The sequence below is a fragment of the Panthera leo genome, chromosome A2 (assembly GCF_018350215.1).
Source record: "Panthera leo isolate Ple1 chromosome A2, P.leo_Ple1_pat1.1, whole genome shotgun sequence".
Classification (NCBI taxonomy): Eukaryota; Metazoa; Chordata; class Mammalia; order Carnivora; family Felidae; genus Panthera; species Panthera leo.
Genome location: NC_056680.1, coordinates 115,366,667 through 115,610,459, shown reverse-complemented (window position 1 = coordinate 115,610,459; position 243,793 = coordinate 115,366,667). Strand labels below are relative to the sequence as shown.

General features: G+C 38.4%; 3 protein-coding genes and 2 pseudogenes across 13 annotated transcripts; 1 reads left to right on the top strand and 4 right to left on the bottom strand.

Moving 5' to 3' along the window:
• Positions 1-2,171: 2,171 nt before the first annotated feature.
• On the top strand, positions 2,172-66,419 carry GSDME (gasdermin E). Its single transcript, XM_042920415.1, has 10 exons — positions 2,172-2,199; positions 10,700-10,929; positions 13,131-13,323; positions 41,869-42,040; positions 43,678-43,798; positions 48,737-48,898; positions 50,944-51,071; positions 52,812-53,007; positions 62,834-62,907; positions 65,629-66,419. Exons 2-10 carry the CDS (start codon positions 10,719-10,721, stop codon positions 65,857-65,859), a joined length of 1,488 nt encoding a protein of 495 aa, XP_042776349.1. The 5' UTR covers positions 2,172-2,199; positions 10,700-10,718; the 3' UTR covers positions 65,860-66,419.
• Positions 66,420-68,786: 2,367 nt separating this feature from the next.
• On the bottom strand, positions 68,787-182,440 carry PALS2 (protein associated with LIN7 2, MAGUK family member). 11 transcript variants are annotated; one of them, XR_006197359.1, is made up of 15 exons: positions 157,609-157,722; positions 136,168-136,286; positions 117,125-117,277; positions 113,380-113,532; positions 112,385-112,612; positions 101,616-101,657; positions 99,988-100,119; positions 97,583-97,682; positions 97,192-97,260; positions 95,288-95,449; positions 83,641-83,843; positions 82,515-82,643; positions 73,470-75,428; positions 70,840-70,904; positions 68,787-69,449 (listed from the first exon to the last, which is right to left on the bottom strand). XR_006197359.1 is itself a non-coding variant. In XM_042920357.1 (14 exons), exons 3-14 carry the CDS (start codon positions 136,282-136,284, stop codon positions 75,252-75,254), a joined length of 1,665 nt encoding a protein of 554 aa, XP_042776291.1. In that variant the 5' UTR covers positions 136,285-136,286; positions 172,197-172,291; positions 182,281-182,440; the 3' UTR covers positions 73,470-75,251. The 11 variants fall into 11 exon arrangements, 8 of the variants coding, with proteins under 8 accessions (XP_042776275.1, XP_042776291.1, XP_042776297.1 ...); XR_006197363.1 differs by lacking the exons at positions 68,787-69,449; positions 70,840-70,904 and having other exon boundaries at positions 73,470-73,592; positions 75,166-75,428; XR_006197364.1 differs by lacking the exons at positions 68,787-69,449; positions 70,840-70,904 and having other exon boundaries at positions 73,470-73,587; positions 75,166-75,428.
• Positions 75,810-76,200, bottom strand: LOC122208942 (annotated as a pseudogene).
• A 30,618-nt stretch (positions 182,441-213,058) lies between the features above and the next one.
• Positions 213,059-213,585, bottom strand: LOC122213195 (60S ribosomal protein L10-like). The gene is made up of 2 exons (XM_042927347.1): positions 213,561-213,585; positions 213,059-213,483 (listed from the first exon to the last, which is right to left on the bottom strand). The coding sequence occupies exons 1-2, from the start codon at positions 213,583-213,585 to the stop codon at positions 213,140-213,142; spliced, it is 369 nt and encodes a 122-aa protein (XP_042783281.1). The 3' UTR covers positions 213,059-213,139.
• Positions 213,504-213,645, bottom strand: LOC122214683 (annotated as a pseudogene).
• Between the last annotated feature and the right edge of the window lie 30,148 nt (positions 213,646-243,793).

The window sequence follows — 243,793 nt, the reverse complement described above, 5'->3', positions numbered from 1 at the left end:
TTCTTAAGGTGAAGGGCCTAGGTGTGAAAACAAGCCAGAGTCACCACCATATAATGTTATGAACACAGAGAAGCAATAACATGGATGACAAGTCTGTCAGCAGGGCCCCCACAGTGATTCTTTTTTTCTTCCCATACCTATTAGTTTGGCAAGACAGGATCATCTGTCTGAACCATTTCTATTCACTCATTCATTCAACCATCATTAATGGGGCACCTACCTTGTGCCAGGCACTGCACGGATGGGTAGGACCCCATAGTCTAGTTGGAAAAACAAACAAAAGGATGTGTTAATTAATTTAACAAGTACTGACTATCTACTATGCATCAGGTGTGTGCTAGGTACAGGGTATAGTGAACAAAACGGACAAAAGTCTGTAGCCTCAGAGAACTGACATTCTAAGGAAGAGAAAGATAGTACATGAAATAAGTAGGATGTATATTGCCTATCAGATGGTGATCAGTGCAAAGGAGAAAGATAAAGCAGATGGGGCGCCTAGGTGGCTCAGTTGGTGAAGCCTCTGACTTCAGCTCAGGCCCTGTCCCGCTCTGTGGTGACAGCTCAGAGCTTGGAGCCTGTGTCTCCCTCTCTCTCTGCCCCTCCCCCACTTGTTCTCTCGCTCTCTCTCTCATAAATAAATAAACTTAAAAAGATTAAAAAAAAAATAAAGTGGGGCGCCTGGGTGGCTCAATCGGTTAAGCATCCGACTTCAGCTCAGGTCACGATCTCGCAGTCCGTGAGTTCGAGCCCCGCGTCGGGCTCTGGGCTGATGGCTCAGAGCCTGGAGCCTGCTTCCGATTCTGTGTCTCCCTCTCTCTCTGCCCCTCCCCCGTTCATGCTCTGTCTCTCTCTGTCTCAAAAAAATAAATAAACGTTAAAAAAATAAAAAAAAATAAAAAATAAAGCAGAGATAAATAAAAAATAAAGAGAAAGAGACACAGAATCCAAAGCAAGTCGCAGGCTCTGAGCTGTCAGCACAGAGCCCAACACGAGACTCAAACTCACAAACCATGAGATCATGGCCTGTGCAGAAGTCAGGGCTTAACTGACTGAGCCACCCAGGCGCCCCTAGAGAGCATCATGTAAATGTTAGCAGCTAGCAAGGAACTAGGGAGTGTCCCTCTAAACTGATAAACTGCCCGTACTTTTGATTTGAAGAGTCAGGAGGGCTTTGCTGAAATAAGTACAAGGAGGTGGGGTAACTGCAGTCTAGGGATATGCTTAGAACATATGGGGGCCCAAGGGAAAACCCTGCCTCTTTCCCAGGCCTGTGGAAGGCAGTAACAAAAAACTCAACATTCCCGAATGCAAGTTCTCCGAGTACAGAAATTTTGTTCTCATTCATTGTTCTCAGCCTGGCAGAGTACTGCTCAGAAAAGATGATCTGTAAATACTGACTGAAGGGATATAATGTTTAAGTCAGACAGTCCGCAAACAATTTTTGAGCACCAACTATGTTCAGCTTCCCTTGGTCACTGAGCACCTAGGGAGGGATGCTGGGCTCCGCCCTCAAGGAGACTTGAACCTAGTTGCATGAATTCCTAGTAACGTCAGGACCCAGAGTGGGCACGGTCACACCACACAAAGCAGGACACTCCCAGGCGCGGACACCAGGGGCTCCCCACAGGGTACAGCAGCCTCAGATTTGCCGAGTGGAACGGTGAAGCCGCGGTGCCAGTCCGCACCCCACTGTTGGTGGCGAGGCCCGGCAGGCTTCAAACCCCTCCGGACCGAGGGCGGGCGATGAGGCCTCGGGGAGGAAAGCCGAGCACACTGCTCTGGTGCCCCCCAGGCCTCGGATCGCTAAGACCTGGCGGGGACTCCGGCCAAAGACGAGCCCCGGGGCGTCAGCGACCTGCCGGAGCGTAGTCACCCAAAGAGAGGGAACCGGCCGGCTCTGGGCCTTCGGGCCTGTCTCGGGACGCCGCCCGCCGTCCTCGCCCCGCCTCGGTTGCACCCGCCCCGCCCCGCCCCGGCCCGGCCCGGCCCGTCCCGGCCCGTCCCGGCCTCCCTCGGCCCAGTTCCCCCGGTCCCGTCTGGCTGGCTGGCCGCGGCGCAGGAGAAGCTGCGGAGCAAAGGTCCCAGCGGCCCGCCCCCTCCCGCCGAGCCCCCGCCCCCAGCCCGCCCCGCTTGGCTAATTCGCCCGGGCAGGCTCGGGGCGCTGCGTGAGCGGCTGCGGGGATCGGGCGAAGCCGGCAGGTGAGTGCGTCGGCGCGGGCTCCGCTCCGGCTCTCGCCCCGGCGGGCGTTCGGCCCCGGGGAGCCGGGTCCGCGGCTCCTGTCTATCGGGGACACTCCTCCCCGCTGTTGCTCCATTCCTGAGGGAGACCAGTCGGTCGGCTGCCCAGCGACTGGCCATCGGGACGCACTGCGTTCCACTCTCCCCCATTCCCGGGCCTCTCTCCCCCACTTCCCCGCTGCCTCTTTCTTCCCGGGCTGTTGCGAGGACTGGTACCTTGTGTCCCCTCGTCCCCACCCCGTTCACCATCTCTCTCCACTCCTTCATCCTTTGTCCTCCCGTTTCCCCCTGGATGTGCAAAGGCTTTCCCAGCTTGCGGGGAGTGTGTGCGGGAAAGGAAGGCCGGAGCACACGAGTTGGGTGTCTGGGCTTGAACGATTCCCTATCTGCCTGAAATTGGGCCCCAAGCTTGGAGAGAAGGCCAAGCCCCCCTGAATGTCCTAGGCGGGGGATGGGATGACCTCATTCACAGCTGCCCGCGTGGCTTCCCTAGGCCTCGAGGTGCGGACCCCCTGGGCGCCCACTTCACATCTGCACCTGAGAGGCAACGAGGAGGGGGGGCTCCTACAAAGGCGTTTGTTGTAAAGTGTTTTGAAACACCACTCATCGAGGGGCGGCTCTGTTCTACAGGATGGGGAGAGGGATGGAGGTCTTGGGGTCGCAGCCCTCAAGAGGCGGACAGAGAATTAGAGTGGAACGAAAGAGGTGCTGTGAGGTCAGAGAAGCAGCTGAATACATGTAGTGTAAATTGATCATTGTCACAATCAACCACCAATGAGCTCTTCCTATTAAGGAAAACATCTGTGAGAAGTGGAGCCCAGGCAATTAGAGACTCGATCTGAGAAATATGGCCCAGGCTCCCAGCTGCTGTCCCATAGATCGCCTGCTTTAAGAGGAAGTTTGGCATTTTCCAGCAGTGGTTTTCTTTTTGTTCTCTTTGAACCCTCAAGGGGACCAGAGAGTTCTTCTCTGTTAAGCCCTGTCTCTTCTGTTACCCACTCCACTTCCCGAAAGCCTTTTCTGTCTCACCTTCACTCCTTTTTCAAACTCACGCCTGTCCTGTGACCATCATTTGTGTGTTTTTTCTTTCACATACTGCTTTTTATTTTAGAAAGAAGCGATAGAGTACCTTGTCTTTAATTTGTCTTTTTATAAAATGAGCTCAGGTCCTGGGCTGTGAGCTGGGAGGATATAAAAAGATGACACCTCTGTTTTAATAGACTAAATTTTACTTTGTTATTTAGAAAACTAAAAATAATTCAAAATGTGCTGAAGTTGTTAACTATGAGACATGTACAGCAATGTCTCGTTTCCCTGGATAGTGAGGAAATAGCGTGTCCCATAACTGTGATTTTCACTTCCACTGTAACTGTAGTCTACCCTTTTGAGCACACTTTATTTTATAAAATGAATCTTATTCATATTTTAGAAAATTAATCCTATCAAAGAAAAGAGCTGACTGAGGAAATCAGCAAAGCACGGTGGTCAATGGCTCAGGTTTGGGAGGCAGTTGGACCACCATTGGAATCTTGGCTTTGCACTGATTCTCTGTGTGACATTCAGTGTCCCACAGATCTCCAGGAATACACTTAGATTTGAAAGAGTTGGGTTTGTTGCTTGTTGCAGCGAGGGCGTCCTCACGGCTCAGGGAACCCTGGGGCGTCTCAGTAAGTGGGTGTTAGAAAGGAGTTCTAGCGTTCAGGCTTGTAGGTGGTTTGGGGGAGAGTTTAAGGAAACAGGACTGAGCTCTGGATTGGATGCTGTCAGGAAGAGGGAGAATTCTATGGAGTATCTTCACAGATCTTGTCTAAAATGAAAGAAGGCTGCAGTGAGGCTAAAGCTGTGGTTGGCCAAGAAGCAGCTGTCATTTGTTAGCCACGACTGGTGGTGGTGGTGGTGGTGGCTGTTTGGTCATTTTTGTGGTTTGGACAGTATTCGAATTTTGAGGTCACACAAGATTACGAGGGGTCTTGTTTTTGTTCTAATTTATCATGACGTCACCCAGAGTGGTCTTGCCTGATGTTGCTGTGCTGAGGCACTGTTCGTGCTCAACAGGAGCATGCCGGGCCTGCACCTGGCCACCCCAGGGCTGGCTGATAGGACCAGGCCAGCTGCCCGGTGCCAGGGCTACTTTTTTTCTTTGTTTTCTTCCCTCTTTCGTGATATGGACAAGTTGCTTAACATCTTCGAACTTGAGTTTCCATCTCTGCACAATGCCTACTCGGTGTTGTTTTGAAGATTCAATGAGGAAATGCATAGCGAGAATTTAGCCCAGTGCTGGCACAGCACAGGTGCTCTACAGCTCCTCTCTTTTATCTAGTGTATTTTGATGTTGAGGTTTCTTCCTCAGAACTACTCAGAACTTCCTCAAAACTAATCAGCCAGAGCTGCTCCAGAGAAGCATCCTGAACTGAGCATGAAGAAGAACTGGGTCCTTTCCAACTCAAAGATTTGATCATTCTGTCACTTGGAACCATTATGAATGGATGCTAATTATGCGTGTTCTATTCTCAGGCCATCATGACCTTGGTGCCTATTTTACCTTTGCTCCCAGGAGCCAGTGGCCCCAGTTGGCCGGGTGCTTTTCTGACTTGGTATTGTCTTGCTTTCATAGTCTCTTCCTTCAAAATCTGTTGTCCAGGAGTCTGATTCAAACTTCCGTATCCTTACCACATTTGCTTTTGCTTTCTGAGTTCCAATTGCTTTGAGCTGGGTGAGTAAGGACCTTTTGCTAATGGAATTTCTTTTTTTTTTTTTTTTTAAGTTTTTATTGAAATTCCAGTTAACGTACAGCGTAATATTAGTTTCAGGTGTACAATTTAGCAATTCAACACTTCTTTGCAATACCCCATACTCCTCACAAGTGCATTCCTTAGTCCCTATCACCTATTTAACCCATCCCCCCACCCAGCTAATGGAATTCCTTTTTTCTTTTAAATGTTTATTTATTTTGAGAGAGAGAGAGAGACACACACAGACACTCCCAAGCAGGCTCCTGGCTGCCAGTGCAGAGCCTAACGTGGGGCTCAAACTCACGAACCATGATATCATGACCTGAGCTGAAATCAAGAGTCAGATGCTTCACTGATTGAGCCACCCAGGTGTCCCATAGCTAATGGAATTCTTAAGGCCTTTTGTGAGAGCCAGGATCTGGAGTACAGCTGTGAAATGCAATGGGTTTTTAGGCCTTGAGCCATTAAGCTAGATCTCTCATGAGGCCATTTTTGTCTCCTTTGAGATTGGAGCACACTGGAAATTTGAATCTGAATTCTGACTAATGGTTGAATTGAGACTCTATTGTGCTTGTCTGTCAGGCAATGTGGGTTCTAGATCTTTCAGTTGGCTTCCAGGCATAGTATTTAATGTTTCCTGGCTAGACCGTTACTTTAGATATTTGAGAATGGTATGGCAGCTTATTGTTTCCACTACAACATGATAAACTCGACTGTATTAAATTTCTATCCTGTGTTTTAGCTGGCCTATTATATAAAAAACTCCTAGGAATAAAGAAAAAAAAAAAAAAAGAAAATGGACCAAGGACACAAATGGTTAAGAAAAGGAAATACAAAAATCGTTTAAACAAAAGATGCTTGATTAAATTCATATTAAAATAACATATCCTAAGACTATACTGAGATATACTGTTTCTCACCTATGATACTGACAAAAATATAAAAGTTTGAGAACTACTGCTGAGACTTTGATACCTTACTGGTGAGACTGCAAAATGGTACAGCCCCTAAAATTATGGATGTATTTACCCATACGTCTAGCAATCCCTCTTGTAGGAATCTTCCTTTGGATTCTCCTACCCATGTATGAAGAACACATGTCCAAGAGTATTTAGTGTGGTATTCTTATGCTAAAAAACGTAGACGTAACCTACGTGATCAGCCCTACAAGACAAACAGTGGTACAGCCACATGATGGAGTATTCAGCTGCAGAGATGAAGGTACTAACATGGGAAGATTTCCAGCACATCTTGTTACATGATAAAAAAAATAAGATGTCTGCAGAACAGTGTGCAGACTTCTTTGAACTTGTATTTGTATAAAGAAATACTGTGGTAACATACCTGCAGGGAAGAGCTTTGAAAGGATAGATGGAATCTGGGGACAAATGAGATTTCACAGTGTATTTTTTTTTTTTTTTACACAATTTAGATATTTGAGCCATGTAATATATTATGCATTTAAACATAATAATAAAAAGAAACCTCTAGCTTTCATTTCGCAAGGAGAATATATGGATTTTCTTGATCGAATTAGCCTGATTCTAATAAAAACCTATAAAGCAATAGCCACCTGCATTAGCTTTTCCTAAAGCACACTACTCTGTCAAGAAGGAAAATTAACTGTGTTTGATGGTGGATGGAAACAAAATAATTTAGGAGTTCTTTTTCTTTAGCCTCTAATTCCTCTGGGGAGGATTAGTGTCATTACAACAGCTTTGTTATCCACAACAGATGGATTTTATTATGTTATTTATATGTTTTCCTTTTTTTTTTTTTTTTTTTTGTTCATTTATTTATTTTGAGAGTGAGCGAGTAGGGGAGGAGCAGAGAGGGAGAGAATCTGAGACAGGCTCTGGCCTGTCAGTGCAGAGTCTGATGCGGGGCTTGAACACATGAATCGTGAGATCCTGACCTGAGCTGAAACCAAGAGTCGGACACGTAACTGACTGAGCCACCCAGGCGCCCCAAGTTGTGTTTTTTAATGGCAAGTCTGATTTGGCTTTTTCAGAAACCTGTTTGACCTGAAGGGAAGTTAATGAACTCCCTTTCATGTTATACCAGAAAAGAATAGAAATTATAAAACTAGAGATGCAGATACCAATGGTGTATATACTGAGGCAGATTCTGCTGTGGCTCTGCTCTTGGACAAGCAGGATGAATTCCCACAGATCATTGGGGAGACCTTATTTTGTTAAAGGTTCTTTCCGTACGTTCGGCAAAATAAATCTTACACGCTACCCTGGATCCACTTTCAGCAGGTATGTCCCCCACCAATCTGCTTCCTCTTGAATTTCCTTTCTTGGTACCTGGCATCTCTATCTCCTTGGCCAACCCACACCTGACATACCTGGAGACCATCCTTTGGAGTCCCTTTCCATACCACCCTCACATCCAACCAGAGTTCAGGGGAAACCACCAAATCAGCATCTTTTCTATCCTTACACCGATGACATAGTTCAGTGTAACCATTCGACGTCCATCTCTAATCTTGTTCCCTCCCAGCTGGTTTCCTGTTTTGCTTCCAGAAGATCTTGCTAACGGTCCACTCTTGATTGCATTGCTCCCTGTACAACCCCTCTGATGGCTCCTGCTGCTCTGGCCCCCAGCAAGGGAGGCACGGCTTGCATGGCCTGGACCAAGGCTTCCTCATCCCTGTCCTTTGCCCTTCTCTGCTCTAAAACCGTGCACTCCAATGAGAGAAACAATCCCAGAGCTTGAAAGGTAATTCTGTATCTGTCAAGCAAGTGGTGATGGGTATACTTACACAAAATGATGTCTCGTGGACCATGATAAGCTTGTCAGTCACAAATCTTGCCATGCACGATCTTCCCCACCCCTTCCACCACCTCCTGCAAATGCCAGGCTTTTATAATTGCTGATCCTCTGCCTGTTTCTACTTAGTCCACTAAATGCAGTTGGATCCTGCATACTTCAGGAGGACTTCTCTGACCGTATGCTTCTCTCCAGTTGGATTTAGAACCCTTTTCTTGGTTCATTTCTTATGACAATGTCAATATCTAGCATAAACCCTAGCTGTTTATGTTTCTATCTGGCCACCAAACTAGTAGCTCATCAAGGAAAGAGATTACTTTATATATTTATTGAAGTATAGTTGACACCCACTGTTATATTAGTTTCAGATGTATATGATTTGACAACTCTAACTTATGCACACAATTGTAGCTACTGCCTGTCACCATACAAGGCTTTTGCAATACCATTGACTATATTCCTTTTGCTGTACCTTTCATCCCTGTGACTTATTCTATAGCTAGAAGCCTGTAGCTTCCACTCCCCTTCATCCATCTCCCTACCCCACCCCTCTGGCAACCATCAGTTTGTTCTCTGTGTTATGGGTCTGTTTCCTCTTTTGTTTGTTTATTTGATTCCACATATAAGTGAAATCCTCTGGTTATTTGCCTTTGTCTGATTTACTGAACCTAATACCCTCTAGGTCCCTCCATGTTGTTGCAAATGGCAAGATCTCATTCTTTTTTATGGCTGAGTATTATTCCATCACACACACACACACACACACACACACCCCACATCTTATTTATTCACTTGTCTGTCAGTGGACACTTGGGTTGCTTCCATATCTTGGCTGTTGTAAATGCTGCAGTAAACATAGGGTGCATATATCTTTTCAAATTAGCATTTTTGTTTTGAGTAAATTCCAGTAGTGGGATTACTGGATCATATGGTGTTTCTATTTTTAATATTTTGAGGGAGCTGCATATTGTTTTCCACAGCAGCTGCACCAATTTACATTCCCACCAAGAGTGCATGAGGGTTCCTTTTTCTCCACATCCTCACTATCACTTATTACTTCTTGTCTTTTTGATTCTAGCCATTCTGAGTGGTGTGAAGTGATATCTTATTATAGTTTTGATTTGCATTTTCCTAGTAATTAGTGCTGTTGAGCATCTTTTCATGTGTCTGTTGGCCATCTGTGTAGAGATAGATTACTTTTTGTATCAGTATCCTAAGTGCTTAACGCAAGTACCTGTGTGTAGTAGGCACTTAAGGACAATTAGTGAATGATTCAGGAAATGTTTCAATAAGTGAATAAGTGCTCAGCACAAGCAAGCAATTTAATATAGTGAGAGATGAATTACAGATGAGAGTCTGAGCATAGGGACTTTTCTTTCCTTGCTGTTCACTGTTTGTCAAAAAGTAACTTTTTATGTGTTAGAACACTTTCCTTAAATGTTTATTCTTACTGTTAATACACAAGAACATAGGGATCCACACAATAATCAGAGAAAGGCACTTGAGAGAAGGGTGAGTGATAAGTAAGGCAAACATTTTCTGATGTCCTAGAGGAGGTTCATGTTAAAGCAAGCAGGTTCAACTAGTTAATGTCTAAGGCTAATCCCAGCTCTCAAACTCTGTGATTTTCTATCTGTGTGACTGCCAGACACAAAGGTACAAATACAAATAAACCACATTTCTTATCCATTGGATAATTTAATCTTTGAGCATGGATAATTTAAAAAAAAACACCTTATTTCACTTGTGCTTTTTTTGAGTAATAATTACATGTGTGTGTATTTGTATGCACATATATATATTCGTGTGTGTATGTGTGTGTATATAGTCTATACGTATATAACTAGGTGCAATTTATATATTGTGAGTTGTTAATAACGTTTGCCCATATTTCTATTACAGTGTTTTAAAAACAATTTGTAAAAGATTTTTTACAACTATGTTTTATAAGTATTCTAGTTTTTTTTATAAATATTGTAAGTATTTTCTCAGTTTTCTGTTTGTCTTCCTAAAGGCCTTTCTCATCCTACAATTGAACAAATATTTGTATTTTTAACTAGTACTTCTATAGTTTCATTTTTCCTCAGAAACCCTCAAATCCATTGAGAATTAGCTCTTGTGTATGGCATGAGCTGGGAATCTGGCTATATATATTTTTTTCAGATGATAAGCCCATTCTTCTGACACCATTTATGGAGTAGTCTATACTTCTTCTACTGAATACAGTATTTTATATCTTCCAGTGTGTTTCTTCTTTTTCCCTACAGCTGAAGAGTGACGAGGCCTTCATTTCTGAATTAAAAAGTAATAGTTCCTTTCCATTTGTGAATAGGGGAAATCACACAGTGTGGAGAAAAAGCACATGGACCCTTCAAAGAAGAGGTCCTACCTTTGTATCTTACAAATTAGGGTTGTCAGTATGTTGGTCAACAAATATTCCCATGTGTCTGCCTTCTAGATATATTTCCTGACCATTGTGGCTGGCTCAGCCCGTATGACTGCTTCTGATGAATTGTGAGTGAACGTGTTCTGTGTCAGTTTGAGGCCAGAGCAAGTAATTGCTGGTGTGAACTCTTTCCTGTTGGATGATGATTGACAGTATTCAAGAAGGTGGCTTCCCCTTTAGTCTGGACCCTTGAATGACTACAATGGCAAAAGTTTTCCTGTCCTCCTGTGTTGGAAGTGTAGCGTGGCCCATAGATAAACCTTTCTTGTTATAAGCCACTAATATTTGGAACTTATTTTTTTTTGAAGCACAACCTAGCCTATCTTCACTTACACACCTGTTCTCTTTCAGTATTCAATTTAATTTTTTGTCATCGACTGAACTCACACTAGAGGGTTTTGTAGGGAGAAGATAGGAATGACACTAGGGAGAAATAAGGCAATTTTAGAAAAAAAATAGGTGAGATAATAACTTCCTATTTAATTTGGGGGTAACTTTTTTTTTCCAGGTAATCTGGGGCTCTCATCATGTTTGCCAAAGCAACAAGGAATTTTCTTAAAGAAGTTGATTCTGGAGGTGACCTGATTCCAGTATCAACCTTGAATGACTCTGATAAATTAAAGCTTCTAGGTCTGGTGACCAAAAAAAAGAGACTCTGGTGCTGGCAGAGACCCAAGTACCAGTTTTTATCTGTCACCCTTGGAGATGTGCTTACAGGAGACCAGTTTCGGAGTCCAGGTAGGTTCCTTTGGGTATATGCTACAGTTAGTCCCAGAAAGATGATGATTCATCTTCTAGGTTACATGCTGTCTTGAGTGATTGTAAGGTGACATCTTATAATGAATTCTCCTGTTTCTTTGCATACTGTTCTTAGAGATATACCCTTTCTTTAAATGAACAAAATTCTATAGGGCAGACGTGAAAAGTTATAGCTTAAGTTTTAAAAAATAATATTGAAGTTTGTAATGTAAAATTAAGACATGCCCACCGTAGGTGTTGTGGCCACTGAGCATAAATAGGTTGATTCAGATCCTACATATCTAACGGGAGGGTGTGAAAAGTTTTATTACTCACATAATGAAGCTTTCTGGTGAGACCAGGATAGGCTCTCAAGCTGGTCCAGAAATAGCTGGAGAAGAAGGGAGATAAAGTGGTAGAATTTCTGTGTAGCACTTTGTATAACCTAAGACTTCCATTTATCAGAAAATGACATTGTTCTGGCCTAAATCCAGTAGATACATTGAGTGTTTGCTATGTGCCAGGCTCTGCATTATGTGATTTAGGTACATCAACTTGTAACAGAATTCATCAGGAAGGCATTATCTCCAAATTATATATGAGAAAACTGAGGTTCAGGGAGATGAATTTTAGCCAGTTCTTCTAGCTAGGAATATTAGAATAGTGATTACAATCTTGAGCTCTTAACGACTGTTCTATGCTGCTCCCCTAAGAATTTCCCAAAGTGTTTGTATTCCATAGGATACAAATAAAATAGGAAAAGCCTTTGAATTGAGGGCATTTTCACAGTCTTCTTATTTTTGGTGGTGGTGAGAGAGATGATTCTCTGTTTTGTAAATTGCAAAGATGATGGGTGATTAATTCTCATTAACCTTTGTTGAGGAATGGGTTTTCTTGACTGGAGTGAAAGAAATACAGGTGTTGGGGGCAGTGAGTGGATAGAAAGAAGCCTTTCAGACTTCAGGAAGATTGGAATGCCTTATGAAGTATAAGAGTATAAGTATAAGGAGCCCAGGCGAGCCTTGGGGCAGAGAAATGAAAAAAGCCCAGTGTGAAGTTCTGAAGAGCCTCTAAGTGTAGCCATACCAAATGACAGTGACTGAGACTATTTTTATGGTGGTATTTGGTTGGATTAGAGATGAGAACACTAGAAATCTGGAGACATGAGGCTGGCAATTCAGAGATGAAATCATCAGATGTTTATCTTTAGTGTCCAGAAAAGAAGGGTAGAGCTTGAAGGCAATGGGATACCCATCTGGATGTGACCAGATGAGATAGTAATTCATGGAGGACTTGATGGAAGCTGGGACACTTGGTGGGTGGTGGCATCTTCCTAAGTCTGGGAAGCCGGAAAGTAAGGGTAGAGAATCTGGAGCTTGTATGTTCCAGGATGGTGTTAGAGTGAGGGAGTGCGGGCAGGCATGACAACTGACTTTATCAGGAATAGAGATAAGGTATGATAAGGAATTAAATGGCTGGGTAGAGGTCAGTATAAACAGGTAAGTGTGGGGAGGGGAATTTTTTTCATAGAGATGGTAATGAAGGCCCAGGGAATGTTCTCTAAGATGGGTGGGAAGGGAAGGGAAGATGCCCAGGGTCTACTTGGCTGACCTGCTAGATATCACATAAGGCAGACCACTCTGTCATGAGTGGAGGCTGCTGTTTTCACTCTGCTTAGGTATCAACCTCATAAAGTCCCTTTATAGTCTTTACCCTGGAAAAGTGCACATTTAAAATATTCTATTTTATAATCTGTATAGTGTTTAAATGGATGCTTGCTTGAAATTTTATTTATTTTTAAGTAATGTCTATGCCCAACGTGGGGCTAAAACTCACAACCCTGAGATCAAGAGTCGCATGCTCTTTTGACTGAGCCAGCCAGGCACCCCTGGATGCTTGCTTCAACATTATTCGCTAAACTCTTGAGATATTTTTTGTGCATTTATCTATATACGTGTATATTGGAATAGAAATCCAAAAAAAAAAAAAAAAAAAAGCACCTGGTAGAAACCCTGGCCACCAGTTCACATCGTACTGGCTCCATTTTCTTTTTCACATACACAGCATGGCTGCCAGACTTCCAGTTTGAATGCAAACTTCATGTTTCTCATGGATTTCCACAGGACTGGAAAGGTAGGTGACCTAAGCAGAGAGATGGCCGTATTATCATCAGACTCCTTTGCATGTCTCATTCACTCCAGCGGTTGTGGAGTCGGACTTTGTGAAATATGAGGGCAAGTTTCAAAACCAGCTGAGTGGGTCCATCGAGACGGCACTAGGGAAGGTCAAGCTGAGTATTGGAGGCAAAGGCCTTGTGGAAAGGCAGTCTTCATTTGGAACCCTGAGGAAGCAGGAGGTGGATTTGCAGCAGCTCATGAGAGATTCCACTCACAGGTAATGAGAATTCTGTTTGGCATTTTGGATTTTGACATGTATCCCATTTAAAGGTCATTCATTTGGACCTTTGTAAAAAGGGTGACCGATGGGAACTTCGCCCCAAAGCAAACATTATTGAATGCCTGTTGTGCTGAAACTTGACGAGAACTTATCTTTTACTCTGGAATTTCTTTATTTTTAGTGTGAGTGGTGAGACCTGGAAAGCACCATTTTTTTTTAAATAAGGTATAATTAATATATAACGTTGTATTGTTTCAGGTGTACAGCATAATGATTTGCTATTTGTGTATATTGCAAAATGATCACCACAGTAAGTCTAGGTAATACCTGTCACTGTGCATAGTTGTAAATACAATTTTTCCTGTGATGAGAAATTTTCAGATTTATTCTCTTAGCAACTTTCAAGCAGGCAATACAGAATTATTCACTATAGTCCTTGTACTGTAGGTTACATCCCCATGACTTATTTATTTCATAACTACAGGTTTGTACCTTTTGATCTTCTTTACCCACTTTACCTACCCCTCACCCTCTACCTCTGGTAATCTCTATATGTATGAGCTCATTTGTTGTGATTCCATATATAAGTGAGATCATGCTGTAGTTGTCTTTGTCTGACTTAGTTCACTTAATGTAATGCCTTCAAGGTCCATCCGTGTTGTTGCAGATGGCAAGACTTCCTTCTTATATGTAGCTGAATAATATTCCATTGTATATGTATTAAGTTAGGTTCCTGACCGATTCCAACAGTGTCTGAGAATTCAACTCAATGCTGACACTATCTACTTAAAGATAGTATCAGATTCATAGGTGAAAGATTCAGTCCTAAAAGACTGCCTTGAACCCTTACTCTGTATCAGATGCCAGCAGCAAGCCCAGGCTGTTAGTTACGCTTCTGACCACCTGGCTACAGACTGGAGGTTCCCGTGACCTCCTCCTTGGACTTTAGATGCCATTCACACGTCTAAGTTATTACCTGTACTTCTGGCCAACTGGCTAAAAACCAGATTCCTATGACTCCTTTCTTGAGTTCAATTAATTTGTTAGAGAAGCTAACAGAACTCGGTAACATTTTACATACTAGGTCACTGGTTTATTATAAAAGGATATAACTTAGGAACATCCAGGTGGAAGGGATACATAGGGTTGGGTGGGGGAAAAGGGCGTGGAGCCTCCATGCTCTCTCCAGGTCACCACTCTTTCCAAATCTTCACGTGTTCACTAATCTGGAAACTCTCTGAATGCTGTCTGGGTTTTTAGAGAGGCTTTATTACATAGCCATGATTGATTAAATCATCATCGGCCAGTGATGACTGATTCAACCTTCAGCCCCTCTCCCCACCCTAGAGATTGGGGTGGGGGTACTGAAAGTTAAAACCTTGTAATTACACTGTTGGCTCCCCCAGATAACCAGACCCCATCTTTAGGTTACCTAAGGGCTTTCCAAAAGCCACAGGAAATTCCAAGGGTTTTAGGAGCTCTATGCCAGAAACTGGATTAAAGACCAAGTTTAAAGACTATATATTTCTTACTATAAATCACAATATAACATATATGCCCTATTTTCTTATCTATTCATCCATATATGGACACTTAGATTGTTTCTATATCTTAGCTGTTGTAAATAATGCTGCAGTGAACATGGAGTGCAGATTGTTTAAATACTTTACATAAATACCCGCAAGTGAAATTTCTGGATCATATGGTAGTTCTATTTTAAATTTTTGAGGGACCTTCATACTGTTTTTCATAGTGGTGGCACCAGTTCATGACTCCACCAACAGAGCCAAGGTTCCCATTTCTCCACATCCCCTCCAACTCTTGTTATTTCTTGCCTTTTTGATATTAGCTATTCTAACAGGTGGGAGGTGATATATCATTGTGGTTTTGATTTGCAGTTCTTTGATGATTAGTGGTGATAAGCATCTTTTTGTGTGGTCATTGGCTATCTGTAGGTCTTCTTTGGAAAAATATCTATTCAGATCTGCCCATTTAAAAAATTGGATTTCTTTTTTGCTATTGAATTGTATGAGCTCTTTATTTTATATATTAACCCTGTATCAGGTATGTGATTTGCAAATATTTTTTCCCATTCAGTAGGTTGCTTTTTCATTTTGGTGATGGTTTCCTTTTCTGTGCAGAAGATTTTTAGTTTAGCTGTAGTCCCACTTGTTTATTTTTATGTTTGTTGCTTTTGCTTTTGGTGTCATATTCAAAAAGTCATCGCCAAGACCAATGCCAGGGAACTTACCACCTATGTTTTCTTCTAGGACTTTTATGGTTTCAGGTGTAACATTCAAATCTTTAACCCATTTCAGTTAATTAAAAAAAATTTTTTTTAATCTTTATTTTTGGGGCGCCTGGGTGGCTCAGTCGGTTAAGCGTCCGACTTCAGCTCAGGTCACGATCTCGCGGTCCGGTCTGTGAGTTCGAGCCCCGCTTCGGGCTCTGGGCTGATGGCTCAGAGCCCGGAGCCTGCTTCCGATTCTGTGTCTCCCTCTCTCTCTGCCCCTCCCCCGTTCATGCTCTGTCTCTCTCTGTCTCAAAAATAAATAAAACGTTAAAAAAAATTAAAAAAAAAAATCTTTATTTTTGAGAGAGACAGTGAGACAGAGTGTGAGTGGGGGAGGGGCACAGAGAGAGGGAGACACAGAATCTGAAGCAGGCTCCAGGCTCTGAGCTGTCAGCATAGAGCCTGATGTGGGGCTCGAACTCAAGAACCGTGAGATTGTGACCTGAACTGAAGTCGGACGCCCAACCAACTGTGCCACCCAGGCATCCCTTGAGTTAATTTTTGTGTATGGTGTAAGATAGTGGTCCAGATTTATTCTTTTGCATGTGACTGTCCAGTTTTCCCCACACCATTTATTGAAGAGACTGTTCTTTCTCCATTGTATATTCTTGGCTCCCTTGTAATTAATTAAATGACCACATATATATGCATAGGTTTATTTCTGGGCTCTCTATTCTGTTCCATTGATCTATATGTCTGTTCTTACACCAGTACCATACTGTTTTGAATACTGCAGTTTTGTAATATAGTTTGAAATGAGGCCATGTGATGCCTCCAGCTTTGTTCTTTTTTTAAGATTGCTTTGGTGGGGCACCTGGGTGGCTCAGTCGGTTGAGCGTCCGACTTCGGCTCAGGTCATGATCTCGCTGTCCGTGAGTTCGAGCCCTGCGTCGGGCTCTGTGCTGACAGCTCAGAGCCTGGAGCCTGCTTCGGATTCTGTGTCTCCCTCTCTCTCTGACCCTCCCCCATTGATGCTCTGTCTCTCTCTGTCTCAAAAATAAATAAACATTAAAAAAAATAAAAAAAAAAAAAAAGATTGCTTTGGCTACTCAGGGACTTTTCTGGTTCCATTTAAATTTTAGAATTGTTTTTTTTGTTTCTGTGATAAGTGCATTGGAATTTGATGGGAATTACATTAAATCTGTAGATTGTTTTGGGTAGTAGGGACATTTTAACAGTATCTTTCAATCTGTTAACAGAATATCTTATTTATTTCTTTTTCAACTTATTTTATCAGTGTCTTACAGTTTTCAGTGTACAGAATATTCACCTTCTTAAATTTATTCTAAAGTGTTTTATTTTTATGCAATTATAAATGGAATTGTTTTCTTAATTTCTCTTTTTGAATGTTCATTATTAGTATATAGAAATGCAACAGATTTTTACGTATAGATTTTGTATCCTGGAACTTTACAGAATTATTAGTTCTAACAGTTTTTTGGTGGAGTTTTTAGGGCTGTCTCTGTAATGTCATGTCATATGCAAATAGTGGTAGTTTTACTTCTTCCTTTCCTGTTTGGATGCATTTTATTTCTTTTCCTTGCCTCATCACTCTGGTTTGGACTTCCCAGACTATGTTGAGTAAAGTGGTGAGAGTGGGCATCTTTGTCTTGTTCCTGCTCTTACAGGTAAAGCTTCCAGATTTTCACTGTTGAGTATGATGTTAGCTGTGAGCTTGTCATATATGGCCTTTTAATTGAGGTATGTTCCCTCTGTACCTACTTTGTTGAGAGGTGTTCTCATAAAGGGATGCTGAATTTTGTCGACAGTGCTTTTTTTTGCACCTATTGAGGTGATCATATTATTGTTACCTTACATTTGGTGAAGGTGGTGTATCACATTGATTGATTCATGCATATTGAACCATTCTTGTATCCCTGGTGTAAATCCCACTTGATTATGTATTATCCTTTAATGTGGTGTTTTATTTGGTTTGCTAATATTTTGTTGAAGATTTATGCATCTATGTCCATCATGGATATTGGCCTGTAATTTTTTTCTTTTTTTAAACTGAGGTATAATTGACATGCAACATTATGTTAGTTTCAAGTGTACAACATAAAGATTTGATATTTGTATACATTATGAAATGATCACCACAATAAGTCTTGTTAATATCTGTTACCCTAGTGGCATATAATTTTCTTTTCTGTGGTGTTGTTGTCTATGTTCTGTATCAGGGTAATTCTGGCATTATAAAATGAGTTTGGAAGAGTGTTCTTTTCTATTATTTGGAAGAATTTGAAAAGGATTGCTATTCTTTAAATGTTTGGTAGAATTCACCCATGGAGTTATCTGGTCCTGGACTTGTGTTTGTTGGGAGATTTTGAATACTACTACAATCTCCTTATTAGTAATTGGTCTGTTTAGATTTTTACTTTTTTTCCTGGTTCAGTCTTGGTAGGTTGTATGTTTCTAGGTATTCGTTTCTTTTAGGTTGTCCCGTTTGTTGGCATATAATTGTTCATTGTAGTCTTTTATGATCTTTTGTGTTTCTGTGGTACCAGTTGTAATACCTTCTCTTTGATTTCTGATTTTATTTGAATCCTTTTCTTGGTGAGTCTAGCTACAAGTTTGTCAATTTTGTTTATCTTTCCAGAGAACCAGCCCATAATTTCATCGATCTTTTCTGTTGTCTTATTGGTCCCTATTTCATTTATTTCTGCTCTGATTTTGTTATTTCCATTCTTCTCTTAAGTTTGGGCTTTGTTCTTTTTCTAGTTCCTTGAGGTGTAATGTTAAGTTGTTTATTTGGGATCTTGTTTCTTGAAGTGTAGGCATTTATTGATAATTACTTCCCTCTTAGAACTGCTTTTGTTGCATCCCATAAGTTTTGATGTGTTGTATTTCTGTTTTCATTTGTCTCAAGGTATTTTTTTTTGTCTTTTGATTCATTTTTGACCCATTGGTTGTTCCATAGCATGTCATTTAATGTCCACATAATGGTGAATTTTCCAGTTTTCTTCTGGTAATTGGTTTTATCATAATGGTCAAAACAGATTCTTGATAAATTTACTAAGACTTGTGGCCTAACCTCTGGTCTATCCTTGAGAATGTCCCACATGCACTTGAGAGGAATGTGTATTCTGCCGCTTTTGGATAGAATGTTCTGTATGTATCTGTTAAGTTCTTCTGGTCTAATGTGTCCTCTAAAGCTGATGTTTCCTTACTGATAATTTGTCTGAGATGATCTATCCATTGGTGAATGTGGGTTGTTAAAGTCTCATACTGTAATTGTATTGCTGTCTATTTCTTTAGGTCTATTAATATTTGCTCTATGTGTTTAGGTGCTCCACTATGTTAGATGCATAAATATTTACAAATGTTATATCCTCTTGTTGGGTTGACTCCTTTAACATTAATAACAAAGAAGAGCATTATTTACAGTTTTTTGTTCTAGTTCCTTGAGGTATAAGTATAACTGGCCCAACTTTCTTTCGTTTCCATTTTTAAAAAAATTTTGTTTGTTTATTTTTTGAGAGAGGGGGAGAGAGAAACCCCAAGCAGGCTCCACACTTTCAGTGCGGAGCCCAATGTGGGGCTCAAACTCCAGAACTGTGAGATCATGACCTGAACCAAAACCAAGAGTCAGACGCTCAGCTGACTGAGCCACCCAGATGCCCCTCTTTTGGTTTCCATTTACATGCAATATCGTTTTCCAACCCTTTACTGTCAGTTTATGTGTCTTTACATTTTAAGTGAGTCTCTTATAAGCAGTATATAGATGGATCTGGATTTTTTTTTTAATCCATTCAGCCACTCTTTGCATTTTTATTGGCATATTAGTCCACTTACATTTAAGGGAAGCACTCTAAAAGGATGTTACTTTAGGAAAATATGTTCCTTTTTTTATTACAATTATACTATTTATAAAATGGTAACAAGGAGAGTATGCTATGCCCTACATTTTTGAATATTGGTATCAGAAGTGGGAAAATGACATTCCCCTCCGGCTCCTGCTAATTTTCTGCTTAGGAAAAAAAAAAAAAAAAAGCAAATTAGGGACTTCAGCAGAGGAGCTGGTCTTCAACTTTGAAATCTTGAAGAAAACCCCATAGTTTTTCATTGTTTAGCTTGTAGTAAATACATTTTATCCAGTGTAACTCATTATTTTTACTTTGTTTATTGAACACTCAATAATTTTGTCAAGTGTCTACTGTGTGCCATGTACCATTCAGCGTGCTTGGGATGCTGTAGTGAACAATATGCCAACATTTCTTCTCTACATTCCAGTGAGGAGAAACACAAACATACAATTTAGTAAAATCTATAGTGGGTTGATGGGGATTGGTGGATTGGAGAAAAATTCAGCAGGAAATGGGGGAATTGAGCATGCTAGGAATGGGAGCTATGATTTGGAAAAGTAGCCAGAGAAGGCATTGTGGGGAAGTTGACATCAAAGCATAGATTTGAAGGAGGATAGATTCGAGTATAGGGGTATCCTGGGCAAGCATGTTCTGGGCAGAGGTCAGTGTGGCTGGAACTAAGTAAGCTGGGCAGGAGAAGGAGAGTCAGAGGGGGTAAAAGGAGCAGATAGCAGGTCCTGCAGGGACTTACAGGCTGCTAGAAGGACTAGTTCTCATGCAGAGTAAGATGGGAAGCTGCCAGAAGACTTGGAGCAAAGAAGTGACATGATGGGACTTAAGTTTTTAGAAGGATCATTCTGGCTGCTGGATGGAGAAGAGACTGATAGGCAGAGGCAGGGAGTCCCATCGAGAGGTTATTGCAGTAATCCTCATGAGAAATGTTTCGGTTTGTACATTATCCTAGGTATGTTTTCCTGTGTAGTTTTATCACCCTTTTCTTCTCTTTACCCTTTTTCTTTGAAAACAGAAAATGCATCTCCAAATAAAGAGAAAACTCACCTTTAAGTATAGGTGATTTATCTTTGCTTTTCTAACATAGCAAAAGAATTATAGGAAATAAAAATACATTCTCTAATTGAACAAAATTAGGTTTAAAAAAGTAATGTGTAAATAATACCATAAAAGTCCTATATCAAGCAATTAGTGGGTGGATTTTGTATAGACATTGAGAATGTTGGGGCAGCTGCTGTCTTCAAAACTCATTCACTAAGGTCTGGTGCTTAATGGGTACCTTGGCCAGTATCCACTTCCTTCTGGTACTTTCTAGGATCCTAAGACTCGGCAGGAATCTCCCTTTGGTCAGAGAACTTTAAGCTCTGTCTGGTGATACTGGGTGGAAGGGACAGCCTCTTCTTTCTCTGATAGTCATAGTTTTTATTTTCCTTTCCCTATGGCTTTTTTTCTTTGCTAGAGAAACATTTTCCTTTTCTACTCCAATACTTGGGACATACCAGAGAAATACTTGCTGTTTACCTGGAAATAAAATTTATTTGCGCGTTGTGCATTTTCATTTGCTAAGTCTGGTAAATAAGGGGGAAGAAGGGCAGGTGGGCTGGGAGTGTTGGGGGGCTTCTGTTTCTCAGTCATCAGACCTCTTCCATTGGTTAGCCCTGTTTTGCAGTTTTGTTATTTCTATTTTATGAACCACCTTTGGCAATGCTTATAATCACATTTCCCAGTATGGGTTTTCCAAACCCTCTTCATGATTCAGGTGTGGAAGATAGTGCCGACAGGAAGCATAAGGAGAGGGCTCAGTGAGTAGAGATGGGAGAAAATATTGTGAAGAGAAAGAAGTTATTGTTAGCAGTTGTAAGCGGGATTATAGGGAGGCACCCACTGTGTGCCAGACACTTGATGGCACCGACATAAAGTGTGCATTTGCTCTGCACAGCTCTCTTCTTTTACAATTAAGGATCTAAGGCTCAGGAAGGAAAAGTAACTTGTTTCCAGTCCCATAGCTCAATTTGGATGCTGGATCTGGGATTCATCCCAGGATTTCCTGGCTCCAGAGCTCCTGTTCTTTCTTCTAAAATTGTGTGTCAGTGACTGTGAGGCAAAGAAACTGGCAGAGGTAAAAGTCGCTGCAGTTCTAGCACAGGACCAAAGGTCAAGCATGAATTCAGGTTTCCAGTGGACCAGGTGCACGCCTTTGCAAGCCCGGTGCCTAGCTAGCCCTGTCCACCGGGAGGTGCTGTACGCAGGGGTGAGATCACCTCAGGAGCGTCATTAGAAACCCATTCATTGTAGAGGTGATGGGGAAGGGATGACCTGGGGCCGAGGATGGAGGTGACACCAGGAACATTGTAAAAGAACACATTTGACATCTAGAAATGGAAGATGTGCCTTACAGCAGTCACCTCTTCCTTGTTCTGTTATTAGAAGGAAAGGTAAGCTGCAGGGGAGGAGAGGGATGGCAAGGGTAGACCCTCCCAATCACAGGATAGAGATCATGTAAAGCTAATATTCTTCTTTCTTCAGACTGGAGTCATAAATTCTTATCCACATCATCTACCTGTCTTTGGACTCGTGCAACATCATTGGATTGATAAGGTGCTCTTTGCCATACATGTGGCCTTGGGAGTGGTAATTAGTAATGCTTAAGTGCTGTACATTCTTGAGGGCTTATTTGCAGTCAGTCATTTTTATTTCAGGTAATTTAGATAAGTTGTCACCAGTGTAAAAGTTATTTTAGCCCTCAGAATTCATAGTATTAGCTTTATTGTCTGTGAGATATGTGTACATCTCAAAAACAAACTTCATCTATCCTTGAAAACACAAGCGCCTGTATATGTAACCTTATCTAGCATTGTTGGGCATGAAGGTATTCCATTGGACTTAACATTCCAGACGCCTGGAGCTGACCCCTTTGAATGAGAGCTCTGTTTATCTTAAAACATTCTTTTTTTAAAAAAAATTTTTTTTGTTTTAATTTATTTTGAGAGACAGAGTGAGTGGGGAAGGGACAGAGAGAGAGTGAGGGAGGGAGAATCCCAAGCAGGGGATGGATGTGGGGCTCAAACCCACGAACAATAAGATCATGACCTGAGCTGAAATCAAGAGTCGGATGCTCAACCCACTGAGTCACCCAGGCGCTCCTATCTTAAAACATTCTTAATTGAAAATCATGCTAAGATATATCAGGAGCTGCCGCCGCCGCTGCTGCTGCTGCTGCTGCTGCTGCTGCTGCTGCTGCTGCTCCTCCTCCTCCTCCTCCTCCTCCTCCTCCTCCTCCTCCCCTTCTTCTGCTTCTTCTTCTTGTCTTTCTTTTTAAAGTTTGTTTATTTATTTTGAGAGAGAGAGAAGAGAAGGGCAGAGAGGGAGAAACAGAATCCCAAGCAGGCTCCACACTATCAGTGCAGAGCCTGACATGGGGCCTGAACTCATGAACTGTGAGATCATGACCTGAGCTGAGATCACGAGTCAGATGCTGAACTGACTGAGCCACCCAGTGTCCCTTCTTCTTCTTCTTTTTTTTAAATGGAGATTACCACATTTATTGATCTTTTCATAATTTGTATTCATGTTTTTATTTTTTTTAACAGTTTTTTAAAAAATGAGAGAGAAAGAACATGTGAGCAGGGGTGGGGCAGAGAGAGAGAGAGAGAATCCCAAGCAGGCTCCACACTGTCAGTGCAGAGCTGGATGTGGGGCTTGATTCCACAAACTGTGAGATCACGACCTGAGCCAAAACCAAGAGTCAGACACTTAACTGAGTGAGCCAGCCAGGTACCCCAGGACTCATGTTTTATTCTTGAGATACATAATTATTAAAAACATAAAAATATTTTAAATTAAAAAACATTTTAAAAATGTTTTAAAGATTTTATTTTTAAGTAGTCTCTACTGTGAGGCTTGAACTTACAATGTGAGGCTTGAACTTAAGCCCTGAGATCAAAAGTCACATGCTGTACTGACCGATCAGGTGCCCCAGATCTATCATTATTTTGTAATAAACTCTCATTTTTCTGCCTTGTCTTCCCTTGTCAGTGGCCATCTGTTACCACGTTAAGCCTTAAGTATAACCACAACAATCCACCCCTCTCTGCACCTGATTTATTGCTTCTAATCTCCTAGGGTCTTGGGGAAGTTTATTCCTGGTAAATAACTTCTGGAACTTGGTATGTCACTTCTGCTGCTGGCCTCAGTTTCCTCAGCTGTTGGTGAAGTCACAGGCCTAGATGATCTTTGCGGGTTTCCTCCTGGGTAAATGTTAGAAGTGAGTGGACTACAGAGTGTGTCAGTCCTTCTCCCTGAGTTCAGGCCTTGGTTTCAGCTGATTTCTAGAGCAGATACCATTCTCATTCTGTGTTGTGTTGTAAAGCAAATTCTGGTAGAACAGATTAAAATTCTGCATGAATGTGTGATAATTAGAAGTTTGGCTCTTCATTAAGAATTCCAAGTTACAGGGGTGCCTGGCTGGCTCAGTTGGCAGAGCATGCGACTCTTGATCTCAGGGTCATGAGTTCAAGCCCCACGTATGGCGTGGAGTCTACTTTAAAAGAAAAGAATTCCAACTTATAAATTATATATCTTGCAAGCACTAGTATGGCAATGACAAACCTTCATAATAATTTAAAATATTTCAAAATCACACTCAATCTTATTATATCTAAATACTTCCAAATACCAAAGTTTTACATACACAAAATTTTAATTTTTTTTTAACATTTATTTATTATTGAGAGATAGACATGGAGCTTGAGCAGGGGAGGAGTAGAGAGAGGGGAAGAGACAGAATCTGGAGCAAGCTCCAGGCTCTGGGTTGTCAGCACAGAGCCCGATGCGGGGCTCGAACTCACAAACTACTAGATTATAACCTGAGCCGAAGTCAGCTGCCTAACTAACTGAGCTACCCAGGCTCCCCTACACACACAAAATGTTAAATGCTATGCTTTATTATGGCCCACGTTTGACCTCTCTAAAGTTACTACAGTAGCTCTCATGAGTACTGTTTCTTTCCTTTTCTTTCTTTCTTTCTTTTTTTTTTTTTTTAAGTTTGTTTATTTTGAGAGAGGGAATCTCAAGTAGGTTCCATGCTCAGCATGGAGCCCGACACAGGGCTCGATCTGATGACCATGAGATCATGACCTGAGCTGATATCAAGAGAGGGATCCACTGAGCCACCCAGGCACCCCTCATGAGTTTCAAAGTGGCATCAACTGTTACCTTATTTAAAAGTTCTTTGAGTTCAGGGTTTTGAGGGCCCATATCTGTCTTTTTTTTTTTTTAATGTTTATTTTTGAGAGAAATAGAGTGTAAGCGGGGAAGGGGCAGACACACACACACACACACACACACACACACACACACACACAATCTGAAGAGGCTCCAGGCTCTGAGCTGTCAGCACAGAGCCTGACACAGGGCTGGAACTCATGAACTGCAAGATCACGACCTGAGCTGAAGTCGGATGCTTAACCGACTGAGCCACCCAGGTGCCCCATCAAGGGCCCATGTCTTTCTTAAAGCAGCTATGCAATGAAGTTGGAACTGGTCTTTCCAACAAGATAAATTTCCCTGTGGTCAGTAGATAGTTTGGAAATCCTTTTGTCTTAGTGCTTGTCTCTGTGCAGGCATCGTTTTTATTTTAAACTTTATTTATTTATTTTGAGAGAGAGAGAACCAGCAGGGGAGGGGCAGAGAGAGAAGGACACAGCAAATCTCAAGCAGGTTCTGTGCTGTCAGCACAAAGCCCGATGTGGGGCTCAAAATCATAAACTGTGAGATTTTGACCTGAGCCGAAATCAAGAGTCAGATTCTCAACTGACTGAGCTGCCCAGCCTCCCCCGGGCATCATTATTTTAAATAGAGTTTGTGCCTAACAATTTAAAGACTTAGGACCACACATACTTAGAGAACAGGAGTATCCTGACCTTAGTCCTTTCCTTTATTCTCTTTTTTTCTTTGTTTCTCCTTCGCAGTTAGCCTTTAAGTAGTCAAACCAGGGGAGGGCATCCTGAGGTCTGGGGGTGGGAGCAGCCAGGAGCATCTCTTCATGCTTTTCTCTTGGTGTTGGTGGGAGGGGTATTTTTGGCCCCTCATGGAGTGGTAAACTACAGGCTCATTTTTAAAATGAAAAAAAAAAAAAAAAACCAAACTGTGGAAACATACATACAGAAGTATAAAGAGTGGTGTAACAGGCAGTCATATATCATCTTCTCCCACTCCTGGCTTAAAAGAGATCTTTTGCTTTAAACCAAGACATAGGAGCCATCTTTTTCTCCTTCGATGCCCCAGATTTCATTAATAAAATAGGACTAGTGTTCCCAAGGTATGTGTGTGAAATGAGAGAATACAAACAAAGCATGGCATGTGCCAAGTCATCTTTGCATGTTGCTGTTAGTGTGAACACCTCCATAACCAGTGCAAAAATTATTACTTGTCCCACGTAGAGCTTGGGTATTCAAGCCAGGAAGGTCAGAGCTGTCAGAGGTAAATGTGTGACTTAGTCTTTGATAATAGAGCAGGGAGATGCTGAGTTTCAGAAGAGAAATAAAGTCAAGTCCTTGTAGTTTCTAATGTGTAGCATTTCCGATCTTCACATCTTGGAGGAAACAGGCAGCCGTGTAGCCTCCATTGGGAACCCTGCCATGGAAAGACTAACTACCTTCAGTGAAAGCGGGGGAGGCTCTGGTCTGTGCCTGTGGCAACAGCCTGGCTTCTCCCAAAATGAGTGTGGACCAGACATGTAGCTGTGCCATGAAGTCTGGAAAGCAGTAAGCTGTTCTTCACGTTTTGTTCCAGGAGGTGCTTGTTAAGTTCTTGAATAAAGATGTACGAAGCCCTTGAACAACATCAGTAAGATGTTAATAGCTTTGTCTTGGTGAGCTTTCAAGGACCCACCAAGTCTACTATTCTTGAAAGATGTCTTTTCTGAGACCAACCCTGCTCCCCCCGATCCCCGCCTGGCCACACCCATCTCTGTGCTCTTTGAAAGTCAGTCAACTTGTTATTTTTTTCAAATTATTCTGTCTCCTGGTTTTGATCATAGTTCTTAGAACTGGGGGCTCCTGGAAGCTTGCTTGACCTTCTGTTATTTTTATCCACAGTATAATCATAGCTAACTAATAACCCCTCATGGGGGAGATGAGGGTTTTCTGGGGATTCTTTCACATATTTTTTTTTTTTTTTTTTTCTTTCACATATTTGATCCTGGGAGTGGTTTGTGTGTTTTGTTTTTTGTTTTTTGTTTTTCTTTTTTTTACAGAAACCATCCTGTCCTATGAGCTTTACTTTGACAGGTTATTTCAGATCTTTGTGGAACTAGGTACGATTTAAGTCCTGAGGAGAGATGTTCAAGTACTATTCTCTTCTACAATTGGTAGACATTGTCCTATTTCATCAAATCCCAGATGTCATCTGTTGTAAGATGCACCACTATTTTGCATACCACTAAGAAAGAACACTGCAAGTTAAGCCATGTCACCTGTCAATTTTAAAACATCCTGATTTCAGATATGTGAAGATGTGGAAAAAAAATGTGTGTTTTAAAATTGATGAGACGTGGTATTCAAAATTGGATCGCCTGGAACAAATCAGGGTTCGAGTTCAGATGAGCAAATGTTTATCCCACCTGAGCTCTTCATGTGGGGTCTGATACATGGACTGTACCCATTACTCCTTTTTAAAAAAATGTTTTTAATGTTTGTTTATTTTTTGAGAGAGAGAGAGAGAGAGAGAGAGAGAGAGAGAGAGAGAGAGAGAGAAAGAAACTGTGAGCAGGGAAGGGGCAGAGAGAGAAGGAGACAGAATCTGAAGCAGGCTCCAGGCGAGCTGTCAGCACAGAGCCTGAGGCGGGGCTTGAACTCACGGACCGCGAGATCAGGATGTGAGCTGAAGTCGAACGCTCAATCGACTGAGCCACCCAGGCATCCTAAACCTCCTTCTTGATCTGACTCCTCCTGAGATGCTGGTTGGTGAGGCTTAAGTCCAGTTATCTCAGCCAGAAATCTGAGTACCAGACGTGGCTCCTTCCTCACCTTCTCTCCTACACCTAGTCCCTCACTAGTTGGTTCTACCTCTTCAGTATCTCTCCTACCTGTTACTATTGCCCTAGCCTCACAACCACTTCCTGGTGCTGGCCTCTACCATCTGTTTGGTGGATGTCCACCAGGTCTCCTGGTGGATGTCCTCCCCTCTGTCACCCCTCCCAGTAGATTCTCCACAGGCCATGGGTTGGATCGTGTCCCTTCCTGGCTCATGCCCTGCTGTGCTCTCCACTGTCCTAGGATGGTGTCCATACCCTCCTCTGGTTGACATGGCCTAGCTTTTGCGTTTCAGTGTCCTCTCCCACCATTCTCTCCTCACACTCTCAGGCCAGTCCCTGGAACTTATTTCAATTCCTGGGATTAAGCCCCAAGCTCTTTTCACCTCAGGCCATGTCTGACAGCTCCTTCACTCCTGTCCCCACAGAGGCACAGAAGGACACATGTAGACTCCCCTCCTCTGCTTCTGGCCAGTTCCTCAGAATAGCCCCCACTGCCTTCAGGAGCCATGTCACCCAGGGATTCCCCTATTGGGGCACAAACCAGTGTTACTCTATGGGGTAACATATGTTGTACCTGCCTGATCCCGTGTCTGTGTTCCTCCCAGCACACCCTCCAGCTCACCTCTGGCCCTGCACAGTGTCTGCTGCATGCTAAACAGCATTTGGTTGAGAGAATAATTGGTTCATGTTCACTTTACATCTGAAGAGCCTCAATCGCTGAAGTTAATTAGTTTGCCTGGACTTGGCATTTAAGCCCAGGTCCACATAACACATGATTTTTCAGGTCTAGCTGCTGAAGCACGGAGCTCTGAAGGAGAAAAATGTCCAAAGGGCTCCTGCATGAACTCAGCTCTGTGCACCAGCTTTACTTGGTTTATCATCTTGTAAACCTGGAGCATCTCAGAAGCGGTGGCAGTGACTGAATTGGTCTGTGTGGAAGTTGAATGTCTGTAATTGCTCAGGAGTTTTGTCCTCTCTCCCTGGGTTGTATGCAAGCGAGATGAGGTGTCACACAGACTACAATGTGAACAGAGGTGGAACCACTGCAGTGTGGGGGTCACGTGGTCATGTTCGTAATCATGTGCGGTGAGCCTTGTGCCTTGACTTTCAGTTTTTTCGGGCAATTGACAATCCCGAAGTCACCACCAAGTGAGAGAAAGAGCGAGGCTTTTCTCATTGTATTAAAGTGGAGGCCCCAGGGTGCAGTAGTTTAGGTTTCTGAGGCTTCCTGACCCCAGCTCTGGGTTCAGTATCTCTGGTGTGCAGGAAGTTTCTTTTATGGTTGAAATAGAGACTCTTGGTTGGCGGTGAGGAGCCAGGCTATGGGTGGCTGAGAGGGCCTGCTGCTAGGCTCTGAGGAGCAGAAAGGCTGCTTGTGTGTTAACAAGCATGTATTTAGTACTTTCTGTATGGAAGGCCCAGCGGAGGTCTTGGAGGGAGAGGGAAGACAGAAGGGCACAGGGTTGTGGGGATGGACACACTCGGGTGCATTCTCATCCTGTCCCTTATTAGCTGTGTGCCTTCGGGTCATTGGCTTATGAGGCCTCCGCGCTTCTTGTCACCCTGTGAAATACAGGTGACAAGAACTTCACAAGCCTCTTAGGGTGACTCCGGTGGCAGAGAACCTCACATAGGATATCATTGTGAGGTAGGATGAGCCACCCTTAACCCAAGTTAATGGTGGATGGTTAATCCAGTGGCCCCCTGGGGCCCCAATCCCCATGCACTGCGTATCTCAGCAGCCTTACCTCTCCTCTTGGTCCCCAAATGACCGCATTGTAGACCACAAGGTCCAGAGGCAGAAAAGCAGTCTCTTTCTTGTACTTCTTTTTAAGAGGGAGGAAAAGGCCTCGTGGGATCCCCCAGCAGGTTTTCCTCAGGTCTCAATGGCCAGAATTGCTACATTGGCCTATCCTACCTGACTCCCTGCTAAAAACAATGGGGTTACCAGGATTGGCCGAGAGACTCGTCTGTGGGGCTAGGCCTGCCCATTCCATCCACTAGCACCAGGCTTTCAAGGCTGAACAAACTTGGGGTGAGCAGCTGGTGGTGAACCATTCTCGGGGCCAGAGTGCCCAGTGCGGCACCTGGAGGGGCAGCACAGACACAGGTGAGGTGCCACTTTGTGCCCTTTCCCTCCAGGAGTGCACAGACTTGAAAGGGGGAGACGGGTTACCCTGGAGGGCTAAATGGGCAGATGGAAACAGCACTGGCTCCTGCATTTCAGGATTCTAGGGGAGGTTTACCGCAATTCAACTCGCGTCACACCTCGGGGGGCGTGGGGGTGTCTGGCTGCGTCTGTATACTGGAGGACACTGGTTGTCCACAGAGAAGCCAGATGTGCTTGGTGAAGTGTCAGAAGAACAAAACTAAGCTTCCAAGCACAGTGCATGGACCTCGTCTGAGCAGCCTTTGTAGTTTTCCACCAAGTCCCGTCTGTGACCCCGTACCTCTTTCACTGTGGCCGCAGCCAATGAATCAAAACTTTTTGAAAGAAAATACCTAAACTGCTAATGATTTAATCATCAGCATACATCTGTGTTTCTGTGCGTTAGTAATTCTCACTTCATACTCTCCCAATAGTAGGCCAACCACCATCTTCTGGCTTTTTTCAATGTCTCAATCTCTGTTCCCGGGGAGATGTTGAAAAGCAGCTCCGGCCGTGTTTCTCCAGAGCGCTTGTGCACCCTCTGCCTCTCACTGTCAGTTTTCAGAGCAGTGTAGCAGAAAGAGCACTGGTCTGGGAGTCTGCAGCTGTGTGTCCTTTTGATGGAGTCCCAATAGTTTATTTTTGCTTTTATTTCCCTTGCCTCAGGAGACATATTTAGAAGAATGTTGCTATGACTGAGGTCAAAGACCTCACTGCTTGTGTTCTCTTCTAGCATTTTTATGGTGTCAGGTCTCACATTTAGTTCTTTCATCTACTTTGAATTTATTTTTGTGTACGGTGTAACAAAGTGGTCCAGTTTCAGTCTCTTGCATGTGGCTGTCCAGTTTTCCTAGAACCATCTGTTGAAGAGACTGTCCTTTTCGCATTGGATATTTTCCCCTGCTTCATCAAAGATTAATTGACCATATAATTGTGGGTTTATTACTGGGTTTTCCTTTAAAAAATTTTTTTTAATGTTTGTTTATTTTTGAGAGAGAGAGACAGAGAGAGATACAGAGTGCAAGTGGGGGAGGGGCAGAGAGAGAGAGGGAGGCACAGAATCTGAAGCAGGCTCCAGGCTTTGAGCTGTCGGCACAGAGCCCAATGTGAGGCTCAAACCCACAAACCTTGAGATCATGACCTGAACTGAAGTCAGATGCTTAATAGACTGAGACACCCAGGCACCCCTCTGCATTTTCTATTCTGTTCCACTGATCTATGCATCTGTTTCTATGCCAGCACCATACTGTTTTGATGATTACAGCTTTGTAACATAACTTGAAGTCTGTATTGTGATGCCTCCGGCTTTGCTCTTGTTTTTCAAGATTGCTTTATCTATTTGGGGTCTTTTGTGGTTCCATATAAATTTTAGGATTTTTTGGTGATTGTCCTCTTGCAATAGAATTAAAATTTATATATATAAAAAAGAGGCCACGTGTCCTGGTTTTGTCCATGTTGCTAAAGTGCCATGTGATTCAAGTGAGTCTGTAACCTCTGAGGGGTGACATGTTTCCATCTCAGGCCCATGCAGACACTGCCAATCAATCATGGCTTTCTTCTCCTCACTGCCACGGGCCTACACTCGGTCTCAGAATCCTTTTCCCTACAGGTAAGCTGCGATTGCTGATGGGGCCATCTCAGAGGATACTTGAGATGCAACTGGTTTTCCGTCCCAGAACTAGTAATCCCTGGGGCCCTTATAGTTTTATAATTTCTCTGTAGCATACTGGATAAAAGCTGATGTTTCCTATGCTGTCATGCTCTATCTACTTTTTGGAGAGCCTTATGAAAATTCTTATAGGACCTGTTATTACCAATGGCTATTACAGAGGGGGGATTGTGCCCGTAGTGACTGCTTTGGTCTTGTTCAGTGAGAAATCACCAGCATCTAGCCCAGTGCCTGGAACATAAGAGGATTCAGCTATTTGTGGGATTGAATGAATGAGTATGGAGGTGGTGGTCTGTGTGAGAAAGTATGCCTTTCTCTCGTCTCTGTAAGAGGGATCCTGGAGACTGGATTTATGCTTTGGAAAAGAAAGCTGCTTCCTTCCTTCTTACGGATATTATTAGAATTGTAAAAGTCTCTGGATTTCTTCTCTGTGAATTTGCATTTTGGCTTTCAAAGCCTTAGAAGTAGAATTCAAAGTAAAGCTTCAGCCTAGGAGATGAGGCAGCTTTATTGGGGCTGGGCCTGGGGAATTTTTAGGCGCTTTAGGAGAGGAGCCTCTTTTTCCGCTGGCTGCCCTGGTCCCCAGCAGCAGCCCCAGCTCTGAGTTTCACTTCCCTGCCGGCTTCCCTGCCTGCTACTTCTTAGAGGCTCCTGCCTGGTCTTGTCTCTCAGTCAGCTCCCATTCTGTATCTGTGTAGCTATTTCTTAATTGCTTTGAGGGTCCACCTCCTGACTGACGGCTCACCGCATGAAGCACCCTGAAAATTGTCTGCATGTGTTTGACCCTCCTGGGAAGGGTTCTTGATTGGGCTTTCCCGCCAACAGTGGAAGAAAAGAAACATTTGCAGACGGGTGCAGTGTGGTCACTGTATGTAAGCCCTCATTAAATATAAGCTTCATAGCCAGTTCTCATTTTACAGATGTGCAAACTGAGGCTCAGAGGAGGTAATAACCCAGTGAATAGGAGATAAAGCTAGAAAGCATCTCCAGAGGGAGTACAGGTGTCTGTGTTGACACAGAGCGGCCTGCTACACAGAAGTAGGATCATCCCTCAGGAGAATGGGGGCAGGGAGGGTCCAGCAAGTACATTGAGTGAGGAAAAGGCACTCTTCTCCCCATTTAGTGTTACTTCCCTTCACTTGCCTCTGGATGTGTTTCTTTGGGTCTAACCCTTGGAAGAGTGATTATATGGTATCTCACATCTCGATGGCCTTCTGTTCTTGCTTTCATATTGTCCCCCAGGAAGAAAAAGGAACCTTGGGCTGTCCTTAAAAGTATGTGTGAAGAGGACAGAGAACATCTGGCTGTTCATTTTCTTACAGGAGAGCTTTTGTCTCCTTCCTCCTATCTATGGACATTGATCTCTGGCCGGACTGGAGAAGAGAAAGTTTTTTTTTTAAATTTCTTTATTGAGGTATAATTGACACATCATATTATATTAGTTTCAACTCTACAATGTAATGATTCAATATTTGTATACATTGCTAAATGATCACTATAATAAGTCTAGTTAACAGCTGTCACCGTATGTAATTACAAATATTTTTTTTTCTTGTGGTGAGAACTTTGAAGATGGACTCTTCTAGCAACTTTCATATATGTAATATAGTGATCCCCCTTACCTGTGGGCAGTATGTTCCAAGACCCCAGTGGATGCCTGAAACTGTGGATAGTACCTAACTCTGTGTATAATACATTTTTCCCTATGTGTATGTACCTATGATAGAGTTTAATTTATAATCCCTTAAATGCTTAATTTATAAAGAATAATAAAATAGAACAGCTATAACAATGTTCTGTAATAAAAGTTATGTGAATGTGGTCTCTTTCTTTCAAAATATCATATCTTATGTACTGTACTCACCCTTCTTATGATGATGATAATCATGAGAGATGGTAAAATGCCTGTGTGATGAGATGAGGTGAGGTAAGGTGTACGATGTAGGTACTGTGATGTAGCCTTAGGCTACTCTTGACCTTCTGATGATTCATCAAAAGGAGGATCATCTTTCAGACGATGGCTGACCACGGGTTGTTGAGACAACACATAAGGGGGGGCCTACTGTACAGTGTTACTAACTAGAGTTCCTATGCTGTACATTACATCCTCATGACTTATTTATAACCGGAAATATATACCTTTTGCCCCCCTTCACCCATTTTATCCATCCCCAACCTCCCACCTCTGGCAACCACCAATCTGTTCTCTGTACCTATGAGTTCTTGTTTTTGTTTATTTTTCTGTATTCCATAGATCATACTGTATTTCTCTTTCTAAGTCTGGCTTATTTCACTTAGCACAGTGTCCTCAAGGTCCATCCATGCTGTCCCAAATGGCAAGATTTCATTCGTTTTTATGGCTGCATAAAATTCCATTGTATGTATGTATCATATTTTCTTCATTCGTTCATTAAAGGGCACTTAGGTTATTTCCACATCTTGGCTGTTGTAAATAATGATGCATTGAATGTGGGAGTGTATATACCTTTTCAATCCAGTGTTTTGTGTCCTTTAGGTACTCAGAAGTGGAATTGCTGGATCATATGGTAGTTTTATTTTAAATTTTGAGACCTCTGCATGTGGTTTTCACAGTGGCTGCACCAATTTACATTCCTACCAACAGTACATGAGGATTCTCTTTTCTCCACATCCTTGGCAACACTTGTTATTTCTTGTCTTTTTGAAAGCAGCCATTCTCAGGTGATATCTCATTTTTTTTTAAAGTTTATTTATTTATTTTGAGAGAGAGTGTGTGTGCATGTGCATGTAGGAGGGGAGAGGTAGAATCCCAGAACCCACATGGGACTCAATCCTGACATAGGGCTCAATCTCTTGAACCGTGAGATCATAATCTGAGCTGAAATTAAGAGTCAGATGCTTAATTGACTGAGCCATCCAGGCGCCCCTCACTGTGGTTTTGATTTGCATTTCCCTGACGATGAGTGATGTTGGCCATTCTTACATCTTTTTGGGAAAAATGTCTATTCAGATCTTCTGCCCATTTTTTAAATTGGATTTTTTTAAACTATTGAGTTGTATGAATTCTTTATGTATTTTGGCTGATAACTCCTTATCAAATATATGATTTGCAAATACTATTTCTCTTTCAGTAGGTTGCCTTTTCATTTTGGTGATGGTTTCTTTTGCTGTGCAGAAGTGAAAACTAAAGTTTGATGTAGTCCCACTTATTTTTACTTTTGTTGTTTTTGCTTTTATTTTTGCTTTTGGTGTCAGATTAAAAAAATCATCAGCAAACTCAATGTCAAGGAATTTACTACTTACATTTTCTTCTAAGAGTTTTATGGTTTTAGGTGTAATATTCAAGTCTTTAATTCACTTTGAGTTAATTTCTGTGTATGGTGTAAGATAGTGGTCCAGTTTCATTCTTTTGCATGTGACTGTCTAGTTTTTTCTCTGCACCATTTATTGACTGTCCTTCCCCATTGCATATTCTTGGCTCCTTTGTGATAAACTAATTGACCATATGTGCATGGGTTTATTTCTGGGCTCCTTATTCTGTTCCATTGATCTGTGTCTGTTCTTATGTCAGTACCATACTGTTTTGATTCCATTGCTTTGTAATATGGCTTGAAATAAGAGATTATGATGTCTCCAGCTTTGTTCTTTCTCAAGTTTGCTTTGGCTATTTGGGGTCTTTTGTGGTTCCATGCAAATTTTAGAATTGTTTGTTCTATTTCTGTGAAAAATGCCATTGGTATTTTGATTGAGATTGTGTCAGATCTGTAGATTGCTTTGGGTAGTATCTTAACAATGTTAACGTTAATTCTTCTAATGAGCACAAACTATCTTTCCATTTATTTGTATCTTCAATTTCTTTGATGAGTGTCCTATAGTTTTCAGTGCACAAGTCTTTCACTTCCTTGGTTAAATTTACTCCTAGGTATTTTATTCTTTATGATGTAAGTGTAAATGGTATTGTCTTCTTAATTTCTCTTTTGATTATTTGTTACTAGTGTAAAGAAATGCAACAGATTTCTGTATACTGCTTTTATGTCCTGCAACTTTATTGAATTTGTGTATTCTAATGGTTTTTTGGTGGAGAGCTTAGGGTTTTCTGTATGTAATATCATGTCATATGCAAATAGTCACAGTTTTTCTTATTTGGATGTGTTTTGATTCCTTTTCTTGCCGAATCGCTTTGGCTAGGACTTCCAATACTATGTTGAATAAAAGTGGTGAGAGTGGGCATCCTTGTCTTGTTCTTGATCTTAGAGGAAAGCCTTTCATATTTTCACTGTTGAGTTTGAGGTTAGCTGTGGGCTTGTCCTATATGGCCTTTATTATGTTGAGGTATGTTCCTTCTATACCTACTTTGCTTTGTCAAGAGTTTTTGTCATAAATAGATGTTGAATTTTCTTTTTCCGCATCTATTGAGATGGTCATATGATTTTTATCTTCATTTTGGTGTATCACATTGATTTGCAGATGTTGAATAAGCCTTGAATCCCTGGAGTAAATGACACTTTGTCATGTCGTATTATCCGTTTAATACATTGTTGCATGGGCGCCCAGTGGCTTAGTTGGTTAAGTGTCCCACTTTGGCTTAGGTCATGATCTTGCAGTTTGTGAGCTCGAGCCCGGTGTCAGGCTCTGTGCTGACAGCTCAGAGCCTGGAGCCTGCTTCAGATTCCGTCTCCCTCTCTCTCTGCCTCTTCCTCATTCACCCTCTGTCTCTCTCTCTCAAAAATAAATAAACATTAAAAGAATGAAAAAGGAGTGCGTGGGTGGCTCAGTTGAGTGTCCGACTTTGGCTCAAGTCATGATACCACGGTTTGTGAGTTTGAGCCCCGCATCAGGTTCTGTGCTGACAGCTCAGAGCCTGGAGCCTGCTTCAGATTCTGTCTCTCCCTCTCTCTCTGCCCTTCTCTCACTCTCTCTCTCAAAAATGAATAAATGTTAAAAAAATACATTGTTGAATTTGGCTTGCTAATATTTTATGAGGGTTTTGTGTCTGTGTTCATCAGGGATATTTGTCTTAGCTCTCTTGTGGCCTCCTTCTGGTTTTTGTATCAGGGTAATGCTGGCCTCATAAAAGGAGTTTGGAAGCATCCCCTCCTTTTTTATTTTTTGGAAGGATTTTTAAAAACATTTTTTAATGTTTTATTTATTTTTTTTAATGTTTATTTTTGAGAGAGAGAGAGAGAGACAGACAGACAGACAGAGTGCGAGCAGGGGCAGTGCAGAGAGAGAGAGGGAGACACAGAATCTGAAGAGGCTCCAGGCTCTGAGCTGTCAGCACAGAGCCTGAAGCGGGGCTTGAACTCATGGACCGCGAGATCATGACCTGAGCTGAAGTTGGAGGCTCAACTGACTGAGCCACGCAGGCACCCCGGAAGGATTTTTGAGAAGGATTAACTAATTGTTTTTTGAACATTTGGTGGAGTTCACCATTGAAACTGTTTTTTCCTGGGCTTTTGTTTTTTGGGAGGTTTTTGATCACTGATTCAATCTCCTTACTAGTAATAGATGTGATCAGGTTTTCTATTTCTTTATGATTCCAGTCCTGCTGGAGATTTATTCCAACCATGCATTTTAGAATTTATGTGATAAATTATTCATCTATCCATCACCTGGTGGGTAGGATAGGCATGGAGGTAGGAGCAGGGTACTCTGGTAGGGTAGGTACAGAGGGTACTCTGTCCTCCGGGAGCTTACAGTTTTTCCAGAGGTCTTTTTTTATCTTCCCAACGTTTTTTTTTTTTTTTTTTTTTTTTTTTTTTTTTTTTTTTTTTATTTATTTTTGGGACAGAGAGAGACAGAGCATGAACAGGGGAGGGGCAGAGAGAGAGGGAGACACAGAATCGGAAACAGGCTCCAGGCTCCGAGCCATCAGCCCAGAGCCTGACGCGGGGCTCGAACTCACGGACCGCGAGATCGTGACCTGGCTGAAGTCGGACGCTTAACCGACTGCGCCACCCAGGCGCCCCCAGAGGTCTTTTTTAATAAGAAACATTTTTTGAATAATTGGTGTGTTCACGTGGTTTAAATGTTACAAATCAAAAGAGAAAAGGGAAGGAGTGTCCTCTCGATCTTCCAGCCATCTAGTTCCCCACTCAAGCGGTAATTACTGTGAATACTATCTTCTTTTTCTGAAGACATTCTGTCCATGTTATTCAGTGGCTCTTAATGGGGCTCAGGGGAGGTGGAGCTAATTTAGACAACCTGGGGAAAGTTTTCTAAGGGCACGTTGCCACAGCCACCAGGTGATGGGGTCAGGGAGAATGAGCAGGCAGAGATATTCTGAAAAAGATTTCTGGAGGACTTGGGTATAAACCCCCCTTCCAGCCCTACCTGTGGGTCTAGCTAGACAGGCAAGATCTTTACATATGGAAGTGGACATACTAATACAAGAGTTTGCTAGAGATGAAGGTCACATTCTGGTACAGCCAGAGGGTGCCCTCGCCCAGAGGGGCAAGAAAGCAGTGGTGGGTCTGCTGTGGCTGGGGGTTGGGAGGCTTTGTGAACAGTTACCATCTACAACCTTTCTGGACCTCCATGTTCCTCATTTATGAAACTGCTAATCTAGGGTTTTAAATTTTCTTTCCCCTTGAATCCGTGTAGTGGTCTGGAGGAACCCATAAACATCTTTAAATGTGTACATGAAACATGGAGGATTTTAATGTAAATGGATTACACTGAAACCTGATGGTTTCCCCACTTAGTGGGCCCAGGGTATCCCTGTTGCACAGGGATATATGCTCTGGGGAGGCCATGGCCATGTTCTGGCCCCCAGGAGCTGCTCTGCATCCTGAGCTGCTTGCTGCCTGCTGGTGGTAACTAGGAAAGGAGATGGGGAAAATTCCCTCTGAGCTGGCTTTGCAAAGAGTCCAATGAGGAATCCATTTCCCCCTGATAATTAGCTCCCTCTGTCTACATCAGGTCTTCTGTCCTCACTGAAGATGAGTAGGTCTGTGTGGTGTTGGGTTTCCAAAAGGTGGCAGCACTGTTCTGGGAAACAATCCCCAGATGGGTGGGGAGGGCCTGCCCTTGCAGCCCTGCCTGTGTAGCTCAGTGGAGTATTTGTGAGTCAGCCTGCGTGGGTCTTGTCCATAGTACTAACCTCCCCACTCAGCTGAGTCTCTCAGCTTTAGAGATGGACCCTGGCCAAAGCCCTGGCTTCTGTTCTTAGCTTGTGGTGGGGTCAGCCCGCAGGGGCCACTCTGAGGGCCACTAAGCCTCACAGGTGCGTGGCTGGATGGGCACACGTCCAAGGATTGGACCACCATCAGATGCAAAAGAAAGTTACGGTTCTGCAATGGACTTTGCTCCCTTTTGCTTCTGGTGTTTGGTGTGGGAGTTCTGGAGGGAGGTAGGCATTTTAAGCAATGCAGTCTTGGGCAGTTTAGGCTGATTTTTTTCTCTCCAAATAATTTAACATTGGCTAAGACAGCATCAAGCATTTGGTGGATCTGTTTAAGGCATGTGGTAGTGCAGTGATTTCTGGTGTGCCAGAGTCCCTTCAGACTCTGGGTGGCCTTCCATTGTCCCTCTGCTGTGAGTTCTGGGGTTTGGAAGCTGGAAGTTGCTGCTTCTGATGTGTGTGTTCACATGGGCTTGGTTCAGTACCTGAACTGTAATTGAAGCAGCTGATTTTCAAGAATCTGCTAGAAGATGAAATTGTCTATACTGTCAGAGTAGAGCATCAGAAGGGTCTGGTTCAAACGTATGTTTTGACTGGTGGATACACTGGTTCTCCTCTTCCAAGTCTGTGTCTCTAGAACCTGAACACAATCTTGGGAGGATTTACCTCTACATATCATTCTTTAAACTACACTGCTAACCCTCCATTTCCTCCATCTTCTATGTGTTCTTTCACACAGAGATGCATATATATATATATATATATATATATATATATATATATATACACACACACACACACATTTGAATGTTCATTAAGGCAAAGAGACAGAGAAGCAAAAAAAAAAAAAACCCCACAAGTTTTATTCATCCATTTATTCCAAAATTATATATGATTCCCTGCTATGTACTAGACACTGTCCTGATAGTAATTGGAGGGCACAGTCCCTACTTGCATGGAGTTTAGGGGGAAGAGGAAGATAATGTACAAATAAACAAATGTGCTAGAAAAGTATTAAGTCTAAATATGCTCTCCAGATAAGTGGTCTCAGGATGTGACAGTGTGACAGAGTTGTTACCGTGCACAGGATGATCAGGAAATGCCTGCCACTCCTGAGGAGGTGACTAACATCAGCAAGATGTAGGAATTGGGACATGGCATTAAGGCTGTGGGGCAGGCACTCGCCTGTTGTGTTTAAGGCATGGAGAGAAAGCTGGAAGGTGGGATTGGCCATGGGCAGGGCCGGATCACAGGATGTGATGTAGTCACTGAAGGTTTCTAAGCAAGTGAGTGAGAAAGTGCCTCCAACCCAATTAAATGACTCATATTCCCTTCAAGTGCACACATTGGGGTTTATTTTGGGCACCTCAGTAGAAGAACACCAGAAGGTAGTGGGAGCCAGCTGGAGTTCGTGTGGCATTTAACTCTGTGTTCACTGCATGTCCTCTCCTCTAGACCCCACACTAGCCCCCTCGAGTAGAGCACTGTTCCCATCCATCTATATAAGAAAAGCAAGGTGCGAAGGTAGAGTAATTAGCCAGCTGGAGGGCCAGAGCTTGAATTTGAACCCCACGGGCTGGGCTCCAAGCCCCTGTTTCATTGGCCTTCCTGGAATGGACCCCTGGGCAGCTTTTTGTAGTTGTTGTCAATTTTTTTTATTACTTAATTTAAAAAAAAACCCATGATTTATTTGTTTATTTATTTATTAATTCTGCACCCAGCATAGGGCTCCAAGTCATGACCCCAAGGTCAAGAGTCACACACTCCTCCTACTGAGCCAGCCAGGCCCCATATTACTTACTTAACACGTGTGAAATGTTGTTATAATTTGCATTTCTTTGACACTACTAAGATTGAGCACCTTTTCATGTATCTTTACTTTTTTTGTTATAAAATATATATAACCTAAATTCTATCATTTTAACCATTTAAAAATGTTTATTTTTGAGAGAGGGAGGGAGAGAGAAGGCATGTACGTGCATGCACAAGCAGGGGAGGGGCAGAGAGAGGGAGAGAGCGAGAATCCCAACCAGGCTCTGCATCAGTGCAGAGCCTGATGTAGGCCTTGAACTCAGGAACCGTGAGATCACTACCTGGGCTGAAATCAAGCGTCGGACACTTAACCGACTGAACGACCGAGGTGCCCCTATCATTCGAACCATTTTTAAGTGTACAGTTCAGTGGCATTTCTAAAACTTTTTGTCACTTTCAAATAGAAACTGTGTAGCCATCAAGCAAGAACTCCTCATTCTCCTTCCTCCCAGCCCCTGGTAACCTTGAATCTACTTTCTACCATGATGAATTTGCCTAGTCTAGGTATTTCATATAGGTAGACTCATCCAATATTTGTCCTTTTTTGTCTGGCATATTAGACCTAGCATACCATCTGCAGGGTTGGTTCATGAGTCGGCATGCATCAGAACATTATTCCTTTTCATGGTTGAATAGTGTCCCATTGTGTGTACATACCACATTTTGTCTGTCTATCCGATGATGGAGTTTCTACCCGGGACAGCTTTTCACATGGAGATAGGACCTTACTAACTACTCACTCCTGTTCTGAGGATACTTTCTGAACCCTGGAGAATCTGTGTTTGCCCCATGTCAGGGTGACCCTTACCTGTGTGTGGTTAGAGGTGCTGCTGAATTTTTTAAAGGTAATTAACCTTGAATTATTTAAAAAGCTCAAGATGAACACTGTAACTGTTGCTGTGTCAATATGGACTCTCCTTAGGTTCTTTCCTGTCCACCTCATAGATGTATTGCGTCAGAGGAGAACTCCGCAGGGGTTATTTCATTGTTTACTTCTAAGCCTGAAATCTGTCTCCTGTACATGGATAATTTAGCTTGTCCTGGAAATTCTCCAGAGTAGCCACATAGGAGCCCCAAGTCTGTGCTGGGGGGCCTTGAGCACAGACTGACTTCGGTTTCCTCATCTGTAAAATGGCATGAAACTTCTCCTAAGAGATTCTGTGTCCTTCCCAGACAGGTTAAGAAGCTCCTTTTTATTTCAAATCCAGTTTCTTCCTTGCTGTGGGAAGCCTGATCCTCTCTTCTCTTGAAGGAACTGGTCAGCATTCCCCCCATAATCCCACATTTCCTGTGATGGCTGTGGGCCCTCAGCCGTTGATGAAATGGTGAAACCGACTTTCCAGGGTGGAAAACTGGTGGATTTCAGCCCCTGCACTAGTTGGGTTTCTTTTCTTCGTCCTTGACAACCAGTGATGCTGTTCGGTAGGGAGCCCCCTGCCCTCCCGGGCAGCCTTTCTCTGGATGCCTGGAAGCTCCTGGGTGGCCTTGGGAAGTTTGAGTTGAGTCTTTCTGGATGAACTGCCCCCTCTCTCGTGGCCAGGAAAGAAGCAATGCTGGTTGTTACCCGCGTACTCTTGAGCCGCCGGCTGTGTGAGAGAAGATCCATTTGCTGCATCGATCTCCCCTGAGGCAGGAGGCCACTCACGGCCAGTTTCCCTTTTCAGAGCAATAAATCTGGGAAATCCTGTGCTGCAGCAGGTGCTGGAGAGGAAGAATGAAGTCCTGTGCGTCCTAACACAGAAGATAGTGACCACGCAGCAGTGTGTGATCTGGGAGCACATTCAGGTGGAGGAGCAGTGCGGCGGCGTGGTGGGGATCCAAACCAAGGTGGTGCAGGTGCGTGGCCGCCCCGGGGTGGAGGCACCGGGGCTGGAGGTCTCGGTCATCGCGACCCGGGTCAGGGGCCTCTTGGGGTTGTGTCTTCGTTTGTCAGGCCTCTTCTGTAGTGAGCTAATAGAAACCCAACTCAAATTGGCTTAAACAAGAAATAATGTATTGGCTCGTGTAACTGAAACATTCAGGGGAATCTGAGTTCAGTTGCTGCTAGAAGGGAAATTGGACAGACGGTGTATGCTGCCTCCCCTGGGGTAGAGTCCCTGTCAGGTAGGTGCTCTCCTTGTGGTGTGGTGGCTCTTTGCTGCCACCCCAGGGGAGTGTGCTTCAGGGCTGGCTCTCACCATCGTCACTTGTACCCATTTCTGAAGCAGACCCAAGGCCAGGGCAACACAACCCTCGGAATGGTCAGGTGCCTTCCCCAAAAGAAAATGGGTCAAAGGAGCACTGGTCAGGCCAATACACAGATAGCTACCAGAGCCTTAAGGTCTGGTAGCCAGAGGTCTCAAAATGACCACTTTGGGATCGCTTGCCTCAAATTCTTTGTGGACGGAGCTAGGGAAAGTAAAGAGCAGTACATGTGTCTATACACAGAAAAACAGATGCTTCTGGATTAAAATAGAAGCAGTCTTATTACCAGGCTGATCCCTGAGCCAGTACTAGACTTCTGTGGAACAGGAAGCTATCAACCCCAAACTGTTTCTTCCACAGTCTACCATGGTGTCTGATGACCTATTCTCAGAGATTTGTTTCTTGGAGTGACTTTTGACTTTTTCCAGAGGACCTGGGAAAGTTGTATTTGGAAGGAGGTGGAGACAGAGGTTGGGTCTGGAGGTGGACTCTCCTTGGGGCAGGAAGAAGGCTGGATAGCAGCGATGAAGGAGGGGCCTGATGGGAGGCGGCTTTGGCCAGCCCTGCCAGTGTTTCTGCCTGTGGTAACCCCACTACAGGCCTGGCGCCTGCCTGGAAATCAGGAAGCTGGCTGTCCTCCCACCAACTGGGATCAAGTTGCTAAAAGGGGTCTCTGATCTTCAGTGTTGAGGCAATGATCTCCCCAGGCCGTCCTGGGAAGGGGTCATATTTGTAACAGTGTTGGAAGGACAGAGCTCTGCTGCCTGACCACTTGGCATCTCCTGGAAATCCTCCTCTCATGCCTCCAGCACCTCCCCTGGGCTTATTTAACAGCCAGTGTGCCAGCCACAGGGGTCTGGAATGATGCCCCTGGGGAGGTCCTTGCTCTTAGCTAGTTCTCCCAGTCAGGCACTGACATTGTTTGGGATTGTCATCATTGTCCGGGCTGTCACAGTGGTTACCATAATCCTCCGTGAGGGAAATGACAAGTTACCTTGCTCATTTATCTGCTTTATTCAGTACTGTTGACCTAGTCTCATTATCCCCCACACTCTGGAATCTCATTCCACAGAAGTTTGGCCATTTACTTCCCAATATGTGCATCACATCATGAGGCCCACAAGGATCACATCCTTACATCTGCTGATTGGCTCCTATTTTCCACTTGGTTCCTCGGGCATTTGCTCAATGTTTTTGTATGCAAGGCCCAAGGCTGGCCACAGTGGGGAGGCAGAGAGAAGCCTGGGGAAGTCTGAGCTCATGGGGGCAGCTTGTGCTCTCACTCACAGGTGTCAGCGAAGGAGGATGGGAGTGTCATCAAGGACACCAACGTGGTGCTGGAGATCCCGGCTCCCACCACCATAGCCTACGGCGTCATCGAGTTGTACGTGAAACTGGATGGCCAGTTTGGTGAGTGCCGCCTCCTGCCCTGGGTGTTAGGGGAAAGAGATGGGAAGTGTGGGGATGACAAGTGTGGATGAACTTTCACCAGCACGGCACAGGGTCTATGCTGTGGGCATGCCATCAAACAGACTGTGGATCGGCCCTGGTGCCATGGTGTCCGTGAGGCAGGTTGTGGATGTCGCTGAGCATTAACTCTCCATCTCTGGAACGGGAAAGGCATTCCCTCACCGAGCTGTGGTCAGGATTACATGCGATGAGGCATGTGAAGTGCCTGGCATAGTGGTTGTTTATTAACAGCCTCAGCTGTTAATAATACTATCAGCATTCCACCTTCCTTCCCCCAACATGAAGCCAAAAATGCTCCACTTGACCTTGCTCTGTTGATCACCAGTGTGTTCAAAGCTGGGAGATCCTGGTCATTGCATCATTTGAAGAAAACAAGGGCTTTAGCGTAGCTCATGTTTGCTGATCTTAGATGCTCACGGCTCCTTCCTCCTGCTCTTCCTGAGAAGAGGTTGTGTCGAACCTAAGAAAACTGACCACTTCTTGGGGACATGAATGAATAAATGTAACATAATAATTGACTTTTTAAGGTATGGTAATGGTATAGTTATGTTTATTAAAAAAAAGAGTCTTCTGTTAGAGATTATACTGAAGTCTTCACAGATGAAATGGTAACGTGTCTGTGGATTGCTTCAAAAATAGTCCAGGTGGAATGTAAAGGGTGTATGCGTGGGGTTGGAAGAGGTAAAGAACAATTGTTGGAGCTGGTCACTGGGTATGAGGAGGTTCGTTGTACTACTCTATTCTTGCGCCATTTCACGTTTTCCATAATGAAAAGTTTTAAAAGGTGTGCCTTGATACACCATGCACATATCTCTTGGTGTCCCCTGTTCTTCTCCTGTTTGTTCTCTGAAGTGGCAGGTTAGGGAAGAGGAAGTTGTCCAGGAGGCAGCTTTTTGTGTGCACTTGGCCCACACGAGTTAACTATGGCATTGAGCTACAAGTATAGGCACTTAGAACACTGATGGTCCTTACCTGACAGTCACAAGCTCCTGGGCACGTGAGGAGCCAAAGAAGAGATGCGTGAGGCCTGGAATGCAATGGTGGAGGCTCCACTTTCTTTTCACACATGGAGCAGCCTGCATTTCAGGGAGGTGACACAGAGTGAGGGTGTCAGGTTTTTAGACATCGTTCTGCAGAGACTCCTTAGGAATGCATGAACTAACAGAAATACCAAGAATTGTGACCTACAGGCTTCAGGCCATGGTTCCAGATTTGCGTCCTTGTTTGGCATTTTTATGATTTTATTCTGTCTCTTTGGAAGTCTTCTACTTGAACAAGATTGTCGCTCCTGTTTTTGTTATCAGCATGTTACCACATGCACTTACATGATTCCAGCCCAAGATGTTTAGGCCCGGTTATCCTGTCCAGATGGGTTGGTAGTCGAGGGGTCACATTTATTAGCCTTTGGAAAACTTGGCCTGCACCCAAGGATGCCCATGAGTGCTCTGAGGACCTTTGGTGGCCGAGACCAGGCTGGGGCTACCACTCAAGGCTGTGGGGCCTGTGGGGATCCCCTTCCTGTTTCTCTGAGGAGGTGGCAGTGCCCTGCCACTTGCAGCTCTGGTGGGGCACCTGCAGAGGGCCTCTCTTTCTCAGACAGGATTGGAAAGACACAGCCTTGTCTGGCTGGCTCTCCTGTTTACATTTCAATTTCCATCCTTTTATCTTGGCTGGCTTCTGCTGTCTTTGAAAATATGCTCCTCTTTGTGCTGTTGAGAAGAGGTCCCCAGGGGAAATCGTGGAGGTTCTTTTGGCTCACTTCCCTCACCCCGGCCTAGGAAGCCCCGCTCCATTGCCCTTTCCCACTGCTGAATCTGTGCCTGTGCAGCCTGGTGGCCAGGCTGACTTTCTGTGCGACTCATAGCCTGATTTTTAAGCCAGTTTTGCTCCCCCCTGCCTTTTACCCCCATCTGTGTTCCACAGAATATTCTGATCTGGCTTCATAAACATAGATTTGCAGGGGCCAGAAGGGCCCTTAAGAGGCTGCCTGATGTCTCCTTCCCACCTTCTGAGAGGGGATACATTGGACAAGGATCCTGTTTGTCCTCTGAAACTTTATGTGGAGGCCGACTCCTCTGAGTCCCTTGTGGGAGGCACCATGTGGCCTGTCGAAGCCAAGAGATTCTCTCATCCATGACCCCTTCCTTCACCCATAGCTCTCCTCTTATAGCCAATCATAGACATCGTTTTATGGTTTTGAACTTTAGCCTTGTACTTCGTACAATTAGGCATTATGCCAGTGTCCTTTCAGTGCATACTTCTGATTGGATGCCCTGTGGACATGAACCTGTGCCCCTGACTCAGCCTCGGTCAGTGCACTTGTCTGCAGGTCTACTGGCCCCGACAGCATTTCCCCACCAAGTCCCGCCACACACTCTTAATTGGCTTCCCCGCTTCTGTGAATCTTTCCCCATCTGTTCCATCCTAGCAGTATAACTAATATGATTCTTTAAAAATAAAAATGTGGTCATTTCACACACCTGCGTAAACACCCTTCAAGGGCTCCTTTTGTCCCAAGACAAAGTCTGCATTTCAGGTGTGTTGTGGTCCAGCCCCAACAGGTGTCTAGCCTTCCTTCTAATCTCCAGATGCTGCTGATGTAGCCATCTGGCCAGAGTTAACCCACTGTCTAGGAACACTCGTCTGGCCCTTGTTCCAGAGCCCCATGACTGCCTGTGTGCTCTCTGCCCTCTTTGTCCAGCTAATTCTTACCAAAACTTTAGGAGGCTCCTTAGACACTGCTTCATCCAAGAAACTTTTTCTGGTTCTCTCTCTGCTCTTGCCATTTTGGCTTCAGGGACCTGTGCACCTCCTCCAGTACCCCTATGCTATGTCTTCCCACTAGTAACATACTTACTGTTGAGGCCTGGACTATAGTCCTTTTGTGTCACTGGCTCTTGGCACAGTGCCCAACACCAAAAACAATGAAAGAATTGGCAGTGTCTCCAGGGGTCTGTGCATGTGTATAGGCAAGAGTGGTGCTGATGCCACAGACTCCTAAATTACCAGCTGGGGGGCCTGCCTGGCTCTTGGCAGGATTTGAGCCTATGTTAATTGTCATGGTGGCTGTCTTGGGGGAGCAAGGTTAACACCTGAAGCCTGGTTCACATTCATCTGCCTCAGTGCCTGGTGCCAAGGGCACAGTGAGCCAGGGGTGCCCCAGGTGCCCCAGGTGCCCCAGATGTCCAGGGGTCGGATGAGTACATAAAGGATTGTTTCATTTGTCTTTAGATAGCCATTTGATTTTTGTCATTAGTACCCACAAGCAAGTAAAAATATGTGCTAATCCTCATGACATCCATATTTTAATTCTGTAGCCTGTGCTTAAGTACACAAATGATTAAATAGAAGCATAAGGGGTACCTGGGTGCCTCAGTCAGTTAAGCGCCCGACATTGGCTCGGGTCATGATCTCACGGCTTGTCGGTTCCAGCCCCATGTCAGGCTTCTGTGCTAACAGCTCAGAGCCTGGAACCTGCTTCGGATTCTCTCTCTCTCTCTCTCTCTGCCCCTCTCCCACTCCCACTCTCTCTCTCAAAAATAAACATTAAAAACAATTTAAATAGAAAGATAAAAAGAGCCCTAATTCATGAGTGCACTTGCTATTTTTGCTTATTAAGGACATAATAACTATCACATAACTGTTACCTTAGGTTCTTAAATATGGACATATTTAAGGAAATATTTTATTATTTAAAAAAACTTTTTATTATGGAAAATTTATACATGTTCAAAAGTAGAGATAATACTATGAACTCCCATGTACCAGCTTTAATAACTGGGTTGATTTGTGTTTCATCTACAACTTGACCACCTCCCTCCATCCCATTCAATAATTTCGAAACAAATCCTAGGCATTGTATTGCTCTATCTATAAATACTTCAGTATATCTGAAGATGAGCCTTTTTTTTTTTTTTTTTTTAAGACCAGTTTTGCCTTTATATAGATTCATGGAGACTGTATTTATTTGAGTCTGGTCTTTTCACTCAATATGTTTGTAAGATTCACTTATACAATTGCAGAAATCAGAAATTCACTTTTATTTTTTATTTTTATTTCTTTTTCAATATATGAAGTTTATTGTCACATTGGTTTCCATACAACACCCAGTGAGAAATTCACTTTTAATTGTTGAGTATTATTTTATTTATTAATGAATAAAAGACAAGACTTGAAAACTACAACCACATACCACTCGTATACTTATATTGTCAATAATACTTTAATATCATCAGTTCAATCAAATCAAATTTATTAATCAAATTCAAATTTTTTGTTTCAAACATGGGAAGATGTTTGATTTGGCTTTATTAAAAAGAAAACCACTAGGGACACCTAGGTGGCTCAGTCGGTTTTGTGTCTGACTTGGGCTCAGGTCATGATCATGCGGTCCGTGAGTTCAAGCCCTGCATCAGGCTCTGTGCTGACAGCTTGGAACCTGGAGCCTGCTTCGGATTCTGTCTCTCTCTCTCAAGAATAAACATTAAAAAAATTAAAAAAAAAAAAAAAAAAAAAAGAAAACCACTGGCCCCAACTGCTGTCATTTTAAAATGTACTCAATTGAATTTTTGCTATTTAACAGTTTGTTCAAGTCAGGCTAAGGAAATACTTCTGATGTTGAAAAGATTGCCTCCCACCTGTTCAGAGAGGACACACTGGAGAGCTTTATGTTGAGAACAACCATTTTCCTGTATTTCTAGGAAGTGGCTGACTTTTCATCAAACAGTGTAATGTGTAGGAAGTGGGCTTATGGGGTCAGAGAGTGGATGTATTCCCCTCCACCCCCCCACTTCCCTATTAGGTAATCCTGGGTTTGAGATGTGCCAACAAGTCTCAGCTGACCCTATGCCTGGCTTGTCCTTTTCTCCCACATTACAGAATTCTGCCTCCTACAAGGGAAGCATGGTGGCTTTGAGATTCACAGAAGTGACTATGTCTTCCTGGACCTTTCGTCCTTTGAAGAGTTTCCGTTTTGGGAAATGCCAGATTCTGGACCAGGACCATCTGCCCTGGATTGGCCGATGAATGTTTTAAAACAAGGTATTGTCAGCAGGGTGGGCTGTGGTGATCTGATTGCTGCTTTAGTACTATATACTTCATGAGGTGAGGTGGCCTTCAGGAGCGGTGACTCCTCAGCGACTTAATGGAGAACATTTGAGAACAGAGGGAACAATGCTTCCAAGTCAGACCTAGTCCACTCAGCAGAATGCACCTCTGTGGAATCTTAGGGAAACTCAGGTCTTGGATGCCATGTTTTGAGGAAAGGGTGGAAGACTAAGGAGTGAAAGAGTCTGGGGTTTGGCATTTTCTTTCATTTTATCCATAGAAGACTCGCAGACTATTAAAAGTAGCTAGTTAGCAGCAAAGAGCGATATCCCAAATTTTGCATCTGTTTCGTTACATTCCAGCCTTCACTGCCAGCACAGGCAAGGCTTTCGTCAGCATTGCAAAATGCTCTCTTGGGGGCTCTTTATCCACGTGGCTTGAAGCCCTGCATCCGGTGAGGAGGAGGGGAGTACCTGTGACTTGCCTGCAGCAATTCCTTTTATTCTTCATAGGATTTTGTGTTTTAAAAAGTTGGCTTTTCTTGTGGTGGTGTGGGCGGGCGGGGGGTGGGGGCGGGGAGGAGTGCAGTATGTAGCCAAAGAGGAAATGGACAAGGAAAAGGGGAAACAAATAACTGGGTAAGAACTTGGTAAAAAGAGCTAGAAACAGCTCAGAATGATCTGGAGAATGGCCAGGAGGATAAGAAGAGACTGTCATCTATGGGGCTTCAGAGGGTCCCAAACTAGAAGATACTTCTCTTTCTGTAGCAAAAGCATCAGGGTTGGAAGAAATGGCAGGGAAGGATAGGACTCTTCCATCTTGCAGGGCTGCAGGCCCCTCCTCTGCCTCCTTGAGACTGACAGTTGGGTCTGACTTCCAGCTGCCATTTAAGCATGGTCGTAGGTTAGGACACAACAGAGTGGCCCTGCAGCCGTGTACTGTGCTCCAGGGAAGGGACAAGAGTTCATGGACTGCAGCTTATCATTTCCTTTCCCACCAGTCCACTCTGTCAGTTGGCCATTCAAATCAGCCTGATGTGGAGTAGGGTGGGGGCCAGCCTGGCCTTTATGCCCTTGGACTTTACACCAACCAGGAAAGCTCTTCTCTCCAGGATGGCATGGCAAAGACCTAGCTGTATTTATAGAGAAGTATTTGAATGGGTCAGTGACTGATGTGACCTGTTCCTCTCCATGGGGCTCTCTGACCATTGTGTGCTGGAATTTGCCATCAGCAGAGGTAGTGCATTATGTATTAGTATGCATTTCTGCATATGAAACGGTTTTGGTTTATCAAATCTTGTTTTTAAATCCTCACTGGGCTTAATTTACTAGAAGTATTTCAGTGTTGTTTAAAAAAATACAGAAAAGATTTTAAGGAGAGAGCCTCAAGCACCCTGCAGAAGATGTGCATAACCCAGCTGGTGGGTCTGTGTACCTGCCCATTCTCCAGGATGGGTGAAGAATAATGAATGGGAAAAATGGAATGGCTGGTGTTTGCCATAAAAATAGGGTGCCAGACTCTTTGAAAAGTAAGCATTAAATATTAAAGGATAAAAATATGCATGGTATTAAAAGAAAGGACATGGAAAATAATGGACTTTGGAGTCTGCATGGCTGCAAAGCCCTATCAAAGTATTGAGTGATGGTTAGTAACTCAGCCTTGATAATTGACTTCTGTAGAAATCATGCTAAAGAGGAGTCTAAATAATTGATTAGACTTTTCCAGAAAGTAGACTTAATATTTAGTAAGTCCTCAGAAAAAAAAAAGTCTGAAACGAATCCGGGTGGCCCTCTTTCTTTTCTCTTTTTGTCCCCCTTCTTTCTTCTTGCAGTAGTGTGAGTGGTTACTGAAAAACACGCAAGGTGTTATCTAGCTCGATGTCTTTTGCTTCCTAGTTCCATTGTGTGTTACTGCATGTGTTTCTGCATGTGTCTTTCAAAGAACTGAGGACAATTACTATAAAAAGCAAAGGCTCCTGTCCCTTGTTCTGAGACACGCATGGGAGTCACGATGCTCGGAGTGCTCTGCTGTTTTCACAGGGACTCTGCTCTTGGAGAGGGATTTCCATCTGTTTTTGGAGCTGCCAGAACAGCAACAGACAGCACTTAGTGACATACTCCAGGCGGTCCTGTTCGATGAAGAATTGCTTGTGGTCCTGGAACAAGTGGTAAGACCACAGACCTCTCAAGGCAGTGCTGCTTCTACCTGGGTTTTCGGGAGATGTGGACAGGCTAGACCTCTTGGGATGAGGCTGTGAGCTGGGATAAAATTGCATTTAAAATTTCCTCACTTCTTTTAAACCTTAAAGCTTCTTTTTTTCTTATTCCCAGATCCTTAGTTATCTAAATGCAGAAAGGTAGCTGATGTCAAGAATCGAAGTGCAGATTGGTTCCCTTGGGCTGTCATAGCAAATTACTACAAATTCTCTTACAGTTCTGGAGGCCCGAAGTCTGAAGCTGAGAAGTCAGCAGGGCCATGCTTCCCCCACAGGCTCTAGGGGAGGATGCTTCCTTGCCTCTTCCAGCTTCTTGTGGCTCCTGATGCTCCTTGGCTTGTGGCCACACTCTTACAGTCTCTACTCTGTCTTCCTATGCCCCTGTCTTCTGTGTTGATGTCTTCTCCTTTTCTGTCTCTTAAAGGACCATTGGATGGTCACCATTGGATGTAGGACCCATTCCAGCCTAGGAGCATCTCATCTTGAGATCCTTAATTATATCTGCAAAGACTCTAATTCCAAATAAGGTCAAACTCTAAACTTCCAGGTGAACATATATTTTGGGGGCCTCTATTCAGCCCCACTACAAGGGGGCTGTGTGGCAGAGTCCAATAGGTCAATTTATTCTATTTAGAATAGATTGAAAAGCAGGCCTTTGTATTTTTTTGGTTTGTAGCAGCAGGATTTTCTGGTTGAGTTCCTTAACTATTAGTTGTACAAATGGTAAAGGACACACCACCTGGCAACCTGCCAGACTTTGTACTCTCCTTCCTTAAGGGGGCTAGAGCAGATGATTTATATGATAGGTTTTTCTTTTCTTTTTTCTATTATTCAGAGATTTTGAACTCTGATTTTCTGATTCAATGCTTTTATGATTTCCAGAAGAGCATTCATGTTATTTTCCACTCTTGAAATTGGACTGTACCAAAAGAGCTTGGCCACCGGTGGGGGACCCTATAATTGTAGAGAGAGTCTAACAGTCCAAGACATCTGGGTGTTCTGGGTGATGTGCAGCTCAGAGGTGGGTGTACTAGCCCCAGGGAGAACACACATGTTTCAAAAAGCCCCTGACTTATACTTCCTAGAATAGCTCCAAGAGGGAAATATCAGACCAGTAGTACATTTGGAAAGAAGATCAGGTGTCCTGTCAAGTGCAGGAGAAAGAAGCTTCCCAGGTAGTGGGGGCCAGTGGGCTCTTCTACGAATGCATCTGATGTGAAGGTGATGATGGAGGAGAGCTCACTCCTTACTGGCAGGGCCACCCGCCTTCCAGCAGGTCCAATGCTCATGAATGGGGCTGCCCTGGGTCTAGCTGGGAATGTGGTTGGGGGCTGCTGTGCCAAGTTTAAAGCTGGATAACATGATGGGATAATGTTTTTATGTTCCCCTCAGTGCTGCATGTAGTCACTTGTTCCTGATCTCTGGTACGACCGGACAGACCCTGCCCTGTCCTGGAAGGCTTTCCTGTATCCGTTTTACCCTTGCTGTGAAAGAATAGTACCTGGGCAAGGCTGTTTACTCTTCTTATGAGGAAATCTAACCTGGCGGATTAGTGATTTAAAAACAGAAAGGAATTAGGGTTTTGCTTTACTTGGGAGATGGTGGAAGGGCAAGGGGGTGCATGTCATGGGGCAGAGGCTCAGCTTAGCCTCTGGCTTTACTACATCCATCTCTTTTCTCTTCCTTATGCAGTGTGAGGACATATTAAGTGGCCTGTCACTCCCAATGGCAATACTGGGGAAGCTGACGCCCCCACAGCAGCAGGACCTCATGGCTTTCCTGTGTCTGGTGGGGTACAGAATGCAGGGCAAGTGTCCAGGCCCAGAGGATGCAATCAGCAACCAGGAACTCTTTTCTACAGCCTACTTCTTGGTCAGTGCACTAGCAGGTATGGAAAGAGAGAAAGAAGTGCTGTTGTGGCTTTGAATTTGCTTTGCTTATTGTTGTGGAAGATGTGGTAAATATGGTTACTTCCCTTTCAGCAGTACAGGGAGGGTAAGTGAAAGGCTGAGGAAACTTATATCATTGCCATGAAAAGTCACGGACTTGAGTGTGATGCCAGCTTCCTCTACTCTCTCTTTTCTCTTCCAAGGAGGGCTGTCTGCAGGCACATACCCTCAGCGGCACAGGAAGGCATCTTCTCAAACACAGCCTGTGATTCATACTTGAGCCCTGACACTGCTGCATGGAATGGCTTCCATCTGCCTACTGCTTTTTCCTCCAGTGTTTTGGTACTTCTGACCCTCATTGCAGACTTATTGGCCACCTTGTGTACATTTGGGCAGGGAGACTGTAGAGAGTATCCCAATGCACTAGGATGCTGGGCCCAGCAGCAACACAGCTTCCACGATGGTCCTGGGATGGCCCTTCTGGAGCACAGTGGTACAGTGGTTATCTAGCAGTGGACCCTGCCCTGCCACTCCTCTATCACTCCCATCCAGGATTCACCATGCCAGAGGGTCTTGGGTATCAGAAGGTAGTCATCCTATGTAAGGAGGCTGGGCTTCCAGTTCCTTCTTGGAAAGGCAAGACCTGGCACAGCAGCCTAGGATCTCTGTCCCCACAACTTCCCTTCATGATGATATTAGTCGAGGTGTTGACTTCCTGATGCATTCATGGCTGCTCCCCAGCACCACAGACAAACAGAGGCCAAGGAGATTGTCAGGTTTTAAAAAATTAATCAGGATCCCTCTTGCTAGCTCTACGTGCCAACGAATATATGTTACGTATATATGCTATGAATATATGCTGTGTTCGAAGTCATGGATACATGTTTTAACTAGGACAGGACATAAAATAGAGGCCTGTGGAACACTGCTAGAGACCCTTCCTCCCTGATGTTAACATCAGTGTACTCGAGTCTTTCGATATAGCCATTCTATTAGGGGGTAATCTACGGGCCAGAGTTTTCCAGTTTGTGAAGGGCCTTTTCTTTTTTCACACACCCTATTACTTATTGAAATATTTCTATCAATAGCCTAGTTCAGTGATGTGAAATATGCAGTATATGGCTGAAGTGGTGAATGCATCACAGTCCCCTTCTCCTTGAAACCTGGACAAAGTTTCAAATTCTCTGCAGCCTTGCACATAGGCAGCCACGGGGAGTTGACACGTAACCTGAGATTTACTTGCTGTTTCTGAAAACAAATTGTCAGAACAACTGCTGTCAGTTGTTTTGGATGCTCAACCGACTGAGCCACCCAGATGCCCCTATCAGTTCTAGTTTTTTGATGGGAGTTTTCTGGGTTTTCTATACATAGTATAATGTCATTTGCAAAGAGTGAAAGTTTGACTTCTTCCTCACCAGTTTGAATGCCTTTTTTATTGTTGTCTGATTGCTGTGGCTAGGGCTTTTAGTACTATTATGTTGAATAAAAGTGGTGAGAGTACACATCCTTATCTTGTTCCTGACCTTAGGGGAAAACTCTCAGTTTGTCCCCATTGAAGATGATGTTAGCTGTGGGTTTTTCATAAATGGCTTTTATTATGTTGAGATAAGTTCCCTCTAAACCTACTTTGTTGAGGGTTATTACGATGAATAGATGTTGTACTTTGTCAAATGCTTTTTCAGTGTCTATTGAAGTGATCATTTGGTTCTTAGCTTTTCTCTTATTAAATTTTTTTTTTTTTTTTTTTTTTTTTGAGAAACAGGGACAGGGGCAGAGAGAGAGGGAGACACAGAATCTGAAGCAGGCTCCAGGCTCTGAACTGTCAGCATACAGCCCGACACAAAGCTTGAACTCATGAATCATGAGATCATGACCTGAGCTGAAGTCAGATCCTTAACCAACTTATCCTTTCTCTTATTGGTGTGATGTATCACATTGATTTGTGAATATTGAATCAACCTTGCAGCCCAGGAATAAATTGCATTTGGTCATGGTGAATGATTTTTTAAATGTATTGGGTTTGGGTTCAGTTTGCTAGTATTTTCTTGAGGATTTTAGAATCCATGTTCATCAGAGATAATGGCCTATACTGTTTTTTTGTTTGTTTTGTTTTGGTTTTTTTTGGTGTTTTCATCTGGTTTTGCTATCAGGATAACACTACTCTCATAGAATGAATTTGGAACTTTTTTCCTTCCTTTTTATCTTTTGGAATAGTTTGAGAAGCATAGTTATTAACTCTTCTTTAAATGTTTGGTAGAATTTGCCTGTGGAACCATCTGGTCCTGGACTTTGGTTTCTTGGGAGTTGTTTGATTACTGATTCAATTTCTTTGCTGGTAATCTATTCAAATTTTCTATTTTTTTTTCCTGTTTTGGTAGGTTATATGTTTCTAGGAATTTATCCATTTCTTCTAGGTTATCCAGTTTTTTGACATATAGTTTTTTATACTACTCTCATATAGTTGTATTTCTGTGGTGTTTGTTATTTTTAATCTCTCATTTGTGACTTTATTTGGGTCCTTTCTCTTTTTTTCTTGATATGTCCAGCTAGAGGTTTATCAGTTTTTTTGTCCCGCCCCCCCCCCCCCCCCAAAGAACCAGCTCCTGGTTTCATTGATTTTCCATTGTTGTCTTAGTTTCTATATCATTTATTTCTGTTCTAGTCTTTATTATTTCCTTCCCTCTGCTGGTTTTAGGTTTTGTTTGTTCTTTTTCTAGCTCCTTTAGGTATAAGATTAGATTGTGTATTTGACATTTTTGCTGTTGGGGCAGGCCTATATTGCTATACACTTTCCTCTTATGACTGCTTTTGCTGCATCCCAAAGGTTTTGGACCATCATGTTTTCATTTTCATTTGTTTCCATGTAATTTTTAATTTTGTCTTTAATTTCCTGGTTGACTCATTGTTTAGTAGCATGTTATTTAACCTCCATGTATTTGTGGTATTTCCGGATTTTTTCTTGTGGTTGACTTCTAGTTTCATAATGTTGTAGTCAGAAAAGCTGCATGGTATGACTTTGATCTTTTTAAGTTTGTTGAGGCTTGTTTGTGGTCTAATATGCAGTCTGTTCTGGAGAACGTTCCTTGTGCACTTGAAAAGAATGTGTATTATGCTGTTTTAGGAAGGAATGTTCTGAATATAGCTGTCAAATCCATCTGGTCCAGTGTGTCGCTCAAAGCCATCTTCTTGCTGATTTTCTGTTTAGATAATCTGTCCATTGATGTAAGTGGGATGTTAAAGTCCCCTACTGTTACTGTATTATTATAGATTAGTTATTTCCTTTATGTTTGTTATTAACTCCTTTATGTATTTGGGTGCTCCCATGTTGGATGCATAAATATTTCAATTTTTATGTCTTCTTGCTGGATGATGGCCTCTTTATTATTATATAGTGTCCTTCTTTGTCTCTTGTTACAGTCTTGTTTTAAAGTCTATTTTGTCCAATATAAGTATTGCTACACCAGCTTTCTTCTGACATCCTTTTGCATGATAAATGTGTCTCTATCCCCTCACTTTCAATCTGAAGGTGTCTTTAGGTCTAAAATAAGTCTCTTGTTGGGGTGCCTGGGTGGCTCAGTCGGTTAAGCATCTGCTGACTTAAGCTCAGGTCAAGATCTCATCGTTCCCAAGTTTGAGTCCCGCGTCGGGCTGTGTGCTGACAGCTCAGAGCCTAGAGCCTGTGTCAGATTCTGTGTCTCCCTCTCTCTTTGCCCCTCCCCTGCTTCCACTCTGTCTCTCTCTCTCTCTCAAAAAAAAAATACTAAAAAAATTTTTTTAAAAAAATAAGTCTCTTGTTGGCAGCATATAGATGGGTCTTATTTTTTAATCTACTCTGTAACTCTCTATCTTTTGATTGGAGCATTTAGTCCATTTATATTCCAAGATATTATTGATATGTATTTGTTGCCATTTTATTATTTGTTTCGTGGTTGTTTCTGAACATTTTCTCTGATCCTTTCTTGCTTTCATGGTTTACTGGTTTTCTTTAGTGATATATTTGCATTTCTATCTCTTTATTCTTTGCCTCTTTACTAGTGCTTTTGGTTTGTGGTTACCATTAGGTGTGTACATAACATCTTCTGCATGTAGCAGAACATAACATAGCATAACATCTTCTGCATGTAAGTTGGTTACTTATGTTTGAACCCACTCATTACTCCTTCTTTCTCCATGTTTTAAGTACATGGTGTCATATTTTATGTCTTTTTTGTGAGTTCCTTGACTGTTTTTTCACAGAAATACTCATTTTTATTGCTTTTGTGTTTTTGACCTTCATACTGTCATTTTTTATCTTTCCTTTCTAGTCAGAGTCCCCTTTAGTATTTCTTGCAGGGCTGGTTTAATGGCCATGAACTCCTTTAGTTTTTGCTTATCTGGGAAAATCTTTATCTCTCTTCTATTCTAATGATAGCCTTGCTGGACAGTGTTCTTGGCTGCTGATTTTTCCCACTCAGCACTTTGAATATATCCTGCCACTCCCTTCTGGCTTGGAAAGTTTCTGCTGAAAAATCCAGATAGCCTTATGGTGTTTTCTTTTGTATGTAACTGGTTACTTTGTCTTGCTGCTTTTATTCTTAAATTTTTATTTACCTATTTATTTGTTTGAGAGAGTGCAAGCAAACAAGTGGGGAAGGGGCAGAGGGAGGGAGAGAGAATCTTAAATGGGCTCCATGCCCAGTGCAGAACCCAATACTGGGCTCGCTCTCACAACCCTCAGATCATGACTTGAGCTGAAATCAAGAGTTGGATGCTTAAATGACTGAGCCACCCAGGTGCCCCGTCTTTTAATATTTTTTCATTATCACTATATTTTGCCATTTTAATTACAGTATGTCTTGGTGTGCATCTGCTTTTGCTGATTTAGTTGGAGGTTCTCTGTGCCTCCTGAATCTGGATATCTGTTTCCTTCCCTGGATCAGGGTAATTTTCAGCTATTATTTCTTCAAATAAATTTTCTGGCTCCTTTTCTCTCTCTGCTTCTTCTGGAACTCCTATAATGTGAATGTCATTACATTTGATGGAGTCACTGAGTTTCCTAAGTCTATTCTTGTTTTGCATAATTATTTTTTCTCTTTTGTTCAGCTTGATTTCTTTCCATTACTGTCTTTTCTATCATTAATTGATTCCTGTGTTTTTTCCAGCCTGATACTCATTCCATCAAGAGTGTTTCTCATTTTGTTTATTGAGCCCTTTATCTCTGCTATGTTATTCCTTATCTCTGGGTTAATGGTCTCCCTAGTGTTCTCCACTCTTTTCTCAAGTCCTATGAGAATCCTTAGGATCACAGCTTTAAATTCTTTACCAGGCATGGTACTATATCTGTTTTTCTTAGAACTTCTGAGATAGCCTTGTCTTTTCATTTGGGACAAAATGTCTTCTTATTTTGTCTAAGTCTCTGTGCCTGTTTTGTTGTTAGGAAAGTTAGCTACATCTTCTGTTCTTACCCTTAGGTAAGGGCTTTATGAAGAAGAGATCCTGTAGTGCTCTGCAGTGTAATGGCCCGTTCCCCAAGGCCTGATGATTCCAGGAGTGTTTCTAATGTGTCCTGGCTACTTTATCCTTCAGACGAGTCTGCAGAGGCTCTCTTTGTCTGTTGTGGACAGAGTTTGGTCCCTGGCCTGAGTTGGTGTGTTTAACTAGGTGTGCTCTGGTCTGCTTGTTAATGAGATCTATTGCTGCTGCACTGGAACACAGGCCTCACAAAACGTGTAAGTCAGGAGATGCAGTGTTGTCAGGAGTTTGGGGCCCTCTTCTGAAGGGGGGGGCCTGCTGTGCTGGGAATGAGGCAAGCATGGCTGGAAAGTGTGGTTCTTGCAGAGCATGAAGCTAGGTATAATTAAGTACCAAGTGTTGGCATTGCACTTTTTAGAACTTTAACATTTTTTTACATGTTTTTATTTATTTGTGTGAGAGAGAGAGACAGAATGCAAGCTGGGCAGAAAGAAAGGGAGACACAAAATCCAAAGCAGCCTCTAGGCTCTGAGCTGTCAGTACAGACAGAGCCCAATGCAGAGCTGGAACTCATAAACCACAAGATAATGACCTGGGCCGAAGCTGGATTCTCAACCGACTGAGCCAGCCAGGTGCCCCTTGCCCTGGTTACTAGAGGTGACTCTGCTTTTATGTTAATGAAAGGGGTAGGGGAAGGCATTTGCCAGTTTCTATGTTCTCAGAGGGGTCTCTCCATGAACACTGTCTCTCTAGAACATGCTCTCAGATGAGCAACTAACCTCCCCAGTGTGTGCCCCAAGACACTCTTCAGATTGCTATTTCATGCTGTATGTCTGCGGGCTATTTGGGGCTGCTCTTGAAGAGAAGGCAGGTGATGTCCTTTAAAAATCAGGGCTTTAAGCACCACTGGTTGCAAGAACTCAGGAAATAAGTGCCCTTTTGCTTTCCAAGCCAATTGCTGTGGGGATTCATTTTTTCTGTGTGCTCCCCTGTGTTTCACCCTTCTCTGTGACCACTGTTCCCTCCATTCTGCGGTTGCCACGATCCATTTCTCTCTCAAGCCACAACTCTGGACTCTATCTTCTTGATGTGGCCTCTTCTCTACCTTTAGTTGTGGAGTTTATGCTGCCAGTCTTCAGATCGATTTCTGGCGTCCTTAGCATGATATGATAGTTGTCTAGTTGTTTTTGTGGGATGCAGCAAGCCTAGGTTCCTCCTACTCAGCTGCCATCTTCCCCTTCTTCTTCAAGTAGGCCTGTCATGGGAAAACTGGGGGTAGTAGGCAGCTAAGAACTCTCTCCATTTGTTACTGTCCCATGGGGCCCAGGATCTCAAGCCTGCTCACCACCAGAGCCAGGTGATCAAGAGGTATTCTCTGGCTGGCAGCCATAAAAACTACAGCATCAGACCTGTGCAATGGCTCCCCTCCAGGCGATACTGGTGCTCTGGAGTGTGGTAGAGGAAGGATGCAAAGATGGTAAGCACTGGCAGCTATCTATCCTTACAGTGTACTCCAGCAGGCCTCTCCTCTGTTTGAGGTGTCTGCCCTTTAGATTGCTTGTTTCTTTTTAATGTTTGTTTTTGAACGACAGTGTGAGCAGGGAGTGGCATAGAGAGAGGGAAACACAGAATCCAAAACAGGCCCCAAGTTCTGAGTCTGGATGTGGGGCTCAAACCCATAAACTGTGAGATCATGACCTGAGCTGAAGTTGGATGCTTAGCTGACTGAGGCACATAGGCACCCCCAGATTGCTGCTTTCAGATAACAAGCCTGTTGCACAGAAAGTCTGGACACCTGTCAAAGGGCTGCCTTGGTGTAGGTAAGTCCATGTGCAAGGCTTTGATGAACCATTTCTCAGTTTGCTATAGCCTTGTGGGTCTCAAGGACATGAGCCCCATTGGCTTTCAAAGCTAGAGGTGTAAGGAGCTGGTCCCTGCAGTGCCTGTCTTAAAAATGTAGGGTTCAAACTTTTTGCTCTTCATAGAGAAGCTTTTAAGTTCTCTTCCAATTGTGGGTCACTGTGCCAAAGGTGGGGTTTATGGTGACTTTATGGCTCAGCTTTTCTTACCTGCTTCAATGTGGGATGTTCCTTGCTTGCCAGATGTGTAGGAGTTGCTCTGGTGGTTGCGGGTTTTTTTTTTTTTCAGAGGATATTGTTCCATATGTAGCTGGAGATTTGGGGCATCCACAGGAAGAGGTGGGTTCAGGATCTTCCTACATTGCACCTTGAACCAGTCTCTTCATGTTTAACTTATCCAGCATCTTGCCTGTGTCTGGAACTCTTCCTCAACCACTTTGTGACCTTAAGTGTGAACTCCTCAGGTCTCATATGTAAAGAGTCAGAATACGGAAGAGCAGTCAAAATAAATCATTTCAACTCAAGAAATACTGAAGAGGCCTCTTATGTGTTGTAGGCACTGCTAGGTGCTGAGATAGGGGAAGATAATCGTCTGCACCCACAGGGAAGTTAAAGTAGTAAAATTAGTTGGTATGCTTTGTAAAGCAGATGCTGTTATTTCCTCCTTCTCTCCTTACCACCATTGCTCAAAATAGTGAATGACTATCCTCCTAACCTGGAACTAAAGTATTTCTAAGAATCAGGGGGAGTGGATGATGACTACATGGGACTCAGGAGCCAGAAAAGTGAGGGAATGGAAGCATAAACACGGGAGATGAAGTATGACAGTGGCTCGGCCAGGACATGATCATGTGACTTTGTCACTGCCCTTCCTGGTCCTGTGACCTTTCCTCCTGGGGTCATATATTTACCAGCTGCATCTTCCTGATTTGGGATAAGGGCCTGCTTGATAATTCATGGACTGTGGACCCTCTCTGTGGGCAAATGCACACACAACATTTAAATGAAATTTTAGGGGATTCTCAAGAGGGAGAACTGCCTTATCTTCCTAGCAGCATTTCTGTCTTAGAAATGAGCTATATTTCATTGTACTCTGCTGGGCCACAGCCTTGGTGACATGTTGCTATTTATAAATAAGGCTGCTAATGAATACAGGAAATGGAGGGAGTTCATGAGTGGTCCCTGGACCAGATGATGCAACAGGTGACTCATTTCTCTCTTTGCCTTTCCAGTTCAAAGGTTATAGCCTGAGGGATTTGGGTTCTCTTAGAACTGCGTCTGTTTTTATCCTGGTTGGTATTTAAAATCCATTTTGAATAACATTGATGTGGATTTCCTTTTCCTGGGACTTGGCAGGGCCCTTCCAGTGTAGCCCTCAGCCTCATCACAGCCCTGCACCAACTCATTGTGCCACTGGTGCCCCTTGTGTCAAGCTAGTGTGGGGCGGGGGGGGGAGGGGGGGGGGCTCTGCAGTGCCACCCCTTTATCCAGCCATGTTGCATTTTTCTCCCCAAAATGACTAGTGACCTGAGTGGAAGGAACCCTTCATAGTTTACTTGGTTCTCTGGCATATGCAGAAACAAAACTATGGTCAAATGAGGAAACATGCTCAGAGAGGTATACCCAAAGTCCTACCCTAAATATGTAGCAGAGCTCAAACACAGCTCTTATCACCAAATCTTTGGTTCTACTTTTTTTTTTTTTTTTTGGTGAAAAAATTTAGATTTAGCCAGCTGGACTCTGTTCAGATGATCTCAATTTCATTGGCAATAGTCAAAGCATCATAGTGAGGAGCCAGTTGAACATATGCTGCCTTCTCTCCATTGGGCCTGATGGAGGTGTTGATCTTGGCCACATCAATGTCATACAGCTGCTTCACAGCCTGTTTTATCTGGTGCTTGTTGGCTTTGACCTCCATAATGAACACGAGTGTGTTATTCTCTTCTGTTTCCTTCATGGCTGACTCAAAATTAGGGGGAACTTGATGATGGCATAGTGGTCAAGCACGTTTCTCCTGGTGGGGGGGCACTCTTTTGAGGGTATTTGGGGTGCCTCTGGAGACACAGTGTCTTGGCCTGTTGGAAGGTAGGTGACGTAGATTTTGTGTGTGTGTGATTGTGGATGCTTTTCAGCACCCTTTTCTTGGCCTTCAAAGCCTTTGCTTTGGCTTTGGGAGGGGCACAAGCTTCCTTCTTCACCTTTGTTGTCTTTAAGAAAAGGTAGGTTCTACTTTTCTACATAAATTTGCTTTTTCTTGAGTCTGTACAGTTTTTCCTGATTGGCAAATTGAATGTCAAGGACTATCCTCTAGTGAACACAGAGCTGGTTACCTGGTTCCCATCTAAAAGGCCTTTGCTGCCTCTTTAGCACCTTTCATTTTTTCAGTAATTACTGAGACTGAGCATGTTCTCTGCCTGGCTGATGGGAGAGCACTAAAGTATAAATTAGGTACAATTCAGGGGCTGGCCTGTTCCCATGGGTTTTTTGGACAGTGACTGATGTTTGTCTCCTGCAGAAATGCCAGACAATGCAGCGGTTCTGCTGGGTGCTTGCTGTAAACTCCAGATTATTCCTGCGCTGCGTCACTTGGTAAGTAAGAAACCTCTCAGATGAGACCTGGGGATGGGCACCCGACAACTGATAAAACACCTTTAGGATTTCTCATCCATAACAGCCCTTCAAGATAGCTTAAACAGATGTTATTAACTCCACTTTTTTTTTTTTTTTTTTGTATCACACTGTCCACATCACACCACACACCCTACCCTATGGGAAGGCTGAGATCGAGAGGAAAAGGATTTGTACAAAGAACTTGTTAGCAGGGTAGGACTCTCAACTTTGCCATTAGATTCCAAATCTCATGTTTTTCCCAGTGTTTGGAGAATTTTGGTCAAGGTTTGGTTGCAACATTGCAGGGAAGGAACCTGACACCATTTGGCAGGGTTATGGTTAGGCCAGTTTGATACAGCTCTGCCTCAAATTCACCAGGAAGGTATTTAAGAGGCGACTGGTCTCAGAGTTAGGTAGTGATGACCTTAGCCCTGGAGAGTCAAGATTAAGCCTTACCTTTTTAATAGAAGGAACCATCAATACACTGCCCAGAGGTCACTTGAATGGGGCAGGTGTTGCTCAGCCTGGGGCAGAGAACAAGAGCATACCAGGCTAGATTATTTTAAGGTCTGGTTACTTACAAAGAGTCAAAACGAACATGCTTTGTAGGCTAAAAAATCCAAAGCTCAGAGCTCTGCTCCCAGATCTGGGAAGGAGGTATTGAGATTAAGTGCCTGGACAGGACCCTGAAATTTGTTATCCATCTAGTCTGAGAACTTTGAGCACCATGCTTAGTGCCTTGGGTACTTCTCTGAATAGCAAAGACATCTGAACAAGGGCATTTTTCCAAGGAACAGTTTACAGCCCATTCACAACTGAAAGCAGTTTCTACCCACTGGTAGAGGAATTCTGGGTTCTTGTACTGTGACCACAAAAACTGAACTACTTGAAAACGTGCCAGCATGTTTGTTCTGGGGTCAGCTAAGGGTAAAGGCTGGTGGTGTAGTTATGAAAACAGTATCATCTATTTGTCCGTAATGATGAGCATAGCAGTAACTTTGCACTTAGCATTTCCCAGGGTCCTAAGATTTACAAAATTATCTACTGCATTCAGGAAATACTTCCTGAATTGTGTGTATATTACTGCAAGGCCACATTAGCTAATTCCCTTTCCCAACAAACTCATACTTCATTGTCATCTTCCTTGTAGTCTGTGTTAGATCTGATCTTTGTTGCATCCAAGTTCTGCTTTGTTGGTCTAAAGGTAGCCACATTTAGGGTTCTAGAATGGCTGGTGTTCTACAGTGGCACAAAAGCCCACAGAGTCATTTGTGTGGTTTTTGGGAGCTGTTCAACATAGACAAAGAATTTTCCTTTTGAAGAATTTCCTGGGTATCTTCACATAATCTGCCCTAGATACTGCAGCAACGCTAAAGACAATGAGGCTCCTGCCTTCTGAACGAATTTGGGTATTGTGTTTCTTACAGGGATTTACTTAGAACAGGGTAGAAAATTCTACCTGTATTCCTATCTTCTCTTATCTGGTGGCCAGAGTAACTTTGAGAGCCTTTTTCAGAAGGGCTTTTGGAAGAACAGCATCATACTAATGTGTTTGCCAAACTGGGAAGAAGGTGAGTTAGAGACTGCTAATTCTGCGCCTGCCCCCACCCTTTGGGTGACTGTAATCTTTTATACCTAGAAGGGTCTCTGGGCCCATGGGCCCGGCAGATATTCAGAGTAGGAAGCTGGATGCTGCTCAGCCCCTGTCCACTAGACTCCAGACACAGCCTGCTGTAGGCAGTCTTGAGGCTGTGCCAGTAGAGCTCATTCTTAAATCGCTGGGATGTGGTGCTCAAAGAGCAAGCCTGGTCCACTCTGAAGTCAAACTGAGAGTTGATGGTCTTGACCAAAAGCTGATGTTAAGCCTGTGGTAATTACTTTTATCAAATGTGTGCTGCACTTCTGCCACTGGGGCAAGTTTTAGTAAGGTTATCATTGCTCAGGACATTTCTGGAGATTTTTTGGATTCCCTTCATTTTAAATTTTACTCTCTACATGAATTGGATCTGGTTTTCAATGCCTGTGTAAAAATCTGAGAACTTGCAATTAGAGCAGCAGCTGAAGTGAACTCTCATTCAGCACATTGAGGGCCCTATTTTCTGTGACAGACCAGTCTCCTAAAAACCTTAGATTTTAGAAAACAGACTAAACAGTGACTATCTTCAGAAAGACAGTAGGGTAACAGTCGTTGGCATATGGGGGTGGAGGGGAGATCAGGAAAGGCTGTTTTGACGTGGCATTTCAATGGACCATGAGAGAGGAGAAGAAAAGGTCTATGTGGAACTCTAGAGGAAGAGTATCCCAGGTAGAAGGAATAGCAAAAGAAAGGTTCTTGAGGCAGGAAGCATAACTAAACTGTGGTACTTATCCCTTTGAGGAGATCAAGCAGCTGTATAGAAAATTCTAATATCATTAAAATAATACATACTGTGTGTATGGGAAAGTTACATTCTGAACTTCCTAATCTCCTGAAGTTAAGGGATCTAGGAGAAGATACAGAGTTCAGAGAGAAGAAGGACTGTCAGAACTGCAGGCAAATTGGAAAACTCAGGCATAAGGTCAGGGCCCGGGTCACATAAATCTTGTTATTTGTTACATCTTAAGGGTGCTCCTTTTGAGGAATGTAAAAAACAACTTTATTTTTTCTCTGTGGATTTTCTATAACATTTTAAGTGAATTTGCTTAAACATGTCATTTCAGTTTCATGGTCTCTCGGCTGATGGAGTATCTGATCTTAAAAACCCAATCTTGGCTCCTCTGAAGGATCTAGAAAGGTTTGGCGTTGCACAGCGTTTGTTTGCCACAGTCAACGTGAACCTGGAGAGACTGCCGTCATCCATAAAAGTTGTCACCGAGGAGGACCCCAACAAAGTCCCACGAATTCTTTATATAAGCCTCAGTGGGCTCTGTGCTTTACGCAGAGCACATTAATAACATCACATGTGAATTAGAAGTACAAGACCATCAAAGTTAGGTATTTTTCAGAATTGTTAAGATACTACTGAGTTTAGCTACCAAGAGGCCCAGTGTCTAAGGTAACTCCAGCACCCAAAGGGTTGAGAACTCTAAGCTGGTGTTTAGTTAGAACCCTCTTCTACAGCGAGATAGGTCCATCTATCACTTTCTTTCATAAACAAAAACAGGTGAGTCTATAGAACATGTGCTGATTGAGGAAATGAACTGTAAATACCACTATAGTATACATATTCCTCTGCTAAATAAAATTAAAATGATCTCATAGCAGGACACCCTTCCTTAGGGGTCTAGCTATATGCATTTCATTTTTGTCATGCTTTGACTAACATACCAATTCTAGGTCTAGAACAATGCTGATTTCCTATGCATTCTGCATGTTTAATTTGTAAAATACTACATATTTTAATTCTGTCTTGACATTCTTCTATAAAAATGCATGGAATGTCTCTCTAGTGCCCCTGATTCCATTGCTAATATCCACTGGGGACCTGAAATCCCTTCTTTCCCTTAGTAAAAAGTAGTTAGGACCTCCTGCCAGAGGTCTGACTTTAGGAGCAGGGAGGATGAGAAGTCACAGTTGTTGAAGAGAAACATGTTACTCAGCATGCATATATATATATATATATATATATATATATATATATATATATATATATATATATATATATAAATAACCTTGTCCTCTATTTGAATGTTAAAATGGAAGAGATGAAGCAAACAACCCTTTCATCGCTTCAGTCAAAAATGAGACTAAATCTTAGGACGCATGAGAAAAAAAATTGCACATTGTGTGGCAACAACAAAAAAAGCACCTTAAAGGAATCTGCAGAAATGGAAATAGTTGCGCTACAGCTGTGGCACTATACATTGCCTTTCTGGCTTTCTGAAATAAACTTTTATAAACAACAAACTGAGGACAGATTGTGTAAGAAGAATCTACTTGTATAAAAAATAGATACACATGTACCACAGTGCAACAGGAGCTTCCTTTAAGAGTCCACAAGAAGGGGCACCTGAGTGGCTCAGTCAGTTAAGCATCTGACATCGGCTCAGGTCATGATCTCCTGGTTCGTGAGTTCAAGCCCCACGTTGGGCTCTGGGCTGACGGCTCAGAGCCAAGAGCATGCTTCGGATTCTGTCTCCCACTGCCTGTCCCTCCGCCACTTGCACTGTGCCTTTCCATTGTCTCAAAAATAAACATTAAAAAAGCCCACAAGAAACCTGACAATGGCTCCTTGGGGGAAGAGAGAGGAGTTAGAAGTTGGGGCAAGGCTAGGGGAGTTACCCTTCTGTTCCTGTTAGAATTTTGTATGCATGAGCCTCTAAGTTGAAATGAACCAACTAACACCACCCCAAAGCAACAAAAACTAAAGATGCCATCCCAGGATGTGCCTATACTGCTACAGGTATTCCTAGCCACCCCCCAGTTACTGCCATTCCTTAGCAGACCCCAATGTAATGTTGTGGACAAAGTAATGCTGGGCCTCCAAACGGCTCTTCTAACTGGAATCTTCATCACTACATATAATTATTAACTGTAAATGTACCTTTATTTACTGCTTGAGATCAAGAACTATTAAAAATAGCTACATTTGGAAACAAGTTCCAGTAGACTAGATCACCTAGAAACAGAAAAATAGGGTAATACTTCTGAAGAGGCCAGCCACCTTCACTCAGATGTTTCCATGACCACTCCTCTTTCCTAAGTGGGTGCAGAAAGAAACACATTAGCTAGTGTGGTGTGGCCCTGGAACAGTCCCTCAGAGGGGTCCATAATGTAATAATCCCTGGAACCTGTGAACATGTTACCTTACATGCCAAAAAGGGACTTCACAGGTGTTTTTCAGGTTACAGACCTTGAGATGGACAGATTATCTGGGTGGGCCCTTAAAAAAGGCAGAAGAGTCAGAGAGATACTTGGCCAAAGAAAATGCAGGAAAGATGTGGCATAAGAAGGACTCAGTGCTGTTGCTAGCTCTGGGACAGGAGAGGTCAATTCAAAAACAAGAGTGCAGTCCACCTGACAGCCAGGAAGGAAGAGGGGACCTGAGTTCTACAACACCATGGAACTGAAGTCTGCCAACAACCCACAGAAGCCTGGAAGCAGATTCTCTCTCCAGCAGTAAGAGCCAGGGCAGGCCCTGGGAAACGTCTCAATTTTAGTTTGGCGAGACCCATGTTGGATTTCCATCCTACAGAACTAAGTCTGTGTTTTAAGCTGCTAAATTTGTGGTAATATTTTTACTGCAGTGATAGAATACTGGCAGCGTAAGATGAAAGAATGAACGATAGAAGTGAGAAGTACACTGGACTAGCAGTTTCTGAAGTACAAGGTAGGGAATCCCAGAAACTTGCTTGAGAAAGAGTTGCAAAGTACCTTTTCTGGAAGCAGGCTTCATGCACTCACCCACAGTCATGCGTCTACCTCTTGGGCAGCCTGGCAGGTCCACCTCCCTTTTCCACCGCAGGCCTCAGGAGTGAGCTGTGTGCCCCAGCAGGCGTTGTCTTTCCCACCGGGGCTTCTCTTGCTTGGCTGGTCCTAGCATCTCACACTATCTAAGCACAAAGGCCTTTTCTTGATCCTATATTTTAATCTTCCCTGTGTCTGCAGTTTCTTTTTCCTTGAGTACATCACCTTTGAAAGCCACCAAATCACTTGGGCTGGGACAGAGGAAACAACAGTTAGGGTTTCCTTGTTAAAGAAGAGAAGCAGGTGAAAAATTTATATATTTATTTTGGTGAGAAAAACAATGTTATTACAGGCTTTTTACAAAGATTATTAGCATTTAAAAGAAATTACCAAAGCTAATCTGATATCCTCTGTATTACCTCTAAACCTTAATTCTACCTATAAATGAAACACTGCATTCTTTGCAATATTATTTATTTTTATATATACAAAAATAGTTTACCTGGAATATACAATCTCCCATGTTTGGACAGCATATGGAAATATGCAAAAAAAATTTATAGGGACAGTTTCTGAAAACTCAATACTTAATTGTACTGCAGGAAAATTTTATTTATACAAGGACAGCAGTAATGTTTCTTTTATACAGGAATAATACAATTACTTGGAAAGCAGCAGCAATCAAATTTTATTTTTAAACTTTTTCATTAGAAAACTTAAGCAGCTTGTTCAGCTTTTATTTTTAGGTTGCTAACAAGCATTTTGTCTTCTGTTAAAAAAAAAAAGTTCTACAACCATTTCAAAGACTAGAGGTTAAAAACAGCATGCATTTGTGTTCAAAATAGAGATATACCAAACTGAAATGGGGAGGGGGACCCCAAAGCAAGGTTTTCACATCAAATACTCACCATGGGCTCTAACAGAACTCAACATGCAGAAAACTACACTTGTTTTGCTGAACCCTAGTGCTCATTCTTCTCCAGCAAAACCCTAAATCCCACTTCCTTAAAAGTCAACATTACCAAAGAAACAGCAGTTGGTGGTTCTTTTTCAAAGAGGACACACAACCAAAAGGAATATTTATCTTATATTTCAATTATAGATGAGATGAGCTATTCTTCAAATTTGGTTCTACCTGAAAAGATGAAGGCATTCCTCATTTGGACCACGTTTACCAGAACAAGCTTTATGTCTTCAAAGCAACATTATTTGTCCCACTGCCCGTCTCTCCTATTTCAGAATAAGACAAAACCCACATATGTTAACTGGTGATGACTTCTGGTTTAATAGTGGTAATTTATAGCTGAGGAGTTTTGAGTGCTCTGCTTTTTTCCACTTCCTCCAAGCTCTCAGGCCACCTTGACTGATAGGAGGAAAGCTAAATTTCAGGTATGGCCTACCATATTTGTATGTTTCTGCCCCCAGAGTTTGCTGTGGCTAAAGTACAACAAAAATATCCAGTCCAACTTTTAAGATCAGACCTTTTAGCTTCTGCTTTGTGGCAACAACAATACCTATTCAGTAGGACTCAAGACAGGTTTACAAGCATGGAGTCAACTGCTCTCCCAAGTATTAAGTGGCATTTACATTAGCTGTGTTCATTCAGTTTGTGCTAGAAATTAGAAAACAGTAAAAACTAGTAGGGGAAAAAAGGGAAGGAACTGTCACTTCTGGCTGACTGGCATGTGGAGGCAAGTCACATTCATCACAGCACAGCATTATCAGCCAACAGCCACGAAGCTACGAGAAAGAATGCAACTAAGATATCTTCATATCGGATTCAAGGTCCACTAAGTGGGTCTAGCTAAACATTTCTCCCTATAAATAAACAGAGGCCTTTTAAACTTAATACTATGGGCTAAACAATAGGGCTGCAGTGATAAATTTCAGCCATAAGAATTAAGGTAGGGCAGCTTTAAGGGGGGAAAAGATTAGAATGTGGTTGGATGTAAGAGAGTACTGGATTGCTTAAATTTTGTGAGTAACAGCAAGAATTCGCTAAAGGTTTGGACTTAGAGGTGGCATTCTAAACTAAATGACTCTCCTGACCAACGCCACTGAGAGCAGAAAAGGCCCTCTTCCAAGGCTGGAACTACAACCTCAGAGCTGTTTTAAAACCGGAGGTAAGATTCTTGAATGGTATGTACCATTCATTATGTAACCTCTGAAAGAGATGCACTTTTAAAAAAAACTAAATGGTAAACAACCTCACTATAAGTGAATACATAAAATAAATGGATAAAGCAGCCTAGCTGCTTTCCCAATCTAGCATTTATTATATCAGAGATACAAATTGCTTCTTGTAATTTAAGGTGAAGACAAATATTAAGCTAGCCTTATTTAACTAGTGGAATATTAAAAGTAAAGGGAGATATAAATTTTATCAAAGGTCAGGTGGTCAAGAATCAGAATTAGGATCTCAGCTAGAAGTACACCATCTCTATTTTTAACAAAAGAGATTATTTTAAAGAAAGTACTGCCATGTACTGCAGGAGTGGTAGAGAACCATGCTTTAAAATTCTTACCTTGGAAATGAGGTATCGTTCCTTCACTTTTTACTGTGTTAAAGACTCATTTTTGATTCTGTGCACTAAATAATTCCAGGAACACAAAAAAGTAACATAATGGATGGGAAATATTTAAAAATGAATAAAACTTGAAGCTAACAAAAAATTTAAAAATCATCTTACCTTAAAGAATTAAAGAGTTATCTCCTTTAGATATGCAATGTATACTCAAAAACTCATATACTGAATTATTAGTTGTATTCTTAAAAGTTTGTGAATAATAGGGGCACCTGGGTGGCTCAGTCAGTTAAGCGTCCGACTTCGGCTCAGGTCATAATCTCACGGTTTGTGAGTTCAAGGCCTGTGTCAGGCTCTGTGCTGAGAGATCAGAGCCTGGAGCCTGCTTTGGATTCTGTGTCTCCCTCTCTCTCTGCTCTTCCCCCGCTCATGCGCTCTCTCTCAAAAATAAATAAACATTAAAAAAAAGAAAGTTTGTGAATATTCACTTGTACTATATACAATAATGCCATTATTTAAAATACTGAATTTCTCCCAAAACTCAAAATGCAGATATTATTACACAGATATTTTCACAGCAAATCCATTGGAAGAGGAGGGCAGTTACCCCAATCTCTAAATCTGAGTCATATCACAAATTCATTTGAAAGCTTAAGTATTTCCCAAGACAATGCCATTTAGAACTCTGTCCTTTTTCCTTAAGGAAATTGTTATAGTGATAATTTTCTGATCTGAATTTCATCATACATTTTTTTCAAAAAGGAGATTAGTATCTGCCTCAAGGTAAAACCAGAGTCTTATAAAACAACATGAAAAAAAAAGTTTCAGAAGGTCTAAGAATTTGGGAGTAAACATTTAAGAACACTAGCTATAATTACATGGGTAAACACATTTAGTTTTATTATTCATGTAGTTTGGGAAAGTTTTACATATTATACATATGGCTGTATATATATTGTAATATATATGGTGACTGAGACATTAAAAAAATGACCTATATATGTACATAAAAGTTCAGGATTTCTTTTTTCATATTTAGTATAAAGATTCATTACTACAAAATTATTGGCTCCCTATCCTGTGATTTCTGGAAAATGGAGTGTTGTTTCAGAAGTCATAAAAGTACAATGTTAAGTAGATCGCTATTTTGACCAATTTTTAGAACTTGATGTTCAATATTTACCAGTTTAAAGTAATTGTACCTAACTCCATGGCTATCCATCTTGAAAATCAACTCAATTACTAGATTATGACACTTGTTGTTTTACCTAACAATAAGTAGCAGTTTAATGAATTGTTAAAGCAAAGATCATCTTTTATTGTCATTGACAAAGTATGGTCAAAGCAGTTAGTATCTGGCCATAATCTATAATGCTACCCTATTGTATTTTATTGCTAATTTGCATTATTTTCTAAATTTGTGTTAATCAATTTGCTCTTTTAAAGAAAACTTGTCCTATAAGTTACTATAAGTAAATTTACTAGATTCTAGAATCTAGATTCAGGCTACTATTGCTGTAGTCATTCATGGGCTTATGATTTCTATTTTAAAAAGCTATGTTCAGCAATTGTATAGTTAGAATTGATAAAAGTAAACAAAGTCCTGATGTATTGGATTGATATTATCCAAATATCAAACAGAAATAGAGAATGCATAATCAAGGCATGGCTAGAACAAAAGTGAAACTCTACTTGCAATGCATCGCATATATTCCACTAGTTACAGTGTTATATGGCTTACCCAGGAACATCAATTCTATGGGTATTTGTACATTTGAAAATAAAATATATATATATATATATATATATACATAATATTTAGTTGTATGGAAATAGTCATGCCCTGAATGCTGAATGTGGACATTCATCTGTCTACAAAGAATGCTCATGTGCATTAACGTATTGGCACGTTTCCCAAAAGTATATGCAGGTGCATGTGTATTTTAACTATTATCAGTTGTTCAGCATCACTTTAAACCATTTTCTCTTCGGTAAAGCTCATTATTTTGTATATTTCCCACAAGAGAAATTCACATTTCCTTGATTACAACTATACTCTTGTTGCCTTGGGAGACTACTGGGGCCCTTGGGACTCCTTGCCCCAGCAGAGATCTGCCAGGTCCTGCAGACTCAGATGAGACTTCAGTTTCAAGTTCAATGACTCTATTGAGATACAATGAACTTCTCTGAATTTATTCTCTTCAGCTCTGGCATCTGGACTGAAATAACTTCTCTGAATTTATTCTCTTCAGCTCTGGCATCTTGACTGAAATTAACTAAAGAGCATTATTTCATTTTATATTATGGGGAATCAAGTGTGTATTAATTAGTCATGAATACAATTTATAATAGAAATAATTCCTTTAAGTATAGACTATTTTCTAATATGCATTTTATGCTAGATGATAAAGCTAAAAATATATATGATGTAAAAATCATCTCTATCATGTCAAGACAGTTGAAATATTTTTGTGGATAAACTTGTGCTGTTACGATGATCGTACAGTTGTTCACAGAGGCTCCATGCAGCAGCATGAAGGCATACCATAGAAGACAGCACATTTCCTGAGAACATGAAAATGAAACTTAAAATTTATAGTGTGTTGAAACATTAAGTCATAAGATATTACCTTGACACTGTGCTTTGATTCAGGTTGCTTTGAGAAGCCAGAATTCTGATGTAAATATACGTCGTTTAAAAGTTACCAAAGTTATTAAAAGGGTATGATCCATTTTGCCACTGATGTCCTATGCTAGGACAAAGAACATTAATTTGTGTTCTGGATATGAAATTCTAGAAAAAAATACCTATAGATTTCCACTCTTAACCATACAGCAACTTGGGCGTTGTTTCATTGTTAAAAAGATTTAAAGCAATGTGTGCATACTGCTTACTGCCATGTATTTTCTCTTCCCTCTAAGTGCTCCCGGCTGGCATTCCATGTGACAGCTTTGCTGAGAAGAAAACAAATTCAACAGCCAGGTGTCTAATGCCTACCACTGACAAAGATGACCACTAATATTTAAGCACCTAACCTTTTAAGTGTGAATACTGTCCCTGTGAAAAGTTGGCAGCAATATAAAACATGGCTAACTTAGTTTAATGATGAGCTACATCTCTAAATATGTTTGAGGAAGAATATATACCATGTAAGAATCCTAAAGGGAGATACAAATGGAGATGAATCTTAAAAATCTGAGTATGTTAACGCATCTAAAGGAGGGGAGCTGTTTTGTTTTCCTAATCATTAAACAAAAAAGTACATTTCCTAACAGAAACGTAAAAACAATATATGAAACCTTTTTTAATATATATTATATAATACATACAATGTACATATTATATAATGTATATATTACATATAGATGAAACGGCTTACAGTTATTTGCAAATCTTATAAATTGTTCAATGGATTTGGTTCTAAACACAACAGATTTAACAAATATTCTAACAATCACATCCCACTTCAAAAAAAGCACACTGATTTTCACCAAATCCCCCACTTGCAAACTTAGAGGCATTTTAAAGCATCAAAAAAATTTGCAGAGGCATAATACATTTGCTGACCGTATCCTAATGAAAACCCGTTGAAAGCAGTAGGCTCATTTTTGTCAAATTTCTACATGTGAAAATAAATCAACTTTGTGTCAGTTTACGTGTTACAGGATAAGGCACTCTCTCAGCCTGCATGGCCTTGCTTGCTGGGGACACATTCACTCAAGCATCAGCTTGTCATGGCAACAAATGAGAGTGCCAACTATTGCTCTTCACTTTTCCCCTCAAGATAGAAATGAAGGGAAAAGAAACCAATATATTTGTTTAAATTAGAATGGATAGCCATCTATCTTTGAAATAATGAAGCCATGTAGTGTTGAGCAGACTTTCAATGTCAGCCTTGGATGGCACTGACGTTACAGTCCTGCTTCTGTAAGAACTTGTATTAGGAAAGAAGACCAATAACTACAATTTTTTCCTAAGAGTAACTGACCCTTCACTAGTTGATACTGAACCAAAGGACAGCTTTACAAAACTATTTCAAGTATTCATTATCACAGTGAAAATGGGAGACCAATATGAGAATGAAGGATTTGAAAATTCCTTTGATGAAAAAGGCAAGGGTACTAAATCAAAACATATACAAAATGCTTCAACGCATTTCTTTATGTGGTATGAATAGAAATATTATCCATAAAAAGTTAGAAAAATTAAGATAAATTATATATTAGTACACCTTCCCAACCACATTTTATATAAAAATTCAGAATAGTGTACTGGTATTTCAATCTACACAATAAAAATGCCTAAACTTGGCAGATATTGTCTACCTGTGCATGTATTTTCTCAGTAGAAGGCTTATTTGTTGCAGTCACTTTTAAAAAGTTTTATTTCCATTCTGAACCTTAGTGAATCATCAGTAAACCCAGCTGATTGGGACCCACTGTGGCTCCATTCTCAGCTTCTCTATGGCAGTTTGTAGTTTTTCAAAGGCTTTGTCTAGATTGTCGTTTACGATGATCAAATCAAAATAGTGGTTGTATGCTCTCTGAATTCGTGCACTTTCATCCACGGTTTTCTTCAAGTCAGAGTCCTGTCAAAGAGTGTTAAAAGGAAATGTTTCTATCATAAGGTGTATTTACTTGCTCAAACACCAAAGTGAATGTAAGAACTAAGTACATTGGACTTTTATTTATGGTGATTAATATTAATTCTCAAAATCTAATTTATATAGTGTTGAAAAAAACATTACCATATGTTCATATCCTAGTCTTTACAGCAGAGTTCATGTTTGCTTTATGAGTATTCTCTATCTTCTATTTCACTGATCTTAGGAAAATATTCCTAATTAAACAACTGCTGATAATAGGGTGAAATCTAAGGTAATAAAATAATTATTTTAGGTTTCTAGCACAACTATAGCATCCTCTTCAAATGATTTTTTTTTTTTTAATTTGAATATATGTATGACATCCTAGAAAAAGAATCCTAGAATTTTCCCTTTGTGTTTTTGTCTTGCTTCTTCATGATCCTGCATGCCAGCTGAGGTGGTCAGTACAATGAAACCAAACTGGTGGGACAGGAGATTATTCTGCCATTTTTCTAGATCTTTGAGTTGTACATAAAATCTGGGGCTGATAACTCCACAGTTGTTTAACCTGCTTATGAGGTTTGTAACAACTTTCCCAGCTCTGTGATCATGAATGATTTCAAATTTGCCAATGTAACCACGTTTCATCATCACAGTTTAGAAACTGGATAATGACTTTGGAGCATGGCCTAGTAAGAACCTGGCATTTGCCTCTCTTTTCAGCATTGTTAATGCTCTTAAGAGCATCTGCCAGGACATTCATGTATACCAATATGGCAGCACAGAAAGATGGTGGAAAGAGTTCAAAAGATTTTTATCTTACAGGTTCTGTAGATCATGGAAACCATTCTGCAGTGACTTCTAAGCTCAAAGCCAAATCTGCTGCCTAATTCTAGGAAAGAGAATCTTCGAAATGTATTTTGAAGACTAACCACATGTTTCCCACCTCCAACAACATATACTCACACACACATTTATTTCTGTAGCTAGCATTGTTTATATTTTGTAAAATATTTTGGAATAATGTGGAGAATAAATAAGTAATGGGTTCTGCATGAGCAAGTGAAGCTTTTCATTAAATTGCAACTTTAAAAATGAAATTTCACATTTTTTCTATATGTTCTTCAAATATTTATTGAGTTTCTATTAAGGTGTCTACTATATTTCATCATCTATAGATAGAACAATGAATAAGAGAGAATGGGTTCCTACCCTCCAGTGGAGGAGGCAGATAAAGGGCAAATAAACACAAAAACTTCCAAGTTGTAATGAGTACTATAAAAGAAACCAACCAAGAACAAAGAATTTTGAGAATTCTACTTTAGAAAGAGTGATTACAAAGACACTGAGTAAATGACATTTAGCCTGAGAACTCTAGTGGGGGGAAAGAGCATTCCAAGCAGGGGAAACACCAATGAAAAACCCAGGAGGGAAATGACCCTGATGTGTTTTAAGATACTGAAAGGTCAGGATGGACAGAGGGACTAAGGGTGGGGGTAACATGGAGATGAGTACAGGCTAGGTCCTGGAGGACCCACATGCAATGGAAAGGCATCTCTGGCTTGTGATGGAGAAAGAGGAGATGGAAATGACACCAGACTGGAAATATATTTTGGTGATAAAATCATCAATATTAGCTATGAATGTGAAAAGTGAGGAAAATGAATCAAGATGTGGAAGAAGTAATTGTAGAAAATGCAAAGTTGGGGGTGGGAGTAGGGAGAGCATAATTTTGGGGGGAAAATGTTCTACTTTGTGTATGTTAAGTTTAAGATGTCTTGGGTAACATCTAAGTGCTAAGTAGTGATAGGTTATGCAAGTCAGAGCTCGGCGGCCTGGATTACCTATACATGAACTAGGAATCATCAATGTAACAATGGTACATAAAACCATTTTACCAATGGGTAAAAGTCAGAGCTCGGAGGCCTGGGTTACCTATACATGAACTAGGAATCATCAGTGTAACAATGGTACATAAAACCATTTTACCAATGGTAAAAACACCTAAAGGGAAGTGTAGAGAGACAAATGGGTTCCAAACTAGGCCTTAGGGACACTACTACTTATATTTTAGTTAACATCACTGACATCTCTAAATCAGTTTGAAACAACTAAAATATCTTTTATGATAGATGTACAGCCACAACTCACCTTGAAAATAATTTTTACCTATTACAGTCACTAGCAATCTGGTTCATTAAAAAAAAAAAAAAAAAGGTTGTTTTGGGCAATAACAATCATGTAACAATAGCAGAGTACAACATACAGATGGATCTCTAGACTATATTGGTAGGTGGAAAATGCAGGCAGACTACCGTATATAATAAGCGACTTTTTATGTAAGAAATAGGGGAGAAAGGATACACACATATACACACTTGCTTATATTAAAAACAAATAGTGAAAATGGCTACCTTTGTAGGTGGGCGTGTAGAGGACAGAGAAAAGCTAGATTTTTCTGTTAAGATTTACCTTAGAACTATTAAATGTATAGAATGATACAACAGAATTAAATTCACATGAAAAAAAGAACAATACCTGAAAATAAAAAGCAAAATGAAATAAACCAGTGTTTTAAGTTGATGGTTTAACTACACAGAAAGGAATTATTTCAGTAACGTTAAAATTAAATAATACCCACTGGAATAGATCTTAGGAACAACTTTTTTAAAAGCCCAAAACTTAAAAGTTTTCAATAATCATACTATTGACATTAATACTGATATTGTTACTCAGAAATTATATACATAGTAGGTTCTCAGTTTATATGTAAAGTAAGAAATTATGTTATCAGGAACCAATATTTTCAGCATAAGAAAAATGACAAATACAGAGTCAAAGAAGTAAAATAATGTAAAGTTTAAATTGGAACCATCAAATTGAACGAATGATGTGTGTTTTCTGAAAAAGGAAAATATATTTCCTATATCTGGCCACCAAAAAGGCCTAGAAATAATGAGTAACTAAGTTCAATGCACAACTTTAGTACCTATATCGTCTCTAAATACCATTTCCCACTAAAAGGAACCAGGGATTTTGGATGGCTGGTTCCAGGTCCGGGCCAATAAATGTGTAAGACCTGGAACAGTTTGTTGTACTAGAAAGAAAAGAGTCATCAAAGATTATTGGGGTTGTGTTAAAAAGACTCAGAAGACAAACTGAATATTCCCATGAGCTAAACATAGGCCAATTTAAACATCAAAATGAATGGTAACTAGAGGCACCTAAGTGGCTCTGTCAGTTAAGTGCCTGACTAGATTTCAGCTCAGGTCATGACCTTATAGTGGTGAGATCAAACCTAGTGTCAGGCTTGTGCTAAGCATGGAGCCTCCTTAGGATTCTCTTTTTCCCTCTCTCTCAAAATATATAAACATTAAAAAAAGAGTAATAACTAAGTACACAGAGAGGAAGTATTTCAAGGGACTTTAAACACAGTGATTTGACTGTATATATTCAGGGGATAAACCCTAAGGACAAAAAAAAAAAAAAAACAAACCAGTTTATGGTAATCATACCCCGTAGTGTCAGTATACTTATTCTCACACTGCTGTGTGTGTACTGTGTGATTAAGTAAATGAGCAATTATATGATTATTTTAGGTCTAACATTCCCAGTGTTTTTGAGAACTGGGATACTCAGGGTAGGGGAATGGAGATATACATATAAAAGAGGTTAAGTAAAAACCTTGTAATTCTGAATTTGAATGGGAAGTTTCAGTATGAATTCGTGACATAGTTTGCTTCAGACATACAACAGAAAAACATATATCCTACCTCTGTCTACCTGAAAGGTATAGCTAGAAACAATGATCAATCTTGTGACAATGTACACCCCTAGTATTATGGTCTTAAAACACCATTTACCCTAAAAGGAACCAGAGCTTCTTGAAGAAACAGCTGATGCCTGGCCTAGAAAAGGAAATGTACAAGAGGAGCCTGGAATATCTGTCATACCAGATAGCAAGGAAGCTATCAGAGACTATTGGGCTCATGAAATAAGGTCTCAAGAGCCAACTTGAATAAGCTCCTATTGGTCAAAGATGGGGCAATTTGAGCATCAGTAAGAACAATAACTGCGATAGAGTAACCACATCAAAAACTCATATCATGTGCTCATAATCAAACTAAAAAAACAAAAAAAAAACCCCCTTATTTGATCACCTGTTGCCTCTGGGGGCTCTTAAGGAACAAATCCATTATTCTGAAAAGTGACCCATAAAAAGCAAAGTATCAACATATACCCTGACCTTCCTATTTGAACTCTATTTCAGAGTAATCAACTAGTTGATAAGGAAAAGTTATTTCTTAGAAGAGCTCTAGTTTATAAATTCATAAAGAATGACAAACTTTGAATACTACCATTTTACAATCCCTAAAATAAGTGATCCAGGCAAAGATGAATAAAACTTGCTGAAATCATTAGGTAAAAAGCTACTACTTCATAGACTGGGCTAAGGACATTTGAACACACTGAGCATTCTTATCACAAAAAGAGCACCTTTAATATGCCTCATAATGTAACAAAACAAGAAGTATCACTTATTAATTATTCTTGAGAAATAAAAGTGAACCTATATCTGATCCATCAGTTCACAGGAAATACAAGGAATAGAGGGAAATGACACAATGGGGACAGAACTGGTGAAAATCTAGACTCTGGAGCACTCTATAGAATAACTGACTTCATTTTTTGAACAACTAAATTAGAAGGTTACAAGAGAGGAGAGGGAGGGAAGCAGTGAGAATTTACAGATTAGAACGGAATAAAGTGATGTCTACTGCCAGCTAAGATGTAGTAACAGATATTAGACTAACCCTCTTGTCTCACAATGAAAACAGACAGAATGTACAGAAAAGCAGTTTTTAAGACCTCATGCATGAGGCAACAAAAGACTGATATTTCAGGAAGCAGAAAACAAATGAAATGAGCCCTATGACCACCCCAGCTTACTGTCTTGAAAGACTTTCTAGGCTGCAGCACACAAGGTAGAACCCAGGAGGAGCCTACCCAACATTCTGAGTTGGGACAGAGCTGAGAGCCCAGGGAAACCAAGGGGGCAAGAGTTCTCAGGACAGAATACCTGAACAGAACAGCAGCATGGAGAGAGAACTTCAGAGACTTGCAAAGACCCATCCCCTTCCAGCATTCAGCTATATACCAATTAGGGCAGTGTAAACCTACCTGAGGCCGCCAAAGAACCATCAGAAAAAATGAGAGGTACTCAAGTTGAGCCAGGAACAGGACCTCTTCTCATCAGGCAGCACAGAAAACCTCGATGCACAAGCCACTCGGAAGAGCCCTCAAATGGTCTTGCCTCACAGGTGAACAATAACTGCCCATAGATCAAGAACTATTCTGGTCCTACCTAACACATTTTAAAAGCAAGACCTGAAAGGAACAAACTGTTTCCCAACAAGTGCATCTCAGAACAAAGCTCACGATGCCTGAAAGCAGCAGGAAAATAGGACCAATGTGAGAAGAAAAGTCATTCAAGTCAAAACTGATCCAGAACTGACATAAATGTCAGAATTAGTAAACAAGGACATGAAAACACTTACTATATTTCAGATATTCAAAAAGTGAAGCAGAAACATAGAGAAGCCTGAAAAAGAACAAAGCAGAGTAACACTACATGATTTCAAGGCTTATCAGCAACAGTGTGGGAAGAGAGAGATGCAGTGGAAAGGAAGGATTCTGAAGGGGCACAAGGGCATCTTTGGAGGTAATGGACATGTCTATTATCCTGACTGTGATGGCTTTATGGGTATATACATATGCCCAGACTTACCAAATGGTACACTTTTAGTACGTAAAGTTTATTGTAAGTCAGTTATCTTTTGATTAAACCGCAGGGGTGGGTGGGGGGAAGAAGTTTAGAAGACATCAAGTAAATGAAATGTGTTGATCTTGTTTGGATCTGATTTGAATAAATCAACTGTAAAAAAATTCTAACTCTTGGAGAAATTCAAATATGGATGGTATATTTGATGATATTAAAAGTTGCTCTCAGGGCTCCTGGGTGGCTCAGTCGGTTGAGCATCCAACTTCAGCTCAGGTCATGATCTCATGGTTTGAGGGTTCAAGCTCCACATCAGGCTTTGCACTGACAGTATGGACCCTGCTTCGGATTCTCGGTCTCCCTCTCTCTCTCTCTCTCTGTCACTCTCCCACTCGCACTCTCTCTCAAAAACAAATAACCATTAAAAAAAAAAAAAGTTGCTCTTATTAATTTTTTTGTGTTAATGGTGTTACGGTTATGTTTAAAAAAACCTTTATGTTTTAGAGATAGATACTGAAATATTTACTGCTGACATATCAAAGATTTGCTTTAAAATAATCCAAGTAAGGGAGGAAATGAAGAGAGGTCTAATTAAAACACAAATGGCATGTATTATTGAAGCTAGGTGATGGGCATATGGGAGTTCATTTTTTTCCCTCTTCTGTATATATTTTAAGTTTCCTATAATATGAAGAGAGAGAGAAGGAAAACAAAAGAAAACATGCAACAAAAACTAAAAGTCAGAACATACTACCAGTAGTAAACCTTATGATGAATATGCTTGTTAATGGTCTTGGAGCCTTTTCCTCATTGGTAAAATGAGAGACGGATTAATATGAATATTTTAGTACTGTTCCCTTTCATTTACATAGAGGAAACAAACTTGTGTTTTATGTATGTATGTATGTATGTATGTATGTATGTATGTATGTATGTATGTAAAGCTTATTTGTTTATTTAGAAAGAACCAGTGGGGGAGGGGCATGAGGGGCACGGGGTGTGTGTGGGGGCGGAGACAGAGGATCCAAAGCAGGTTCTGTGCTATCAGCAAAGAGCTGATGGGGGGCTCGAACACACAAACCATGAGATCATGACCTGAGCTGAAGTCAGATGCTTAACCGACTGAACCACCCAGGAGCCCCTAAAGCCACACTGTCGCAAATCCTAGCGACATCTCATGAATGAATTTTTATTCTGTAATATATCATATATTTATTTCGTGAATATGATTAGAATAAAACGTGTCCAAAATAAAACAGAAAAAATCTTAGGAAGAAAATAATATTGTTAGCCTGAAAAGAACTGCTTACCGTCAAAAGCTTAGTAGTGATGCCAGCATCCACCACTGCCTTGTGCATGGCACGTAACGTCTCTAGTTCTGGAGCAGCAATAAATACAACATAGGGCATGAACTCGGATGTCCTCAGCACTTTCAAGGCCTGTGTAGAAGAACAATTACAAACCAACTTAGATGGGATTAGAATTTATGTTATCCTTTAATTTATACTAAATGCTAAATAATCAGTCTATCTGCCCTCTCACTAAGGATTAAGGCTGTAAATTAATACTTGCCCCCTTCTATCTTTTTGATTTCATACAGTACTTTCTTAGTGATCCAGTAACTATGTTCTGACCTCAGTCACATTACTCTTTAATCCTTTTGAACAAAGCAAAGTAATTAAAAAATCATCAAGAATGATGTAAATGCTTTATATGTTATTTGTAGAATTCTGTTAATATTGAAAAAGCAGAAATAATCTCAGTGTTTATTGAGAGTGGTATATAAATTAATATACATTTGTACTATGCAGCAATTACAAACAACTAAAAACAAAAGCTCTACAGTAACTCATATGAAAACATTTTCAAGAGATACTGTTTAATGAAAAAAACTAAAGAATCTGTATAGAATTTCCTATTTATATAAAAAAATAGCCCATTAAAATTATAGATATATCTGTATTTAAGGTATATAAAATGACAAAGATATATACTGAACTAAATAATTATCTCTGAGTAGGGAAGTTAGGTGGAGTTGAATGTGGAGGGGTGGGAAGGGGTCGGTGAGAAAGACAGGGAATGAGAATGAAGAGATTGTTGTGTGCGAGTATGTGTGTTGGGTGGGAAGGGGTGTGACTTTAATCTTTTATTCTTTGTGTTGCAGCTTTGTTGAAAATTTAAAATTAACATTTCCTAACACATGCATTTATATATTACTTGAGCAAGTAAGTAAATACTAAACTATCAAGTTCTATTGCTATCCAAGCCTCTATTGGCGAATTGATCAGAAATTATCATGTGGATGCATGATAAAGCTCTCTATCACCACCCTCACAATTTGAAAATAAAACAAAACAAAACAAAAAAAACCCAAAAAACAAAAAACTCCACAGAAATCAAAATTTTAAAAACAGTTTTGGAATCCATGCAGCTTACTTGTGGGTTGACATCCAAGATGCAAGTTCGTCCAGTTTGGACAACTTCAAGAATAGAATCAATTTTTGTTCCATAGAGATTTCCTTCATATTCCCCATGTTCCAAATATTTTCCAGCTTTAATATCTGCTTCCATCTCAGAACGTGACACAAATTTATATGCCTGACCATCTTTTTCATCTTCCCTTGGTTTCCGTGAAGTAACTAAAATAATGTTGAGAATTTATGCAAAGATGCAAAGTATTAAAATTGAGATTAAAATGCACAGGTAGCTTAGGATTTTTACATTTAGTGCAGGGTTTGGCAAATTATGGCCTATGGCCAAATCTGTTCTGCTTCTTATTTTTGTGAATAAAATTTGATTAGACCACAGCCATGGCTCATTTATTACCTAGGGTTTCATTCATTTCACAATTGTGTAGCAGTTTGTGACAGAGAATAGACGGCCTGCCAGGCCTAAAATATTTACTATGTGGCCTTGAATTAAGAAGTTTGCTGACCCATGGGGTACCTGGATGGCTCAGTCGGTTAAGTGTCCAACTTCTGCTCAGGTCACGATCTTGTGGTTAATGGATTCAAGCCCTGCAGCAGGCTCTGCACTGACAATGTGGAGTCTGCTTGGGATTCTCTGTCTCTCCCTCTCACTCTGCCCCTCCCCTGCTGTCACTCTCTCTCAAAATAAATAAATGTAAAAAAAAAAAAGTTTGCTGCCCCTTGACCTACAAGACTGTTTAAAGAGGTAGTCCCCAATACACAATTTATATTCAAAAAAATGTGCTTTATAAAGTCAGCTTGAAACTCAAAATTATTTCCTAGAAGCAGAGCCCTAAATTTAAATTCTTAATTATAATGAATCCTACTAACTATGAGGTATATTGTAGGCGAATACCTTTTCTAGCTGCCACCAGCACTCCCCTTCTCCTTAAGGAATATCAATTATATTCTTTCTTTACGCTTGAACATTTCCTAATTGAGTGTCCAACAAGTGAGCAAAATTCTATTTTTAGTTTGTATTATCAATCTTCTGAAATGCAGTTTTACCCACAAATTATCTATCCTCTTTCTCACCCTAATACCAAACCTTTCTTTGGGCTTCCTGCTTACTGATAATCTGAAATGTTAATTGTTTGTTTTGTACCTCGGTGGTGGATCTAGCCAACACTTGATATTATTATGTTCTCTTAACTTACTCTACTTTAACCTAAAGTGTTTTCTTCTGAGAGAATAACAGTGGATAGACCAAGTCAAAATTTAGAGGATGCTTTTGCTTGATATTTTAGAGTTCTGAATACTTCCAGGGATATAAACTCCTTTGCAACTTGGGCTAGCCTAGGAAAGGATATTCTCTTTAAAACTATTGCAAAGATGCAGAGTTAGTGTGTGTATGTGATTTTTCCAGTTTAGCCTTCACCTAGTTTTGGCTAGATTATATATAAAAAGTATTCTTTTACTAATCAAGTACTTACACGTAGATTATCTGATGAGATCATCAAGCACATGTAATTAAAAAGTAATCCAGATTAAAAGTTGACAGTACTTTGACTACTTATAATACCCATAGCACATCAAGAAAACTTTGATAAGAACAGAATGAAATTCAAATTCAAGCTCAATAATAAGGGTCTAATTCATAAATGAGGTCATTAAGTACAACAGGACTCCCTTTCTTCTCCCATTGTTTTCCGGCTCAGCCTTGAAGGTGATGATCCCAGAAAACTGTGGAGAGCATTTATAAAGTAACTTAAAGATCTTCAAGATGCTATGATGGCATTTCATATTAAAAAATATGTGACGTCTAAGGTTTCTGAAATTATTCACCAAAGGTAGTATGAAAAAACTTCTAAAGCAATTTTAAACTCCCCAAATAAATACATACTAGGACTTAGCTCAATATTTGTGAATGTAATTTTAGAAGAATACTATTTTTGGGTGAAGCTCTACAGTGAAACCGTATATGGGGATGTACTACTTGAAATAAATATGTATAGGTGCATATATTGCCCCCATTGCCACCTCCAATGTGTTGGGGGAATCTTAATTCTTGGCAAAATGTTTTTAGTTTACAAGCAAATATTAACTATAATCCCATTCTCTAGTGAAAACTAGAAACAAAAATCTAACAAAAGCCAGCAACAATACTGCCACATATTTAAGTTCCTTTCCATTCCCAGGACAGAGAAATTAGAACAGGGTGACTTTACTACAAATTATTCCTTAGGCTTATATACTAAGCAAACAAGTAATGTGATTTCTTAGAATTTAATTGTATGGCAAAATTCTGAATTTTTACAGCTCTTCAAATGAGAGAACAATCAACAAAGTAACATTTTTGGTGTTGTTAAACTCAAGATGTCAATGTTAAAGAGCAAACTTGATTCAGAAGGTAGCCCATCCCCCTAGATTAATAATTTTTTCTATTTTATTTTAGGATCATTTAATATATAAAGAAAAATCAACTTAATATAATGCCAGCATTTACCTCCTTCCCTATGAGACTTTCTTGTCCATACCACCTGACAATATGCAGCACAATACTATATACCAGGAATTAGGCAAACTTGTCATAATTTTTTTGGTGTTTCTTTTTTGTGTGGATTGTGAGATGTAAAAAGAAAAACAAAAAACAAAACAAAAAAACAAAACTAAGCTAGATGCTATATAAACGTGAATGATTTTAAGAGAAAACACACCTACATTATATGAAGAAGTGAGAGTTAACTTAATGTATGGATATATTTAAATCTTTCTATATAAAAATTCAGATTTGAAACTTTACTAAAGTAACAGTCTGAAGAAAGGTAAAATAAATACATCTTTCTGGAAATTAATTTGGCACTAAGAAATCAAGAAATTAAAATTATCCATCTATCTAATAACTTTAAATTTTAGATTTATGTATACACATTTTATCATCTCTTATAACAAAAATAACTACTCAAACTATATAAATGGGTAATAACAGTATACTTCTTTGCTGGAATATTAAGAAGCTATTAACATTCTTTTAGGTTTACCAGGGTAAAATAGACATAACATAAAATTGATCATTTTAACCATTTTTAAGTGTGCAATTTAGTGGCATTAATTATATTCACATTATTGTACAACCATCATCACCACTACCCATTTCCAGAACATCTTCATCATCTCAAACTGAAATTCTGTGTCCATTAAACGCTGACTTCCCATTATGCCCTCCCCTAGGCTCTGGTAATTACTACTCCACTTTCTGTCTCTATGAATTTGATTATTCTAGGTATCTCATACAAATGGAACTGTACAATATCTGTCCTTTTGTGTCTGGCTTATTTCAGCATAATGTTTTCAAGGTTCACCCATATGATAGCATGGATCAGAATTTCATTCTTTTTTAAGGCTGAATAATATTCCACTGTCCGTATATACCACTTAGTTTACTCATTCATGCACTGATGGACATCTACACTATTGCTATCTTTTGGTTATTGTAAATAATGCTATGAACATTCATGTACAAATATCTTACTCCCTGCTTTCAATTCCTTTGGGTATATTCCCACAAGCTGAACTGCTAGATCATAAGGTAATTCTATGTTTATTTTTCTGAGGAACTGCTATACTGTTTTCCACAGCAGGTAACACCATTTTACAGTCTCCTCAGTAACAAACACACATTCTCATATCTCTACATCTTTGCCAGTGCTTATTATTATCTGTTTTTTAAAAATACATAATTCCATCCCCTAATGAGTATAAAGTGGGATATCAATGGGGTTTTGATTTGCATTTCCCTAATAATTAGTGATGTTCAGCATCTTTTTCCTGTGTTTACTGGCCATTTGTGTATCTTCTTTGGAGACATTTCTATTCAGATTCTTTGCCCATTTCCGAACTGGTTTATTTTGTTGTTGTTGTAGGATTAATATTTACTATATATATATACATATATACATATACATACATATACATATATATATGTATATATATACATATATATGTATATGTACATGTATATATGTATATATATACACACACATACATAATACATACATATAATGACTTGTGGGGAAAAGCTCATGATATAATTTCATTCATCAAGTATTTGTTGGGTGTATACTATGTGCTAGATCCTATTCTAGGGTCTACAGCAGTACAAAAGACAGAGCAGCTCTCTGTTCTCATGGGACATATTCTTGAATGTGGAGACAGTGAGCAGTCAAATGAGAATTTAAGTGTAAAACACAACCACTAAGTACTGGGGAGGCTATTTTAGATTGAATGGTCAGTAAAGGCCTCTGAGAAGGTGAGATCTGAATAAAAACTAAAATTCAAGCATTTGAAGATCTGGGAGGCAGTGTTCCACACTAAGGGATCAACAAGAACAAAAAGTTGTGAATGATAAGTTTAAGTAAGGAGTTTGAAGAAAAGAAAGAAGTGTGTTAAGTAGGGAAAAAAGTAGGTGAATTTTATGTGAATAATATAGTCACAATTCTGTGGTTAGAAGTTAGTTTGATTGTGTTCTCAATACTTATAAGCAAAATGCTGAATAAGACTTTTTTTTTTTTTTTTTTTTTTTTTTTGGTAGTCTCGCAGTATCCCTCAAGTCCCAAATAGATGCTACAATGCCAAGGATCTACACCTTCCTCTGTCAGGGTTTACCAAAAAGTGGCCAGCATGGTCCTAGGATCATCTGCTCACCTGCCTCTGTCTAATATATACTCAGAAAGAAGTCACTGACATTATGAATCATAGGTTCAGGGCAGAATGCTTTATTTTCTTCTCCTTTACCCCACGGTAAAATGATTCTCCCTGGGGAATTGTGAAAGCCCATGAGACATATTGTAGCAGTGGAGCGACTTGTACTCCCACTGTCTGGCAAAGCAGAAATGAGCTTCCTGTGGGCTGTGTGTGTAGGGATGTGTGTGTATTCAAAAGATAGCCTGGCCTGAACTTTTCTGAAGGTATCCTGCACAGAAAGACAAAATGAAAGGTAGAGAACCAAGCAAAAGAGAATATGAGATACAGGAATGGAGCTTGGCATGGGTCTCAAGGGGACAGCTGGAGATCATAATAGCCTGGCCAGGGAATTGCAAAGTAGAGAGGTCTTTACAGAGTCTCCAAAGAACCTAGCTACAAATAGGCCTCAAGGAAGAAAAGAGTATTCAGACATTTGTGACATAAAGAACTCTAGTCCCCAAAAGGCAAGATTTTACAGGACAGCCCTTTTATCCTCACTTCTTCTGCCCTGACCCTGAAAACCAGACACAGCAGAGCAGGGTATGAAGGGAGAATGATAGAACAAACTATACCCTTCCCCTCCCAATGTAGGTCCTAAGCCAAGAGTCAGGAATGAGCTGTAAGGAAGGGAAAAATAGTGAATTGGATGCAACACTGAAGTTTTGAATTGGAGTAGCCTTATTTTTCTTCCATACCCAAAGTAAAATCTTATTTGACAAAATGACATAATTCTCATAACTGCAAGTGACTAGAAAGTTATAGAATCTCCCAGGGGACTGAAGGAAAAGAAGAGAGAAAGAAGATCTGATAGTGCATGTATGAAGTCAGTGACTGGATGAAAATAAAGCTCTTTCCTGTTTGTGCTCCCAAAGAGCTCAGCCATCCAACAAACCAGTTAGTTATATGCTTGCCAGAAAAAATTAGTCGGGTGACCTAACTGCAAAGGTACTAGGAAATGAATGTGTATTCAAACCATGTGAGAAGGGATTTTAGTGGACTGATAGCTGTTTCCCCAAATTCAGGAAAAGATTTTAAATTAATGAATTATTGATGGATGCTAAAACAATTGGGTAAAAGTTTGCTGAGGAGAATACTTACACAGTTTCAAAGTATTTTTGAACACATTACTTATCAATAACAAATGGGAGAAAAATTATCTTTTACAGTGAAGAAATCTATCAGACAGCACCTAAATCAATAATCAAAGTTAACATCATCAGTAGTGGGACATATCGACAAGATGTACCTCCAGATGTGATGTTCAGAGAAGAATAAAACATGACTTCTGTTTTTCTAGTAACAATAATGCATGACCAGAACCTAATCACAGGGAAACAATCAGGTGAACTCCTAGTGGGGATCATTTACATTAAATGGATAAAAGACTCCAAATAAAAGGCAGAGGCTGGCAGAATGGATTAAAACAAATAAACAAAAACCATAATCCAACTATATGCTGTCTCCAAAAGACACATTTTAGATTCAAAGACACAAATAGGTTGAAAGTTAAAAAAAAAAAAAAGGAAAAATACCCCATACAAACAATAACACAAATAGACCTGGAATGCCTATACATATGCCACACAAAATAAACCTAAAGACAAAGACTGTTACTAGAGACAAAAAAGAACATTTTATAATGATAAAAGTGTGAATCCATCAAAAGAATTTAAAAATTACAAACATATATGCATCTAACAACAGACTTCCCAAAACACATGCTGCAAAAACTGACAGAATTGAAGGGAGAAATAGTTAAGTCAATAATATTTGGAGACTTCAACACCACACTTTGAATAATGGATAGAACAAATAGGAAGAAGATCAACAAGGAAATAAAAGGCTTAAATAATACTATAAACCAACTAAACATAACAGACATCTGTAGAACACTCTACCCAAAGATAGCAGAATACACATTGTTCCCAAGAGTACCTGGAACATTCTTCAAAACAGACTGTACCTGAGGTTATAAAGCCAGTCTCAATGAATTTAAAAAAAGTGAAATCATACACTATTTTCTGACCACAATGGCATGAATTGGAATTCAGTAACAGAAGAAATTCAGGAAATTAACAAATACATGGAAATTAAACAATATGCTCCTTAACAACCAATGGGTCAAATAGGAAATCACAAGTGTAAATAGAAAATACTTTGAGATAACTGAAAACAAAAACACAACACCAAATATTGGGAGATGCAGCAAAGCAGCTGCTTCTAGGAAACTTTACAGCTGCAAATGCCTACTTCAAAAGAGCTCAACCCAATAACCTAACCTCTACCCAAAGAAAATGAAAAAATAGCAAACTAAACCCAAAATAAGAAGGAAAGAATAAGGGCTATCACAAAAATTAATGAAATAGAGGATAGAAAATCAATACAGAAAATCAACAAAAGCAAATGTTGGTTTTATGAAAAGAACACCAAAAGTGATAAGCCTTTAGAAAAACTAAGAAAAGAAGAGAGAGGAATCAAATTACTGAAATCAGGAATAAAAGAGGGGGTATTACCATGGATGCTGCAGAAATTCTGAAACTGATTAAAAAGAAATAGAAAATCTCAGTAGACCTACAACATAGAACAAGACTGAATCAGTAGTCAAAATCTACAAAAATAACCCCAGGATGGCTTCAAGGTAAAGTCTATGAAACATTTAAACAAGAATTAACATTAATCCCTTACAAACTCTTCCAAAAAAAAAAAAAAAAAAAAGAAAAAAGAACACTTCCCAACTCAGTATATGAGTCCAGCATTAGCACAATTATCAACATTAGCCAATGTCATGAGAAATGAAATCTAGAGACCAGTACCTCTTATGAATATAGGTGCACAAATACTCAACAAAATACTAGCAAACTGATTCTAGAAGCATATAAAAAGGATTATACACTACAACTAATTGGGATTTACCACAGGAACACAATGTAAAAGACTAAAAAACAAAACTCATATTATTGTCTCAATAAACAAAGAATAAACATTTGGTAAAATCCAGTACTTTCTCATGATAAAAAAAAATCTATAAACTAGGAATAGAAGAGAATTTCTCCAACCTGAAGGTTATCTACAAAAAACCCAGAGCTAACATCATACTTAGTGATGAAAGAGGTATCCTTCTAAGATCATGAATAAAATAAGGATGTCCATTTTTGCCACTTCTATTCCATACTGCAGAGATTCTAATCAGGGCAATTAGACAAGAAAAAAAAAAATAAATGACAGCCAGTTTAGAGTAATAAGGAACACTATATTTGCAGATGACATAATCTTGTGTATAGAAAATCCCGAGAAATTTGCAAAAAAATAATTATAATAAATGAATTCAGCAAGGTTAAGGGATACAAAACTAATGCACAAAAATCAGCTGCATTTCTATACACTTGTAATAAACAATTTGAAAAGGAAATTAGGAAAATGGCTTTTATTATAGAGTCAAAAAGATTAATATACTTAGGAATAATCTGACAAAAGCAGCATAAGACTTGTACACTGAAAATTACTGATATTATTGAAAGAAATTAAAGAAGAATAAACTAAAGTGTTTACAGAGCTATCCCCAGAACGCTGAAGAGATTGAGGACTTTGAAGCAAGAAGCTAAAAATTTGAGTTGGGGGTATAATTGTGCATTTGGAGCAGGTCAATCCATATCCTCTCCCTCTTTATCTTGTGAAAGAACACTCTCAGCAGAGGGATATCTGAAAACTCTTCCCTGGAGAAATCTAACAGCTCCCTCCAAAAATATCTTATGCCCACTTTTTGACTCCCCAGACAATACAGTTGTCTCCTTGCCCATCTCATAAATAAAGCTCAGCCATTTGCCAAGACTTGCTCAAGTATATAGAGCTTCCAATCAGTTTTAACATTTATTTTTTTTTTTTTTTTTTTTTTTTTTTTTTTTCAACGTTTATTTATTTTTGGGACAGAGAGAGACAGAGCATGAACGGGGGAGGGACAGAGAGAGAGGGAGACACAGAATCGGAAACAGGCTCCAGGCTCTGAGCCATCAGCCCAGAGCCTGACGCGGGGCTCGAACTCACGGACCGTGAGATCGTGACCTGGCTGAAGTCGGACGCTTAACCGACTGCGCCACCCAGGCGCCCCCATTTACTTTTAAGTATGGATGTACATCCAAGGATCAGTACCTAAAAGAAAAAATCCTCTAGCATAAAAGGGAAAACACACACAAACATAACATAAGCAGAAAAAGTAACCTGGAGGAAAGCAGAGATAATTTAGCCTATAGAAAAAAAAAAAAAACCTAAAAAAAGAATACACTATTTACTATTCTTAGAGATACACGAGATATACAAACAGACAATGCTGTGGAAAAAACAACCACCAAGAAATAGAAAATCCTAAAATGAAAAATATGATTACTTGTGATAAAACACTGAGGGAACAGAACAAAGAACTCAAGGTAATCTTTTAAAGAGTAGAATAAAAAGATAAAGGGATAGACAACATGATATAAAAGAGATTGAGAAGATGAATCCAGGATGTTCAACATTCAACTAACAGAAATTCTAGAAAACATGAACAGAGAAAATATGGAGAAATCATCCAAGAAATAATAATTTCCCAGAATTGAGGGACATGAGTCTCTAGTCTGAAGAACCCACTAATAATCAGCACAATGAATAAAAAAAGATGCACACAGGGGCGCCTGTGTGGCTCAGTCGGTTGAGCGTCCGACTTGGGCTCAGGTCATGATCTCGCGGTTCATGAGTTTGAGCTTGGCATCGGGCTCTGTGCTGACAGCTCAGAGCCTGGAGTCTGCTTCGGATTCTGTGTCTCCCTCTCTCTCTGACCCTCCTCTGCTCAACTCTCTCTCTCTCCCTCAAAATAAATAAAACATTTAAAAAAAATTATAAAAAGAAAAGATGCACACAAAGGCACAGCATTATTAAATTTCAAAATACTGAAAAACAACAGAATGAAACAAACAAAAGACCCTGAATATCTGTGAAAGAAGAATCAGTCATGTATGAAAGAACAAGAATTACGATGGCACTGGACTTAATAGAAGTGGATTCAAGAGTAATGTCTTTTGAGTTTTATAATCTAAAATTTCTATTCTCAGCTAAACAATCAATAGAGGGCAGAAAATATACATCTTCAAATACAAAGAGAAATTATACCTCATACACATTTCTTGTGAAGTAACAAGAGGATGTGCTCCAGCAAAACAAGGTTGCTGTCAACCCAGGACAGCAACAAAGGGAAGCTCTCCTGTGTTAACAGTGGGGCAGCCGGAATGGAGAGTGCGTAGTCCTCATTGAAGCAGGAAGACCTATGGTCCTGAGACAGGAAGCTCCAGGAAAATAAACATGACCTACTGGATGAATCTTTGGTTTAAAACAAATTTATACACATACATGCAAAAAAATCAAGGTAAAGACAGGAAGGAAAAAGGAATTCCAGCAACTGTTAGATGGAAGGAGAGAAAATCTGTTCAAGAAAGTAAAATGCAATGAACTGAAACTAGACCTATTTTTATATTGGGAAGAGTCAGCAAGTCAACAGATAAGGCCTATACTGGATAATGCAAGATATTACAGAATGGTGACATTATTAAGAAATGTGGAAGACTAACCAAATAAATAGCAACAAACATGAAAAGCAACTGTTTCTGGTAAGTAGGTTAAAGGTGGAATACAGCAAAGACTGGAAGTTAATTTATCTATTACGTATCTTTAAGAACTACTTGATTAAAATACTGTACATGTATTAACTTGACAAAAATGAAAAATAAAACACTTTAAAATACTTAAAATACTTTGGTCACAGTGAAGTTTTATTTTCTTAACTATTTAACCAGTATTTGTCTGAATTTAGTGATATAAAGTGCTTACAATGGAATCCAAAGACTTACCCCAAAGGGATTACAAATAGTACACGATTACTCTCCCAACCAATCCCTAAAAGTTTTAGCATTAAGATCACTCACTGAAAATTAAACCTCAAAACATACTAGATGCAAGCAGAGAAACTAGAAAATTCATTGACAAGAGATGGAGTGACAGTAGGCTAAGGATTAGCTCAGAACAGCTTAATGGCATTAATATACCTAAAGAAATACTGTTAATCAAAAGGGGGCTTGGTCAGCAAAAGCAGCACAGAAAGGGGAGTTATAGAAGGTGAGGCTGGCTTGTCTCCTGCGTTGTTCAGGGGAAAGAGCGTGTAAATTCCCACATGTAAAGGCCCACACATATCCAAAATAAAGACAAATGTATACTAGTTCTTATAAGACTATGATATCATCTAACTCCTTAATGTGATTCCATTCTTATCAAGCATACTTCTGACATTATTTAACTTTCCATATAAATATGCAAATAGGGAAAAAATGCAAAGATGATAAAATGAATGTTTGGCTCATTTAATGGTTATACTTCCCCTATCAGTATTTTCATTTTTTATGTCAACCTTTATAATCTTAATTAATGCTGCCTGCTCTGAAGATTCTCACTGTTGATGTGCTATCAAAAAATCAGGTTTACGACCTTGAAGGACAGAGCTACAAGAGAAAACGTACAAAATTCACAAAGGAATTGCCACACTGGAAGTGTCTGAGGATCCAGCAGATTTCCCTCTTTTCTTTATGCTAATGTGGGTAAAAAACACAACTTTTCAGATAGACATCAGCGGTACAAGAAAATACAAAGTGAATGCTGATTTTGCCACAACTCCTAGTACTTGTATTTAACTGACATCTCTGGACTCAGGAGCTTGGAGAAACAAGGGCTGCAAGGCAGCAAGCGAACATGGCTACAGCATTATTTCAAGACCGCTGTAGAGTCACCGAGTTTTTCAGTATCTTCTATTTGCTTTCATATCAAAAATTATTTAGAAATAAAAAAAATAATAATCTGCCCCACCTACTCTTTGATGTCAATTAAACAGCAAAGAAAAGGGAGAAAAAACTTACATGGCACTGTAGTTCCAAATCTAGTGGGATTCAACACTATGAACCTGTTTTTCAAGCTTCTTCGTCCCACACCTTGAGCGCCTATCAATACTAAAGTCTTTCTCTGGAAGGGAGGCATTTTGGCTACTTCCTCATATATCTGGATTTCATGACGATCAAATTCTAAATGTAAAAGGAAATGGAAAATCATCATATTCACTTACCTTTTAGATGGATGAAAAACGTCTGCAATTCTGCTCAATAAGGGCTTCGTTGTCCTGACAAGTAAATATCACTTGAACTGTACTTAGTATAGATTTATTTTTTATAAATTTGGTAAAGTACAATAAATTATTTTTGATCTTGATTTAAACATCTGTTTTCAACCATTTGCCCTTAAAAATTTGGCTAAGGAAGCTAGAAAAATGCCATGTTTTATCTTCACCATATATTCTATCCATTAAAACGTTTCTTATCAATTTGTTATAGAAATAATTCTTTTAATATATACAATCAAACTGCAAATTATCTTTTATAATTTGTTCAGCCAAAAAGTGTATATCAGATATAAAGGACAGAAGTATAACTAGTGTGACTGCTTAAATAAGCCCCATAGAATGAGTATGGCCTTCCAAAAATATCAAAGAACAAATACCATGTGCTGACTTAGCAAATACCAGTTTGATTAACAAAATTCAGACAAACATATTGATAATTAAACATTAAGATTCTGAATTTATGTACAAAATGAAATTTTGGATCCAAACTATTTTCAGTCAAAATATACTCCAAAATTAAATCTTAGTCAATGAGAAAATTGCAAGTTTTCTATTTTGCAAGAAAGCTTTAAGGACACACATTTAATGAATAATAAAGCCAAAGTGGATTTAAACTAGTATATTACCTGTCATTAGTATTATAACTCTCAATCTGTAGTGATAACACTTCTTCCTTAGGTTATTATCTTAACAGCAACTCTTTATTTGCACAATTTCTCCACCGATTAAACCAATATTGAGAGACTCTCTTTTCCCCTTTTATTATTATTATTATTATTCCCTTTAGAGTGTGCTATTTAGTTTAGTACCAGAAGAGAAGCAGCTCTGATGTCTAGCAAGTACTTTAAAAAATTATCAATTTCTTTCAGAAAGCCTTTTCATTCAAAGAGCTGCATTTCACTCCTATCTGCCTCTATAACTGAAAAGAATAACTATGGTAACTGTGATTCACGTTTAAGTCTAAAAGATTTAAGAGAGAATTCTACTATATCAGACTAAGATTTGTTTGGTCTACTACTGTTTTCCCAAAAGTATCATGGACAATGCGATGACAGAATAGAGTTGCCCTGAATCATAACTCTTTTAATATCTTCATAAAGGCATTTCTTTGGAAATGACACACAGGGGCGCCTGGGTGGCTCAGTTAGTTAAGCATCCGACTTTGGCTCAGGTCATGATCTCACTGTTTGTGGTTCGAGCCCCACATCCAGCTCTGTGCTGACAGCTCGAGAGCCTGGAGCCTGCTTCAGATTCTATGTCTTCCTCTCTTTCTCTGCCCCACCCTCTCCCACTGTCAAAAATAAACATTAAAAAAAAAAAAATTAAAAAAAAAAGAAAAAAAACCCACATAAATCAGTATCAAAGTTCTTTGAAGAAAGTTTTAATAAGATTGTTCCTTCACTAATATAATCATAAATCCTAACCAATTCATTTTATTGTAAATTATAGAATAAAACGCACTGGTGACATATTGAGATTTAAATAATGTCTCCCTATTATATTGGGCCATGTGTTCAAGTGACAGCCCCTTAAAATTGGGTATTCATCTGAATTAGCTTCTTTTAAAATTATTTAGAGTTTATGCCATATTAATTAATGATATAAAGCTATCTCACTCAGACTTCTCAAAAAGTATTTAAAACATACCTGCATTTCTGGTTGTGAGATACATCATCTTTTTCTTTTTTTTGCTACTTATGGTTCCACAAAAAGGTCCTGAAGGATGACAAGACAAATGTAACTTAAAACAGTGTGTTGGAATAGGATAAAACTGCCCTGTGGTATTCTAGAGGTGGGAGTGTTATGTCCTACACAGCAGAAGGGGGCAGAAGTGAGTTGAGCCACTGAATTCTGATACTATACCGGCAGGTGGCAGAAAGGGATCAAAGAGTTTACTTTTGAGGGCGTTAAAATAAAGTACAGGGGCTGGATTAGTTTAGATGCATTTTAAATAAATTCATTTGCTGATTCAGAGGAAAGAGGCAAAGAAAGGTAACCACAAAGGACTACTTGTTACACATTGTATTAAGCTCATCACCTGAATTGTCCCAGTCTCTTCTAACAAATGCCTTTCTCTTCTCTTCCAGGAACTGGCTTGGAATGAGACCAGCACTTCCTCCCTCTTTTACATGGCTAGCCTAGAATCAAATGAATGAATTGTATATCTCAGTGACCAAAATTTGAGACCATATTCTAATAAGTAGGACAGTCAATAGTCAGTAACAATATATCAAATTTGCTCTTAAAAGCTGACCTTGAGATTTAAATCCATGGCACTGTCAGTAAAGATATTTAAACACTTAGCACTAAGGAATCAATTGGCACCTAATCAATCTGCCATCTTGTGTTGAAATTTGGGGACCAAAATACAAAGGTACATAGGATCTTTAAATTATGTCAACTTTTTATTTATAATGCTTAGTCAAAGAATGGACAGGATAAACACTATTTTTAACAGGACATTTCATTTGCACTCTTAGTAAGGTATCACTACCAACCATAATCCCACGAGAGAGAGAGAGAGAGAGAGAGAGAGAGAGAGAGAGAGAGAGAAAGGGAGGGAGGGTGGAGAGACAAAGAGAGAGAGGGAAGGAAGACCTGAATATCTTAAATTTAAAATAGGTAAAATTACACTGTCAAGAAACTAAGTTTTGAAATCCCCAAAAGTGCTATTTTATTTATTTATTTATTTTATTTATTTATTTTTATTTATTTTTGGGACAGAGAGAGACAGAGCATGAACGGGGGAGGGGCAGAGAGAGAGGGAGACACAGAATCGGAAACAGGCTCCAGGCTCCGAGTCATCAGCCCAGAGCCTGACGCGGGGCTCGAACTCACGGACCACGAGATCGTGACCTGGCTGAAGTCGGACGCTCAACCGACTGCGCCACCCAGGCGTCCCAAAAGTGCTATTTTAAAATAGTGGCTAAAGAACTGGCTGTTAGTGGCTTATCCCACAAAATTAGTGTCTTTATCTTTATAATTAGCATAGAAAAATTTGGTATCTTTTTTCGCAATTAACATCCTAAAAAGTAGAATTAAAGTAATACATCACCAAATGCAAGAAGGGACTGAAATAATGGTGATGGTATGAGAAGAGAGTAAAAGAGGACATTCCCCAAAAGGGGGACTCTTGCAAGAAGAGTTCAATAAAGGAAACAACTACAGAAAGTTTTTTGATGAGAGTTCTAAAAAATTCAGTGGACACCTCTCAAGATTACAGACTCTGTTTATCTGTTTTTTGGTTCTCTCACCTCATAGAGCGCTTGCACATAATAATGTCTTAATTTAAATTTAAGGACACATTAGTAAGATTGGCCTCATTCTTATTATTCATTCCCCCTTAGAAGTCAATATAACTTTTCAGAGTTAATGTGAGTTACTACCATCTCCACTTAGAGTTGAGAGGTGGGTCTTGGGTCCCTTCCTCATACACCTTGCTTTTTAATGAGACAGTTTAAGGAATTTTAAGCTTTCTGATCTGTCAGTTTCTCCAGCTCTGAATACTGTGGTTGTTAGCTGGTGTCAGCAATGACAAAAACAGACTTATTACTCCTGCTAGAGATTTCTGAAAGCTGTATTAGGGGAAAGGAAAAAGAACATGATCACACAGATCTTTAGAAAATGAAGCAGAGGTGGGGTGCCTGCATGGCTCAGTGGGTTAAATGACTGACTCTTGATTTTTCAGCTCAGGTCATGATCTCAGGGTTCGTGAGATTGTGAGATCGAGCCCTGTGTCAGGCTCTGTTCTGAGAGCATGGAGCCTGCTTGGGATTCTCTCTCTCTCTCATTCTCTCTGCCCCTCCCCTGTTTGCACGTACTCTCTCTCTCAAAACAAATAAACATTAAAAAGAAAAAAAGAAAAAAAGAAAAAAAGGAAATGAACTGGGGAAAATACGGTCATAACACACATCCCTTTCCACATATACAGATTTCAATCCACGACCAACTAACACTGATCATAAAGCAAACCTTTATTTCACAATAACTGAGAACAGGTGGGGAGACAGATTTAAGAGTTTAAGAAACTATGTTTTATTTGCCATGAATGTACATACAGAGAGAGGACATGAGAGAGACGCTACTATACACATAGTATAACACTTCTAGTTAAGACAAACAAAAACAAACACTGAGAAGGGATGACCCCAATATCATATTTTACTGCAATCATTGATGTGGAAGAACCAACTGTTCTGATCCCTAAACCAATGGAATATCTCCACAGGCTAATTAATTCTGCATTTATTAACAGCTACTTGCAAATTCCCTCTCAATTTGATCTTCTGTCCACAAAATTAGCAGCCATGAAGCAGGAGCTGTTCATGTGGGAAAAATCATTGGAACAAATGCTAATACCTTCTTCCTGAATATTCAGCTATTGGCCAGATCTAAGATTGAAAATAAAAAAGCAATTGAGGAAATTATGAGAAGCATACTAACCTGCCACCAGTTTGGATCTTCTCTGTTTACAATTTGAAGAATTTCTCCTTTTGAAAACTTCAATCCTGCTTCTTTGCAGGGTATCAGGTTATCATTGTATGGATTATAATCAAAATGACATTTCACAAATACCTAAAACACATAGCACAATTTAAGATAGTATAGGTGTATCATTTGTCACTAGATTTTTGAAATCTTTTTCAAATAACTGTGATTTAATTGTAATTGACAATGCATTTAGTACTTCAACTAAGGAACTGGTTTCATTCAAATAGAAATCAATTTCTAGACATTAATACTTAGGTATCAGAAAAGAAAAAAATAAACATTAGTACAATTAAAATTTTGTTTCTATTTTAACTTCTAATTTTAAATCAACAGTTTGACAATCATTTTACTCCACCATTCTTACACTTTCCCTCAATCTTTTCACATGATTTTCTAAATAGTGTTGCATAATTTTGAATACAATTAAATGCTACTTTCTGATTAATGTCCAGAAATAATATATGCAGCTGATTTAAGGCATATATTTCAGGTACATTAGGACCTTTTTTTTTTTTTTTTTTTTTTTTTTAGGATTGACTTTATGAAAGAGCCCTGAAACCAAAGTTAAACAATGAAAGTGAATGTTGAAGTCAGACCTGAAATACAGTTAGTAACTTAAAAAAAAAAATTAAAAAACCAACTTTCATCACTGGTAATATATAGTTTTTAATCACACAGATTTACACTGGCCAAAACAAGGGTGGAAAATATTTTTTTTTTTAAATCACCTTGCTCTAACTTAAATACTTAGCATTAAATTAATTGTAAGAAAAATACTGAAAAAGACTTGAAACTACTTCCCAATTTAAATTCATTGAAATATTCATTGAATATTTCTTTAAAATATATTTTATTAATAAAAGTATGCCAATTACCACTATTAGTTATTATCTCCAATCACAGGAATATTTTGCTTATTCACTTGAAATTCTATTAAGCATTTTCAGTATTTGATGGCAATTTCAGAGTGATTATATTCTTAAAACTTTTCATGCATATTTATAAAAATTCAAATGTTATATACTGAAGAAATGACCTGGCATTAATCAGGTAAACTGTAACAAGCAGAAAAGCACAAAATTAGTAAAAATGACAATGTTATCATACTTCTACAAATGTAACCAAACCAGATATTCAGGTAACACAAGCAGATACATAATATTAGTGGGGTAAAATGCAATGTGATGGATGCATATTAAAATCATTTAGAAGTAACTAAGTCTGGGTACATGTGACAAAATTTTAGTTATTTACAATTAGATGATTTTGATAGAACGCATTCAGAACATTTTCAATAACTCTGTAAAGTCTAAATGTTGTTTAACAACTCAGAAAGCCAATAATTCTTTTGATACACAATTTTAGAAATATTGAAGAAGCAAGCATACAAACAATATTAAGATTGCTGAAATGTGACAACTGGCTAAATTGACAATGGCATGCAGCTCAATGTTTTGGCAATGGAAAAAAAAAAAAAAAAAAAGCCCCAATTTTTAAGTTTATTTAATCAAGGTAAATTTAGTTGGCTGATAAGACAGAAAAACTGGAGTACCAGAAAATGTCCTGGAATGACATCATACCTGACGGACGTGTGCTGGATGCCTCTCCATATTGATGCAACTCTAAAAATATATTTTTCATTGCATAAATAAAGCCAGACTTTAAACTAAATTAATTAACAAAACATAAACAAACTACTGGACCATTTTATTACCTCACTCTTTGGTAAAGTAACTACTCCCCTAATTAATTGTCCAGAGGGTATAATCCCTGAAAATTATAAATGACAGAAGCAAAAAGATAGAGGCGCTTGAGATGAGGCAGAGCAAAAGGATGGGTATGCAAAGTGTAAAAATACTTGGATACTCCTTATTTCTCAAGAAAGCTACACCAAATGAATAGTAAGAGCATCTTGCCATCTAACCATGAATTTATCATTCTTATCTGTGGGACAACATACATTTTGTAACCATAAATTCAGACTTTCTGAGATAGCCCAAATTTCAAATATCTATTCCCTATTCCCAAATTGTTCTGGAAATGTCATTATTTGTGGAACAAAACACATCACTCAGATGTAAAAAGGTTTCTAAAAGAGAACAATTCTTATTTTTTCATTTATTGAACTAATTTTTAGAACATTACTTTCATGCTCAAAATCTCAGATTAACCTGGTTTTACTTTGAATTTTAAAAATCTATCTGAAAAATTAACCCAGGTTTTTATCTAAACATTTTGCAATGACCTTAAAAGTCATTAGAGATTTGACTGGATTTAGTATAATTACATTTTATTAAGTACACTGTAAAGTGTTTTACTATAGACCATACATTAATGGTTCATTCATTACTAAGTTACTAAACACAACCTACTAAAATATGTGACTCTCATATTCTTATCACTAAAGAAAAAACTGAATGACCAATAATCTAAAGTAGATGAAACAGAGAACAGGAAGTACAAATAGCTTTTAAACACAAGAGATATTCAACATCACTCAAAACAAAACTGTGTTTTAATAACATTTTCTTCCTGTCAGATTAGCAGAAATCCAAATACTTGATAACATTCTGTAGATAGGACTATGGTCCAACAGGCATTTTCCTAACAGGCTGATGGAAGATCTGGTTTAATCAGTTGGGAGAACAATTTGACAAAAGCTATCAGAATTACAAATGCAAAAATCCTCTGACCTAGTAATCCACCTCTGGGAATGTATTAAACAGCAATGTTGCTCAGACATATGCAAAATGACCTCCATACAAGACTATTAACTACTAAATTATTCCTAATAGCCAAAGATTAGAAGCAACCTAATTGTTTAACAATAGGTAAGTGGTTAAAACTCTAGAAAGACTAAAAAGCACGGTTTCTTTTTAAAAAAAAAAAAAAAATTTATTTATTTTGGGGGGAGGGGAGGACAGTATGAGTAGGGGAGGGGCAGAGAGAGAAGGAGAGAGAGAATCCCAAGCGGCTCTGCACTGACAATGCAGGGCTTGACCCCACGAACCATGAGATCATGACCTGAGCTGAAATCAAGAGTCTGATGCTTAACCAATGAAGTCACCCAGGTGCCCCATAATAGCATGGTTTCTTATGGGGAGTAAGGACTAGGTTGACAGTGGATTTTTTGAAAGAGAGATTTCAATTGAATACCTACGTATATTTCTTGAATTTTGAAACATGGGAATGATTCACCTATTTAAAAATTAATTTCTTATTGTAATACAAGATAAAAGAGGACTCCTACTTCTGACTAAGATGAAGGAATAAAGGCCCCTCCAGCCTGAAACAACTAAAATACCAGACAAAATTTTACAAACCACTTTTTAATACATCAGACAATGAAGTCAGCAATCCCTAAAAAATGGAAACAAGGTGAACTATTCAGTTGCCCTAGCTAACTGCATAAAAAAAATTTCCAGGTTGCAACTCAGGAAGGAAGAATCTAGGTGGAGCCTGGCAGTCTCCAAGTTGAGGAGATGAACTGGGTGACCAGGGAGATCGGGTGGCTACAGTGTACAGAACCCAGTAATCAGTGAGGAAAGGGTTGCACAGAGAAAGGACTCAAGAACTTCAAAGTGCTTCCTTCAGTCTTCAGCAGAGCACTGATCTGTGCATGGGTATAAGGGAACTACTCAAATTCACATAAAGAACAAGCACAATAGGTAGCAATATCAGCAGGTCATACAGGGTCAGGAATAGTTTCTGTTCTCATCAAGGTGAGTGGAAAAGTCTCATAATTCATGAGGCATTGAGTAATCAGAAGGATTATGCCCTAGACTTAATCCTGCCCCGGCTGCACCTAAAGCTTAAAAAGCAAGATCTGAAAGGATTAAACTGCTCTTGAGTAACTTAAATATCCTAGAAGAAAGTTTAAGAAAAATTCTAAGATACAAAAATGTTCAGCATTTAATAAGGTAAAATTTATGATGTCTGACAGCCAATCAAAAATAACCAGGCATGCAAATAAGCAGGAAAACATAATCTAAAATGTAGAGAAAAATCAATTAATGATACAGAAGAAAAAAGTGATCCATGAATGATAAATATGATAGAATTAGTAGAAAAGGACATTAAAATAGTTATTTTTAACTTTACATATTATATTCTTATGTTCAAGAAACTAGAGGAAGGACTGGGCATGTTGGGTAGAAACATGGTAGATATAAAGACGACTCAATTTAGATTTCTGGAGATGAAAACCAAAATATCTCAGATGAAAAAGTATACCAGAAGTGATTAACAGATTGAAGACATTGAAGAAAACAAGATTAGTAAACTTGAAGGCATAGCAATTAGAAATTAAGATAAAAAAAAAAAAAAAAACAGGGAAGAAACAAGACTGAAATAAATGAACAGAGTATCTATCACTGAGCAAGGGGATAACTTCAAGGAGCCTAATATATGTGGAAGTGATGGCATCAAAGGGCAAGAGAAACAGGAATAGAAAAATAAGCTGAAGAGATAATAGTCAAAATTTTTCCAAATCTGATGGAAGAAACTGTCTCTTCAACACATGGAACTGGAAAACTGGGTATCTGTATGCATTTCCCGCTTTTGTCCAGATCTTACACCATATACAAAAGCTCGTAGAGTAAATGGATCCTAGGACTAGATGTAAAGCGTAAAACTATACAACTTTTAGAAAAAAATAAAGAAAACCTTTATGACCTATGGTTATACAAAAATATTCTACACAGAATACAAGCATGATCTATAAAAGAAAACTGGACTTCATCAGAATTGAGAACGGCTACTCTTTATATTACACCATTAAGAGAATGAAAAGATAAGCCTTTTCACTGTGAGAAAATCCTTGTAAATCATAATTCAGATAAAATACTTACATTAAAAAAAAACATAAAGAACTCTCAAAACTAAATAAAAAACAACCTGGCAAAAAATGGATGAGATCTGAAAACAACCAAAACAGACATTAAAAAATAAGCACATGAAAAGATGCTCAAAATTAGGCAGTCATTAAGGAAATGCAAATTAAAATCATATTGAGATACCACTACACACCTATTTGAGTGTCTAAAATTGTAAGGACTGATCACACCAAATGTTGGTGAAGATGTACAGTATGCTGATGGGAATGTATACGGGTGCAACCACTTTTGAGAGTGGTTTGGACACTTCTTTAAAAGTTCAACATGAAAAATAAATAAATAAATAAATAAATAAATAAATAAATAAATATTCAACATGGACCTACCATGTAAATAAATAAATAAATAAATAAATAAATAAATAAATAAATGTTCAACATGGACCTACCATGACCTAATCCTTCAATTCCTAGGTATTCACCCAAGGAACTTACATGTAAATGTCCACAGCATCTTTTATTTATAATAGCCTCAAACTGGAAACACTTTAATTGTATAGCCAAGCAATGGAATGCCACTCATCAACAGAAAGGAATCAACTGCTAATACACATAAAAAGATTGATGAATCCCAAAAGAATTATGCTGAAAGACGACATATTTTAAAAAAACACAGCAAATAAAAGATTCATGTGCATGCTTTCATTTATATAAAAATAAGGAAAAAGTAAACTAAGCTATAGAAACAGAATGCAGAGCAGTGCTTGCCTGGAATGCAGGGGAGGAGGGAAGGATTATAAATGGATACAAAGGAACTTCTGGACATGATAGATATTAACATATATATATATATATATATATATATATATATATATATATATATGTTGTCTTGATTGTGTTAATGGTTTCACAGGTATGTATGTGTGTGTGTCTACATTTATCAAACTGTACACTTTAAATATATGCTATTTATAGAAGCTTTATCTCAAAGATATTTTTTAAAAGTTTATTTATTTTGAGAGATAGATGAGAGTTGCGTGAGCAAGGAAGGGGCAGAGAGAGAGAGAGAGAGAGAGAGAGAGAGAGAGAGAGAGAGAAAGAGAAAGACAGACAGACAAACCCAAGCAGGCTTCACGAAGCTCAGCATGGAGTTTGACATGGGGCTTGGTCTCCCAACTGTGAGGTCATGATCTGAGCCAATATCAGAGTCAGACACTTAACCAACTGAGCCGCCCAGGCGCACCTCAAAGATATTTTTTAAAAGGAAAGATAAAAACTGTAAAAGTATGGGGTACCTGGGTTGCTCAGTCAGGTAAGTATCTGACTCTTGGTTTCAGCTCAGGTCATGATCTCACAATTTGTGAGCTCGAGGGTTGTGTCAGGCTCTGCACTGATGGTGTGACACCTGCTTGGGATTCTCTCTTCCTCTCTTTCTGTCCCTCCACCCCCTAAAAAATAAACAAACATTTTTTAAAAACTGTAAAAGTACTGAAAAAATAAGATATCGCACAGGATTATGCTGGGCCTATGCAAATGACAATAATTAACAGGAGAAAATAAATGTATGAAATGGCTGGAGAAACAGCTCTACCATGACTCTTATGTTAAGCCAGAAGGTGGCTGGTAATTTGTTTGGGAATATGTTGTCTGAACATAGAGCAAGAGTTTCTCACACACCCTCAGTCTCAACACATATTTTCAGGTCCATATGAATTTGCAATCAGAATGAGTTACAAGGTGGTGAATGCGGCAATCATAGTTGCTATGAAGTTCACTATGACAATATCAGGATGATTAAGGATGTTATTTTTCTAAAGATTTTCCAAGTACATGACCTCATCTTATTCAGTTACATGATGCCACACACATATTTTGAAATGAGCAGGGAGGCTGGAATATATGTTTGGTTAAAAAAGCTTTGAGGGACAATTCACACTCCTATTTGGTAAATATCCATCTATGGGCCATACACTTAAGCTTCTGTCAAAAAATTTATTTAAAAAAATCTATTAAATTACACTGTTCAGGTTAATTATTCTTAATTTACATCACACTTGATTCACTGGTTCACGCAAAACCTACTTTTGGTTATTTTATTTCTTTTAATAATGTGAAAAATAGCCTTAACTTATACTCAAAACAGAGGCTACAACCCTAAGTGGGGCTCCTGCTCTCATTCCATCCATTTGATCACTCTGGCTTGCCAGCTAGGGTAACCCTTATCCTGAATCTTGTGCTCATTAACACCTTGCTTTCCTTTTGTATAGTTTTATTGTACATATATAGGCGTTCCTTAAACTATGCAGCTATTTTAAACATAAAAAAATAGCATCACACTATAGCATAAAATCTTTTGCTATTTCCAGGCTTGTTAAGATGTTTCCAGCTGTACATACATATGAATTGCTCTAGGAATTCATTTTGATATATGTGAACACTCAACTCTGATAATGCTGAACTTTCCCCTACCCAGTGTGCTTATACCAATTTACACTGCCACTAGCAGTGTAGAAGAGATACTGTAGAATCACATGTATGTTCTTGCCAACTGAATGGTATAAAATGGTATTTTACACTGTGATTTTTAGTATCTCTTCATATGTTCACCGATACTGTGTCCTTTTACTTGATTTGTGTATGTAAATTGACAGGAACACAACTTCATACATTATCCACATTTAATGACCAGTTTCATCCACTGAATAGTCTCTCCTCACTGAAAGATACATCATCAAAGTAGTACATATGTTACCTCTCTTTCTGAACTCTTTATTCCAGTGATCATTCTATCTGTTCCTATGCCAATAATACAATGGTACTTAATTTCTACATATGAGTAATGCCACATTCCTGCTTTTCTGCCTCAAAAGTGTCTTGGCTATTCATCTTATTAAATACCAAGAACAAGCTTATTGGAATTTGTATTGAATTTCACTGAATCTAAAAGATTTTGAGAAAAACTGCTATGTTCACAATACTGTATTCCTGCCCATGAACAGGATATATTTATTTAGGATGATATAATAATTCATCACAATTTGTGTGTGTGTGTGTGTGTGTGTGTGTGTGTGTGTGTGTAGGGGCCTTGTGAATACAGTTCACAATACTGTATTCCTGCCCACGAACAGGATATATTTATTTAGGATGATATAATAATTCGTCACAATGTGTGTGTGTGTGTGTGTGTGTGTGTGTAGGGGACTTGAATATTTTTGTTAGATTTATTCCTAGACATAAATGTGACATTCTCTGACTCTGCTGTAAACGATGTTTGTCTTAGTTACATTTCTTGATGTTTGTTGATGACATACAGAAATAGAGGTGACTTTCGTATATTAATCTTATTTTCAAATATTTTGCTAAACTCTGTTATTTCTAATAATTTATAGTCTTGGGGTGTTCTTTGCAAAAAAAAAAAAAATCATGCTACTTAAAAATACGAAGTTTTATTTTCTCCTTTCCAAATTTCTTGCTTCTATAATTTGTCTTTTTGTGCTTATGAAACTCTCAATAAAATATTAAATAGAAGTAGTGTTAGTGAACATCCTTCTCCTAGTTCTTACTTTTTTAACTAGGTAAAGACTTTATCAATCATTCTTTTAAACTTCATATTCTGGCTTCTTTGGCTTAACTAACTACAAACAAATAATGGTGTATAAGCAATAACTAAAAAGCAGAATTTAAAATACTATAGGTTTCTATACTTCAACATTATATATATTCATCCTAAACAAAAATTTTTAAAGCAGTCAAAATTATTGAAGCTTTATTATTTTTTTAAACAAATTTAGTCAATTGTTTGCCTAATTATTGGAAACCTCATCAAAACCCTGAACAAGATCACCCTTCTCCCCAATAGCAAGTGGTGCTTTTCCACCCAGCCACTGCGGTGTCCTTAAGCTTTGCAATACCACACTGGTCTAAGAAGCTGGGTGGCATTTCTGTCAGCTGCTATGTCTTGACACGGCTGGTAATGGTAAAAATGTTTGCTTCTAGAAATGTCTGAACATTAGGATTATTAAAGTAGATAACCATTCCCTAGTCTGCAAATATACTTACCTCCTTAATATCAGAGATACTGTTTATTCTTAGTTTCTTTAAGAAGAACTGAAAAATGATATCACTTATTATAACAGTTATTTGTTATGTCATCTGTTACTCTGTATACCATCCCAGGGCAGTTCTTTTTTACCACTGCATAATAATGTCTGAAGTCTGCAAGCTTCTCTTAGTTTATGATAGGTTCTTACATCTTGTTGGAGTAGAAATGAGGCTTTGTGGGGGAATGGGGTTGCACCCAAATGGTCTTAGGCACACCAGCTGAGATTTCAGTTCCTGATATTAAAGAGAATGATTCTAATATTTACCTATCCAGAATAGTATTTTATCTAGTGTTTTTTAAAAATTAAGATTAAGGAACTTCCCTCTTGTTCTCAATTTACTTATCCTTTTAAAAAACATGAATATGTATTAAATTTTATCAAATTCTGCACTGAGGTTTTTCTCTTTAAATCTGCTAATGTGCTTGGTTACACATATTGATTTCCAGTATGAAACCATCTTACCACACATGGGACAAATCCAACTTGGACATATCCTGTTATCTTTTTATACATCATGAAATTTCATTTGCTAATATTTTGTTGCAAAATTTTACATGCATATCCTTGAGTGAAATGGAACCATAATTTATTTTCTTATATTTTTGGTACCTAGCTCATGGTGGCCTCAAAGATGAATAAGAGAATTCCTGTCAGTTTGGCTTTAATGAACAAATGGAATTATGAACATCCTTTCGGAACAAACCCATTTTACTTAAGTCGAAGAACTTCAGAATTAGCTACAACTTCTAATTCACCTTGGTCTCAAATTTAAAATTATAGATCCTCAGGCCTAATGAAAAATTTTGGATTTTTAATAAGCACCTCAAATGATTCTGATAAAAATAATCTACTGCTCATGCTTTGAAACACACCACCAGGGAGAGGGAGCTCCTGGCTTCCCTTTGCTCTCACAGCAGTTCAGAGGAAGAGTTAAGATAGGCCCACCAGGACTACATGATGAAGCTTCTATTGAAAGAGTTGAAGAGGCTAAATTCTCTTGCCTCTCCATAACTTTTCTTAGGAAAGATGACCATAGTTTGCTCAGGAGAGGCACTGGTAATGCCTTTTGTTCCAACATAATTAGTAATCATTTCCTTACTCACTTTAAACATGTTTTATTTAGCTCTCCTTTGGAAGCCTTCATATTATAGTCTCTTTTCTTTTTTATCCTAGGATAGGCCCAAGAACTGCCTCAGGCTTGGATGACCTCTCCTAACCCATTAAATCTTTTCTCCCAGTTCTAAAGGCTAGTAAAAGAGTTTGAGAAGGCATGGGATGGGGATAAATTTATGCCTAAGATGGGACTAAATATACTGGCACTTCACACTATTCAGATCAGTTCACAAGGTGCAGAATCTACAAAGGAATTTGAGCCAAAGTGCTAACATGTAACATATTAATATTATAAAAATTTATCTTGCCTGTAAAAATCCAGGACAGCCTTGGTAAACTGGGAAGATTCCTGGTTTAAACCACAGGGAGGGAAAGATAATCTTTCTAGCTATCACAACATAATAAAAATAATAAATAAATCTTAGATTCTACTTTTCCATACTACTCAGGTCCAAAAGGAAATGTGCCAGTTGAGAAATGCAGGTGGTCTGAGAGGTACTACTGATGTGAAATGTCTAATTTCAAATACCCATTTCTTTTCATGATTCTTTTCTCTGAAGACAAGGTCTCTACCTTCACCTCAACCAAAGTTCATGACAAACCTATTTATTTTCAGAAGTCAAATATACATAATAAAATCCATGACTAAATATTCTATCCTATTGAAGGAGGATGGTGGAGGAGTAGGAGGTCCCTAGGCTTGCCTTATCCTACAAATACAACTACATAACTATCAAATCATCCTAAATACACCAGAAATCTACCTGAAGAGTGGCAGAACAAATTCCACAACTAAAGGTAGAGAAGAGGCCATAGTGAAGAAGGTAGGAAGTATGGAGACAAGACCTGGAGAGAAAAGGATCCTGGACACTGCGTTGGGGAGGGAGCCATGGTCATGGAGGAGGGAAGAGACAGACAAGCACACAGGGAAGCACATGGGGAAAATGAATCCCTGGAGCAACTGGCTTGGAAAGGGAGAGCATCCAAAGTTCATGAGTTCTTGCAACCAGTGAGGCCTAAATAAAGCCTGGAGTTGTAAAGGTTAGCATGCTTACCTCTGGGAGAACTCAGAGCTATCCTATCCTTCAATGAACAATGTACAACAGGTATTTAACATGTTATCCATATATTTCAAAGAATTATATAGACTTTTAAGTTCTCATATTGAAAATAAGACCATTGGCAGCATCTTACGTAAAAACTTACAACTTCACTTACTCATGAAACAATAAATTTGTGGAATAAAGTTGAAAAATTAAAGGCATCAATCTGAAACATGGATAGATATTTCCTATGTCTATATTATCTAGGTTTGAAAGTCTCCTCAGTTCCAACACCCCACCATGACTGCCAAATATTTTTCTGCAATCACATTTTTACTTTTCTTTCTCTACAATGCTATTACACCACCACTACCTCATCATCACCATCACAACAATAGCAGCAGCTATGTGTTGAGCGCTATGTGCCAGGCACGGCTATGAGAGTATGAAGTATGAATTAACTCATTTAATCCTCATAATATCTTTTGAGAAAATAAATATTATCCCTAACTACATACATGAGACAACCAAGCACGAGAGAGGCTAAGCTAGTAAGTGGCAGCATTGGTATTTGAACTCAGTATTAACTTTCCATTAGAGTTGTCTCTCACAAATCACCTCCTCACATCTCTAAAATTCTGCTTCTGGGTTACACGATATCATTTCTCTCCGTTTGGAAGTTCACTTAACATGATGAAGTTAGATGAAAAGTGTCATTAAAACGTTCCCCTGTTCAATAATCTACTTTACCTAGAAGTTAGTTATAAAAATCAGGTCAAATGTGTACAAACCATGTATTCAAGGTTTTTCTCAATTTATACCCATCCTCTCTTTCTGGCCACATTCCCAATTTAGCCCATCACATGAATACTAAGCAAGAGCTAATTGGAGCTATATCTTATCCTCTCACAGGGCCTAATACAATACCCAGAACATGACAGGTATCAAAAATGTTCGCTAGATTAATGACTAAAAGGCTTCATGATTTTTCTGATACCGAGCCATAGATTTTATAATACTAAGGTTCATAGTGCTCACAAAGACATTTCTTTATCCTTCCTTTATAATAAGATAGTGTTAATTGTTTAAAAATTTAAAAATTCAAAAATTCACTCCTGACAAATTAAGGCAATTCAGAACACGGAAATCATAGTTTTCTCTTTAGCAAAAAAAAAGTAGCAAGTGGCAGTTATACCCAACAGTGTGATTAAAGAAATGAAAGTATTCTTAATATTACCAAGAATTTTATTGCTAACCTGTTGAGGAGTTATGGTATCTCTATAGCTTGGTAAAATTTTTAGGGTGACACTTCCACTAATATTTTTCAATAATTCTTGTAATTCCTTTGGATTGTTTCCAACCTCATGGCCATTGACTTCTTTAATGATGTCTCCCACATGAAGCAGACCTTGTCGATCTATCATTCCCCCATGAAGGATTCGGGCAATTACCAGGTCATTATTTTCGACCCTAAATGTTACACCCTAAAGGAAATAAAAAACAGAATTATCACTGATTTTATATTTCAGGAAGAAATCTTAAGTATTCATGAATATGTATATAAAAAAATAATACTAAAAGTAGATGAGTGAATTGTTCCCATTTTTTCTGATGTTCTCTCCTCTCCCAATATCCTATTTTCTTAAATATTTTTTTAATGTTTACTTATTTTTGAGAGAGAGAGAGAGAGCGAGAGAGCATGAGTACATGAGTGGAGGAGGGGCAAAGAGAGAGGGAGACACAGAAGCCAAAGCAGGCTCCAGGCTCTGAGCTGTCAGCACAGAGCCAGATGTGGGGTTTGAACTCACGAACTGTGAGATCATGACCTGAGCTCAAGTCAAACACTTAACCAACTGAGCCACCCAGGCGCCCCAATACCTTCACTTTTTAATAACTTTCTTCTGTATTTTGATACTATAATTAGCAAGCAACTTGAGTTCATTTCTTCAAAGGGTATAGGAAGAAATGGAGTATCGTTATCTCCTGTAATTTTTGCTGCCCATTAGCAAACTTCTGGCCTCTATTCAGTTTCACTTTTTTTTTGTTGTTGTTTAATTTTGTATGCTATATTAAGTTGAGAGAGCATCAGTTGTGTATTTATATACAAGCCAAAAAACACTGATAAAACAGATAAACATGAATTAAAATTTTCATAGTAATACAAATTAGGAAAAAGAAAAAAATGAGATAGTGAATAAGCCACAAATATGTCAGATTTCAAATTTTAAAAGGCATTGATATATCTACTCACCAATGGCTCCCCAGCTCTTTTGTGAATACCAAGAATACGAATGGCATCTACTGGTAATAACTGATTATTGATAGAAGAATTATTCATTTCTGGGCTTGATGGAGGTGAATCATAACATTTTGATGCCACAATATCATGGGCCTCCAAGAGTGACTATAAGGATTCAAAACAGCCTGTGGTTATTGGTTATTGATGGAATAAGTTATTAAAAAATAAAGAGTTAATTATCCCAGTGGAGTGCTAAAATATTCCAAGGCACACATTATTAAATTCTAAAATATGAGTTAAATCAAAGTCAACAGAACCTTTTAAAGAAATATAAATAGTTTCAGTAACATAAATAGTATTATATTCCTTGCTTTAAAAGATTTGGAGAGATTGATAGGGTTTTATGATTTTTTTTTAAAAAAATGTTCAGAGGAAACTGAACCTAGTTTTCAAAGTGAGGTGCACTGAAGGCACTGGCTTTCACTGCTGCCATTGTCATCAGCAATATCATCATTCAGTATTTATCATCAACCCCTGTTTATTAGGTATCATACAAATTCAAATGGTACAGACCCTCACTTTTACTCTAAAATTATTATATTAATTCTTTACATGTACAAAATGTCTGCTAAAAAGATATCCAATAGAAAATGGATAAATATTTGCATATCAGTGATGAGATGTTCTATTACTGAGAAAGCCTTAGTCTGTAAAACATGTATTTTAAGGGAAAAAAAAACTAATGAGCTAGTAATGGTCCTAAATATAATTTTACCTCCTACATTTACTATGTGCTATCATAAAGGATGACTTTGATCTAGCTTTCTAGGAATTTCTTACAATTTTTTGTGTATTTATTTTAGTTTTTCATTTATACTATAATTGTGTATACCCAACATAAAACTGAGCTAAAAAGTTATTTTTTTGAGTGGATGCAATGCAAGTTCAAAGACAAATCAAAATAGAAAGAAGGAAGAAAATGTCAACAGATTCAGAATAGAAGCAATCAAGATATGAGTTTAATTGGTAATTTCTGGTCATTTCATGAAAATATGCTGTAAGTGACTAAAGAAAATTTCCAAAAGAAAAATTCACTAATCCACATGTAAAGATTATTCTTATAAAAGCTAGAAGGTGCTGAAACCTCTAACCTGGGCTGTTTAGTTTTCATCCTATGCCCTCTTCTTAGGTAATATTATCTACTCCTGTGACTGCACCACTACTCATATGATAACTTCCAGAACTCTCATGAGCTTCAGATTCATAGACTAAAAATCTGTCCACAACTAGCCAAAGTCATGATAACCTCAAAATCAAAAAGAGTAAGGACTGTAGAATATTGAAACATACTGAATTAATGAAAAATCCGTAACTGCACAATCCTATTTCAAAAACAGAAGTACTGAAAAACTCATCTGTTACCATTCGAGACTGCTATTTTAAACAATTCTTTACTTTGAAAATTGGTGAAGGGAAGGATCAGGCACTTCTCTTTTATGAAATGCATTATGTGATAAGTAAATAACCCAGTTGAAAAGGAAACACTCTACTCTTTATACAAGAATACCAGCTATAAAATATAAAATGAGTGAAACAGAAAAATGTCATTTTGAAGCCTCTAATGAAAATACTGATTCAGGCAAGCATTAATTTGTGTTGATAAGTAGATAAATGGTTGGATAAGAAATAGCATTTCTATAATGCTAGAATAATAACACACTAGATTATGTCCTAGTGAAGAATATTTCAAAAGAAGGATTAGACTGTCTTTGCCTTTAATCAAGGGACCAATCTCAGCATTAATAATGGTGGGCTAACTAGGTGTCACACATCTTCTGATGTAGTTTAATTCATGTTGCATCACATCACTAATGATGCATTCTAATTCCAAATAATTAACTTGAATCATCAACCTTTTAGAACTTCTATTTACAGGAAATAGAAGGGAAAACTAAGCAACACAGCAAAGAGACTACCAGACTCATCCAGACAGTGGGATATTCTGGAGGGCAGTGGCCTGGTCTCTTAAGAGGTCAACATCATAATCAAGGGAGAATAGATGGTCCAATCAAATGCCAAACATGGGTCTAGGTTGGAAACCCATAAATACAAACCAGCTGTAAAGAATATTTTGTTGTCAAATGGAGATGAATAGGATATGCATATTACATGAGATAAAGATTCACTGAAATGGAAAAGTGGAAATTAATGACAGGAAAAAAAAAGGTAAGTTACAAAATACCTTGTGCCAAAGGATCTCAATCACTAAAGAAAAAAATACGTATGTATATGCACAGAAAAAGTATGGAGGAATATGCACTAGAATAGTACAGTAGTGTTCTGGGTACTAAGAATGCAATGTCTTAATTTAAAAATTTTTGCTTGTATTTTCTAATTATATTTATTGAACTTTATATAAATTCATATACTTATTAAATTTTATATATTTATGAAAAACATATAGCATGCCTGAAAGCTCTACCAGATGCTTGAGATATCACAAACTTAACATGGCCAGTTACCTTAACATTAACATATCAGTTTCTTCTAGAGTGTTCCTCATCTCAGTGAGGGCCACCAATTATTTTTCAGAAATCTTACCCTTGTCAACTTCCCACATCCCTCTTCTGCAACTACACCACATGTAATCAATCACCAAGTCCTGTTGATTTTATGGGTTAAAACTTGAAAATCCTTACATACTCCTCTTTTTTCCCCCCTCATGGTTTCCCACTGTTCTCAGGATAAGGTCCAAATAGTTCACTCTGACTTATAAGACCTTAATCAACTAGTACCAACATAAGATGTCTCCAAAAACTGTCCTTTTTTTTTTTTTTTTTTTTTTTTTGTACTTAAGATCCTGATTCATGGAGAAATCATTTCACTATCAACCTTCATATTTTGCAGCCACATTGTTGAAGGGTCATATAAAGTTCCTGAGAAAAACCAAAGGGGTTTTGCCATTTGATTTTCAATGTTAAGATTTACAGCGAAAGCAGGTGACACTTTATTCTTCTATCCCAGCACCACTTATTGAACGGTCCATTCTTTCTCCCCTAAAATGCAGTATCTCTGTCATAAATCAAGCTGCCGTATATATGTGGATATATTTCTGGGATTTTTATTCTCTTCTATTCATTTATTTTTCGAACACTGTCTCAATACCACACTTAATTATGGGTTTATAAGAAACCTCCCCGCCCCCTTCCCTTTCTCTTCTGAAACTGACTCTTTGTTAAACAGGTTAACTCTTCACTGATACAGGCCAATGCTTCAATTGTATTTATTTTTTTGCACCTGTGGAGGATATGCTATGGATAAGTTTCTATTCTTACACAGTCCTCTCTTATTCCAAGGTCATCGATTGCATCTCAGTCGCAGAAGCAATACTGCAACAGCTTTAACAAGGAAGGCTGTGAAACTGGTAGTGAGGAATAAAAATCCATTATCACAGTAAGAAAAACATCTTTAGCATACGTTCTGATGGTGAATCAAGGCTGGTTTTAATTACACAAAGGAAAATCCATTCTGATGTCTTTTTGCTATACATTTATGTACTGTGTTTTAGTTATGTGTGTCTGTTTTTGTATCCTCAGTATATCAGGGTAGTAAAATACCTAAGTTGGAATTCACATATTTACAAAATATGGCTCTAAAAAATCTTAAATATATCACCTTAAGCTGGAACTTAACTATTAAAAGAGAATACTTTGGGAATACAGGGGACTTGGGAAAAAGAATAATAGGCAAAGTTTACCTGGAAGTGAGGCTCTTTGAGTATACCAACCAGTTCTGCCACATTTTCATCCACATTTATTAAAGGAGTGATATCTTCAAGAATTTCATTGACTAATTCTAAGTTATTGTCACTGACAGCTTCTAGTTTTGAATCTTCTAGCCTCTCATGAGCCTGAAAAGATAACCGTATATTAAAGTCATAACACACATTGTCTTGCTCCAGACCATGGTTTTCTTCTTGATTTTTTTCAAAAAGAATGTTTTAAAAAATGTTATTCCAAGGTTTGGTTCATTGAAACCAAATTTAATAGTCCAATCAGAGGCAATATATAGATTCTATAGTAAATGTTATCATGCAGTATAATAAATCTTGGCTTCTATTCCTAACCTAAAAGTCATGGAAAACTTTTTTTAATTAAACCATGAAAAACTGAGTAGGTATGGGGAGCCTGGGTGGCTCAATCCATTGAGCATCCACCTGTGGCTCAGGTCACGATCTCATGGTTCATGAGTTCCAGCCATGTGTCGGGCTCTGTGCTGAAAGCTCAAAGCTTGGAGCCTGCCTCAGATTCTGTGTCTCCCTCTCTCTCTGCCCCTCCCCCACTCCTGTTTTCTTTCTCTCTCTCTCTCTCTCTCTCTCTCTCTCTCTCAAATAAACATTAAAAAATTTTTTTTTTAAATTTTTTAAAAAAAGGAAAAAGAAAAAACTGAACAGGTCAAATGACAATTTAAAAAACATTTTCTAGCCAATATAAATTCCTCATGACCTTCTTATCTAGGCTCAAACTCTAGATGATACTACATATGCTTTATGAAAATAAATGATTATAAATAAAAACAAAAAAATAGGAATATAATCATTATATGGACTGCCATTAAAAAATAATAAAAACCATTCTGGGAGCACCAGAATCCTAAAGCTACCATTTTCCAACTTTGAAAATCAGCAAAATAGTGTCAATTCAGGGAAGGTAGCTCTTGAACTGGACCTTGAAAGACTGTATGATTTTGTTAGGGGAGTGACCCTCTCATATTTCTGTATTAAGTTGCCTTTTTTTTTTTTTTTTTTTTAATCTCACAATCTTTTCCATGCAAAATGGACTGTGAATCACACTGTCACAGAAAATAAGTAGGTTTCAATAGTGAGGGTAAAGCAGAGTTTTAAATTCAAACTGGAGGGGCACCTGGAATGCTCAGTCAGATGAGCCTCTGACTCTTTATTTCAGCTCAGGTCACGATCCCAGGGTCTTGGGATCAAGCCCTCGCTGGGCTCCACGCTACGCCTGGAGCCTGCTTAAGATTCTCTCATCGTCTCTCCCTCCTTCCCTAGCCTTACTCCCTCTGACCCCCTCCCCTGCTTACAGGCTTGCAAAATCGCTTTCTTAAAAAAAAAAAAAAAAAAAATTCAAACTGGAAATGAATGCTAAATATTCTCTATTTTTTAAAAATGTTTATTTATTTTGAGACAGAAAGAGTGAGTAGGGGAGGTGCAGGAGAAGGAGAGAGAAAGCATCCCAAACAGGCTCTGCGTCATCAACACAGAGCCCAGTGTAGGGCTCAAACCCACAAACTGAAATCATGACCTGAGCCGAAACCAAGAGTCAGATGCTCAACAGACTGAGCCACCCAGGTGCCCGGCATTCTCTCTCTTTTAACTGCTCTTTGTTTTTCTGATAAATGGTTGCTGTCTGATTTTGAAGACAAAGCAGAGCATAACTGTTAAGATTTAATGTATAAATGAAACGATGTAAGATCACAAACCTTATATTTAATATTTTAAGATCAATTTCTCTAAGTACTCAGGAAAAATCCAAGTTTCAAGTGGTAACAGTATCAGTTAAACTTTATCTGCACCTATAATACTTCAGCTGTTATTTTTACCACAGAGTGGATCCTTCAAAGACAAATACAGATTCTAATTTTTAAAATGCAATTTTTTTCATTTAAATGTATTTCCTCTAAGTGACTTACAAGAGTGAAGTAAGAGCTTAAGTAGAAGAGGCGGACATATATTAAGCAACATTTCTAAGAAATACCTCAGAAGAAGAAATTTAAGTCATATGAAGACAGAAGAAATTATAACTGTTATTAAACGAAGAAAAATGTCAAAAGACCAAATGTAATTTAGAGAAAGCAGTTTCTATTACATTTGGATAAGAAAAAAATAGATAAAAAAATTAAGATTAGAAAACGTCACAAAGAATGAAATGGATAAATTTGTAATTTTCTGAAAGCATAACACAAGCCTAATAAGGATAAGATGATGAGGACACTCAATATGTATCATAAAATGATTATCACCATTGGAAAAAACCTAAAATAACAGACATAACTAGCTAACTCTTACAAAACAAACTAGACTTGCTTATTACTTTAATACAAATATTCGCTGTTAACAAATACTGAATTTAGCATCATTAACCTTGCTAACCTTGTTTAACCTCTTATGGTAGTATAAGAAAGTTTAAGCAAAAAAAAGGAAAGAAGCTTAACATTTATTGAGGGCTGTGTGTGTGTGTGTGTGTGTGTGTGTGTGTGTGTGTGTGTGTGAGGGAGGGAGGAAGAGAGAGAGACACCATGTTTTCAGTGCTGTGTGAGTGAATGAGTGTGTGTATATGTGTATATCAAACAAAGATAGATGTGTTATTATCTTCACCTTATAAACACTCATGCAAAGTAAGATAAAGTGATTTGCTTGAATTCATACTACTGGTAAGTGGCAGTCAGGTAGTCTAATACCAAGGCATATCTGACTTGATCACTATATAGACAGCCACTGTGGTTAATTATTCCATCTACTATATGATGTATCATTCTAACTCATTTTAACTGTGTGAGATATGCTCTCATTGACTGCTAGTTGAGTTGCTGCTTCTTGGCATGTTTTTCTAGTCCAGATGTGGTGTTAATTATGTTCTAGTACATCTGTCCTCATAGTTATTTTATACTCCTATGGTTCAGAATAAAACCCACCCCTTCAACCTGTACCCTTTGTGCTCCAAATAAGAGGTATAAAAACACCACCTATTTCTCCAGGAAAACAGATAATGACTGGCTTACAGTTTTCAGGTAGTAAGTCAGTATATTTTCTATAACATTCTATGATTATGTAACATTATCAATTCAAGACACTGGGACAAGTAAAGAAACCAAAATGATCACTGACTTGAGAACTCTAATAAACCCTTAATTTCTATGTTCATCTACCTTACTGCTCCCAAATTGGGTGAGGACACATGGGAATGTGGAAAGACCCACAAGAAAGAGGAAGTAAGTAGGAGGGCAGAATTATGTTATAAAAACAAACATACCTGAAGGTTTTTTCACATGAACTGCACAGACTGGTTCTGTAGTAGGAAAAGAATATCACCACACAATACAGAAATTCTCAGAAAAAAGCTTTTTAGTGAAACTGTAGCTGTAATTATATTAACACAGAAAGCCAATTTCTTAAAAAATATTTTCATAATGTTTATTTTTGAGAGAGAGCACAAGTGGTGGAGGGGCAGAGAGAGAGGGAGACAGAGATGTGAAGTGGTTCTCCGCTGACAGCAGTGAGCACAGTGCAGAGCTTGAACCCATGAACTGCAAGACCATGACCTGAGCCGAAGTCAGATGCTCAACCAACTAAGCCACCCAGGCACCCCGGAAAGCTCATTTCTGAAATACAGTTGGGGCTATCAAGATCAACTTTAGTTTTTCCAAGAAAGCAAGTGTAGGTCCATATTTGTTAACTACGTAGATTTTTAAGCTCTAAGATACTGTTGAAAGAAGCTGGGACCTCTATTCATTTTAAAGTCAGAATATATTTACTAGCTTTTAAGAGGCAAGTACCAACTTGAATTTAACTAATCCAACCAACCAACCAAAAAAAAAAAAAAAAGGAAATACTAAAAACTGACCAGAAGGACAGATGAATCATTAGCTATTTGAATAAATGGGTCTTGTTTCCTTTAAGAAAAAGCATTATTAGAAAGCTAGCATAATTGGGGCACCCAGGTGGCTCAGGTCATGATCTCACTGTTCGTGGGTTCAAGCCCCACGATGGGCTCTGTGCTGACAGCTCAGAGCCTGGAGCCTGCTTTGGATTCTGTGTCTCCCTCTCTCTCTGTTTCCCCCTGCTTGTGCTCTCAAAAATAAAGATTGAAGGGGTGCCTGGGTGGCTCAGTCGGTTAAGCGTCTGACTTCAGCTCGGATCACGATCTTGCAGTTCTTGGGTTGGAGCCCCATGAGGGGCTCTGTGCTGACAGTTCAGGGCCTATAGTCTGCTTCGGATTCTGTGTCTCCCTCTCTCTCTGCCCCTCACTGCTCACACACACACACACACACACACACACACACACACACTCTCTCTCTCTCAAAAATAAACATTAAAAATTAAAAAAGATTAAAAAAAAGAAAAAAAACGAGCATAACTTAATAAAAATATATTCCACTTGCCACAAGGGTTGAAAGAACATGCCACAACTGGCTTTGTAGAACACTTGGAGCTGACACAAATATGGCCTAATCTACCTGGTAGGTCCAGTTCTGAGAAACCTATTCACCACTGCATCTTAGAAAAATGACCTACAGAGAGGAAAGAGTTCTTTCAGGATTTTTAGGTATTTTATATTGGCATAGTCTAACCATGCTTGCAAGCAAATAATAATAATAACAATAATAAAAAAAAGTCTAACAGAAGCTGTGGGCTATAATAAAGAGACAAATACTACTATTTATTATATTGTATCTAATACTATTATCATTTTGTGTAGTAACCTTTTCTCCCTTAAAAGCAAGGACCAAAATACCATAAAATTTTTAAAATGTTTATTTATATTTTTAGGAGAGAGAGAGAGAGAGCGAGCGAGCACGTGCACATGCATGCACAAGGTGGGGGAGAGACAGAGGGAGAGGAAGACAGAGGATCTGGAGCAGGCTCCATGCTGTGAGCGCAGAGCCCAAAACAAGGCTTGAACCCACGAACCATGAGATCCTGACAGCCGAAGTCAGATGTTTAACTGAGCCACCCATGTGCCCCATAAATTTTGTTTCTATCTTCTTTGAATGTGGCTAAGTACGTGGTAGTTGCTCATTAAATATTTCCTGAAAAAGCTAAGTACATGAGAAATAAGTTTGGCTGTGGTCAAAGAGTTATCCTCTTCTATACTAGACATTTAGGACAAGAAAAATCAAGAGAAGCCCACAAATGGTCAAAAATAAATAAGAATTTGAGCAGAAAGTAGAAATGAGAATAGAAAGCAATTTCCAATTTGCTTCTGCATACATTATATCAAAGAGAATGAGATTTGTTTTGAACAACAAAGATGAAATAAGTATAAATAAATTAGAACTGAATTCTCTAATGAGTAAAGAACTTGTCAGAAATTTAGTTAACCAAAGAGGTCAAATTCTTACGTTAGATAAATTGTATATCAAAGTACTCAGGGAGCTTCTAAATAACATTGCTGAGCCATTCTTAGAGGTATCTGTAGAATCAGGAGAACCACACAGATGTCAAAAAACTAGAAATGGGAATCTGTTATGCTTTTAAAAATGAGAAAAACCGTTTTTGTTTTTTTTTTTTAAAGCTTGGCTTTAACAGTATTCAGAGAAAATATAAAAGATACTTTTTATAATCTTTGAGTGGGAAAGACCTTTCTAACTTATGTTGCAAAATCTGGAAAAGCCATAAATTAAGCAAAAAAGGCCCAATAAAATTAACATTTAAAATTTCAAATTTCTTGTTAAAAATTAGCAAAGTCAAAAAACAAGTGAAAAACTAGGGTTAAAATACTTACAAATCATAATATAGACAAAGGGTTAATTTCCTTATATATAAAGGACTTCTACAAACCAATAAGAAAAAGATCAACACATTAAGAGAAATAAGCAAATAATATGAAAAATTCACAGAAAAGGAAATTCAAACTCTTAAACATATGAAAAGATGCACAGCCACATTCATGAGAAGTATAAGCAAATTATAATACGATATTCTTTTTTTTTTTTATCAGATTGGCAAAGATAAAAATTCTGGTAACATACCATGTTAGTGAGAATAGGGTAGAAGACAGACACTCTCACACATTTTTTTTCCCCCTGGTGGGAACATACTAGTGCGCAGAGTACACATTTATCTCAAGCTCACATGGATCATTTCCCAAGACAGACCACAGTAAGGGTCATAAAACGCATCTTAAAAAGTTTATAAGAATAAAAATTATATAGAGTATACTCTCAGACCACAATGGGATTAAATCGAAACTCAGTAATAGAAAAACAGCCAGAAACCCATGAAACACTTGGAGACAAAGCAACACATTTTTTTTTAATGTTTATTCATTTTTAAGAGACAGAGACAGAGCGCAATTGGGGGTGGGGCAGAAAGGGAGGGAGACACAGAATCTGAAGCAGCCTCCAGTCTCTGAGCTGTCAGTACAGAGCCTGATGTGGGGCTCGAACTCACAAACCATGAGATCATGACCTGAGCTGAGATCAGATGCTTAACTGACTGAGCCACCCAGGTCCCCCAAAGCAACACATTTCTGATAATACACAGGTCCAAGAAGTCTTAAGAAAAATTTACAAATATAGCAACCAATGAAAATAAAACTTACCAAATTTGGGGGGATGCAGCAAAGGCCATATTTAAAGAGAATTTTATAGCAGTGAATGCATAGTTAGGAAAGAAAAAAGACCTAAAATCAATAATCTAAACATCCACCTTACAATATAACTCAAAAAAGAGCAAATTAAATACAAAGTAGAAGAAAAGAAAAATTTAAAGCACAAATCAATCAACTGAAAAGAGAAAATCAATAAAAGTTAATGAAACCAAAAGCTGGTTCTTTGAAAAGATTAAAATTCCAGCTTAACTAAGAAAAAAGAGAGAAGACAGAGATTTATTAATAACAGAAATGAAAGGGGGGGCCATTACTACTGACACTATCAATAAAGGAATAATATGAACAATTCTAAGCCCAGAAATTTGATAACCTACATGAAATGGATCGATTCCTTTAAATACACAATCCAACAAAACACACAAAAGGAAATATAGATAACTTGAATAGTTCTATATCTGTTAAAAAATTATATCAATAATTAATAACCTTCCCAAACAGAAAGCACCAGGACCACATGGGTTTGCTGGTAAATTCTACCAAACATTTAAGGAAGAAATTATACCGATTCTCTGCAATCTCTTCCAGGAAGCCGAAGAAAAATTTCTTAATTCATTCTACAAGGAGAGCATTACTCTAATACCAAAACTTGACAAAACCTTAATTTGTCATTATACAGTTATTAAAACCCAGACAGACATATTCAACACAAAGTATGAACACTAATGTACACTATGCACTTTAGCGAATTAAGTTTTAATAGAAAAATTGAAAAGAAAGTACAGAGAATTTCCATGTATCTGCCTCATCCTAGTTTCCCTTATTCACACCTTGTATTAGTGTGATATGTTTGTTATAAGTCAATTTGATATACTATTACTAACTAAAGCCTATAGTTTACATTGAGATCCATTCTTAATGTTGTATAGTTCCATGGTTTTTGACAAATGCATAATGTCATCTATGCACGTTTACAGTATCATATAGAATAACAGTTCCACTGCCCTAAAAATGCTCCATGCTCCACCTACTCACCCCTCTCTTGTACTTCCCCAAACCCTGGCAACTATGGATTGTTTTGTATTGTCTCTATAACTTTTGCTTTTTTCCAGAATGTAATATAGTTGGAATCATACAGTATATACTCTTCTAAGACTGGCTTCTTTCATCTAGCGACATGTATTTAAGGTTCCTCTGTAGTTTTTTTGAAGCTTGATAGTTCAATTCTTTTTACTGCTAAATAATATTCCATTGTATGGATACATCACACTTTATGCTATTAAAGACATCATGGTTTGCTTTCAAGTTTTGATAATTATGAATAAAGACGCTATAAACATTCACATGTAGATTTCTATGTATACATAAATTATCAGCTCACTTGGGTAACTATCAAGGAGTGCAACTGGGGCACCTGGGTGGCTCAGTTGGTTAAGAGTCTGAATTTGGCTCAGGTCATGATCTCACAGTTTGTGGGTTCAAGCCCTGCATCAGGCTCTGTGCTGATGGCTCAGAACCTGGAGACTGCTTCAGATGCTGTCTCTCTCTCTCTCTCTCTGCTCCTCCTCCCCTCGCGCGCACACACACACACACACACTCTCTCTCTCAAAAATAAACACTAAATTTTTTTTTTTTTAAATTAAAGGAGTGCAGCTGCTGGACTGTATGGTAATACCGTGTTAGCTTTCTAAGAAACTGCCAAAGCGTCTTCCAAAGTAGTTGTGCTATTTGCAATACTAACAGCAATGAACAAATAGCTTCCTTTTTATAATATAGGCCTACTTCAGAGATACTGTGGGTTCGGTTCCAGACTACCACAATAAAGATAACATTGCAATAAAGAGAATATCGCAGTAAAGCCAGTCAAATGAATTTTTTGGTGTTCCGGTGCTTATAAAGTTACTATAGTCTATTAAGTGTGCAATAGCATTGTGTCTGAAAAAAAATGTATATACCAACTTAATTAAAAATTACCTTATCACTAAAAACTGCTAACCATCATCTGAGCTTTTGATGAGTCATAATATTTTTGCTGAGAGACTCACACCTCGATGCTGATGGCTACTAACTGCTCAGGGTGGTATTCCTGAAGGTCTGGGTAGCTGTGGCAATTTCTTAAAATAAGACAAAATGAAGTCTACTGCATTGATGGACTCTTCCTTTTACAAATGATTTTTTTTTTTTTTTTTTTGTAGCAGGAGATTCTGTTTGACAGTCTTTCCCCTACAGTAGAACTTCTTATAAAATTTAGAGTTAATCCTCTCACACCCACCATTGCATTATCATCTGTTGCTGTCATTTCAACAATCTTCACAGCATCTTCATCAGGAGTAGACCCCATCTCAAGAAACCACTTTCTTTGCTCACCCATAAGAAGCAACACCTCATCCATTAAAAAGTTTATCATGAGACTGCAGCAATTCAAATATTATAATGAAAAAGTGCAAATATCTTGAGAATTACCAAAATGTGATAGAGACATGAAACAAATGCTGTTGGAAAAATGATACAAATAGATTTGCTTAATGCAGGGTTGCCACAAAGCTTTTATTTTTTCTTTTCTTTTTCTTTTTTTTTTTTTTTAGAAAACCCACAGTATCTGTGAAGGGCAATAAAAAGAAGCACAAGAAAATGAGGTATGCCCATGTACATTTTGCAAATATTTCCCCCCAATCAGTAGCTAGCCGTTTCATTCTCTTAAAGAGGAAATTTTAAAATTTTGATAAAATCTAATTAATGAAATTTTTCATTATGCTTCATGCTTTTTATGTTTTACCTATGAAGTCTTTCTCTAACCCAAAGTTGTGAAGTTTTTATGTATTCTTTTAGATGTTTTAAAATCTTAGTTCTTACTTTTAGATCTATGATTTGTTTTGAGGTAATTGTTGTATATAATGTGAGGAATAAGATATTGTTGATTTTTTTGCATATAAATATTCTATTGTTCCAGCAACACTTATTTAAAGAACTATCATTTCTTCATTGAATTACCATGGTATTATTAATAAAAACCAGTTGACCATACATGTGTTGGTCTCTATCTGGGCTCTAACCTGTGCCACTGATCTATACCAATATTACACTGTTTTCTTTACTGTAGGGTAATAGTAATCCTGGACATCAGGTTGTAGAGAACATCAAATTTTGTTCTTTTTTAAAACTGTTTTTGTTAGTGTAGGTCCTTGATAAATTTCACTATCGTCATGTCAGCCTGAAATTTTGACTGCTATTACAGGGATTCTATAGATCAGTTTGGGGAGAACTGACATGTTAAAGACAAATGAACCTTCCAAACCCTGTATGTATATATGTATGTATGCCTTTAATTTCAGCATTTTTTTTATCGTTTCCAGTGTACAGGTCTAGCACACATTATTAAATTTACTATTTCTTTAATTTACAATTTCTGATTCATTGCTAGTATATAAAAATACAAATGATTTATGTAGATCAATCTTGTATCCTGTGACCTTGCTAAACTCACTTGTTAGTTTTAGAAGGTGTGTTTTCCCCCCCGCTTCTGGTAGATTCTTAGGGTTTCAACAGAGACAATAATGTCATCCTTGAATAAAGATAGTTTATTTTTTCCTCTTTAATCTGTATGCCTGTTCCTTCCACTGGCTAGTACCTCCAGGTATAGAAGTGAATGGAAGTAATGAAGTCTGAACAGGAGTGATCACAGAAAGACGGCATTCTATATTCCACCAAGAATTATGATGTTAACTATGGTTCATTTTTAATAGATGTCCTTTATCAGGTTGAGGCAATTTCCTTTTCAATTTACCAAGTTTTATCAGGAATGAATAACGTTCAATTTTGTAAGATGCTTTTCCTGTGACATAATCACATGATTTTTTTTAATGTTATCATTAAAATGCTGACATTTATTGGTTTTCAAATGTTAAGGCAGTCTTGCATTTTTGAGCCAAAACTCACTTAATTAATGGAATATTTCCTTTCTTGAAATGTCTTTAGCTGGCTTTGCTATTAGCGTAACAATAAGCCTCATAAAAGTAAATGTTCCTTTCTCTTCCTTTGAGGAAGAAATCAAGTAGAATTGGTATTACTTCTTCCTTATAAGTTTGACAGAATACTCTTGGGAAGCGATTTAGGCTGGAGCTTCGAGAAAGGTTTCAAACTGAAAATATTCAGTTCAAAAAAATAAATATAAGGCTATTCAGGTTGTCTATTCTTACATAGGTTTTAGTTGTATCTTTTAAGGAACTAGTCAATTTCACCTAAGTTGTCAGATCTATTGTCAATAAAGTTCTTCATAATATTTATTATTCTTGCAATATCTGTTGGATTTGTACTGATGTCCTTTTTCATTTCTGATACTATAATGTGTGCCTAGCTAGAGGTTTACTTATTTTACAGTTATATTCAAAGTTATATTGACTTTTTCTATTTTTGTCGTTTATATGTTCAAACTTATTTTCATTATTTACTTCTTTGTTCCTATTTTGAATTTGTTCTTTTTCTATTTTTTGGAGGTGACTTATCACTTAGATGACTGACTTATATATTCTCTTCCAACTAGACATTTTCCTCCAAGCATTGCTTTGACATGTATTTTCATTTTCATTCAATTCAAAATAGTTTTTTTTTAATGTTTGTGATTTCTGCTTTGACCCAAGGCTATTTAAAAGTATGCTGTTTAATTTCCAGATATTTGGTAATTTTTCAGATAACTCTGCTACTGAATTTTAGTTTAATTTTGCTTTAGTTTCATAGGTCTGCTACAACCAACTGGGGTGAATTCTGCCCAATGTACTGTGTAGTATGAGGACTCTCCACTCAGGCTGGTGGCAATGCAAACTATTCTCCATCCTTTGTGATCTCTGGAAATTGTTTGGCCTACTGTGCTTTCCAGGGGATCTTCCTTCTAACTCTAGAGGCTTACTTCATATATATACAGGTCAGTACTCAGCCAAAGATTTGAGGGGAGATTCTAGAGCCCTTTTTGTGTTCAGCTTCCTCCTCCCTGATTCCAGTCAGTCACTTCAATCTCCCCAGATCCTGACCTCTCTGAAGACTACTGGCCGGTTGTGTTTCCTCTTGCTGTACTGCAGCCTGAAAACTACACTCAACTCAGTTTCAAAATGCTCACTTCATTTGTTTCCTTTCTGTCAGGCATCATGGTCCTATGCTGCCTGCTGTCCCATGTCTAAAGACAGTCTCTCTCCCATCCCATATTTTGCTAACTTGTGAGGGTAATTCAAGAGTATTTTTTTTCTTCCTTATGGCTGGGGTGAACTTTATTCATCCTTATAACTTTACTTTTGGTGGTTACCCTAGAGATTTCAGCATGCATCCCTTTTTATATATCATAACCCATTACTTTTATCACTTCCTGAACAACAAAACAATCTTACAGTTGACTCATTAAGTCTCTCCTTCCTTTTAGGCTATCATCTTAGCATACTTCACTTATATACAGGTTATAAATGCCCCCAAGACAAGGTTATTATCTCATCTTAAAAGTCAATATTATTTTATATTTACCATTAATATTCTCATTTGTCATTCTGTCAGAAAAACTCTTTTTTTGCATTTCTTATAGAGTAAATGGAGATTATTTCTTTCAGATGTTGTCTAAACTAATCTTTATTTTGCTTTCATTTTTGGAGCTACTTTTGCTGGAAAGGAATTCAAGGTTGGCAGTGTTTTTCCTTCAAAATTTTAGTGATTTTAATGCACTCTGTTTTCACATTCATAGTCCCTGTTTTATTGCTATTAGTCTTATTGTTTCTCTTTAAATATAATGTGTATTTCTTCTCTGATTGCTTTACAAATATTCACTCTGTTTTTGATTTTCAGGAATTTAACTATGACGTTCCAAAAAATGTTTTTCTATATACTGAGGTTCACTTTGCTTCTTGAATCATCAGTCAATGTTGTTCACTAATTTTGAAAATTCTTGGCCACTGCATCTTCAGCTATTTCTTTTGCCCCATTTTCCCTCCCCTCTTTCTGGGATACCAGTTACATGTGTATCAGATCTTCTGAGTATGACTTACATATTCTCTTTTCTTTTTCCATACTTATACTCGGCATTTCAGTTTGCATGCTTTCCACTAACTGTACTTAAATTCATGAATCCCCTTTTCTGCCATGTTTTATCTATTCACCTCATCAAATGGGCTTTTAATTTCAGATATATTTTTGAGTACTTCAATGTCCATTTGATTGTTAATTGACACACACGCTATATTTGTTTCAAGTGTACATTTGACAAATTTACACATTCCTCAGCGCACACCATAAGTATAGCCACCACTTGTCACCATACAATATTATTTCCATATCACTGACTATATTTCCTATGTTGTACTTTTAATCTCCATGACTTATTTTTTACAACTGGAAGTTTGTGCCTCTTAATCCCCTTTACCCATTTCACCCATCTCCCACCCACCTCCCCTCCAGCAACCACCAGTTTGTTCTCTGTATTTGAGAACTATTTACAACAGCCAAGCTATGGAAGCAACGCAAGTATCCATCGATAGATGAATGGATAAAGATGATGTGGTATACTGGGACTACGCCAAAATAAAAAGCTTTCGCAGCAAAGGAAACCATCAACCAAATGACAAGGAATCCTATTGAATGGGAGATGTTTGTAAAATGGGCAGAGGACCTGAAGGGACATTTTTCCAGAGAAGACATACAGACGGCCAACCGACACATGAAAAGATGTTCAACTTCATTAATAACAAGGAAAATGCAAATCAAAATCATAATGAGATATCACTTTATACCTATTAGAATGGCTAGAAGCAAAAAGACAAGATATAACAAGTGTTGGCAAGGATGTGGAGAAAAAGGAACCTTGTACACTGCTGGTAGGAATGCAATCTGATGCAGCCACTGTGGAAAACAGTATGGAGGTGCCTCATAAAATAAATAATAGAAGTACCACATGATCTAGTAGTTCCACTACTGGGCATTTACTGAAAGAAAACAAGCATGGTAATTTGAAGATACTGGCACCCTTGTTTATTCCAGCATTATTTACAATAGCTAAGATATGGAAGCAGCCCAAGCATCGTTGATACATGAATTGATAAAGATGTGTGTGTGTGTGTGTACACACAATAGAATGTACACACAATAGAATATCACTCAGACATTAAAAAGAATGAGATCTTCCCATTTGTAAAATACAGATGCACCTAAAAGGTATTACACTAACTGAAATAAGTCAGACAAAGAAAGACAAATACCATATGATTTCATTTACATGTGGAATCTAAAAAACAAACAAAAAGCACAAACAGACTCATAAATACAGAATACAAACTGATGACTGCCAGAGGGGAAGTAGGTGGAAGGATGGGCAAAATATGTGAAAGGGAATGGGAGATAACAGACTTCCAGTTATGGAATGCATAAGTCACGTGAACAAAAGGTACAACATAGGAAAGCAGTCAATGGTATTATAATAGTGTTGCATGGTGACAGACGGTAGCTGCACTGGTGGTGAGCACAGCATAATGTATAGACTTGTCGAATCACTATGGTGTACGCCTGAAACTAAAATAACACTGTGTCAACCCTATTTTAAAAGGAAAAAAAAAAATTTAATGTTTATTTTTGAGAGAGACACACAGAGGGGAGAGGCAGAGAGAGGGTGAGACACAGAATCTGAAGTGGGCACCAGGCTTTGAGCTGTCAGTATGCACAGAGCCTGACGCAGGCCTCAAACTCACGAACAGTGAGATCATGACCCTAGCAGAAGTTGGACACTTAACTGACTGACCCACACAGGCACCCCTCAAAAGAAAAAAAAAATTTTAAAAGATTACATAGTGTGTGTATATATATGTATATATGTGTATATATATACACACATTGATATCCATACAACAATGGAAAACTACTCAGCCATAAAAAAGAATGAGATCTTGCCATCTGCAAAATATGGATGGACCTAAAGGGTATTATGCTAAGTTTAAATAAATCAAAGACAAATGCCAAATGATTTCATTTATATGTGGAATCTAAAAGACAGAACAAGGGCGCCTGGGTGGCTCAGGCGGTTAAGTGTCTGACGTTGGCTCAGGTCATGTTCTCGTGATTTGTGGCTTCGAGGCCCAAGTTGGGCTCTGTGCTGATAGCTCAGAACCTGAAGCCTGCTTCAGATTCTGTGTCTCCCTCTCTCTCTGCCCTTCCCCTGCTCACACTCTTTCTCTGTCTCTGTCTCTGTCTCTCTCTCTCTCAAAAATAAACATTAAAAAAGTAAAAAGTAAATTAAAAAAATAAAAGAACAAATGACCTTTTGATTGCTTTTTATTCTAATTTTCTAGTTATATTTTAAATGTCTTCACTTTCTCTTTTCTTCTATTAAAAAGATATTAATAAATTATTTAAAAATATTTGTTTATAAACTCTAATAAAAGCATCATCTATGGAACTGCTTCCATTATTTTTCTCGTGATTATTAGTCACATATTCCTGTCTCTCCATGTGTCTAGCAACATATGCCTCTCTGTTTCTTCAGCAACTTAACCATTTTTCCTCTACTTGTACCGGGAGTATTGGCGGGCTGTGACTTAATATCTCTTTCTTGGAAGTAGATGTCTTCCCTTCCTCCTAGAATTTCTTTTCTTTCATTGTAGGAATACTAAGTTATCATTGCTCCCATTTATTGAGAAACTGCTTGAATGTTGGATACTATTGGTTATTCTGTTCTTAATTTCATTTTTATCATAAGATTACCTTACACTAGTACCTGAGCTGCTCCAAAGCCATCCAGCCATTTCCTTTATTGAAAATAGTGATCAAGATGATCCTCCATAAGGCCAGTATCAATGGCACCAAAGCCACATTAAAAATAATTTTTTACCAGAAATTCTTAAGAATACACATGCACACAAAAACCTATGCTGTAGTAGAAAGAGCACAGAATTTAAAGAAAGAAAACCTGGTCTACACCTCATCTCTGTCACTTACTAGGACAGTGACCTTAGATAAATAATTTTTGTACTTTGAATCATGATTTTCAATTCATTAAGTTGCTGTGAAGACAAAACAATGTATTTTATTCCTTTAATGTTTATTTTTGAGAGAGAGCAAGAGCATAAGTGGGGGAAGAGCAGAGAAAGAAGGAGACACAGAATCCAAATCAGGCTCCAGGCTCTGAGCTATCAACATAGAGCCTAACATGGGGCTCGAACCCACAAACCATGAGATCATGACCTGAGCCAAAGTCAGACGCTTAACTGAGCCACCCAGGTGACCTCAAAACAATATATTTTAAAGACCTCTGTAAATTATAAACACATTTTAAGATGTCTTACATAATATTATTATCTAGTTTCTAAATCTACAGATCAAAAGCTATAAATTAAACAAATACAGAGACACAGGTATAATAGATATGCTGATAATAAAAACTGACAACTAACACCAAAGGAAGAGTCAAAAACTATTTTAAAAGTACCAATTAGAACTAAGGGTGAGTTAGTCAATATAGCCTAAGTAGCCCCTACATATTTCAATGGACCCTGAAGCTATTAGTCTACCTTGACCTGGTACAGTAATTGGTATTTAGGATAAGAAGCTTGAATTTTAAAGTAAATCATATCCTGGGCACCTGGGTGGCTCAGTCGGTTAAGTGTCCAACTCTTGATCTTGGCTGAGGTCCTGATCTCATGGTTCATGAGTTTAAGCCCTGCATCAGGCTCTATGCTGACAGCCTGGAGTCTGCTTGGGATTCTGTCTTTCCTTCGCTCTGTCCCTTCCCCACTTGCACTTTCTCTCTCTCAAAATAAATAAACTTAAAAAAAAGTAAGTAATCATATCCTTTATTATTACTATTAAAATAAAGTATTATCTAATAAACTTTAGACTGCAATCAAAAATTACTAAACTAGAGTCTCTCCTAGGAACTTCCACTACTAGTAGACTTCCACTAAGTTACAGCACATTTGAATGGTTTATTTCAACAATATTTGCTTATGGAAATAAAAGGGAGTGATGGGGGAGGGGGAGGGATGGAGGAGGGACTTGAGAAAGAGGGAGGCTAGACCACAGCATCAGTAACCTTGTGTGATGTGATCATTAACCTTTCTGGTAAATGTAGCTGGCAGTTCTCTGAGGTACCTCGTTAGAATATGAGGAAAGCCACACAGATATTGCACAGACTATTCAAAGATTATTTCATTTACACTGAGAGCTATTACTCTGCTTCCATGTAGCAGAAAAATGAGGTTACAACAATTCTTTTTTGTATTTTTTATTTTTGTGATGAATCGTCTTATCAATAGACAGAGACCAGCTAATTTGGCAATGAGAAGAAAATCAAAGCAGATGTAAGCCTCTCCATTCACATGTGCCCTTCCCCCAGAGATCTTCTCTAGCTAACCTCACCTGGTCTGCCAGAAGAGGAGTGAAGGAAAGATATTCACCATAGTGTGACTGCTTAGAAGTTCCTGTATGAAAAGGAATAATTTGAAAGCACTTGTGATGGTTTATTAGTTTTACAGGATTCTCTTTTTCCTGGTTTCTCTTTAGAGGGGAAAATAACATGAATTCAAAAGCAATTCCAGTCTGAAGCACAACTATTTGCTTGCATAACAAAAATCTCTCATCTTTTTCTACATATTAATAGTCTTAAATGAGTTAAAAAGAAAAATACTTTTTAATGTTTTAGAACTCTCTAGTAATAAAAAATACAAGAAATAAAATTTTTCTTTCATATTCCTATAATTCTCCAAAGTATTAAAATAAGTATTTAGATGTTTGGGTCATTTTTTTTTTCAAAAATGCTAAATCTGAAATCAAATGCATTGACCATTTAGTTTTACAGAATAGGGATAAATTAATTGGTTCATCAATTATTTATATAGACAGACTAAGGAAGAAGCTATTAACTGCTACCAATTTTATATTATAGGCATTAATGTTTATGAAAGTATTTTTTAAATTTTAAATAATATCCATAAAGTTGTAAAAGCAAGTTTGAAATACTAACTGAAATCATTTCTGAATCTATCTCTCGTTGTGTAATTATAAGAAACAAATGTTTGATTTCCTCTGAAGTCCTGTTATATCTTACCAAGTTGTTAAATACACTCTTACTTTGTATTTATTGAAAGACAGCTCAATGTGATAAAGTTTTTATTTTCCTTTAAGTTAATTCCAGGTACTAACTTTACAAATTCTTTTCCTATTTAGAAATTTTGCTTTGTAAACATTATAGAGTTGGAGAAGCCATAACTCATTAACCCTTATTTTGTTAGAATAAAAGGTTGGGATTGGTATACTATAAAAAAAATTACTAAATTTAAATTCCAGTTGGGTAATATACACATGGATTAGTTTGTACGGAGGAGCCAAAGCCTTTCTATCATGGGATCTTAGAATGGGTGAGGTTCTGAATACAATGAGGATCTGCATCATTAATTCACTTTTACAAATGGAAAATTTTGTAAACGTATCATTTTATACAAGTTAGAAGAAAAAAAGATGGCACCTGGGTGGCTCAGTCGTTTAGGCATCCGACTTCGGCTCAGGTCATGATCTCACGGTGTGAGATGAGAGTTTGAGCCTCACACTGGGGCTCCTCTGCTGTCAGCATGGAGCTTGTTTTGAATTCTCTGTACCCTTCTCTCTCCGCCCCTCCCCTGTTTGTGCTCTCTCTCTCTCAAAGATAAAACAAACATTAAACAAAAAATTATAAAAAAAAAAAGAATAAAAGAGACTGTGGTTAAAAAATGATTATGGGAGGGGGTGAAATCAACATACTAGGTAGGAGTGCAAGAGGCAAAGGGAGAGACAAGATGACTACACGGAGGACAGGTCAGAGAGCACATGTGGCACAGAGTTCCCAAGAGCAAGAATTATTTGAGGGAATGCTAAAGAATGGGAGAGCTGGGTTGTGAAGTAGTTAATACACCACGCTTTAGTGATATTTATAAAAATTAATACAGGAAATAGTATAAATGAAATAAAACTGGACCAAAAATACTTGTAAAAGTGTATTTATGGATGAGTTAAGGACATAACTACAGAGTTCATTACAAAAAATACTCAGAATATCAGGGTTAGCCATGAAAAGACAAGATTTCAAAAAGTACTAGATATAGGAAGTCAAGAACCAGAATGAAAAACAGGTACATGTTCTAATGTAAAAGAAGAAAATCAGTATCTTGCTATTGTTGAAACGGAGATAGCACCAGGATCTTTTTCACAGGTTCTGTTACCATTTCCCTAAAACTTTAAATGTGTTAGGTTAAAACTAAGAGTCATTTTATCTTGTATTAAAAGTCTGCACAGGTGAGGCAAAAGTGGTCTAATTTTTGTGTGCATGATTTCATTATGTGATAAGTGTTACTATTTGCTAAGCAAAAGGTATATCAACCAAGTCCTAAATTAGTAATATCTAAAAAGACTTCTGAAAAGACAATTTTAAAACTAATTGAGTAATCTTATGAATAAACCACTATACCTTAGCAAGTGATTTTACAATAGGATTCTCCATAATCCCCTTCAGGAAAATAAGGTCTATTTCTTCTGCTCCTGTAGATGAGGGCAGCTCTGTAAGGTTATCCAACACTTGCTGCATTGCTGCTAAGATAAAAGCAAAAAACAAAACAAAACCAAAAAAACTTAAATTACAAGCCATTATGAAATATAATTATAAAATAAGATATATTTTATATATGTAAAATAATTTAAATAAAAAGATTAACAATTAACACTCTTTTGGAAAGTTATGTTTTAATAAAATGAGTTGTTAAATGCTGTAAGTTTCAAGTTGAATTCCCATGAGGACAGTTTTTTGTATGCCATTTGGGCTTTATCAGACTACCTTATACATACTTACCACTTTGCAGTTGCTTTATATATTTTTTTAATTTAAAACTTACTCAAGAAGAAATACAAAATTTTAATAGATCTATAAAAAAGTAAAGAGATGGGATTACTAATACAAACTTTCCATAAGCCCAGAATTAGATGGTTTCACTGGTAAATTCTATCAGACTTTAAAGAGGAATTTAAAACAATACTTCACAAACTCTTCAAAAAAAAAAAAATAGAGGGAATACTTCCCAATTATTCTATAAGATCTTGATACTAAATCCACAAAAAAGTATCACAAGAAAATTACAGTCAATATCCTTTATAAATATAGATGCACAAATCTTTAATATAATACTGGCAAACTAAATCCAGCCACATATGAAAAGGACTGTACACCATGACCAAGTACAACTTATCCCAGGAATATAAGAGTGGTTCATCAACAAATAAAAGTCAATCAGTGTAATACACTGTATTAACAGAACAAAAAAAAACATGGTATCTCAAGAGGCACAGAAAAAGCATTTGACAAAATCCAAACCCTTTTCATGATAAAAATATTCAACAAACCAGGAACAGAAGGGAAATTTCCAAACTTCATGAAAGGTGTTTATGAAGAATCTATAACTAACATGATACTTAATGGTGAAAGACTGGATGCCTTCCCATAAGATCAGGAACAAGGCAAGTGTGTCTACTCTTGCCACTTCTATTCAACATTATAGTGGAGATTCCAGCCAGGGCACTTAGGCAAGAAATAAAAGGCATCCACACTGGAAAGAAATAAGTAAAACTATCTATTGTTGCAGATGATAATACTTGGTATACAGAAAATCCTAAACTACACACACAAAAAATTACTGAGTTCAGCAAGTTATGTTTTGTTGCAGGATACAACCGGAAAATACAAAAATCAAATGTATTTCTAAATATTAACGATGAATAATCTGAAAATGACATTATGAAAACATTCTTTTTACAAGAGCACTAAAACAATAATTACAAATAAATGCAACAAAGGAAATGCAAGATTTATACACTGTAACTATAAAACATCATTGAAAGAATTAAAGAAGACTAAAATAAATAGAAAGATACCTTATTTCCATGTATTGGAAGTCTTAATGTTGCTAAATTGGCAAACTGATCTACAGACTTAATGCAATCCATGTCAAAATCTCTGCTGCCCCCTTCCCTTTTATTGCAGAAACTGATAAGCTGAATGTTATAAAGTTGTCAAACATTCCCAAACTAATTTGTACATTTAACGGAGTTCTAATCAAAATGCAACAGACCCTCCCACATGTTTTCAGGCCAGGTCTGGCTTGTTCCCCACCCCCCCACCCCCCCCCCCCACCCCCAATAAGGAAATGGTCAGGGAGTTCCAGGAAACCTGGGCTAATGAGGCAGGGGAGTGGGAAAAACCAATGCAGTTCTCCACAGGTTGGGGAGGCCACAGTGTTTGGCAGTAACTGGTTGTCCTGGGGCAATGTTGTGCTAGTGAATGTCTACAGGAACCTGGTATACATTGTCAGTTTTAGTAAAAAGCAAATCATGTGCTTTACAAGGAAATCTTGAAAAGGACCTCAAGTCCCTTTGGGACCCATGCTTCTACCCGATATTCCACTATTCAGGCTTCATGATATGCAGTATGAACCCTAGCTCCTTGGGAATGATGATGCAAGGCTGGTACAATGGAAACCCAAGGAAATCAGAATTGTTACAACTATCTAACCAGGATGAAAGCTCTGGATGCCATCCATGCCTATGAGATCCCGTTTCAAGCTGAGGCTGGTATCCCCCTTCCATTATGGGTGAGAACTCCCCCCCCTCCCCCCACCTGCTAGAACTTTGAATCAGTAGTACTCCTTTCATGGAGTACTTGAAGCCCTCAGCGGTACCCTGTTCCTGCTGGATGGCTAGATGGCCCACTATGGGATATGGGTCGGTAGCAAGTACTGAGAGAGTACTTGCTCTAACAGGAGACCCTGACCAAGCTGGCCCACCATGGTCAAGGCACAAATTGGGAGCTGTCTGCAACACCAACAGTCAGCAGCTAGAGACCTAACTAAAGTCTCCCCAACAGCCATCATGTAAAAAACCTCCTCTCCAGTTAGAAGAGTCAACATGCCAAGCACTTCCTTGAATTACAGAACTTTGAGGACAATGTAACACACTGGGGAGTACTCTGATAGAGCTGAAGGACTCTCATTGAAGACTGAGCCAAACAGACTGCAGTGTGCTTGCTGGGCAGGTTCAGACTGGAAGCCAAAGCCTCACTGAGTCCCAAGCTCCTAGAGATCATTCCCCAACCCCTTCTTATAGGCAGTTTCAGAACATCCACTAAGACTTTGTTTTCCCTTGGTAACACTTTTCTCTGGAGTTGAATTCAGATGTTATTTTTAACATTCCTGTCAAGGCTTCCTTAAAAGTCCTTTTTTTCTTGTTCCTTTTTTTTTTCCCCCCTTCTTGGTTTTGATCATAGTTTGTCTGCCTTGTTCCAGGCTATCTAATCCCAAAGGTGAGAGTTGAGATGAAGGGACTTGGTCTCTTCCATGGATTCCCCTTTTTACGTGACTGAATGAGAACCATCTGGGTTTTGGGCATCTTGGAGTAGATTAGTAGGGTAGGCAGACAGAAACTGGTGAAGAAACTGGTGAGGCAGTAGGTGTATATGGAACAACCTACCCTGGTGTTCCAGTTAAACCAGGATGTGGAAACACTAACACAACTTCCCTGACATGCAAGGATTTGCTCTGACACTTTCATTTCATACTATCATGAATAAAATGAATAATGTTCTGACCTGGCATAATCCCTTTCTCCCTCATGTATTGGGATGCTATGGGATGGTGTGAGGGAATGGTTTCCTCTAAATCAATTCATTGGTCTGACTTTATAAATGAGTTATCTAATAACATGACCTATTCAAAAAATGCCATTGTTCTTTTTAACAAAATTATCCTCAAAGCATATGAAAAAATGAGGAACTGTGAGAAAATTGTAACAAAAAATAATGAAAATTAACTCTATAAAATATTAAAACATAAATTAAACCTATCAAATCTAATGTATGTAAAACCTTAACACATTAAAGAGGAAGCTCTCTATAGTGGGGACCTAGCAAAGTTGAGTGGGAGCCAGGGAAGTAAAGTGTCCTCCTTTACTCAGAGATTCCAGGGATAAAAGAAAACCCCAAAACTCAAAAGTTTCCTACAAGTTCCACTCCTCCTCCATAATCACTATAGGATGGACCCTTTATTCAGAAGCTACATTCAATGAAAAATACAAATGGAATTCTTATTTAAGAGAAAAATATATTGAATATATATATTCACATATAAATATATGAATATATATATTCAATGACATATATAAATGGAATTCTTATTTATGACATATACGACATATATATTCAATGACACATATAAATGGAATTCTTACTTAAGAGAAAAGTATATTTAATCCAGATCATCCCATTACAAAAATGAACAAATCAAGAATCATCAAACACTTACGAAAGCTAGCAGCATGAATATGACTCACCAAATTCAACAAACAGAAACATTAACTGCCAAAGAAACAGAATTACTGGGGTGGGGAGTGGGGAGGAGAAAGAGTAAAAGTAAGAAAAAAAGATGAAATTATAATGTGTAGGAAGATCAAACTGAAAAATTCTCCCACTAAAAATTTTCTTTATGAGAAGAAAAACATAAAAAAACCCTGCTGTGGATCACAAAGACCAAAATTTACAAGATGATGGGAAATTCATTAATAGACAGAAGGAATTAATAAAAGGGAAAGCAGCAATCGATAAAAAACAAAACATAATTTGATCAATAAGCTGGCTCTTTCAAAAGACCTATAAAAATAGATAAATGCTTGGCTAGTCTGATTAAGAAAAGACATAAGTAACACTAGGGATGCAATGAGAAAGTAACTGCAGGCAAAAAGAAGATTAAAAAGAGAATGTAATAAACAACTTTATTTTAAAATCTAGTCAAGTAGAGATTTTTCCTGGAAAATGTCAACGACAGAAGTGTAGGAGAAAAAGATAAAAATAGAAATAGATTATAATAGAAGAAACTGAAAAGGTTTTCAAAGATCTACCTTCTTAAAAAGACACAGGCCAGGAGAGATATAAGAATAAATTCTATCAAACCTTCAAGAAAGAGCTACTTCACATTTTTAAAAGAAAGTATAGAAAGGACTGAAAGCATTCCAACTTCAATGCAGATTTCAAAACTCAAAAAAAAAAAAATGATATATTAAACTAACGAGCATATATGCAAATACCTTAAACAACGTACTAGCAAATTTAATCTAACAAGGTCTTAAAAAGTAACAATAGCCAAGTAGACTTTATCCTAGTAATATAAAGATGACTTAACATTAAGAAAAATATAATGTAATTTGTCACAGTATAAGAAAACCCTATCATCTCAATGTTTTGAATACAGCACATCAAATAAAATTAAAAACCTAATCCTGATGGAAAACTGCTACCATAATAAGAATAGAAGAAAGTCATTTTATACCAGAATCTATATGAACTATCATACTTAATGGAGAAATGCCAAAGGCTTTACCATTAAAGTCAAAGATAAGACCAGAATGCCCACTCAGGCCAGTACTTTTCAAAGCTATATTGTAAGTTTTAACCAAGGTATTAAGACATGACATTTTAAAAAACTACAGATGTTAACTATCTACTTGGAAAAGTCTCAAGGAACCAGCTAAAAAATTATTTAAGTCAGGAGTTTTAAGTTAAAGGAGTTTTGCTAAGTGACTAGACATAAGAGCAATAAAGAAAAAAAAAAAAAAAAAACTTTCCTAATAGTAATAACCAACTAGAAAACATCATTGCAGGGAAAAAAGAGATCCCATTCACAATAGCAACAAAATCTATTTTGCAAAAATAGTAAAAAATGCTAAAATAAAAATTTTCATCCAGATAGGTATGAGAAAAACTATAAAATACAATGAAGAATGCTTAAAATAAATAAATGAAGAGACCATGTCCTGGGATAGGAAGATTTAATACTATAAAAATGTCAATTCTCTCCAAATTTTTCTTTAAAAAAATCAATAAATCGTAATAGAAATCCCAACAGGATTTTTTAAATAAAATTATTCCAAAATTTATTTGAAAGAGAATATGGGTAAAAGTAGCCAATAATTTTAGAAAACAAAAGCATAAATATAAAGGAGTAACCTGCATTATCAAGTATAAAAACAGTATAAATTAAAATAGTGCAGTATTGACACAGCAATGGCAACAGACAAATCTTGAAAGAAATGAGCTTGGGAATGTAAACTGGTTGCAGCCACTCTGGAAAACAGTATGAAGGTTCCTCATAAAATTAAAAATTGAATTACCCTACGACCCAGCAATTGAACTACTAGGTATTTATCCAAGGGATACAGGTGTGCTGTTCTGAAGGGACACATGTACCCCAATGTTTATAGCAGCATTATCAACAATAGCCAAAGGATGGAAAGAGCCCAAATGTCCATTGATGGATGAACAGATAAAGAAGAGGTGGGGTGTGTGTGTGTGTGTGTGTGTGTGTACAACAGAGTATGACTCAGCAATCAAAAAGAATGAAATCTTGCTATTTGCAACTACGTGGATGGAACGAGAGGGTATTATGCTAAGTGAAATTAGAGAAAGACAAGTATCATACGACTTCACTCATATGAGGACTTTAAGATACAAAACAGATGAACATAAGGGAAGGGAAGCAAAAATAATATAAAAACATTATAAAATAATATAAAAACATAAAAGACTCTTAAATATGGAGAACAGAGGGTTACTGGAGGGGTTGTGGGAGGGAGGATGGGCTAAATGGGTAAGGGGCATTAAGGAATCTACTCCTGAAATCACTGTTGCACTATATGCTAATTAACCTGGATGTAAATTTAAAAAATAAATTAAATTTTAAAAAATAAAGTAAAAAAAAAGGAAATAAAATCTTTTAAAAAATTAAAAATGAAAGAAAAGAAAAGAAAAAAAAAGGAAAGAGATGAGCTACCCAGGATTTAATATGCTAAAGGTGACATTTCAAATCAGTGTGGGTAGGGTTCAGTTAAATATGGTAGAATAACTACTTGAGTTTATATTCTTTCCCTTCAGAACTTCTATTAAAGTAGTAGCAAAGTATTAATAAAGGTAAAGCCCTACAAAAATAAAGAGAAAAAAAACAGGACAAAAAATAGCAAAAAAATATTGGAATAATACAAAAAGAAACTAACTTAGAGCAAAGGTAGGCTCTACCTCCTAAATACTTGTGGAATATAACAACTTCTTTCCATCGCCCCCTCATGAGTCCTAGCCATCATCATTTCTTGTCCAGACTACAAGAGCCTCTCTTGTGTATATGTGTGTGTTTGTGTGTAATTAACTGAAACCTAGATTTTATGGCCTGTAATACATTGCTAGATTCAATCTGCACCATCCTTTATAGCTTTAGCTATATCAATCCTATCCCTGTCCTGATGCAAAGTCCTCCTTCCACTTACCACCCCATATTCACAACCACTTTTGTGTACTTAATTCATACTCACCCTTTAGGAGCAGGATTTCTATGTCCCTGGCTGCCCCAATTAGGATAAATTCTCCTAACATATATTTTCACAGTATTCTATACATTATAACTCTGATAAACCTATAATTAAGTACTTTGATATTGGTTTAATGTACAATTTCTTTTCTAAACTCTAATTTAGCATAGAAATTGTATCTGTTTTGTTCAAACCCATATTCCCAGCCCACAGTCTGGTACATCCTACGTTCTTCATAATACAGTTTCAGTCACAAAAATGTACCATTTTTCTCCTACTAAAATCAAGAATAGGGGGTGCCTGTATGGTTCAGTTGGTTAAGCATTTGACTCTTGATTTCAGCTCAGGCCATGATCCCGGGGTTGTGGAATCAGGCCCGCATTGGGCTCACCACTGACAGCACAGAGCCTGCTTGGGATTCTCTCCCTCTCTCTCTCTCTCTGCCCCTCCCCAGCTCATGCTCTCTCTCTCGCTCTCAAAATAAACACCAAAAGAAAAAAAAATCAAGAATAGTTTTAAATTATGTGTTGTTATTTATAAACAAAATATCTGCCTACTGCTTGGAATTGGCAAAATGTGGTGTAGTTTACAAAGCAGTAACCTTAAAACTACTAACTTTCCACAAATTGTATAATAAGCCATAAAGATAGAAATGGTATCTTTCAATGCTTAGTCTACTTAAAATGGCTTTTTCAGTAATCCTTCTCTATATTTCTAACTTCCTAGAATATAATTCAGTATGTAAGGTAAATATAAAAAATAAATTTACCCACCTATATTCTGTTTCAAAAACTCTTTAGAATTGTTTTATGTAAGCATTTCTAACTAGTTTTAGAACTATAATTAAATGAGCTATCCTTAATAAATTAGGATTAGAGTCTTAAGATAAAAAATCCTTTTGTAACCACACTTGGTGGTATATTCACTCCCATTCAACTCAACAAACTAGATTTCCCATTGAAAATTTGACAGGTAAGGGGTGTTTGGGTGGCTCAGTCGGCTAAGCATCCAACTTTGGCTCAGATCATGATCTTATGGGTCATGAGTTTGAGCTCCACATCAGACTCTGTACTGACAGTGTGGGGCCTGCTTGGGATTCTCTCTCTCTCTCCTCTCTCTGGCCCTCCCCCACTCACACTTGTGCGCGCTCTCTCTCTCAAAATAAATAAAAGTTAAAAAAATATGACACGTAAGTTAAGTTTTCATAACATGTTAAAATTTATTTCTGTTGTTATATTTTATAGATAAAACAACAATTATTTCAGCAGAACCACCCTGGATAATTTATAGAATTCCTGAAATGAAAAACAAAATCTCCTCCTATGTGCTTTTGGAAAGGTTTAATCAAACTTTTAAAGGAGGTATCTAAAAAGTCATTTGGACTACTTCTCATGTAGTTGCAACAGAGCATGAAAATTCTTTCTAAAAATATATTTCTAAGACAAATTTCTACTGAGGTTTGGACCAAATCAGGTTTCTTTACAACTAAATTGTGACACAGTATTTTCACACAACTAATTTAACCATCACAGCAGAGTTCATGCAAATCATTAATGTTAAGTCAATAACAATTGTTTTCCATAAAATGATAATATGCTGTCAATATTTTAGCTCTCAAACTAATATCTTAAAATTCTAATTTAGTTACAGTTATACCAAATCAAAGAAAAAAAACTTTGAACGTGCTCAGCTAATTTAATCAAAATTAGCTAAAGGCTTATAGGCTAGGTATGATGTTACATGTTGAAGCGACTACAAACATACTATTTTTGCTCCAAAAAACTGAAAACTAGCAGACCAAAATGTGTAAACATGTGTACAAAACACAATAGTGATAAGAACACTCTGAAGGAATCACAGTTCCGACTCTTGATTTTGGCTCAGGTCATGATCCCAGGGTCATGGGATCAAGCCCCACATTAGGTTCCATGCTGAGCATGGAGCCTGCTTAAGATTTTCTCTCTCTCCTTCCCCCTGCCCCTCTCCCCAACTTGTGCTCTCTCTCTAAACAAACAAACAAACAAACAAACAAAAAATGGGGTGACTGGGTGGCTCAGTCAGTTAAGCATCTGACTTCGGCTCAGGTCACAATCTCACAGTTCATGAGTTCGAGACCCACATCGGGCTCTATGCAGATAGCTCAGAGCCTGGAGCCTGCTTCTGATTCTGTCTCCCTCTCTCTCTCTGCCTTCCCCCACTCATGCTCACTCTCTTTCTCTCTCTCAAAAATTAACATTAATTTTAAAAAATCTATTATCTACCTATTTATCTATATGAAGCTGTATTTCCTAAAGTATTCCTAGAGAAAATCTAAGCTTGAAGTCAACAAAAGCACAGGCACAGTGAAGGGGCAACCATACAGGGTAAATAAGGAATCCCATACACAAGAGCATACATTTTAACCTAAGTACCCATACATTTCTTCACAGAGACAGTGGGTAGGTGTTCTGCATGGGAAGGGTTCCTAACACAAATGTTGGGACCTGAACAAAGAAGCACGGAGGCCAAGGTAAATCTGGTTCTTCATAATGGACTCTAAAGAAGAAGGGGTGGAGGCAAGGCTACGATACAGGAGGGAATACACAAATACACAGTGTTTCAGGAAACAGGAAACTATTAGCATTTCAGGAACAAAAAATACTTTTGGCACAGGATTGTTCTCTGCCAAATGCCTATAGTGTTCTACAGTTATTATGACAACCGAAAGTTCCCCTTACTGCATTTTCTGACACATCTATAGGTGGTATCATCTTCTCCCCTTCTGTTCTTCCAACAGAAAGGCTTGCACTAATATGTTTTATCTCCAGGGTAAATTCTTCCCTCTCAATTTAGCTATCCGAGGGTTCCTAGCTTGCTCACCTGCTCTTTGCCTTCAAATCTCAAGAAGAAGCCTGCCTGAGGCTCGCCACTCAGCCCCTGCTCAAGCCCTCTCATTCCAGAGAGAGTGGGGCAGGTTCAGGGGACAGCCTATACACTATAGAGGTTATCCTCAGTAGATACATATTCTGGATTAATCAACCTAGTCCTTCATTTATCAATATAAACCAACTGCTAAGATCACCAGACATCTGAAGAAAACATCAGTGACAGTGGACAAAGCTGAACAAACTCAACTAAGGAGAAACAGATGGTGCTGAGAATACAATTTAAAATTTTAATTTTTATTAGCATTCTCAGAGATACATGAGAGACTACTGCATTCATAAAGGAACAGGCAACTAAGAAGGAGAAAATGGGGCATCTAGAGAATAAGAAAAAGTTCCTGGCAATTAAAAATATTGTCAAATTTAGAAAACTCAAACAGTAGACTAAATGATAAGACTGTTAAGGTCAAAAGTGCTAATCTGGAAAATCAAGTGAAGATAAAGTCCTAAATGCAGAAGATGAAAACATGAGAAAAAACACATAAGCAAGTCCAATAGTGCCTATCAGGAGTTTCATAAGACAAGATCAAAGACAAGGATGAGGAAATAGCTGTCAAACAATAGGAAAAAACGTCCGAGTTTAAATGACATGCAAACCTTCAGAATGAAAGGCTTTCCAAGAACAGAGCAGATTGTATGAAAAAGATCCAGATCTGGCCACATCTAAGTGACATCTCACAATGCCGAGGATTAAAAATGGGGGGTAAGTGGGTATTTCTCAAAAGAAGAGTTGTGTAAAAGGAACAATAATCAGACTTCCATGCCATTTATTACTGGTCATATTGAATGCCAAAAGATAACAGAGTAAGAATGTCAAAGTTTTGATGCAAAATAAGTTTAAAGAAACATTACATACATGCACACACATATATACATAAAATACGTTCACGTATGTGTACATACGTATGTGGTAAAAGTTTAGTTATGTTGAAATATTTAACACAATCTCTTCCAAAGAGCTTTCTAGCCTTCTAGACAAAATTTATGCCTGTATTTAAATATATCCTTTATTTATGCAAATGTGACTGTTTTATTAATATCTTTGTGATCTTTCCATATTGGAGCTCACCCTTTCCAATATATCTAGTACTTCACTAGATGCATCAACATCTATTTAGTCTGTCCTCTACTGAAAGATATACAGGTTGCTTCCACTTTCTGCAGTTATCATTTATAATCAGCATCTACAGATCTATATCCATACATATATACATATATACATAAATGTATGTACCATAAGTGAGTAAATACTAAGAGTAGAATTGCTAGTTCAGAAGATATGTGATTTTTCAATTGTCAGATATTGTGAAACTGTTTTTTAAACAGGGTCTATCAATTACATTTCCATCAGGAGATCCTCATTTCATTATCTTTACAATAATAATGAATTGCTTCATAAAGACATATCAATACAAATGCATAGAACTTGTGCAGCAAAAGGAGTGGTTTTAGAGAGAACCAAATTCTGAATGCTAATCTCATTTTTCCTCCAACGTGGCATCAAAATAAACCTAACAGCACCTTTATTTCCTTATCTGTAAAAAATAAATGACAATGATCCAGCTCATATGGTTATTCAACAAAATTAAATGACTCACCTACTAAAAACATGTAAACGCTAAATATTCTGCTCAGGCTAATATTCTGTAACTCAGTCTCTTCATCTCTCATTGTGACTATTGCTAATTATTCAAAGTGTCAATGAAAAACAAATCCCAATAACAGCAATTTAAATATATTTTTTCCTACCTTGAAAACATGGTTTAAAAAAATAGTTGAGGGTTTCCCTAATTTCATTATCTTAACTGACCACTTTGCACCTTGTCATCGTCTGATAAATTTAATTCAGAAATGAAAGTGAACTACCATTTGTAAAGAACTTATCAATATTCCTATTATAAATCAAGTGTCTTATAAAAGCAGCTAGTGTAACTTTCTGGCATTCTTAGTTAGAAAAGACTTTTTTCCTCCAAATTTTTATTTAAATTCCAGTTAACATGCAGTGTAATATTAGTTTCAGGTGTAGAATTTAGTGATTCATCACTTCCATACAACACCCAGTGCTCATCACAAGTGCCCTCCTTGATCTCCATCACCTATTTAACCCATCCTCCAGCCCATCTCCCCTCCAGTGACCATCAGTTTGTTCTCTATAGTTAAGAGTCTGTTTCTTGGTTTGCCTCTCTATTCCCTACCCGCCTTCCCCCCCCCACCACTATGGTCACTGGTTTCTTAAATTGCACATGAGTGAAATCATATGGTATTTGTCTTTCTCTGATTGACTTATTTCACTTAGCATAACACTCTCTAGCTCCACCAACACTCTTGCTAGAAACAATTTCCTATTATGGGCAATGCTTTAAGAAAAAAGTCCTCTTCAAAAACAAAAAAAGATAAGAAACAGGCAGCATCTAGATATTTTCACTAAATAAGGAATTCTGGACTGATATATCCCCTCCCTACCACCATGCTTAAAACTGTTTTACTTCCTTTTGGTCTTTATAATCTCTGATGAGAAATTCCCATGAATTTAAATCATTCATCTATTAGTGGTTTTTGCTTTCAGTATTTTTTTTTTTTTTTTTTGTCTTGTTTCCAGCAGTTTGATGATGTGACTGGGCATGTATTTCATAGAACTTATTGATAACTGAGGTTTGTTGAACCTCTTGAGTCTATAGGTTTATGCCTTTCACCAAATTTGGGAAGTTTTCAGCAACCATTCAAATAGTTTTTTCTGCACCATATTCTTTCTTCTTTTCTTCTGGGTGTCTGATGAAACAAAATGTTAGATTTTCTGGTATTACCCCACAGATCCCTGAAGCTCTGCTCATTATTTTTTTCAAACTTTTTTTCTCTCTTGTTCAGAGGTTGGATAGATTTCTATTGATCTCTAAGTTTACGGATTCTTTGTCATTTCCATTTTGCTATTGTACTTGTCCAATGAGTTGTTATTGTGTTTTTCAGTTCAAATTTTCCATTGTTTTCTATTTCTTTACTGAGACATTCTACATTTCCATTCGCTTCAAGAGAGCTCACCGTTGTCATAGCATATTTATAATAACTGCTTTAAGTCTTTCTCAAGTGATTCCCACATCTGTGTCATCTCAGTGTTGTGTCTGTTATCTTTGCACATGTGAGTTGAACATTTTCCTGGTTGTCAACGTGCCAAGTAATTTTGGAATGTATGCTGTATATTTTAACATATGAGACTGAATCTTGCTGAAAACTTACGGAGAGTGTTGATATTTTTGTTTTAGCAAGCAATTTAGTCAGTTGAGGGCAGGCCTCAGATTCTGACCTTTTGAGGTACTATGGCCATTTTAGTTTAGTCTTCCATGCTTGTTTATGAATTTAAGTTTTCATTTCTCCCCAGTAAATATCTAGGAGATTGCTGGGTCACATGATCAGTATATTTTTAACATCATCAGAAACTATGAAACTGTTCAAAACTTTCACAATGTTATCTGGATCTGTCCCACATAGGCAACATGGGACTTAGGTGGTAGTCTATCAGTGTTTCAGTACTCAACATCTATGTATGCTCTTTAGGTTCAGATTGACACATGCACAGTTCAAGGGCGAGTACAGGAGTGCATAAACAACTTTAAAGGGTCCCTTTCTAGACTACTTCCTCTCCATAAATATGCCTGGTACTTCTAGTTCTCTGGGATGCTCTTTACCAATGCTCCAGCCAAAAATCAGGGGCTCTGTTTAACCTACTCTGCCATGTACTTACTAAAATCACAACTCCTTCAGTAGAAGAGGAAGGTTTCCTTCCTTGGAGTTACTGTCTTCTTGGCTGTTGCAGCTGCTTCAACAGTGCTACCAAAGGATTTCCTGGGGACTGGGGGGCAAGAGAACTCAGAATAAGAAAAAAGAGATTTCTGCACTCTGAGTATCTTGCTCTTTAAGCCAGAACTAGAAGGTTTTGGAAGTTATCACTGTTCATTCTGATGCCAACTTTCAGGTTTGGGGCTAGTTCAGGAGATGCCAAAAGTAAACTCAACATAAATTCAGTGGTATTTAAATACCTGGTTGTCTTCTCAACCTGCCTGCTACTATCACCCTTTAATCTATAAATAGATACTCCTATATTCAGTTCTGTTTTTATAGATGCATTCACTGGGAGAGACAGGATATAGCATGTTTATTCTACCATACTTGAACCCTTTGTGAGTTATATTTTCCACCTAATTTGGGGTGGTTTGGTGCCTTTATTTCTTCAAAAAAATTTTTTAATGTTTATTTCTGGGAGAATCTGGGGGAGGGGCAGAGAGAGAGGGAGACACAGAATCTGAAGCAGGCTCCAGGCTCTGAGCTGTCAGCACAGAGACCGACGATGGGCTTGAACTCACTGACAATGAGATTATGACTTGAGCCAAAGTCATACACTCAATCAACTGACCCACCCTGGTGCCCCTTTTTCTTTCTTTTAAAGTTTATTTATTTTGAGGGAGAGATAGAGAATGCGGGAGGGGCAGAGAGGGAGAAGGAGAAAGACAGAATCCAAAGCAAGCTCCACACTGTCTGTGCAGAACCCGATGTGGGGCTCGAACTCATGAACCATGAGATCATGACCTGAGCCAAAACCAAGAGTCAGACGCTTAACTGACAGAGCCACCCAAGCGCCCCCAAATATTTTTCCTGTCCCTTTCTCCTCTTCCTGTCTGGAAATCACATTACATGCATGTTGAAATGCTTGACATTGTCCCAAAGGTCTCTGAAGCTCTGTTTACTTTTCTTAACATCTTTTTCTCTTTCTCCTTTGGGTTGAATACCTTTTACTTATCTTCATGTTTTTTCTGCTACCTCAAATCTGCTGTTGAGCCCATCTAATTAATTTTTTAATTATTGTACTTTTCGAATCTAAATTCCTATTTGGTTCTTATTTTCTAAATTCTCTATTGAGATTATTGAAAATTAACAAACTGTCCTATAATTCTCTGAACCTGTTTAAAATAGCCAGTTTGAAGTCTTTGTTAAATCCAACATCAAGCTCAGAGTGCGTTTTCCATGGACTATTTTTCCTGATTATGGGTCATATTTTCCCGGCTTTTCTTTCTTGCCTTTATTTTTCCATGTCCAGAAGTTTCTGCTTGAAAACTGAATCTTTAATATATTACAGTAACTGGGCATTCATTTTATTTTTCAGAGTTGTCTTTTTTAACATCTCAAGCCTGTACGATTTCCACCATCTGCCAGTTGATTGTATATAGAGTGGGGAATGGATTCAAACCTAGACTCTAGTCTCCCTTGTTTTGAACTTTTTGCCAGACTCCCTTGGTCTCCCCTCCACATATGTAGTTTCCCAGGCAACCAGAGCTATAAGGAGAGCTTATCTCAGCCCTTTTGTGGCTCTCTCATTTCTAGGATTTCTCTGGGAAATTTCTATTGGTCCACTACTCACTCCAAACCATTGTCAGCAAGGCAGCTGGTTTTCTTTGTTCCTAACCAAAGCTACCACTTTTCACCAGCAAAGCCGCAGGTTTCTGTATTCCCTCTTAGTCCCCCATTCCCTAAGTCACATCACCCCCAGTTCTGGAAGCAAAGCTGCTAGTTTTCTGTCAGACCCAATCTGGTAAAGCTTCAGTTCTCACCAAATGAAGGGACAGAGGGGTGCTAGGAAGGTATCTATCTGGGAAGGTATCTATCTGGGAAGATATCAGGCATGAAGGCCATAGACTCACACTATTCTCACCCCAAGCCCTAACAGTTGTGCAAGATCAATTTTTTAACTGCCTTTGGTCAATTTCCAGTACTCCTAAATGGCTGTTTTTGATGATTTTGTCCAGTTTTGTATTTACTTTTTGCACAGGGGAACTGCCAGCCTTTTCATGCCATTATTATTAGAATTCAAATAATGTTTTTAATAAAGATTTTCAAAGTTTAAACCTTCACTGTCCCAAGTGAAAAAGATAATCATAATTGGTAATGCTGCTTCTAATGAGGCAATTTTTTAGGATGCACATGGTGATATTATTCAAAAACATAGGAAGAAAACAGAAACAACCTTTAATGTTACTTCGGAAGAGAATGGGTAAATATCCATCCTATATGAATAATGTGCAAACATTTAAAAGAACAACATGGTTTTTCACGTACTAACATGAAAATGCTCTCCAAAACACATTTTTCTGTGGGAAAAAAACAAGTGTGGTATTTATAGAAATGAAGTACACAAAACTGTATTTTCCATAGGTACAAATATGTTAATATATAGGAATAAGTCTGAAAAGATATAAGTGTAACAGGTGTTACCCCTTAGGAAAGAGCAGAAAGATTGAAAGAAGGGTTTGTTAAAAGGCTCTCGGCTCTATCTGGTAATAATTAAAATTGTTACAAAATTAACATATTTACATATACATGTTTAAAAAAACAATAACTTAATAGGTTGCTCTAGCTATAAATTGTATATTTGGTAAATCATTATCAAGAGAGTTCCTAGAGATTTCTGTACAGACCCATAAGGATTAAAGAAAATCACTTCACCTAATAAAATTAAGTACTACCATCTACAAGATTTTATTAGGGAAAAATGCTTAGCCTCATTCCTCAAGTCATGAATTTGCCAAAGATAATCTCCTTATAGAGAATACTGCATCCCTTAAATATCCTGTTCCTTATGTATTAGTTTGTACTTTTTATCATGGATTTCTTTCTGAGTAAGCCATTTCCGGCTATGTCACACTAAATAATACCTTTTAAAAACTTTAGCAGGTTGGCTTTAAATTAAAAGATTTCTTTAAGGCCTAAACAATTAGAGTAAATGAAACTCATTAACAAATCCTACAAATCAGATATTTTTCCCATCTTTGCCCTAATCAAAGCCTTTACAGATTTCAAAAAGAAAACGGAGGCTTCAAGACACTGTGGGTATAGATGAAAACAACTTATCTTTCACTTTTACTCACACACACTGTAGTTCCCACATGTAGCTCTAAGGGTATTTGATTTGAGACTGCTAAAAATTAAGTTCTATATTGATTCTTGATAAATATTGATTTATCAAGATATCTTGATATTGATTCTTGATTTATCAGGCCAGAGAACTTACTCTCCTATAATATTATATTACTCTCTCACAATTATAAAATGATAAAACAATCTTTTGTATTTATACTAAGTGACTTGGGAAGAATTTCTTACTATTGTTGCTTTAAACAGTCCTCTTATAAGAGCTCTTTTAGACTTTTCTAATATAAACATGCACCTACACATGCTAATTTAACCAAAAGTCATCAAGTGGTATTGGTGGCAGAAGTCTTAACAATGTGTATTCTTCACAACTCCACCACTTTGAATCTTGCCTAAATAACACTATAGATACAGAGACTATCTTATTTCCATTTCATTTCTAGGTCAGTTGTCCATTGCCTCCCAACCACATTAGTCAACTCAATAAATATCTTTGCATTTTCCCTAAGTTGGTGAATCCCTAACCACCTTATGTGTAGATTATTATCCCTTCCTACATTTTCTAACCCATTTTAGTCTTTTAAACATGCTGTGGGGGGCCTGGGTGGTTCAGTTGGTTGAGGGTTAGACTCTTGATTTTGGGTCAGGTCCTAATTCCAGGGTTGTGGGATGGAGTCCCATGTAAATTTTCTCTCTCTCTCCCTCTGCCCCTCTCCCCGACTCACGTGCATCATCTTTCTAAAATAAATAAAAAGTAAATAAAATATTTAAATAAATGCTGTAAGCTGGATGGGTTAGGTATTATCTCCACTTTATAAATGAAAAAAATGAAGCCCCAAAACTAAGTGACATGCCAGAAACAGATCAACAGGAGAAAAAAAATTGAGAGTTCAGTTCAACTGACTGGTCTCAAACCATGCTTAACTTTTGCAGCTGTAATCATAGATTATAAGCAACCTTCCTTGCAAGGAACTGACCATAAGCATAAGAACATGATAAGCTCATTTCTATCACTGAGGGTCTGCATTTTAACAAGTGGCAGGTATGAAGAAAAATCATGCAACAATCTAGTTTGGGTAGTGGAGAGGGCACTGGGTATGAGAAAATGGCAGTTTCTAGTTCTAGTCTTGCCATTGTGCAATATGACTTTATTATGATTTTAGCCCTGAAAGAGTAGACACACAAATTTCCACAGGTCAACATCTCTCAACATTCCTACTGCCATGCCAAGTGTTTGGACATGCTAATGGAATTAGAAATAACCTGCAAAAACTTGGAGGCAGTTACAAAGTTTAGTAAGATGGAAGAAAATGAGTTGCCAGTAATAATGTGCTCAGAAGCAGCAGGTGACGGAAACAAATGCTTGCAAGAACAGTAGATGACTGAAATAAAGGTTAATGGTCAGAAATGGCCATTAAAAACTATTTGCAGTCAAAAGGATCCAGAGATGCTGGATGCTACAATTAACATTGAGTTAAGACACTTAACTCATTCTATTTTATTATTTGTCTCCCTGGATTGTAATAGATAAATAGCCACTGAATCAAATGTATTTACTGAAAGGAAAGAAAAGGATTAAATATAAAACACCTGCTTTTTAAAAAAAAATGCCTCTTTCTTCTCTCATATTCTTCACTTGCAGTAATTTCCTAGGATTAAAGGAAATTATCAAGTGCAAGAAATACTGAAGGAAGAGTGATAATGGTTAAAGATTCAAATTATGTCACTGTACACGACATAATTCCAAAAAGGACTATTATAATAATTAATAATTGAAGCTAAGCTAAGATCCAAAGGGAAAACATACATCCATAATTTCTTTTTTTTTAATTTTTTTAAACATTTATTTATTATTAAGAGATGGAGAGAGACAGAGAATGAGCATGGGAGGGGCAGAGAGAGGAGGAGACACAGAATCCGAAGCAGGCTCCAGTCTCCGAGCTGTCAGCACAGAGCCTGATGCAGGGCTCAAACTCACAAACCACAAGATCATGACCTGGGCTGAAGTCAGTTGCTTAACCAACTGAGCCACCCAGGCGCCCCTACATTCATAATTTCTTATTTCCCCAGATGTTTTTTTATTTTTTAAATGTTTATGTATTTTGAGAGAGAGAGAGAGAGAGAGAGAGAGAGAGAGAGAGAATCCCAAGCAGCCTCTGCACTGTCAGCACGCAGCCCCACATGGGGCTCGAACTCCCAAACCATGAGATGACTTGAGCTTAGATGAAGAGTGGGACATTTAAACCATTAAGTCACCGAGGCGCCCCTCCCCAAATGTTTTAAAATATCTGGTAAAATGAGGGGAAATAATGGTTTTTCACCATTCACTAGGTGTTTCCTGTGTGCTCCCTATTCTCTTATAACCTCTCAAAGAACAAGAGCATTCTCTTCTACATAGCCCAGTATATTACCTTGTGTATAATAGGTACTCAAAAAATGCTCAACTAATGCTCTGAATTATTTTTCCTTCCATTACCCAGCTTTCAGCCCAAATTGGAGATAAAATTTTGTACAATCAACTGATACATGCCAAAGTAAAATATGAAGTTATTTTGGAATTACCTTGAGTTTGTAATAATACCAGCATGTCAAAGGAGCCAATTCATAGGTCATATTAACACTCAAGAAATCTAAATAAAAGTTCAAATTGAAGCAAAGTGTAGATGACTGCAGTGACTCTTAGAGAAAAAAAAATATTTTGGGAGAGAAAGCTGAAGGGTGCTCTTTATCAAAGATCTTTGTACCTAAAGCATAATTAAAAAAACAAAATTAAAGGGCTCCTGGGTGGCTGAGTCAGTTAAGCAGCCGACTTCCATTCAGGTCATGATCTACCAGTTCATGAGTTCAAGCCCCGTGTCAGGCTCTATGCTGAGAGCTTAGAGCCTGGAGCCTGCTTCGAATTCTGGGTCTCCCTCTCTCTCTGCCCCTCCCCTGCTCACACTCTGTCTCTCTCTCTCTCAAAAATAAACATTAAAAAAAAATAAAAAATGAAAATTAAATTAAATTAAATTAAATTAAATTAAATTAAGGGGTACCTGGTGGCTCAGTCAGTTAAGTGTCCAACTCTTAATCTCGGCTCAGGTCATGATCTCATGGTTCATGAGTTTGAGCCCCACTTTGGGCTCTGTGCTGACAGCATGGAGTCTGTTTGGGATTCTCTCTCTTTCCTCTCTCTCTCTCTGCCCCTCCCTTGCTCACGCTCTCATGCTCTCTCTTCTCTCAAAATAAATAAAATAAAATAAAATAAAATAAAATAAAATAAAATAACGAATGGTTTTTTAGCAGCTCTTCCGTTTGACAGGCTCCAAACTTTTGGTGTGCTTGGATTTGACAAAATCAAGTGTCAAGCTTGAAAGAAAAGTAAACAGAAATACACAAGTAAATAAAAAAAAAATTTTTTTTTATTCAAGAGGACAAATATCAATATTTCCAGGGAAAGGTAAATTGAACATATCTAATTTTGTTCTCTCCCCTCTAAAATGTAATAAATGTGTATCTATAATTTTATTTTACTTTTAACAGCTTAAGTTTACAAAAATGGAAAGAATGAGTGAAAAGTTGATTTTGGAAGCTATAAAACCTGTGAGCAAAGGAGTGAATGGATTGAGCAAACCCAAAGAGGCTAAAGTTTAAACAAACTATGGGTAAAGCAAAAAAAATCATCTCAATTTTCCAAAGGCCCAGGGATTAGCAGAACAAGGTACCTGAGGTGAGGGGGGCTATAATAAGGAGACTTAGATAATATTAGTTCAGGATTTGTTAGATGATTCATTAATAAACTGTAGCTGCCTTTCTCCATTCCTGAATTTTGTTTTCTTAGAGTTATATTTATTTTCATACACTACTTATCAATAATTCAACTTCACCCTCCTTGCAGGGTGTTTGCCCCTTACCCTCCACCATGGAGGACCAAAAACTAGAGGTTTATTTTCTAGAGACGCTAAGGTAAGAACTGTCTCTGGACAAAGGGGATTGAAATCATATCGAAAACGGAATTACTGAATAATGAAACAACCCCTCCATCTGCTTCTCCCTTTTGACTATCAGAAGACTTTATTTTAGCCTATACTTGACCTTCTAGGCAGATGTGAAGAGTTTTCTCTCAAGATATGACCAACCTAACAGGAAAGACATAGATATCAAGCTCACGTATTAAACCCCCAATCAAGTCATACAATGTCTACAGAGAAGCTCAAAATGCAAAATGTGCTTTATGTTTTTAGTTTTCCACTCTTAACAATGAACCAATAACCTTGGGATATTAGATGCTGAGAAAAGCCTATAACATGAAAGATACAGACCAGAATAAACAATCAAACAGGTAAAGTTGACTTGGAATAATGAAACTATTCAGGGCAAAGAAAATCAACATCATTAACATTCTCAGAGAAAGAAGAGAATATTGCATTCATGAGATCAGAATAAGATTGCTCTAGGAGAGGAACATCCAGAGGAAACAAAAGAACTCTTAGACAACAAAAAATGCAAAAGTAGAAATAAAAAATTCAGTAGAAATCATGGAAGATAAATTCAGGGAAAAACCAAAGAAGTAGAAAAGCACAGAGGCAGGAAAAATAGAAGAGAATTACACGACCTGATAGAGGGCATCTAAGAGGAGTTACATAAAGAAGAATAAATTTTCCTCCTGGAGGGGAGGAAAATGTTATTGAAATACTTACTGCTTCTGGTTCTGGAAAACATTATGTTGCTAGACTAAATGGGGCATATAGCTCCCAGTGAAACAGATGAAAATAGACTTATAGCACGAGACATCACTGTGAGATTTCACAACACTAGGGACAAAGGAAAAACAAAAACCACACTCACATGTCAAGAATCAAGAATCAAAGTGCTTTTAAACTTTTCAATAATGACATCTAAAGATAGAAGATAATTAAGTGATGCATTTAAAAACATTTCCATCCTAAAATTCTTTACCTTGACAAACTATCAATCAAGTGTGGGGACAGTTAAAAATTATTTTCAGACTTGCTTATACGGTTTCATAAAATTAATCTACCACAACACTTTTTCTACGATTTAAAGACAAACAAAGGTGTGCTGCTCTGTAAGCATGAAACAAAGGAGCAACATAGAAAAGGAAAGACGTTAGATACCAAGAGATACTAGAAGACGCAAACTAGGAGAAAGGCAAAAGTAATTCTCAGGAGAAGATGACAAGTGTGTATCAGGTATAGAGAATAATGAGTCCATATTCAACAGGTCAGAAGCCTCCAGGAGTGACATCTTCAAGAAAATAAAATTGATAAATTTGAATGAACATACTGAAAGGTGATTTAGAAAACTAGCAGAGATTTGGGGATTGGATTATCGATAAGTAGTATATATACAGAACTAAGCAAATAATAACTTGAATAAAAATATAAGAATGGAGAAAGGTAACTATAGTTTACTAATGGATCAGTTAATAAATACTGATCTAATAAAAATTACTAATATAATTACACTGGGAGAATTGAGGAATCAAAAGTGTGTATAGACAGAGAGAGTAGGAGGAGAGTGGGAAAGAGCTAAATCCTCATCTTCAATAATGGTTAAAATCAACAAATCAAGAAGCAGCAGCATAAGCATGACATCTTAAAAAATTCAAGTAGTAGCCTCTGGGGAGCAAGAAATAGAGATAAAATTGAGAAGTACTGTCAGTCTTTCATCTATATGTACACTAACAATTTTAATTTTTAAAAAGTACAAAAAATACAACTCTCATGTATAAGTCGTAATGCCAGTTTGAGTCCAGAAAAATCAGAGAATTATAACCATTCTTTCAGAGTTAAAAACAAATAGGACTTTTTCTTTGAAGGCGAGGATGACCAAGTTGTCCTTGGAAAATAAGCTTCATTAAACATATTTAACATATTTAAATATATTTTAGTAAAATATTCCACTCAACCTAACAATAAAATAAAACCAACATTTAAAAGCCTACAAAGAATATTTTCAATTTTCAAAAGGTATGAATATTCTTTACATCTTTAAGTATAAAGATTTAACCTAAATAAAAGGGAATTTTTTAGTCAATCTTATTTGACTCATCATAAAACTGCTTCTACTTACTGCCATGTGTATCTAATGTCAACCTAAATCATTTAAAAAAATTTTTTTTTATGTTTATTTTTGAGAGCGAGCGAGTGAGAAGGAGCAGGGGAGGGGCAGAGAGAGGGAGACACAGAATCCGAAGCAGGCTCCAGGCTCTGAGCTGTCAGCACAGAGCCTGACGCAGGGCTCAAATGAACCAAATGCAAGATCATGACTTGAGCCAAAATCGAACGCTTAACTGACTGAGCCACCCAGGTGCCCCTCAAATCATTTTCTTTAACTTGTACCTACCAATTCCACTCTAACAAAAAACTGGGACTTAAAAATCATTGACCTGTACTCAAGTACAATTCAGATTATAATATAATAAAATGACACAGATCTCTCTATGCAAAGATATTTTACAAGCTACTAGAATTAGCCATCAATTTGGAGTATTTTTGTGTCTTAGCACTCTCAGATTGTGTCCATTTGTACTTACACCAGCCTTTAAAGCACTGAGCAAAACATTACAAGGCACTGCATTAAAGCACAAAACTTTATTTTTGATGGTGAAAAAAAAGTGGGAAATATTCTCAAAGATATAATGTCACTCAGTCATGTCCTCTGGGCAGGAATGCTCATGTGAAAACACAGAGGGACACCAGCTCCCCACATGGGGAGTCCTAGCAACAGGAATGTCAAAACATAGTTCAAATATTAGAAGATTTTGATTTTACAGGTCCAGAAGAAAACCTTGCATAGCCTTAGCTTTACTAATTATTTAACAAAATTTTAGAAATTTACAAAGTCCAAAGAGGCCCTACCTTGGTAAGAGGAGCAAATTCTATCCCATCCAAAATGAAAATATTATTTTAGGTTGTTACCTCACATTTATTATCTGGAAGACTTTCTGGTTATAAGAAATTTAAAGAACATGCAATATATTCAAAGTGGTGAAAGAGTACTCCAAATAGATGAAATAACAATTGAACACTGTTACTATTTAAATCTTATTGTGTATTTCCCTATGGCAAGCATAAACACTGGACACAACTGGATATCCTTACCAGACTTCATTTCTTAGCAGCTAAGGATTGAGCTACATACCATGTTTTGAGAATACTGGTAACAAAATGAACTAAAAATATGGTAATTTAGTCTTTCATAATTCTTTTTAAAGGTTACATAATAGTTTCAAATATTGCAGGATGTTTTACAAGTCCTTTTCTGTAATGATAGTTTTCTGCTTTAACAAAACTTCCCTCATATGCTCTGATTTGATAAAATGCTATTAATGATGTAGTTTATTTACATTTAGACTGAGTGAAAAGAGTCACCCAGTGTTCTGGCAAGCTTGCCGTCATTCATTTCAAAATAGGTAGCCCTAGACAAAATCATCAGGGAATCAAATTTCTCTTCCTCTCTCTTCACTTCTGATGTCCACAGCTCTTTCCCCCATTTTAGTGTCCTCTTATGTATTCTTCTCCCCAGGTTTTCAAACTTCCCTGCTTCTCCAAAAAACAGCAAGGTCCCAAATACTGCTGCACAATTCCATTATTTTGCCCCTTCTTGGGTTCTCCCATACTCCCATTTCAAACATTCACTACACTAAACTGCCAACAGATGATGTTTTTAGAAGACAAAAGGAAAAAAATGGTATCATTTATGATTTATTGAAATTTCCCTCCACTTCTAGAATCAGATATGTCAGCACCATTCTTTCCTTCCTTTTTTCCAAGGTCAGAAGAAAATATGCCCCTCCTCTCCTACAAGGCTGCAATGAATCAAATCCTTCTCGCCCACTGTGGGACCATGAAACAAAGGTCATTTCTCTCCTACACTGTCACTATTTTTTCCTCACTTTATACTTAAACATTTTGTAAATGTGCTAACATCTACCTCATCCTTCAGTAATAATTCTTTTAAATAACTATTTAGAACCCCACTTCCCTCTTCCCTAAATCATACCCTCTCTCTGTCCTTTTCCTACCCCACCAAGCTCCTCTAAAGAGTAGTTCAGTTCTCTACCCTTCCCATCTCAGCCACTGCTTTCTGGCTTCCCCAGCCACTATTCTCTCCAAACTTTGTAAATAAATTTAGGAATGACTTTACTGATAAATCAGTTACATAATCTGTCCTCATCCTGTTTGAGGACAACCATCACTGCTTTTAACATCCTTCGGGTTTTCATTCTTTTCTTGAGTGATCTCATTCACTTCCAGAACTGTAACTAGTTTCTATATGAACATGATTTTCAAATCTTAGTGACAGCACTCACCTTTCTCTGACTGCCTTAACATACTTTCTTTGGGCGTCCCAAAGATGGTGCTTTCGATTTACCATTTTCAAAACTACTCACTCACCTAACTGAGACCTACTCTTCCTACTATATATTCTACCTATTATGACATTACCATCCACCCATTCTCCAAAGCTTAAAATCTCAAAGCCATCTGATTTTCTTTCTTCTCCCTAACTTCTAGATATCTGATTCTCTTTCAAATATTTTTATTCTGCTTCATCAAAGTCTCAAATTCATCATCTTCAAATTTTCCACTCTCAGACCTTTGGTTTAAAGTTTTTATCTTCTTTTGCACAGACTATTTTAAAATTCTCTTAACTAGTCTACCAAGCCCCAATCTTTCCCCACCCTGGCCCCTGCTCCAGACTATGTCTAGAAGTATCTGGTTAAAGTGCAGAGCTCATCCAGAGAAAAGCTAGATCTACAGAGATTTATTTTTTAAACAGCTCAAGTAAATAGCGCTGTCCCTAATTTACTCTCACAGTGTAGTAGTCCTGTTTTGAATATTTTTACTGACCTCACCACTAATTAACAAAGCAGGTCAAAGTTTCATTACTTATTGTAAGAAAATATGTAGTTGTTATAACTAAACTAGTTGAACTATCTGAAAATGTTTTTATACAATAAGCACTAATAAACCTGAAATATGACTGACTATAGGATCACTGCTCGATCTTATTAAATATGCAAATTTGAATATTTTTTAGTATCTGAAAACTAGGTTATTTTATGGTAATAAATTTCATTGAGTTTCTTTTTTCAAGATAATACACTTACAAAAATACCTAGAGTTCATAACAGAACCAGTAATAAAATGGTTTTTAAATTCAGCCATGACGGAGGTGATTGAAGAAAAGTAATCTTAAGTAATGGACTTAAAACCTGACCTTCTCACAGCTCCACTGCCATCACTACTCTAACCACCATCACCTCTTGCTTATTTACTGCAGCAGCCACTCAACTGGTCACTTACTTTCACTCTAGTTCTCAACAGTATTTTCCAGAGGGGCTAGAAACATTATTTTAAAACATAAAAAAGATTTTGTTATTGTTCTGCCAAAACTGTCCAATTGTTTCTCACTGCACTTATAAAATGCTCTAAATCCTGACCATGGCCTACACCAGCCTTCACGAGTTGGCACTCTGTGTGCCCCGCTGAGTTCACCCTTGACAATCTCTCCCCAATCTGCTTATCCTCAGTCGCACTGGCCTGCTTTCTGTACTTCAAACAGGCCTAGTTAATTTCCCATTTCTCATCTTTACCATTTTCTGTTCTCTCTGCTTGAAAGGATTCCCAGATAGCCACACATATATCCTTCCTCTCTCATTTGTCTCAGTATGTTACCTCCCCAGAAACAACCTAAACACTCAATCCTAACTAGCCTTTTCCACATACACACACACACTTGGGCACTCTCCCTCCTACTAGGTTTGTATCCATCAGAGTGCTTATCTGAAGTACCTTTGCTTATTGTCTGTCTCCCTTCACTAAAAATTCAGTCATTTTATCTCCTCTGGCGCTAGGGCAATAACTTGACACACAGTAGGCACTCAGATATTTATCAACCAATTCAGAAATATGTGCTAATGCCGTTCAAAGTTCTATTTCTTGAGTTTCAGACTCCTATCTCCTTGCCTACCTCTCTGTAAAGATGTTCTATGGGTACTATAAACTCAATGTACCCATGTATTGCATTACTTCCTAAATCTGGTTTGCTTCCTATATTTCCTATCTCAGGTAATGGCACCCAGGTACACCTTGTCAATCTCCTTTATTGTCTCTAGCTAACCTGCTGCCAAGACCTTTCAGTGTAGTATCTTTCATATATATCCCTTTATCTCCACAGTCAGTGCCTTAGTTCATTCTCTCATCTCTCACCTTAACTTCCACAACATTCTATTTATTTTCCTTCATCTATCCCCCATATCACCATTAGAGTGAGCTTTCCAAAAATATAAATATAAGGGCCAGCTGGGTGACTCAGCTGGGCGAGTGTTCAACTCTTGGTTTCAGCTCAAGTCATGATCTCACAGTTTGTGGGTTCAAGCCCCTCTTTGGGGCCTGCTTGGGATTCTCTATCTCCCTCCCTCTGCTCCTCCCCCATTCACGTCTTTTTCTCTCCCCCCCCCCCCCAAAATAAATAAATTTTAAAAAATACAAATATGACCATGTTTATCCCCAGGTTAATATCACTCACTGGTTCCCTATCATCTATAAAATACAAATTCCTTAACATGGCACAAAGCCCTCACATTTTCCCCTGTAACTGTTCAAACATGCTCTCCTGCTCCCCCTTGGAGGGGCCCTTTTAATTCTGGCCACGCTAGGCCATTTGCTAGTCCCTAAATCCACTGCTTCATTTTGCTGTAGCTTCATCTTAATTGTCTCAAATGGAGCCTTTTCTGACCCATCCTAGCAGATTTAGAATTACAACACTTACTGTATAAGTATAGTCAATCCTCATTATTCATGAATTCTGTATTTATGAATTTGCCTATTTGCTGAAATTTATTTTTAACCCTAAAGTCAATACTTGGAGTGCTTTTGTGGTTACCTGCAGACAGGCACAGAGGCAAAAAATGTGTCCAGTGTGTGCATCCCCAGCATAGGTCCAACAAGGAAACACTCTGCCCTTTTGTTTCAGCTCTCACACTAAAAACAAGGATCCTTTTCACAGTTTATTTAGTGCCATGTTTTTCACATTTTTGTGTTTTTTTGTGGTGATTCTGCTGTCGAAAATGTCCCCCAAGCATAATGCTTAAGTGCTGTTTAGTGTTCCTAAGGACAAGAAGCCTGATGATGTGCCTTGCACAGAAAATACATGTGTTCAATGAGCTTCCTTTAGGCATGAGTTATTGCTGTTGACCATTCAATGTTAATGAATCAACAACACATGTTAAGGTGTCTTTAAACAAAAAACACAAATAACACGGTTATGCACTGACCAGTTAATAAAAATGTGATCAGAGGCTCATAAGAATCTAACCCTGAAGTTTCCTCTAAAAGCAATATTTTCTAATTCAGTGTTCACAAAGAATTTCTAAAACATAACTACCATGAATAATGAAAATTGACTGTATTTTCATTTACGTGTCTCCACCACAAAATTAGTGGGCTGAGGGCAGAAATGCATCTTACTTATCTTTGAACTCTAATTCTTAGTATTATGCCAGACATGCATACTGAAGTTACCATTTACTGCACATAATTTTACAACTATGGTTTCTCATTTTTGTAATGTGGATATGCCGTGTACGTTTAGACATTATGGTAGGATCCTCAACTGTTCCCCAGCCCAGGAAGACCTTGCTCAACTTGGACAGTGAATGGTCTGAACTTTATCTTCCATCCCTGCCCCTTCACCTCTTTTATAACCAAAGATCATGCTCTTCAAGTTCAAACTTAAAAAATCAAAGTTAAATGAAAAGGCATTTATAGAGATTTACTTTTCATCAGTTAGCCCTAATGAGCTTAGATCTAAAAACAGAGAAGCTGCCAGCCAAAATGGAAGACTGAGCACACATGCCCACATTTTCTCCTCCTGAGGTCACAGTGAAATGACAGGAAAAACACTTTTTAAAAAGAATAAAATGCCAAGAGGGGCTTCTGGGTGGCTCAGTTGGTTAAGCATCCCACTTCAGCTCAGGTCATGATCTCACAGTTCTTGGGTTCAAGCCCTGCATCGAGCTCTGTGCTGACAGACGGTGTGTCTCCCTCTCTCTCTGCCCCTCCCTCCCACTCTCTCAAAAATGGACATTAAAGAAAAAAAAAAAAAAAAAAAGAATAAAATGCCAAGAATACTGGAGGTGAGGTGGGAAAGAAGTCAAAGAGGTTAGCCAAACCAGAAATTTTAGGAAATTCCCGGAAGTTAGAAAACAGATAACTGAGGCCTGGAGGTCCAGCAAAAAATTAGGCTTGATAATCTGAAAATAATTCCTTCATTTACAAAACAGCTAGAAATGCTAAATAACAAAAACATCCTCTCAAATACAAAACAAATCCCCAAGAAAATCTCCATGAGCCCACATGAAGAGGATAAAAGACCGGTTGGCTCCTCTAGGGTTTGCAGATGTTAGTACCTAGAAGTTCAGAGGCAGCAGCTTAGGCCTTAGTTTGCTCAAAATGGAGAATTGCATATGAGACCCTCCATATAAGGCTGGGACCTTACAGGGTTAACCCCCACCTTGTAAAAGAGTGGCCCAGCAAAGACGTGCCTGCTGGTCACGAAAGACAATGAGGGCATTAGCTTGTCTTAGCTTGGATTCCATATTAGGGGAAAATATTGCCTGAGAATTTGTAACCACAGCCTACTCTCAAGGATTCAGGGTTCCAATACACCTACCAAGTTCAGAAAACCATGAGCTGAGAATTTACAAAGATGCCAAAGAAAAGCCTTAGCAAATCTTCCTTGGAGGAATGTGCTCTTTAATCAGGCTGTACAGAAACCTTTCAATAAAACCCAGCCAAGCATGAGCTCACAACTCAAAAACCACAGAACACTCAAAAAAAAAAAAAAAAAAAAAGTAATTGAAAACACAAGACAGTAACACTGTCATAAAGGAAAGCAGATAAGATTGAATAAACATTGTAATCTAAGACATTCAGTTCTTCCCAAGAAAAAGCCTCCCTTGAGAAGTACATGTGTGCTCAAATATTCTTCTTTTATACTGGAGTCAATATAATTACTGTGTAAAATGGAAAAAAGACATGTTTTCTAAGACACGTGGAATAATTTTAATAATGACAATACTCTCATCCAGGGTAAGTTCCACCCCCTTTCCAAGGAGCATTTGGAAGTACGTGAGGGCATTTTTGATGCCCCAATGGCTGTGGCAGAGAAACAGGGGCACTAAGCATTAAGATGTGTTCAGGACAACACCATACAAAACAGTACTGCCAAAATGCCAATTATGAATTGTTGAGAAACACTTTACTAACTAAATCTAAAACTGTTATCAATGATTAACTCTATGAAGACCGGGAACAGAAATTTTTAGCTTTCACTGCACATTCATTTTTCTGTATTATTTTAACTCTTTACCATGTAACAGTATTTTTCAAAAGTTGATTAAAACAAGTTTATCATAAATTACTAGGGAGGAAAAGCTGTCCTGTTCATTGGCCAACATAAAATCCCTCCCTCCATATAAACTGGATTGATCAGAACATGAACACTGTGTACTCGACTACCCTAGAATTCCTAGACTCAGAAGGGAAATCTCTTTAAATACGTAAATGTTTCCTAGCTAACACATCTCCACAATTAAAATAAGCTTACTGATGAGGGTTGTGTGCTCATGCAGTGAGGACATGATGCCTGTGAACAGGAAGATCAGTTTTAGATTTTATAAAGGCCAATTAATGAAACACTTGCACAGATGAAAATGGAAGATGAAAATATAATTTATATGTACTAGAAGCAGACAAAAAGTTGTCTACTAAAAAGAAAACCTGCACTTACTCCACGACTTTGAGAATTTGTCATCTTTGAGGGGCAATGTTCTCTCGCTCACTCTTCTCTCTTTCTCCCTTTTTATCACCACACCCTGACCACTACAGAATAGTTTTCTCTATACTTTTGCTTTCCCTCTCAATTTCTTTATTTTACATAGAGTAGCTTGTATACAAGGTATACTTCACTTATATTTTACTAAAAGACCAATATGTTTAGATCAACACCAAACTAAGATGGGTTAAGGTTCTTTCAAAGTATCTTTCTCCATCAGTGATATGTTCATTCAACTTTTATCTTTATATTCCAATGAATTATTTTGCACTGTTTAACAATAACACCAAATAAAAAACTTTGCATACCTTCACTCTAGAATTTCAATGTTTTCCACTTATCATTATAAAACTATTCTAAAACCTTTTCATATATAGCTGTTTGTATGTAGGGCAATCTTTACCTCTAAGCAAGGATAAAATTATTCTAAAAGAAATAACTCCTAAGTGATTTTTTCTTTGCAGCTAAGAATTTTATTTAAACAAACTTCTTGTATATAGAAAAATTAGAAAAGGCTCAAATGCTGCCAGAAAAAAAAAAAAAAAATCCTGCATAAAAAAGTTAGAACAGATGCAAACACTATCAGAAAAAACCTAGACTCAAGAACTAGCTCAGCCCAAACCTGGGACATAAAGCACCTTAAAGCACATAAAAATCCCTGTTAAAAGAAAGTACTTAGGAAATCACATCAAGAGGCTCTCACAATTTGGAAACAGCGATCCCTCAAGAATTAAATTAATGAAAGGAAACAAAAGATACACAAGGTTAGTAGAAAAAAACTACCCCAAGAGGGGTAGAACTACTGGAAATATTTGTCTAATTAAAGTGCTTAAGATATACCCTTAGGATAAGAACACAATAAGGAAAATAGTGACAAGTGTACTATAAGCAGTTGAAAAAAAGTATGTTAACAGCAAGACAGTATCTGGTCAATCCTAGAAAAAAAGAAGAAATTGATAGGTTTCTAGAATTGCCCACAGGAGAATTTGCCTACTCTGTATTCCAGGATTTCTCAATCTTGTCACTACTGACATTTTGCAGTCAAATGCTCTACCACTGAGCTATACCCGACACTACTGACATTCTGATATTTCCTTGTTATGTGGGGTTGTCCTATAAATTATTTAGCAGCATCCCTGGCCTCTACCCACTAGACACTAACAAGCATCCCCACTCCCACCTCCACCCCAAATGTGACAATTAAAACTGTTTTCAGATATTACCAAATGTCCTGTGGGAGGCAAAATTGCCCCGGAATCAATTGTATATTTTAAATAACGCAAATAGATGCACAAAGCTAATACAGTTTGATATTTCTAACATCAAAATCATCCAATTTTCTTGCTCACCTAGTAAATGTCTCATAATAATTTAGCTCTATACAGAAAATAAGTACTTGCTATACAGTGTTTAGTGAAATAAAAAAAAAAATGTCAGAGAGGAAAGCCCATGACCATACTTTACATGTGTTATCTAATAATAAAAATCAAGTCACATACTTCTCTCATTTGCCCACAACTTCTAACATTGTTTTAATGTTAACATTGTTTATTTATTTATTTATTATTTTTTTTAATATATGAAATTTACTGTCAAATTGGTTTCCATACAACACCCAGTACTCATCCCAACAGGTGCCCTCCGCAATACCCATCACCCACCCTCCCCTCCCTCCCACCCCCCATCAACCCTCAGTTTGTTCTCAGTTTTTAACAGTCTCTTATGCTTTGGCTCTCTCCCACTCTAACCTCTTTTTTTTTTTTTTCCTTCCCCTCTCCCATGGGTTTCTGTTACGTGTCTCAGGATCCACATAAGAGTGAAACCATAAGGAAATCAAGATACTGATAGGAAGATTATAAGAATACTAAAGAATTTTAAAACATTTTAAAAGTATTCAAATACTTGAAAGATGCATTAAACAATGTGTATGTTAACATTCTTTCAAGTATTTGAATACTTTTAAAATGTTTTAAAATTCTTTAGTATTCTTATAATCTTCCTATCAGTATCTTGATTTCCTTTTTAACTTTTAAAGCCTATTTATTATTGAGAGACAGAGACAGAATGTGAGCAAGGGAAGAGCAGAGAGAGAGGCAGACACAGAATCCGAAGCAAGCTCCAGGCTTTGAGCTGTCAGCACTGAGCCTGACGCAGGACTCGAACCCATGAACCGTGAGATCATGACCTGAGTTAAAATCATGAGTCAGCCGCTTAACCAACTTAGCCACCCAGGCACCCCTAAGCATCTTGATTTTCTAAGTTTCCCTTTTCCCTAATATTTACAGTTCCTTTGCCCCTCCCTTCCATGGCAACCACATAGCTCACCCATCATCCTTACTGTAAATATCTTTCCTTTGAACTTAACAGTATTTTATGCAGGGATAAATGAAATGTGACTAATACCCAGGTAAGTGATTGCAAAAGACATCTCCATCCTTTAATAATAATAAAGCGGTCAAATATAGTTAAGAATAAATTGCTTAAATCTAAGGAGTACAAAAAGTTATTTAAAAAATAAGAACCTAAATGAACCTTTAAACAAGATCAGGGCTTACCTTGGGAAAAGATCCCCAAACCCTGAAGATCCAGGGACTGTCCTTTGCCTAGGAATTCCTTGCAAACATCAAGACACCCCTTTATGTCATTTGGACACAGGGAACTCATAATTTCCCTGTATCCAACTCTCATTCCTCATTCCTTCTGCCACCACTTTCAAGCTTATTTCCTTTAAATTACCACTCCAAGAGGGGTGCCTCAGTGGCTCAGTCGGTTAAGCGTCCGACCTCCACTCAGGTCATGATCTCACGGTTCGGTTCGTGGGTTTGAGCTCCTGGTCAGGCTCTGTGCTGACAGCTCAGAGCCTGGAGTCTGCTTCAGATTCTGTGTTTCCCTCTCTCTCTGCTCCTTCTCCACTTGCTCGCTCTCTCTCTCAAAAATGAATAAACATTAAAAAAAGGTTTTTTTTTAATTATCACTGCAAGTCTCTTTCCACTATTCTCTTCTTCACTGTAACTCACCCAGCACAAAACTATCACACAGATCATGTAAAAATGTCATTTTAATGATGATACTAGATTAGAAATTTTTTTTATTATCTGGGAATGTTTAAATTTTTCTTTTAAAAATCTAGCTTTTTATCTATTCAGCCTAATTCCTCTATTCTCTAATATAAACTATTCTAACCATTGTTCTTTTTTACTTTGTATACGCATAAACACATCTCTTCCTACTTAAATGCCTTCACTGATGTTACCCCACCCAACAGTGTTCTTTTTTCTTAGTTATTCAATACCTAATCGATTTATAACACACTTCTTGCTCTTTTAGAATCAAAGGTTTAGAGCTGAAAGGACTCATCTCAAAATTAATTCAATCAAGTGAGTAGCAAAGTCCCTCCCTACAGACGAGAATTTCTTTTCCTAAACTTCAAACTCTTTCAGAACTTAGCTGCACATGATAAAATGCTATTTATATGGTAATTTGTGCTTCCTAATTTCAGTAATAAATATTAAACACAGCCTATGAGCATGGGACAATATTTGGCTGAGCGGATGCAAAGACAGTTTCTTTCTTCACATAAACCATATACAGTAACCTTTTTATTGTGTGAAATTCCAGTATATACATATATACACACATTTACTTTCAGTGAAAATTTCTACTTGACTGTAATGAGTTCTAAGGTGCTCTTTTTGGAGGTATTTTGGGAAAAGGGGGAACTGCAGGTTTGGAAGATAAAAGAGAAGGGAAATAAAGAGACGACAGAGTAAGAGAAGGTATTTTCAGTGTGCTCTTAGAAGAGACAGAAGAAGGAGCAAAACAAATTTCCAGCCTTCAATCTGAAAAGTCTTTGGGGAAGGAGAGAAAGGATATGAGAATGAGAAGGACAAGCCAAGTCAGTGTTACATTATGTTATGTTCTGATGAGTGCTAGCATGAAATTATCATGGGTAGAACTATAAATACCCACTCAGCTCTAGCAAGCTGAGTTAAATAAAGGTTACTAAAAGCTTATTTTTTTAATTTAAATATCCAAGTTATGCTATCTCTAGAGCAAACAGTTGGAACTACAAGTTGGAGTAACTTTTAAGTGAAAATAAGAAAGACACTTTTTTATAAGACACCCTAAAAAATGCTTAAAAATTTTAAGAAATGCCCAGCCCATTCCCCCTAGATTGGAAATCTGAAAAGTTTCTTTCAAGAAAGTAGGAGTAAATGGAAAATAACTATATAGTACGTGGTATTTCCAAATTTAATTGCATAAAATGTTGATAATCTGTTTGATATATTTTATTTAAGGTTTTAATTGGATGAACATTAGAAGTCTATAAAGATTTTTAAAGGGTTCGTTCACAATCACAAACTCCTTAACCTTATTTCCCCCATAACATCTTAAATTCCTTCAGGGAATATCTGTCTACCTTTGGATTTTCAAGAACCTAATGCTAAGAATGATGAGGCATCCAGGGAGTACTTTGCCTACTTTTGCCTTAATAGGTGTTCCAACCTTAACACATTGTTTAAAGTGTTTTTCATTTATCCCCCATTCCAAAAGATTACTCGGTTGAGAAAGAAAATGAAAAACATCTGAATCAACTTACATACAAATGTGCATGACCATTGTTTAATTTCTGAAATAAGGAACTTGAATGAATTAAATTTCTTTAACTCAGTTACCTACGTTTCTTACATCAAAGTCCCAAATAGAAGGGCATTTACCAGATGAATAAAAAGGCATATAATTTTATGTAAAGCTAAATTTGCCGTAAAACATTTTATATGTACACGGACATATATATTCTAGGTAATACAAAAAGACAAATCCACCTGAAGACAGCCACATTCATACAAGATACTAAAAAAATTCCTATTATGTGATAATGAACAATTAGGAACATATTACAAGCACGGTCATTCTCTTCATTCAAAAAAAAAAAAAAAAAAGGCTACATTACCAAACACTATTTACTTCTGTAGACTTTTAGAGGGAAAGCAGGAAGAAAAATAAGGGCTATGTGAGTTTTATAAACTCTTCAGATTATGTTGGAAGGATCTTTGAGTTCATATCTTCATCTTGTAAACACACTTAAATGTCATGTAAAAATAAGACTTATTAACTTTAGTTAACAGCACATAATTCATTGGACTACTTTAAAAGCAAAGCTCTTTTAAAAAAATATTTACTGAATGACACATAGCTCATAGCAGAGTGAAAAAAAAAAACAAAGTTATGAATCAGGCAAAGGCAACTGAAAACATTATTCAACAAATATTTTTCAGTGTACATATAACACTGAACCTAATGGTAGGTGATGGAAAGGATACTGACATTTACTGAACACTTAAAATGTACCAGGCTCTGTGCTGGACACTTATATTATCTAATTAAAATCTTATAGTAACACTATAGATATTCTAACCTCTGTTTTAGAGACGAGGTATATTGAGTTCAGTGGTAACACGAGACATGTCTGCCAGCAAGCTTACTGTCTGGTACCAGGTAAAGCTCTGTGTCCTGAACAAAGTAAAAGAGCTGTAAGTTAGAAAAACTGGGATTACAACCCATGCCTCAAGCTCTTTTGCCACGCTAATAATAAACTATATAAGCAGTGAAAATATTTCGCTAATAAGCAAAACTCCAAATAATAATGAAAAGCCAATGTTTCCTTTAGTAAAAAAGTAACCCAAGCATTAAGTTGGTAATAACAATAAAGTATTTATAGTAACATCCTATAATTTATAAACTGTAATTACAGTATTAAAACAGAATTTTCTACAACTTCCAAAAATTTGGAAGCAACTAGGATATGAGTTCTCATCATACTGCCAGATTAGAAGCTATGCAAATTAGCTGCAATGGAGAGTAGTATTCCCAGTATCTTGGGGAGCTGTTAGACAAAACAGAATTTCTTTATATATAACATATTACACATACGTATTACTTCTATTACATATATATATGTGTGTGTGTGTGTGTGTGTAAAATACATGCACACACACAATTGTATTTAATACAAGACCATGGAGTTATATTGTTCTTCATATGAGAATCAAGTTGAATGCTTTGGAGAGACCCGAAGAAAGCAAACGACCAAACAACAACAAGAAAACCAAGAGTGATCTGTATAATTAAACATAAAACAACTATAAACAACTGAGGAGTAATAAAACATACAAGGATCCTACACTCAGATTCTTTCATAAACTTTTAAGTTCTTGCTCCAAAGCTAGGAATTGGTGATAATGCGCTAATTTATAGAAGAATGATGACCCAGGGCTCCAGGCAAAAGATACATACTCAAAGAAGACTGGCACATGAATGTATATTTATATTTTTAAGTAAAAATATATTAAACTACATGTGAATCATTTTTTAATGACCCCTCACTTAAGTCAACTTTCAATCAACCACAACCACCACTAGTCATAATCAACTCAGATTAGGGGGTTTTACTCATAACATGTGCTGATACAAATATATAGCTTTTTTCAAGAATGATAGATACACAAGAAAATCCTGGCAATAGTTAACTTTAAAATAGTGTTTCTCAATCTCAGCACTATGACATGTAGGGTTGGATAATTCTTTGCCATGGCAGTCTGTCCCATACACTGATGGGCCAGGCCCATCCCTGGCGTCTGATAAGTGGCCTCCCAGTTATAACAGCCAAATGTCCCTGGGGGAGTGAGAAGGCAGCAAAATCTATCCCTGGCTAAGAAATACTGACTTACAAAGAGAGGGATGGAATGGGGCATAAAGACTTTTACCAGCAATCCTTTTCTGGACTACTTAAATTATTACTATAGCAGGCTGAATAATGGTCCCCCAAAGATACTCAGGTCTTGGTCCCTGGAACCTGTGAAACGTTACCGTATTTGGAGAAAGAGTCTGCATATGTGATTGGAAATCCTGTGACATGGAGATTATTAAGGATCATTATGTGGGCCCTAAATGCCATTATATGGGTCTTTATAAAAGAAAGGCAAAGGGAGAGGTTTCCTTCTCTCATGCACACAGAAGGTGGTAAGAACAGAGCTAAGAGACTTGAAATACTGCCCTTGAAGACTAGAACAATGCAACCACAAGCTAAAGAATGCTGGTAGCCATCAGAAACATGACAGAGGCAAAGGACAGATTCTCCTCCTGAGCCTCTGAGGGAGCACAGCCCTGCTGACACACTGATTTTGGCCCAGGGATACTGATTTCAGACCTCTGGCCTCCAGAAGTGTGAGAGAATACACTTCTTTTGTTTTAAACTTATTAAGTTTATGGCAATTTCTTATAGCAGACACAGAAAACTGACACAATCATATATAAGAGTTTTATTTTGATTTTAAAAATCTGTTTCTGATGAGCAGATGAAATGTGTGGACAGCATTTAGCATAGTCTTAAAATATAATAAGCATTCAATAACATTGTTCATGCCACTGACACTATGACTAAGCTCCAAGCTCTTGGTACTGAGAAGAAAAATTAAGGATGTTCAAACAGTAAAACTGGGCATACATATGCACAAGGCTCATGTGAGCGAAAGCACATAAATCAGCCATTATATGATGTGTTCTTGACAGTTATGTAAGTGTTGTGCTACAATCTGTCCTGTACTGGAAAGATAAGTTGTGCATGAGGACAGCCAATGATAGCTTCTTGGGAGAGGCAAGCTTGAACATTTATTAGTAAAGAACAAACAAGGTTACAAAGGGAAGAGTATGAAAGTGAGCAAAGCAATGGAAATCAATTTGATGCTTGTAGAGATACCAATCTGACTAAAGTAAACATCATGGTAAGAGACCAAATTCTAGGGTTAGCGTTATGTAAATGGTATAGGACCCTAAAAGCTATGCTGATTTGGTTATTAAAGAGAATATTTTACAGAACGTATTTTACAAATACTGGGTTTCAGTGACTTTAAAAATATAAACATAATCTGGCCCTACACCAGACCTACTAAATTAGAATCCTTTGGTGTAGAGTAACTCTAAAGGATTTGACGCCTGCTAAGGTGGAGAACCTCTGTACCAAAGTCAAATCATGATAAATGACCTACAGAATAAAAATATTATAAAGTATATGTCATATCCTTGAAGTATGTACTCAGCTAAACTAGCTTAGCATTTTCCTAGGTGAAAATTCTTCCTAAGATGTAGCCCCTCTGGGTTCTACCACATACTTTCTCTAAACTAATCCCTCAACACTTTTCCTTTCCTAAGCATATGCCCTTGATCTGCTCAGTCATTTCCCTATTTTCTCACAAATTTTTCTAGAAAAATTCCATGCATCTTAAGCTGCCCTACCCACTTTTAATATCTAATCCAACTAAGATCTGACAATATTTTATAGAACAAAAGAACCATGTAAAAGTAAAGTTCCACTAATGTATTAGAAACAATTTGTGAAACTGTCCTGTTGACCATTTATTATAATAAAACCTTAAGTACATTTATCAAGTGAAATTCTAAATCACTTTTTACAAAAGATTTCCAAAAGCATAAAATTGTGAAGGGAGTCTATGAAGAGCCACAGTTCACTTGAATCTACTTAAGTGTTTACTAAGTAGTTAACAAAGTGCTAGGCTCTGAAAGATACAAAGTATATGAAAATCTCAGTGATTTGGAAACAAACTTGAGCACTAGGGTAAAAGATAGGGGTGATCTGGGAATAGAAACTGAATATGATCCTAAAAGGAATCTCCTTTGTTGGTGGGGGGGAGAAGGGTAGTGATCTTGTTGGCTTTACCCTAGCCTGGGCTTGTTTCATGACTAAAGCTAAATATAAAACAATACAAGTTAGAGTGCAGATAATTAAGTTGTACATTCTTTCCTCTCCCATAAATACCTACATTAATTCATGCATATTTCCAGGTATTTCTGTTTACCTCAGTACTCTTCAGAAACTTCAATCACATCAAATTCTATTCATTTATATTTCCACCAGCAACAAAAGAGAGCACCTTTTAGTGTCTATCCTCCTCAAAAGTATTATCAAATTCTTTTGGTCTAATTTCTGAAAATTGTATCTCATAGTTTTAATTTAATTTATATTATGTATGAGTTTGAATATACAGTAAAACCTTGGTTTGTGAGCATAATTCGTTCTGGAAACATGCTTGTAATCCAAAGCACTTGTATATGAAAGCAAATTTCCCCCGTAAGAAATAATGGAAACTCACATGATTTGTTCTACAACCCAAAAATATTCATATAAAAATGATTACAATACTATAATACAAAATAATAAAGAAAATACAAAATATAAAGAAAAATAAAATACCCTTCACTTACCTTTGACAACCTGTGTGGCTAATGTGAGGGAGTCATGCAGGATGACTTTCATTATTATGTATGGAATCACTGATATCTATTAGCTCAATGGAATCTTTTTCTTTTCATGCAGCTTTAATAAGGAACCTATCCCATGACACTTGCTTTTTGTCTCCTTTTGAAGATTTCGCAGAAACGAGACATTGTGTGGTCGTTAAACAGATTCATCACTTGTATGCTACAGCCTTATTCGAGTGATGCTTTTCTACAAAATTTTGCACTGTTTCCCACATTTTACACATCTCCCTAACCTCATTTGAAGTGAGGGATTCCACCACCTTCTTTTCCTCTACAGATGAGATGCAGACATAGAAAATCTTCTTATAAAATCTTACAACTTCAGCCACTTGCATACCTCGTTCATACTTCTTGATGATTTCCCTCTTAACTTCCATCATAGTCATCTGCTTCTTCTTACCGGTAGCCTTTCTTATCAACCTTTTTCTGCATGGGGGCCATTTTATAGACTTGCACAGATGTTGACTACAGTAAAGTACTAACAAACTCTTGTCATTTACTCTATTTAATGAAACTGGCAATAAGGCAGCAAAGGGTCTATATCTGCAGGCAGCCTGACCTAGAATGAAGGAAAGCTTCATTCCTAAGCTTACTCTTGTATGGAAAAGCAAATGACTGTCCATAGGTTCTTTGAAGTGACAAAAAATACACTACTGCCAGTTGAGGGCACCTTCCAATGTTCTGAAAAATCAATGATTTCTGCCAAACACCGCAGCCTGAGACCAAGTATCTGAGCATGGGAGACGATCACTCATAATCCCAAAGCGAGCGAGAGAAGAACCATTGGCTCAGTTGTGATCGTGTGACATTCGGTGTCACGTACTACTTGTAATGCAAGACATCACTAGTTTATCAAGTTAAAATTTATTAGAAATGTTTGCTGTCTTGTGGAATACTGGCAGAACAAGTTACTTGCAACCCAAGGTTTTACTGTATGTGCTTAGGAATCATTCAGATTTCCTTTTCTGTGAATTATCTGTCTATAATCTTTGCCTAACTTTATGGTTGTTCTTTTTCTTATCAATTTGCAGATATTCATTATATATTAAGGAAGTTTGCCTTTTGTCTGCAATACTAGTTGCAAATATCTTCCGCAGCTCCTATATTACCATCATGCTGTGTTTGATCACTTCTTTCCTTCACGTATATATATTGTCCTCAACCAAACTGTAAATTCCTACCATGAAAGAAAGGACATTTCTTTTGAATATCCCCACAACAGTGCTTTTCAGACCTTCTAACTTTATATACCAGCAAAATTTAAAAGAAGGGAAACCAAACTTCTAGGGGTAGTAAAGGGTGAACATTAATTATCCTTGTAGCATCTACTTGGGCTGTCTCTCCAATCCCTTTTCACATGGTTACAGCAAATGCCACCAAGTTCTAATAGTACGACATAAGTTGTGGAACTGGGGAGAAATGGGTACTAGATGAATCTCCTTCCTGTCATCCAGGATGGTACTGAGAAAACTCAGGAGATGCTGCCAGCCACGTATTCCATTAAGAGGATGAAAAAGTGATCCTCCACAGCAAGAGAAGAAATGAAGCAAATGTGCATGAGGAATAAAGAGATGAAGTGTATCATTCTGGCACCAGATGGAGTCCTTTGTCTCAACCTTTTTCATCAGATACTCCCTGCATTTTTATAATAAATCTTACTTCTTGTTTATACCAGTTAGATGAATTTCTATTACTTAGAGCCAAAAGTAGCCTACCATCTACTCAAATCATTCCATAAAGGGACATTTTAACACCAAAAGCTGAGTAAGGAGAGAACCTCAGATTCTTAAAGAGGGAATATTTATTTAATAGCAGCTGTGTGCCAGGAACAGGTTTAAGTCCTTGAAATATAGTTAAACAAAAGAGATACAATTACTGTTTCCATGGGGCTTACAGTCTAGTGAGAGTAGACAGATAATATAAAAATACAATGTCAGATAGTGATAAGCAGTTGGCAGGAAAAAAAAAATTAAAGGTAATGAGATAGAAAGAAATAAGGATAGTGTTATTCTACGGGGTGGTTAGATAATACTGCTTATCTGAGAAGATAATATTTGAACTGAAACTTGAAATGATGAAAAGGAGCCAGTCATGTAATGTTTTAGGAAGAGAATTCCAGGCAGAGTGCAAAGTCCTAAGTTAGAAACAAACCATTACATTTCTGGGACAAAAAGTAGGGCTATGTAGATAGAATATAGTGAATAAGGAGGATGTTAAAGAAGCGGTAAAGGAGTAATAGATCTAAGAAGAAGAGATATGAGATGGTGAAGTACATAGGGATGAGTTCATGTATAGGAACTAGTAGGCAGGAAAGGATTTGAAAATAACAAGCTTTATGAAAAACACACTGTATTTCTCATATTGTCTTGAATCATTGATAACTTTAACAAAACAGGCCTTTAGAAATCACCATCCCCAAGTACTCAACACAATCTTGAAGTTAGCTAGAAATGAACACTTCCTAAGCAGAAAATATCCTGTTGAACATTTTTTTTTTTAATTTAGGACAAAAGCAAAGCCATTTAAAAAGAATCTAGGATGATAAAATTATAAAGACTACTCCACATTCTATCCTATTTACTATGATCAAGGATGTACAAAGGTCTTAGTTAAGGAAGAACATAAAAATTTAAGTTCTTTCTAAGCTACAATAAACATAACATACTTCACTATTACTAAATTGGACATTGCCTAGGTTAAATACTATCAGAGGAGAAAAAGTGGACACCAGGCTTCTAAGAACAGCCACAGCATAATTTAACAAAGTCAACAAAGTTGTGAATTTTAATCTTATCTTTACTACTACAAAAAAAGGAAGAACTTCTCCCTTTGTGGTGAAATTGGGTACAAGGGGTGCCTTAATATCTCTTCCTCTGAAAGCTTTTTAAAATAGAAGACCAACCTGTTTGAAGAGGTTCAGATATGGAACACCTCATAGAAAAGAGTTTTCTCCAGATCCTTCCAGACAACTTCTGTGTAAACTAGGCAAGTAATCAAGCCTACATGGCTACTAAGATTAACGTCAGTTAAGTCAGGCTTTGAAAGCTCTACTGTACTCATGAATCTCATCTTTCATTATGTTAGTTAGCCCACTTAACAACAGACCAAAAAGTAGACTGTTAATAACACAATCTATAAAGAGAGGTACTTTGCGAGTGTGGTGTGAGTTAAAAAAAAAAAAAAAGTCATTAGACACCTTGATCAAGACTTGATTCTAAGCGCATCCTCCTCAACACGTTGCCAGCAGTTTGGCAAAGTGCCCGAGATGATTAGCAGCCAGTGTACGTAAGGGAGTGATATGGTCAACCTAAAGTGTATAGTCTCCCCCCAGTGGTCATAGACAAATAAGAAGAGTGGAGAAATCATTGCAGCTTCTGTGAGAATGACCACAAGATTCACTATGCAGAAACTGGTTGCTACAAAAATGAAAGAAAATCTTTAATTCAAAACTAGCAACCCATCAGTAAAGAGATATTTTACGTTTATATGTTCTTATGATATTCATAAATGTGAAGCCTAGTTTTGGAAGTAAAGAACTGACAGGTAAAATAAAACTAGCATAATTTTTCTCAGTATAATTTTTTAAGGAATAAACAGTATCTTCAGACAACCCAATATTTGTATTATTTAAAAACAGGCAGGTGTTCATTCTTCCTGAAATAAATAGCATATCCCTTGTAAGTCAACCACATTTACCCGAAGTAGAGTTCTGATATAATTTAGTCACTTACCAAATAAATTACCTTGGAAAAGAAAATTATCAGTGTTATATACCTAATGTCTACTCTGCAAAACACTCTTTCAAAAACCACCCAGAACTACTATAATTTATATAAAGTAAGTGATGTAAAACATACAAATGGGTCCTCTTGTTTCTTTGAATATTTATTTCCTTGGTGTTTTTACAATTAGATAGCCTATGACTAGCACTTACCCTGTATTATTTGCAACTCTCAGTAATAATTTGCTGTTACTCCCTTCTAACAAAGCTTCGACGCCAAAAATGTCAAAGGTATTTAATTAAAGCATCTGCTGTCTTCTAACCATCAATTATTAAAATGGTAAAATATATCTTAAAAATATAGTAAATACTCAACTTCAATTTAAAAGGAGCCTTTTTAAAAGGTAACACAATTATGGTTGTCTTGGTTATCCCAAGCTAAAAAGAAGGGGAGTGGGGAAGGAGGGAGAGAAGCAGGCAGTGTAGTCTTCTGGAACAATTTCAGCCTGAAATGAGACTCAGGAAAAAAGCAAACTGCTCCCTCAAATGTTTAAGAAAAATATGATTCATTTCTAAAAAATCCAACAGTTGGCTCTGAGAACAAAAAAGGAGTCTGTCTTATATAGTGCTACCAGACTTGCTTAAGCACCTTAATTTTATTTAATCTAGAATGTAAAATAATCCATTAAAAAAAATTCCAGGTGAAAAAGGAATTGAGTAGCATCAATGAGGACACACGGATGGACAGATGGACACACGCACACACCCGTGGTGTTTTTTCATAAAGATATTTACTGTGTAACCCCACAGGACAAAATAGAGCAATTAAAAGTGTTACCATTTGAATATTATGTAACCCTAGTCTAAAATAAAAGAAACATGGACCTTAAAAAGTAACATGTAGTGCAAACATATATTTAAACAGGTATTTAAATATATGATAGATTTCCGATACAAATGACCTCAAAATGACACAACCCACAAAAGTTCTTTGTTTACTGTAAAAAGGCCTCAGAAGATATGACTACAATCAGGCCTCATACCTTACCACAACTCCACAGTAGATACCTAAAATAAGCATTTATTACCTGACGTCCGTTGTTATACGTATGTACCGCAACTATCTCTGCATTGATAGTTACCTTGCCTAATATATTCGACATACATAAGTTTCCAAACGACCATTTCAAAGATTCCAAGGATAGAAATGGCTGCTAAACCATACTCCAATTGAAGAGCATTTTTACACACCTCAAATGTTGTGAGCCATATTACAAGAAGACTAATTCAGGAAGCATAAAGTAAAATTCCAACAATCCCCCAAGGCGTAGGAAAGAGTAAAACGTGGCTAGCTTCTTGACCTTAACAAGCTGTTTACAAGTAATGCGGAGAATTTTCTGAGCTTCCCCATCAGCCTTCAATTCCCTTCCTCGCCTGCCCCCAGCCCCCTTACATAAATGCATGCCCCAAGTGATGGAAGTTTAACGGCTATAATCTCCAACTGTAATCTCAGGAGCTGGTGAGATTGAGACTAAACTCCCAATAAAGTGTTAAAAAAGTCCTTCTGGGGGGAGGGGGGGGAATCCACCAACCAATCCACATCCTGCCATCATACTGGCCTGTTTGAGCCCTCAATCGACTCCCTAGGGGCCCTTCACCCCGCCAAAAAAAAAAAAAAAAAAAAAAAAAACCCAAAAAACAAAAGACACCAGCACCTTTCTGGTTCCATATTAACGTACCGAGGATCGAAAAACACTGCCTCAGCAACGAACGCCTCCGGAGCAGCGTGTGCACGGCCCACAACCACTTTGACCAAAGGAGTCTCGTGCCTCGGAAGTAGCAGCAGTAGTTGCAGAAAGCCTCCTCCCGCAAGAACTTGGGGCTCGGGAGCACGCCAGAAGCCGGCGGAATCGCCCCCTCTCGGCACTGACCCCGGAGGTGTCAGTCACAGCAACTACCGCCCCCGGCGCGGCTCTCCATTCATGCCTTAAACGCCACTCCCGCCGCAGAGGGTGTCGGCGCCCGCGCACCGCTTCCAGAGCCTGGAGGGGGCCCTGCGCGCCCCCAGCCCCAGCCTTGCCCCAGCCGGGGCCGCGCCGGGGAGCGCGTGGAGAGAGCAGGGAGCCGCGCGCCGGCGGGCAGCATGGGCCAGACACGTTGCCGCGCTCCGGCCCGCCCGCCCGCCCGCAGCCCGGGAGCCAGGGGCCCGGCAAATCGCGCCCCTTCTGCGCCGGCCGGGCCGGGCCAGGCGCGCGAGCAGCCCTCCCCACCCGCGCCGCCTCCGCCGCCCGGGCCCCCGGCGCGCCGAGCCCAGGTGCTGAGGGGGCGGGGCGGGCCAGGGTCCCCGCGTGGCGCACGGCGACGAGCAACAGGGCGCCCCCCGGCCGGCCGCGGCGCGCGGCGAGACCGTTACCCCAGAGGCATGGGGGCCCCGGCAACTCACCGGCTCGCACCTCGGCCGCCTCCGCGACGCCGCCGCTCCCCTGCGCCCGCCGCCGCTGCTCTCCCTCAGCCGCAGGCGCCGCCGAGCAGCCCCATCTACAAACTCGGGGCTCGTAGTTGGGAATTGGAAATGCGGCTCTCACTCCTCTCCGCCTCCCCTCCCTCCGCCCCCTCCCTCGCTCCCCACTCCGCCCCGGCTACGGTCGCCGGCGCCGGCGCCACCACCGCCACCACCGCGCGCTCGGCCAACCTCCCCTCAGCCGCCCTCCTCCCCCTGCTCCTCTCGCCGCCGTTGCTGCCGCCGCCGCCGGGGCGCGCGCCTCCTCGGCCTCGCGCGTGCGCCGGACGCCGGGGAGCGCGCGCTCGGGCGCGAGGAGGCGTCGCCGCCTCCGGGAAGCCGGGCTCCGCCCCTCCGGCCGCGGCGCGGCGGCCAGGTGGAGCCCCCCTCCGAGCGCCGGCAGACAGCGCCCGCGGCGTCGGGGCCTGACGGCGCCGCCTGCGCCCGGCCTCCTCTCCCGGGTCTCCTGGCCCCGGCCCGGAACCGCGCCCGCAAGAGGGTCGGTCAGATCCAATCGGCGCTGTTCTTCCGGGCCGAAATCGCCGCTGTCATTCAGCATTTACTAACAGGCAAGGTACTTCATGGGACGTAAAAGAGGCTCCTCCCTGTCCTTTCCAAGAGTTTACATGAAAAGAACCCAGTCTTGGGGCACAAAGGATAAACAGACTCCCGAAGGAAAGCCTCTGGAGAATCTCCTCCCTTCCCCTTCACACACACACCTATGGTTCTGATGCGTATTTAGCAGGGTCTACAACGCTGATGGTGTCCTTCGTGAATTTTTCTCCCGAAGGCCCAGCCGGGGAGAGTGATTCACACCCCAGGAAATGGACTGACACGAGCCCTTTTCATAGAACCGAGGGTCTGGTATCCCGTGATAACTCCCAGAGCTGGCTTTGCTGGATATTCCCAGTTCACCAGTTGTTCAGCTCCTCCCAAACATCTGGCTTCTCCAGACCTTAGAAGGGGCAGCTACGCCATCCTTGCCACCTCAACTCTGACTCTGCATGGAGGATGGTGAACTGAGATGAGTGTCCGGGGGTGAGATGACACATTTTGACAGGAGCGCAGATTGAATTTTTCAGTTGAAAGGAACTGAGCAATGCAGTGCAGCAGAGGCTCTGGCTAGAAAAACACAGCAAGGCAATCAGAGAACTTCTGATTCCTTTAACATCTAGCTCATCCCAAAAGATCTCTGAACCGTCAGACCTGTGATGGGGGCTTTTGAAAAGCTGTTAGCGTTTTTCCTAAAACAATTTTTTTACAACATGTTTACCGCAGTCCTTTCAAACCGTGAATGTAGAAAGTGCAAGTAAAACTTGACATGTGAGGACTATCACATCAGGAGCCCTCCTCAGTGCAGCCTTTCTTGGCTTCTCTTGGGCTCGTTGCACAGTCCTGCACAAAGCAGGATGATATATAACAAATGTTTGCAGACTGAGTAAATGCATCATGGTCCTTTGGACTCAGGGATGGAGTTTCAAACTATATAGCCCTCCCCCCCCCCCCACCCCCCGTGAGTGTGGTTATTATGAAAGAGAGGGAGAGAATACTATGGGTGAGGTGTATTAAGAAGGCCTAGTTCCCTACACAGTGGTTTTTCTCCTTAGCCTCAACCAAGCACTCAAAGATTAATTTACTTTTCCAGTAGGGTCATTAATTTTACAAACCAACATGCAAGGGGAGTTTGTCCAGTATTAATTGAGAGCCTTCTTTCCTGGAACAGCAAATCTGAGGAAGGGAAACTGGAAGCATTTAAGGAGACCTGAATGTACTAAAGGGTACAGAGTGGCTTTGGACACAATGTTTTGTTCCCCTCCCTGTAATCAGGCCAGCTATATGAAATCAAGTAGAGTGGCTGGTGTGCCCAAGAGTGAGGCAAGGTGGAGGCGGAATGGAAGAATCAGGTTTCTCTTCTCAGAGACTCAGCATAACTTTAAGTCTTCCTTTTCCCCCTCACTTGCTTCCACAGGATACCTAATGGCTCATTCCTGCTGCACCCCACCCAGGCCTCTGAACTTTGATCCTCTTCTCCCTTCTGACCCCCAGCTTCACCACATCCCCTCCTGCCCAGCCAGTGCCCTGGACTCCTCTGAGGGAAAGGGGGTGAATGTTATTTCGTGGTGTGTTTTTGATCCCTATAGTGCAATTTATTTCCTCAAGGGTCTTCTGGAAAAAGTGTCCTAACTTCCTACTCTACCTCCATTCCCTGCAAATATGAGGAAGTTTTAGGGAGGGAGAAACAGGGGAGACTACTGACTTGCAGCTAGGAACAGCCCTGGCCAGCCCCCTTATTTCTGCACATACCAGGGACCCAGCATTTGGGAGCAGGAATCAAGGAACAATTACATTTCACTTACAATTCCAAGTTTCTTCTCTAAATAATGACAGCAGCTCTTAGATGTAGGCTTATCACGGTTGTAAGACAGCTTCATTCTCAGAGCTAGAAAAAAATGATTTTGCTCCACAACTATTGCTTCAATTGCTTCTCTTCAGGATTCTCTCACCAATGAAGTTTTTCTTTCAGCATCTATATTTTATCAAATACTCATATACAGGTTATATTATGAAACACCACTTTTTTTTTTAAATAAATAATATGCCACTTCAGGACATTCTGCCCTTCCTCTAAACTTTAAAGGTGGGACATGCCAGAATAAATTTAAAGTGATCTAATAGGAACATCGGAACTCTCATCATTGCTTGCCAGCCTACCTTTCTGAGAGGTCATAATTTCTGAGACACTACCCATCCATTTCCCATATCTGTTACAACTTCTTCATTCCAGAAAGGTGAATGTTATGATTGAAAATGATGGGGAATCCTTCTCTTCAGTGTCCTTAATAGGCTGACTTTTCATTTCCTTCAAGGTTACTCTAGAGGGATAATTTTACCACAGCCCAATATCTCCTAACCATAACTCAATTTGAAGTCTGAATTTTGATTCTTAATTCCGGAGCATCCGTCATTGGCTTTATTTCATCCTTCCAATATAAACAAAAGCTTCCATACTTTTAACATGATTGTGTTTTCTTTTCTCTTCAGACCCATTTCGCTACTTCAGAAACTGAGCATTTTACTAAAGAACAAGCCCCAAATTTTAGCAAAGCAAGTTACCTGCTCATTTTCCAACTAATCTATCATAATAAAGAGCAGTGATGCTCCTGGAATATAGCTTTATGAAAAATTGCAACTGACATGCGTCACAAAGTCCAACGAAGCTTTCCTCCAGAATACTTTATTTAGCTTCACCCCTTTTATCTCTGTTCACTAAGCTAGGTCAGACTCCAATTTCCAGCCTCCATGCTAACCTTTCTAATTTCAGTCTCTTGCTTGCTTGCAATTTTCCCTACTCTTAGAACAGTGCTTCTCACTTTTGGCTGTTTACTGGGATCATCCAGAGAACTTTTTAAAAAATGCTAATAGCTGGGTCCAACCTCTACATTTAATTGTTCTGGGGTGCAGCCTGGGCACCAGGATTTTTCAGAGCTCTGCAGGTAATTCTAATACGTAACTAGAGTTAAGAACTACTGAAATGGGTCATCTTCCAAACAACATTTATACCAAGTCTTCTCAGAACATTGGGGTGGCTCCAAATTACCTCAAGTAATCAAATTAAAATACCTAATCCTGTGCTTTAAGACTCTTTGCCAATTGACTAGAATAGTCCCCTTTCAAAACAGCTTAAATTTATCTCCTTCCTAAAGCTTCTCCAGATTAGTCTCACCTGGCTGCATAAAGATCGCTGTTCCCAATTCTCTGAGCATTCCATCTGGCACTGGTTTACAAGCCCTTGGACCACAGTTGATTGCGTATATTATTGTTTTAATCCAGCTTTCATAGATACCTGTCGGAGGCTTTTCTTGTCATCTAAATCTCTCTGAAGTCCCACTAGGTCAACAGACAATCTCAAAATAAACAGAAATGTTATACTTAGCAGAACTTCCTCCTACCTATCCGAAATCAGAACATTCCCTGACACAATGCAGTTCATTTTTCGATCACCACAATTAAAGCCGACACTTATAAAAATTTATGTGTTTGGGGTTGTTTCTTGTTTCTTACAAAATAAAAACTATATATCTCAGTATATCTCCCTGACTCTCCTTACCACAAGCAAATGCAATTTGTTTCACACCCACCTCTCTATTGAAACTGTCACAACTGACATTTTCATTCATGTGTTTTCATTCATTTACTCATTTGTTAGTGATAAATGCTGGAAATAAAATAATAATATCAAATTATACCTACTTTATGGGGGAGAATAATAAGCAATTAAAATATAACATAAGGGGTGCCTGGTGGCTCAGTCGATTAAGCATCCAACTTCAGCTCAGGTCATGATCTCACTGTCTGTGGGTTCGAAACCCATGTCAGGCTCTGTGCTGACAGCTCAGAGCCTGGAGCCTGCTTCAGATTCTGTGTTTCTCTCTCTCTCTCTCTCTCTCTCTCTCTCTCTCTCTGCCCCTCCCCTACACACTCTGTCTCTCTCTCAAAAATAAATAAACATTAAATATTTACAAAAATATATCACATGATAAGTGCTATGTCAGGAGTCTTAGACACAGTGGAATCGGGGGTGGGGGTGGGGAGAGTCTTAGTGTTCAAACAATCCAGCTTCTCTGCAGTATTTGAGGAGGCTGACCACCACACCCCCACCTTTTAAACCTCTCCTTTCCTTTCATTCCCCTAATACTATTAACCCAGAAACTTCTCAGATTATTCCTTGTGTGACCTCTTGTTGCATCATCTCTTCCCACTTCCTAAATAAAAATATTTCCACTAAGAAGGAAGAGATTTTTGAGGGAGACAGTGTAGAAAAAGAGACCGTTGCTTCTCTCAAGAATGTCATGACCCTTAGGACTCTATCTTCAGTGCTTCCACATCTGTATCTACAGTTCTACCCTCCCCTGAGGCATGTTTTCAACTTCCTGTTGAATGTCTCCATCTGGATAAGCCATTCATGCTCAAATTAACATGTCTAAAATAAAATGTATTGCTTCTGCCTCCCTACTCAATCCACTCTCTGTGGGTTTCTCTTACCCCTCCCTTTCCTCACCTCTCTTTACCTTCTCCAGAACAGACACAGTCTGCACCCAGGTCCCTTGAAGTTCATCTTCTCAATGTCACTGCCATAGATTCTCTTGGCCATTTCCTCTGACACTACAGAGTTGTCTTGCCCAATCTCATGTGCAACTGAATGCTAGCCATATCATCCCAGCCTCCTGTGGGACTCCTTTCACAAGGTCACTCACAGCGATCTTCAAGGCTCCCCGTCTGCAGATAGTATACATCCATCATATTTTGCACCTTCATATTTTCACCCCTCTGTTTTTTGCAGGAATGCCTTCCCTCATCTCTGCTGGTCAAACAGAAACTTTTATGCCCCTCTCACATCCCCCTCTTCCATTAAACCTTTCCTGCCCCATCCCAAAAAAAGGCAATTGCTTTTTTTTAAATTTCTATAACTTCTTGATTATTTCTCATGGCCCTTTTCCTATTCTGCTTCATAATAGCATCATTTATGTTTCTGAATATCTACCTTAGCACTCTTTTTCACCACCATCGGTAGCCTCTTCTTGTTTGCAAATAAGAATCCAGCATACTGTGTACAGGAATGCCTGTGGAACTTGGCACAATATTGCGCATAGTAGCGGCTCATTTATGGAGACAGATAAATTCATTAGTTGGTGAGCTTCTAAAATTAAAGCAAATTAAGTGGCAAAAATGTTGCTAATTAGAATTGAATTCTTTTTCTTTAATAGGCAAGTTATGGCTCTATGCAGGGACAATTCGATTTCAGGAAGGGACTCTAACACAGCTACTTTATCCTATCAGTAGCTAACCTCTACGTTTAATTAACCCTATGGGGTTCTCCTTTAAAATTAACCTGTAAATTGCATGTGTCCAATTTATATATGAGCTGAGAAAAAATAGCCCTCGTACTCAGGTATCAAAAGAAGATTTAGAAAGATATGAAAACGGGAAAAAATTAAATATATGTAAACATATAAACACACACACACACACACACACACACACACACACACACACGTGTCTTCACTGGAGAAGCAGAGGCGGCCTTTCTGAGGAGTTTTATGTCATTATAGTTAAAAAGAGTATCTGAATAGCAATTAACCACAAAAGCAAATGATAAAACTCTCTGAGTCTGATGCTCCTCCAGAAGACCAGAGAGCGGGCATGAAGGTAAAACCAAGTCATGAGCTTGCATAATAGGCACTTAAGACATTTTTTGTTATATAAATGAATGTAAGATGGTCAGGACCAGAGGAGATGGAACAAAGATACAAGCAGGTGTATATGTGTCTGCATAGGGGGTGGTCAGGGCAAGCTGTTTTGGCTGTTAAAAAGTCCAAGAACTTAATGGCCCATTCTAAAGTGATGCCATCTTCATGTTAGTACAGGGCACTTTATTCCTTCTTAAGATAGCAGCTGCTTACAAATATGAAAGCCCAGATCTTTAAAAAAAAAAAAATCCTGTTTCGGTAATAATAGTGAATAATGACAACTACTTATTGAGCTCACACTTTGTGGCAGATAGTGTTTTATGTCTTTTATATTCCACGTGAATCATTATCACCACAACTCTACGAATGAGGAAACAAGCAAAGAAGAGTTAAGTTAACCTGCCTAAGGCTTCAGAACTAGGAAGTGTTCAAGTCAGTTCAAATGCAAAGCTCCTGATCATTCTCACACCTCATACACAGAGTGCTTTGTAACGCTCAGATCCATCCAACTGGAATGAATTGTAATACAAATCCTCACAATTAAGGGTTCTCTGTAACATGCCATTTAACTCAGATTCATCACCATGATTTTCAGACTTACCATACGTGTGTATTTGCACAATGTAGAATTTGTGGAAAGGCTATTTTTATTGTTGTTATTATAGTATAAATATATTATAGAAAAGTGCAAATTTTTTCTGGACTACACCTTTCAAGAAAAAAAAGAATAATAAAATCATAAATAAATTACATAATAAAAAAAACTAAGAAAAGTTTCTTCTATTCATTTAGAAGTACACAGCCATTGTTTAGCTGTCAACACATCAAAATGAAGATGGTTTTATAGTACAGGTACTTACCAAGTAAGAAAGGAAAGGAGAACATCAATTCAGCTTCACGATGTGTAAGTCCACTTCTCCATCAAGAAAGAATGACACTAGCATTAAGTGAAATACTTTTTAAACACAATTTATGTAAATTATCAATAGCAGTGCATTACAGAAACTATTACTATAGTTTTTTTTGTTTTTTTTTTCTCATTGCCTGTTAACTTGACCATCCTTAGAGAATGCCGTGGATGCAGAGACACACTCCCCAAATCTACTTTAAGGAAAGACTTGTTACTCCAGCTGCAGTAACTGTCAGAAGAAAGGCCCCTGCTCCTGTGAGCCCTTCAGGGATCACCTGAGCTGTAGAAAGACCACATGCTCAAACTCACTGCCCAAGACCTTTCCAGGGTGATCCACATTAAATGACTGATGGAGAGGGTAGGGGATCTAAAGGTCCAGCTGTTGAGAGGCCATTTTAGCTTGAGTTCCCTATGGGGTCAGCTGAGACTGTTGTTCAGGCCTGCATTCCACATTGATTTCCCCCCTGACCCAATCTTGCTACCTTTCCTTCCTTCCAAAGGTGTTCATCCAAGTGCACCTACTGAACTACACACTGAACTCTGTCTCCCCCTCAGGAAGTCTGCCCCTCAGGGTATGCAACAGGTGACAAAGAAAGGGCACATTTTGATTCATACATCACATTTTCTTTACCTTAAGGAGAAAACATAATCAAGTCCTATGTGCTAATTTAATTGTTTCAAGGGAGATTCATGACCGACTTTGAATCTATTTAATTTTTTTTGTATATATATATACATACGTATGTATATAATATGTATATATATACATACGTATGTATATATATACGTACGTATATGTATGTATGTATGTATGTATATATATACATACATATATATATACATACATATGTATGTATATATATATATATATATATATATGCATATATAGTTTTTATTTATGCATTGTTTGAATATCTTCTATCCACATGGATAACTGCTTTGCTGGTTGTTATAAGGGATACAACTAAGTGAAAGAAACTTTATTGACTTAGAAGAGCTTACAATTTATGATGGATGCCTGTTATTTTTATCTAACCAATGTCCCTTTCCTTATGTTCTGACAGTTTCAGCCTCTTTTTCTTTGGGGAAATGTTTCTTCCACTACTCATTGCATTAAATTCTGGCTGCTAATCATGGTATCCTCCTCATCCTTTCAAGTCACAGGAGTGGCCATGTGACACATGGCCAATCAGAGGACTCCATTCCCTCAGCCACAGTGACTGGTGCAAGAGGTAGGCATGTAACCTAAATGAAGAAAAGTTGGAATTTTTATAAAACTACAGTAAGGATAAAGGTAATGTTTTTTCTTTCCTTTAATCAACACTTGGGAGAAATTCAGAAAAGGAAGATTTAGTCATTCCTGAGGCCAGCCCTGGACTTTTCTGGTTACACAAGTTCACAAGACCTTTTTATTTATTTATATTTATATTTTTATTTATTTATTTGGGTGGGGGGAGAGAAAAAAGTGGGCGAGGAGCAGAGGGAGCGGGAGAGAATCTTAAGCAGGCTCCACACTCAGCACAGAGCCCAATGTGGGACTTAATCTCATGACCATGAGATCATGACCTGAGCTGAAATCAAGAGTCATACACTTTACTCACTGAGCCACCCAGGCATCCCTCATAAGACCCTTTTTAACTTAAGCTAATTTGAATTGGATTTCTATCATTTGTCACTAACAGAGTTCTGACTTATAGACAATTTATTTGGGGGAGAAGTTATATATTTATGAAATGTTAACTCACATACAATTAAGATATTATTATATGATAGGCAATTATGAAGATACAGACATATTGCAGGTACTTAACATTTACTTTATTAACTCATTCCAATTTTTTTAAATTAAGAAGTGACGATTATAATTCATTCTAAGTCAGTATATAATTCTTTCAAGTTGAATACATACTTAAAAAGGCATTCAAGTGTATCATTGCAACATATGGCAGTTGCCCAATCAGAGATATCCATTTATATATTTCAGAATTAAGTCAAGATAGTATTTATATAAGGCAGGTAATATGGTACACAAGAAGAGTTTTAGAATCAGAGAACTCTAGGTTCTCTTTAAGGATTGACTTCTTATGAGTTGGGTAACCTTGGGCAAGTTATTCAATATATGAAAACCTTTCTTTTTTTCATCTGCAAAACAGGTATAATGGTCCTACCTTGCAGGATATTTCAGGATTATAAATTAAACCTGTAAAATGCTTGCTCAGAGCAGAGAGAAATTATTGACTATTATTATTTTCACAGTAGTTGTAAAAGGGCAAATGGCCATTTGCTAATTATCTTTAGTGCATAATTATGAGCCAAAAATGCTCTTAATTAAATAATCTTTCCTCTCCAAGAAGACTAAGTTTCCATTATATCTACTATTGTTAAACATTGATCTGGAATTTCTAGCCAGTGCAATATGATAAGACAGAGAAGAGATATGATATTAATATTGGGAAGGAGAGACAAAGTTATCATTACTTACAAATGATGAAATCGTATCTCTAGATGAATAAAGATAATCAACTAAAAGAACTAATAGAATAAAAAAGATTTGAAAGATAATCAGATCTGATCAAAATGTATAAAATGTAATTCATTTTCCATAGACATAATAATAAGATAGAAATTTAGACTGAAAAAGCAAATATCCCATTCAAAATAGCAACAAAAATGTGCCATACCAGAAACTGAAATATAAAACCAAAGTAGTTGAAACATACAGTATAGGAGAAAGAGTAGATGGATAGATTTCTAGAGCAAAACAGTCAAGAAATAGATCTATGTATATATGGAAATTTGCAAGTACAGAAGTTATTATTTATAATAACTAGAGTAAGTTTGGATACCCAAAAAGATGGTGCAAAGATAATTGGCAAAACATTTTTAAAATACTATCCAAAACATAAATTCCAGATGAAGAGTTAAATCTAAAAGATTAAACCGTTTAAGAAACTAAAGAAAATCTGCCATTATACCAGGATGGAAAACAACCAAAAAACTAAAAACTGGTTACACAAAATTATTTGGAGCAAAAGATGCCATAAGCAAAGCTTAAAATCAAACGATAAATTTAGAAATTCAAGTGAAATCCATGACAAAGTGTTGAGTTGTCATTTATAAAGAATATCTAAAAATTAGTATAAATATTAAAATGACCAGATATAGTTTAAATTAACAAATGACACATGTAAGCTTGGATTAATTGATATTCTTTAGGATTCACCTTTTACACTTGAAAATTTATGAAAGTTAGTGAAAATATCAGTAGAATCCAGTTGCTCAAATTATTCTTTAAATTTTAAACAGGGGCGCCTGGGTGACTCAACCAGTTAAGCATACAACTTCGGCTCAGGTCATGATCTTGCAGTTTGTGAGTTCAAGCCCTATGTTGGGCTCTGTGCTCTTCCTCTCTCTCCCCCCTCTCTGTCCCTCCCCTGCTCATGCTCTGTCTCTCTCTCTCAAAAATAAACATTAAAATTAAAAAAAAATAAATTTAAAACAAACTATCAGGAAGTCTTTTTTTTTTTTTTTAAGAGAGGATTACTTGAGTAAATTTGATTCTCAAAGTATAGGGATCCTACTTGTTTTAATTAAAGCTTTTTGCATGGTACCTAGCAGGATGCTTTACACAGATGGGAGTTTAATGATGATGATGCAGTCTATAATAATGTTCACACAATATGTGAAATATTTTGTAATCATGTGGACTTCTTTATGACAGCAAACATGACTGATTAGATCAATATCATTTGCATTTCATTATGGCCTGATGGTTTTTTTATTCTCTTCTTACATTTTAATGAGGTCTTAGTATGCTAAAAGAATATTAGCAGGATTACGGCAATTTTTTCATATTGTATCCTCTCTGGGATTCTTTGGATAGAAAAGGTGGTAAGGTCTTATGAGTTGTTCCTATATAAACAATTTGAGTACAAATTGTTTCGAGATATGGTCCTATGATTTTTTATCCCAACTAGAGTGTAGGCTACTTTTTGGCAAACGATTTGATTTCTACTTCTTCCCTCGTAGTTATTTGCACTGGGTAGGTGCTGACTAAATTAACCATTTCAACGAATATTTATTTCAAGCACCTAACATATACCTCAGATAGTATGTTAGGAACCTTAGTACAAGGGTAACTTTGTTACAAGGGTAACTAAGAAGGCATCGTTTTTGTCCTCATGGAGCTCACAGTATAGACAGGAGACAATTAAACAAGCAAATGTATTAGATTCAATATAGGTGAGTCAATAGGGAAAGTCCAGCTGCTGTGGAAGCACATAACAGGGAGTACCAAGTTCACTTATTATTATTCTAGCACAGCAGAATTGTTTTCAAACCCTAGCAAATTATTTAAATTATGAATACCAACTATGCCCCCAGGGGAGAGGAAGAAAAATTGTAATTATCTCTAGTTTATGGGTGAGGAAGCTGTAAGTCAGATTGTTAAAGGGGTTTACTAAAGATGATATAGTGCAGTGTTAAGACATGGTGAATCTTGGCTCTGCCGTTGATGAACTGAGTGGGCAAATTTCTTTTTTTTTTTTTATTTAAAAAAAGTTAAAAATATTTATTTATTTTTGAGAGAGAGACAGAGACAGAGTGCAAGCAGGGGAGGGGCAGACAGAGAGAGACACAGAATCCTAAGCAGGCTCCAGGCTCTGAGTTGTCTCCAGGCTCTGAGCTGTTAGCATGGAGCCAGACGTGGGGCTCAAACTTACGAACTGCCAGATCATGACCTGAGCCAAAGTCGGGTGCTTAGCCGACTGAGCCACCTAGGTGCCCCGCAAATTTTTAAATATTTTTGGGAATCAGGATTTCGACCTATAAAAATGGATATAATGGTGAGCATAATTGAATTAATACGTATGAAAATAACTTAGTACAGTGCAAGCCACTTGGTAAAGGCTAAATAAATGGTAGCAAAAAAAAATATTGGGGCGCCTGGGTGGCTCAGTTGGTTAAGCATCCAACTTCGGCTCAGGTCATGTTCTCATGGTTCGTGAGTTTGAGCCCCATGTCAGGCTCTGTGCTGATAGCTCAGAGCCTGGAGCCTGCTTCAGTTTCTGTGTCTCCCTCTCTCTCTGCCCCTCCCTGACCTGTGCTCTCTCTCTCTTTCTCTTTCTCTCCCCAAAAAATAATAAAAACATTAATAATTATAGTAATAATAATAACTAAGAAATATGAAAAGGCCACACAGTTATTTATTAAATAACCCAGACAGTTATTATTTATTTGATACCCAGTGTGTATCAGCAGAAGCATCATGTTGATTATATACTGAAATAAAGTCCATATGGTCTACAAGCTTTTCAGGACTATGAAAATATCTGAGAACTGAAAAGCTTCATTGTTGGTTCCCCCCACCAAAAAAAAAAAAAGAGAGAGAGAGAGAGAGAGAGAAAGAAAAGAAAAAGCATAATGAAATTTAAAATAATAACTATTTTATTAAATATTTGCAAAATATTGATATTAATTTAGTATTTCATTATTTTAAAAATAATTTCTAGGTCAGGTTTAGTATTTTGAGAGGATGGGGAGTCTGCTTAATGACTGTCTAGAAATCATAGTCCTTTAAGAATTAAACCAGTTATTTATAGCTAAATAATTTTAAAAGCAAAATTATAAAATTATTTTATAATATTATAGCAAAAAAGTTATATGAATTATGGGATGTGAGTTTATTTTAACATATTCAGTATGAAGTGTGAAGTGTGGTACAGTCTAGAGGAGTTAGGGTGAAAAAGTTTCTGTTAGGTGTTGGTCATGTCTAGTGTGGGATCTCAATCCTCAATGAACTCAGAGTCTGGTAGAGAAACAGACATACAAATAATCATACTACAGTTTTATAAAGGATGTAGTTATGTTTTATACCAAGCATAGTAGTGACAAAAAAGGAGGTAAGATCAATTGTAAGTAATTCAGAGAAAATTTCTTAGAGTTGGAGATGCTTTGGCTGGGACTTAGGTAATACAGCAAGGAGTGAGGTGAACAAGGTTGGGGAAAGAAAAGGATATTTGCCACAGGGCCCAGAATTGGAAGTCAGGGAGGTATGAAGATGTGTTCTGAGGAGTGCTCAGGAAACATCTAGAAGGGGAGACAGAGAACACAAGTCTGTAAAGGCAGACGGAGGGCAATAAATGGAACACCTTCTGCAGGCTTTGTCCTATGAGCAATAGTAAGATATTAGTTGCTTTTTTAAAAAAAATCAGATTTCTGATCAGAAAGGCTGCTTTTTTGTACCTGTTAGGAAACACTGATCAAACTAAAGAACAAAAAAATAAGTAGGGGAAGGAAACCAATATTTGTTGAAGACCTACTCAGTGGAGCAGCATGCTGAGCCTCTCACACACACTATCTCATTAACCCTCAAAGTATGGCTGTGAGATGGACTTGACTCCCATGTTACAGAAAAGGAATCCTACGAAATGTCAGGGAATTGTTCAATGTCAGGCCATTAATAAGTAGTGGATGCGAGTCAAGCACAGGTCCCTCTGATACCAAGTCATTGGTGTGGATTTTTTCTGTACCATGTTGGTTTTCCAGGGGACAGATCGCAAGGGCTCAAATTAAGGCAGTGACAACAATGATGAAAAGAATGGACAGGTTTGAGAGACGTTGCGATGGTGTGGTGTCCCAGATTTAGTATCTGGATGGAGGGAATGAGGAAGGAGTTTGGGATGACTCCCAAATATGGGAAAAACATGGAAGGATGTAGAGGAGGGATTTCAGAAAGCATAGTGGAAATGACTGGGAGAGTAGCAGACCCTGCAAAGCAGTCTTTGAAGAGCATGTGGACTGAAGGTTATGCTCTTGGGGGCTTCCATCTAGATAAGCATGATGGGGATTGGAGGCATGGGGTATTAATTGCTTTAAAGTTTGACTTGCTATAATTTCTGGTTTGAAAATAAATATAAATCTCAGAAGTGGGAATTTGGTTTGCTACTTAAAAAGAAAAAAAAAAAAAACAACCCAACAGTTTCTAGCTCAGAGGAGAGTTTGACATTCCATTCAACACAGAGGTTCTCTACAAAGTAGTTACAAGCAGGAAAGAATGCCTCTCCCAGTACTAAAGCAGAACCAGACCTGGGCCAATGATTTCAGGAGCATCTTGGATGTTCAGGAAGCCATGGAGATCTTCTGAAGAACCCGGCATCTAGTCAAGGTCTTCCTTACTTTTAAGTACCCTGAAAGAAACTGAGTGGTCATTTCTGAGTGGGGGGAAAGGTATAATAGCGAAAATTTGCCCAGAGTCTTAACCTTATCTTAATGTGTCAGATTAATGAAACTTATTACATTAGAAAAAGGGTGAATACATCCTTTAAATTGGTTGTTACATTAAGGAATTCCAGCGTTCTCATCTATTGTTATAGACTAGAGCAGCCTCAAACTGCACCTAAGAACTTGTTAGAAATGCAAATTCTTGGGACCTACACAAGGTCACTAGATTACACTCTGGTAGCTGTGGGGGAAGAAAAGACAGTAATATGCATGCTTCAAAGGAATACCTACCCCTCCTCTCTGTTGCTAACCTCTCTCCCCACCTTGTTTTTGCTGAAAATTGTATTACTTCTCTCAAATCTAGGAGATATTCAGAATGTGTACAAGACATTTTGTGATGTTATTCTTTAAAGTTAGAGCAAATCAAAAGGTAACAGATGTTGAGGTGGGAGAGGTCTCTCTAAACTACAAACTAGAACAGAAGTTATAAAATGAAATTATTGATAAATATGGCCACATAATATTTAAAAACTCCTCGAGGTCAAACTCAGTAAAAAAATCAAAATGCAAGTTATAAACTGTGAAAAAAAAAGCTGTATCATATAGGGCAGACAATAAATCATCATGTATTTTATTTAAAAGGAAAAAAAGTCCTTAAACAAGAGAGAAGATAACCAACCACCCTACTAGAAAAAGGGCAAAAGAATAGACATGAAAAGGCAATTCACAAAAGATGAACTACAGAGACCAATGAATACTTGACCTCAAGAGAAATCAGAAAAACATATTAAAACAAGAAACCAATTTTCACCTACAAATTAGTTTAAACATTTTAATAATAAGTACCTAATGTTGAGGGTTTGGGAAGAGACATTATCGTAAACTGCTTTTAAAAATACGAGCTGGTGGGGCGCCTGGGTGGCGCAGTCGGTTAAGCGTCCGACTTCAGCCAGGTCACGATCTCGCGGTCCGTGAGTTCGAGCCCCGCGTCGGGCTCTGGGCTGATGGCTCGGAGCCTGGAGCCTGTTTCCGATTCTGTGTCTCCCTCTCTCTCTGCCCCTCCCCCGTTCATGCTCTGTCTCTCTCTCTGTCCCAAAAATAAATAAAAAAAAAAAAAAACGTTGAAAAAAATACGAGCTGGTATACATCATTCTGGGGAACAATTTGGTAATCATCAAATGTCTTGAAAATATGCATGATCTTTAAACCCATAAAGAGAATCACATTGATCTGAAAAGAATTCATCCAAATAACCATACACACACGCACAAATGTGTCTATAAAAACATTTGTCTTAGTGTGCTTATAAGAACAAAAATTGAAAACAACCTGAGCTCCAAGCAATAAGTTGAAGTTTTATTAGATATATAGATCATGTCTCTAAAATAAATTACTGCTGTGCAGCTTTTAACAACTATGGTGCGGATGAAAGTGTAATAAAATAAACTCATGTTTATAACATACTGTTAAATAAAAAGTCAACTAACAAAAGAATACATGTAGGAGTATCCCAGCCTTACACAAATATGCGTGTATATTTGTATATCTCTCTTTATCTCTATCATCTATAAGAATGAAGAAATAGAATGAAGGCAGAGGTTTCGACTACCTAATACACAGTGTAGCCCCAAAGCTTAGAATAGTTACTGGGCACATAGCAGATACTCAAGACTATTTGACTGTCAAACTGTTGGCAGTCTTATTTCCTACTGATGAGTTTAAGGTACTTAAATATTTTTCTTTATGTTTCTGTAGATTTTCAAAACTTTCCACAATAAATCTGTATTCCTTGTTCAGAGAAAGAATACAGTCTAATTTTGAGAACATGTTAATGGATAAAATTTGCTATCTACAGGCAGAACTTGAAGAGCTAATGGGGCTCATGAAATTTAAAACATCCAATTCTTTCAAGGTGAAGCAGGCAGCATGGTAGGAAGGTTGACAAATGTGTGATTATAATTTGGGAAACAGTTCTATTAAAGTGTTCCATGTTGCCCTTGGACTAGGATTTTAAAACTTTTCCACCACGTACCCTAAAAGAAAGATCTCAAGATTTTTACTTTAAGGGTGAAATTTCTTTGAGCCTTGTCCTTTACAGTTCATTCAGATTTTTCATCGTGCTTCATAATATATCCAGTTCATTTCATGTAAAATATTTGAAATTGTTTACCATCAAATAGTACCGACTCATTGGAATATTTTCTATGTTCTTCTATGGCTTATGTGCTGCCCAGTGCTCCATGGTAACTTCAGGAGCATTGGTTAGGCAAGGGTGGGAAGACAGCATTAGCAAGCAGGATTAGCAGAGTCTGGTAAAGTGGAGTCAGAGAGAAAATTTATTGGCATGTGTTTACAAGAACCGTAGGTTGACTAATTGGCATCATTATGCCATCTGCCTGGCAGGTATATCTCTCTCGGCAGTGAAAAGTCTCACAGGGTGAGGATTAAATGAGATATAAAGTTTTGAGTACAATGCCTGACATGCAATAAGCTCTCAATAAATGCTAGCTGTTATTAATTATTATTACCTGAGAGAGTTTTCACACCCAGATGTCACTCCCACTTACATTATCAAACTAATTACTGTTTCTCTGATTCAATGTGTGCCAAGCCACATTCTCATGCAACTACCTGGGCAGATTTTTCCCACAAGGAGGGAATGATCAAAAGGGCTTCGTGTAGCCATATTTGTCTTTTGAAATAAATAAATGAATCAGTCCTCAGATACTGGCCATCTTTTCATGGGCAGCACAATCAAATTTCTTTACCCATGAAACACAGTGATTTTCTTAAGGCATGGCTACCCCATGAGGCATATCTGGACCATAATTCTTTCCTAATCAAAAAATACAGCTTATTTCCCTACCATTGACAACAGTGTAATTTTTCAAGTCAGTTCCTTGTTCCCCAAAACAGAAGATTTCATGGCTTATAGTAAAAAATAAATTTTATAATGTGACCTAGAATATACATTGAATGTTTCATGAAACAGTACCTACTCTTATTACCTTAATTACCTAAAACCAGAAATGTAGGCAAACAGCCACTGTCTTGGGATTTACAGATGAAACTGAGTGTGCCTCCCCACTTAGTCTCTATTTCCTTCCCTCCCTGTTTATTTTATTGCCCAGTCTGAACTGCATTGGTCTGTGCCTTATACACATTCTCCTCCTTTGCATATGAGCTCTGGCCAGCCGTCAGCTCTCAACATCAAGGTGAGCTCACCTATTGCTTATGTCCATAGCAACAGTTATTCTTGCCTGGATTTTGAAGGACAATTTTAAAACCTTATTCCACGATCCCTGGCTTTGGTTTAAAATATATGTCCTTTGGTCCAAGTCTTCCTGTTTGCCATGACCCCTTAAATATTGACCTCAGCTTCACACAGAGGACTTGTAGTGACTGAGGACCTTTTTTTCTATATTAAATGTCTTCACACACTCATTTATTGTGCCAGACACTGTTCTCTAGGCCACCAGCTCTAACGTGCCCACGCTTTATCAATTCCAGCCCGCCTCCATCTCCAAATAGAACTGTCTCTGTCCATTCTTACAGGGAGTAGGCCCTTTTGCTTAGTTCTTACAGTGTGTGAAGGAGCTACTTTATGAAGGACTGATGAATGCTTTCCTGGCAGTCACAGACTTTCTTCTTGATGTTATTTTTTTCATCCTCATGATTGCTTTCTTGTAGACACAGAAAAAATAATTTCTGGAGTCAGAGAACTATGAACTCAAATCTTCATTCTACCACTTACTGGCCTTGTGAAATTGAACATTATCTCCTCATTTGTAACCTCATAAGAGTTTTGCAAAGATTAAATAAAACAAGATCTTATACTATTTAAATGCTTGCTGAAGCATCTAACAAATAATAGGTGGTAAATAAATGTTAATCTGTTCCAGTCACCATTTTTTTTAAGTTAGTAATGCATAAAGAAAAGATACAGTGTGGTAGCAGGGTAATGTTAGCACGTCTTACACACAAATTGTGCTAAAAACTTCATGTGCCTTATCCAATCTAATCTTGGAACAACTCAACGGGATTTCTTATCATGAAGAAAGTTGAGGCTTAAGGAGATTAAGGAACATAGCCAAGGCCACAAAATTAGTAAGGTGCAGAGCTGGATTTGAACCCCCTAATTAGAGAAGTGTTCCCTAATTTGAACCCCCTAATTAGAGTGTTCACACTCCTGACCCCATTTATGGTATAAGATCCATTGAGTGTGGGGCGGGGGGAGTCAGATTACAGGTTAGATTCAGATTGCTCATTGTATATGCTTGAATAATTACATTCCTTGCGTCTCCCCAAGATGAGGATTGTAGGCCTCTTCCCATTACCCTCCATCCTCCATTAGGGAACATTTTCCATTGGACCATTTGGGAAAATCTTTGGCATGAAGTAATTAGAAGAAGCAGCTAAAGCTCATGATAAAAAACATTTATGAATCACTTGACCATCTTTTTCACTCACATTTTTCACAGTTCTGTGGTTGTCAGTATTAAAGGTTCTGAATAACTGACTTAGCCCGAGGCCAAGCAATGGGGGGCTCTGTGTGGGCATTTATTCCAAAGGCCATTGGGCTAGTACATGCTTAACTGTGCTGCATCTGTTTGTTTTGGATAATAGCGAGTGCTTTTCCAGCTGTTCATTTTTCTATCTTCCTTCTTTGTTTCCCTATGGCTTGAGCTTTTGAGTTTTTAGTATTCATGATCTTTTTCAAGCCGCTAGACCAAACCTAGAATTATCATTCTAGCATTTCAGAGGACTTGGCTTTGTCCATTTTCAGACTTATGCTAAATCCTGAAAGCACAGTTTGCTATAGAGTACCCTTGGGGGGAAACACACACACACACACACACACACACACACACACACACACCAGAATTTAACACCTGGAAAAACATAGTTTTAATTACTTCCATTTAACACATGCGTCTATATATTTTCTTCTTTTCATTGAATTTTTTGAATATGTAAAACATGTACATGATTCCAAAGCAAAAACCATACGAGAAGACAGATCCAGAGAAGTCTTACTTTCTATCCCGTCTTCTCCACCTGTTCTTTCCCTCCTTTCAGAGGGAGCATGGGGCTTCATGAATTCTTATAAACTGAAAATACCCGTGTACTCACCACCCACATGCAGAAACAGAAAGTTTCTAGCACCCCAGAAATTGTCCTTTGCCCTTTCCACTGCTATGCCACTCTTCTCTGCAGAGAAAACTGCTCTCCTGAGTTCAGACACTATAGTTTTGCCAGATGTGGGACTATATTTAAGCGGAATAATACAGTATGTATTCTTTTTTTTAATGATTTTTTTAAAATGTTAACTTATTTGAGAGAGAGAGCACACATGAGCAGGAGAAAGGGAGAGAGAGGGAGAGAGAGAATCCCAAACAGACTCCATGCTTGATCCCATGAACCTCAAGATCATGACCTGAACTGAAATAAGAGTCGGACACTTAATTAACCGAGTCACTCAGACATCCCATACAGTATGGATTCTTTTGTGTTATGCTTCTTTCATTCAACAGTGCATTTATAAGAGGCATCTGTGTTATTGTGTGAAATAGAAGTGTTCACTCTTTTTCATTGCTGTTAATGTATTTTAATGTGTTGCATATACAGCATACCATAATTTATCAATTTTGCTGTTGATGGAGATAAGGGTTTCTAGTTTGGGGCTTTAACCAATAGTGCTTCTTAGAACATTCCTGTATGTGTCTTTTAATGTACATATGTATTTCTTGTGGGTATATTCCCAGGAGTAGAATTGCTGGGTCATATGGTATGTGTGTGTTCAGGCTTTAGCAGATATTGCCAAAGAGTTTCTATAAGTGGCTGTTCCAATTTACACTTCTTCCAGCAGTGTATAAAAGTTCCATTTGTTCCTCATCTTTGCCAACACTTGACAATTTCTGTCTTAGTAATATTATCCATTATGGTAAGTATCTCACTGTGCTTTTATTTTGCTTTCCTTGGTGACTAATCATTTGTACTAGCTTCTTATTCTTCAATTATTTATTTTTGCAAAAAAACAAATATATATATACATCTACATATACATGTATATATACATATACTACTTTATCACACAAACAGTAACACTATATATACTGTTTTCTGTTTTGCACATTGCTTTTTTCACTTAAATTATATATTCTGGATATCTCTTAGAATATTCAGTAGTCAGGATACAAGACACTAGCAAATTTTTTTTAAAGTGAAAAATCTTTGAAAGTAAAATTTTTGATTATCTACCATGCTATAAACTCATACAAAATTTCTCATATTGAGAAATTTTAATATTTCTCAAATATGTATATATTTAAATTGAGCTAATGTAATATATATTCTTATATATTCATATAAAATATGATTTTTAATGATAGCGTATAAATCAAGGATCTTCTAGTTGTGAGTTTAAGGGGAAAAAAAAGCATTTATTGATTCATATAACTGGGGAATCCAAAGGTAGTCCTGCTAACTTCAGGTTCAGTGAGATCCAGGGACTCAAACAATGGTAATAAGAATCATCCTCTCTCTTCATCTCTCACCTCTTCTTTCCTCTGGCTCCTTTATTGGCAAGCTTAGAGCTTGTTTCTCATTGCTCATACAGCTTACAGTCTTATAAAGCATGAGGCTTTCTCTTGTCAAACACTCTCATCTGTCTCTCCAACCCCTGAAAAGGATGCTGGCCCTGAATGAGTCATGAACACCAGAATACTTCTCCTATGTTAGAGGCGGGTATGTGTATGATGGGGGGGAGGTGTCCTTTGAGTGACAGTACTGTCAGAGACAAACAGAAAAAAGGAAGCTGAGTGCCCAAAGGAAAGGTTGTGGAGCAGCCCCCAAAAGAACAGATATCATGTGCAGCTGTAAATTCTGTTGTCTGAATACATGGTAGTTAATTAGCCCCTTGATAGTCTCTTCGTATTTAGGCTGTTTCTAGGTCTTGCTGGTATATATTATGGTGTGATAAATATTCTTATATTCTACACTTTTATTCCTTAGGATATATCTCTGTAAGTGGGGTTACTGAGTGAAAGCATAGAGATAATTGACATATATGGTCAAATCTTTACAAGGTGTTTGTTGTAGTATACATTCTCAACAGCAGCTCATGAAACTGCTGTTGTACCAGACCCCAGGGAATATTATGCATTTTAATTTGATAGGGGTTATCACATTGCTTCATGCTTAATTTGCACAAAACAATAAATATCTGTTCTCTTTAGAGCAGGTATTCAATAAACGGCTCTTCTCTTGATTAATATCTCATATTTTCCGTCCTCTCCTAAAAAATTTCTACTTGTTCTTTTCCCAATTAAAAAATTATGAAGAGAGAATGTATCTGTTAAGTATAAAAATGTCAAATTCTTAAGTTTTCTCCTTTAGATTTAGGATCTTTGAGATGACCTGAGCGATTAGCTAGGCATAGCTTATCACCAAGAGGTGGTTTGGGAGTTGGGCAACTGGTCAACATTTCTCACCCATTACAGCTTCTGAAAATAAACATGCAATCTAAAGGCAGTGTGCTTGCTATGGAAACTGGCAAGGCAAATCCCCTCTCCTTCTCCCAACCAGATTGTTACCCATAAACTCCTTTTATATAGAAATTCTGGAGCTGTCACTAACTTTGTCCATCACCATGGTTCTCACAGTATAGACACAGAACCAGCAGCATCAGAATTACCTAAGGACTTGTTAGCAATGTAAATTCTCAGACTCCATCTCAGACCTACTATATCAGTAACTTGGCATAGAGTCTGGCAATCTGGCCATGCGTATGTGTGTGTGTTTTAATTCTAGTAAAATACACATAACATTAAATTTACCATCTTAACCATTTTTAAGTGTACAGTTCAGTAGTGTTAAGTACATTCACACTGTTGTGTAACCATCACCACCATCCATTTCCAGAGCTCTTTTCATCTTGTAAAACTGAAACTGTAAACCCATTAAACAACAACTCTCCATTTTACCTCTCCTCAGCCCCTGGCGGCCACCACTCTACTTTCTGTTTTTGTGAATTTGACTGTTCCATGTACCTCATATAAGTGGAATCCTTCCAGTATTTGTCTTTTTGTGACTGGCTTAGCATGATGTCCTCAAGATTCATCCATCTGTCAGAATTTCCTTCCTTTTTAAGCCTGAATAATATTCCATTGTATGTATATGCCACATTTTGTTTATCCATTCATCCATCAATGGATACTTGGATTGCTTCCACCTGGCTATGTGTGGTTTGACAACCCCTCCAGGTGATTCTCATGCACACTTAAGTTTCAGAACCCCTAGTTAATAGGAAATAAAATACAGTGATTAATGTCACCTTGAATCATCTAGAACTCTTTTTTTAGAATGTTCTAAGCTATATTTGATACAGCAAGTTAATCTGTATGAAGCATGTGACTCAGGGCAAAGAAGTACCATACCTCATTGTTTTGCACTAATCTCACAAGGCTGCAGTATGAAATGTCATGGTGCCAAATGATGAGTGTTTAGTAATATTTGAAATAAAAACTGTGTTGCATTAAAGCAAGAATATGTATGATGATAAAGTGTTATAAATCAGGCTAATCTGATCTTTGAATGATGGAAGAAACTGCATAGGAATGGGAACTTACCAAATTAAAAAGGTGAGGTGGATAAAATAAAAAAATAGTGATGTCAAAGAGCACATGTCATAAATAACATAAAGGTAAATGGAAGCATTCTATTTTATGCTCCCTATGGAATTTAGTGAGCTGTTCATGGAGTTACCGTTATGACAATTCTGAATGAGCTGCATTTTATTGCAGTTACTAGGGAACATCTGTGGTTATGTAAACTACCATGACAAGGATAGACAAATCTCATGAAACAATATTAACTGATAGCCCAAGGTAGTCAGTCAGGTGAGGGCCCCGTGGTCATGTGCAGCATTGCATAGTGGGCTAAATAAGTTTTGGGATGGGGTGATTCAACTTTCCCATAAGAATCCCCAACTGGAGAATCCTGCTGAAAACAGAATGTAGTACTAAACAGGCTGATGATCTGATCTGATCGGATCATATTTACTCAAGAAGTGAACATATGTATTTGATTCTAATATATTTTATTTGGAGGAAAAAAATGATCCAAATGGTGGTATATCTGATGTCTGGCCCAGAGTAGGTATTCATATACAGGTGATCTGAATGAAAGAATGAGTGAATAAATAAAATAATTAATTAATTTCACAGCTATTTATTGAGTACCTATAACGTGCAGGCAAAAGGGAGGCCCTAGTGGTACACAAAGATAAATAAGTTAGCGGACTCTTTTAAATAAATGGATAATATTCTCTATTTGTGTTGCATCTCTAGTTATCATCACTAAATTAACTACATGACCTTGGGCAAGTTATGAAGGCCCTGAATGTCAGTTTATTCATATTCAAATTGGATGCACGGAGGTGTCATGAGATGTTAAAATGGATGATCTTTAAGCCTTATTACAGTTTTTGAATTGTTTCTTAGGCTCTATTTGGGGGGCATGGGAGGGTGCTCTCATTTATTAATTCATTCAACAATGTGTATTGAGTGTATGTAAGGCACGGTGCTATAATTTTTCCATTGCTTATTAAAGTCACTTTCCTTTCTCATCACTATAAAATAGCACTGCTAAATGTCAGGGAGGAAAGTTTTCATAAATGGATCACTATAAAACTCACGCCAAATAGTAAGCACTCTTTGGATCCTGGCACAGCCCTGATCGGGAATTAGGTTCTCTCCTACCTTCCCAGATTTTCCAAATCCCAAGAAGTGATCCTCAGAACACCTGCGATTGGTGCCACCCCATCCTGATGCCCTCACAAAACATTCTTTGGTAAAAGTTCTGCACAGGTGTCTAGGCCTTTCCACTGATCAGCAATATTGTGCAAAAGGTTAAATCATTTCAGAGACATTTGGCTATTTAAAAGTGTGGGTCTTTATAAACACATTCATCCCCGAGTGATAGAGAAATGGGACTGGCAGATGTTGCTTCATTTTTCTTTTTACCTAGGGATTTCATGGTATCTGTTTTTCAATTTCCAATTAAGTATTAAATGCTTGTATAATTTAAGCGTTTCATTTAATTAAGCTCGAAAATGTATTTAAACTTTAGATCAGCCTAGATAACTTGAAAATAGAAACAATTGGGGCAATTCTGCTGGTTCAGGCTTGATCTACAGTGTGTTCCATTTTAAATGAGTTAGGCATTAATAAGTACAGTTCTAGAGGTTTCTGGGCAAATCATCTCCAAATTCTTGAGTCTGTCCAGGCTATGTTTATATTAGTGAAGCTATCACATGCTATCTCTGCTTCTCATAGTGTTAAAATTAGCCCATTTGTTGGGCCTGCAATGGGTGAGAAATGAGTCTTTGCTTAAAATTACAAACTGGTGCCCAGTCAGTAGCATGACATACCTAAAAAACATTTTTATTATAGCAGAAGAACGCCTTGACATCCACAATAAATATATTCCTAAAGTTCTGTCTACGTACCTAGTTTGAACATCTTGTCCTATTTTTATGGGTTATTATTCTACCACTTGAAATATAATTGAATCTAGCAGTTTTTATTTGGCACAAATGTATAAAGTAGATTACTTATTGTTCGCTATAGTGAGCGATGTCCGATAACTAGACTTAGGAGAGAAAAATAAAGTGTGGTTTACACACACATCTACGCTGATCATCTTCCTCAGAGATGCTAAGGGCAAGATTTGACAATCACAGATTTGTACAGTATGAGAGCTTTTTTTAATGAACATGTGTTCCAAACAACATTTTCTCCTTATGGGACTAGTAAACTTATACTCCAAATCATATAATTATGATAGTGATGGTAATAATTTAAGACATTTAGCAATGTGTTCTTGCCTCCCGCAGAATCCAAGCAGCCTACTTCTTTCTGCTTTTCTTTCCTTTCCAAGAGGTAGACTCTGAGCGTCTTCACAGACCCAACAGCAGGAAGTAAGAATTTACTCAAATCCTCTGTTCTCTCTTCTCCATCCCTGCCAGCTCAATGCAAGCTTTGATGAATATCTTTTTTTTAAGTTTTTATTTAAATTCCAGTTAGTTAACATACAGTATAATATTAGTTTCAGATGTAAAATTTAGTGATTCATCACTAATACATAACACCTTGTGTTCATCGTGACAAGTATACTCCTTGATTTCCCCCATCCACCTATACTCTGGTGACCCTCAGTTTGTTCTCTATATTAAGAGTCTATTTCCTGATTTTCCTCTCTTTCCACACTGCTATGTTTGTTGTTTTGTTTCTTAAATTCCACATATGAGTGAAATCATATGGTATTTGTCTTTCTCTGGTCAACTTATTTTGCTTGGTATAATACTCTCTAGCTCCATTCATGTCTTTGTAAATGGCAAGATTTCATTCCTTTTTTATGGCTGAGTAATATTCCAGTGTGTGTGTGTGTGTGTGTGTGTGTGTGTGTATACATACATATATACCACATCTTTTTTTTCAGATAACACTTAAATTTTAATTAAAAACATAAACCTTTCAACATACTTACTGTTATATTCTTTAACACTGCTTGTGCCTTAGCTGCCCAATGGTCTTCCTGAGTCAGGATTTGCTCAAGTCCACACTTCATGGACTAGAAGATCAGAAGCCAGCTCTTCAGAAATGCAGATTTCTATCATGTCACAGCCCTGCATGAAATCCAAGTCGTTTTCATCACATTCAGGAGACAGTTAAAATTTCTTAGCATGTCCTTAAAGGCAGATTTTCACCTGGCTCCTCCTGTCCATGTAGCCTCATTTCCTACCCCTTGTTCACCTGTTCTCTCCTTTAGTCTTCCCTGGATCGCAGTTCTCAAGTTCACTCATGTTGTTCTTTCTGCTTGGGGGACACTTTTCTAGCTTTTTTTACTTGACATATGCAAATGAATCCCTCAGTTCTGATGGGAAGCTTCACTGATCTCCATGCTGAGTCAGGTGCCTTCTCACTCTGCTCCCACAGTCCTGGACAGTCCTCCCAATGTCCTGGACAGGACATTATTATAACACTTACCATACCTATTTATGCAACTATTCTTCTGTCTCTTCCATTAAACAAGGAGCCATATCATTTCTGTAACCACAGTCATGAAACCTTACCCCTTACATACTGTGTCTCCAGAAATGACAGCAGTGCCTGATGTGTGGTTGTTTTTCAATAAAGACAGGTTGCAAGAATTAATTAATTCATTCACTCATTCATTCATATTTTGGTTAATTTTACTTTAAAGAGAATTTTGTTACCAGAGAAACTGTTTACTAATATATGATATTATTGATATAGTATAATATATATGTATAATATAATATATGATATTAATGATATAGTAACACTGTATCTATGGTATCTGTTTCAAAATAATTCTGTGCCTAATTGGTGCCACTTATAGGATTTCATATTAGCATCACTTGGGCAACAAGTGATAACATCTAACTTGGGCAACAACTATAACATCACTTGGGCAACAATACTTTACACAGCATGGCAGCTTATGCCAAAATATAATGATGAGAACAGATTCTGAAAGCTCAAGCAAAAATTTCAGAAAGATCCACTATATATTTAGTCACTTATAAAGCATTTCTCAAGGTCTGTCTTTTCATAGACTCTCCCACAGAATAGGCACTGTTTGAACAGGACTTACATCTGCAGTGTGCAATTTAAAGGTTAAATCAAATGCTTCTACCTGCATTGTTTAAAATACAGTCATGTTTTCCAAAGAACTTGTGCCTGTAATGTGTTCACATGAGCACTTTCTTCATTATTAGCTGGCAAGCAAAATGAAAGAGCCATCGAACCCCGGGCTGCAAACACCAGCTTTGACTTTGAAGAGTGTGTGCTTAGAAAATAGATTTTCCTAGTGTGCAAATTAGCTGTGCCCAAGGCTTATCTTTCTCTTTTTAAAGATTTCTCTTTGGCCCACACAGAACTCTGTGCTACAGTAGCTCTTATACTAGAATAGTAGTTCTCAAACAGAGCAATTTTACCCCTCAGGGCACATTTGGCAATGTTTGGAAACACTTTTGGTTGCTGTAACAGGGGGAGAGTGGTGACTAATAATAGCGTTTGGTTTGTAGAGCCTGGAGATGCTGCTAAACCTTCTACAGGGCACAGAATAGCTCCCTACACACAAAGTTATCCAGCCTGCAGTGCCCATGGCACCAAAACAGAGAAGCCTTGTACTGGGATGGAACAAGGAAAGGTGAAACTAGAAGCTGAAAGTGAGAGCTGGTGATGCCTACAGTTAGTTTTTCATCCATGGCATGCTGCTCCTTCCAAGGTGTGCTTCCTGGAGGCAGTTCACAGCCTGGTTGTTTGCTCCTTCAGGGCCAGCTGGAGAGTCTCTCTAGCTCTCATCTGCTAAAGGCTGAGCACTATGTAACATAAGTGTGGGAGTGATATTCATCACCTTTGCTGTATTCTATTGATTAGAAGCAAGTCACAAGTCCCACCTGTACCAGGTGAAGGGTGTTATACAAAGGCGTGGATACCCAGAGTGGGGAATCATGAGGGCCACCCTGGAATCCATCAGCACCACATATTGTTGCAGGTGTGGTGTTTTGTGCTGCGTCAACCTGGTTAAGCTCATGCGGTTGGAAGGCAGAAGTGAAGGAATGGCCAGTTCTCTCTGCTGGTCATCATAGATCAGTGACGGACAGACACACAGGTGCCCGGCCAGTTGCAGCTGTTCCATACCTAGCTCCTCTTCCCAACTGCCGACAAACAGCTGCCCCAGGCCCACCACCTGAGGCCCACCTGCAGAAGCCAGAGCTGCACAAAGGCAATGGCTTCCTGTCACCCTCCCCTCAGCTCCCCTTCTTGGCCTGGAGTCTGGGTTTCCTACACCGACTGGCTAGTGACCCCAATGCAAGACCTTCATTTCCTAGCTCATCATAACTGTGTGAAGTCAATTCTAGAAGAAGTCCCTTCCATAATACTCAGGGAACTGTTCTCCCCTCACCAACAATGACTGGTACAGATAATGTTCCACATTATAATCAGGAGAAGTAAGCATATCCTGTGTGTCTTTTACTGTGCTAGGTGCTACGGCCAGTAAAATCTAATGTAACAATATAGTCCCATTAGAATGTAACCTGGTTTTTTTAGTTTATTTATTTTGAGAGATAGAGCGAGTGCAGGGGAGGGGGCAGAGAGAGAGGGAGAGAGAGAATCCCAGGCAAGCTCTACACTGTCGGCACAGAGCCCCACGCAGGGCTCAAACTCATGAACCGTGGGATCATGACCTGAGCCGAAATCAAGACTTGGACAATTCACCGACTGAGCCACCCAGGAGCCCCTAACTTGTTTTGTTTACTGAAAAAAAATCCCAGGGTTGAGGATGGTACCTAGCATAGAGTAGATAGTCATAAATATTATCTTCATGAATGATGAATGATACTTCTATAATTTGGGTAATATACATATGTACACGTGTATAAGTATGTATACATACATGTATGTATATGTACACATACGTGTGTGTGTGTATCAAATATCCTTTTTTATTGTTTATTTTAGTATTTAGACACCTTTGGTCTCTATCTTACCCCCAACTATTTTCCTATTGGGAAAAGCAGGGTCGACTATAATCTAAGTAGTGCACCAATTTTTTAAAATTTTTATTTAAATTCCAGTTGGTTAATACATAGTGTAATATTAGTTTCAGGTGTGCAATATAGTGATTCCACATTTCTATACAATATCCAGAGTTCATCACAAGTGCACTCCTTAATCCCCATCACCTATTTAATCCTTCCCCCCACCCACTTCCCCTCTGGTAACCATTGGTTTGTTGTCTATAGTTAAGAGTCTGTTTCCTTGTTTGCCTCTCTCTTTTTTCCCCTATGATTATTTTGTTTCTTAAATTCCACATACAAGTGATATCATATGGTATTTGTCTTTCTCTGACTTATTTTAGTTAGCATAATACTCTCTAGCTCCATCCACGTCATTGCAAATGGCCAGATTTCATTCTTTTTTTATGGCTGAGTAATATTCCATTGTACATGCATACCACATCTTTAAAAAAATGCTTATTTATTTATTTTGAGAGAGAGAAAGTGGGGGGGGGGCAGAAAAGGAGAAAGAGAGAATTCTAAGTAGGCTTAGCACTGTTAGCACAGAGCCCAACATCAGGCTCGAACTTACAAATTGTGAGATCATGACCTGAGCCAAGATCAAGAATCAGATGCTCAACCAGCGGAGCCACCTGGGCACCCCTATACCATATCTTCCTTACCCATTCATCAGTCGATGGATGTTTGGGCTCTTTCCATAATTTGGCTATTGTAGATAATGCTGCTATAAACATCAGGGTGCACATACCCTTTGAATTAGTATTTTTGTATTTTTTGGGTAAATACCTAGTAGTAAAATTGCTGAATTATAAGGTAATTCTATTTTTAACTTTTTGAGGAATCTCTATACTGTTTTACAAAGTGGCTGCACCAGTTTGCATTCCTACCAACAGTGTAAGAACGTTCCCCTTTTGCCAAAACCTGTTGTTTCTCGTATTGTTAATTTTAGCCATTCTGACAGGTGTGAAGTGGTATTTCACTGTAGTTTTAATTTGCATTTCCCTGATGATGAGTGATGTTGAGCATCTTTTAATGTGTCTGTTGGCCATCTGGATGTCTTTGGAGAAATGTCTGTTCATGTCTTCTGCCCATTTTTAAATTAGATTATTTTTGAGGTGTGTTGAGTTTTGTAAGTTCTTTATATATTTTGGACACTAGCCCTTTATCAGATATGTCATTTGCAAATATCTTCTCCCATTATGAATGCTGCCTTTTAGTTTTGTTGACTGTTTCCTTCTCTGTGCAGAAGCTTTTTATCTTGATGAAGTCCCAATAGTTCATATTTCCCTTTGTTTCCCTTGTCTCCAGAGACATGTCTTGTAAGAAGTGCTGCAGCTGTTGTCAAAGAGGTTGCTGCCTGTGTTCTCCTCTAGGATTTTAATGGTTTCCTGTCTCACATTTAAGTCTTTTATCCATTTTTAATTTATTTTTTGTGTATGGTGAAATAAAGTAGTCTAGTTTCATTCTTTTGCATGCTGCTGTTTAGTTTTCCCAACACCATTCATTGAAGAGACTGTTTTTTTCCATTGGGTATTCTTTCCTGCTTTGTTGAAGATTAACTGACCATATAGTTGTGTGTTCATTTCTGGGTTTTTATTCTGTTCTATTGATCTATGTGTCTATTTTTGTGCCATGCTCTGATTTCTAATGCCCAAGGAAAGGTCTCCAAAGTTCCTATTGCCATTTGCCTAGGAGATTATCTCTATCCATCTATCTATTCATCTCCTTTTTTTTTTTTTTTTTTTTTTTTTTTGACAGGAAGCAGGATTTATTGGTGGGCATGAATGGGGAAGGGCAGTGCTGAGGTTCTCATGAGTGCAGAGCCCGCCATTTGTCCAAGGGGCCACAATTAGGGATGTATTTGACCCCACAGCCATCTGGGATGAGCCACTTTTCAGCCACCATGTCTTCAAATTCGTCCGCGTTAAACTTAGTAAAGCCCCACTTCTTGGAAATGTGGATCTTCTGGTGGCCAGGGAACTTGAACTTGGCCCTACGCAGGGCCTCAATCACATGCTCCTTGTTCTGCAACTTGGTACGGATGGACATGATGACTTGGCCAATGTGGACCCTGGCCACCGTGCCCTGGGGCTTTCCAAAGGCACCCCGCATACCTGTCTGGAGCCTAGATTGGAGAAAGCATGAGGCCAACCCTCAATGTCCACTGGAACAAAACTGTCTCCAAGGTCCCTTAGGGCAACCCGTACAACCAACAGGCTGCATACACTACCAAGGAGGCTGCTGTTCGCAGCCATTGCACACTTATCTATTCATCTCCTAAGCAAAGTGGTTTCTTAGTCAAAGATTATTTTCAGAGCCCTCAGTGTATATATGTTTCACACCTTCTCCAAAGCCTCCATCACACAATCATCTATTCTGCCCGCTCTTTGTTATTTGTTTCCATCACTTCCCGTTTCAGATGCTCAGTGCCTGTAACTTTAATGGTTAAAAATTATAATTAGACTTATGTTATACTTTAAAAACTATTTTTATTATGTTTTCCAGTTCTAAAGGATAGCACATGATGAATTTTTCAAAAATCCATTGATTTATTATAAATTTAAAGTCAAGCATGTTTCCTGTTTGTATTCAGTGTTATCTCAGTCATTTATAAAAAATTTTTCTATAATTGATAAACAAGTAAGGAACATTAGGAACCTTGGAGACTTTCTCCAGCTGTTATAAATGACAATGTACTACTTAGACAGTACTCTACCTTGCTTTCCACATAGGAGGTTCTGAGTTGGAAAATGGTCAGGGGCCAAGTTAGGCACCAAAGGTATTTAAATGTTAAAATGAGCAAAAAGGAAGGGGATATAACACGTGGACTATAAGTAAATATACAAAGTTCATAGAAAATGAAGATAAAAATTAGGAAAGAAGGCTAATGAGTATATTTATAGATTTTGACCATAGGCATCAAACGTAATGGGAAAGCATTAGCATATAACCTTGGGAGGGACAAAATTTTTTGTGTACATTGCTTTCTTAGGAAGAGTGTATCTATTTGGGTGCAGAAATTATCATTTGCCCTTAATTTTTGTCACTTAAATTTAATAAGCTGACAATCTGGAAACATTATTAGAAGACAACTTGGTGGTCACCTGGTCCCATCCTTTTATTTTGCAGCTGAAGTAACTGGGGCCCAGAGAAATTATGTACTTGTTCAGGTCATGCTAACATATAGGGTAGAATCTAGAAGCTGAAAAAAGTCTTATTATTTCTAAACATTCTCATTGAGTCAAAATACCTGAGGTGGCCCATTCCATCTTTGATCAATTCATTAATTCATAGCCTTTTAAATTTTTGGAGCCCATTGTTAGAAGTGAAGGATGTTATCTAATAAGAAAAACTGGTCTTTCTGGTGGTTCTGTCCCTCTCATTGAGTAATGTATTTAGTTTCAGTGGGACTTATTTATTTATTCATTTTTATTATTTCTGAGAGAGAGAGTGTGCATGTGTGCTCAAGTGGGGGAGTGGCAGAGAGAGATTGGGAGACACAGAATCCGAAGCAGGCTCCAGGCTCTGAGCTGTCAGCACAGAGCAGGATGCAGGGCTGGAACTCACAAACCACGCAATCATGACCTGAGCCGAAGTTGGCCACTTAACCCACTGAGCCATCCAGGTGCCCCATCAGTGGGTTTTATTTTAATTTTTTATGAGGGTACACATTTTTGGACACTAAATGATCATATAACATTTTATAATAACTCTAAAACATCATTCTACTTCTTATATATACCTTGCTTTTCTTCTATACAATAGTTGAAAGCAAACAAGAAAACCAACCCATTTATAATAGCACCAAAAAATACTTAGAAATAAATTTAACACAAGAAGTATACATCTTAAATGCTGAAAACTTCAAAATATTGTTGAAATAAACTGAAGAAGACCTAAGTGGAATGACATTCCATGTTCTTAGAACAAAAGACTTAATAATTTTGTTAAGACAGCATTATTCACAAATTGATCTACACTTCTATGTCATTACTCCCACAATTCAGGATGACCTTTTGCAGAAATGAAAACAGATCCTAAGATTTACATGAAAATGCAAAGGACCCAGAATATCTGAATAATCCTGAAAAAGAACAAAGTTGAAAAAAATCACACTCCCTGATTTCAAAACTAATTACAAAGCTACATAGTCAAGATACTGTGATATTGGCATAAGGACAGACATACAGATTAATGGAAAAGAATTGAGAGTACTGATATAATCTCTCACATTTATGGTCAGTTTGTTTTCAACAAGTGTACCAAGACAATTCAATAGTGAAAAATAGTCCTTTCAACAAATGGTAGTAGGAAAACTAGATATCCACATGTCAAAGAATGAGGTTGTATCCCTTCCTTACACCATACACAAAAATTAACTCAAAATGGATCAAAGACCTAAATGTAAGACTAAACAAATAGAAAACTCTTAGAAAATATAGGAGTAAAACTTTGTAACCTTGAGTCAAGCAAAATCTTCTTAAATATGACACCAAAAACCCAAAGAAAGAATAAATTGGACTCCATCATAATTAAAATATTTCATACTTCCAAGGATGCCATCAAGAAAGTAAAAAAAGAGGCTTCTGGGAAGATGGTGGCATAGGAGGACGCTGGGCTCACTGCGTCCTGCGAATCACTTAGATTCCACCCACACCTGCCTAAATAACCCAGAAAACTGCCAGAAGACTAGCAGAACGGATTCTCCAGAGCCAAGCATAGACGAGAGGCCCACGGAAGAGGGTAGGAAGGGCGGAGAGGCAGTGCGCGCTACACAGACTGGCAGGAGGGAGCCGGGGTGGAGGGGCAGCCCACCGGCAAAGCAGAGCCCCCAAGTCTGGCTTGCAAAAGCGGAGGGGCCGGATGGAGTGTGTTCGGATAGCAAGCGGGACTTAACATCTGGAAGGTTATAAGTTAATAGATCTGCTCGGAGAGCGGGAGGGCTAGAGGACAACGGGAGGGAGAGTTGTTGAGCCCTGGATGACAGAGCTCAGCTTGGCAGGGAACAAAGGCGCTCCCCAGCGCCATCTCCCTTGCCCATCCCCCAGCCAAAATCCCAAAGGGAACCAGTTCCTGTCAGGGAACTTGCTTGCACCGTGCAAACACCCAACGCTGTGCTTCTGCGGATCCATCCCTCCGGTGGCAGGTCTGACTGCCTCCCGAAGCAGATCACTGAAGGATAAGCGAGCTGAGCCTGCCCCTCCCACCCCTGTGCACCTTGCTGATCCACCCCAGCTAATATGCCAGATCCCCAGCACCACAAGTCTGGCAGTGTGCAAGTAGCCCAGATGGGCCATGCCACCCTACAGTGAATCCCGCCCCTAGGAGAGGGGAAGAGAAGGTACACACCAGTCTGACTGCGGCCCGAGCAGTGGGCTGGGGGCAGACATCAAGTCTGACTGCGGCCCCGCCCACCAACGCAAGTTATTCAAGACAGCACAGGGAAGTGACCTGCAGTTCTGCACCACTCCAGGGACTATCCAAAATGATGAAACAGAAGAATTCCCCTCAAAAAAACCTCCAGGAAATAACGACAGCTAATGAACTGATCAAAAACGATTCAAACAATATAACAGAAAGTGAATTTAGAATAATAGTCATAAAATTAATCGCTGGGCTTGAAAACAGTATAGAGGACAGCAGAGAATCTATTGCTACAGAGATCCAGGGACTAAGGAACAGTCAGGAGGAGCTAAAAAATGCTATTAATGAGCTGCAAAATAAAATGGAGACGACCACATCTTGGATTGAAGAGGCAGAGGAGAGAACAGGTGAACTAGAAGATAAAATTATGGAAAAAGAAGAAGCTGAGAAAAAGAGAGATAAAAAAATCCAGGAGTATGAGGGGAAAATTAGAGAACTAAGTGATGCACTAAAGAGAAATAATCTACGCATAATTGGTATTCCAGAGGAGGAAGAGAGAGGGAAAGGTGCTGAAGGTATACTTGAAGAAATAATAGCTGAGAACTTCCCTGATCTGGAGAAGGAAAAAGGCATTGAAATCCAAGAGGCACAGAGAACTCCCTTCAGATGTAAGTAACTTGAATCGATCTTCTGCACGACATATCATAGTGAAACTGGCAAAATACAAGGATAAAGAGAAAATTCTGAAAGCAGCTAGGGATAAACGTGCTCTAACATATTAAGGGAGACCGATAAGACTCGTGACAGACCTCTCTACTGAAATTTGGCAGGCCAGAAAGGAATGGCAGGAAATCTTCAATGTGATGAACAGAAAAAAAAATATGCAGCCAAGAATCCTCTATCCAGCAAATTTGTCATTTAGAATAGAAGGAGAGATAAAGGTCTTCCCAAAAAAACAAAAACTGAAGGAATTCATCACCACTAAACCAGCCCTACAAGAGATCCTAAGGGGCATCCTGTGAGACAAAGTACCAGAGACATCGCTACAAGCATGAAACCTACGGACATCACAATGACTCTAAACCCATATCTTTCTATAATAACTCTGAATGTAAATGGAATAAATGCGCCAACCAAAAGACATAGGGTCTCAGAATGGATAAAAAAACAAGACCCATCTATTTGCTGTCTACAAGAGACTCATTTTAGACCTGAGGACACTTTCAGATTGAAAGTGAGGGGATGGAGAACTATTTATCATGCTACTGGAAGTCAAGAGAGAGCTGGAGTAGCCATACTTATATCAGACAAACTAGACTTTAAATTAGAGGCTGTAATAAGAGATAAAGAGGGGCATTATATAATAATTACAGGGTCTATCCATCAAGAAGAACTAACAATTATAAATGTCTATGAGCCAAATACAGGAGCCCCCAAATACATAAAACAATTACTCACAAACATAAGCAACCTTATTGACAAGAATGTGGTAATTGCAGGGGACTTTAATACCCCACTTACAACAACGGATAGATCATCTAGACACATGGTCAATAAAGAAACAAGGGCCCAGAATGATACATTGGATCAGATGGACTTGACAGATATATTTAGAACTCTGCATCCTAAAGCAACAGAATATACTTTCTTCTTGAGTGCACATGGAACATTCTCCAAGATAGATCATATACTGGGTCACAAAACAGCCCTTCATAAGTATACAAGAATTGAGATCATACCATGCATACTTTCGGACCACAATGCGATGAAGCTTGAAATCAACCACAGAAAAAGTCTGGAAAACCTCCAAAAGCATGGAGGTTAAAGAACACCCTACTAAAGAATGAATGGGTCAACCAGGCAATTAAAGAAGAAATTAAAAAATATATGGAAACAAACGAAAATGAAAATACAACAATCCAAACGCTTTGGGATGCAGCAAAGGCAGTCTGGAGAGGAAAATACATTGCAATCCAGGTCTATCTCAAGAAACAAGAAAAATCCCAAATACAAAATCTAACAGCACACCTAAAGGAAATAGAAGCAGAGCAGCAAAGACACCCTAAACCCAGCAGAAGAAGAGAAATAATAAAGATCAGAGCAGAAGTAAACAATATAGAATCTAAAAAAACTGTAGAGCAGATCAATGAAACCAAGAGTTGGTTCTTTGAAAAAATAAACAAAATTGATAAACCTCTAGCCAGGCTTCTCAAAAAGAAAAGGGAGATGACCCAAATAGATAAAATCATGACTGAAAATGGAATTTTTACAACCAATCTCTCAGAAATACAAGCAATTATTAGGGAATACTATGAAAAATTATATGCCAACAAACTGGACAACCTGGAAGAAATGGACAAATTCCTAAACACCCACACACTTCCAAAACTCAAATAGGAGGAAATAGAAAGTTTGAACAGACCCATAACCAGCAAAGAAATTGAATCAGTTATCAAAAATCTCCCAACAAATAAGAGTCCAGGACCAGATGGCTTCCCAGGGGAGTTCTACCAGACATTTAAAGCAGAGATAATACCTATCCTTGTCAAGCTATTCCAAAAAATAGAAAGGGAAGGAAAACTTCCAGACTCATTCTATGAAGCCAGTATTACTTTGATTCCTAAACCAGACAGAGACCCAGTAGAAAAAGGGAACTACAGGCCAATATCCCTGATGAATATGGATGCAAAAATTCTCAATAAGATACTAGCAAGTCGAATTCAACAGCTTATAAAAAGAATTATTCACCATGATCAAGTGGGATTCATTCCTGGGATGCAGGGCTTGTTCAACATTCGCAAATCAATCAATGTGATACATCACATTAATAAAAGAAAAGATAAGAATCATATGATCCTGTCAATCGATGCAGAAAAAGCATTTGACAAAATTCAGCATCCTTGCTTAATAAAAACCCTCAAGAAAGTCGGGATAGAAGGAACATACTTAAACATCATAAAAGCCATTTATGAAAAGCCCACAGCTAATATCATCCTCAATGGGGAAAAACTGAGAGCTTTCCCCCTGAGATCAGGAACACGACAGGGATGTCCGCTCTCACCGCTGTTGTTTAACATAGTGTTGGAAGTGCTAGCATCAGCAATCAGACAACAAAAGGAAATCAAAGGCATCAAAATTGGCAAAGATGAAGTCAAGCTTTCACTTTTTGTAGATGACATGATATTATACATGGAAAATCCGATAGACTCCACCAAAAGTCTGCTAGAACTGATACATGAATTCAGCAAATTCTCAGGATACAAAGTCAATGTACAGAAATCAGTTGCATTCTTATACACTAATGAGGCAACAGAAAGACAAAGAAACTGATCCCATTCACAATTGCACCAAGAAACATAAAATGCCTAAGAATAAATCTAACCAAAGATGTACAAGATCTGTATGCTGAAAACTATAGAAAGCTTATGAAGGAAATTGAAGAAGATATAAAGAAATGGAAAAACATTCCGTGCTCATAGGTTGGAAGAATAAATTTGTTAAAATGTCAATACTACCCAAAGCTATCTACACATTCAATGCAATCCCAATCAAAATTGCACCAGCATTCTTCTCGAAGCTAGAACAAGCAATCCTAAAATTCATATGGAACCACAAAAGGCCCCAAATAGCCAAAGTAATTTTGAAGAAGAAGACCAAAGCAGGAGGCATCACAATCCCAGACTTTAGCCTCTACTACAAAGCTGTCATCATCAAGACAGCATGGTATTGGCACAAAAACAGACACATAGACCAATGGAATAGAATAGAAACCCCAGAATTAGACCCTCAAAAGTATGGCCAACTAATCTTTGACAAAGCAGGAAAGGATATCCAATGGAAAAAAGACAGTCTCTTTAACAAATGGTGCTGGGAGAACTGGACAGCAACATGCAGAAGAATGAAACTAGACCACTTTCTTACACCATTCACAAAAATAAACTCAAAATGGATAAAGGACCTGAATGTGAAACAGGAAACCATCAAAACCCTAGAGGAGAAAGCAGGAAAAGACCTCTCTGACCTCAGCCGCAGCAATTTCTTACTTGACACATCCCCAAAGGCAAGGGAATTAAAATCAAAAATGAACTATTGGGACCTCATGAAGATAAAAAGCTTCTGCACAGCAAAGGAAACAATCAACAAAACTAAAAGGCAACCAACGGAATGGGAAAGGAAAAGATATTTGCAAATGACATATCGGACAAAGGGCTAGTATCCAAAATCGATAAAGAGCTCACCAAACTCCACACCCAAAAAACAAATTAATCCAGTGAAGAAATGGGCAGAAAACATGAATAGACACTTCTCTAAAGAAGACATTCAGATGGCCAACAGGCACATGAAAAGATGCTCAACATCGCTCCTCATCAGGGAAATACAAATCAAAACCACACTCAGATTCCACCTCACGCCAGCCAGAGTGGCCAAAATGAACAAATCAGGAGACTATAGATGCTGGCGAGGATGTGGATAAGCGGGAACCCTCTTGCACTGTTGGTGGGAATGCAAACTGGAGCAGATGCTCTGGAAAACAGTGTGGAGGTTCCTCAGAAAATTAAAAATAGACCTACCCTATGACCCAGCAGTAGCACTGCTAGGAATTTACCGAAGGGATACAGGAGTACTGATGCATAGGGGCACTTGCACCCCAATGTTTATAGCAGCACTCTCAACAATAGCCAAATTGTGGAAAAAGCCTAAATGTCCATCAACTGATGAATGGATAAAGAAATTGTGGTTTATATACACAATGGAGTACTACATGGCAATGAGAAAGAATGAAATATGGCCCTTTGTAGCAACGTGGATGGAACTGGAAAGTGTGATGCTAAGTAAAATAAGTCATACAGAGAAAGACAGATACCATATGTGTTCACTCTTATGTGGATCCTGAGAAACTTAACAGAAACCCATGGGGGAGGGGAAGGAAAAAAAAAAGAGGTTAGAGTGGAAGAGAGCCAAAGCATAAGCATTTTGGCATAAGCCAAAGCATTATCTATTAAAAACTGAGAACAAACTGAGGGTTGATTGGGGGGTGGGAGGGAGGGAAGGGTAGGTGATTAGCATTGAAGAGGGTATCTTTTGGGATGAGCACTGGGTGTTTTATGGAAACCAATTTGACAATAAATTTCATATATTAAAAAAAAGAAAAAAAAAGAAAGTAAAAAGAATGGAAGAAAGTATTTGCAAATAATGTAGCTGATAAGGGACCTGTATTCAGAATAAAGAACTCTTACATCTCAATAATGCAAAACAAACAAACAAAACTCTATATAATTGAATAGGCAATGAATCTGAACAGACATTTCTCCCAAAAGATATGCAAATGGCCGATAAACAAATTAAAAGATGTTCAACATTGTTAGCCATCTAGAGGAAAAACTAATCAAAACCAAAGACACCACTGTATACTTGTACTACGATGGCTATTATCAAAAGCCAACTCATACCAAATGTTGGTGAGGATGTGGAAAAACTGGAACTCTCAGGCACTGCTGGTGGGAATATAACCTTCATACAGTGCTGGTGGTTGGTGTAGTCACTTTGGAAAAGACTGGAAGTTGCTCAAAAGGTTAAGCATAAAGTTACCATATTCCCTAGCAATTCCATTCCTAGCTATACATCCAAGAGATTTTAAAATCATACAGCCATACAAAAATATGTACATTAGTGTTCAGAGCAACATTGTTCATAATAGCCAAAAAGGGGAACCACTGAAATGTCTGTAAACTGATGAAGGGACAAATATAATGTGGCATTTCCAAGCAGCGGAATATTATTCAGCTGTAAAAAGAATGCAGTTCTGATACATGCTACTGCATGGATGGACCTTGAAACATTGTGGTGAAAGAAAGCAGCCAGGCACACACACACACAAAACACATATTGTATGATTCTATTTATATGAAATGTCCAGAATGGGCAAATCTCTAGAGACAGAAAGTCAATTAATTGTTGCCTAAGGCTGGGGGATTGGAGCTTAAGGGGGAGTGGCCACTAATGTATACAGGGTTGCTGTGTAGGATGATGAAAATGTTCCAAAATTGACTGTGGTAGTGGTTGCACGGCTCTATGAAGATATTGAAGACCTTAAAATTATATATTTTTATTTTTATTTTTTTATTAAAAATTTTAATGTTTATTATTTATTTTTGAGATAGAGAGAGTGAGCACAAGCAGGGGAGGGGCAGAGAGAGAGAGGAAGACACAGAACCTGAAGCAGGCTCCAGCCTCTGAGCTGTGAGCACTGAGCTCAATGCAAGGCTTGAACCCACAAACTGTGAGATCATGACCTGAGCTGAAGTTGGATGCTTAACCAACTGAGCCATCCAGGAGACCATCAAATTATATATTTTAAATAGATGAATTGTATCTTGATAAAGCTGTTACTTTATCTATATAGGGTATACATATACATATGTATGCTTTACATATACTTTAATTACACAAATTATACATATTTTTATATTAAAAACTGATGCACAGTAAAGTACAGTAAAAAGCAGTCCTGAAACAATTGCCATGTGCTTGCTGGATAGTCATATGAATATAAAGACCATACGTCCCAAACCTTTCTGCTTTGGAATGCACAGTTTCGTGAGCGGATTCACAGCTTTCTATGAGAGCTGTAGGTGAAGCCATATGCAGCAAAGACCCGTGGCTGCTGTATCCCCAGCAGACCTAGCAATCTTGTGCTAGAGGTGAATCAGACTCAACATTTACCTTGAAGTGTCTTACTTTCCTCCTTTACTCCTTTTATCTGTACCATATTGAAATATGGTACAGATAGCAAGGTTTCCCTTGCTATCCCAAAGTTTATGCTCCTTCACTTTTACAAAAGAACTACATTAGTACCTTCCCCCCCCACCCCCACTAACTGAAAGAAATCCCAAAAAGATTTTCGCTTTTACAAAATGGTAATTGTTTCTTCATTTAAACCATTTTGTCTTGTGAAAGGTTTCATAGGAACACTCTGCTTTTGTATGGTGGGGGAAACCTGTATATTAAGTGGCTAAGCTTATCATAAACTTAAAAAAAAAAGAGCAAACAAATAAAAAGCAATGCTGAAGTCTATGATTCTCAGCAGTAAACATAGGTAAATTTTTTGTAAAAGGAGGAATTTGTTCTTTTATTCTGGCTAGTTTTCTTCACAGCCTTTTGGTCAATGTGACACTAAACATTGAGTCATGAACAGATGAAAAATATTATTTAGTCCTAATCCATAATTTAGATCTAGATTAAAAAAAAAAAGATATGTCATAGTTGAACCCTGATTGTTTCTTGTATGGCATCTGCAATAATACTGTCTCATTCATTGTTACAGAAGTATGTGCTGAGCACTGTGCTGGAGTTAAAGATCCACTAAAGAGCCCAATCCCTGCTCTCAGAGAATGTCCAACTAAGTGAGGAAGAAAGACATTTTAGAAGTTACCGTGAAGAGAAATTGCTAGATGCTGTGGGAACCGCCAACCTATAGAAGCAAAAGTATCTTATGTGAGGAAATAACTTTTACGTTGAAAACTGGATGTTGAGTAGTTGGGTGAAGGTATGAAGAGGGTGTTGGGGGTGGTAAAGGTAAGGTATTGTTGGCTGGAGAGAAGTGTTGCAGGCTGGGGAGGAGCATGTGAGATGATTTTACTGGAGGAAAGTCTAAAAGCAGAACTTTTTATGTCTAGCTGTGAGGACTGAGGAGAAAGGGTATAAGATGAGACCAATGAATTTGTCAGGCAAGGCTTTAAAGATTGGGTTGAGAGGTTCAGAGTTTATTGTAGGCCAAATGGGAAACCATTGAAAAGTTTTAGGCAGTGTAGCTGTGATCAGATTTTTAAACAGATCCCTGTGGCTGCTGTGTTAAAAACTTCTCAAATCTGCATATCATGACAAAAATTTTTTTAACTCAATTACACATCTTCACTCCAAAGTTTTCTTAATTTCCAAAACTCAGAGGAAGCTTAAGATCTTTTGTGAGAAATCACAAGTAAAACACCATATTCAAATGATCCTATTCAATCATCGGGTTATTCAGGGACAAAGCATAGAAAGTTTGTTTTCAGCAGTATTTTTCCTCATTCCAAACATTTGAATTTTAAAATCCAATAAAAACACGAACAAAGACACTTCTTAATTTCTAAGACAAATGCCACAAAAGCAAACGAATGGGGTATCAAAGAAATTATTTGAACCCAATGAGTAGGGTGGGCAGTGGATGGCAGTTTGTAGGTGTTGGTATGTGGAAAATCCAAGCCCTTCTCTGCTGGCTTTGAGATAAACTGAGCAGGACTTAATGCCTAAGTCCTAGTGGATGTGTGGCAACACCTCAGAAAATCACCAACTCTAGGCAAATGCAAAATTAGAATAGTGTTAGAAAAAAAGAGAAGATTAATTTCTCTGAGTGGCTTAAAGACATTACTCCTGAATTCCAGTCTTCTAATTAATTCAACAGATACTTAACTGAAAAGTCTGGGTTTTTTTTTTTTGTTTGTTTTGTTTTTTGTTTTTTGTTTTTTTTTTTTTTTTGTAAGGAATGGTACTAAGTGCTGAGGGATATAGGCAATGATGATGAGCAACAGTTGTCTGTAGATATTTCATCAGTTCCACATAAGTCACTTTTTAAAAAAGTTTTTATTTATTTTTTTTTGAGAGAGACAGAGACAGCACGAGTGGGGAGGGGCAGAGAGAGGGAGAGAGAATCCTAGCAGGCTTCGCACTGTCAGCACAGAGCCCAACTCCGGGCTGGAGCCTACAAACCGTGAGATCACGACCTGAGCCCAAATCAAAAGTCAGATGCCACCCAGCGCCCCATGTCCCTTTTGAAAAAAGTTCAGAGAGAGGGAGGGAGGGAGAGCATGTGACTGGGGGAGGGGCAGAGAGAGAGAGGGACAGAGGATCTGACGCGGGCTCTGTGGTGACAGCAGAGAGTCAGCTGCGGGGCTCAACCTCAGGGACCACAAAATCATGACCTGAACTTAAGTTGGATGCTTAACCAACTGAGCCACCCAAGCGCTTCCCACATAAGACACATTACAGAGAAGTCCCATAGATTATTTGGAGGACTTAATAGAACATCTCTAATCTTATTCTCCTAAAAAACAAAAAACCAAGACAATATTCTTCATAAGTTATTAATATAACAATTAGTCTATAACTCCTGTAAACCATGTTCTCAGAAATGAAATTTAGGACGTATGGTATAAAAGATATATTCATGGGACAATAGGACAAAATATTTGAAATCACAACCATCCTTGGAAATTTGAGGATGCATTGTCATTTATCTGAATGACTGCATTATTAGCATTACAAAAGTACTCTGTTGTGATTTGCTAAAGACAGAGTGACTCTGAGACACACAACTTTGATCTACACAGCACATGTCTGTCTATCTACCCATCAATCACCTCCTGCATTCAAGAAACGAAGTGACACATGCTACATATGGAAACTGATTTTCACTTTCTATTACAATTTATATTATTAAAAAAATTTTTTTAGTAATCTTTATACCCATTAGTGGGGCTTGAACTCACAACCCTGAGATCAAGAGTCACATGCTCTACCAACTGAGCCAGCCAGGTGTCTCCATGATTTATATTATTCCCATTGCACTGTAGTTTCTTTGGAAGAGTTGGTTAATATTTGTATTTTCTGCCAATTAAATTTTGCTCCTTTCCTTAACCTTTCCTCAAGTCTCAACTACAGTAGAGAACAAAAATAGAAGTTTCAACATAAAAAAAAGATCACAGAATATATGACCTTTAATCAACACTGTAATCATATGCTTCTTTTTAAAATAAGGTTTATAACTGACAAACGTCAATAAATCCAGTAATTTGTGTTTTTTCCTTGTATAAATAAAATTTGAGAAATTCGTTGAAACTGAAGATGATTAAGATTTGATAAAACTTATTAAATTTCTTTAAAGTAAATGACTAAATCTAGAGTGCTGGGATACCTCAGTAAGTTAAGTGTCCAGCTTCAGCTCAGGTCCTGATCTCATGGTTCGTGGGTCTGAGCCTTATGTCAGGTTCTCACTTCAGATCCTCTGTCCCCCTCTCTCTGTCCCTCCCCTGCTTGCTCTCTCTCTTTCTCCCAAATATAGAGAAACATAAAAAATTTTTTTAAGTAAATGACTAAATCTTAACATTAACTCAAGATATTCATTGAATTCAAAGCATCCATTTTGATTAAACCTTATTTCAATAATATTGGACCTCAATATATTTCTGACTTACAGACTTCTTTTTTCTTTAAATGGGAATTTTATTTTTTAATTTTTTAATGTTTATTTATTTTTGAGAAGGGAGAGACAGAGTGCAAGTGGGGGAGGGGCAGAGAGAGAGGGAGACGCAGAATCCGAAGCAGGCTCTAGGCTCTGAGCTGTTGGCACAGAGCCCGACATGGGGCTCAAACTCACGACCATGAGATCATGACCTTAGCCGAAGTCGGACGCTTAACTGAGCCACTCAGGCGCCTCCCCCCCATTCCTTGTTTTTAATAGCAAGCATTTAACAGGTGTTTATTAGGTGCCAGGTACAGCTTTACATTCTGAAATACAAAGTTAGAAAGTCACTTTTTGTTTTAAGAAGCTTGCTTTTTAGTGAGGGAAGTAGCATGTTAAAAAAAAAAAGAGCCAGTAAAGATGTGGAAAGTGCTTACATATAATGAAGATAGAGTAGGAATTCTGAAGATAGTATCTTGAGGAAGTAACATTGAGCCGGTACCCTTACTAGAAAAAAAGGAATTTGTGAGGTGAAGGAGGAAAGGGGAAACATTTCAGGTGGAAGAAACAGCATGTGCAAGTGTCCATGAAAAGGCCTGGTGTCTTGGAGAATGTTGGCTTGAGCACAAGGTTCAGAGGGAATGCAAATGGGCTCACAGTAAACAGTACAAGACAGTAAGTGAAAAGTCACAACACCCCACTGAATTCTTCCAGACATTTGCTATGCATATTCAAATGATCTTCCTTCCTCCTTCCCTCCCTCCCTCCCTCTCTTCTTTCTTTCTTTCTTTTTTCTTCCTTTTTTTCTTTCTTTCTTCTTTCTTTTCTTTCTTTCCTTCTTTCTCTTTCTTTCTTTCTTTCTTTCTTTCTTTCTTTCTTTCTTTCTTTCTTTCTTTCTTTCTTTCTTTCTTTCTTTTTCTTCTACCTCCCTACCAACTGATCTACCTTCTACCTTCCTACCTACCTATCTACCTACCTACTATCTTCTATCTATCTATCTATCTATCTATCTATCTATCTATCTATCATCATCCCTTCACCTGTCTTTCTCTTCAAGTCATATCTCACTATACATAGCTATTCTGCAACTTACCTTTTCTTAGTACATCTTGAATACAATACAAATCAGCAGATGAAGATTAGGATGCTTGCAGTTCTTTGCTATTGCAAATGATGCTGCTCAAACACCCTTATGCATCTATTTGCATAGATGTAAGGAAATACATCTATAGGATAATTGATGGTCATAGAGCATGGCAAAGATTTGGCTGATATTGCCAAATGTCTTTTAAGTTATAGGAGAATGTTGTTTCCTAATCCTTCACCAATACTCACACAGTATTATGTTGATCACAGTAGTACTTAACTTATTTTTATGAAATTTCTTATATAAGCAATTATAGTTTTGAAGAAAAAATTAGAAAATGAAAATAAAAAATTAGAAAAGAATTATCACCCTAAATCTCATTGCCCAGGGGCATCTTTCATTACCATTTGGTCTGTAGCCTTTATACTCTTCACTGTGTCCTGGTTGGACCATAACTAAGCTCTAGACACAGCTGATGGGTGAAACAGAGAGATTTCTCCTTACTCCAAATTTCTGGTATTCAGCTCTATTGAGATAAGGGGGCTAGGGAGACTGCTAGGGAAAGAATTCAAAGGGTTTCTACAATGGCATTCAGATACATCCTGTGTGGTAGACAAAAAAAAAAAAAAAAAAAAAAAAAGAAAAGGAAAGGAAAGGAAAGAAAAGAAAAGAAAAGAATAAAGAAAAATGTAATCTAAAGCCAAATCAAAATGAGTGACTGAAGTTTCCCTGAGAAAGAGTCACTTGATGGCAGAAGAAAGAAATGTCTAGACCCCACTGTAGATTCTAAATATTAGAGTCCACTCCTTTTGGGGACATAATGGTAGCTGTTAGTTGAAACTTTTCTGACCCAGCCACTGTGTGGTGGGAAGGTTTCCCAGGGACAGAATGGCTACGTGTGCCAACAAAGAAAGCAGTCTTACTAAACTCTGACATCTTTGCCCAGGCCACCCAACACATAACACATAGGGGAGAACTCTTCTTTCTTATTTCACAATACTGTCCAGCAAAAGAGATACTGTAGTGTTGAATGCATCATACCTTCATATATTCAACAGGGATGTGTGACCCAGAGCAGATGGTGACATTTACAGATCTTTAGCACAGTTGCCAGCAACCATGGGGGGGCCTCAACATGGCAGAGGCTAGTAATGGTGGCAAAAGCAAGTGATAAACTGTACCCAGCCATGTCGCCCTATTCAATATACTTGAAAAATCCTCGGGTGTCAGTAGGAGAGGAGGTTCTGTTTTTCAGAATCTGTAACTATGTGGATACAGGGGTACTTAGTGCTAATGAAAACTTTTTAATGGTTTCTCATTGCCATAGAATAAAATCCCAATTCCTTGATGGTTTTCAAGAATTTTTATGATCAGGACCCTTCTTATATTGCCAAATGTTTGCTTACTGTTCTGTGAATGAGCCCCTGGCCTTTGTGTCAATAGACCTCTCTGCAACACAGCTACTGCACTCCACCTGCATAACTCTTCTCATTCCTTGCAATTCAGTTTACATATTTTCTGCTACAGACTTTTCTGATCATCCAAGACGAGGTTCATTGTCTTCCCCCTATACTATAGTTACCTTGTTCATATTCCCATTTTGTAACACTTAAGTTTTATTGTACTACACAGCACCATTGTCTGGCTCCGTCACAATGCTAGAAGATTCTTGAAGGCAGTATCCACATCTTATTGATTATTGTATCCCCATTGTCTCCTACGGTTTCCATCACATAGTGCACACTCACTATATATTTGCTGAATAGATAATGAATGAATTAGTCTCCTTATCAAATAAGGTGGAGAACAACAAGAAGTACAAATTTGTAGGAAAAGATCATGTGCCTAATTGTGGGCCTCTTCAATTTAAATATCTGTAGATATCTGAGAGGCTATGTCCAGTTGTGAACATTGAAAGAGTCTGAGGGGAAAGTAAGACTGAAGATATAAATTTAGAATCATTAAACTCCATTATTTTTCTTTCTCCCCTTTCCTATTTGTTATTTTTTTTCTAAAATTCAGTGACATTTTTCTGACTTTAAAGATAGAAAATTTTGGAAATGCAGAAAAGTATATACAGAACAAATTACTAACAATATCATTCTTCCGCCTTCCCCAGCTGTTAACATATGTGGATATTTCCTTCTGGTTTTCTTAACCACCCCCCTCTCTCAACACAACTTGGTCATGTATTTATGTACTCCTTTTTAAATTCACCATTATATCATAAGCCATTTTCCTTGCTTCCAAATATTCTTCAAATATCTGACTTTTAGTAGCCTTAAAGTGTTTTATGTCATCAGTAATTATTTTAATCATCCTTATTATTGGGTACTCCGGCTGTTTCATTCTTTCACATTAAGTATGATATATATCTCTGGGTGGTCCATAGATGTCCTTTGTCAGGTTGTAGAGGTTCCCTTCTACTTCTAATTTGCAGAGAGTTTTTATCAGAAATGAGTATTGGATTTTGTCCATATGTTTGTTCTACATATTTTGAGATAATTTAAAAATATTTAAGTTTGTTAATATGGTGAATTACACTTATTTTTTTTAAAATGTTAAGCCAACCTAGCATACCTGGGATAAGCCCCATTGGGTCATGACCTATTATCCTTTTTTTAATACTGTTGAATTTAATTTACTAAACTTTTGCTTCTATGTTCATGAGGGATATTGGCCTATAGCTTTCTTTTCTTGTACTGTATTTGGTTTTGGTATTAATGCAATGTTTTATGGAAGAGTTTCTGTAGAATTAGTATTATTTCTTCCTTAAATGTTTGGTAAATATCACCAGGGAAGCCATCTGTGCTTAAAGTTTTCTTTATGGGAATTTTTTTTTTGTTTTTGTTTTTGTTTTTTAATTTTTAAAAATATTTATATATTTTTGAAAGAGAGAGACAGAGCTCAAGCAGGGGACGGGCAGAGAGAGAGGGAGACACAGAATCTGAAGCAGGCTCCAGGCTCTGAGCTGTCAGCACAGAGCAGTGGGGCCAGAACCCACAGAGCCGAAGTCAGATGCTTAACTAACTGAGCCACCCAGGTGTCCCATGTGGGAATGTTTTTAAACTACAATTTCAGTTTCTTTCACAGATACAGAGCAATTCAGTTCATCTATTTCTTCCTGAGTAAGCTTTGATAGTTTGTGTCTATCAAGGAATTTGTCTATTTAAACTAAGTTATTGAATTTGTTGGTATAAAATTGTTCATTATTTTCTCCTATTATTCTTAGTATTTGTAGAATTTGTAGAGTAATGCCACCCTTCTCATTCTGGATATGAGAAATTTGTAACTTCTGTGTTTTTTCTGATCAACCTGGCTAGGGATTAATCAGTTATTGATCTCAAATAACTAGCTTTTAGTTTTATTGTTTTTTCACTATTATTTTTCCACTTTTTATTTCATTAATTTCTGCTTTGATATTTATTATTTCCTTTCTTTTACTTGCTTTGGGTTACATTTGCACTTTTTCTTGTTGCTTGAGGTTGAAGCTAAGGTCACTGACGTGAGACATTTCTTTTCTAGATACAGGTATAAACTTTCCCTAAACATTACTACCAATCGTCAACTTCTGCTTTAGTGGCATCTCACAAATTCTGGAAGGTTGTATTTTCATTTTCATTCAGTTGAAAATACTTATGTAGTTTCCTTTTGATTTCTTATTTGGCCCAATGAATTCTTTAGAAGTTAGTTATCTAGTTTCCATGTACTGTATTTGGAGATTTTCCAGGGATGTATTGTTGTTTTCTAATTTAATTCCCTTGTGGCCAGAGAATGAAGTATAACTTGAGCTCTTCTGAACTTAAGATTTTTTTTATGGTCTAGAAAATGGTCTAATTTGGAAGATTTGGGAATCAAATTTGGAAAAATTTGTTTTTGTATTTGTTTTTGTTACATGAAGTATTTTCTAAATGTCAGTTAGCTCAAGTTGGTTGACAGTATTGTTCAAATCTTCTGTATTCTTACTGATTTTCTTTAACTTACCACAGGCTAAATTCAAGTGATATTATGACCCTTCAGACAGAGGGTGAGAAACAATATTATTGTTCTATTTTTTCCCTTCCAACCTTTGTGTTATTGTTGTCATACATTTTACCTGTACAGATGGGATAAAACCATGCTGCATTGTTACCATTTTTGTTTAAACAGCCTATATCTTTTAAAGACATTTAAATATTGAAAACAGTCCCTTACATTTATCCACACAGTTCCCATTTTGGATTTCCTCATTCTATTGTGTTCCAGTTTGATATTACTTTTTGTCTGAGGACTTTCATAACTTTTATTGTAGTTAATTACTGCTGCCACCGATTAATTCTTTTTGCTTTTGTGTCTTTTGCATGTCTAGAACAGCCTTTCATTTGCTTTCATTTTTGAAAGATATTTTCCCTGGGTATAGAGTTCTAGGTTAACAATATTTTTCTTTCAGTATTTTGAAGGTGTCCTACTCCCTTCCACTAGCATTTTTTCCCAGTGACCTGTCTGCTGTCATACTAAATTTTTTTCTTCTGCATGTGACATATATTCTTTCTCTGGCTGATATTAAACATTTTTTTCTTTATCACTAGTTTTGGACAACTTTATTATGATATGCCTCATTGTAACTTTATATTTCTTGTGTTGGGGGTTAGTTGGTGTTCTTAGATCTGTAGGTTTATAGTCATCAAGTTTGAAAAAAAATTTAATGATTGTTCCAACAAATATTTTCCTGCCTCTCCCTCCTCCTTAAGGGACTCCAGTCTCAGGTATATTTGGCCCCTTGAAGTTGTCCCTTAGTTCTCTGGTGTTCTGTTTATTTTTCTGATTCTTTTTTCTCTCTGTATATTTGAGATAGTTTCTATTGCTGTATCTTCAAATTCACTAATATTTTTCTTCTGCGATGTCTAATTTGCCATTAGTTCTCATCCAGTGTATTTTTAGTCCTACCTATTGTAGTTTTCATCTTCAAGTTTGATGTGAGTCTTTTATCCATGTCTTCTATGTCTCTAACTTTTTAAATATATGGAGTATATTTATACAATAACTGCTGTATTGTCTTTAGTTGCTAATTCTAACACTATTTTTTTTATTAAAAATTTTTTTAATGTTTACTTATTTTTGACAGAGAGAGAGACAGAGCATGAGTGGGGGAGGGGCAGGGAGAGAGAGACACACACACAGAATCCAAAGCAGGCTCCAGGCTCTGAGCTGTCCGCACAGAGCCCGACGTGGGGCTCGAACTCACGGACTGCGACATAATGCCCTGAGCCGAAGTCGGATGCTCAACCGACTGAGCCACCCAGGAGCTCTGCTAATTCTAACACTATTAATCACCGGTGTGATTGATTTATTTCCTTGTTATGTCTTATTTTCTTTTTAAGTTTATTTTATTTTATTTTATTTTATTTTATTTTATTTTATTTTATTTTTTGAGAGAGAGAGGGAGTGCAAGTTAGGGAGGGACAGAGAGAGTGGGAGAGAGAGAATCCCAAGCAGACTCCATGCTGTCAGAGCAGAGCCCAATGAGGGGCTCAATCCCATGAACTGTGAGATCATGACCTGAGCCAAAATCAAGAGTTGGATGCTTAACTGACTGAGCCACCCTTATTTTCTTTCTTTTTCATGAGCCTGTTTGATTTTTCTTTGGATTCCAGTCATTGTGAATCTTACCTTGCTGGGTGCTGAATACTTTTTTTTTTTTTTTGTCACCTGGGCTGTGTTCGGGGATGCAGATAAATTATTTGGAAACAGCTCGATCCGTTTGGGTCTACGCTTTTAGGATTTGTTAGGTGGGATCAGTGTTCATTCAAGGACCAATTTCCTGCAAGTGAGGTAAGATTCTTTTGAGTATTCCACCATGAATCCACCTGTGAATCATGAGATTTTTCAGTCTGGCTGGTAGGACAGGCCCTGAGTGAGTGCCAGGCAGTGTCTACTTCAATCCTCCTGGGGGTTCTTTCCCTGGACTCTGGTGCTTTCCTCACATGCATGTGCTGATCAGTTCTCAGTCAAAGATTGAACAGGGACCTCCCCGTCTGCAGATTTCTGGGGTTCTATGTGCAGTTTTTTCCTTCTCAATCTTCTATCCTGCAAATTTTAGATGCCTTGGTCTCCCTGGACTCTCTGCTCCATCTTTTCAACTCAGGGAGCCCCCCTGGGCTCTGCCTGAGTCCCCTTCCTGTGCCACAGCCTGGAAAGTGTCTCAAGGCAGAAGCTGGGCAATCCATGTAGCTCACCTCCTTTTTTCCCCCATCTTTCAGGAATCAATTTCCTTATTGACTGATGTCTGGTGTCTTGCAAATCACTATTTCTTACAGTTTGTTTAGTTGTCAGTTGTTTCAGTGTGAGGACAAATCTGGTCATTGTTAATCCATTTGGTTGGAAGCAGAAGTCACGTCCACGCTGAAATTTTACCCTATTCAGTTCCTAGTCAGGTTGAAACCCCCATCCCAATATTTGTTAATGACTTTAATTTCTCCTATGAATTGTCTGTTATTGTTGTTTATTTTTATTAGAAATGTAATATTGTTCCTTAACAGTTTGTTAGAGCACATTATGTATTGTTTCTTGGCCCACATTATTCAGTCTAGACAGTGAGACAACAACTTGCTATTAGAAATTTATTTTTCTGTGAAAGCCTCACATGAAGGGTTATATAAATCCGTGTTTGGTTCTTATTCTTTTCTTGGCCCTAATTCATTTGAAAGGTACAATCCACTCTCATTGGTAAGAGTGGCTCCAGCAGTAATTCTCCAGAGAGGAAAGCCACCCTCTTTTACCTGCCCCTGCTCAGAAGGTGTACCAGTTTCTCCGCAGGGGCTCGAGGAAGTGCATAGCTTGACTCCCCTGAGGGGGTTTTGATAAACCTGATTAAGGTGGTTGCCTCCTCCCTGTTAAGATACACTGATATAAACACTAATTATTAGAGTCATGATTCCTTATTAGAACCCAGGAAGGTAGCAGTGCAGGCGCCTAAGCTATTTGCAGTGTCTCTAAAAGCCTAATGCATTTTTAGTGTTTTTAAATGTCTAAAGGCATTTATAGATGAAAAAGCTGACAGATAAATGTGAACATCAATTCTTTGCTTTTACCTGGAATTATATCAACTAGAGTGGTAACACTGACTACCTCATGCTAATCAGAGGTACAGATGCGCAGGTATATATGCATTTTACAGCTGTTTAGTAGAAAGTAGGGAATGCACTCGTTGTATTTAACAAGGGCCATTTGTTTGATATTGTTTAATAGATAGTACCTTTCAAAACATGCAATCCCTGAAGGAAAATAATAAATAAATGTGTTCTTGTTGGTGACAAAGCTGGAAACTACTGTACCGGCCACATCTTTGGATTTCTTAAGCACAGAATTGCACGGGGAGTTACATTCTCCAAGCATCTAACCTTTGAGAAGCAAACCAAATTTGATGGAGAGAGAATCAAGGACAACCCCTTTCTTGTAAAGACCAGAAGTGGTTGTTTTCTGTTATTTCTTAGATTCTCTTTTTCTTGCTTGCAAAGTCATGTCACACACAACCTGAGTTTCATTCCTTCCCCAGACCCTGGGTTCCAAATCTCCTTGCCAGAAAGAATCTCCACAGCATCGCACTGCTGTGCTTTTCAAGAGCATCTCACAAGCAGAGTGAAGCTTCTCCCATTTCTTAAATATCTCGGTTGCATAAAGTGGTTAAGCTCTTTCAGTTCTGGGGAACACATGTTTTGTATTAAGTTTTTGTGTGTGTGGTAAGATACATAATGTGAAATTGACCATTGTAACCATTTTAAAGTATACAATTCAGTGCCATTAAGTACATTCACAATGTTGTGCAACCATCAACACTATCTAATTCCAGAACATTTTTATCATCCCAGATGGAAACCTTGTGTGCTACAGTTTTGAAGTTAAAAGATGCATACGTGGTCTTTAGAGAGGTTTTTAGAGAGTCTCTGTAATTCTTCCCCCTTAAGGAGGAAGGGTTTTTTTTTTATCTTTTCTTCTTCTTTTCTCTTTTTTGCTATTTTCAGCCACAGTGTTCAGAGGCATCCCATCTGAAAACATATCTTGTCTTTCTCAAAATTTGAAATCAATCTGATGAAATAATTCTAATGAAATTAATGGGTTACGATTTAAAGTATTAAAATACTAATATAAACACCAAGTTGAATACAGTCCAATAATACTTCATACGCACTCATGCTCTGTTTTCTTTTCTATTGATAGAATGCCATTTTGAATACTTGTGTAACCTCTTAAAAATCAAATAGCTAAGTGGTGCTGTTGGAAGCGCTGTCTGTAAAGCACTTCTGGTCACGTTTTCCCTCTCTCAGGGAATGGAGCTGCTCACTAGACCAAGACAGGAACCTGAGTGATGGCCTCCACCCACTTAGCCTTATTCACTGGACACAGATATTTACTGAGTGTTTTACTACTGGCATCAGCCAATGCTCATCAATAGAGTGAAGAGCCAGACGCATTAAGAGCCTGTCCTTTCTCCCAATTCTTTCCCCTCATTTACAGCCGATTTCCAAGTTACTCTGAGCACTCAAGACTCAAATCCACACTTTCTTTCTACCTCTTCAGTTCCAGACACACCTTTTAACTATCTTCCTGCTATCATTCATTTATTTTAAAAATTTTTTAATGTTTATTTGTTTATTTATTTGAGAGAGACAGAGACAGAATGAGAGTGGGTTAGGGGCAGAGAGAGAGGAAGACACAGAATCTGAAGCAGGCTCCAGGCTCCGAGCTGTCAGCACAGAGCCTGATGCGGAGCTCGAACCCACAAACTGTGACATGGTGACCTGAGCCGAAGTTGGATGTTCAACCGACTGAGCCACCTAGGCGCCCAGATTCCTCATTACTTTTAGATGAACCATAAGCTTCTTGAAATTTTAGGCTTTTCCTAGGCTATTATCAACTTACCTCTCCAGAAGCCTTTTCACTTTCTATTGTCTACAGTAAGCTTATTGAATTGCCTTGCTGTTCACTGAATGTTCCTTACGCTCTCTTGTACCAGATTCTCTCTTTCTTGGAGTGCTCTTGCACCCAAATCTGTGCTTAAGGTCTTGGCTTATTCATAACCTCTCTTCTGTGACTCTTCAAGACTGGGCAGGTGTCCTTCTTATATGTTCCCATAGTGTCCTGTCCTTACTCTATAGTAGCACTTTGTCGATGTTCTTATATCTTTCCCAATATAGTGTAAGCTCTCAAGGCCAAGGATTTGTCCACATTTGAATCACCAGCACAGAACACAAGACTTGAATGTCATGCAAGATCAATATGGAAGGGATGTGTGAATAACTGAATGAATGACAGCACTCTCAAAGACCTGTTGTCATAATTAAACATGAGATCTTAGAACATTTCAGTAAGAGGGCTCTGCCAATTTTCAAGGACCCCCAAACTCAGGATATATTGGAGGACATACTTAATTAACATCGGTTCTCAGGCAATTAAACTACAGATATCTGTAACTCCAACATTGTTCTGTAGAGTGCTGATCTCCACAGTGATTTGGAATATATAGCATAAATATTCGGACATCAGATCAAATGAGCAATTTTTTTAAGGCTAGTAAAAATTTAAAGTTTTAAATAAGCATCCCCTTTATTAAAGCAAAGAAAGATTATTTAAATCTGTAGTGGTCAAACATGTTTTACTGCTGACAGATTCCAGAAAGTTTTCTGTTAATGGGGAGTTAAAACAAACGGGAGAGTCACATTGTATCATCTAAAAACAATTAAGTAGGGGGAATCAGGGCAAAGAAATTGTAATTGGCCTAGCTATAGTTTTGGGAACGTCTGTAAGTGCTTAAGATTCTTTTATTATTTTTTTTTAATGTTAACTTATTTTTGAGGGGCAGAGAGACAGGGAGACACAGAATCCAAAGCAGCTCCAGGCTCTGAGCTGTCAGCACAGAGCCTGATGCGGGGCTCGAATTCACAAACCGTGAGATCATGACTTGAGCAGAAGTCAGGTGCTTACCCAGCTGAGCCACCCAGGTGCCCCTGCCTTCGGGTTCTTAATGGTTTGCAACAATTTTGGTTTTTATATTTCCTTCAAAATAATATCTGGATCCTTTTATGCAAAATGTAGATATTGAATTAGTGTCATTTAGATGGACTTTGAGTAACATTCTATCAATACCCTAGAAGCTCCCCTCCTAATTCTAGAAGTTTCCATGGCAAGGGTTATTCCTAGTGCTAGGCATAATGCAGAAAAATTCAGAAGGTCAGGAGCCTTGTGCATTTTTTGACTCTTCCTTTTTCACATTTTTGACTCTTCTTTTTTCACAACCCACATTTAATCCATCAGGAACTCTGTTGGCTCTAACTTCAAAGTATATCCATGGGGCACCTGGGTGGCTCAGTCGGTTGAGCGCCCGACTTCGGCTCAGGTCATGATCTCACTGTCCATGAGTTTGAGCCCTGTGCTGGGCTGTGTGCTGACAGCTCAGAGCCAGGAGCCTGCTTCGGATTCTGTGTCTCCTCTCTCTGCCCCTTCCCTGCTCATGCTCTGTCTCTTTCTGTCTCTCAAAAAATGAATAAACATTAAAAAAAAATTAAAGTATATCTAGAGGACCATATACCACTTCTCAGAGCCTTTACCAGCCCCATGTGGGTCCAAGCCATCACCATCTCTCACTTGGATTATTGAAATTGCTTCCTAACTGTTTTCTCTACATCCACTGTTACTACTCATTCCCTCACACTCTATTCTCAGCACAGTGCTAAGAACAAGCCTTTACAAAGACAAGTCAGACCATTTTACTCTTCTGCCCCAAACCTCCAATTGCTTTCCATCTCACTCAGAGCAAAAGCTAGAGACCCAAAGATGGTGCAGGTAGCCAGCCTCCCAGATGGCTGTCATTGATTCTCACATTCTGATTTTCTAGCTTTTGTAATGTTTTTGCATGCAGAATCAGTGTGTTACTAGCAAATTTAGGGCTTAAGAGTCACCGCAGTTTTCTCAGTCTTGTAGTGCGTTCTCTGAGGGAAGCCAATGAATGTGCAGAACCCTCCAGCAGCTCCCTGGAGAGAGCACATGGAGAGGAACTGAGTGTTCTAGGCAACCGTCAATACCAACTTGCTAGGTGTGTGCTAGCCATCCTAAAAGTGGATCTCCCAGCCCTCATCAAGTCTTTAAATGACTGCGGGCCCTGCTGACATCTGACAGAACCTCAGGAGGAACTCCAAGCCACAGCTGAGCCACTCCCAAATTCCTCATACATAGAAACTGGTGGGGGGACATAGGTAGTTATTGTCTTTAAGTAGTTATTGGCTTTAAGCCAGCAATTTTTTTGGATGATTTGTTACACAGCAAAAGATAGCTAATACACTTTTCTCCTGGTGTGAACTTCTGTACCTTTCTAGTCTCACTTGCAACTTCTCTTTCCCTGTCTCACTCATTCAGCTTCACCATACAAGCATGCTCCACATTGGAATATTTCTTTGCACTTACTTCCTTCTTCCTTGACTGTGTTATTCCCTTAGGTGTCCCCATAACTTGTGACCCCATTTCCTTCAGGTTTCTGCTTAAATGGCCACTGCCTTGCATAGTTTTTCTTCTCTTCTCCTTTTTGTCCACCTCAATTTTTTCATTATACTTACCACCACCTGACATACTACATATTTATTTATTTATGTACATGTTTTCTGACTCCTAGAAGGTAAACTCCATGAGGAGAGGAACTTTTTACATCTTATTCTATATTGAGTCCCCAATACCTATATATTGCTTGTTACTTAGAGGCACTTAATGAATATTTGTTGGAAATATTGAATGCAGGCAAGAATAAAGGGATGAATGGAGGAAATATTATCATTTCAGAAGAGCTGTAGAAAATTCTTATGGGTAACAAGGATTTTTTTGTTCTATCCCAATCCTACCCCTATGGCTAAGGTATACTGACGTCACATGCCAATTTCTCTCAGTTATATATTTATGTCAATAAATACTGGGGGGCTCAGTCGGTTAAGTGTCTGACTCTTGGTTTTAGTTCAGGTCATGATGTCACAGTTTGTGAAATCGAGCCCTACAGCAGGTTCCACACTCACAGCTCTGAGGCTGTTTGGGATTCTCTCTCTCCCCCTCTCTCTGCCCTTCCCCCTCTCTCAAAATAATAAATAAACTTAAAAATAAAAGAAATACTAGTTTACTATAATAATTGTAAAAATATTGTAAAAATTGTCATCCTCAAAGTGTTACTTGCAAAAAATGTTCTGTGGCTAAATAACACTTGGAAACACTATGAATTGTACCTTCCTCTAAAGGATTCACAGTGTGCGCTGGCATATAAAACGTATCTAGAAGTCCTGCAACAAAGAAACTTATTTATTACTTTTTTTCTCAGTGTTTCCCATATTTACTTGCCTAAAGAATGCTTTCTTCTTAATATGGAACTGGAGATCTAATTTATAGCCAATATTCACCAATTTCTTCCCACATGTCAGGTCCTATACCTATCACATCCGCTCAATAACCCTATGAGGTGACTATTACTATGATCATCCCCATTTTACAGAGAGTAAACTGAGGCACAGAGAGATTAAATAAATTGCTCAAAGGTAAACAGTTAAGTGGCAGGGACAGGATTCACAGCCAGATATTGGTATGACCACTACTGTGAATAATTTTGAGCTCCTTAACTACTGATACTACTTTGAAAGTTAACCTTTTCTATTAGCACTAAGAGCAATCATTAACTTTGCCCTTCATCTACAGAAAACAAATCTCAGTTTGCTTTTCTCTATAATAAGGAATTTGTGCCACTCTCCTATTAAGCCTATTCTCAAATACTTCAATTACTGATAAGAACCTAACTTATTATGTTTCTAAATTTATCTATTGTTTAACAGGAGAATGTCTTTAGCTACAGAAGTCTCCAGTGGTAAAAATTCACACAATACCAGAATATGGAAGCCTATGTGGGCTTTGGGACCAGAGTTCATGCAGAGTGAGATCTCCAGAACAGCAGCATTAGCATCACCAGGAACTCCAGAGAAATGCACTTTCTTAGCCCTACCCTGGGCTTATGGACTCAGGAACTGTGTGGATAAGGCCTAGCAATAAGTGGTTTAATAAGCTTTCCAGGTGACTCAGATGCACTGCCAAGTTTTAGGTGGTTCTTTTGTGCACTTGTATATAATTCAGCCCTGTTAAAATGAGGGGGGGGGGGTCAGCACTCTCTTTTCATGTGTGTGTTTGTGCCTCAATATACTAATTCATGAATTTAATGGGACTTTTATTGAATCTTTAAAATATATTTAGTCATACATCCAGTCTACTTTCCTTAAGTGATTTTCTCAGGTGGCAAAATAAAAAGAACACTTTGAAATTTCCTTGGCTTTTAAACAGAATCTATTTAAGGTAACAGATAAAGGGCCTTCTTTAGAATCCAAAAGAAATGCATTTAATTCACGGTTCAACTTTATTACAGCTAATAAGGTAGTTATGTTTCCTCTGTCTGGCAAAGTGATAATTGCCTTTTAATATCTTGCTTTCCTGTGTCGTAAAACACTCAAAAGAATACACACTGTAAAACATACAGTGGTGTGCCAGAGCTGACTGGACTGGCTAGTGAGCGTGGCTTGCACATACATCGTCCTACCTCTGCCTACAGTGCTATCATACTGGTAGCTTGAAATCCAATAGTGGGAGTGTTTACACCATGGAAACTGGCAAATATTACAAAGCAGGACTGCTTTTTTTTTTTAACTCAGAGAGCCAACTGTTAAAAGACTTACCAGCATACTCCTGAAAACATGTAAAAAAAATGCTCATTGAAACCTTATTTGTGATAGAGAAAAATAGGAGGGATAAGTGATTATCTATCTGTGATTATAGGGTACTACTGACGTCAAAAGAATACTATACAACCATTAAAAAAAGAATCAGGGGTGCCTGGGTGGCTCAGTTGGTTAGGCCTCTGACTTCAGTTCAGGTCGTGATCTTGCGATTTGTGAGTTCGAGCCCTGCCTTGGGCTCTGTGCTGACAGCTTGGGGTCTGGAGCCTGTTTCCAGTTCTGTGTGGCTCTCTCTCTGCTCCCCCCTGCTCATGCTCTGTCTCTCTCTCTCTCTGTCTCTTTCAAAAATAAATAAACATTCAAAATAAGTTTTTAAAGAATCAGGTATATCATCAAAAGACATTATTGTTGAGTGGGAAAAAATTGCAGAATGATATGTATAAAATGATGCTATCTTTTGTAAAAAGTAAGCAAACATATATGTGTGTGTGTATATATATACACATATGTTACCTGTTAACATGTTACTCTTACTAAATAAGAATCATGGAGGCAGACTTCAGGGACTTTTCACTATTTACTTATATACTTCTCTAATGTCTAGGTTATTAAAAAATATATGCACTATATGCATATATATCCTTTGTGATGAATAACTTTTGGTTTTATGTGATTAAGTTTTAAAAACCATTATTTTTGATGGAGTGATTATTGTTGGTATATGCTTATCTTTGGCTCTCCCACTAGAGGGTAAATTGCTGAAGGACAGGGCTCTGTTTTTCACTTCTTCCTGCCTCCCACCCCATCTGTGTATACAGAAAGAATATAATAAGCACAAGTTGCTAAGTGGAAAAATAGATAAATCTTTAATATTTGTGATAAGGTTTTTTGGTTAGCTCTGCACAGCTCATTTGCAGAAATAAATCATTTTTATGTAGTACAGTACCAGCTTGGGATGTAAGATCCAGAAAGACAGATCTAACTGGAGAATGGAGATTGGTGGGACCTCATCAGAACAGCCCCTGACAATAGCTGCAAGATTTTAGTTTGCTTAAGTGGGCAAGGAGGAACCATAGTGTGTAAAGACAAGAGGCAGGGAGACAGGCAGGGAGAAACACAGCACTTGTGGAAAAATACAGACATGAGGTGGTGAGTACTTGGATGAAGGGAGGCATGGTATCCACCCCCCTCCTTTTGTAATTATAGAGAAAAGATACATTTTTGAGAACTTTCAAAGGGAAGAAGACTGTTGTTGCTGAATAAATAGGGAGGAGAGAAAAAATTAAAGATGATTCTGAGATTTTTGGCCTGGGCATTTACACACTGTCAAGAACTTCCACAGTTGGAAGGAAAAGCAGTTCCGGAAGATGAAGCCATAAATGTTGCTTAGACGCTCTGAATTGTAGATGAGTTAGGGGCATACAGGTAGGTCTGATTAATTTAAGCCAATTATGATAACCCCCTACTTTTCCCACCCCCTTGAAAGTTACTGGTTCAAGGTTGGGCAAACTGATGCCAATCTGAACCAATGTGGTGTAAAGGAAGAATCATCCTCACTTATGAGAGACAGAGCCATGGAAACCCAATCTCTTCCACTGGATATAATGGAGAAAGTGAATACTCTACTCCAATGAGTAGGGGAGTATCAGATTTGGGAATAGGTATCATAGATAGTAGAGCAGAGAAACAGAAACTGCTTCCTTGGTGACATCATTGACCTGCTGGTTCAACTGACACTGACACCTGTTCTGCTACTGGAATTCCTACTTTTAAGTCATTAATTTCCACACTGTTTAAGGCAGTTGGGCTTTCTGTTCCTTGCAGCTAAAGTCATCCTGGTTGATACATATGGGCTTCAGACTGGGTTTGATCCAGGTTCTCGCTGTGTGTCCTCTATAATTGTCTTGGCCCTGCTTTCTCTGTGTGTTTGCTTTCCTCCCTGGTGATAGGTGTGCTAGTCAGGGTTCTCCACAGGAACAAAACCAATGGAGAGATCTATTTACCTCTCTATCCCTATACCTATCTCTATCTTTCTCTATATAGATATATCTCTATTTATCTATCTATCCTAT

Excerpts from the sequence above, each read along its gene's own strand:
- LOC122213195 (XM_042927347.1), bottom strand. The coding sequence starts at position 213,585 with ATGGCTGCGAACAGCAGCCTCCTTG. Across the intron at positions 213,484-213,560 it reads TGCGAACAGCAGCCTCCTTG|GGTTGGCCTCATGCTTTCTC; the intron begins GTAGTGTATGCA and ends GTGGACATTGAG.
- GSDME (XM_042920415.1), top strand. The coding sequence starts at position 10,719 with ATGTTTGCCAAAGCAACAAGGAATTTTCTTAAAGAAGTTGATTCTGGA. Across the intron at positions 42,041-43,677 it reads TCCAAACCAAGGTGGTGCAG|GTGTCAGCGAAGGAGGATGG; the intron begins GTGCGTGGCCGC and ends TCTCACTCACAG. Across the intron at positions 51,072-52,811 it reads TTGTGGTCCTGGAACAAGTG|TGTGAGGACATATTAAGTGG; the intron begins GTAAGACCACAG and ends TTCCTTATGCAG.
- PALS2 (XM_042920341.1), bottom strand. The coding sequence starts at position 157,630 with ATGTTTTCCAGAACCAGAAGCA. Across the intron at positions 112,613-113,379 it reads AAAGAGCTGGGGAGCCATTG|GGTGTAACATTTAGGGTCGA; the intron begins GTGAGTAGATAT and ends TATTTCCTTTAG. Across the intron at positions 101,658-112,384 it reads ATACCATAACTCCTCAACAG|AGTTGCATCAATATGGAGAG; the intron begins GTTAGCAATAAA and ends ATATATTTTTAG.